General features: G+C 42.5%; 2 long non-coding RNA genes across 9 annotated transcripts; one reads left to right on the top strand and one right to left on the bottom strand.

Moving 5' to 3' along the window:
- Positions 1–78,585: 78,585 nt before the first annotated feature.
- Positions 78,586–208,674, top strand: LOC104971069 (uncharacterized). Of its 5 annotated transcripts, XR_009495730.1 has the most exons (7): positions 78,586–80,406; positions 165,287–165,416; positions 192,909–192,997; positions 197,452–198,295; positions 199,734–199,803; positions 203,092–203,223; positions 205,035–208,674. It is a non-coding gene; the product is annotated as an uncharacterized lncRNA (long non-coding RNA). The 5 variants fall into 5 exon arrangements; XR_009495727.1 differs by lacking the exon at positions 203,092–203,223; XR_009495725.1 differs by having other exon boundaries at positions 203,092–208,674.
- On the bottom strand, positions 185,020–196,566 carry LOC112448053 (uncharacterized). Of its 4 annotated transcripts, none has more exons than XR_009495711.1 (4): positions 196,217–196,566; positions 192,973–193,192; positions 189,895–190,192; positions 185,020–185,301 (listed from the first exon to the last, which is right to left on the bottom strand). It is a non-coding gene; the product is annotated as an uncharacterized lncRNA (long non-coding RNA). The 4 variants fall into 4 exon arrangements; XR_009495720.1 differs by lacking the exon at positions 185,020–185,301 and adding an exon at positions 194,444–194,599 and having other exon boundaries at positions 189,821–190,192; XR_009495707.1 differs by lacking the exon at positions 185,020–185,301 and having other exon boundaries at positions 189,821–190,192.
- Positions 208,675–254,320: the final 45,646 nt, after the last annotated feature.

The raw sequence follows: 254,320 nt of genomic DNA, 5'->3' as shown, positions 1-254,320 counted from the left end.
CTAAACACTGGACCACCAGGGAATTCCAAAGAATTATACCACTTTTTGTCTTTAATTGAGACTGTTCTTTTTTATTTATTTACTGGCTATGCTGGGTGTTCAGTGCTACTCTGGATTTTCTCTAGTTGTGGCAAGTGGGGGCTCGCCTCTAGGCACGGTTCATGGGCTTCTTACTGCAGTGAGAGGGCTTAGTAGCTGCGATTCCTGGGCTCTAGGGCACAGGCTCAGTACTTGTGGTGTGTGTGCTTAGTTGCTCCAAGGCATGTGGGATCTTCCCGGACCAGGGATCGAACCCATATCTCTTTCATTGGCAGGCAGATTCTTTACCACTGGGCCACCAGGGAAGCCCCATACTACTTTTAAGATACTGTCTCCAACCACTTCAGCCCATAGGGAATCCTTATGCCAATAGTCATGAAAACTCCATCCTTTGAAACTCAATGTACTGTGGCTAGGCTGGTGTTTTCCAGAGTAGTTCCTGGAAAGTATGTCTCTTGAATTACATCTGTTTTCCTGTGCTCCTCTTGAAGGATAGGTCCATGGTTAACACAATCTGTGAAACATCGAATGTTTTATCTGCTTCATGGAGCCTCGCATATCAGCACACCAAATGCTTTTAGAAATTCTGCATTGGGAAACGGGTTTAACTTTTTCAACGCTGTCCTTCTCAGATTTATGTCCTTGGAAACTTTCATTTATGTGACTCTATTAGCATCCTATTGAATGCTTTTTGGGGGATGCTCTTCTAGAAAGTTTATGATATACAATTAGAAATTTAGAAGACTTCCCAGTTACACTGTAAGTTTCTGTGCGCTTTCTCTCTCCCAAAGGGCCAATGAAATGTTAATTTCTGTCTTTGAAAAAAATTTTATGTTGTGGCAAGAGCTAAGAAAGGTTTGCTTGCTTGCCAATGTGGGGTCCTGGCATGAAAAGAAATTTTTTCATGCTGGGATATGGCAAACATAAGGAGTGGTCAGTAGGAAAGGCAGATAAGGCAGATATTGACCAGTGATGAGAACGACTTAGACTATTAAGCTGCCATGAACCATAAGTGAGATTGGCTTTAGGAAGACCAAATATAATGTCAAAATCTCAGTGGACGAGTTGGAATGTGAGAAACCCTCATCTGAAGAAAGGCAACTAGCTATAATGTAAGAAAACCTCTCCAAGCCCCGGAGAGTGAAAAATAAAGAAGAAGAGAGAGAGAAAAATGGAACAGAATGGGTGGTTATAAAACACTCATTTTACTTCAGTTTCAAAACTTTCCTGGGATGTGCTCCCAGATTGTCGCTCTGCTACCAGGAGCTAAGGCTCCAGTTATTAAGGCTCTGTTGTTGCCAAAACTTTCTTTTTTTTTTTTAATCCACTTTTTTATTTGCTTCATATTTCAGTAATGACCTTGAATAACCCTAGATCTTTATCTGTTTGGTTCAAATTGGTTCAACGGTTATTTATTGAGCACCTTCTGTGTGCCAGGCTGTTATCGGGCTACACAAATAAATAAGAGAGTCTTTTTGCTTGTGTATATTTTAGCCAGGGTTAGGGAGAGGAAATATTAGAAACAACGACGGATAATTTCAGCATGGTACCAAGAAAGGGTGAGTGTAGAGACCTGACCTAGCCTGGGGTCCCCAGTGACTGTTTCCATGGGGCCAACCAAGGGACTTTTAAGTGCCACAAGACTTTCAAGCTAAAAATGTTTTCCTTTTAAATTAGAGGGGGAAAAATGAATATACTCTCGCCTGGATTTTACTTGTCTTTATACCAACACAGTTGCAAAGTACTTTTGAATGTTTTCTTCATAGAGGAGTGACCCACTCAGGCAGAAGTTCCTGGGATGCTGTCTTCATTCCCTAGGGCTTCTGAGGCAGAGAACCACGACTGGGTGACTTAAACAATGGAAATTATTGTCTCACAGTTCTGGAGGTCACAAGTTGGAGACCAAGGTGTTAGCAGGGTTGGTGCCTCCCAGGGGCTGTCCCGGGCCCCTCTCCCAGCTTCCAGTGGCCTCAGGTCTCTTCAGCTTGTAGATGGTCTTCTCCTTGTGTCTCCAACTTTTCTTCTCTCTTCGTGTGTCTCTTTCTCTTCACACGACATTCTTTTTTATAAGGAGACTAGTCAGATTAGATTAGGGATGCCCCACAGGCCAGTATAACTTCATTTTAACAGAAGAAATGACAACAACCCAGGTGGACCTAGGGGTAAAGAACCTGCCTGCCAATTCAGGAGACAAAAGAGATTGAGGGTTCGATCCCTGGGTCAGAAGATCCCGTGGAGGAGAGCATGTAACCCACTCCAGTATTCTTGCCTGGAGAATCCCCTCCAGGGCAGAGAAGCCTGGCAGGCTAGTCCATGAGGTTGCAAAGAGCCAAACATGATTGAAGAGACTTAACATGTCTACGTTCATGTTTTCAAACAAAAGTCACCTCCTGAGGTCCTGGGGAATGGGGGTTTCACTCTACGAATTTGGTGTGTCTGTGGTGGGGGAGGACATAGTACAACCCATAATGTGTGTTTGAGGTGGGAAGGACGAGGGAGTCACGTGGTTTTATCGTGGCTACAGGTCGCCTCACCTCACTCCCGAAGAAATAAAACAAATGCGTTCTTAGGTTCTTCCTGTAGGTCACGAGACCGCTGTGGAAAATTACTTTGCAGACACGATCGGAACATTTTATTTATTGACCTAACCTCTAATTTAAGATGGCCAGATTTAATAGTCTACAAAACAAATCTGTACCCTCGAAAGTGCTGACTATGAAGCCTTTCGAAAGTGAAGCCTTCTGATTGAACCCAAGTTTTCTGCAGAAAACTTCCCTGCTGGCTTGGCCTTCATGTGTCCCAGGATGTCCAGGGCACAACTCCCCAGGTTTCACGGCCGGGAGCTGTTTCCCTCCCATTTCTCAGGGCCAGGCTCTGAGCCAGGGAACTCATGCCAGGAAGTGGTGATAAGGATTTTGAGCAAAGGCCCCTCCTCTGCTTCCCACCCTCATATCCTCAGGGTTGGGGTCTAAAAGGGGCCAGAGCACATTTCTCACAAGTTCTGTGTGCTGTCTGGGGAGAGGGCCAGGCAAGTCACCCAGGCACAAACCTGGCACAAGCCCCTCAGAGCCTGTTTTGAATTTGCATCTCTAATTCTGCCTTTCGCTCAGAGAGTTCAGGGGATGCTGTCTCCTGCTGCCCACGCTGTGCAGGCCTCCTTAGCCAGTGGTGGTTTGAGACGAGCCAAACTTACTCCTCACTCCCGCCCCGCCAACTCTGCAAATACTTCTGGGTGTCTGGTCCTCATTAGTGCTGGCTGAGTCGACAGTTTACAGCTTTACCCTGTAGTGCCACCTCACCTGTGGTTGACCAGATGCCTCCATCTTCACTTTTGAAGAAAAGGCCACGGGGCCCTGCTTAAGCCATTGCCAGAGTTTGTCCTCTGGGCTTGCAGGCCATGTAGCTCAGCTGCCGCTGTCACCACCTTCCCGTTGGGGAGCCCAGCTCCCTGCGGCCTCTCCTTGCCCGGGCTTTTGCCAAACTCCCTGGATGGCGGCCATCTTGGGTTTTCTCCTGGAGCCCACGGGCTGTCTGGGTTCTCTCACAGGTTGTAAGAGAAACAAACTGAAAATGTGCTAAGTCCTTCATCACCTCCTTCTTTTTCCAGCCTCTCATTTGAAGTTCTATGTATATTCCCAGACTTGAACTTCTTAGTATTTTTCATAAAAATAGTTTTTTTTTTTTTTTTTGTGGCAGCTCCAGTAAACATTTTAGTTTTAAGGCCTTTACAACTAGACTTCTTATTGGAACTGGAATGGAGCGGCTGTAATAAGAGAAATAGATAGGGTAAAGGTTTGAAAGTGTCTCTTTTGTTCCTGGAGCATCTGAGCTGTTTTGCTGTTAACAGGAGGAAATATTTAGAAAAATCCAGGGCATTTCCAAACATCTGACTGCTCAGCTGGGTAAAAATACAATCTAAGTGTTTCCTTTCAGATTTGCATCACTTTATGATTAGTCAGGGCTTTGAAGTATGAATTTCCTTTTCCGAAATGTTTTCTATTACAGCTGTGTCTTTTTTTATTTGATGACCCAATTATATGACTCTTCAGCATGGAAAAATTCACGTTATTAGTTTAAAAATATATTGTTGAGCCTCAATAACAGGTTTGTAAGACTGTGTCCATAAACTTTTATACTGTTTTAGAAACTTTTGTTGTTTTATTCTAAACTGTAGGAAAAGGAGGTTCCTGGGGGGCGGGGAGTTGAGGTGTTCTTCAGGTAGAACAGAAGTAGAAACCAGAGAGGTGGTGAAGATCCCTTTTGAATGCACTCTTTTTATCCATTCATTATTGTAAGGGAGAAAGCTGGCATTGGCTTGAAACATTCCTGATTATTTGAACCAGAGCTTGTCTGCCTGTGGGACTTCTTCATCTTGCATGATTTAGAGCTCTTCTCATTTTCCTTTACCCGAAGGTACAACCATGAGTCCACAATGATCTGTTTGCTCCTAGTATCTTTTAACAGTGAACTCTTTAAAAGATTGGCTGAATTTATTTCATTACTTAGACACGTTCCAAGAGTTCTGGAAAAACATGGCCTCGGAGAGAATATAATCTGGAGATTAACATTCTTTAGAATGAGCCTCTCAGGGGATACTGTAGCACACAGGTTCTTAAAAAATATGTTATTTATAGCTCCAATATTTTCTTTATAATTTGTTCCAACTAGTTCATCATCACTGAAGCAAGGATTATACTCCCCTTTTTAAAGCCAAGCAGTTTGCTTCCAAGTGAGAATTTAAAGAAAATTCAGTGTTTGATTTTCCCCCCTTATCTTTTCTGGGAGTAGATATATTGTGTGAGTGGTCCACATACCTGCCAAAATCAACTTTTAAAATAGACATAACGTAAGCCCAGCACACAAGCCGGCCTTGTTCCCTGGGTAGAGCTCTGTCTCTGAGGGTTCGATTCTATAGGATTGGTTAGCCAGCCATGAAGCCTGCAGAGAAAATGCAAGAAAAATGATTGCCTTTTGTTTTTTGCCATCTCATTCATCAGTGGCATCATTCAGTGCAACTTGATAAAGAAACATCAGGACCCTTCCCCACTGTAGTTGCATTTCAAAAATGGTGCTTGCCTATTATATGGTGGGCACACTGTATGTGACATCTGGGGCTATGGCAGTGATACTGGTCTCCATGGCCCTGTGAGACTGATCCACATCTCTTGAAACCAGCCAGGGCCTCAGTTAACACATGGTCCTCCTTGTGAGTCTTCCCAGGGTCCTTGCCTTCATTGTCAGGGATTTTTAAGGCACTGGGAAGTGAAGAGGCAGCTGGCACCAATACATACCCTCTGAGACAGTGCTGTTGGGGATTTCTAGACTGTAGATTGATGCTGGAAGCCAAAACAAATGATTTATAGTACAGGGGCAGTGCTGAGGATCAGCATCTGAAATTTAGAGACTGCCTCACAGCCTGTATTTGAAGGAACGAAAAGAGGAAACATTAAAAAAATTCTCAGCCTTCAAATGAAGAGTGGTTGAGTGATCCACAATATGGAACTGCAGGTAACTTTTTAAAAAAGAAGGAAATATTTCAGCTTTCAGTGGTCCTTGAATAAACAGAACTCAGCAGTGTTAGGGTTTGTAATGGATAGAATTGTTGCCCTTCCAAAAGAGATGTTTAAGTCCTGTCCTGTGAATGGGACCTTATCTAGAAACTGAGTCTTTGTGCATGTCAAGGTAAGGATGGTAGGATGAGGCCATCCTAAATTCAGTGAAGTGAAAGTTGCTCAGTCGTGTCTGACTCTTTGCTACCCCATGGGCTATACAGTCCATGGAATTCTCCAGGCCAGAATACTGGAGTGGGTAGCCTTTCACTTCTCCAGGGGATCTTCCCAACCCAGGAATCAAACCCAGGTCTCCCATATCGCAGTAAGATTCTTTACCAGCTGAGTCACCAGGGAAGCCTAAGAATACTGGAGTGGGTAGCCTATCCCTTCTCCAGCAGATCTTCCCGACCGAGGAATTGAACCAGGGTCTCATGCATTGCAGGTGGATTCTTTAGCAGCTGAGCTACCAGAGGAAGCCCTAAATTCACTGGCTACTGTCCTTAGAAGAGAAAGGAGTAGGGGTTTGAGACACAGAGACATACAGAAGAAAGAGGACTGTGTGAAGATGGAGGCAGACATTGGAGTGATGCAACTACAAGCCAAGGAACACCAAGGGGGTGCTGGCAACCACCAGCATTTAGGAGACAGGATGGAAAAGATTCTCCCTCAGAGCCTCCAGGAACAGCCAAGTCTGCTGACATTTGGATTTTCAACTTCTGGCCTCTGGAATTGGGAGAGAATAGACTTCTGTTTAAATCATCAAGTTGGGGGGTAATTTGTGGTGGCAGCAGCCTTCAGAAAGAAATACAGAGCTGTATGGGGTCTTGAGTCTTCTGATTTGCTGAGCTTCATTTTATTCTGGGGGTGCTCAGAGACTTGCCCCAGTTTACATGGTAGGTAAGTGGCTGAGCTTAGACTAGCAGGCTTGATTACAGACTTTGAGTTGATGGTCCTCCACGTCCACTCGTGACCTTTTATAGCACACCCCGAGTGTGCAGAGAATGGGGTCAGGTGCCACACGGAGTTAAGAGGTAAGTCACACCAGCTTGGTCATTCAAGAGCCTCAGAGAAGTTGCGTATTCAAAAGACTACGATGTGGGATGCTCGGTGGTGTCCTTAGAGGTTGTAGATCTAAAAACACTGGACGACTGTGTGTGTGATTGGTCAGAAAAGGCTGATGTTGGAATTTGGACTTTGTGGTTTGTGCTTTAAGAGAGGGGATTTCAGCATGGAGAGGTGGAGGGGAGAAGAGGGGGCCAGGAAAAAAGATGGGGGTAGGATGGTGTATGCTCACTTTCAACTCTGTGAGTGCTCTTGAGATGGTGGAAGAGGAGCCAACTGCTGTAGAGCCCTGTGGGCTAGGGGAGGAGGGCATGAGCTAAAGAGGATCATTCTGGAGCTTTAAGGTTTAATGCTTCTATATTAAGTTCTGGACTTTCCCGAGACCTGACACTCCTTTCTTCTTGCCTATTTCTTCTTCTCTTGGAATGGGCATGTCTGTTGTTCAGTCACTCGGTTGTGTCTGACTCTTTGCGACCCCATGGACTGCAGCACACCAGGCTTCCCTGTCCTGCACTATCTCTCGGAGTTTGCTCAAACTCATGACTACTGAGTTGATGATGCCATCCAACCATCTCATCCTCTGCTGCCTACTTCTCCTCCTGCCCTCAATCTTTCCCAGCATCAGGGTCTTTTCCAATGGATCAGCTTTTCGCATCAAGTGGCCAGAGAGCTTCAGCTTCAGCAACCATCCTCCCCACTGTTGTGTTTTGGAGGCACACATCTTGTCTGGTTTCATGGCTTCCCAGCTGAGGGGAATTTGCCTCTGTGAATCCTACCTTGAGTCCCACTCATACCTGATTTCGATGGTATTCGGATGAGACTTTGGACTTTAGAGTTTTGATTTGATGCTGGAAGGAGTTAAGGCTTTGGGGACTGTTGGGATGGAATGAATGTATTCTACATGTGAGAAAAACATGAATGTGGGGGGGACCATGGGCAGAATGCAATGTGTTAAATGTTTTGTCAGCCCTTCCCCCAATTCATATGTCGAAATTTTAACTCCCAATATGATGGTGTTAAGAGGTGGAGCCTTTGGGCGATATTTAGAGTTCGATGAGGTCATGGAGGTAGAGCCCTCATGAAAGGACTCCAGAGAACCCCCTCGTCCTTCCCACCATGTGAGGACACAGGTGTGAATCAGGAAGTGGGGCCTCTCCAGACACCAAATCTGCCAGCAACTTGCTCCTGGACTTCTCAGCATCTAGCACTGTGAGAGACAAAGTTCTCCATTTGTTTCCAAGCCACCTCATCTGTGGTGTTCTATTATAGCAGCCTGAGCAGACTAAGACAGCTGTTAAAGGAACATGGAACCCAACGGGAAGAAGAGTGAACTCTGCTGATTGCCTTTGCTTCCTACTTCTTTCTGAGTGGACTCTGGGTTCTGATCAAGTGTGTGCTCTTCAGTACAGTCTTGTGTCTCCAGGAGACCTGACAGGACATCGAAGCAGGAGAGGTGGTCCCACAGCAACACCAGTAGGGTCACTCCCTTCACCTGTGATTGGCTGAGTGATGAACACATGACCTAATTCTGGCCAATGGAATGTAAGAGAGATTCTGGTGGGGGCGGGGGAGGGAAGGACAAAATGCTTCTGCAAATGTCCGCTTTCACCTGAGAGAAAGTGCAGAAAGAAAAACATCCCTTTTCCTTTGGACAACGTAGTGTCTGGATGTGGTGTCTAGAACCGTGGCAAGCATCTTGCTACCGGCCTGAAGATGAAACCAGTGCTAAGGATGACAAAGAACCAAAAAGGACAGAGTGGCTGATGGCACATGGCACCAGTGAGCCGGCATCCTGCCTTCTTGCTTCCTGTTAAATGCCATTAATACATTTCCTTATTATTTCTGCCGGCGGGAATCAGTGTTCCTGCCGTGTTGCTGAAAGCATGGCAGCCCTTCCTGGAGGAGGTGACGTCTGAAAGGTGATTAGGAGTTAGACAGGAGAAAAAGGCAGAGAGATAGCGTTCTTGTCGGGTTTAAGGGGAAAGACTATCACCCCAGCATTTGAGACACTGACAAATGTCATCTGTCTGGCACAGAGAATGGGAGCGGCGGTGCATGAAAAGTGATGAGAAGGGAGGAATAGAGAAACAGGAGCCAGAGGAGAGCCATACAGAAGTTTACAAGAATTCACTCCGGGGAGACAGAAAGGAGGGGTATTATTTAGGAGAATACTAAATTGGTTCTGTTGAGAGAGGAGATTCCTGCATCAGGCGGTGGCAGCGGTAATGAAAACCAGGGGCAGATGGAAAAGACACCAGGGAGGTAGAATCCATGGTATTTGGCAGTAGACGAGCTGGAGTCGGGGTGTGGGGGGGCGGAGATGGAGACAGCAAAGACCATGCCAAGAATCTCTGGTGAGTGACTCAGAAGATGCTCTTATCATGAAAGGCCAGTGGGAGGGAGACTGGGTTGGAAAGGGCTGAGGTGGACGGCGGGGGGGGGGGGGGGGGGGGGCGGGAGGGGGGACGATTGCAGCCATCAGTTTGGGGTTTTCTGACTGCCAAGTGCTGAGATGCACACCAGACACAGAAGTGGGAGGAGCGTCTTGGCGGACAGCAATCGGCAAAGCGCAGCCGCTGTCAGCCGAGATCAGAGCCTGGGCGAGGTCCAGGGAGGTGAGGGTGGCCCTTGAGCTCAGGGCTCTCTGGAATATCCGCGGGACTGAGCGGGGACTCCGGCTCTGGTTCTTCTCGGCTCCCCGATGGGGCTCTGACTCTGTCCCTCCACCTTGTCTGGTCACCCTTGGCCTTACGTCTGCCCTCCTCCGGTCTCTGGGAGGCACACTCGGGCCCTTTTGTTCTCACGCTGCGGTTTATACCAGGAACCAGGCTGAGATTGTGAATCCCGAAATACCCACCTCTCGTGCATCAGAAGCCTTGGTTTTCAAGTCTATAGTTCCTGCCTGGTTAAGACGTAGAGCTGTCTGCAGGTGGCATGCTTTTTGTCTCCGCAGAATTGCGGGACGGGTCTCCTCTGAATCCCGTTTTAATAGACAGAAAGCCAGAGTAAATTTATCATACTCTTATCTCAGCACTGGTAGTAGTCTCACAGAAAGATGCAAAGAGTAGGAATGTGTCCGGCTAGGGTGAGATATGGGGCTTCCCTGGTAGCTCAGTTGGTGAAGAATCTGACTGCAATGCAGGAGACCCCGGTTTGATTCCTAGCTCGGGAAGATATGCTGGAGAAGGGATAGGCTACACAATCTACTATTTTTGGGCTTCTCTTGCGGCTCAGCTCGTAAAGAATCTGCCTGCAATGCGGGAGACCTGGGTTTGATCCCTGGGTTGGGAAGATCCCCTGGAGAAGGGAAAGGCTACCCACTCCAGTATTCTGGCCTGGAGGATTCCATGGGCGGTATAGTCCATGGGGTTGCAAAGAGTCGGACATGACTGAGCGACTTTCACTTTCACTTTCAGGGTGAGATATGGGCTTCCCCCCATGGCTCAGGTGTAATGAATCCACCTGCAGTGCAGGAGTTGCAGGACACGCAGGTTCAATCCCTGGGTCAAGAAGATCCCCTGGAGTAGGGTATGGCAACCCACTTGGCTATTCTTGCCTGGAGACTCCCATGGGCAGAGGAGCGTGGCGTGCTACAGTCCATAGGGTTGCAAAGAGTTGGACACGAGTGAAGTGACTTAGCACACACACACATGCAGGGTGAGATATAAGGAACAAACAAACAGTGTTAATCAGAGCCTGCTCCGATATTTGGCCACCTGATGCGAAGAGCTGACTCATTAGAAAAGACCCCAATGCTGGGAAAGATTGAAGGCAGGAGAAGGGGACAACAGAGGACGAGATGGTTGGATGGTATCACTGACTCAATGGACATGAGTTTGAGCAAGCTCTGGGAGATGGTGAAGGACAGGGAAGCCTGGCGTGCTGCCGTCCATGGGGTCCCAAAGGGTCAGACACAGCGGAGCGACTGAACTGCAACAACAACAATGCAGAAATCCGCTGAGCCCACATGAAAACCGCAGTGATGGAGATGGGCCTCTTTGTGGCCCCCATCCGACTATCCGAGGCTTCATGTTCAGTGTGAAGGCAGGAACAGGGTGTTCTTTAAGCTTCCTGACTGCTTTTCTTGCCTCAAGGCGCTGGGGATATACAAACTTGGGGTACAGGTGTTTTGGGGCCAACATCCCAAATGGAGTGCTGACTCCCGCTCCCTGGTTCTGGGAAGAGGTGGAGGAAATCCTTTGGCACCAAACAGGCAAACAAACACACACCCAAACAAAACAACACGAAAAGCCCTGCTCTGAAAACTTTCCACTTGCAAACATGTTTTTGTCACTGCCAAAGGTTTAGGATTGCAACATGCGGGTGTCTTTGGCCCCCAAACCGGAGCACTCTGAAGTTTTCCCAAATCACCTAAAAGAAAGAATTCGTTTTGGCAAAAACAGTTTGTTTGTAAACTGAAAGTCTTTATTTTTGAGAAACTCAATTCCCCCTTAGATGTAGAATATTCAGAATAAAGTCGCTCCCCACTCCCCGGGCTATTTTCCATCTGCTTTTCCTGCTCCAGATTGTCACTGGCAGGTAGAAAATATCTCTAGTTTGTGTGTGTGTGTGTGGTTTTCATTAACTGGGTGTGTGTCTGGAATTTATGCTTGTCGGCCAATTGCTGATTGCCTCGATGCTTCTCAAGAGAAAGATTTGCCGATGAAGCGCTGGGTTCTTCCGGACTCTGGGTTTCTTGTGCCCTAGGAGCAGGAAGCTGGGAACTCCCCAGAGACAAGAACCTCCCCGATTCTTGTCAGGAATCCTACCCCACCCATCTAAACATAGACCCTGTTACAAAGCGCGGATCTGAAGTGGGAGTAGCTTGTTTTCTATCTTCTTTTACGAACAATTTCGCTGCTAAGAACAAGCTCTGTTTTCCCTCCCAGGAGCCGTGGTGACATCTTTTTTCTCTGTCTTCTCGCTATTAAGATCCTGTTCACACAGAAGCTCTGATAATCTTCTCACTTTAAAGGGGGGCCTGAGGTCTTTAACGAAATCTTAAAAACAATTCTTACCAAAATTCAAAATTCAAAATACCCTGGCCTAAAATTCTAAGTCAAAAGATCATTAAAAAAAAAAGTGATACTTCTTGGATTGGCCACAGAAGGCAGAATTCAAATAACATAAAATTAACCAAAGTGAAAACATTCAGCGGCATTTAGTACAATATCAGTGTTGTGTAACCAACACTTCTGTTGAGTTCCAGAGCAGTTTCATCGCTCCAAAGTAAAAACCCTTTACCCTTTAAGCAGTTTCTTCCTCTTCCTCCCGTCTCCCCAGTCCCTGCTATCTCCATGGATTCACCTATGCAGGATATATCATAATGATGGAATCATACAATATATACCATTTATGTCTGGCTTCTTTCAATTAGCATCATGTTTTCAACGTTTGTATTAGGAGAACCAGGTGGCTCAGTGGTAAGGAATCCACCTGCCAATGCTGGAGGCATGGGTTCAGTCCCTGGGTCGGGAAGATCCCCTGGTGGAGGAAAATGTAACCCACTCCAGCATTAATGCTGGGAAAATCCTGTGGATGGAGGAGGCTGGTAGGCTATAGTCTGAGGGGTTGCAAAGAGTTGGCCACAACCGAGCATGCATGCATGAATGCGTTAGGAGAACATTTGTTCCTGAAATGAATCCTTCTAAAGAGGCATGCAAAGTTGAATATGAGTGTTGAAGACCCTGTAGGGTGAACCCTGATGCTTTTAGGGTGATGGGAAGAAAGCTTGTCAGAGGTTGGGGAGGCCAGACTCTATCCACAGAACCACCCCTCTGTCTTCCAAACGTTATGCCCTGGTTCTGGATCTGGGTAGTGATTCCTGGACCTTGACATCATCTCCCATTCATGGCCCTTTCTACCTTCTTTCAGGGTCTGCTCCCCACACAGTGAACTGACTCTTACTGTGTACATTCAGTACCACCCTGCCTTGCCTCTCTGTATCTGGGTTCAATAGATCTTGAGAGAAGATGAATCTTGTGGACATCGGGGAGAAGATAAACCATTGGCTTCTAAACTTCCAGCACTTTCCATCCTGTGGGTGGCCATGAGATCTTGTGCAGTAAAGATGGGAGCAGATGGTATCTTAACACTTGGACAGGCAAAGGATGCTGACCAAAGGTAAGTCCTGGAAAAAGTGACTGGTGATGAAAAGCTTCTAGTGTGTGAGTGTAGTAAACTCATTCTAAGGATGTAAGCTTAAAAATGATTTGCCATATGGCTTTTTCTCTTTTATATTTTATTACTGTTGTCTTTTCATTAAAAAGCAAAAACCAAAACCTGGTCTGACATCATTTCCACAGCTATTATTGACTTCACCTGTTTTTATTATTTTTCTCATCTTTATACCCTTGTATTTGTGTAGTCACTAAGTTGTGTCCGACTCTTTTGCAACCCCATGGACTGGAGCCTGCCAGGCTCCTCTGTCCATGGGATGTCCCAGGCTAGAATACTTGCCTGGAGTGGGTTGCCATTTCTTTCTCCAGGGGATCTTCCTGACCCAGGGATTGAACCCGTGTCACCTGCATTGGCAGGCAGATTTTTACTATTAAGCCACCAGGGAAATTCTTTCTATATCCTTACTGTATCCTTCTGGTATTGGCATTCATTCACCCAGGAATTGGAAACTATTAATATCACCTATTAAATTTTAATAGCAATATTTTTGTTCCTCTCAGTTGACCTTGCTTAGTTACTCACTGAGCAGACTTGCCTAACCACTAGATGGAGCTCACACGCTATTGTAAGGGGACAATGAAGTTAAACTATTTGGGAAAACAATTTGTCTTCATTTAAGGTAAATACAGAATTGGCCCTACAAGCTGTACCTGCTTGTGGTTTAGAGATTTTTCTTCCCTCTTCACTTTTCTTGACTGCCTTTTCCACCGGGCATCACCATAAAACACAGGGAATCTAGAGTCAGACTAAGTTCAAATACTGCCTTCCTCCTTCCTTCACTTGCTATACGACCTTGAGTAAGTCCTGTCACTTCATTGTTCTTATCTACCAAATGGTGTTAATAATACCACATACCTAGTGGGGGTGCTCGTGAGAATTAAAAAGTTGACATAGTCTCACATGTACTTGGTTTTTAAATAATTTGATTTCTTTTTCCTCTTTTCCTCCCACTTGATGTGGTTTAACTGACCTATAACACTGCCTGCAATGCAGGACACCCAGGTTCGATTCCTGGGTCGGGAAGATCCCCGGAGAAGGAGATGGCAACCCACTCCAGTATTCTTGCCTGGAGAATCCCATGGACAGAGGAGCCTGACAGGCTACAGTCCATGGGATTGCAAGAGTCGGACACGACTTAGTGACTAAACCACCACTGTTTCCACTGTTTTTCCATCTATTTGCCATGAAGTGATGGGACCGGATGCTGTGATCTTAGTTTTCTGACTGTTGAACTTTAAGCCAACTTTTTCACTCTCCTCTTTCACTTTCATCAAGAGGCTTTTGAGTTCTTATTCACTTTCTGCCATAAGGGTGGTGTCATCTGCATCTGCATCTGGATAACACTGTAAGTTTGAGGTGTATGGTGTGATGATTTGACATCTATATGTTGTGGAATGATTAGCACAATAGGGCTAGTCGTGTGCTTGCATTAATTGTCAATACTTTTGCTCTTTATTGTGGCATTGCTAATTACGCATACAAATGTTTCTCAAACATCAGTTCAAGGACAAGCAGTATCAGAATCATTTAAGGATCTTACATAAAATATAGACTTGTTGCTCAGTTGCTGAGTCATGTCCAACTCTTTGTGACCCCATGGACTGTAGCATGCCAGGCTTTCCAAATATAGACTTATGAACTCCAAATCTGGGATATTTGTTTCAGGAATTTTGAGGTGGTTTTAGGGATCTGTATTCTTTAAAAGCTTTATAGGTGGTTCTGATGCTCAGTTTGGATGCCAGAAACATAAACTACCCAGAGATGTAGCTGTCTACTCAAGTCTAATCACTCTAAAGAAGCTAAAGCTGTTTGTACACTGCTGACTTCCAATTCCCCTTTAGCACAGAGTGTGCTCCTTCCAAAGCCCTGACCATTGGGGCGACTTCTTTTAATCAAGATCTCTCAAGGCTACCACTTGAATGAGGCTGTTCCATGGCCACTGGCTATCTTTGGCTTGTGTCTCCATATTCAGGGCTTCCCTGGTGGCTCAGCTGGTAAAGAACACGCCCGCAATGTGGGTGACCTGGGTTCGATCCCTGGGTTGGGAAGATCTCCTGGAGAAGGGAAAGGCTACCCACTCCAGTATTCTGGCCTGGAGAATTCCATGGACTGTATAGACCATGGGATCACAAAGAGTCGGACGTGGCTGAGCGACTTTCACTTTCACTCACTTCATATTTATCTGACTCATGGATACATCAAGCTTGGGCATTTTCCATCTCCATCAGCTGGTCATAATGAACCTTCCATGTGGCCTTAAGTATGAGCTAAGGAGAGGCACTGATGCAAGAATGGAGAATAACATGGGGGTCTGGGATACTGAAGGGCTGCCCAGGTGGTGCTAGTGGTACAGAACCACCTGCCAATGCAGGGGGCTTCAACCCCTGAGTTGGGAAGATCCTCTGAAAAAGGATGTGGCAATTCACTCCAGTATTCTTGCCTGGAAAAACTCATGGACAGAGGAGCCTGGTAGGCTGCAGTCCATGGGGTCACAAAGAGTCAGACACCACTGAAGCGACTTTGCAGCAATAACAGTGGGATACCTAAGAGATTCCCGGGTGGTGCTGTGGTAAAGAATCCACCTGCCCATGCAGGAGACACAGAGATCTGGGTTTGATCCTTGGATCAGGAAGATCCCCTGGAGGAGGAAAATGGCAACCCACTCTAGTATTCTTGCCTGGAGAGTCCCATGGACAGAATAGCCTGGCAGGCCACAGTCCATGGGGTCACAAAAAGTCAGACATGACTGAGTGACTAACATCTGCACTTTCACTTTGGGTCAACACTGTAAGTGAATACAGTTGTCTGTTCTCAGCAACTGTGAACTGTTTCTGATCCTCATTTTTGATAGGGATGAAAAGGACAGAGTCGTCAGATCAAAGGTTGCATGCTATGTACCAGAGCCTGTGTTTAAGTAAAGAGACACTATCTGACAAGGAAACTCCAGTGCCAGCCGTGGGCTGCTGCTTGTTTAAATCTGCGGGAGCTTGTCATCCTCCAGAACTCATATGATTTCTGCAGGGACCAGACTAAATAATTAAATGGTGATATGATAGAGGCCATACCCTATACCCTATAGGTCTTGAAGGGTTCTAAGCTCTCTCTCTCTCTATATATATATATGGAATTTAGAAAGACAGTACTGATGATCCTACATGCAGGGCAGCAAAGGAGACACGGATGTAAAGAACAGACTTTTGGACTCTGTGGGAGAAAGTGAGGGGGGAATGATTTGAGAGGACACCATTGCAACACGTGCACATTACCATGTGTAAAATAGATGGCCAGTGCAAGTTCGATGAAGCAGGGCACCCAAAGCCATTGCTCTGGGACAACACAGAGGGACAAGGTGGGGAGGGACGTGGGAGGGGGTTCAGGATGGGGGGGGACACGTGTATACCCGTGGCTGATTCATGTCGATGTATGGCAGAGACCATCACAATATTGTAAAGTAATTATCCTCAGATCAAAATAAATTAATTAAAAATAAATGAATAAATAAAATCCAAAGCCCACCTTCTCCCTACCCCGGGACAAGATTTGGTTTTAAATTTATTTTTTGAATGGAATATAACTGCTTTATAATGTTGTGTTAGTTTCCGCTGTACAACAATGTGCGTCAGCTATCAGTGGGCATATATCCCCTCCCTCCCGAGCCTCCCTCCCGCCCCACTTCCATCCCACCCTTCTAGGTTATCAGAGAGCCCTGAGCTGAGCTCCCTTGCTATATAGCAGCTTGCTGCTAGCTGTTTATTTCACACATCAGTTCAGTTCATTTCAGTTGCTCAGTTGTGTCTGACTCTTTGCGACCCCATGGACTGCAGCAAACCAGGCCTCCTTGTCCATCACCAGCTCCCGGAGTTTACTCAAACTCTTGTCCACTGAGTCGGTGATGCCATCCAGCCATCTCATCCTCTGTCGTCCCCTTCTCCTTCCGCCTTCAATCTTTCTCAGCATCAAGGTCTTTTCCAGTGAGTCAGTTCTTCGCATCAGGTGGCCAAAGTATTGGCCATTTTATACATTTTACTAATTTTACATATTACACATGGGAGTGTATATGTGTCAATAAATGGATAAAGATGATGTAGCACACACACACATATATATAATGGAATATTAGTAAAAGAAGTAATGAAATTGGGTCATTTGTAGTGATATGGATGAACCCAGAGTCTGTCATACAGAGTGGAATAAGTCAGGAAGAGAAAAACAAATATGTGTTAGTGTGGAATCTAGAAAAATGGTACAGATGAACCTATTTGCAGGTCAGGAATAGACACTCAGATGTAGAGAATGACCTTCTGGGTACAGTGGTGGGGAGGAGAGATATTGTTTTTGATTTACTAGTTGCTTGGGGTAGGGAGCAGTTTGAGCCACTTCCTCTTAACCTTCTGCAATATGATGGCTCTTATCTGTATAGACATTGGCAACCATCAGGTATGTCTGTTCCTATTATGGATTTGGGAACTGGGGTGATGACTGTGGATGGGTTTGTTCACCTAGCTTCCTGATCGTCCAGTGTCGATTCTTCTGATGGGGTAGATTGAGCAGTGTACTGGGTGGTTGCTCTGCCTGGGCTCTCGGGGTGCTGTTCTCTCATCTCTGATCCATGCCTGAATGACCCCCAGAGGACGCACTCCGGCCTTGCTCTCCAGTAGGATAATTATCTGGCATCTGATAATTGAGCATGGCCGCCTGGTCTCTAATATTTTGGCTTCTACTATCCCCTATGGCCACCTGATGCAAAGAACTGGCTCATTTGAAAAAACCCTGATGCTGGGAAAGATGGAAGGCAGGAGGAGAAGGGGACGACAGAGGATGAGACGGCTGGATGGCATCACCAACTCAATGGACATGAGTTTGAGTAAACTCTGGGACTTGACGATGGACAGGGAGGCCTGAAGTCCATGGGGTCGCAAAGAGTTGGACACGACTGAGCGACTGAACTGAACTGATCCTCGTGGTCCCCAGTGGGCCCACCTCTGTAATGATGGCTCCGTCCAGCAGCCTTGCCCTACAGAGAATGGTGCCCACTGGGATTCTCAGGGGTGCTGTTACCAGCATCCTCACCAGTGCACTCCTTGTTGTTTTAGTAAGTGCAGGACGCTCTGGGCCTTTCCGTGTACAGGTTTTCTGGCCTTGTAGGTGTGTCGCTCTTGTTGCTCACTTCCCTGAGTCTTTTGAGTCTTCCCTTGCTGCTGCTCATGCACTTCTGGCCTTTCTACCTCATTTAGTGTGAGCGTCACTCACTTCAAGCTTCTAAGAGCCACCACGCTCAAACTGCCTCTTGAAATTCTTCTCAGGGTGTTGTTATGAGTTGAGTTGTGTTCTCCCGCAATGGTGGGTTCTGGGAGCAGACTGGGAGGGGCACTAAGCATGCTTGCTTGTTAGGGACACGCCTGTGATTCAGCAAGGGAAGAAGCAGGAGGGGGCAGAGGAGAAGTGGGACCAGGTGGCTGCAGTCCCACAGAAGCTGGCATGGCCATCAGAGACATGCTGAGTTGGAGCAGGTGGTCAAGCTGTCATGCTGTGGACCTGTCATTCGGTTGTTGGGTTCCAGCTTTCTCAGGAAAGGGTGTGATCTTGTGCAAGGTGGCTCTCTCCAGCCAAGGTCAGTGTCTGCAGAGGATGGACAAGCCCCTCCAGTCTTGCAGAACTCCACCCTTCAGTCCCAAAAGGGATCTGAAAAATGCAGAGAACCCCCGTGACAAATACCTCCAAATATGCATTTTATTGGGCTCACTTTGAACTTCACATGGGACTAAAAAGCAGAGACATTACTTTTTCAGCAAAGGTCCATCTAGTCAAGGCTATGGTTTTTCCAGTAGTCATGTATGGATGTGAGAGGTGGACTATAAAGAAAGCTGAGTACCGAAGAATTGATGCTTTTGAACTGTGGTGTTGGAGAAGACTCTTGAGAGTCCCTTGGACTGCAGGGAGATCCAACCAGCCCATGCTAAAGGAGATCAGTCCTGAGTGTTCATTGGAAAGACTGGTGGTAAAGCTGAAACTCCAATACTTTGGCCGCCTGATGTGAAGAGCTGACTCATTTGAAAAGACCCTGATGCTGGGAAAGATTGAGGGCAGGAGGAGAAGGGGATGACAGAGGATGAGATGGTTGGAGGGCATCACCGACTCAGTGGACATAAATTTGGGTAAACTCTGGGAGTTGGTGATGGACAGGGAGGCCTGGCGTGCTTCGGTTCATGGGGTTGCAAAGAGTTGCACACGACTGAGCGATTGAACTGAACTGAACTGAAGGCTCAGTGGTGATGCCTCCTTCTGGCAGATGGAGCAGAACATCGAAACTGCACCAAGGATGATCGGGAACAGTGCTTGGACCAGCCGTCTTGTCATTAAAAACTTTCTTCTTATTATCTCCCGAATGGAAGTCTTCTCCACAAAGCGCTGCTGTCCTGGAAGACTCTGGCCACACTCAGCCATCGCTGTCTTAGACTCCACCTGCTGCTGGGCTGTCATCAAGCCAGGGGCAACACTGAGACCATCTAGCTGTCATCGGCACTTTGGGAGCTGATGAAGGTGAATCCGGGGAGCTGCAGACACAGACACGACGGGCTCACGGAGTTTTTGAGCTTGCACATCCCAGAGCCGACCACAACTAAATCTCCAAAGAGGAAAGGTCAGACCCATGAAGTGCTATTTGTTTTCACTGAAACTCCATCCCTCCCACTTAACACCCGTCTAACCAGCAACGGAATCAATTACCACGTGTCAGCCCGAAATCTGACTCAAGAAAGGAAAGAAGGACACAGCCTCCCCAGAGGGGTGGGCAGGCGGGCAGAGGGGACCGGGGAGATAGAAACCTCGGGGCGGGGAGCCGGCGAGTGAGCCACCGTATCCTGTAATTAAGGGTGGAAGGCGGCCCGAGACTCTCCTTCTCTCTCTTGCTCTCCCGGCCTTGGAGCCCGGATCAGTTTCACCGGTTATACTATTGGGTGTTTCTGTCTCGAAGGGTGGTCAGCCAACCTGCGAGGTTATTCGGCTTTGGTTACATAAGTTGCTCCATTTAATAATTGAAGACCCAGAGGTTCTAGACGTTTATTCTTTGATTGAGCTCCAGGAGGAAGGATTCCTGTCTGATCAGGTTCTGCCGCCGTGCGGATTTGAGCTGATTGAGTTGCTCCGTATCTCAGGCTTCTGTTAAATGTGGTGTCAGCTCAGCGGAGAGCCTCCTTTTAAGGTGATGTCATTCACTTGCTACCGTTTCATGTAAGTCTCGAAAAGAGAGTTCTGTGCGTGGGACCCCTCCACTGTGGATGTCAGTTAGCCTGCTGCTGATTCGCCAGCATAAGATGCTTTTAGTTTCCCCAAATCAGGTTTTTGTTCATCAAGGAGACCCAAATTCTTCAATTTTTTATGAATGGGATGAAGAACCCTCTCGTATTCAGGCAGAGCATTCCATGGATACGTTTCGTAAATGGCATTGCCTCTCAGATTGCTGTACCGTATTGGAACGTTTGACGTGTGAGCGCTGATTACAATGAAACATCGGGTACAGAAAGCAGGGAGCGTGGTTCTAGATATTAAAAGATATTTTAATAAGGTATTAAAGATATTAATAAGATATTTTAATAAGATAGTAAAATATTTTTCCACTTATCGGCAGGGATTAATGAAAGGCATTTTTTTTTTTTTGCTCATCCGGATGTTGAAAATGGTCAGTGGAATAATAAGCAGCGTGCTAATGAATGAATTGTGTGCTGTCCTTTGCCACAGTTGCTAGTTCTCCTTGATCTTACAAAAGTCATGTCTCTTCATGACACTACTTTAAGACGATTTCTTCTAATCTAAGTGGTGCTCGGTTTGGGGGTCTCCTGTCTGCAGAGAGAGATAGGTAACATGTGCTTGCCTCTTTGCTCTCTCAAAGTGACACCCCCGACATGAGTGGTTTTATTTACTGCCAACATCCGAATGTCCCTTACATCTTTATTATCACACTGGCACTTCGCTTCCCAAGGCTCAGCTCTGTGTCTTCATCTCCGGATGGAAACTGTGCCCCCGTCTCCCAGACCCCTTAGACGCAGCACCGGCCCAAGTGGCATCAATCATCTTTCCCCCATTTGTCACCTCCTCCGCGTCGATTCTCCATTTCCAATGTGGGAGTGAAATCCCAGGGGTCACTTAAGCTTGAAACCTGAGATACTTTCCTGACTCCCCCGTCTCCTTTATCCCCCACATCATCAGATGTTATTGATTTTGCTCCTAAATATTTCTCACATTTGCCTCTCTCTGCGCCATCCTGCTACGTGGTCCTATTTTATGTCTCCGTCCGTTCTTCCTTCCTATTTTGACGTCCTCGGAGTTCTCGCTTCTGTGGCTTTACTCATATTTTTTCCTTCTGGCTAGACTATGTCTCTTCTTTTCTTTCTCTTTTTAACCAGTGAAACTTAAGACTCTAAGACTCAAATCAGGCATCACTTTTTTTTTTTTTTGGTAAAGGGAACATCAACTGTTTGCAAAAATGTTTATTTTCTCTTGAGTTTTTTCTCCTTGACACCATTCCTGTTTCTCCACCTCTCCCAGGGTAAAAGTTTTGAATCCTTGTTTGCTCCCTGGATAATCTGTTACCAGATACTGACATAGTGTTGGATTTTACCCACTCTCTTTCCTGTAGCCCCCATTGCTTTTTCAGGTTGAGGCCCACCTAATTTTCACGTCAGCTGGTACCCCTATCTCCCATCTCCTAGTAAATCTTTCCACCCCCATTCTTTCCAACTTTTGTCCTTGGGCTTCCTAGTGGATTCACCTAACATATTTTTTTTTCTATTAAAAATTTTTTGGCTGCACTGGGTCTTCATTTTGGAGCATGGTCTCTCTGTAGTCCTGGCATAAGGACTTCCCTTTGTGGAGCATGGGTTCTAGAGAGGGCAGGCTCATAGTTGCCACACACAGGCTTGGTCGCCCCATGTGGGATCTTACTTCCCTGCCCAGCGACCGAACCTGCACCCCCTGCATCAGAAGGTGACTTCTTAACCTTTGGATCACTAGGGAAGCCCCCCCACCCCCAACATACTTCAGTCAAAACCTGCTCTGTACCCTTTTTCTGCAGAGAAATGACCTAACTCTCTAGCAAAACATTTGAAGCTTTTTACCACCTGGTCTTCATTCACCACCTTCATGGCGGGTGCTGTCAATCCCCCTAACTTCCGGCGTCCACTCACCCCACCCGCCAGCGACCTGCTGCCTTAGAGCTGCGCCATCCATCTCATGCTTTTTGCCGGTGGTCGTAGTGGTTTTGTTGGGGTCTCCTTCTCTGGGTGTCGAAGTCCTACTTATCTCTTAAAATCTGATTTAAATGGAAATATCATTTGAAGGATCCCTGATTGCCTTTTCTTTGGCGTCTCTATGCATGTACGGTTTGCTGTTTAATGCAACCTGCCTAGCATAATGGGCATGTGGGTACCTGTTTTCCTTTGGGCTTGTGGACACCAGGAATGTGTTTCGTCACATTTCGTATTTCACAGTCCCTCCATTTAGCAGTCCCTCATTAAGTTCATGCAAGAAATGGAAAACTACATACTTTAAACGTATGTTGCAAAAAGAGATCTTTCTTTCTCTTCTTTTTTTTTTTTTAAATTGAGACATAATTGTCATACACTATATTGGTTTCAGGTGTGCAACACAATGAGTTCAATTAAATGCATTTTGAAATGATCACCGCAATGTCTAGTTAATATCCGTCATGATACATGGTTATAGAATGTTTTCTTTTTGTGATGAGAACCTTTAAGGCCTACTAAAATGAGAGTTCTCTTAAAGCTGAAAAAAAACACTGTTACATGCTTACCATTAAGAACATAAATAAATAATACTTATTGTTTGTCAAAAAAAAATAAAATAAAATGAGAGTTCTTTTTTTATTGTGTGTTCATTTTTCAGTCTTCAGTCTCATTCCTAAAATCTTTTCTAACACTAAATACACACTGAATATCTTTTGTCCTTTTAAAAACTGAGTCCAAATGCTTGCTTTGAAAACATAAGGTAGAATTCATAGACGTATGAAAGAGAGGCATTTCTGAATTGTCGATTTAAAAATAATCATTTGATGGAAATCAACTTTATGTTTCCAACTAAAGCCTCTGTAGACAAAGCTTGAATCAGGTGCCATGCCTTTCTCTGGTTTTGGTCAGGCATGGCTCCCACCCTAAGGAATTCACTTTGTTTTTCTCTTACAGTGGTCTCTGATGTTCAGGGAATGGATGAGTGGAAATGAGTAGCCTAAACTGTATCTTGCTACATAATAAATGGATGTCTGATGAAATGCACACACTGTATCTGTATGAATGTGAACATGTGGACGACAGATGATTTTTAGATGTGACTAACATGCTCATTAGGCATTTTTAGCAAAATTCACTGCTAGGCTCATTGTCCTGAAGTTGAAATATAAGAAGTTGACTGTCTCCTGTGCGCCTCAGAATTCTGAAGTTTAACTTGGAACTCTTTGAAGTCTTTTCTTATGATGGATGAATCATTTCAACATTTTTGCTACATTCAAAGGCCTTCTTTAAAAGATAAAATCAAGTGCCTTACTAATCAAGGAGACCACAAAAGATTGGAAATCAGGAGAAAATGTGACGTGAGTGGTAATATTACTGAATCCAAAAACCTGTGTCAATCACTACAAATTTCAGAAGACTTTGGAAACATTTAAAACTGTAAAAAAAAAAAAAAAGCACAGGACTGATTTCAGAAGCCATTTGGGAAATGTTTGGGTGCTATCTGTAAAAGAAATAAACATTTGATACTTTTCTCAAGTGGATGTTTTATAATAGAGTTTGGCATCCCAGGCAAGGATGGAAGATGGTCTTCTGTCTCTGTCTGTTTGAGAGCAAAAGTTCTCAGGCTGGATCTGGGTTTGGTCCCCATGTCTGTGTCAGCCACTGATAGGACAAAACTCACGCTAAAAAAGCTTTTATTTATTTATTATTGTTTTGGGGGGTGCCCTGGGTCTTTGCTTCGTGTGGACTTTCCCTAGCTGCAGGGAGGGAGAGCTGCTCTTGGTTGTCGTGTGTGGGCTTCTCAATGCACTGGCTCCTCTTGTTGTGGAGCACAGGGTTCTAGGGTGTGTGGGCGTCAGTGGTTGCAGCACATGGGCTCAGTAGTCATGGCGCATGGGCTTAGTTGCTCCATGGCACGTGGAATCTTCCCGGACCAGGGATCGAACCCATATCCCCTGCATTGGTAGGTGGATTCTGATCCACTGCGCCACCAGGGAAGCCCAAACTCACTGTTTAAGCCTAAAGTGTTTTCATATAAATAAATTCATCCAACCATCCATCCATTCATTCATTTATCCATTCATTTTTGTGTTCATCACTTACTCCATCCAGCTCTGTGTTTGTCTCTGGAAATACAGCAATGAGCAATCAAATCGTAGTGCTTGTCTTCACAGAGTTTAGATCTTTGGAGGCAAAAAGAAATAATTAGATAATGAATTGTAATACTGATTGTGGCCTCCAGTTACTAAAGGTTTACTCTGTGCTAGTCACTATGCTAAATACTTCTTCATATTATATTACTGAGTCCTCATGGCCACCTTTGGAGATGAGCATTATTATTCTCTTTCTACAGATCAGGGAATTGAAGCTTAGCATATTTGTTAAGAGATCAAACCAGTCAATCCTAAAGGAAATCAACTCTGAATATTCATTGGAAGGACTGATGCTGAAGCTGAAACTCCAGTACTTTGGCCACCTGATGTGAAGAACTGACTCACTGGAAAAGACCCTGATGCTGGGAAAGATTGAGGGCAGGAGGGGAAGGGGGCGGCAGAGGATGAGATGGTTGGATAGCGTCACCGACTTAATGGACATGAATTTGTGCAAACTCCAGGAGATAGTGAAGGACAGGGAAGCCTGGTGTGCTGCAGTCCCTGAGGTTGCAAAGAGTCGGATACGATTTAGCCACTGAACAGCAACAATGTTGGCTAGGTTAACTGGTTAAAGCCACCTGGCTGGTGAGACGAACAGTGCGAGCTTGACTCTGCCTGTCTGACTCCAGAGCCTGTGTTTTTAACCACCGCGTGGTGTAATTACTAATCTTACAGGGATGACAAGTACCACAAATGCTGTGTGTGCTGGTTTCCTATGGCTGCTTTAACAGCACAAATCATTTGTCTCCAAGATGTGGAGGTCAGAAGTCCAACTCGGGTCTCGTCAGGCTAAAGCCAAGTTGTGGGCATGACAGCATTCCTCCTGGAGTCTCCAGGGGGAATTCCACGCCCTTGCCTTTACCACTTTCAAGCCGCCCTCAATCCTTGACTCACAGCTCCTCCCTCCATCTTCAAAGCCAACCCGTCATGTTTCTCTGACCCATCTCTGTCTTCATGTCTCTCTCTGACTCCAGGTGAGAAAGGTTCTCTACTGTTTAGGACTCATGTGATCGTGTCTTGCTCATCTGGATAAGCCAGGGCAATCTCTCTCCATCTCAGGATTCTTAATCAAATCTGCATACTCCCTTTGGCCCTGTAAGACAGCATATTCACAGGTTCCAAAGGTTAGGGCGTGGACATCTTTGGAGAGCCTTTTTCCTACTGACCACACTGTGAGACGGGCTAGGAAGCAAAGCAGTCTGGAGGCATAGGGAGGGTCCTGGCTTCCTGGGAGGGAAAAGCACCCCCAGGCCAAGGATCAAAAAGGCATGAAGCCCCTGCAAAGGCACAGAGCAGGGCCTTAGAAAATCAGAGAGCGGCCTGATGTGGTGAGTGGGGGAAAGTGCCCCTGCGGAGGCTGGAGAGGGTGGCTGGGGCCAGATATTGAGGAACATGGCTGGCAGTAGGGGATGGATTCCATCATGATTCTGGGGGAAAAAGACAGTAAATTCAAAGGTCAAGAAGGGGACATGATTTCCTTTTCAGCTCATTCTGCTGCTGTGTGGAGAGCAGGTTGGTAGGAAATGAGAGTGGACACAATTAGGAGGACATTTCAATAGTTCAGGTGGGTGATGTAGATGGCCTGGACCAAGATCCTGGCAATGCAGGTGAGGAGACGTCTGCTGGGCTCTTCCCCAGGGTGAATAGCAGGGCTGGGTGATTGCTTGGATGTGCAGTTAAGGGAGAACTTCCAGGTTTCTTAGTGGGACAACTAGAGTGGGTGGGGGCATAGTGGCCGGGGGAAGATCAGGCTTGGATGGGAGTGGGGTGATCAGCTCCAGGTGGCTCTAGAAGGAGCAAAGCCAATTAAAATAAGACAAAAAATCCTCTTGAGGACAGGAGGCCAGAACTGAGTAGGTATTGCCAGGGCAATATATTCTATCAAATCACTCATTTTGGTTCTTAAGACCGAATATTTGCGTGTGTGTGTTAGTCACTCAGTTGTGTCCGACTCTTTGTGACCCCATAGACTGTAGCCCTCCAGACTCCTCTGTCCCTGGGATTTTCCAGGTAAGAATACTGAAGTGGGTTGCCATTTCCTTCTCCAGGGGATCTTCCCAACCAAGGAATTGAGCCCAGTCTCAGGCATTGCAGGCAGATTCTTTACTCTCTGAGCCTCTAGGGAAGCCATATTTATAGAGGCCATATATCTTTAAGGGGACCAAAATGTATGATCTTAAAAGGTTTCCTGGAAAATCGTGGAGACAAAATATGCTGATTGTTGGTCTGGTTTGATTAAGGGCAACAAATCTGTTATCATATTTTAGCCTTTCTATCTTCAGTTCAGTTCAGTTCAGTTCAGTCAGTCAGTCATGTCCGACTCTTTGCGACCCCATGAATCGCAGCACACCAGGCCTCCCTGTCCATCACCAACTCCCGGAGTTCACTCAGACTCACGTCCATTGAGTCGGTGATGCCATCCAGCCATCTCATCCTCTGTCGTCCACTTTTCCTCCTGCCCCCAATCCCTCCCAGCATCAGAGTCTTTTCCAATGAGTCAACTCTTCGCATGAGGTGGCCAAAGTACTGGAGTTTCAGCTTTAGCATCATTCCTTCCAAAGAAATCCCAGGGCTGATCTCCTTCAGAATGGACTGGTTGGATTTCCTTGCAGTCCAAGGGACTCTCAAGAGTCTCCTCCAACACCACAGTTCAAAAGCATCAATTCTTCACGCTCAGCTTTTTTCACAGTCCAACTCTTCCATCCATACATGACCACTGGAAAAACCATAGCCTTGACTAGACGGACCTTTGTTGGCAAAGTACTGTCTCTGCTTTTCAATATGCTATCTAGGTTGGTCATAACTTTTCTTCCAAGGAGTAAGCGTCTTTTAATTTCATGGCTGCAGTCACCATCTGCAGTGATTTTGGAGCCCCCAAAAATAAAGTCTGACACTGTTTCCACTGTTTCCCTATCTATTTCCCATGAAGTGATGGGACCAGATGCCATGATCTTCGTTTTCTGAATGTTGAGTTTTAAGCCAACTTTTTCACTCTCCTCTTTCACCTTCATCAAGAGGCTTTTTAGTTCCTCTTCACTTTCTGCCGTAAGGGTGGTGTCATCTGCATATCTGCAAAATGATAGGATACTGAAAGAGGAACTCCCCAGGTCAGTAGGTGCCCAATATGCTACTGGTGATCAGAGGAGAAATAACTCCAGAAAGAATGAAGGGATGGAGCCAAAGCAAAAACAATACCCAGTTGTGGATGTGACTGGTGATAGAAACAAGGTCCGATGCTGTAAAGAGCAATATTGCATAGGAACCTGGAATGTCAGGTCCATGAATCAAGGCAAACTGGAAGTGGTCAAACAAGAGACGGCAAGAGTGAATGTCGACATTCTAGGAATCAGCGAACTGAAATGGACTGGAATGGGTGAATTTAACTCAGATGACCATTATATCTACTACTGCGGGCAGGAATCCCTTAGAAGAAATGGAGTAGCCATCATGGTCAACAAAAGAGTCTGAAATGCAGTACTTGGATGCAATCTCAAAAACGACAGAATGATCTCTGTTCGTTTCCAAGGCAAACCATTCAATATCACAGTAATCCAAGTCTATGCCCCAACCAGTAACGCTGAAGAAGCTGAAGTTGAATGGTTCTATGAAGACCTAAAGACCTTTTAGAACTAACACCCAAAAAAGATGTCCTTTTCATTATAGGGGACTGGAATGCAAAAGTAGGAAGTCAAGAAACACCTGGAGTAACAGGCAAATTTGGCCTTGGAATACGGAATGAAGCAGGGCAAAGACTAATAGAGTTTTGCCAAGAAAATGCACTGGTCATAGCAAACACCCTCTTCCAACAACACAAGAGAAGACTCTACACATGGACATCACCAGATGGTCAACACTAAAATCAGATTGATTATATTCTTTGCAGCCAAAGATGGAGAAGCTCTATTCAGTCAACAAAAACAAGACCAGGAGCTGACTGTGGCTCAGATCATGAACACCTTATTGCCAAATTCAGACTTTCTATCTTAATAACCAAGTATTCTTTTTGCTCTCTCTCTTGCACAGGGTACCTTTATATACACTATATGAAAGTGAAAGTGAAGTTGCTTAGTCGTGTCCGACTCTTTGCGACCCCATGGATGGTAGCCTACCAGGCTCCTCTGTCCATGGGATTTTCCAGGCAAGAATACTGGAGTGGGCTGCCATTTCCTTCTCCAGGGGATCTTCCCAACTCAGGGATCGAACCCGGGTCTCCTGCATTGCCGACAGATGCTTTACCATCTGAGCCACTAGGGAAGCCACCTCTAACTTCAGCCATATATATATAGTGTGTATATATATACACTATACATATATATATATATATATATATATTTTTTTTTTCTGGATCTCAGCCCGATGGCAGTCCTATTCTTTGGGCACAGTATAAAATCCTTGATTTATAAGAAGATTCATTTTGTTTTTCAGCAAATACATAGAATTGTCCATTTCAACAGAATTAACATTTTGTATAAAGAAGATTTCAGGGGACTATGTTTTGACATAAGCCAAAAATGGCACTAAACAAGAAAAGGCAATGAACTCACCATGGAAGGTTAAATGAACAGAACTGTGCATGTGCTCATGTAACTTAGCAACTTACTTTACACACCTGTGCTGGGATGAGACTCCAAAATCATCTTGTTTAGACATCACAACATGACTGCCTCTATGGACACATGTTAGGTTGGGAAGCTCAGTACTAGAGAAAAATGGAGCGAATTTTCCCAGTGAGCAAGAACACTCAGAATTTCCCACTGGTCTCCCATTCAACATGTGGGATGGTTTGGATACCCAGACTTCCCTGGAAAGACTTCCTTTTATTTTTCTCTCTAGTCTGTTTCAGTGGTTCTCAAACTCAGTGAGCCCAAGAATGACTACACAGGGTTGTACAGATATAGCCACGGATCTCATGCTTGATTCACAACTCAAGACAGTTCAAGGGTACTTCAGACTTTATTTTTTGCCTTCTGTGCTGATTTTAGAACTTAAAATCTCTATGAATTCTGGAAACTTATTGCGATCTGGGGAAATAATTCCAAGTCTGATTTTGAGAGGTGTTTTAGCACCCTGCCTTTGAACAGAGGAGTGGCTGAAGTTAGAGGTGGCTGGGAAATGTTCCATGTGAAACTGATGAAATAATTAGAAGGTGATAAGCAGCCTAGTCATATTTGTGGTAAAAAGATCCTGATGTAGCAAGACAGTAGAGACTTTAATATTAATTATCAGATGCCAGTGCAAGAGCAGGGTTGGACTCAGGACATATACAACGAGATTCCTCGTGAGGGCCCAAGGCTGTCACCTAGTGCTGTACAAACAAAGGCTTATCGTAGTTTGAGTAGAGACAAGTGTTGGGAGAACCACAGAGCTCGTGGCACCTAATAAAGCAGCCCACAGGTCAGACTCAGGCCACAGCTTCCTCAGAGGTCACTTTTCCCCTGCTATACTAACATGGAGTTAATCTGAAATTTTGTGGCTTTTTATCATTTTGGTTGTATTTCTTTTAAATGTTATTTTCATTTATCGCAAAAGTTGCAAAAAGTACTTTAAGCAGAAGGAATCTGTTCCTAGTCTTTTGTGGATTCATGGTTAAGATACATTATAATGGAAACAACTAGGAATCTAAAGCATTAGTGTTGAACAGGAAATGCAAGTCACTCCTGGAGTTCGCACTCCATCCTCAAATACTGACTATGCATCCTGGGTAAAAAGATAAGTAGGTGGTAATGACGGGAAGCTTTTTCCTATGAAAAGGGACTTAATGGCATAGTGCCTCATACTATTCCTAGGAACAGTGAGAAAGCATGAAGTGTCCTTCACAGCTGCATTTGTGTGCATGACTCTATGAAAACAGCACTTGTTGGGAAAAAAAAAAAAAAAAAAACAACCACATGTAAAGTGAATTTAGCAGAAAAGCATATTAAAAAAAAAAAAGCCATGAAGATAAGACTTGGTAAAAGGAACAAACAACCAAAACAGCAACAACCCCCACCTCCAAACAAACCAAACAAAGAGAACCTTGGGAAGGCTGTTGTCAATGGAAAGCCGTTGTCAGTGTAAACCTTGACTCTCAAGCCATGTTAAGTACAAAGCGGGGGATAACTGTCAGGGCTTAGACTTTCTGTGCTTCCTCTACACGCTGTGAGGATGGGTGTCTTCACAATGACCATCCACTTACTTTCAGACTCAGCATCTTGCCCACTTGTGCTCAGTCCGTGTTTGGCGAATGAAAGAATTATGCACTTCAGGGTGATTGCTATTCCATGGCAAAAGCATCACTTGACGTATGACTCAGCTCACTGGCAGCTCTGGTAATTGAAGCGCTGCTTCCAGGCACGGGGGCTACAAAGCTTCTGCATCGATTGTGAAATGGACCGCACAAGTATTTTCCCAGGCTGCTCCTGTGTTTCTGATTCATCATGCTTGTGTCCATCCCAGCCTCCACCAGCTGTGTGTGCTGAAACCATCTGCTACAGCCTTGGTCCTGCCCAGTCCTCGAATCTGTTCTAACCAGTGCCCTGAACAGCCCGTTTCTACTGGTGAATGGTACCGGTGAGACCCAGGTCTCCGGCCTACCCCTCATGCAACCTGAAGCCTCATCTTACCTTCTGATCTTTCCCAAAGCCTGGATAGCCCGTCCCTTGATGAGTCTTCTTCCTCAGCTCCTAGCTGGCACACTAACTTCCCAGTGGGACTCGAGTCCTACTCTCCTCCTGGCTGGATGTGGATTTTGCACTCTCCTTTCTCTACAGGCTCTTGGATCCCCTTGCACTGGTACAGGTTGGGTTCCTAGAGGAAGGAGTCTGTAGTCGAAAGCTTTGGCTCTCTTTCCATCTCAGTCTTGGTCCAGATCAAGGTCTCGGTATTTGGCCAGGTTCCCTCCCCTCTGCATAAGGGAGTTAACTTCTTTTGCTTTATAAGTTTTGCCCAAAGAAAAATAGTCCTGATTGCCCATCACTGGAACAAGGATTACATGACTTCTAATTAAAAATGTGATGTTGAAGCTGAAATGCCAATACTTTGGCCACCTGATATGAAGAAGACCCTGATCATTTGAAAAGACCCTGATGCTGGAAAAGATTGAGGGCACTAGGAGAAGGGGACGACAGAGGATGAGATGGATGGATGGCATCACTGACTCAGCGGACATGGGTTTGGGTAAACTCTGGGAGTTGGTGATGGATAGGGAGGCCTGGTGTGCTGTGGTTCATGGGGTCACAAAGAGTTGGACACGACTGAGCGAATGAACTGAACTGAATTAAAAATATACTCAATGCAACAGGAAGATTATTCATACAGACTCAAGAAGTGAAGTCCAAATTGCAGTGTTGGCACAACGGTCTCTGTAAACAATCTCACAAATGTGATTCTGTCTTTGGCTTTTGGTGCAACTAAAAAGGGCTTCCCAGGTGATGCTAGAGGTAAAGCAGGAGATGCGGATTTTATCCCTCGGTCAGGAAGGGAGAAGGGAATGGCATCCCACTCCTGTATTCTTGCCTGGAGAATCCCATGGACAGAGGAGCCTGGGGGCTATGGTCCATAGGGTCCCACAGAGTTGGACAGGACTGGAGCATCCTAGCACGCACACACGCACGCAACTAAGGTCCGTCTAAGGACACAAAGGTCCGTCTAGTCAAGGCTCTGGTTTTCCAGTGGTCATGTATGGGTGTGAGAGTTGGACTATAAAGAAAGCTGAGTGCCAAAGAATTGATGCTTTTGAACTGTGGTGTTGGAGAAGACTCTTGAGAGTCCCTTGGGCTGCAAGGAGATCAAACCATTCAATCCTAAAGGAAATCAGTCCTGAATATTCATTGGAAGGACTGATGCGGAAGCTGAAACTCCAATACTTTGGCCATCTGATGTGAAGAACTGACTCCTTAGAAAAAACCCTGATGCTGGGAAAGATTGAAGGTGGGAGGAGAAGGGGACGACAGAGGATGAAATGGTTGGATGGTATCACTGACTCAATGGACATGAGTTTGAGCAAGCTCTGGGAATTGGTGATGGATGGGGAAGCCTGGCGTGCTGCAGTCCATGGGGTTGCAAAGAGTCGACAAGACTGAGTGACTGAACTGAATTGAACACAACTAAAAAAGGGAAATTAGCACCTTTGAGCTGGTTTATATGTTTATAGTTCCTCACCATGAAGGTTTTCATCAGTTTCTTTGTGGAATTTATGTTTTTGTTTTTAAGGTATTTTTAGGAAAGGTAGTTACTGAGCCAGCCAATTTCCAGTCACTAATTCATCCATCCAAGCATGAGATGCAATTGCTCCTTCTATCAGCACCAAGAAAATGGGGAAGGGAAATGCTGGCCATTTCCTGGACTTCAGGAGAAAGGAGTTTCCAGGGTGGAGCTGTGGAATTTCATTTGGTTTCTCCAGTTGACCTGGGCAGTAAAAAGAACCTGAGATTAAAGTGTTCCAGGGGACGCTGAATTCTTCTTTTGTCCTTCTGAGATATCTCTTCATTGTTCTTTGGAAGAAGAAAAAGGCTCCCCTTTATTGAAAAAAGATCAAGTTACTAGAAAAAGGCATGAGTGGGAATGTCTTTTGGCAGGTGACCAATCATTTGGAACCTGCTTTGCAAACTGCTTCACTACCAGTGCTTACTCTTGCTTCTTTCTTTACTTTATAAAGTTCATGGCTGTCTATTCCTCACGCCAGAACCTAATGTCCAGATGTGCAGTTGGGGGTACATCTTTAGATCAAACCCCATCCTTGTCACATGGAAAGCTATCTTCTTGTGGGCCCCTTGGTGGGATTTTGGGATGCTCCAAGAGTTGGGTGAGTGATGATGGTTCGTAATTCAAAGATGGATGGTTTATTAATACCACAGACAATGCTAGCCAAGAGAGTAGGTTTGGGGCTTGGTTGTTGGAGACACAGGATTATAATAGTTCCCTTTCCAATTTTTTATAGGGAAGGTCAAATGCCAAATATAGGAGGAGGAGTTTGAGCACAGGGAGAGGGCTGCGAGTTGGATGAGAAGCCAGGATCGAATAAAATCTGATGCCCTGAATACTTGTAATGATTATAGGCTGTTCCAAAAATGTGAACTTTCCCAGCATCTTCATCTGTTAATGAAAAATTTGTGACATCTGCAATTGCATTTATCTTTTAAATTTCCTTTCTAACCATTGTGTCGCATAGTCTGGTACTTCATTAGTAATGATTTTACTGACAGTTCCCTTAAACAGTCTGTGGATTCAGGTAGAGGAAGATGGATTTTTAACTAATCTTTTTTGGCATAAGCATATATCATATAGGAGACTTAACTCTTCTTTCTAGTTTTCATTTGTTTTCATTGGTATTATCTGACAGAAGGTTGTCAGAACAAATTAAGTGGTGAGTGAGCAATAATTGCTTTGTGATATAAGAAGATGGGTAAAAATTGCTTTTTAACTCAGTAGATGCCCCACTTCCTACATCTAAAATATTTAGGTAGGCAACTATGCACTGAGTAGATGGGCTTGTGGAAATATTTATGGACCTGGCCCGTCTTTTGAAAATGGGGGTTTGTACTAAATAATTTGGATTTGCTGACTTCATAGCTTAGGTTTCCTGAACCAGTGCCAACCTGTTCTTTCCTTTGTGCAAAGCAAATGTGGTCATGCTGTTAATGCCAGTCTTCCCTGTGTTGTATGGCAGGTCCTTGTTGGTTCCCTACTATGGATATTTATTAGTGTGTGTCTGTTAATCCCAAATTCCTAACGTTGCATCCTTTCTTCAGACCAGCCACTAGTCTACTCCTAGATTGCACCCCCACTTTTCTGAATTTTTAAGAGTGGCTTCATTATACATATCACTGATTCACTTCATTGTACAGCAGAATCTAACACACTCTAAAGCAATTATACTGAAATAAAAAAATTCAATTCAAAGGTCAGAGTGACAAACTCTTTAGAACCCTAAGTTCAAGATCCATCAAGGCATACAATATGAACCATTTTCTACTGTCATTTCCTCAAATATTTATTTCAGGCAATTTCTTGGTGAATTCTGGGGGTTTTATCAATGTTACAATTTCAGTGTTGTTTTGTCTCTTTTCTGATTTTTTTTTTCAGGGTTCAGTTCAGTTCAGTTACTCAGTCGTGTCCGACTCTTTGCAACCCCATGAATTGCAGCACACCAGGCCTCCCTGTCCATCACCAACTCCCGGAGTTCACTCAAACTCATGTCCCTCGAGTCGGTGATGCCATCCAGCCATCTCATCCTCTGTTGTCCCCTTCTCCTCCTGCCCCCAATCCCTCCCAGCATCAGAGTCTTTTCCAGTGAGTCAGCTCTTGGCATGAGGTGGCCAAAGTACTGGAGTTTCAGCTTCAACATCAGTCCTTCCAAAGAACACCCAGGACTGATCTCCTTTAGGATGGACTGGTTGGATCTCCTTGTAGTCCAAGGGACTCTCAAGAGTCTTCTCCAACACTACAGTTCAAAAGCATCAATTCTTTGGCGCTCAGGGTTAGATCAGTGGTATTAGTGGTGTTGGCAAACTTTCTGTATTTTCTATGCTCTGAAATGATTTAGAAATGCATTTATGATTTATGAAATGCATCATAAAAATAATCTATTCTTTATTTAAAAGAGCGTATCTAAAAGCCTGTTATGGTCTGCAACCTCTTGGAGGTAAATTGTGGTTAACTTCAAATGTTTCCATAGTTTTGGTTTATCTGAGTGAGATGTTTTTGCTTTTGTTTTTGTTATGAACATTTTCTTAAAAGAATCTAACATTTCTTGAAGATATTCAAGGGGAGAGCATAAATCTATACAAAATATGCTTTTGTATTTTTAGACCTTCTTTGCCATTGTGGTCATTTCTGTATTTTTAAACTTTCTATAGGTTTATTTTCATTTTCTAATATTTTCTTTTTTTTGAGTAGATAGAAATGTGTGTGTGTGTGTGTGTGTGTGTGTGTGTGTATGTTTGTTTTCCAAAAAATTAGTTCCAGGACTTATCTATTAACTCCACAATTTGTTTAACAAAACTAATTCTAAACACTTTTTTCTACCTCCTTGGCTTTTTCCTCAAGGGCTTAGTTCTTTTAATTTTATTCTTTTTTTTAATACCAAGATAATTTATTTATTTATTTTAAAAAATTATGACAGTTTCTACTTCTGCAAATCCTTCCATTATTGTTCACAGGCCAAGACATTTTTCTGAGAATTTAAATGTGAACTTTCCTATGAGAACTATTTGATCCTACCTCAAAATTTTGGTATGTTAAAAATGCTACTCATTTAGGAAAAATCTACTTGTTGGCTTGTGTTCATTTTTTGTTCAAGGGTTATTTAAGAGAGTGCTTCCTAATTTCTGTGCAGCAGGTTCCTCTTTTTTGTAACTTTATTTGCGTACTTATTTTTGGCCGTGCTGGGGTCTTTGTTGCTGTGCAGACTTTCTAGTCGTGGTGAGTGGGGGCCCCTCGTCCTCGCGGTGGCTTCTCTCATTGTGGAGCACGGGCTCTGGGGCGTGCGGGCTTCTGCGGTTGTGGCTCACTAGTTGCCTCTCCTGCCTCTAGAGCACAGGCTCAATGATTGGCTGTGGCGCACGGGCTTAGCTGCTGTGGGTACGTGGGGTCTCCTGGGGTCTCCCAGGACTGGGGATTGAACCTGTGTCTCCTGCACTGGTGGGCAGATTCTTTACCAATGAGCCACTAGGGAAGCCCAATAGATTCCTCTTATGCTTAAATATTATCACTCATTTCTAATAATTTTTGCTTCATGATACTATGTTAATCAACAGATATTTATTACTGTTGTATATTCGTTTTGGATTCCATCTTTATTGATATAAAATTCCAGCCCTGTACATTTAATATTCTACTTAGAATTCAACTCATAAATAAATTATTCAATTCATAAATAAATGCACTTCCATGCTTTCCTTCTTTGTAAATTCTACCTTAAAATTTATGTAATAAACCTTCTGATCTCTCTTTTTCTTTTCCTGATCACTTTATTTTATCATATCTCTTGACAGCAGAATATATTTGATTTTTAAAAAATCCAACCTGATAATCTTTTCACGTTTTTATTTATTTTTGTCACATTATTTGTGATTTTTGAAGTTTTTTCTTCTTTCTAAAGTTTTTGAGTTCTTTTTCTGTTTTTATTTTTTACGTGTACATTCTCCTATTATTTTGAGTTGACGTACTCTAGTTTTCATTTTACTTGTGACTTTTTAAGTTAAAAAATTTAAAATATGTATTTCTATAATAATCAAAATGAAGAATAAGATCATTTTTAAAAAGCTTGTATCAAGTAAGAGATATAATGTGTTTTTACTTCTCTTTCCCATTTCTGATATTTAAAAATATATATAATCTGTGATTTTAGATTATGATTATTGATATTCAGCACATATATTTTTTCTATCCTTTATTTTAAAGAGGTATTTAACATTTATATTTAGTTTGAACAGCATTTTTGTAATCTTTATTTGAATCATCTATAAGGAATTTCATTGTTCACTATGAGTCCTCACTACAAGTCACAAACTGTCTTTTTTTTTTTTGAGTCATTTCTTGATTATGTGGTGTATATCTCAATCTTTGTTTCCAGTTTAAATTTAGGTAAAATTGCTATTACATTTTTGTTTTATTTTCAGTGTTATGGAAGGGATACCTGAAGATGCTTTCATTTTTGTTCTGTTGTAGATTACTTCTTTTTCTTTCCTCTTGCCCTCCCCCCACTGCCCCCACCTGGCTTAAATGCTTATACACACTTTTCCTCTTTTATATGATTTAAAAGTTGTCAGATGTGTGTTGATGGAGGTTGCTGTCATCAATTTAGGTTGGAACCTGGTGAATGAACTCTTTCCCCCTACATGCTCAGGTGTTTTTTGAAATCTAAGGTTTTCTTTTTTTCCTTGTAAATTATTTTAAATCAAAACTTTTTTTCTCAGCCTTTCTGGCTGAAATACGTCCTCAAGAATTCATGGTATTTGAGTTGGCAGTGTCAGCTCTGGGGATCTGCCATTTTCTGGCTCTTCGTTTTTATCTCCTTATCTCTTCCCACTCATCTTGAACACCCAGCTCTTCTCTTCATCACAGTTTCAGTTTTCTAGGTGATCCCGTCTGCCTTTACCAGACATGAAGCAGACATGTGGTTTCAGATGGCCAGTGTTGTTGGTGTCTTGACATTCTTCCTCGTCTCACCAGCAACACTTTGGCTTTGCCCACTTGACTTGCACTCACATTCTGGTTCTTTCTCCCAGATCTTTGCTAAGTGGGATCCTCTCTTTACCATTTGCTTTCCTAACACTGAACCAGCAGAGGGTATGAACAAGCATGATGAACACATCTCCTCCTGCTGAAGTTTTGGGCTAATCTCTGCAGGTGGCACTGCCCCTCCAGCATCCTCACTGGTCACCCCTTTTCTGCCTCCCCAAGTCATCTGCTTAGTTTCCTCTTTCAGAATAAAGTATACGGCGAGCCTCTGAAGGGAACATAACTACCTGAAAAACAGCATTCACACAGTATGGGAATGGCTGAGTTATTTTCTGTCTCATAGAACTTGGTTTCTGCGTGCAGAGGCAGAGGAGGGTCTGAGCTCCAGCGGGGCAGCTCTTGGCTTTGCCTATGATATTAGCACCACTACGTCCATATTCTGTTTTTTCTCCTTTGGGGAAACTAGGGAATGACTGCATTTTAAACCAGAGGCTGATAAGCCACAGACAATTTATTTCAAAGGTGATTTTCCTCCCCCAGCCCTTATTCTTTGGTGATGGACCCCAGTTAGTCAGAATTCTCTTTAAAATGTCTATAAAGTCCCTAAGACACACAATTGCAAAGGTGAGATGAAATTTCTGGAATGAATCAGGATGAATAGTTTCTTTTCTTTTGTTTTAAGTTTTTTTTTTTTTTTGATGTGGACCATCTTCAAAGTCTTCATTGAGCCTCACAATATTGCTTCTGCTTTATGTTTTGGTTTTTCAACCACAAGGTACTTGAGATCCCATCAGGGATCGAATCCACACCCTTTGCACTGGAAGGCAAAGTCTTAACTACTGGAGGGTCAGGGAAGTCCCAGTAGTTTGTTTTCTGCCTACAAACATGATATGATGTGGGTGTTGATTTGTCTTAGTAGAAATAAGCCTGGTTTGGGAATCAGAAATCTAGACTTGACCTCTATTGCTCTAGGGCTTCCCTGGTGGCTCAGCTGGTAAAGAATTGGCCTGCAGTGTGGGAGACCTGGGTTGGGAAGATTTCCTGGAGAAAGGAAAGGCTACCCACTTTACTTTCCAGGCCTGGAGAATTCTGTGGACTATGGAACTCTAGTCTAGATGGTCCCTATCTATCTAGTCCATGGAGTCGCAAAGAGTCAGACAGGATTGAGCGACTTTCACTATTCCTCTACAATGGCGATCCATTCCAGTATTCTTGCCTGGAGAATCCCATGGACAAAGGAGCCTGACAGTTTACAGTCCACGGGGTCGCAAGAGGTGGGCACAACTTAGCAACTAAACCACCACCATTGCTCTGTGACGCTATGGGCTTCTGTTTCCTGAGCTATAAAAGGAAGAGGCTGGGCTAAAAGATTTGTCCAGTTCCGTTGACTTGCATTCTACATCTTTTGTAATGATCTTAATAAATATTGCATGCTATTGAAAAGCCTGGGGCAAGAAGATGCTACTGCTTCGTGATAGAAACATGGAAAGATATATTTGTGGATAGGTGGGAAGTGACTTTGCCTTTTGGGGTCTGATCTTAAATGTATGTTTACTCTTGCATAATTCCATTAGGTGGACAAGGGGAGGGATTGCATGCCAAAGCAGGAGATTTTCCTTTAAGGAAATTAAGGCTGACTGAACAAGGGATTGGTTGCTATTATCAGACACTAATGGTCCCTGATAAAGGGTAATCAGATAGCCCAAAAAGCAGGCTTTAGAGTTAAGTATCCAAGCTCCCTTTATCAGGGAGATATGGCATGACAGCACTTGGAATGGATTCCTTTCTCTGTAAATTTTTAATCGTCTCAAAAATTTTCATGAAACAACTTATTCCTTTCCCTTCTCCTCTTTTACTTAGCTTAATTTGACCTTGATTTGGTGAAAATATGAAAAGAAATTGAAACAATTGCTACTAACCAAGGGGATTATGTGGACAAATTACAAGACTTTGTATCCAAAGTGCCATTTGGATGGGCTTTTCTTACCCAAGCATGCATGGTTTTTGGAATTGATTGGTATGATTTGAAATATCAGGTGTCAATGTTCTTAGTGGTCCTAAAGTGCTCACTTGTGTCTTACTTTTTGTGGACTCATGGACTATATAACCTATGAGGCTCCTCTGTCCATGAGATATTCCCTGCAGTAAGACGAGTGGGTTGCCATTTCCTACATCAGGGAATCTTCCCCACCCAGGTATCAAACCCCTACCTCCTGTGTCTTCTGCATTGAAGGCAGATTCTTTACTGCTGAGCCACCAGGGAAGCCCTTCTTAGTACACATTCTTTCAAAAAATATGTTTGTCTGGCCTTGGGGATTTGATGCCTCAGCCAGAAGAGGGTACTTTCTGATTCCTCCTGTGGAGTTGAACTTTTACATTTTACTGTTATTTTAGGGAGATGTCTTCTCTGCATTTTAAGCCAATGGGATCTCAAATCTCTCCATGACCTGGATGGGGATTTTTGATACACACAGTAGCCCTCCATCCACACCTCAATGCATGTCCTCCTCTGGGCTCAAGTTATAAGGGCATGGATATCGGAGTCTTTTCTTTCCTTGGATGTTCTATCAGCTGCCCATCTGGGCCAGTGTCGCTCCTTGCCAGCCAAGTTATAAAGTCTAGTGAGCTTTCTGAAAGCAGATTCAGAGGCGGATTTGGTCTGTAACATATATTAAAATTTTTTTTTGTTGGTGCATAGTTGATTTACAATGTTGTGTCAGTTTCAGGTGTCCAGTGAAACAACTCTGTTACACATATACATGGTTTTCCCAGTGGTCATGTATGGATGTGAGAGTTGGACTATAAAGAAAGCTGAGTGCCGGAGAATTGATGCTTTTGAACTGTGGTGTTGGAGAAGACTCTTGAGAGTCCCTTGGACTGCAAGGAGATCCAACCAGTCCATCCAAAAGGAAATCAGTCCTGAGTGTTCATTGGAAGGACTGATGTTGAAGCTGAAGCTCCAATACTTTGGCCACCTGATGTGAAGAGCTGACTCATTGGAAAAGACCCTGATGCTGGGAAAGATTGAAGGTGGGAGGAGAAGGGGGCGACAGAGAATGAGATGGTTGGATGGCATCGCAGACTCAGTGGACATGAGTTTGGGTACACTCTGGGAGTTGGTGATGGACAGGGAGGACTGGTGTGCTGTGGTCCATGGGGTCACAAAGAGTCAGACATGACTGAGTGACTGAACTGAACTGAAATGAACACATATACATATATCCACTGTTCTTCAGATTCTTTATGTGAAGCATATTTTAAAGGAAAAACAAATAAAAGAGACAGTCGAGAAATATGATTGGGCAGGAGACACCCACTGGTGGTACAAACCTGAAAATACCTGTGCTCATCTGGAGGTGCATCTCTAGAGTGAGTAGTGTGGTAATGCTGTTTAGTCGCCAAGTCCTGTCTGACTCTTTGTGACCCCATGGACTGCAGCATGCCAGGCTCCTCTGTCCTTCTCTATCTCCCCGAGCTGGTTCAAATTCATGTCCATTGAGTCGATGATGCTCTCTAACCATTTCACCCTCTGCTTCCCTCTTCTCCTTTTGCCTTCCATCTCCCAGCATCAGGGTCTTTTCCAATGAGTCAGCTCTTTGCATCAGGTGGCCAAAATATGGGAGCTTCAGCTTCAGCATCAGTCCTTCCGATGGATATTCACAAATAAGGAACGCAACTTTGACTACTTGATTCCTCTAGTGACACTTCCACAGACAAGACACTGCCTTTAGTCGACCTAACCCTAAATGAGTGTGACACACGGGTCCCCTTCCTAGCTGTACACCTTGGGCAAGTTACTTAACCTCCGGAGGCTGTAGTTCCCTTATCTCTAAAGTGGATGAGACTGATCTCTCTCCGTATTAGATAGGGTTGTTGTAAGAAATACAAATGAGAGCATATGCTCAGAATCCTAATACAGCAAACACTAGGGCTTCAATATGAGTCTGGACTTTTAGCATCTGTTACAAATCAGACACTGAGCTCTGTACTTTCTTTTTCTGATTGAATTCTAAACATGGTGGTTTACTAGGCCTGCCTTAACAGAGTACTGTAAGCCGGGTGGTGTAGAACAAGAGAAATTTATTGCTGGGTCTTCCCTGGTGGTCCAGTGGTTAAGACTTCACCTCCCAATGCAGGGGGTGTGAGTTCAGTCCCTGGTTGGGGAGCTAAGATCCACAGGCCTGGGGGCCAGAAAAACAAAACATGAAACAGAAACAATATTGTAACATATTCAATAAAGACTTTAAAAGTGGTCCATATTACAAAAAAATCTGAAAAAAAAGAAGTGCACTGTCTCTGAGAGGCCAGAAGTCCAAAACCAAGATGTGGGGTGCTCTGGGCTCCCTCTGAAACCTCTAGAGGAGGATGTTTCCTGCCTGTTTCAGCTTCCGGTAGCCCCAGACTTTCCTTGGTTCAGGCAACATTAATTCCAATTTCTGCCTCCGTCTCCACACCATTTTCCCTCTATGTGTATCTGTCTCTGTGTTCAAGTTTTCCTTTTTCATAGGACATCAGTCATCATGGGTTAGGACCCACCCTGATGACCTAATCTTAACTCAATTTCCTCTGTAAAGACTCTTTTATCTTCAAATAAGGTCACTTTACAAGTGGGGCTTCCCCAGTGTCTCAGTGGGTAAAGAATCTGCCTGCAATGCAGGAGGCCTGGGTGTGAGCCCTGGGTAGGGAAGATCCCCTGGAGGAGGAAGTGGCAACTCACTCCTGTATCTTGCCTGGAGAATTCCATGGACAGAGGAGCTGGGCAGGCTACAGTCTGTGGGATCACAAAGAGTCAGACACGACTGAGTGATTAACTTTATAAGTCCTGGGGGTTAAAAATTCAATATATCTTTTTTGGGGGACATAATTCAATTTATAACACTCACAAATCTCTGCTTGGTAAGTTTCATTATTCATGTTTATAGGTAAGTGAACTGGGACTCAGAGAGGTCAAATAACTCCCCCTGAGTCGCACAGCAGGCAAGTGATGGGAGGGAGGACTTGAACCTAATCTCCCCAGCTCCCCAGGCTATACCTCTCCCACTAAAATGTTGTTGCCTCCAAATCATGAAACTTTTAAGTGAACTAGGAGAGGTTTGAAGCTAAAGGGTGAATTAGGGTTTCAAGTTGCTGCAATAAAACTAGTTGTTACTGGGGGAAAATAGCCTAAATCCATAAGCAACCTGTGTGTCATTTTGTTCAAAAGCAAAAAACAGGAACAAAACCCAAAAACTATAGTAGCTATGAAAGGCAACTACAACATACCTACTCTTGGCAAGGTTTTCCAAACCTGGATTTTACCTCTTCCTCCCCATATCTCTAATTCTTGCAATCTGGGACTGTTTCTCATCATCCAGGCCTCAGTTTGAAACCTTGAAAAGAACGTTGGCAATTTGTCATCTATAAACAATGACATGAGGTCACTTGAAAACTATCCTGTATCTTGCTTTGTATACTTTGGCCACCTGATGCAAAGAACTGACTCATTAGAAGAGATCCTGATGCTGGAAAAGATTGAAGGCAGGAGAAGAGGATGAGAGGATGAGATGGTTGGATGGCATCACTGACTCGATGGACATGAGTTCATGAGTTTGAGAAGCTCTGCGAGTTGGTGATGGACAGGGAAGTCTGGTGTGCTGCAGTCCACGGGGCTGCAAAGAGTTGGACACGACCGAGCAACTGAATTGAACTGAACTGGTCTTGCCTTAGTAACAGCGGTTACAACTTCAGTTACTCACACTTTACTTACGAAGTTCTAATAATACTAATATTCAACTTTATTTGAGCATCTTTTCTGCACCAGGCGCTTAGAACCTGTTAGTGATGTTATTGAGAGTCTCCATGTGGAATGGTACTGTCTAGGAAAAACTAGTTTCCTTTACTCTCACACTTCACTTCTGGCCACCAAATGTGTGGGTTTTTTTTCCCCTCCACCCTGACCAATTCTCTAACAAGAGCTGGGTGTCCTACAGTTCAATTAAGATTCCAGAAGACTGCTCCCCTTCCCCTTGAGACACCAATTTTAAGTCCATGTTGTCACTTGTTCTTCTTAACCAACCAGCTATAAATCAGAGGTTCCCATGACCCCCTCCTCGGGGCCCATAATTGGCTAGAAAATCTCACAGAACTCTGGAAGATAGATGACTTGCTAGATTACTGATTTGTTATAAAAAGATATAACTCAGGAACAACCAGATGAAAGAAATGCTTTGGGCAAGGTATGTGGGAAGGGGTGCCTTTCCAGACACATTGCCCTCTCGGCATGCGAATTTTGCCAACTAAGGAGCTCTTGGAATCCTACAGTTCAGGGATTTTCATGAAGGTTTCATCACCTAGGCATGATCAATTATGGACTCAGCCCAGGAGTGTGGTGAATTGCAGCTGAAAGTTCCAAGCGTCTCATCATGGCTTGGTCTTTCTGGTGACCAGCCTTCATCTGGAAACCATCCAGGAGCCCTCCAAGTGGTGCCTCATTAGAAGAGATGTTCCCATCACTCAGTCAATTCCAAGGTGTTAGGAGACTCTATGCCAGGAATCAAAATCAAAGACCAAATATTAGAACCAAAGATGCTCCTTTAGCATCTGTATTGCTCAGGAAACTGCAAAGATTTTAGGAGCTGGGGATAAAGATCAGTATGTATATTTCTTTTTGTCTTAGAGCATCACAAGGGCTAAGAGGGGAACTCTGGTTCTGTTTTTGTTGGCTGATTTCATCTTCCTTCCAAAATGTTTCCTTACGATTAATTTGACTGTGATCAGGCATCTCACAAATACAAGACACCATCATTTTACTCTGGATTTCTAAAGCAAAGACGTAAAATGGAATGGGCTGTTGTATGGAGTAAGAGTCAGCAAGTAAAGACCTATAACAGGCCAAACTTAGCCCATCACCTAGTTTTGTAAATAAAGTTTTATTGAAACACAATCACATTCATTTACGTATGCCTTGTCAATGGCTGCTTTCACGTTACCATGAACAGGCAGAGGTGAGTATTTGCAACAGAGACCTTCTGGCCCACGAGACTTAAAATATGTCTTATCTGGTGATTTTCAGAAAAAGTTTGCTGCTGCACAAATGATGAAGCTAAAATACAGAGGAGGAGGATGTCGGTTTGTACATGATGGAAAAAGTGGAAATCCAGTACTAATATTTCCTACTGAAAACAAGCGTTTAATTGGTAGGGTCATTTTAAAGTCTTAACTGGATAACGCAAATGTGACAGCAGACTGCAACTTTTTGCAGCCGGCCTAGCACCAAGATTCTGCCAGAATGATTCCAGGATGGTTTCATCGTTCACTCAGTAGATAAGCTCTCATTCTGTGCACTGTGGAAAAACACAAAGAAAAAATACAAAGACAAGAATAAAAACAATAGCAATAATTCCTTCATCATGTTTATAGAAGCATTATTCACCACAGCCAAAAAGTAAACGTAAGCCACGTGTCCATCGATAAATAAATGAATGAACAAAATGTGGTCTATGCATGCATAGAATATTATTGTCTTTAAAAAGGAAAGGATTTCTGACACATGCTACATGGTAGATGAACCCTGAGAACATTATGCTAAGTGAAATAAGGCAGGCACAAAAGGATAGGTATTGTATGATTCCACTTAAACAAGATACCTAAAGTAGTCAGTTTCATAAGAGACAGAAAGTATTGGTGCTTGCCAGGGACTGGGCTAGCAGTGATGGGAAATTATTTAATGAGTACTGAATTTCAGCGTTTTAAGATGAAACGAGTTATGGAGATTGCTTATACTGAATGCTCTGAACTATGTACTTAAAGGTAGTTAAGATGGTAAATTTGATGTTCTGTGTGGTTTGCTGCTGTTGTTTAGTCACCAGGTCATGTCCAACACTTTTGTGACCCCCTGGACTGTAGCCTGCCAGGCTCCTCTGTCCACGGGATTTCCCAGGCAAGATACTAGGGTGGGTTGCCATTTCCTTCTCCAGGGGATCTTCCTGACCCAGGGATCAAATCTGCATCTTCTGCGTGGCAGGTGGACTTTTTACCACTAAGCCACCAGAGAAGCTCAATGTGTACTTCACCACATTACAAATTTAAAAAATTTGTAATAAAAAAAATTGCCAGAAAAGGTGGCAATAATTTTAACAAGAGTTATCATTTTTTTCTGTGTTTACTATATGCCAGCCATTTCATGAGCATCTTTTAAACAATTGCATGAGCTAAATACCCTCGTGAGCCCAAGATTATGGTAAGTAATGAAGGATCAAAGCATTTAAGCGACTTGACCAAGGTCAAGATCTCTGTGACCCCAGAATACCTATCTGCTTTTAAGTAGAAAGGAAGGATTTCAAAGAAACAGGACTGGAGCTGGGGTAATGCAAGTGATGCACTTAGCCCTGGCATGAAATTTAAGGAAGCACCAAAAAGCTCAGTGATCAAGACAAATGACATTGTCATACAATCTTTAAAAAAACCAAAAGTTAGTGTAAAAATCCATGATGAACAAAATATGAAAATGTAAAATAAAGACAGGATCTAATAGAATGAGGGAAGGTTGTTGCGTAACTGCAGGGTCGATCTTGTAGAGAATTCACTTATTATAGTCAGGATAGTTTCACATCACTGATTGAACATTAAAGGAAGGCTCCCTAATCATTTTAACATGATCAGATATTTGTAAAACTTTTAAATGTAAACCGATGAAGAAGAGCCCTGTGAACCTATGGAAAGAGAGAGAAGTTTAAGCAAAACAGGGTGAAACGCTATTCAAAGGAGCCGGAGCTTCGTAATAACTTGGCACCACGTTCAGAAGGCTTAATTTCAAGAGATATTTATCCCAATGATAGCTGGTAATAATACTCTAATAAGTCCTGTACTTTCCGCTAAGACGAAATTAATCGGAGTTTTCTGAGGCTGTGTGATGTGCTGGAGCCGTCACACTCTTGGGACTCTGCCACTTACAAGCAGGGGGCTGTTGGGAGGGTAATTAACCTCTCTGGGTCCTAATTTCATTATCTTTAAAATAAGGATAATGCTTACTTTGTCGACTTCATAGAGTTCTTGTGAGGATCAAATGAGATAATGGTTGCGAAAGTGCTTTATAAAATTGCGGTGATCTGCAAAGTTGGCCGTTGTTATTTCACGGTGAATTCTTTTTTGAAACTAGATTAAGGAGCCAAAGCTAATACCCATCTTATAGACTGTGTCATATGGAATCTTCCTGTGTGTAGTTATGTTTGGGGACCGGGCGGGGAGCGTGGGGACCTGATGCGACTTATGGTCTTTCTGAATCCATATATTATTAAGTCAGAACCACACTAATCAGTAAGTTGATGAAACAGTGGGTAAGATTTTAGCATTGAGAACTGGCAGGAGATTGTTTTAGGTGTTTTGTATGGAGAACTGGGTCAAAAGGGGTACACCCGTGGTGGATTCATGTTGATGTATGGCAAAACCAATACAATATTGTAAAGTAATTAGCCTCTAATTAAAATAAATAAATTTAAATTAAAAAAAAAAGGTGGATAATGTTTTTAGATATGGAAAAAGGTTGAAACGAAGGACAAGGTTCAGGCTTACATGTTGGATGACAGAGAGAGAAAAACATTCTTGGTTCAACTGAACTTTTTGTTGAGTGAGATTAAACTGGTTCTGGGTACCTGGGAAGGGGTGGAGAACCTGGCCAGTGGGGATGTACCAAAGAAATGAGCGGTTATTTAGTCATCATCTCTATAGTTTTGTGATTCACTTTTATGAGCAAAAATGTACCAGTGTACCATCTATCATGGACATTTAAAAAGTATAATGTGTTTTAAAAAATGCACTATCTCTACTATCTCATAAATATGCTATTATTGTTGTTCAGTCACTAAGTTGTGTTCGACTCTTTGTGACCCCATGGACTGCAGCATGCCAAGCTTCCCTGTCCTTCACTATCTCCCAGAGTTTGTTCAGATTCCTGTCCACTGAGTCGGTGATGTTATCAAGAATACTGGACTGGGTTGCCATTTCCTTCTCCAGAGGATCTTCCCGACTCAGGGATCGAACTTGCGTCCCCTGTGTCTACTACACTGCAGGCATATTTTTCACCCACTGAACCATGGGGGAAGCCCCATGTCATAAACATACGTCCAAATAAAATATCGAAGAACCTACTCCTACATTTCAAGCCCCTGAAACTTTTTAAAAGCCAAAAGTGTAATAAAGCAGGCGATTTGTTGAAGGAACAATATTAAAAGATGTTTAAGCAATACCTCTTTGACCTTAAGTCTAAGCCATCCAGCTCTGTCTAGTATTGGTATTTGGCTGCTGGAAATGCTTGGCAAGGTAGAATGTTTTGATTTCATTTGATCTCTCATCATACCAGGCACTTGACTTTTTTTTCTCTCTTGAACTATAGAGCCTTAGATTTGGTGGGCCCCACCCAGATTTCAACACTGACAGAGCTTTTGTATTAAGCTAAGAGTGGGAGATTGTTTGGACAAATGATTTGTACCCTCTGCTGGGAAGGAAAGATTTGTTTCAGGGAAGAGGTTGTATGTGTGTGTGCCAGGCATGGGGGCCCTAGACCTCAATTTCCCAGTGCATTAGCCTGTGCATTAAAGGAATTGCATTTTTATTGGATCATATCAAGCTGTTGATTGAAAGAATAAAAGTGACCTTTACATTTTTCACCAGCTGTGACAAGATAGAGATGACACAGCCAAAGAATGGGCTGGAAATGGTGAGCGATTAATGATACCATTGTTCTCCCAGCCCATCCTATGAGAAAAATCAGCATTTCCTCAATTGCTCTGACCAGCATTGGCCTGTGTATTATGTAACGTGAGCTGTGCCTCCCTCTTAGGATAGAAAGGTCTTAAAATGCCTCTCCTCTTACTATAGAGACTGGAGCCTGCCAGGCTCCTCTGTCCATGGGATTCTCCAAGCAAGAACACTGGAATGGGTAGCCATTCCCTTCTCCAGGGGATCTTCCAGATCCAGGGATCAAACCCAGGTCTCCTACATTGCAAGCAGATTCTTTACCATCTGAGCCACTAGGGAAGCCCCCTCTATCCTTGCAAGTCTCTGAAAACATAGTTGCATGAACATAGTGATGGGGTAGGGAGAGAGGGCAGTGGCGACTCTAGGAAGGTGAAGGTCATACATATACCCTTAAAGTGATGCACCTGTGCACTTCATGACAAAAGAGGACATCGGTCAGGTGGTTCTGTAAAGGGTGAGTAGCCATGGAGATGGAAAGGAGTTGGAAATTAAGACAAATATCATCTAGCCCATGACCTACATGGGATAAAGCCCTCTCACATTTTTACACCAGAAGAACCATTGATTGACTCTCCAGGGTCCTTGTATTCCTAGAACAAAGGGCTGGCAGGACCATGTCAGAAATCAGTCTTTTTCTTAGTGCTTGGTGAATTCTCAGCACTCAAATTTCTATGCCACCTTCATTAGATTTGTACACAGAATGCGATGTAATTTCTTATCTTTCTGTCTTCCTTAATGCAGCAGTTGGTACCTGGAATTGCTTGGAGGCAGTTTTTGCAATCATCATATCTAGCACCTTTCTATAAATAGGAGCCCTTGATTATAAATATGGCTGCTTTCCAGTCTTTTTTTTTTCACAATTGGTTCTTTTTCTCTCATATCAGTATGAAGCTTATTCTGATTGGAGGTAAGGAAATATGATTCAATGTTATCCCAAAGAAAACCAAATAATTTATTACAAACATGTCTTAATCACAAGGATGAAACTGGTAGGCAAATGATTCTCCTCTGTCAGAATCACCTTATTTTGATTTGTGGTTTATATAAGTGGAATGATTAAAATGAATCTGAACTAGACATTGTGATTTAAACTCTATCAACTCGGTCTGTCTATAAGAAGTGGTTCTTATACAAAGTGAAATGTTCTTTTTACTTGAGGAGGAGACAAACACAATTTAAAGTTTACATAAAGTCTAATAATCAAGCTGCTTATACTCTCTTTTTATTCTAGTTTCTTCTCTTACTAATGAAAAATTTGGGGAGTTTTAGCAAGCATCATTTAAGTCACCAATTGCTTCATTTGTTAAAAGGAGGAAAAGGGACTTCTCTTATGTAGAATGTAGAAGCTCTTAATCAATGCTCTTGCTGCAACAATTAGAAACAGATAATTATAATAAATTTAGAACAGCTTATTTTTATAGGTACCAGAAAGCTAGAATAGCAATGAGGACTAAATTAAACTTTCTAGGGTGAGCTGGCAATCATTAGCTATCCTTCACGCCTCTGTAATCATTTGCCAATTCTGGATATGGGGTGAAAAACAAAGATCTTTCCCCAGAAGGAGAGGGCTTTCAACAAACACTTGGCTAGTCTCCCCAGAAAGACATTTTCAAATTTTGAGGCCCCATTGGATGGGAGGAGAGAGCTAAGTTGAATTCTTCTGAAGGGCAAAACTGAAATGCAGAATCTTTCAAGGCAGCAGAGACAAAGGCCCCATCAGAATCTCAATAACAAGTTAGAATGTCCATGCCCTTGAAGTAAAGATAAAGCAGGAGTATTATGAGTCTTACTAAAACTAAAACTTTCCTCATTTCCAGCTTAACCCATTATTGGATTGAATGATTAGTCCTTTATGTGCCTGCATGCTAAATCACTTCAGTTGTATCTGACTCTTTAGACTGAAGCCCACCAGGCTCCTCTGTTCATGGGATTCTCCAGGCAAGAATACTGGAGTGGGTTGTCATGACCTCCTCCAGAGGATCTTCCTGACCCAGGGATCAAACCTGCATCTCCTGTGTCTCCTGCATTGGCAGGTGGATTCTTTACCACTAGTGCCACCTGGGAAGCCCTAATAGAAGATAACTCACATCTAACTCCAAGATGGCCTTGGAGCTAGCAACCAAGAGTTTAAAAATGGTTTCCCAGGTGGTGCTAGTGGTAAACAACCTGCCTGCCAAAGCAGGAAGCATAAGAAATGTGAGGTTGATCCTTGAGTCAGGAAGATCCCGACTCTGGGAAGATCCCGGAGGGTATCATGGCACACCAGTATTCTTGCCTGGGGAATCCCAATGGATAGAGGAGCCTGGCTGGCTACAGTCCATAGAGTCACAGAGCTGGACATGACTGAACTACTGAGCATGCATGCATCATGATTAATATGCTCAGAAATAGAGAACAAATGAATTAAGAAGATGGAGAATTTTACCAAAAAGTTGAAATCATAAAAAAATAAAGTGGATATTCTACAATGGAAAAGTACAACATCTGAAATTAAGAATATATGGAGCTTAGGAGAAGGCAGTGGCAACCCACTCCAGTACTCTTGCCTGGAAAACCCCATGGATGGAGGAGCCTGGTGGGCTGCAGTCCATGGGGTCGCTAAGAGTCGGACACAACTGAGCGACTTCACTTTCACTTTTCACTTTCACTTTTCACTTTCATGCATTGGAGAAGGAAATGGCAACCTACTCCAGTGTTCTTGCCAGGAGAATCCCAGGGATGGGGGAGCCTGGTGGGCTGCCATCTATGGGGTCGCACAGAGTTGGACACGACTGAAGTGACTTAGCAGCAGCAGCAGCAGCAGCAGCAGCAGCAGCAGCAGCAGTGGATTGGACATAGCAGAACACAGAACTAGTGAACTAGAAGGCAAGCCAGTAGCATTCAAGTTCAGATTTAAGAAAAGACAGGTATGGCAGGGGTCCCCAAACCCTGGGTCATGGATCATTACCTCCTGTCAGAACAGAGGAGGCATTAGATTCGAAGTAATATACGCAATAAATGTAATGTTCTTGAATCATCCCCAAACCATCCCCCACCACTCCTGATCTGTGGAAAAACTGTCTTCCACAAAACTGGTCCCTGGTGCCAGAAGTGTCGGGGACCGCTGCCATATGAGAGATGTGCAAAGATCATATACACATATAGTTGAATTCCCTGAACAATGGAGGAAGAAAATAGGGTGGAAGAAATTTTCAAAGTGATAATGGCTGAGAATTGGAAATTCTTGGAATCTTGCATAATGGAAATACAAATAGAAGTGCATCATATTAAAACAGCTGAAAACCAAAGTAAAATCTAAAATTGTAAAACTGACTAGAGAAAAAAATACACAGTATCTTTAAAAGAGCCAGAGTAAGACCGAGAGTTGGATGTTTGTGAGAAGCCATGGAATCCAGAGGGCATTCATCTCTGCGTACTCCTGGCCGTGCTGGGTCTCCGGCGCCTCATGCTGGCCTTCTCTAGTTGGCCATGCAGGCGCTATTCTTGGGTGCAGCACCGGGGCTTTCCATCGCCGCAGCCTCTCTTGTGGAGTACAGGCTCGAGGCACTCAGCCTTCGTTAGCTGTGGCACATGGGCTCAATGGTTGCTGCTCTTGGGCTCTAGGGTGGTGGGCTCAGTAGCTGTGGTGCACAGGCTTAGTTGCTCTGTGGCACGTGGAATTTTCCCAGACCAGGAATTGAACCTGTGTCCCCTGCATTGGCAGACACACACTTATCCACTGCAAACCTATAGACTCAATGGATGCCTGCCTTCAGGCGGACTCTCTACTCCTACTCACCTGTGTGGGTACATTGAGGACCATTTAGGGTCAATGCCAATGCCAGCATCTAACACAGACACTTGACTGCAGTGCACACCTGAAGTGCTTTCAGTTCAGTCGCTCAGTCGTGTCCCACGCTGCCACCCCATGGACTGCAGCACGCCAGGCCTCCCTGTCCATCACCAACTCCTGGAGTTTACTCAAACTCATGTCCATTGAGTCGGTGATGCCATCCAACCATCTCATCCTCTGTCATCCCCTTCTCCTCCTGCCCTCAATCTTTCCCAGCATCAGGGTCTTTTCAAATGAGTCAGTTTTTCTCATCAGGTGGCCAAAGTATTGGAGTTTCAGCTTCAGCATCAGTCCAGTGAATATTCCAATGAATATTCAGGGCTGATTTCCTTTAGGATGGACTGGTTGGATCTCCTTGCAGTCCAAGGGACTCTCCAGAGTCTTCTCCAACACCACAGTTTAAAAGCACCAATTCTTCAGTGCTCAGCTTTCTTTATAGTCCAACTCTCACATCCTTACATGACTACTGAAAAACCATAGCTTTGACTAGACAGACCTTTGTTGGTAAAGTAATGTCTCTGCTTTTTAATGTGCTGTCTAGGCTGCTCATAACTTTTCTTCCAAGGAGAAAGCATCTTTTATTTCATGGCTGCAGTTGCCATTTGCAGTGATTTTGGAGCCCCCCAAAATAATGTCTGTAACTGTTTCCATTGTTTCCCCATCTATTTGCCATGAAGTGATGGGACCAGATGCCATGATTTTCGTTTTCTGAATGTTGAGCTTTAAGTGAACTTTTTTACTCTCCTCTTTCACTTCCATCAAGAGGCTCTTTAGTTATTCTTCACTTTCTGCCATAAGGGTGGTGTCATCTGTATATCTGAGGTTATTGATATTTCTCCCGGAAATCTTCATTCCAGCTTGTTCTTCATCCAGCCCAGTGTCTCTCATGATGTACTCTGCATATAAGTTAAGTAAGCAGGGTGACAATATGCAGCCTTGACGTACTCCTTTTCCTATTTGGAACCAGTCTGTTGTTCCATGTCCAGTTCTAACTGTTGCTTCTTGACCTGCATACAGATTTCTCAAGAGGCAGGTCAGGTGGTCTGGTATTCCCATCTCTTTAAGAATTTTCCAGAGTTTGTTGTGGCCCACACAATCAAATGCTTTGTTGTAGTCATAAAGAAGAAGTAGATATTAGAAGTGCTTTAGGAAGAACAATGCAACTCGATTTAACACTGAGAATGACAGTCTAATTATCTGAGGTCAGTGGCCAGCAACTAGAGCTTAAGATTGATTCTTGATAGCTGAACTTGTTTTTCTACATTTGGAGTGAGTCTAGGGTCTGATCTCCTTTAAACAGAGTCATTTTTATATCACCTTTAAGAGGAGAGTTTGGCAAACTATGGCCAGTGGGCTACACCCAGCCCTCTACCAGTTTTTGTAAATAGCTTTGTGAATGACTGTAGATCATAGTCACTATGTATTATCTATGCTACTTACATGCTACAACACCAGAGTTGAATAACTGTGTTTGAGCCTGAATGGACTGTAAAGCCTAACGTATATACTGAAAAAAGTGAAAGTCTCTTTGCGACCTCATGGACTGTAGCCCACCAGGCTCTTCTGTCCATGGAATTCTCTAGGCAAGAGTACTGGTGTGGGTTGCCGTTTCCTTCTCCAAGGGATCTTCCCGACTTAAGTGTTGAACCTGGGTCTCTTGCATTCAGGCAGATTCTTTACCATCTTAGCCATGATATGGTCCTTTATAGGAAAAGTTCACCACCTCCGGATAGCCACACGAGGTTGGCTGTCCCTGGGGCTCTTTAGCATCCCTCTTCTGTGTTTCTTTCCCTCCTACAGGCTGCTGTTGAAATTTGTTTTTAATCACCTTCAAATGCCCAGGTCCTCTTACTTTCTTAGGATGCAGAGGAAAGATGTGTCTCTGTATAAAATGGTCAGTGAGTTGCACTTCTAAAGAAATGTTTAACAAAATATTGTTATAAGTTCAATGTGATATTTTGCAATTTTTCTGTACACCTGGAATTTCTTTCTAACTGAATGTTGAGAAATAAGAAGGAATCTGTCTTTAGGTAGATACATATATTTACAGACACCATAATGTAGAACACATCCATGATAAGGGGCTTCCCAGATGGCTTAGTGGTAAAGACTCTATTTGCTGATGCAGGAAACATGGGTTTGATTCCTGAGTCGGGAAGATTCTCTGGAGAAGAATGTGACCACCCACTCCAGTATTCTTGCCTGGAGAATCTCCGGGACAGAGGAGCCTGGCAGGTTATAGTCCATAGGGTCGCAAAGAGTCAGGTGTGACTGAACCAATTTAGCACACACACATGTTTCCATATGACCCTTTGTAATTTCTGAGTTTCTAATCATGCAAACAAATCACCTTTAAAAAAACAAACTAAAATAGAGAACATTTTTTTTAAAAGAAATAAGTATAGCTGTGTTGCTCATATGAGTTACCCAAGTGATGTAATTGACCAAGATCAACATCCCTGTTGGTAAACACCAGACTTGACTCATGTCTAAACCACAGTCCAGAAAGTACTCAAAAGAGAGTTCGGCTGGAGGCGGGGCAGGGGTGGAATGAAGGCTTTGCTGTGATGGAGATGAGAACATTCTTTGTCTTTTAAAAATCCACTGACTTGGCCAGCAAAGAATTAACAAGCTTCAATCAGAAGCAAACATCAACTAGTTAACGTGTCTGACCATTTCCACTTTGCTCACAGGCTGGCTGCTTACCTTGACTGATGGCTAGGTAAGTGCAACCACTGAAAATTCCAATGCTGTTAAGGGATATGGAAATATAGTGCTTACACTTTAATTATTAAAGCTTAGATTTACAATGAGCTACACCCACTGGTGAGTGTCTACTGCCTGGCCAGACCCCAGGGACCAATTTTAGCACCTATATGCAGCCATCCGGGGAAGCTTTCATTGTGGTGTATGATCCTGTATCTTCCTCCCCACTCTGCTCCTGCTGCCATATTGATAACTCTTCCTCAGAGTGGTATATTACTTTCAATGTTCTTCCTTATTCTTTAACATCCTAAACTTTTTCTGGGAGATAGTAAAGGACAGGGAAGCCTGTAGTGCTGCGTCCATGAGATCGCAAAGAGTCGGGCACAACTGTGCTTCTGAACAACAACAACAACAAAGCTTTTTCCAACGAAAATCCTCTACCTGAACTAATTCTCACCTATGCAACTTGAAAGTAACATTTTAATTAGACTAAAATAACCCTTTTTACATTGGAAAAGACCCAGATGCTGGGCAAGATTGAAGGCAGGGAGAGAAGGGGACGACAGAGGATGAGATGGTTGGATGGCATCATCAACTCAATGGACATGAGTTTGAGTAAGCTCCAGGAGTTGGTGATGGACAAGGAAGCCTGGCATGCTGCAGTCCATGGGGTGGCAAAGAGTCAGACACGACTGAGGGACTGAACTGAAAATAACCTTTTTGCACAGACACAGGAATACCCATATTGCAAGTCTATAATGAATATTACAACATGAGTAAATTTTCACAAATTGAACACTAATGTAACCAACCCTTGATCAAGAAACAGAAGCTTAACTGCTTCCAGAAACCTTCCTCCAGCCCCTGTCTAGTCTCTACCCACTGCTCTCTCCAAAGTATAAGCATTTCTTTGCAGTTTTGGTTTTGCCTGTTTTTATAGCTTATATAAATGGAATCATATAGGATGCTTTGCCTCAGGTTGGTTTCTTTTATTCATCTGAATTGTTGCATGAAACTGTAGACTGCTCACCCTCATTGATGTATGTATTTCTATGAAGTGATGAAATCACAGATTACTTATCCATTGTGCCAGTGATGGGCTTTTAGCTAGTTTGTAGTTTGGGTTTATTATAGGTGGTGCTATGTGGACATTCTTGACATGTTTTCTGAGGAATATTTGTACACATTTCTGTTACCTCTAAGAGTACAATTTCTGGGTTACAAGGTATGCATATATTCAGCTTTAGCACAGTGGTTCTCAAAATTTCACATGAATCAGATCACCAGGAGGGCTTGTTCAATCACAGATCCCTGGGACTCACCTGAGGTTTCTGAGTCAGTAGGTCTGGGGTGAGACCAGAGAATTTGTACTTCTGAAAAGCTCCAGGTCCAGGGACCACACTTGGAAAATCTTTGCTTAGCTGATAGTGCCAAAGAATTTTACAAAGTATTTGTACCAACTGACCCTTCTCCCAACAGCATGTGAGAGTGCCAGTTGCTGCACTTGGTGTTAGCTTCCTTCTTTTAAATTTTAGCCATACAGTGTGAAAACGAAGGTTATCTCCTTGTAGTTCTAATTCACCTTCTCCTAGTGGCTAATGAAGTTGAGCTCCTTTCCATAAACGTATTGGTCATTTGGATATCTTTTAATGTGAAGTCTGTGTTAAAGTCTTTTGCTCATTTTTCTGTTGGGTTGTCTTCTTTTTTCTTATTGAGTTGTAGGAATTCTTTATTTATTCTGGATCTCTGTTATGGTTGGAGTTTTTATTGCAAGCCTCTTTCCCCTCTGTGGGTTGCCCTTTCACTCTCTTAAAAGTGATGAATAGAAATTCTTAATTTTAATATGATCTAATTCATCTCTTTTTTTTCCTTTTGAGGTTAGTTCTTTTGTGTGCTATTTAAGGATTCTTTGCCTACTTCAAGGTCATGAAGATGTTCTCTTATATTTTTAAGAAGATTTATTTTCCCCCCTCTTATATTTAGATTAAAAATCATCTGGAATTGATTTTTGTGTTTTATTGTGATTCAGTGAGAGATTTTCATATACTAACTTAATCTTCCTTAAGGCCCCGTTTAAAATTCAGTTCTTTGTATCCATTTTTACTACTTTTCTAAAAGATCAATGCCGTATAGAAACTTTTAGCAAATTCAAGAGATCCTTTTAAATTTACAATTGTATTGAAAGCAATACTTCAAATAATAAATGCTTTATATTTACTCAGGATAGACTTACTTTCAATGGAGCCAAATTTAGGGCAGTTATTGAAACTTTTAAGTAACATAAAGCATTTTTTTCATCTGGTGCCAAAACTATAATGCCCACAATAATTTATATTTAATTTTTAATACAGTTATCTATCATGAGTAATTATGTGGGCTGCTCCCAGTATTCCATCGTCTGTCATGTGGTTTTTCTGAAGACTGTGGTTTCTTTGTATAACTACTGGGAATTATTACCTTGCTGATGAATTTCTCTTCTGAGGAGATATCAACTATGAGTTTCCGTGTTGTATTTTTTCACTTTAACTTACAAAACAGGCAGTGTCTGGGTGCTCCCTTTATTTCTGGAAGGTTTAGAAACAAAGCACTCTTTGTGTTTAAAGACATATTTTAGCGAGGTTGTGCTACTTCGTGATAAATACCTTTAAAATTGGCCAAAAGAATTGATTAAAATCACCCTACATGTTTTGCCATGTCATTTTGGAGCAGCTTGCTTTCTTTGGCCAACAACGTGCTGGAATAGTCAAGAAAGCCTCTTGGTATTTGGTGGTCAGACCGGCCATGCCATTTTGAATAGAAGGAATGAAATTTGGCTTAGAAATTAGATTGGCAATTAATAACTTGTAGAAAGGTTGAAAAATATACAGTACCCCAACAGAAAGCTCTGTTTTTCAGATTCCTTTTTCTCACAGCCAAGAAACAAACCCCTCTAGAATGCAAGCCCCATAAGGGCAGGTTTACTGCTTTATCTCCATCATCCGACGCGAAGCAGTGATTGGCACTTGCAGATGCTTAATTACTATTTCGGAGTTGAAAGTAGGAATGGGCGAGTCCTTGTGCCTTTGAAGGGTGGGTGCAGGTGTGTGTGGAATTCGAGGGCTGGCCCAGGCGTACACCTTTGCCCTCCCTCAGCTCTGAGCCTTCCTGAGGGCCTTCTGCAGGGAAGGTTCAGCCTACACTGGCTGCTTCCTCATCTAGCCTTTTTGAGCTTGTAGATCGTAGAGGACATAGACAGCTCCTCCTGCCCTCAGCCTCCACCCCCAAGGATGAGGAAAGATGAGGTCAAAATTGAAAACTTTTGAAAGCAGGAAGGTTGTGTTCTGGCTGGTAGTAGGATGATTTAGGGAAAATGAATGCAAGATAAAAGAATGAGTCCATTTGTAGACCTGTTTTGGGGGCTTCAACACTATGAAATTTAAAGGAAGAGCTCAAATAATGCAGCTGGCCAGTTATTGATTCAGAACACAAATTACAGACTGTTTCACAAGTTACAAATGATTAAGATTTAACCTAAATTTAAAAAAAAAAGAATGAATATAGGATTTGCTTATTATGGTTGTAAGATCTTCATGAAACATCCAAAAGGAAAGAGGCATTTATGGAACTGGAGAAGGAGAGTTATTTAATTTAGAAGGAGAGACATCAAGCATAAATTTGAGGACCATTCAGAGTGGTTCAGGTGCTGGAGGAAAGCACATGGGGTTCATTTTCCTGTCAGCGGGACTTGGGGTTGGAGAGAGAGAGAAAATGAGATGTATAGCATCTCACCTCTGATTTTCAGAATCTAGATCATGTGCCAATTGTTATTGATTTTAGGTGAGCTCAAACCATTGCAGTTCAGCTACTTAATTGGGAGTAATGGCTGAAAGCACTCTACTATCTTACCCTTTCAAGTTTTTATTCCCTGCTCATATTCAGCAATGCATTTCCTGCATGCTGTTCATGTAGTGGTTCTACCTCTGTGATTGCTGTGTGATTCTCTTCTCAAATCCTTTGAAGGGAATAACTTGTTTCCTTTTTAGCTCCCCCTGATGCCTGAGGTAAAAGAGTCTCTGCTTTGTTGTTGATGTTCAGCTGCTAAGTCGTGTCTGACTCTTTGCGACCCCATGGACTACAGCATGCCAGGCTTCCCTGTCCTCCACTATCTCCTGGAGTTTGCCCCAAATCATGTCCATTTAGATGGTGATGCCATCCAACCATCTCATCTTCTGTTATCCCCTTCTCCTACTGCCTTCAATCTTTCCCAGCATCAGGGTCTTTCCTAATGAGCTGGCTCTTCATATTAGGTGGCTGAAGTATTGGAGCTTCAGCTTTAGCATTAATCCTTCCAGTGAATATTCAGACTAATTTCCTTTGGGATTGACTGGTTTGATCTCCTTGCAGTCCAAGGGACTCTCAAGAGTCTTCTCCAACACCACAGTGGGGAGTGGCAGAAAAACTGACTTAGCCATTGGAAAGAGTCAATTAACATACAGCAAAAATTTACTAAACTATTATGTGCTAGGTAATGAGCTAGGTACTCAACAGTGAAGTATAGACCATGGCCTTCCTTTTCTGATCTTACAGCCTAGAGAATGAGTATTTCTCTGTGCTCCACTCTCTTCTTAGAAGGCGATGGCACCCCACTCCAGTACTCTTGCCTGGAAAATCCCATGGATGGAGAAGCCTGGTAGGATGCAGTCCATGCGGTCTCGAAGAGTTGGACATGACTGAGCGACTTCACTTTCACTTTTCACTTTCCTGCATTGGAGAAGGAAATGGCAACCCACTCCAGTGTTCTTGCCTGGAGAATTCCAGGGACGGAGGAGCCTGGTGGGCTGCCGTCTGTGGGGTCACACAGAGTTGGACACGACTGAAGCGACTTAGCAGCAGCAGCAGTAGCAGCCACTCTCTTCTCTAGGAACTCAAAAGAGAAGTTTATTAAGACACAATGTCAGCCGACTTTCCAGCTGTATAAGGAATCGGTTTCAGGAGAAGAATGGAAACTTTTCATCTAAGATGAGAAATACATAGAGTATGAGCAGATAGGTTATCTTTGAAGAAATACTCCTTTTCTTCTATTAATATTGGAATAACCTGCAGTTACTTACTTTCCTAGAATGTTGAAATTAGTGTAGAATACTTTTAGACACCATGCAGTGTAAATGGTCGTTTTTCCCATCCTGCTTGGCCTGAAAATTGGATACGTTTCTAGGAATGTTGAGAAAGAGTGCAAAGAAAGAGAAAGAGGGAGCACAAATTCCAATGAGCCCCTTTCTGATCCAGTCATGCTGCGAGTTCCTTGTCATGGGCCGTCATGGGAAATTAGAGCCGACAGCTGGAAACTGTTCATATAGATTTTCTATTTTTCCTTTCAAGTAAGCTGTATTAAATCACACCAAAAAGAGCTGACATATTGAAAATCCTGGCTATTGTAATACATCAAGCCCTCTACGAGCCGGCCCGGTTTTCCCCACTTGAGTTCACCTGGCATGGCTGCTCTGTGGACACAGGGGAACTGGCTACATTCCGCAGGCACAAGAGGACATCCCTGGGCTTATCTTGTGTTTCATAGTGGAAAGTCTTTTTGGCTTTCAGTTCCAGCCTTCTCCTTGCCACGTAGCAGCAGGCAGAGCAGCAAGGGTAACGCCGGGCTGCTCTTCGCTTTCCACTGCCACAGCCCCAGATTCTGGTGAAAGCGGAAACATGGCCAGCGAGAAAGGAAAAATTGGCAAGGATAGCTAACCCACAAGAATGTCAACCTCGGGAAAACTAAATGCAAGGATTCACCTCTAAAACAATAGCCTGCACATCAGTGTGTCTTATAGACACACATTTCCAAGACCAGGGTTGGAATCCTACAGAAGTCTCTGGAGACAGGGTGGAGTTGTCCACAATCGGATGCCAACTTGAAACTGTGCTCAGAGTGTCCTTTTTCCCCAGTGTCCTTTTTCCGTGGTATCACTTCCAGTGATGAGGGCATACGGCATCCCCATCTGAAAATCACTGTCTGTGGGCTGTCCTAGTACATTTAGGCTTCTCCCCTAGTGCTTTTCCGAAAAAGCATTTTTAAAAATAAGAAGTTTATTTTTAAAGACATTTTGTATATCTTTTTTTTTTTTTTTTTTGGTTTTTATTTTTGCCTGTTTTTCTAGGAGTGTTTCCATTTCTTTATCTCCCATTACAATGTGCATGACGTGCTAACCAAGAAGGAAAAAATGACGAGTGGAAAGAGTAAGCATTTAGCAAATTATCAAATGAATGGATCATTACTTCCTAAGAAGCAGGCCTCCTGTAATTTTCTGACCACATGTAATTTTCTTATAGAAGCCACTTGACTCTTGGGAGCAAACGAAGCAACTGGGAATTTTGAGAATGATGAGTGCTGCCATGTGTTTAAGGCTGCGCTTTGGAATAAAACCACATTATCTTTTCCTTTGCTTTGTGGATCTGAATCTATACTGAAATGTCCTGGCAGAATGTAATTCTAATTAGATTATATTCAAGTTCAGTTTTGGAAAAGTTAGGTTACATATGGCCTCCTAAAAAACGTGAGTGGAACTTCTAGAGTTTCTCTCTCATTCTCAGAAATGAGAACTAAAGTTATTTTTAGAGATTACAGTTGCATGGAGACAGTGATCTATTGGTCTGATGCTTCTTTTTATGACACTACCCCTGAAATGTTGCATATTTTCATGCTTAGAAATACCCTCTAACTTTCTAACATATCCTGAGGCTTGCATTGTGCCTAGTCTTTGCTCCATAAATCATATAAATGGCCATTATCCAAAAGCAGTTAAGACCTGACCTGAGGTCTGATCTGTGGAATAGATGTCATGTGGTTCATCTTAGGCTCATGAAAGGATGGTGGGGTTGTTCTTCACAGGTCAGTATTCTGGGCACAAGGCCATGGCAATTCTTACTCTGCAAGAAACATGCCCCAAGTGTAGAAATAACCCCCAAACTGCCTGTCCCTTCGTGCTTACAGTTCCTCCATCAGCCAGACGACAAACCAAAGAGAAGATTCCATGTCAAAGTTGAGATGATTATTCACCCGGAAATTCAGTTCACCAAGCGCAGAGTCATAGCTCTGCCCAATTTGAGGGGCACTATTCATAGAGAAAGAGTACCATGCCTGGATTATTGAACAGTGCTATCTTTAACCACAAACAAGGTCACAGTGCTACTTAAAATTCATCCTCAAGCCCATGACTTTTAATATAAAGCAGAGAACTTGGATAAGCTACTTGTGCCTGTTGCCCATTATGCCAAGAATATTGGAAAAATTGGCAGCAGATCATTATCCAATCAAAATCAATGTCCAAAACCAAGGCTAGAGGGCGTGAGTGAAAGTGAATACGACAGCCTTGATTCAAGAAGCTCAGAAAATCAGGAACGCCAGACTGTAAGTACATGTATCTGGCTGTGGTTTGAAGGATGGAGAATGTTTTAGAAAACTGACAGTTGGTTTTATAGCTTTCCATTCCCTTCGACCTCCTCTCCTAGCTCTTCCCTGTCTCTTCTTCATCTTTCTCCAAGGTGGCAGAAACTGTGAGTTGACCTCATTATCTATTTCCCCTTTCTCAATTTTTATAGAACATTTTTAAGTGGGGTACACAGGTCTCTTCTAAACCCACTGCACTTCTCAGTCTCTTCTGTGGTTGGGTGAAGCTGCATGCATAAGTCTTGGACTATAAGCAGGTGTTATGAATGTGCCTTCTGGCTTGCGCCTTTAGGGGGAGCACCCTCGGTCACCTTGGTGGGATGAGGATGACGTAGTGGATCACCGTAGACCATGCGGATGAGGGAAAGGCTCACAGAATGACAAGGCAACAGGGTAGCAGAATCCTGGGTCCCTGACACCTTGATGCCACCACGTGAGCTCTGGATTGCCTATTCCCAGACCATCGTGTGAAACAGAAATAAACTCTGTTTGTCTTGGGTCTCCTTACTGTAGCAGCTGATCCTATACCTAAATAATATATTTCCCTTTCTTCCCCATGGGCCTCCCTCACTCTCTCATCCCTTCACTCCCTCGTCTTTTTCTGCTACTTTCTGTGGGACTGTCCAAAGTGTAGACCAATGACTCTCAAACTTTAGTTTGAATAAATACTGATAAGAGGCTTTTTACAGATGCAGATACCCAGGCCTTGCTTCTAGAGATTTTTGTTTAGGACTTCTAGGATGGAATGCAAGGATCTGCATTTTACAAAGATCCTCAGGTGAGATGAAGATGGTCCATGGGATACACTTGAAGAACCATTGGTATGGAATCTGTGCCTATCCTAAAGTAGATGTTCAACAATGTGCTTAAGAGAATGAGTTATAGTAACTGAGTGAAATAAGTCAACACTTCACAAAGGTTGAACCTACATGAAACTCAAGCAGCTGCTCCTCTAACTCAGCTGCCTTGAAAGTATTGGATAATAGAATACTTTAAACAATACTATCAAATCAGTTATTTGGCACGATGTAGAAGAAAGCTACTGGTTGATGCATAATTTTAATATCCAATCAGTTGTGATAATTATAAAACTTGAGGATGTAGTTTTTATTGTTGGCGGCTCATTTTGGAGGAGTAAATTTTATTGACTAGTCATGTGTCTTCTGGAGAAGGCAATGGCACCCCACTCCAGTACTTTTGCCTGGAAAATCCCATGGGTGGAGGAGCCTGGAAGGCTGCAGTCCATGGGGTTGCTGAGGGTCGGACATGACTGGGCGACTTCACTTTGACTTTTCACTTTCCTGCATTGGAGAAGGAAATGGCAACCCACTCCAGTGTTCTTGCCTGGAGAATCCCAGGGATGGGGGAGCCTGGTGGGCTGCCGTCTCTGGGGTCTCACAGAGTCAGACACGACTGAAGCGACTTAGCAGCATGTGTCTTCTGAGATTTTCAACTATTTGTTCTTGAATGGAAACAATTGTGAAGCTCGAGAAAGGTTTTAGTTAACTGAAAAAATCCACAAGCTATTGTAATCTTCTTATGTGATGAGCTTTGTGCTTGGCATGAGGGATATAAAGATGAACAGAACAAAGACTTGCCCTTAAGCTTCTGCTGTTAGCTTGGAAGATGTAGATAAATATTCTAACCAATACCAAACAGTGTGAAGCCCTCCACTAAAGACAGGCACAGAGATCTGAGGACCAGAGGATAAAAAATGCCTCCCAAAGAAAGAGGAATGGACACTGGGCTGAGCAGAAGCTAGAAAACAGAGAACATGGTCAGCTGAAGGAAAGGGAAGGATGCTCAGTTCAGTTCAGTTCAGTTGCTCAGTTGTGTCTGACTCTGTGACCCCATGGACTGCAGCGCTCCAGTCCTCTCTGTCCATCACCAACTCCTGGAGTTTACTCAAACTCATGTCCATTGAGTCACTGATGCCATCCAACCATCTCATCCTCTGTCATCCTCTTCTCCTCCCAACATCAATCTTTCCCAGCTTCAGGGTCTTTTCAAATGAGTCGGTTCTTTGCATCAGGTGGCCAAAATATTGGAGTTTCAGCTTCAACATCAGTCCTTCCAATGAATATTCAGGACTGATTTATTTTAGGATGGACTGGTTGGATCTCCTTGCAGTCCAAGGGACTCTCAAGAGTCTTCTCCAACACCACAGTTCAAAAGCATTAATTCTTTGGTTCTCAGCTTTCTTTATAGTCCAACGTTCACATCCACACATGACTACTGGAAAAACCATAGCCTTGACTAGATGGACCTTTGCTGGCAAAGTAATGTCTCTGCTTTTTAATATGCTGTCTAGGTTGGTCATAGCTTTTCTTCCAAGGAGCAAGCATTTTTTAATTTCATGGCTGCAGTCACCATCTGCAGTGATTTTGGAGCCCCCCAAAATAAAGTCTTTCACCATTTCCATTGTTTCTCCATCTATTGGCCATGAACTGATGGGACCGGATGCCATGATATTAGTTTTCTGAATGTTGAGGTTTAAGTCAACTTTTTCACTCTCCTCTTTCACTTTCATCAAGAGACTCTTCAGTTCCTCTGCTTTCTGCCATAAGGGTGGTGTCATCTGCATATCTGAGATTATTGATATTTCTCCTGGCAATCTTGATTCCAGCTTGTGCTTCTTCCAGCCTGACATTTCACATGATGTGCTCTGCATATAAGTTAAAAAAGCAGAGTGACAATATACAGCCTTGACATACTCCTTTCCCAATTTGGAACCAGTTTGTTGTTCCATGTCTAGTTCAACTGTTGTTTCTTGAACTTCATAGAGATTTCTCAGGAGGCAGTTCATCTCTTTCAGAATTTTCCATAGTTTATTGTGATCCACACAGTCAAAGGCTTTGGCATAGTCAATAAAGCAGAAGTAGAAGTTTTTCTGGAATTCTAGCTTCTTTGATGATCCAACAGATGTTGGCAATTTGATCTCTAGTTCCTATACCTTTTCTAAATCCAGCTTGAACATCTGGAAGTTCACTGTTCATGTACTGTTGAAGCCTGGCTTGGAGAATTTTGAGCATTACTTTACTAGTGTGTGAGATGAGTGCAATTGTTCAGTAGTTTGAGCATTCTTTGGCATTGCCTTTCTTTGAGATTGGAATGAAAACTGACCTTTTCCAGTCCTGTGGCCACTGCTGAGTTTTCCAAATTTGCTGGCCTATTGAGTGCAGCACTTTCACAGCATCATCTTTCAGGATTTGAAATAGCTCAAGTGGAATTCCATCACCTCAACTAGCTTTGTTCATAGTGATGCTTCCTAAGGCCCACTTGACTTCACATTCCAGGATGTCTGGCTCTAGATGAGTGATCACACCATCGTGGTTATCTGGGTCATGAGGATCTTTTTTGTATAGTTCTCCTGTGTATTCTTAGCACCTCTTCTAAATATCTTCTGCTTCTGTTAGGTTCATACCATTTCTGTCCTTTATTGAGCCCATCTTTGCATGAAATGTTCCCTTGGTATCTCTAATTTTTTTTGAAAATATATGTAGTCTTTCCCATTCTATGGTTTTCCTCTGTTTCTTTGCATTGATCACTGAGGAAGGCTTTCTTATGTCTTTTTGCTATTCTTTGGATCTCTGCATTCAGATGGGTATATCTTCCCTTTTCTCCTTTGCATTTAGCTTCTCTTCTTTTCTCAGCTGTTTGTAAGGCCTTCTCAGACAACCATTTTGCCTTTTTGCATTTCTTTGTCTTGGTGATGGTCTCGATCACTGCCACCTGTACAATGTCATGAACCTCTAATCCATAGTTCTTCAGGCACTCTATCTAATCTCTTAAATCTAATCCCTTGAATCTATTTCTCACTTCCACTGTATAATCATAAGGGATTTGATTTAGATCATATCTGAATGATCTAGTGGTTTTCCCTACTTTCTTCAGTTTAAGTCTGACTTTGGCAATAAGGAGTTCATGATCTGAGCCACAGTCAGTTCCCAGTCTTGTTTTTGCTGACTGTATAGAGCTTCTCCATGCAAAGAATATAATCAATCTGATTTCAGTATTGACCATCTGGTGATGTCCATGTGTAGGAGAAAACAGCCAGGTCAAGCCACAGGAGGAAATGCCACATGGGCAGAGCTCTGAAAACCTGTTGGAGGCAGTGGGAAAAAGGGTGGTAGGGTAAGAGATCCCAGTTCAAGAGGAATGTGGGATTTATCTTAATGTGCCAAGGCATTGTCGGAAGATATTAATCAGAGAAGTAAAATCACTATCAGCTACAGTTCATCTCTCTGGCAGTGGAGGATCAACTTGAAGGAGGTAAAACATGTTAAGAGTATCAACTAAGACTGTAGTTGTGGAAGGATGAGAAGGGGGTGAGGTTTTTAAATGGAAGAGGCAGGGCTTAGTGACTGGGTGTAGGGAGGGGGAGAGTCTGGGATTATGGAAAATTTCTGTCTCAGGCTATGAATGGCTGTATCTTTCAATGAGAAGGTAAATAGGAGAAGATGAGGAGGTTTAGATTGGGGGCGGAGAAGGGAGGAATGTTAATAGATTTAGATATAATGAATTTGAGGAGCCTAGGTTATTCAGAAGGCAATTTGGGTGTGAGTCTGAAACTCAGGTGTTTATCTCAAGATAGAGTTTTGGGAGTCATATGCATATAGATGGTGGCTGAACATCTGTATGTGGAGTGTGTGATGAAAGGCACGCAGAGGACCCAAGGGGAAACTCTGCACAGATTAAATAAGGATGGTCCCAAGCTAGTGAGGACCTTCACTCAGAGACTTTTTTAGACCCAGAGTCTACAAAACACTCACCTCTCCTGTGAGACCATCCCTATTTAAGCCCACAGGAAAATTTATCATGCTCTCTTCACTGTTCCTGAATCACTGTTTCATATGACTGATGTAACACACATCTTTCTGTATTATGCTTAGTTGTAGAGATAGATGTCTGTGATTTTGTTGGCTAAGTGGTGAGTGCCTTAGAGACATGGATGTAAATACACTACATGCTTCAGGTTAACAAAAAAGACTATTCATTCGTCACTCCATTTAAAAAAATATTTTATTCAACCTGTATTTCTTTTTGTTTTTTTTTTTAATTTTTTTTATTTTTAAACTTTACATAATAGTATTAGTTTTGCCAAATATCAAAATGAATCCATCACAGGTATACATGTGTTTCCCATCCTGAACCCTCCTCCCTCCTCCCTCCCCATACCATCCCTCTGGGTCGTCCCAGTGTATTTCTAATATAGCTTACTGTATTAGACTCCAGGGCATTTGCACAACAGTTAGCTGAGTGAAGGAAAGATTCAGGTTTTTATTTTCATTCATTCATTTTCAAGTCTTTCAATGACTGCCATGCTGTTGAGCTTTTTTTTTTTCAATCACTCATTTATTTGCAAAGTTTTTATATAAAGTTACCCTTTTCTGAAGTAAAAAAATACTCAATGGGATTTTGAAGAATCCATCTTTACTATTTCTGCTCTTACCGTCTGCCCTTCTCATTTCACATCATTCTGGGCTTACCCCAACCTTGATGTATTTTTCTAAACTAATTTGCTGATCTTGACTCATAAACTGGGTACCTTGGTTTCAACAGAATTATGGTTTTCTAAGTTCCTATTCTTTTACTTATGACTATTGATAACATTGCCTTTAAATCAATATTATGTGAAAGAGAAAAATTAGATTTAGTGAAAAAACAGTTATTTTTTTCCAGTTGTCTGTCATTTAACAGAAAGAAAGAAAACCAAAGAATTGATTTGAAGGTCATAGTATAAAACCTCTCTTTTATCTGTGGCTTATCTCCAATTTTGAAGTTGATTTTATTTCTATCATGAATTGTTGGCAGTATTTAGTTTTGGGTTTGGCATATTTCTTACCTTTAGGCATTTACTCAAGCTGCCTAAAAGAGAGATTTACTGATACATATTTTAAAAAACTGAATGATAAATAAACAGTCTTCCTCATTAACCTGGAGCATGTATTGAAGTTTTATACTAAAACAACTCCTCACAAAGAGTTCAAGTCTCAGGATGGTGAACTTTCTTCTATTTTTAGAATAGTTTACCTCAGTGTCTTTTGAAGGCAAAAGAAGGTATGCAGATATTTGTGCATATTTTTGAGACATTCTGAAGTGGATGTAGCATGTCAATTAAATTATGTTCTCAATTTGTCTGGATAAGGAAAATCGGGGTTTTTAGTTTGTCCATGTCTAGGTTACAGGGCTTCTAGGGCAATTCACACAACTCTCTGCTTTAGAACCACTCAGATGGGTTTTTCCAAATGCAATGTAGACTATCCCAGTTGTAGTCTGAATCAGAATTTCTGGATGAAGCCAGATATCTGCCTGTTAGCCCCCCAGGTGGTCCTTGTAGGCTAAGAACCATGGATTAATAGAGTGTTTCCAGGGAGTAAATGAGGACTCTGTGCTGATGAGACAGGGCTGTCTTCATGGAACCAAGACAGGCATTGGCAACACCACTGAGTATGAGGATTGGGGTCATAATCCTCTTCACTGAAGCAGCAGATCCTGGAGCTGTAGCGTAGAAGAGAAATCACTGCCTGGAAGCTATGTAGGCTTTAAGTCTTAAACTTGCAGCAGCGTTTTAGTCTACACTAATCATTATTTGTAAATGTCTGCTTGGTTGTTTCGACTCTAAGCTCTTGAAGAACAGAAATTGCTTCTTCATCGTTTGTAGCCATATTCTCATTATGGGGCTTGGCCCACAAAAGTGTTCAACATGCCCTTATTTAGTGATTAACAGGAAAGCTATCCAGTTAGCTTGAGGCAAGAATCATATATGATCCTGCACACACACTTGTCCCTATCCATTCACATCTTCATACATAGCTTGTGATGGATGTTACATGACTAGTTTCAATGGACCACGATGACAGCTGTTGTCTATGGCTCCTGGTGTCAGAATGACTCCAGCTGGGTCACATGATGAGCGTCATTCTGCTCAGAGCCAAGAGAAAAACCAACATAACATGAGTTTGCATGGACCCTGTTCTTATTTCTTGATGGAGCAATTTGGGGTAAATCTATTTTGTTTCAAGTGTGACCCCCGAAAGGGTTGAGTTTACTGTGAACCAGGGTGGCTTCCTCTGAGAAACTTTCTGAAGTTTGTGTCCAACCAGATATGAGCTCCTCTGTTCTTGATTCCCTCAGCTTGCTGTGTCTTTTGGAGGCATTTTCCAAAAGACATTTTCCAGTCAACTGTATTTTTGTTTAACTGTCTTATTTATTTTATTGAATTATGAGTTCTTTGAGGGCAAAACCTCCCCCAAATTTACAAAACCACAGCTAGGTCTTGAACTCTGATTCTGTAGCTCCAAGTTGCTTTGCACTGAATCATAATCTGACACGATGCCAAATTATTGCTTATTATTATTATCCCAAGGGAATGGTACCAGACAGATTTTGAACAGACAAATAGTTCATATCGGGTCTCTTAAGAGAGGGAAATGGTATAGAACATTTTTATTTGGAAAGAGGGAAGGAAAGTTGAGAAGAGCAGGGCTTGGTTAGTGCGGATGCACTTGGGGAGAGATTACCATAAGAGAAGGGCATCCGGAGCAGCAAAGGCGAAGATGCAAGCAATGAATGTCTTAATGGGGAATTAATGCTGTGTATGTGGGCACAAAGGAGACACTGGGAACTCAGGCTAGGGGAAGAGAAGGGAAACTCCACTATTTCATAATTTGTCTTTTCATATGCTTGTTGCAAAGAGGGGATTTGGACTGATTAAAGGCTGTAAATGAACTAGTATCATTTTCTAAGACACAACTTGGATGGCAAGATTAAAAGATACTCCACAATAAATAAGCCAACTACTCTAGACCAGTGCTTTTCAGTACTCATGTTCATAGCCAAGACCTCGATCACGTGTGTTGACTGGTGCCTTTCAACTTTTACTTGAAAATATGGCTAATTAGAGAAATGATGACAATTTGAAATGTATTCTGAGGGCTGCCTGTTTATGCCAAATGGTAGAGTGATATGCAAAGCACATTTAATATTTTAATATTAACTTTCACTTAGTAGTTACATTTAAAATTTACTATAACATTTTAATACTGTATTATCTTGATGTTCTCCAGTACCACTAAGTTTATCAAAATGAATGTAATCTTCCAAAATTTAGATGGAATGAGCGAATCAGTTAATCAGAAAATTCTCCATTGTCGAATGCGTTAGAGTGCGTGCCAGCTTGGTTGATAACTTAAGCTTCAACTGGATGATAGAATTAAGTTTCTCTGGTTGAGATTTAATCTGTGGCATGTGTGATTTTTGCCAGCTGGATAAAACATTATCTAACATGGGGACTCTCAAATGCTATTGTGCTTAAGAATTACCCAGAGAGCTTCTTAAAATGCAAATAGCTAGGGTCCATCCCCAGATATTCTAATTGAATAGGCCTGATTTGGGGCCTGGAATCTGAATTTTAGACAAACTCCCAAGTGATGCAGGCGCTGCTTCTCTGCAACATCCTCTTTGAGTAGCAAGGTCCTAAAAGAATTGGAAAAGGTAGTTTCAAAGGAATAGAAGCTGGATGCATGTTTCTTAGTCAAACTTATCATCACTGAACCAACCAGTTTGATGATTATTAAATTAATTCTATTTTAATATGATTTTTCCTAACAGAAACAAAGAACATGAATTCCTATAAAACTTCTTTACAAGACAACTTGGCATTGGCTCTGACTTAAAATTATAATTTTATTGATTCTCCATTTTATTAAATAGATGTTCCTTGAGTTTGCTTTAGCTGGGGGAAATGAATTTTCAGTGCAATTTTACTGCCTAACTATTGCCTGCTTGTTGAAGTGTAGAGAAATATTTAAACCAAATGGACAAAAAGAATCATCGCAAAAAAGGAATGAACAGAAGTTACCACTTGTATTAAGATAAACAAACAAAAAGCAAAGTGTATTTGATTAGCATTTGACAAGGTTATTGTGATGATTAATTTTATATGTCAATTTGACTGGGTCATAGAGTGCTCAGATATTGGGTCCAACATTATTCTGGGTGTTTGGGGATGGTGTTTTTGTATGAGATTAACATTTAAATCAGTGGACCAAGTAAAGCAGATTACCCTCCCGCATGTGAGTGGAATAAGTCCAATCAGTTGAAGGCTTGAATGAATAAAAATGTTGAGTTAGGAGGGAATTCCTCTGGCCTGGTGGCATTTTAGCTGGGACATTGGCTTTTCCCTGCCTTTGCACTTGAGCTGAAACCTTGGTGCTTCTGGGTCTTGGGTCTGCTGGCCTCCAGAGTAGAACCACCATCAGCTCTCCTGGTTCTCTGGCTTTGCACTTGGACTGGAAATACATCCCACTGGCTCTCCAGCCTTCTGAGTCCCCCTGAAAATCCTGGACTTGTTCCCCCCATAACTACATGAGCCAATTTCTTATAATTAATGAATAGATTTTTTTTTTCTTTTTTCTCCAATTTTATTTTATTTTTAAACTTTACATAATTGTATTAGTTTTGCCAAATATCAAAGTGAATCCGCCACAGGTATACATGTGTTCCCCATCCCAAACCCTCCTCCCTCCTCCCTCCCCATACCATCCCCCTGGGCCGTCCCAGTGCACCAGTCCCAAGCATCCAGCATCATGCATCGAACCTGGACTGGCAACTCGTTTCCCACATGATACTTTACATGTTTCATTGCCATTCTCCCAAATCTTCCCACCCTCTCCCTCTCCCACAGAGTCCATAAGACCGTTCTATACATCAGTGTCTCTTTTGCTGTCTCGTACACCGGGTTATTGTTACCATCTTTCTAAATTCCATATATATGCGTTAGTATACTGTATTTATGTTTTTCCTTCTGGCTTACTTCACTCTGTATAATAGGCTCCAGTTTCATCCACCTCATTAGAACTGATTCAAATGTATTCTTTTTAATGGCTGAGTAATACTCCATTGTGTATATGTACCACAGCTTTCTTATCCATTCATCTGCTGATGGACATCTAGGTTGCTTCCATGTCTTGGCTATTATAAACAGTGCTGCGATGAACATTGGGGTACACGTGTCTCTTTCTCTTCTGGTTTTCTCAGTGTGTATGCCCAGCAGTGGGGTTGCTGGATCATAAGGCAGTTCTATTTCCAGTTTTTTAAGGAATCTCCACACTGTTCTCCATAGTGGCTGTACTAGTTTGCATTCCCACCAACAGTGTAAGAGGGTTCCCTTTTCTCCACACCCTCTCCAGCATTTATTATTTGTAGACTTTTGGATCGCAGCCATTCTGACTGGTGTGAAATGGTACCTCATAGTGGTTTTGATTTGCATTTCTCTGATAATGAGTGATGTTGAGCATCTTTTCATGTGTTTGTTAGCCATCTGTATGTCTTTTTTGGAGAAATGTCTATTTAGTTCTTTGGCCCATTTTTTGATTGGGTCGTTTATTTTTCTGGAGTTGAGCTGTAGGAGTTGCTTGTATATTTTTGAGATTAGTTGTTTGTCGGTTGCTTCATTTGCTATTATTTTCTCCCATTCTGAAGGCTGTCTTTTCACCTTGCTAATAGTTTCCTTTGATGTGCAGAAGCTTTTAAGGTTAATTAGGTCCCATTTGTTTATTTTTGCTTTTATTTCCAATATTCTGGGAGGTGGGTCATAGAGGATCCTGCTGTGATGTATGTCGGAGAGTGTTTTGCCTATGTTCTCCTCTAGGAGTTTTATAGTTTCTGGTCTTACGTTTAGATCTTTAATCCATTTTGAGTTTATTTTTGTGTATGGTGTTAGAAAGTGGTCCAGTTTCATTCTTTTACAAGTGGTTGACCAGATTTCCCAGCACCACTTGTTAAAGAGATTGTCTTTAATCCATTGTATATTCTTGCCTCCTTTGTCGAAGATAAGGTGTCCATATGTGCGTGGATTTATCTCTGGGCTTTCTATTTTATTCCATTGATCAATATTTCTGTCTTTGTGCCAGTACCATACTGTCTTGATAACTGTGGCTTTGTAGTAGAGCCTGAAGTCAGGTAGGTTGATTCCTCCAGTTCCATTCTTCTTTCTCAAGATCGCTTTGGCTATTCGAGGTTTTTTGTGTTTCCATACAAATTGTGAAATTATTTGTTCTAGCTCTGTGAAGAATACTGTTGGTAGCTTGATAGGGATTGCGTTGAATCTATAAATTGCTTTGGGTAGTATACTCATTTTCACTATATTGATTCTTCCAATCCATGAACATGGTATATTTCTCCATCTATTAGTGTCCTCTTTGATTTCTTTCACCAGTGTTTTATAGTTTTCTATATATAGGTCTTTAGTTTCTTTAGGTAGATATATTCCTAAGTATTTTATTCTTTCCGTTGCAATGGTGAATGGAATTGTTTCCTTAATTTCTCTTTCTGTTTTCTCATTATTAGTGTATAGGAATGCAAGGGATTTCTGTGTGTTGATTTTATATCCTGCAACTTTACTGTAGTCATTGATTATTTCTAGTAATTTTCTGGTGGACTCTTTAGGGTTTTCTATGTAGAGGATCATGTCATCTGCAAATAGTGAGAGTTTTACTTCTTCTTTTCCAATTTGGATTCCTTTTATTTCTTTTTCTGCTCTGATTGCTGTGGCCAAAACTTCCAAAACTATGTTGAATAGTAATGGTGAAAGTGGGCACCCTTGTCTTGTTCCTGACTTTAGAGGAAATGCTTTCAATTTTTCACCATTGAGGATAATGTTTGCTGTGGGTTTGTCATATATAGCTTTTATTATGTTGAGGTATGTTCCTTCTATTCCTGCTTTCTGGAGAGTTTTTATCATAAATGGATGTTGAATTTTGTCAAAGGCTTTCTCTGCATCTATTGAGATAATCATATGGTTTTTATTTTTCAATTTGTTAATGTGGTGTATTACATTGATTGATTTGCGGATATTGAAGAATCCTTGCATCCCTGGGATAAAGCCCACTTGATCATGGTGTATGATCTTTTTAATGTGTTGTTGGATTCTGATTGCTAGAATTTTGTTAAGGATTTTTGCATCTATGTTCATCAGTGATATTGGCCTGTAGTTTTCTTTTTTTGTGGGATCTTTGTCAGGTTTTGGTATTAGGGTGATGGTGGCCTCATAGAATGAGTTTGGAAGTTTACCTTCCTCTGCAATTTTCTGGAAGAGTTTGAGCAGGATAGGTGTTAGCTCTTCTCTAAATTTTTGGTAGAATTCAGCTGTGAAGCCGTCTGGACCGGGGCTTTTATTTGCTGGAAGATTTTTGATTACAGTTTCAATTTCCATGCTTGTGATGGGTCTGTTAAGATTTTCTATTTCTTCCTGGTCCAGTTTTGGAAAGTTGTACTTTTCTAAGAATTTGTCCATTTCTTCCACGTTGTCCATTTTATTGGCATATAATTGTTGATAGTAGTCTCTTATGATCCTTTTTATTTCTGTGTTGTCTGTTGTGATCTCTCCATTTTCGTTTCTAATTTTGTTGATTTGATTTTTCTCCCTTTGTTTCTTGATGAGTCTGGCTAATGGTTTGTCAATTTTATTTATCCTTTCAAAGAACCAGCTTTTGGTTTTGTTGATTTTTGCTATGGTCTCTTTTGTTTCTTTTGCATTTATTTCTGCTCTAATTTTTAAGATTTCTTTCCTTCTACTAACCCTGGGGTTCTTCATTTCTTCCTTTTCTAGTTGCTTTAGGTGTAGAGTTAGGTTATTTATTTGACTTTTTTCTTGTTTCTTGAGGTGTGCCTGTATTGCTATGAACTTTCCCCTTAAGACTGCTTTTACCGTGTCCCACAGGTTTTGGGTTGTTGTGTTTTCATTTTCATTCGTTTCTATGCAAATTTTGATTTCTTTTTTGATTTCTTCTGTGATTTGTTGGTTATTCAGCAGCGTGTTGTTCAGCCTCCATATGTTGGAATTTTTAATAGTTTTTCTCCTGTAATTGAGATCTAATCTTACTGCATTGTGGTCAGAAAAAATGCTTGGAATGATTTCTATTTTTTTGAATTTACCAAGGCTAGCTTTATGGCCCAGGATGTGATCTATCCTGGAGAAGGTTCCATGTGCGCTTGAGAAAAAGGTGAAATTCATTGTTTTGGGATGAAATGACCTATAGATATCAATTAGGTCTAACTGGTCTATTGTATCGTTTAAAGTTTGTGTTTCCTTGTTAATTTTCTGTTTAGTTGATCTATCCATAGGTGTGAGTGGGGTATTAAAGTCTCCCACTATTATTGTGTTATTGTTAATTTCTCCTTTCATACTTGTTAGCATTTGTCTTACATACTGCGGTGCTCCCGTGTTGGGTGCATATATATTTATAATTGTTATATCTTCTTCTTGGATTGATCCTTTGATCATTATGTAGTGACCTTCTTTGTCTCTTTTCACAGCCTTTGTTTTAAAGTCTATTTTATCTGATATGAGTATTGCTACTCCTGCTTTCTTTTGGTCCCTATTTGCATGGAAAATCTTTTTCCAGCCCTTCACTTTCAGTCTGTATGTGTCCCCTGTTTTGAGGTGGGTCTCTTGTAGACAACATATGTAGGGGTCTTGTTTTTGTATCCATTCAGCCAGTCTTTGTCTTTTGGTTGGGGCATTCAACCCATTTACATTTAAGGTAATTACTGATAAGTATGTTCCCGTTGCCATTTACTTTATTGTTTTGGGTTCGAGTTTATACACCGTTTTTGTGTTTCTTGTCTAGAGAATATCCTTTAGTATTTGTTGGAGAGCTGGTTTGGTGGTGCAGAATTCTCTCAGCTTTTGCTTGTCTGAAAAGCTTTTGATTTCTCCTTCATACTTGAATGAGATCCTTGCTGGGTACAATAATCTGGGCTGTAGGTTATTTTCTTTCATCATTTTAAGTATGTCTTGCCATTCCCTCCTGGCTTGAAGAGTTTCTATTGAAAGATCAGCTGTTATCCTTATGGGAATTCCCTTGTGTGTTATTTGTTGTTTTTCCCTTGCTGCTTTTAATATTTGTTCTTTGTGTTTGATCTTTGTTAATTTGATTAATATGTGTCTTGGGGTGTTTCTCCTTGGGTTTATCCTGTTTGGTACTCTCTGGGTTTCTTGGACTTGGGTGATTATTTCCTTCCCCATTTTAGGGAAGTTTTCCACTATTATCTCCTCAAGTATTTTCTCATGGTCTTTCTTTTTGTCTTCTTCTTCTGGAACCCCTATGATTCGAATGTTGTAGCGTTTAATATTGTCCTGGAGGTCTCTGAGATTGTCCTCATTTCTTTTAATTAGTTTTTCTTTTATCCTCTCTGATTCATTTATTTCTACCATTCTATCTTCTAATTCACTAATCCTGTCTTCTGCCTCTGTTATTCTACTATTTCTTGCCTCCAGAGTGTTTTTAATTTCACTTATTGCATTATTCATTATATATTGACTCTTTTTTATTTCTTCTAGGTCCTTGTTAAACCTTTCTTGCATCTTCTCAATCCTTGTCTCCAGGCTATTTATCTGTGATTCCATTTTAGTTTCAAGATTTTGGATCAATTTCACTATCATTATTCGGAATTCTTTATCAGGTAGATTCCCTATCTCTTCCTCTTTTGTTTGGTTTGGTGGGCATTTATCCTGTTCCTTTATCTGCTGAGTATTCCTCTGTCTCTTCATCTTGTTTAAATTGCTGAGTTTGGGGTGTCCTTTCTGTATTCTGGCAGTTTGTGGAGTTCTCTTTATTGTGGCGTTTCCTCACTGTGTGTGGGTTTGTACAGGTGGCTTGTCAAGGTTTCCTGCTTAGGGAAGCTTGTGTCGGTGTTCTGGTGGGTGGAGCTGTATTTCTTCTCTCTGGAGTGCAATGAAATGTCCAGTAATGAGTTATGAGATGTCTATAGTTTTGGGGTGACTTTGGGCAGCCTGTATCTTGAAGCTCAGGGCTGTGTTCCTTTGTTGCTGGAGAATTTGCTTGGTATGTCTTGCCCTGGAACTTATTGGCCCTTGTGTGGTGCTTGGTTTCAGTGTCGGTATGGGGGCATTTGATGAGCTCCTGTCAATGAATGTTCCTTGGAGTCAGGAGTTCCCTGGAGTCAGGGTTTGGACTTAAGTCTCCTGCTTCTGATTATCGGTCTTATTTTTACAGTAGTTTCAAAACTTCTCCTTCTATACAGCACCATTGATAAAACATCTACATTAAAGATGATAAGTTTCTCTACAGTGAGGGTCACTCAGAGAGGTTCACAGGGTTACATGGAGAAGAGAAGAGGGAGGAGGGAGTTAGAGGTGACCCAAATGAGATGAGGTGAATCAATAGTGGAGAGAGTGGGCTAGCCAGTAGTCACTTCCTTATGTGCACTCCACAACTCGACCACTCAGAGATGTTCACGGGGTTTTACAGAGAAGAGAAGAAGGAGGAAGGTAACAGAGGTGGCCAGAAGGATAAAAGGGGGGAATGAAAAGGAGGGAGACAGATCCAGCCAGTAATCAGTTCCCTAAGTGTTCTCCACCGTCTGGAACACACAGAAATTCACAGAGTTGGGTAGAGTAGAGAGGGGTTAGGGAGGAGACACAGGCGACCTGGTGGAGAAAAAGGAGGGTCCAAAGGGAGAGAGAGCAGTCAAGCCAGTAATCTCACTCCCTAGTGAAAAATGGGTCCTGAAGATTGGGTCCTTATAGGTACAAAATTGGTAACAAATACATAAAAGCAAAAATTAAAAATCTAGAGTAGAGTTTGGAATTTCAAAAATACGATGTTAAAGAAAAGAAGAAGGAAAAGAAAGAGAGAAAGAACGAACAAACAAAAACAAACAAGGTCGCGAAAATTATAGAGAAAGTACAGGTACAAAATTGATAACTAATACCAGAAAGCGAAAATTAAAAATCTAGAGTAGAGTTTGGAATTTCAAAAATACGATGTTAAAGAAAAGAAGAAGGAAAAGAAAGAGAGAAAAAACGAACAAACAAAAACAAACAAGGTCGTGAAAATTATAAAGAAAGTACAAGTACAAAATTGATAACTAATACCAGAAAGCAAAAATTAAAAATCTAGAGTAGAGTTTGGAATTTCAAAAATACAATGTTAAAAAAAAAAAAAATAAAAGAAGAAGAAAAATAAAGAGAGAAAACAAACAAATACGAACAATGTCACAAAAATTATAAAGAAAATACAGGTACAAAATTGATATCAAATACCAAAAAGCATAAATTAAAAATCTAGAGTAAAGTTTGGAATTTCAGATATACAATGTTATATAAAAGAAGAAGAGAAAGAAACAGAGAAGAAGAAAAAAAAAAAAAAGTCACAGAAATTATATAAAAAAAAAACTATAGGTACAAAATTGATAACATATACCAAAAAGCGAAAATTAAAAATCTAGAGTAGAGTTTAGAATTTCAAAAATACAATGTTAAAGAAAAGAAGAAAAAAACAAAAACAAACAAAAAAAAACAAGGTCAAAAAATTATAAAATATATATATATGAAGTTTGCTGAAGAAGAAAAAAATAGGGTCTTTTTTTTTTTTTTGCAAGTAATAGGATATAAAGGTGAAAATTAAAGGAACAATAGAGGACTTAAAATTTTTTTTTTTTTTTAATTAAAAAAAAGAAGAAAGAATGATCGTAAAAATAATAAAAATATATCTAGGACTTTTTTTTTTTTTTTTTTGTGGGTGTTGTGGGTTCAGTTCATTTTTGGCTAGTTCCTTGGTCAGATTTATATTTCTCAAGATCTATAGGCCCCTTTCTATGTAGTCCGTAGTAACCACAGGGTTTTGATCTATTGCCTGTAGCTTCCAAGGCGTTTCCCTCTGTTATATCTTCTTCTGTTTGCTAGTCTCTTCAGTATCTGGTTTCCGCCCTGACTCAAAGGGCACGGTGGAGGACACTTTTTTTTTTTTTTTTTTTAGGCTTACTTGTTCAGTCGCGCTGTGGGGAGGGAGGGAGGGATGCTGCAAACAAATAACACTGGCGTGGGCTCGCAGTGCCTCAGCCACCCTGGGTCTGCCCCCGCTCACGGCGCGTGTAGCCTCCCTGTCCACACTGCTCGGACTCTAGGTTGTTCCACCGGGAACAATCCGAGGCTGGCCCTGGGCTGCATGCACCTCCCAGGTCCAAGCCGCTCAGGTTCAGGCACTCGGGTAGTCCTCAGAGGCGCAGACTCAGTTGGGCCTGCGTTTTGTGCTCTTCCCAGGTCCGAGCGCCAATTTGTTCTTCCCAGGCGAGCGCCAATGCTGCGACTTATCGCCTCCCCGCCACTCGGTTATCTGGATGTAAAACCGGCGCACCTTCTCAGGCAGATGTTGACCGTCCAGACCCCCAAGAAGTTTTAGTTAGCAAAGAAGCCTGCTTACAGTTTTATAGATAATGTCTCTCTGGGGCTGCGATTGCCCCCTTCCGGCTCTGGCTGCCTGTCACCGGAGGAGGAAGGTCTGCAGCCGGCTATCTCTGTTCAGTCCTTTGTTCCGTGCGCGGGCCTGGCGGTCTTAGGTTAGGGCTGGCTTTTCTCGTGGTAGGTATCCCACAGTCTGGTTTGCTAGCCCAAATTATTTCGCTCAGATAGCGCTCAGGGTATTCAGGCCAGATTCTTACTCTCAGCGATGCAGCCCACGCCGCGCCTCCCTGCCCAGCCCCGGTTTGCTAATGGCGGATGCAGGCGTCTGCGCTGCTTCTCTGCTGGGGGAGTTACCGTAGGGCTCGCAATCTGCGAGTTTTAAATTGTTTATTTATTTTTTCTCCCTGTTATGTTGCCCTCTGTGCTTCCAAAGCTCGGCACAGATTCGGCAGTGAGAAGGTTTCCTGATGTTTGGAAACTTCTCTCTTTTTAAGATTCCCTTCCCGGGACGGAACTCCGTCCCTCCCTCTTTTGTCTCTTTTTTTTTGTTTTTAATATTTTTTCCCTACCTCCTTTCGAAGAGTTGGGTTGCTTTTCTGGGTGCCTGATGTCCTCTGCCGGCATTCAGAAGTTGTTTTGTGGAATTTACTCGACGTTTAAATGCTCTTTTGATGAATTTGTGGGGGAGAAAGTGTTCTCCCCGTCCTACTCCTCCGCCATCTTGGCTCCTCCCTGAATAGATTTTTGTCTCTGTCTCTCTGATTGGTTCTGTGTCTCTGGAGAGCCCTGATTAGTACAGTTATATTCTAGTTCTTTCCCTCTCATTTTGTCTTCTCTTTTTAGAATGATATGCCATAATTTTCATTCCCAGGTGGCACAGTGGTAAAGAATCTGCCTGACAATGCAGGAGACACAAGAGATGTGGGTTCAGTCTGATCCCTGGCTTGGGAAGATCCCCTGGAGTAAGAAACGGCAGCCCACTCAAACATTCTTGCCGGGAGAATTCCACGGACAGAGGAGCCAGTGGTTTACAGTCCACGGGGTTGCAAAGTGTTGGGCACGACTGAGCATATGTACAACAAGAAAATAATTTCCGTGCTGTTTGTAACGGTAAGGTGCTTGAGGTCCTATTTACTTCTTGTTTCATGCTTCAGCAACTTTTTGTTTATCACAATGTACACAGAGAACAGGAATGAGATAGCAACTCTCACACACTGTAATTAGCACAGCCCAGTACAAATCAGAGCCCAGTGTGTGCACTGGGGCATCATATATGCTGTACTGACAACTCCTTTGAGAGTGTGTCAACCCAGGTCATGATATCCTCGATCTCTCATCAAGGCATCAGCAGGACAAGGAAGGGCAGGGAAGGAGCCCTATCACTGAGCATTCATGCATTTATAGCTAGGTCATGGGCGTTCTGTCTGTTGTGGTGTTGTATGACCCAAGAGTCACTGTCAGACTCTTCAACAGTCACCCCTTCAACAGAACAAAGACAGGAAGTTTCCATAGCCCACTCTAGTCTTGGGGTACCAACATGCTCCACTTTTAGAGTAAGAGTGCCCTTGAGTGATCTTTAATTTAGTTTTCTTGAAAAGAGAATTGGTTAAAAAAATGTGGGCTCGCTACAAGCATGGAATATAAACATGTACATGTGTATTTACACAGATTCCTGTATGAGGCACAAATGGGAAAAATAATATTTCCCCTTTTTTGAAAAATACTGACTTCATTAGTAAAACGGAGATGTTTTCTTAGTTGCAAGAAGAAAAATTCTTTCAGTTGAGAATGGAAAAGAATTTACTAAGCTTGAAAAACTAAAAATAATTCCTGGCTGGTCTTATTCCTGTCCTCTGTATTTAAAGGAATTTACTCCTGATACTATTATTACAGGAAATTCCAAAAGCGTGAACATTTTCTGGAATTTTTATAAAAACAAGTGTTTATGTTTTGTTTAATTTAGACATGGAGGAAAACAGTTTTGCTTTGTAGGCACTGAGGTGTCTAGTGAAGGCCAGGACAATGTGATTCTGTGTAAAATTTAGATAATGAAAGAATTTAGGAATTCATAGAAGAGTCGTAGAGGAACACACTTAACATAAAATGTCTCTCAAACTCTATTGAGGTCAATGACAAACAATGGTTTTTAACACCAATGCAATGCTCACTTACACTGTCAAGATGGTTGTTATAGGGTATGGAAGTTGGTATCTTTCTCCAAGATGAGCTTTTAGGTCATTATGAAAATGATCAGTGGTTAATAACTATGAACAGATTTGATTCCTATGAGATGTCCAGGTATTTGCTGGCCGCTAAGTAAGTAAAGGGATTGAAAGGTGATGAAATACTCAGATGTCTTAAAAAACATACAGGCCAAAGTTTGGTTAATAGCATCTCTCTTATTCATGGTCTCAGCCTCTCATTTTATGCATAAATTCTGGAGCTTGGGAGCAACATCTTCAGGTTGTCAATATGGTATATTTGTAGGACAAGGATGAAGATATGGAAAACCTTGACCTTCAGTTTAGTGTTCTTGGACTACAACTCTGAATTTCCAAATTCACCATGCCCTTCCAAGGTCCTATAAAAATTCCAGCTTGTTTTATAGCTAACATTTTTTACTGCACCATTAGTGGGTTTCTGGAAAGGAGAGTTATGCAGTGAAGAAAACCGTTTGCATGCCTGCCCATGAGTTCAGTTCTTGAGAGTTTTATACAATTACCACTCAGGGTTATATCAATAACTCACTGAAGAAAGCTGAAAGAAGCTCTGTTCATGGAATAAAGCCATGACATTTGCCTGAATATGTTCCTTAACTCGGTTTTTTACAGTCAACTGAACACATGCATTTGTTAGAACCTCTGATGCCACAGGTAACTGTATAAAAATCTGATCCAACAACTTTGTCTTCAATGCACATTGGACTGTGCCTTTGTACTGTCAGTCTGCATTAATGTTTTTGCATCAAACAAAAATCATTATTGAGAAATTTGGTATTGCTTTGCTAAAGCGGGTATCTACTGAATATCTCCAATCCAATTCTTTCCTCTAATATGGTAATCTGTTATCTGTATTCAATTATCTGGAAGGTGAAAGTTGTTGGGCTGCCCAGTGGAAAATTTTAAGTCCTTTCACTCTGGGTCTGCTGTCTTTTCAGATCAATCTTTCTGCTAATGACAACCAATACTTTCATATGTGATTACAGGCCTGCTCCATCTTTTCATGAGCCGAGACTCTTTGGAATCATATGTATTGATCTTTTTAATAGAAGTCAGGAAAAATAAAATTACTCTGGCTTCTTGCGGCAAAACGATGATAAATGAGAACTTCGAAACTTATGGGAGAAATTTTTTCTGCCTTGGATTATTTTAATCACTAAAAATGATTGTCTTTTTAATAATATTTGCTTTCCATTATGCACATTTGCAGCAAAGCCAAAAATTGTTTCTGTATTGCTTTATTAAACCACATTGAGGCAGGGGCCTGTGGGTATTCCAGGACCTGCTGGTGACTCAGGTAATAGCGGCCCCAAACTGGAGGCAAAGAGTCAAGCTCCAGAGACTTGAGAGCAATCTCTAGTCAAATTTCACTAGAGCATTTTTGATAAAAGAACTTGCTGAACTATGGATTTTTTTTTTACATTTGTTTAAAAGCTCATTGTTAATACTATTATCTTAGAAGCAAGATTCTATTCTTTTCTTAAAATTAAGTTTTTATTTTGTATTGGGGAATAGGTGGCTCAGAGGGTAAGGAATCCACCTGCAGTGTAGGAGACCTGGGTTCAATCCCTGGGTTGGAAAGATCCCCTGGTGGAGGAAATGGCAACCCACTCCAGTGTTCTTGCCTGGAAAACTCCATGGTGGGCTATCGCTTGTGGGGTCACAAAGAGTTGTACGTGACTGAGCAGCTTTCACTTTCACGGCTGATTAGCAACGTTATGACAGTTTCAGGTGAACAGTGAAGGGACTAAGCCGTACATATACATCTTTCCATTCTTCCTCAACTCCCCTTCCCTCTAGGGTGTCAAGATTCTGTTCTTTTATTGCCCATCCTTTTTGATTTCTCCTTGGCCAAGACTGATTATTTCCCATGTGGCCTTCCTTTTTTGCTTAAGAGAAAATATATGTAACTCCCTGGCTGTGGTTTTGGCTACCTCCTCTGTGTGTCTGGAGCTGCTGGTGGTCCGCTGGTGGCAACTGGGAATTGAAGACGTGGGATCACTGTTTATCATCTTTTCTTCAAAACCTAAAACTACAGGACTCATGTTGGGTCTCTTTTTGGAAGCCCAGCTTTGTGTTTTATATTTGCAACAACTTTGTGGTTCCCCAGCTGAAGACATGATTCTTTTTTTGGCTTTGGGGGAACATGTGGCCAACACAGAAGATCAAAGAGAGTCATCGCCACTGCTAAAGAGACCAGATTTCTGTCGGTTTGAAGAAATGGGTGAGGACAAAAACACTGCAGATGTCAGAGCAAAGTACGGATTTGGTTTGCTTTGTTTGGCTCTTCTGCATACTCAGTCGCTCAGTCATGTCCGACTCTTTGTGACCCTGTGGACTGTAGCCCGCAGGGCTCCTCTGTCCATGGGATTTCCCAGGCAAGAATACGGGAGTGGGTTGCCGTTTCCCCTTCCAGGGGATCCTCCTGACCCAGGGATCAAATATGCGTCTCCTGCATTGGTAGGCAGATTTTTTTTTTACCCCTGAGCTACCTGGAAAGTCCTGTTTGGCTCCTGAAGACCGATGTGTAAGAAGGAAAACTTGTCCTATTGGGAAGCCATGTAAATAGCATTCCTGGTTCAATGACTTTTTATCTGATGAAGACATGAATCAGTCTCTCTGTCTCTCTCTCACCCTTTTGTTCTTTTTCTGTATCTCTCTGTCTCCCTTCTACCCAAACATGACAAAAAGAAAGATCTCACTTAGGAAACAAATTCTGTTTACCAAGCTTGCCATGTAATTTCATGTAATCCAGTTCTATGGAGACTTCGTGAGAGCGTCCCATGGGCCAGGCAATGAGAATATAGGATCAAATGGAAGAGATGGCTTTCCAGACTGTGTGTAGAGAGTGGAAGGGGATACAAGGAAAATGACCACCAAACTTCACTACAAGCTTGAGGGGTGTTGCCACCCTTCAAGTACAGAGTGACTCTGGAGGATAGACTGAGTCAGACCTGGAGGTTCATGGATGGCTGCCTTTAGAGAGAGTAGGAATAAACCAGATGGAAATCGGAGGCTGTGGGTGGAGAAACAATATTCTGGGCTGAGGAGACCGCTCCTGTGAAAGCTGGAATTTGAGGGGGTGTGGCCTTTGTGAGGAACTGAAGCTATCCCTGCCTCGCTTCAGTACAGAAAGGGCCAGAGATATGGGTCCCTCTTTCCTAATGTCACCTGGGTGTACCTGTGGTCTCTGAGTTGAAATATACTCATGCTTGGAGATCTTTTTTCCTTTCTCTGGCTGCATAGCATGTGGCCTCTTAGTTCCCTGACCAGGGATTGAACCTGCAGCCTTTACATTGGAAGCATGTAGTCTTAACCCCTGGACCACCAAGGAAGTCCCACACTCGGAGATCTTGAAGACTCTAAGGCACATTTTGCATTATCAGCTGCTGGAGTCATGTGTGGTGCTGCCTTTGTTTAGACTAATTCAACTTTGGCCACTTTGCTATCTTTGACCAAAAGGCAGTGTTTGTATAATTGCTTGAATGTATCTAGAATTTTGGCCTCAGTTTAGAAAAATTAGTGGAAAATATTGGAACCCAAATGCCTGTGATATCTGTGATGAAAAGTGTATGACTTTTAAAAAGTCATAAAATGGGAGAAAAAATGGAAATTTTTGTAGTGAATTAGCTTTAGGCATACATTAGTTTGAAGCTTGCAAATTGTGTATTCATGTGTGAAAAGCAAACAAAATATTAAGAGGCATGCTTGACATACTAGAAACAAACCTACAAAGAGTATGAGCATGTCTAAAGGTGAGGTATAATTAAGGACTTTTTAATTTCTCCCTCTCTCTGAGTCCTCTCATCAGATATATCATATATATATAGATAGATAAACAGATGTTTATTTTGTATGAAAGTCTTAATTTTTTTCTCTTGAGGAGTTTGTTAAAGATAGTTAGAAATCACAGATTCAAAATTTAGTCGCTTACATGATATCAGTTCTCAGTTCTGTGCATTAGCTAGAATAATGGAAATGTGAAATGAAAAGCAATCACAAACATCTGTTTGAATCTGTCTTGTTGAGCACTTCAGCAGATATCGTTAACGTCAGATTAGATCTTGTTATTAAGAGGTGAAAACAGCTCTTGATAACAGTAAACACTACAGAACTTGACAACAATTTGGAGAAATGCAAATAGATTGATAGCAAAATATGAGTAACTATAGAAACATAAAGTTAGGAAAAGAATGGTATCTTTAATTTTACTGATTCAGAATATGTATTGAACTGAATTCTGTAAGCAAAATTTGTCACATAGTTACTCAAAGAGTCCTGGAGAAATTCTGGGCCTTGGTTGCATGCTCAACGGACCATGGAAGGTTTAAATACCTGTAAATATAAGGCATCCACTGACAACCAGAGCTTTGAGCATCTGACTCTTCTACATGCAAACCTTACATTACAGCTTCTAGATGCTTCAGTTCAAGCCAGACTGTGACTTGATTCTCTACAAGTCATGGTGGTTGCATTAAGAAGCTTCCAGAATCTTGGATAATTTAAAAGTCTTTTGTAGGCTGAAGAGTCAGCAGGTAGAATATGGACTCTATGCTACCAAGCTTTTAGGTTCATAATTAACAAGCTAAAATATGCAAAAGGAAAAGTATCTTCTCTTTCTGCCATCTAATATTTATTAGAGAATTTTCTAACTCCCCACCCCCCAGTGAATTCTGCCTGTAATTTATTTCCAGTTCATCCTTCTTTTTGCTTCATCTATGGAAAACACTGAGGGTTTCTATTTTCGTTTCAGTTGCAGTTCCACCAATACCCTGTCTAGCTTAAAATGACCTTGAATTTTCCATGACTCAAACCTGCAGAAAAACACTGTTGATCATTTTCATTGGCTAGTTTTATCCACTGCCTCGAACTGTTACTTTGCCTTACAACCACCTGTCAGTCTTTTTTTTTTATATCTTGTATATAATTTTTATTTTATTTTAAAATTGATGTACAGTTGATTTACAATATTGTGTTAGTTTAAGGTGTACAGCAGTGATTCAATTACATATATATACACACATTGTTTTTCAATACAGATTATTGCAAGATATTGAATATAGTTCCCTCTGTTGTTTATCTATTTTATATACAGTAATTTGTATCTGCTAATCTCAAACTCCTAATTTATCCCTCCCCTTCCTTTCCCCTTTGGTGGCTTGCTATGTCTGTGAATCTGTTTCAGTTTTGTCATTAAGTTTATTTGGGTCATATTTTAGATTCTACGTATAAGGGATATTATACGGTATTTGTTGTCTGACTTACTGCACTTAGTGTGATAACCTCTAGGTCCATCCATGTTGTTGCAGATGGCATTTCATTATTTTTGATGGCCGACTAACATTCCTTTGTACATACATACCACATTTTCTTTTTGTTTGCCTGTCAATGGACATTTAGGTTGCTTCCATATTTTGGTTATTGTAAACTGTGCTACAATGAACACTGGGGTGTGTGTATTTTTTCAAATTAGAGTTTTCATCTTTTCTGGCTATATGCCCTGGAGTGGGATGGTTGGATCATATGGAAACTTTATTTTTGTTTTTTTTTTTTAGGAACTTCCATACTTTTTTCCATATCACATGAGTTTACATTCCAAACAACAGTATGCTGCTGCTACTGCTGCTAGGTCGCTTCAGTCGTGTCCGACTCTGTGCGACCCCAGAGACAGCAGCCCACCAGGCTCCCCTGTCCCTGGGATTCTCCAGGCAAGAACATCGGAGTGGGTTGCCATCTCCTTCTCCAAGGCATGAAAGTGAAAAGTGAAAGTGAAATCACTCAGTCGTGTCCGACTCGTAGCGACCCCATGGACTGCAGCCCACCAGGCTCCACTGTCCATGGGATTTTCCAGGCAAGAGTACTGGAGTGGGGCGCCATTTCCTTCTCCAAACAACAGTATAGGAGTATTCTCTTTTCTCCACACCCTCTCCAGCATTTATTGTTTGTGGACTTTTTGATGATGGCCATTCTGATCAGTGTGATGTGGTAGTTTTGATTAACATTTCTGTAATGATTAGTCATGTTGAACATCTTTTCATGTGCCTATTGGCCATCTGTATGTCTTCTTTGGAGAAATGTCTACTGAGGTTTTCTGCCAATTTTTTTTTTTTTTTGATGGAGTTGTTTCTTTTTCTGTTATCAAGTTGTATGAGCTGTTTGAATATTTTGGAAATTAAGCCTTGGTAGGTCACGTGGTTTGCAAATATTTTTCTCCCAGTCTGCAGGTTGTCTTTTCATTTTGTTTATGGTTTCCTTTGCTGTGCAAAACCTTATGAAGGCGATGGCACCCCACTCCAGTACTCTTGCCTGGAAAATCCCATGGATGGAGGAGCCTGGTAGGCTGCAGTCCATGGGGTTGCTAAGACTCGGACACGACTGAGCGACTTCACTTTCACTTTTCACTTCCATGCATTGGAGAAGGAAATGGCAACCCACTCCAGTGTTCTTGCCTGGAGAATCCCAGGGATGGGGGAGCCTTGTGGGCTGCCGTCTATGGGGTCGCACAGAGTCGGACACGACTGAAGCGACTTAGCAGCAGCAGCACTTATTTTTGCTTTTATTTTTATTGCCTTGGGAAACTGCTTGTCAGTTTTTTGACATCTCAGGTTTTCCTGCATTCCCTGAGGATTGTGGCGATTAAGCTACTGATCATAGTCCTGTAGGGGTTTTCTAAGTGTTTTCTCAGGGAGACTCTTAAAAGCTGTTGTATGTTCAAGCATTCACCCAGACAGCTCTCTGAATTCTGCAGGGAACGATTCCCACCAGTGTGTGTGTGATGAGGGCGTGGCACGGCCACCTTGTGAAAACCTGTTGGCTCTTGACTCAGTTCAGTTCACTTCAGTTCAGTTGCTCAGTCGTGTCTGACTCTCTGTGACCCCATGGACTGCAGCACGCCAGGCCTCCCTGTCCATCACCAACTCCCGGAGTTTGCTCAAACTCATGAGTTGGTGGTGCAATCCAACCATCTCATCCTCTGTCATCTTTTTCTCCTCCCACCTTCAATCTTTCCCAGCAGCAGGGTCTTTTCAAATGAGTCAGTCCTTCCCATCAGGTGGCCAAAGTATTGGAATTTCAGCTTCAACATCATCCTTCCAATGAATATTCAGGACTGATTTCCTTTAGGATGGACTGGTTGGATCTCCTTGCAGTCCAAGGGACTCTCAAGAGTCTTTTCCAACACCACAGTTCAAAAGCATCAATTCTTCAGCACTCAGCTTTCTTTATAGTCCAACTTGCACATCCATACATGACCACTGGAAAAACCATAGCCTTGACTAGGTGGACCTTTGCTGGCAAAGTAATGTCTCTGCTTTTTAATATATCATCTAGGTTGGTTGTAACTTTTCTTCCAAGGAGTAAGCATCTTTTAATTTCATGGCTGCAATCACCATCTGCAGTGATTTTGGAGCCCCCCAAAATAACATCTGTTATTGTTTCCCCATCTATTTGCCATGAAGTGATGGGACCAGATACTATGATCTTAGTTTTCTGAATGTTTAGTTTTAAGTCAACTTTTTCACTCTCCTCTTTCACTTTCATCAAGAGGCTCTTTAGTTCTTCTTCACTTTCTGCCATAAGGGTGGTGCCATCTTCATATCTGAGGATATTGATATTTTTCCCGGCAATCTTGATTCCAGCTTGTGCTTCACCCAGCCCAGCATTTCTCATGATGTACTCTGCATAGAAGTTAAATAAGCAGGTTGACAATATATAGCCTTGACATACTTCTTTCCCTATTTGGAGCCAGTCCAAATAGGAACCAGTTGTTCCATGTCCAGTTCTAACTTGCTTCCTGACTTGCATACAGATTTCCCAAGAGGCAAGTCAGGTGGTCTGGTATTCTCATCTCTTTAAGGATTTTCCACAGTTTGTTGTGATCCACACAGTCAAAGGCTTTGACATAGTCAATAAGGCAGAAATAGATGTTTTTCTGGAACTCTGTTGCTTTTTGATAATCCAACGGATATTGGCATTTTGATCTCTGGTTCCTCTGCCTTGGGTGTAATGTGTGTGTACTAAGTTGGTTCAGTCGTTTCCAACTCTTTGTGACCATATGAACTGGAGCCCACAAGGTTCCTCTGGCCATGAAGTTTCTCAGGCAAGAATACTGGAGTGAGTTGCCATGCCCGCCTTCAGGGGATCTTCCAGACCCAGGGACTGAACCCACATCTCCTGAGGCTCCTGCATCGTAGGCAAATTCTTTACCACTGAGCCACTGGGAAGCCCGTGGATGTAACATGTACCTTAAATTGGTAACCTAGTTCTTTCCTTCAGATTCAAAGCCATTCCTGCTGTGTAAACTATATATAGTGCCTCTGGTAACACTTGTTAGTCAGCCCAGGAAAGCAGTTTAAAGACTGCTAAATGAAGACATTGTTAGTACTGTTAGTCGCTCAGTCGTGACCAACTCTTTGTGACCCCAAGGACTGTAGCCTGCCACTGTCCTCTGTCCATGGGATTTTCCAGACAAGAATACTGGAGTGGGTTAAGATGTTGTTAAATGAAGTATCCTTGGCTCCAGCTCATTGCTGAGTTACTCTGAGATGAACAGATGAGCACATAGCTTCTAAGAAGCCTGTTGATCCTAATTTCTGAAATCAAAGAGCCCAGGGTTTTATTTAGAACAACCAAACTAAAATTAGGAGAAGGCAATGGCAACACACTCCAGTACACTTGCCCGGAAAATCCCATGGATGGAGGAGTCTGGTAGGCTGCAGTCCATGGGGTTGCTAAGTGTCAGACATGACTGAGCGACTTCACTTTCACTTTTCATTTTCATGCATTGGAGAAGGAAATGGCAACCCACTCCAGTGTTCTTGCCTGGAGAATCCCAGGGACTGGGGAGCCTGGTGGGCTGCCATCTATGAGGTTGCACAGAGTCGGACACAACTGAAGTGACTTAGCAGCAGTAGCAGCAGCCGCAGCAAACTAAAATTACCCCATGTATTGACAACAGGAAGTACAAGGGACCTTATCATTGAAAGCATTTCTGAGTCATAGGAGTCAGGCTAGGCAATATTTGTATTAGGGTTTTAAGAATTCAAAGCCCCCTTTAAATGAATTAATTCTTTGATTTGCTTGCTCATTCTTTTCAAAGTGCTCCTGAGAACCAATGAGGTGCCAGGTGCTGATACAGGCACTGGAGCTCCAAAGGGAGAACAGAGTCCAGTGGAGGACCTAGGTTCTCAGGCAGGATGACAATTGATCTCCAAGGCTATGAAGGAGCAAAGCTTCAGTGTTGGGATAGAAGGGAGGGACCCTAATTCTGCCTCATGGCTGATGTAACTGCGTGGATGTTATTTTTCCTCAAGGGTTACAGAGCAGGGAAAGCTAGGTACACAGAGGTGTTGCTTTTTGAGTTGAACTTTTCGAACTGAGGAGTTTTCCAGAGGAGTGTGGTTCTTTGCTGATTAAGGTTTCTGAAGACCTAGAGAGTGATGGAGGTTTGAAGCCTTGCTTGGAACAGTGTATTTTCTTTTTTTAAAAATATTTTCGACAAATATCATATTAATGTATATGTAATATGTAGAATCTATAAAAATGGTACAGATAAACCTATTTGCAAAGCAGATATAGAGACACAGCCAAAGAAAACTAATGTATAGATACAGGGGTGAGGGGGGAGGGGGATGGGATGAATTGGGAGATTGAGGTTGACATATATACACTACAGTGTGTAAAATAGGTGAGTAATGGGAACCTGCTGTACTGCACAGGGACCTCTACTCAGTGCTCAGTGGTGACCTAAATGGGAGGGAAATCCTAAAAAGAAGTGATACATGTTAACATATAGCTGGTTCACTTTTCTGTACAGCAGAAACTAACACAACATTGCAAAGGAACTAAACTCCAACAAAACTGAAAAAAATCAATAAGTAAAAAATTAAAAATTAATTTTATGGGGGCATAGAGCAGTGTATTTTCATATGTGTTATTTATAGGAAGAAAGAACACTTTTCCCCCTAAAAGGTCTATGGTTGTTCAATATTTGCTATTTGTATTACTGCTTGGTTTCCACATTTTAAAACTCTGAGCCATGTTTTACATGTTTTAAAATTCAGGTCAGTGGAAAGTAAGATTCATTTAACACAACTTTTCAAGAGTCCACTTAATTTGTACATTGAGATTAGTTTCTGTCACGTCTCTTTAAGCATACAAAGATAGCTTAGTCTCTGTGGTTCATTCTAGGTATTCTTAATATGAAAATTATTTGAAGTTGTTATGTTTTTTCTCCCTCAGTGGCAATTAGTCGCCTATAGATGTTTGGACTTTACATGCTTAGACATGGATGTGCTAAGGAGTTACCACTGTTCTCATTCCTGGATCTGGGATAACAGGCAGAATTTTTTAAAGTGCAAATTAAATGCTTGACAGCTGGCAAAAGAGGAACGAAGAGAATTTATTTCCCTCTGGGATTTGACAACTGTTAATTCTTCATGGACTTGGCTTCTGCCAAACATATACCGTACTTTAGTCTGATAGGAAATTCATATTGTTAAACTCTATGTGAACTCAAGGTATTAATGTAGAGTGCTTACTAGCAAAAATGACTTGCAAATGTCAGATAAAATTAAATAACATGGCTTAATAAAATAAGCTTGTTTCCGAAAATCTGTTTTTCATATTTGTGAAAGAATTATCTGTCCTGTTATTTAAACCAAGATATTGCCAGGACAGGGAAAAGAGACACTCTTTTATCAATTATCAAGGGAACCATTGATTTCACAAAGCCAATTAAACTATTTCTGGAGGAACAAGTAAATATTAGTTTTAGAAGCATTTCTTTTTGAAAGAGACTGGTGATGAGGATAAGAGTGCTGAATAAAAATAAGACATCCTATTCATTGCTTGAGGCTCAGCGAATGGCTGGTTCTCAGATTTGTTACTTTAATTGACTTAAATAATAAGGGCAGTTAGCTTTTACTAAGACATAGACATAAAATTGGATGGATTATATGGTCTTTCCAAAAGAACTTTGACTTGAGCAAATGTCCCATGGTTTCACTAAATATTTTGTGAGCAAAGAAGTTACCATCCAAAAAGCAAGTCTGAACCCAAGGTGCTCTCTAGGGACGCCATTCAGGGGTCCCCTTCGTGGGCTGTGGTGCTTGCTGGAATCAAGTGTGAATAAACATTTGTCTGGCTCAGTGACCTGAAGCAAAACAGAAAGAGGGAGCTGGAGGAGCCTGGCAACTAGCAACATGGGCTGCTTCCAGAGCATGTGGCCTCCTGGTTGGAGGACTTTTGGAGGAAAGCCTGTTTGATTACTTTGCGGTAGAAGAGAGTGGGGGCAGTTAATGGGAATAATATTCTTAGGTGAAGCTGACTTCATCTGTGATGCTCCTAGTATAGGATGGGTCTCTGGTGGTTCATTAACTATGATGGATCTGGAATCTCCTGGATCTCTGTTCAGAGCCAACTCCTTCAGAATAAAACAGAATTAGAATTATGACTGTGGGTCAAGGTCAAGGTCCATCTTCTTGGAGGATATGACATCAGCCTTGGGACAACGACTGTCCTAACAAAAACCTTTTCAATAATCTTTTATGGTTCTGTCAGCTGTGCATGACCTCACAGCTCTCCTCCATCCTGGGGATAATGAATTCCGTAAATCTACTCAACAAATGAACAAAATCATCCCTGATCTTATCTATTTGAATTTTCAGATGGTCTCTTTTATGTTTCTCTTCTTCATGTTAATGAGATGCTACCAAGTTACAGTTGCCCAGAATTTGATAAAGAGCCAAGTAGTTGGGAATTGAGCAGCAAACATGGATATAATTCAAGAAGTTTCTATGTTTCCCCTCTGCAGACATTAGCTACCCATCAATCTGTTGGTAGGTGGATGGTTGAAGCTCAGTTGCTGTTCATTCAGCGTCTTTCTCCCTTTTCTTACGGTTTTATCCTCATCCTGAGGGCTTAGGGAGAGCCAAGATACCATGGCCAATAGGCAAGTGTCATTTGTCAGGAGTTTGATACTACATCAGCTCAATGAGCTTCCCTGGTTGCCCAGTCAGTAAAGAATCTGCCTGCAATGCATGAGACACAGGTTCAATCCCTGGATTGGGAAGATCCCCTGGAGAAGGGAATGGCTACCCACTCCAGTATTCTTGCCTGGAGAATCCCATGAACAGAGGAGTGGACAAAGGAGCCTTTCGGGCTACAGTCCATGGGGTCGGACACGACTGAGCGACTAACACACACACAGCTCCCTCTGGCCCGCTAGGCTGGCTCAGACGCTGCGTTCACCCTTTACTCATCAGGCGGAAGTCCCATCAGACTTGTGTGGTGTTTGGGCACTGGGGATCAGAGATCTGTACACAGACCATGCAGATTGCTGTCTTGAGTTGGGCATGAGAAAACATTGAAGTCTTGCTTCCTTTCCATAAACTCTGCCTAGGAAGGGGCCTCTTGTATTCTCTGGACCTAACCTAGGTTCTTCTGTGAACCTCTAGGTCTTTGACTTGGAGTCAAGACAAAGAGCTTCAGGAGCCCCGTCGATGTCTCAACTCTTTTCTTCATCTTTAAGTCAGTATTCCCTCTTCCCAGCCCAGAGGTGCTTTCTCTTATTTGGGAAAGGGTGTTCTAGCTTAGCATTTTTTCTTGTCTCTGCATTACTGCATAAACTTTAGGTCTTAAACTTTTTTTATGTATAATGATAGACAGGAATCATAAAATAGATATACACCTGACAAATGGGTATATGACTTATTATTAATAGTAATAATAATGAGTTTGCTATTAATTCAAAACACACACAATGGTTCTGCATCTTTTAAAAGGACACATGTATATTCAAGGTTAAGCCAACTCTTCAGAGTAGATTATATCTACATGGAATTAGGGAATGGAGTGAGGGTGATGGATTAAGGGAAGAGATAAACCCAAGAGGGGCTTTGCCTGAACTGATGCTGGTGATAAAAGGCTCCCAACAGGGGAGGATGTGATTACTGATTTTTATGCCTGGGACCCAGGTGGCGCTAGTGGTAAAGAACCCACTTGCCAATGCAGGAGACATAAGAGACGCGGGTTCCATCCCCTGGAAGAGGGCTCGGAAAGCCACTCCTGTATTCTTGCCTTGAGAGTCCCATGGACAGAAGAGACTGGCAAGCTGCGCTCCATGGGGTCGCAGAGTCGGATACAATGGAAACAACCGAGCACGCGTGCGGCCTGGGACCCATTACAACAGACCAACCTGCCTTTATTTCCTGAAGCATTTAGGACACGGGCAGTGCAAGCTCACAAGTGTGGCCTCTGGAAAAACATAGGCTGTATTACAACAGACCAACCTGCCTTTATTTCCTGAAGCGTTTAGGACACGGGCAGTGCAAGCTTGCAAGTGTGGCCTCTGGAAAAACATAGGCTGTAGATTCTGATTAAGGAAGTTCAGTTCAGTTCAGTCGCTCAGTGGTGTCTGACTCTTTGTGACCCCAAGGACTGCAGCAGGCCAGGCTTCCCTGCCCATCACCAACTCTGGAGTTTACTCAAACTCATGTCCATCAAGTCAGTGATGCCATCCAACCATCTCTTCTTCTGTCGCCCCCTTCTCCTCCCACCTTCAACCTTTCCCAGCATCAGGGTCTTTTCCAATGAGTCGGTTCTTTGCATCAGGCAGCCAAAGTACTGGAGTTTTAGCTTCAGCATCAGACCTTCCAATGAATATTCAGGACTGATTTCCTTTAGGAAAGCCATGTTCAAAGTCATATTTAAAAAGCTTTTTTTTTTTTTTCCTTCTTACGTTGCTGACTCAATGGCTGCTTCTTACTGACTCTGAGTTGGGAAAGGCCAGGGAGCATTGCCATGGGTTCAAGGAAACACAACGGAAGCCCCCAGTTAATGTGGGAAGTTTGACTCCACCACATCTCTCTCCTTAGTGCAAATAAGATTTCCTTGTCATCCTCTTGTCCTCGTCTTTCCTTTGAGACCAAGCCATTGCTTTCATGGTTTGGGCAATTGGAGTTCTAGCCTAGGACCTCCTGCAGCAGAAGGGGTTAACCGAGTCTCCCCTTCTCCTCTGCTGGGAGGTTCTCTGAGCAGTGGGGACACATACTTACAGAGCAAAGGAGTCTATTCTAGGAGTGACACACCAATTTGACATTTTTCATTAATTCCTGGAGTAGATCATTTCATGGAATCTTATGAATGACACATTCCAAACCTTTTGCCAGCATCCCTGAGCCTATCTGCGATCCTGGATTAACTCCCTCCTTATAGAGGTAAGAGATTTAGTGAGCAGAAAACATCACACAGCACCCATGTCAGTCATTAAGCAGGGAGCCAAAAGCTGTGCACCCTCCTTTCTGCAAAACTGCTATACCTCAGGATGGGTATTCTCACTTCTATCCAAGGCTGGGCAAGAGAGATGACAGCTGGGGAGTTCTGGCTTCCAGGTTGAGCCCCCTCACGCATGGTCCAAGGCTCTGCTCAGTGGGTGGAAGCCCCCTTTCAGCCCCGCACAGCTGACCCATTTCCCCTCTAGTGCCATCCACCCTACTGTTGGGAGGACCTTGCCTCAAATGGCGCTTTCGTGTCTAACTGTCCTCAAAGCCACAGGGGCAGGAAGTTGCTGCATCTTGTGTCTCTGATCTCCATCAGTGGTGCGTGTGTGCGTGCATACTCAGTCATGTCTGACTCTTGCCCGACCAGGATCCTCTGGACATGGGATTATCCAGGCAAGAACACGAGAGTGGGTTACCATTTCCTTCTCCAGGGGATCTTCCCGACAGAGGAATCGAACCCACGTCTCTTGCATCTCCTGCATTGGCAGGCAGGTTCTTTACCACTGCGCCACCTGGGAAGCCCATACCTCCCTCTCATCTTGTCAGAGGGAGGGAGGGCTTAATAATATCTGTGGATGGTGAGCAGCTTTCCCCTTCTGTCCAGCTTTCCATACCCATCAGGCTCCCAAACAGTCTCTGTCCTTTTGGTTTCTTTGATGTTCCATCTGGATGTCCTTCCAGATGACTTTCTTTTCACCTAGGGTGGGCACTGAAACTGAGCGGAGAGACTCGTGCAAACTTCTGGAATTCTCTGTGTCAGTAAAATACTTGGGCCAGAAACCCAGGACTTTGCATCCATCTCCGCCCTCCACACTTCCCGTCTCTTCCCCACCCTGCATGCGGTCACACATCCATCCATTACCTAGTCTTGCGGATCCTGCCTCGTGATCACTCTCACAGCTCCCGTTCCTTGTCCTGACTCATCAAGCCTCTCCCCTCTCCAGCCACAATCACTCCTGTCCCCATCATCTCTTCTCATCCTGCTTCTGGAGTGATCTTTAAAAACCCAACCCTTGATTCTCTACTTGTGGCCGCTTAGTGGCTTCCTTTTGCCTTTAGAGTAAGCCAACAGCACGGCGCATTAGGTCCTGATTGTGCTATCTGGTTCTTGCTGACCCCGCATCTTCTACCAGCACTCTCCCCCAGGTCCTTCCATCTTCATTTCTCAGGGTTCCTTGAAAATGCTGCAGGGTTACTTCTTGGCCCTGATTTGTGCTGTTTGTCCTGAATGCAGTGATTCTTTTCTCTTTGCCTCGTTCACACCCACCCATCCCATCTCAGCATCACTCCCTGGGCCAGGTTGGTCCCCATAATGCATCACACTGCCCTGTGCTTCTGCTTTGCATCTATTTCATAATTCATGATTACTTTGCTTCTGCCGCCTTTCCATTTAGACCAGGGGTCCACAACCTCCAGGATCTAATGCCTGATGATCTGAGGTGGAGGTGATGTAATAATCATAATAGAAATAAAGTGCACAATAAAAGCAATGCACTTGAATCACCCTGAAACCTTCCCCCTGCTCCAGGTCCATGGAAAAATCATCTTCTATGGAACCAGTCCTTGGCGGCCCAAGGGTTGTGGACCACTGCTTTAGACCATCAGTTACACAGGGGAAGTGAGCAGGTTATTTCACTTCCCACTGTACACCCCGTGATATTTGGGAGCTAGAAGTGCCTCCGTAAATATTCACTGACCCGATGATTTTCCCAAGTTGTTGTTCAGTCACTAATTTGTGTCCGACTCTGCGACCCTGTGGACTGCAGCATGCCAGACTCCTCTGTCCTTTACTAGCTCTTGGAGTTTGCTCAAGTTCATGTCCCTTGAGTTAGGGATGCTATATAACCGTCTCATCCTCTGCCGCCCACTTCTCCTTTTGCCTTCAATCTTTCCCAGCATCAGGGTTCCTAAATTGCTGAATTGCTAATCCAGATTAACTATGCTAAGAAAATTCACCTTTGAAAACATGACTACAATGTGCTCAGGTTTCTTCCTTACTCCTGGCCCGTGCTTACAAATACTACATTCTGGGTGAACAAAGACTTTTTCTAGCTCAGCCCAGGACTGTCTAGTGTTTGTGTTCCAACGATTTCCTTATGTCTCGTGTGTTTCCTTTGAGCCACGTCTGAACTTCAGTGCTGCAGGAATGATTTCTCATCTGTTTCTTGTACTAGATAACACCATATTAGTCTTGAATAAATGTGACAAAGTTCTAGCCAAATTCATCATCCTAGTAGAAACCGATGCCCAGGATTTCAATCAAATGAAAAAAGGAGGAGATAAATAGGCTACTCTGAATTTATTTATGAATTGTGTGCTCCCAGAGTTACAGTCTCTAAGGGCTGAAATAAAATAATGAGGCTACCATTTCTCGTGCCTAGGAATATGTCCAAGCCACTTCTGGCTTCTTTAGACGATAGAGACAGGGGGAATTCCATAGACAGAAAGGTCTTTTACTCCTGTGGACCTGGACGTAAGAATGTTACAGTAAATGGCACCACCTTGGTTCAAGCCCCAAAGTAGGAGGCATCCTTAATTCCTCAAAATCTACTGTCAAACTATTACCAAAAAGAGTGTCTCAACCTTTAAACATCAAAAATCTATATATACTTCCTTGTATTTCTACATCTGAGTTTCCCAGGTGTCTTAGTGGTAAAGCATCTGCTTGCCAAACAGAAGATGTAGCTTCAATCCCTGGATCAGAAAGATCCCCCGAAGGAGGACATGGCCACCCACTCCAGTGTTCTTGCCTGGAGAATCCCATCGACAGAGGAGCCTGGTGGGCTACAGTCCATGGGGTGGCACAGAGTCGGACACAACCGAAGTGACTTAGTATGCATGCCCAGACTTCCCTGGTAGCTCAACTGGTAAAGAATCCACCTGCAATGCAGGAGACTCCAGTTTGATGCTTGGGTCTGGAAGATCTGTTGGAGAAGGGATAGGCTACCCACTCCAGTATTCTTGGACTTCCCTAGTGGCTCAGCTGGTAAAGGATCCACCTGCAATTTGCAGGTAAAGGATTACCTGCAATGCGGGAGACCTGGGTTCGATCCCTGGGTTGGGAAGATCCCCTGGAGAAGGGAACAGCTACGCACTCCAGTATTCTGGCCTGGAGAATTCCATGAACTCTATAGTCCGTGGGGTTGCAAAGAGTCAGACACAACTGAGCGACTTCCACTTTTCACTTTGCAGAAGCAGCAGCCCCAAAGGGATTTATCTCCTTACTTCACTTGGCTTTTCCTCAGAGCATCTATTACTACCTAATCTTTTTGCGAGTACCTGATTATGTTTTAGAGTTGCCCACCAGAGCATCGTTTCATTGTGGGCAGGGGTTTTGAAGATCTTGCTGAATGCGGTGTATGCAGCATCTCTGAGTGTCTGGTGCAAAATCAGAGCTTCCTGAATGCTTGTTAAATGAATGAATGAGTGAAACAAGCAAACAGATGGGACTGAGTCTACCTCATGTCTGCTCCTGCGGACAAATTCCCTGAAGTCAAAAGGAAAAGTGGCATAAGGCAGTCACCCGTCTAGCTGTTACTCTTGTGAGCTTGTTGCTTTCTGGTTATCTGCCTTGATGTTTGGAGAATCCAGAGATTAGCGTAAGGCTAAGCATATTTTCCATGGAGTCGGTCTGTGGAATGATAATTGACCCAGAGCCCCTTTAGGCCACACTACCCAGCAATCAATGCAGGACTGTGCCTCCTGGCTGGTACATGCTGGGCACAGGGGCTCATTTCCCTCTGTGGAGCTGCTGACTGGAGCTGTTTGTCCCTCAAAGGGTGCTAAACCCTCATTAGCAGCTTATAAACTTTTTCCTGCTCTTCAAGACTGGCTCTTTAGTAAACAGTGGGGGCATTTACGAAGTCTTTCTGAGAAATGAGCCAAATTTTTGGAAATGTGCATGTAGAAAGGACCTGGAGAAAAAGTTGACTTATAATAACGCCAGTGGTATGTTTCTTTGTAGACAGAATCATCAGGCTTCAATTAGGTGTTTCAGAACCATTTTTCTTTCTTCTTTTTATTTCTCCCAGGAATTATCTTGAGGGTCTAATTTCAGAATTGATTTCCACCAACGTCTGTTTTTATTAGCTCTTCTTGGGCATAGGGAACCAGGGAGGGTGCTTGCTTTCAGACTGAGGTCAGAGGATACCTGATCAAGGAGCAGAACCGGTGTATTTAAGTTGTAAACCTTTTAACTGGAGGCTAACATGCATGCACCTAAGGGTTAAGGATATAATGTGATGAACTTTCAATTCAGCTGCTGGTGGACATTTGGATAGTTTCTACTCCAGCTATTATAGAAGGTCTATTTTTCTTCCTTCCTTCCTTCTTTCCTTTCTTCCTATTCCCCTCCCTTCTCTCCTACCCTCTTCATTCTTTTTCATCTCCTATTTCCTTCTTTTCTTCTCTTTCTCCTCCTTTAAAATGGAGACTAACTGCTAGAGGACACTCCACAGAGATAGGTATTAGTGTCTGAGGATAAACTTGGATCATGTGGTCAAAGCATCTATGCAGACCGCTGATTCTCCTCTGAAACAATCTGCTGCATCCCTGGGGTTGGACCCAAGCATCCTTAAGATAGTCCCTTTCTTATCTACCAAGACCTGAAGGAGTGCCCACATTCAGAATTGGAGTAAGGGTTGGGCCAGCTGGGCAGCTGTCCAGGACACTCAGCTTTAGCAATGAATTTAAATATCTCTTCAAATGGTTCACCAGTTAACTCGGGTTTCTTTATACCACAACTAACACAGCCAAGAAAGTCTCAGTTGGGCCACCAATAGTATCCTCTGGTGAAAATAACAGAAAATCCAAAACCACTCCCAAATTGTCCAGACCTCCACCTGTGGAGAATTATTGCCATAGAAACATAAAGTCATAGATGCTGAAATCTGAATGCAAACAATGCAATCTGCAGTGTCAGTTACCAGGAACAATCAGATTGATTTGTTCTATACATTTTGTTTTATTTTTAAAATTTGTGCTGGAGTATAGTTGCTTTACAATGTTGTATTAGTTTCGGCTGTACAGCAAATTACAGATACCAAGGGAACATTTCATGCAAAGATAGGCTCAGTAAAGGGCAGAAATGGTATGGACCTAACAGAAGCAGAAGATATTAAGAAGAGGTGGCAAGAATACACAGAACTGTACAAAAAAGATCTTCACAACCCAGATAATCACGATAGTGTGATCACTCACCTAGAGCCAGACATACTGGAATGTGAAGTCAAGTGGGCCTTAGAAAGCAGCACTACGAACAAAGCTAGTGGAGGTGATGGAATTTCAGTTGAGCTATTTCAAATGCTGAAAGATGATGCTGTGAAAGTGCTGCACTCAATATGCCAGCACATTTGGAAAACTGAGCAGTGGCCACAGGACTGGAAAAGGTCAGTTTTCATTCCAATCCCAAAGAAAGGCAATGCCAAAGAATGCTCAAACTACTGCACAACTGCACTCATCTCACACACTAGTAAAGTAATGCTCAAAATTCTCCAAGCCAGGCTTTAGCAATACGTGAACTGTGAACTTCCTGATGTTCAAGCTGGTTTTAGAAAAGGCAGAGGACCAGAGATCAAATTGCCAACATCTGATGGATCATGGAAAAAGCAAGAGAGTTCCAGAAAAAATCTATTTCTGCTTTATTGACTATGCCAAAGCCTTTGTGTGGATCACAAGAAACTGTGGAAAATTCTGAAAGAGATGGAAATACCAGACCACCTGACCTGCCTCTTGAGCAACCTGTATGCAGATCAGGAAGCAACAGTTAGAACTGGACATGGAACAACAGACTTGTTCCAAATAGGAAAAGGAATACGTCAAGGCTATATATTGTCACCCTGCTTATTTAACTTCTATGCAGAGTACATCATGAGAAATGCTGGGCTGGAAGAAGCACAAGCTGGAATCAAGATTGCCAGGAGAAATCTCAATAACCTCAGATATGCAGATGATACCACCCTTATGGCAGAAAGTGAAGAGGAACTAAAAAGCCTCTTGATGAAAGTGAAAGAGGAGAGTGAAAAAGTTGGTTTAAAGCTCAACATTCAGAAAACTAAGATCATGGCATCTGGTCCCATCACTTCATGGGAAATAGATGGGGAAACAGTGGCAACAGTGTCAGACTTTATTTTTTGGGGCTCCAAAATCATTGCAGATGGTGATTGCAGCCATGAAATTAAGACGCTTACTCCTTGGAAGGAAAGTTATGACCAACCTAGATAACATTATTCAAAAGCAGAGACATTACTTTGCCAACAAAAGTCCGTCTAGTCAAGGCTATGATTTTTCCTGTGGTCATGTATGGATGTGAGAGTTGGACTGTGAAGAAAGCTGAGCGCTGAAGAATTGATGCTTTTGAACTGTGGTGTTGGAGAAGACTCTTGAGAGTCCCTTGGACTGCAAGGAGATCCAGTCCATTCTAAAGGAGATCAGTCCTGGGTGTTCATTGGAAGGACTGATGCTAAAGCTGAAACTGCAATACTTTTGCCACCTCATGCAAAGAGTTGACTCATTGGAAAAGACTCTGATGCTGGGAGGGATTGGGGGCAGGAGGAGAAGGGGATGACAGAGGATGAGATGGCTGGATGGCGTCACTGACTTGATGGATGTAAGTCTGAGTGAACTCCGGGAGTTGGTGATGGACAGGGAGGCCTGGCATGCTGTGATTCATGGGGTCGCAGAGTCGGACATGACTGAGCCACTGAACTGAACTGAATATATATATTTATATATCCCCTCTGTTTTTGAATTTCCTTCCCATTTAGGTCACCAAAGAGCACTGAGAGCGTTCCCTGTGCTGTACAGTAGAATCTCTTTAGCTATCTGTTTTACACATAGTATCAATAGTGTTTGTATGTCAATCTCAATCTCCCAGTTCATCCTCGTCTCCCCAACCTGTGTCTACATGTTTGTTCTCTGCGTCTGTGTCTCTACTTCTGCTTTGCAAATAGGTTCCTCAGTACCTTTCTTTTAGATTTCACATATATGCATTAATTTATGCTATTTGTTTTTCTATCTATATTTTTTTTCTTTTTTTTTCTTCTTTATTTATTTATTTATTTTAATTTAATAATTTTAAAACATGTGTTCCCCATCTCACGTGAGATGTTTTGCCCTCATTTTTTGTAGAATATTTAAGTTACTCTGGACTGGGAATTGAACTGGCTCCTGTATATAATACAATTTTTTATTAATATAAATACATGTTCCCATTAAAAAAATGTAAAACAGACACTTCATATTGTTATAAGGGGCTAGATTATTGGCTGGCCAGAAGCACTCAGGTGCTCAGTTTGGCCCTGGCTATGAATCTGGATCCCTCTTCTCTAGAACCCCAGGCAGCCTGCGGGAGGTGGGAGAGGGAGAGATGAGCCCAGCAGTCAAGGGCAGAAGGTGAGTCCCCACATGGACTGGTTCTGTGGCCTTTGGTGAATAATGTGATCATCTTGATCCTTGGTGGCTCAACAGTAAAGAATCTGCCTGCAATGCAGGAGACCTGGGTTCCATCCCTGGCTCAGCAAGATCCCCTGGAGAAGACATGGCAGCCTACTCCAACATTCTTGCCTGGGAAGTCCTATAGACAGAAGAGCCTGGCAGGCTACAGTCCATGGGGTTGCAAGGAGTTGGATACCACTGAGCGACTAAACAACAACAATAATAACATCTTAATCCTTGGTTTCCGCATCCGAAAGATGACAGGCTTAGACAAGATGACTCTGGGTTTTCTTCCAGTTTTGACAACCTGTGTAATGGTGTGAACTGTGCTCTGAATGAATAAAGGACTTCATAAAGTACACTAAATGCCCAGTGACCCAGCCCTGATGAGAGGACTACTGTAACTTGATTGTTCTTCACTGTTTTTTTCTCCAAGCCATCAAAAAACCTCACTGAGATATGATACTATATATAAATAATAAAGTTGATGTTCACTACAGAAGTTTGATAAATAGCTCTCAGTGAAATGAAAGTCACTCAGTTGTGTTGACTCTCTGTGACCCCATGGACTATACAGTCCATGGAATTCTCCAGGCCAGAATACTGGAGTGGGTAGCCTTTCCCTTTTCCAGGCTATCTTCCCAACCCAGGGATCAAACCCAGGTCTCCCGCATTGCAGGCAGATTCTTTACCAGCTGAGCCCCAAGGTGTGTGATCATCAAAGTCCTCCTTGTTAGCCAGCTAGCCTGAATGGAGAGAATCACTGAATGTCACAGCAGAATCAATCCTGTGCCCCTCAGCTTGACACCGTGGAGTTGCCCCTGGCAGAAGCAGCTTCACCACAAGCAAGTATGTGTCCTTGTGACTTTCTGTTTCAAGTCCATATATGATGCCATCTTTTTTTTTTTCCTGTCTGAAAATCTTAACACATGCGGCTCATCTTTCCTGATGGGCAGGCACACAAGCTTCTCAAGAGACATCAGAGTGACCTTTTTCTCTCTGAAGTGTCCTGAGGTCCTGTAGCCTCTCACTGGGAATTTTATATTTGTTAATCGTCTCTATTTGTACTAGTGTTCTGTAGCTGTTGTAACAAGTTACCACACACGTAGTGGCTTCAAACAACGTGAAGGTGTTATCTTACAGTTCTGGAGGTCAGGAGTCTGATCTGGGTCTCTCTGGGCTAACATCAAGGTTTTGCGTTTCTTTTTTAACTTTTCATGTTGTATTAGGATATAGCCTGTGAAGCCACTCAGCTGTACATATACATGTATCCATTCTTTCCCAAACTCCCCTCCCATCCAGGCTGCCACATAACACTAAGCAGATTCCATGTGATATACAGTAGGTCCTTGGTGGTTATCCATTTAAGTAGCAGTGTGTAGATGTTGATCCCAAATTCCCTAACTATCCTTTCTCCCTGTCCTCCCCCACGACCCCCAGCAACTGTAAGTTCATTCTCCAAGTCTGTGAGTTTTTCTGTTTTGTAAGTTCATTTGTATCATTTCCTTTGAGATTCCACACATAAGGGATGTCATGATATTTTCTTTCTCTGTATGACTTACTTCACTCAGGATGACAGTCTCTAGGCCCATCCATGTTGCTGCAAATGGCATTATTTCCTTCTTTAATGGCTGAGCAGTATTCTATTGTGGGCTTCTCAGGTGACTCAGTGGTAAAGAATCTACCTGCCATTGCAGGAGATGGAGGTTTGATCCCTGGGTCGGAGAAGGAAATGGCAACCCACTCCAGTATCCTTGCCTGGAAAATACCGTGGACAGAAGAGCTTGGTGGGCTACAGTCCATGGGGTCGCAAAAGAGTCAGACACAATTTAGTGACTAAACAACAACAACAACAACATTCCATTGTATATATGTACCACATTTTCTTTATGCTTTCATCTGGTGATGGACATTTAGGTTGATTCCATATCTTGGCTATTGTGAACAGTGTTGTAATGAACATTGGGGTGCATGTATCCTTTTGGATTTTGTTTTTCTCCTTTTTGAAGACTCTAGGGAAGAATTCATTTCCTTGCCTTCTCCAGCTTCTATTTTTATTATTATTTTTTTTAAAGTTTAGTTTTGCCTGCACCACTTGGCACGTGGGATCTTAGTTCCCCGAACAGGTCTCAAACACACGCACCCAACAATAGAAATGCAGAGTCTTAACCACTGGGCAACCAGGGACAGTGCTTCTACAGACAGGTCTCCAGCTTCTAAAGACCGTCCACAACCCTTGATTCAGCATACCTTACTTCATCGTCAAGTCATCAAGGTTGCATCTCCCTGACCCCATCCCCCCCATAGTCATATCTCTGTCCAACCAGAACTTCCAGGAATATTTCTCTGCTTTTAAGGATTCATATGGACTGCAAGGAGATCCAACAAGTCCATCCTAAAGGAGATCAGTCCTGGGTGTTCATTGGAAGGACTGATATTGAAGCTGAAACTCCAATACATTGGCCACCTGATGCAAAGAGCTGACTCATTGGAAAAGGCCCTGATGCTGGGAAAGATTGAGGGCAGGAGGAGAAGGGGACGACAGAGGATGAGACGGTTGGATGGCATCACTGACTCAATGGGCATGAGTTTGGGTGGACTCTGGGAGTTGGTGATGGATAGGGAGGCCTGGTGTGCTGCGGTTCATGGGGTCGCAAAGAGTCGGACATGACTGAGTGACTGAACTGAACTGGACTGAATGATTAGTTGAGTCAATGAAGATAATCCAGGCTAGTAATCTTCCCATCTCAAATTCCTAAACTTATTCATATCTGCTAATTCCCTTTTTCCATGTGACATTTGCAAGTTCTGAAGATTAGGGTGGGGGCATCTTTGAGGAGGACATTATTCTGCTGGTCTTGGTAATTTATGTGAAGTGATTCAGAGCATCATCTTCGAGCCTGAGGTTGCCATGGATTGGGTTCATTCAGAGGTTGACTGAGCAGACACTGGCAGGCAGGATGTTTGCTAAGGACAGTCCTTGGAAGCAACATCTATGGCTGGGTGGGAGAGGGAGGAGGAGGCTGATCTTGGCTGGGCTTATGAGTCTGTGGTCATTTGGAAGGTCAGCCAGGTGGTAACTGGTCCCAGGTAGCCTAGTTCGCATGTTTAATTGGCTGGAGGTTGGGGCGATAATGTAACTATGCCCAAAGTCTCTCATCTTCCAATAGATTGGCAGGGTCTATTCATATATTTGCATCATTCTTAAAAGCAAGCAAAAGCTATAAGATCTTTAGACGAGTAAGCCTAGAAGGGGCCCAATATCACATGTATGGATGTGAGAAAGTGAAGTCACTCAGTCTTGTCTGACTCTTTGTGACCCCATGGATTGTAGCCACCATGCTCCTCCATCCATGGAATTTTCCAGGCAAGAGTACTAGAATGGGTTGCCATTTTCTTCTCCAGGGGATCTTCCTGACCCAGGGATCGAATCCAGGTCTCCCGCACTGTGGGCAGATACTTTACCATTTGAGCCACCAGGGCAATCTCAGGGATGTGAGAGTTGAACCATGAAGGAAACTGAGCACCAAAGAATTGATGCTTTTGAACTGTGGTGTTGGAGAAGACTCTTGAGAGTCCCTTGGACTGCAAGAAGGTCCAACCAGTCCATCCTAAAGGAGATCAGTCCTGAATTTTCATTGGAAAGACCGATGCTGAAGCTGAAACTCCAGTACTTTGGCCACCTGATGGGAAGAACTGACTCAGTGGAAAAGACCCTGATACTGGGGGAGATTGAAGGCAGAAGGAGAAGGGGACAAAAGAGGATGAGATGGTTGGATGACATCACCAACTTGATGGACATTAGTTTGAGCGAGCTCCGGGAGTTGGTGATGGACAGAGAAGCCTGGCATGCTGCTGTCCACAGGGCCGCAGAGTCAGACATGACTGAGTGATTGAACTGAACTGAATATCACGTCTACTGCCTTCTGTTTGTTAAAATCACCTAGCCAGACATAGCCTCCACCCCTTGGTGGGAATGGCTAGAGAGTTTTTGAATAATATTTGAAATCTACCATATCAGACACAAACTCTTCCAAATACTTAGCCTAGCTTTACCACGTATTGCTTCAAGTTTTTGTTGTTTGAATTTCAAAGCTCAAAATGGGCTCAGAATCACCTAGCAAACTTCATGCATGCCAATATTATTACTCTGATTTATAAAAGAATTTATATAACAGCAACAAAGAATTTATACAATTTTGAACCAGGAAATATGAATGACCCTTTGTGGCCCAAGTAGACGATAAGAGCATTTTAGTTAATTACGATTTGAAAGAAATTTGAAAACAAAAATAATTTTTATCTTATTTTAGTAAAAAAAATTTTTAGTGTATGTAGGGAAAGGATACAGAAAACTGTGCCTTAAGAATGATGGGTGGAAAAAACCTGAAATAAAATTGTTCAGTTGCTAGGTTGTGTCCAACTCTTTGTGATCTCATGGACTGCAGCATGCCAGGCTTCCCTGCCCTTGACTATCTCCCAGAGTTTGCTCAAGCTCATGTCCATGGAGTTGATGATGCCATCCAACCATCTCATCCTCTGTCACCCTCTTCTCCTCCTGCCCTCAGTCTTTCCCAACATCAAGGTCTCTTCCAATGAATTGGCTCTTCACATCAAGTTGCCAAAGCATTGGAGCTTCAGCTTCAGCATCAGTCATTTTAATGAATATTCAGAATTGATTTCCTTTAGGATTGACTGGTTGGAGCTCCTTGCAGTCCAAGGCACTCTCAAGCGTCTTCTCCAACACCACAGTTCAAAAGCATCAATTCTTCAACACTCAACCTTCTTTATGGTCCAAACCTCACATCGATGCATGACTAGTAGAAAAACCTTAACATTAACTATATGGACCTTTATCAATGTTCCTTGAGCTAATTCTGAAGCCTGAAGAATGAAAATAAGATATCCATAAAATATTATGGATATTGACAAAATTTGTGGGTTAATCTGGAGATCTGTCTATAATATAGATGAGATTTTAGGGATTTCCTAACATCATAACTCTATTCTTTACCTGTTAAAAAGATCTTTAGGAAATTGTGGTCCAGAGAGATGCTTCATTGTCTTGGGAAACCCAGCTAGTTATCATTAGGGTTGGGACTAGAGCCTATATAACCAAGTTGCAAATCCAAGGTTTTTCCATCATTCCATACTCTTTCCATCATAGACGCTCTGTTCAGAGTCCTCTAACCAGGACAAACATCCACAGAGTTAAGAGGAAGTCAGCTGGAATGTGGCAAAATATTAGTCATTTCCATCAGGATGGGAAGTTGAATGGTGAGGGCATCCTTGTTCTTTCTTCCTATTTGAAGAACAGCATCTGTGTCTTTCAAGGCATTTTGGAGGATGTGTTCATCCTGCCACTTGCTCAGCTTTTGGTTGGGTTTCTCTCCACTACCTACTAAGTAGGTGACTACATTTTCCTTAGTGGAAAGTGCATTAGGTAATGACATTTTCCCTATGCACTCATCAACAACACTGCCTCTGTCCAAGTCACGGCCGTGAGTTAGCTCATGTTCTGTCTGTGGGGCACGGTCACACCTCTCCCAGTCACCTCACGTTGATTTTAAGCTACTGAAACTACTCTTTGTGTTCCTGGGTGACCATTAACCGTATTTGACAAAAAGAATGTTTTCCATGTTCTCGTAAGGAAATCCTCTGTCAAAATAAACAGCCCTTTCCCTCCTCTCCTCCAACTTGGGTCCTGCCAGGAAGGTCTAACTAAATAGGTTCTCTGTAGTCATTTTCTCTTCAATATTTCACCCTGGAGTTCAGTAATAAACTCCAAGCCAGCAAAGTTAACTTTTGTTGAAAGACCACAGAAGCCACGGAGTAGAGAGCTATTTTAGGTTTGGGTGTCCTGCCCCAAGCCTCTTTTAGACATTTTGTGTCTAGGGAAACGTCCTTTCTCTCTCCTCTCCTTCTCTATCATTTTCTTATGAAATTTATTTAATAGACATGTTTACTTCTTGAATTTTTGTGGATATGATTTTCTACCAAAATATTCTTTATGTTTTATTTTTCTGTCCCAAACTACTTTATAAAGTATTGGGTTTACCAAGGAGCTGAAACCTGCACTTAATCCTTTACGATGATACTTAATCCTGAACGATGTGTGGAGACCCACTGGCTGAGATAGACCTTTTCTGTTACAGCAAATAAATGCTGTTGCTCCTGGGTGAGGGTGGAGCTGCTCCATGTTGCTGGTGGATGAGCTGTAACTCCATACACAGCTGGTGCCTCAGCTCACATGAAAACTAGTTCAGGCCTCAGTGACGCATAGAGGAGCTACCATTCTCATTTTGTTTTTTTCCCCCCTTCGTTCCTGTCACTTTTTCTGACTTTTCTTCTTTACAATGGCCATTGATGTTAATTCTTTTCTTTGAGGGGATGATGAGATGGAGGTAGGTGACAGGGTTGGGGTGCAGAGTGCTTTCCCTCAGGGTCCACATGTCTGAACAGTGGTCCTTCCCTCAGCTTCTTGCCACCTGGAGAGGATTAAACTCTCTGTTGCCCTAGTTAGGTATGCACAATGAGTTCTACAGTTGAAATTTGATTTGGAAGCTAAGAGTGGGTACAGGAAGTCACTTGAGCCCCACCAGGAAGTGAGTTCCACTTCCGGGTCAAGAGTATCATGAAGCCTTGTAATAGTTTCCTCCTGTGACTGCATGTATTAGAGGTAGAGTCTGGAGACCTCAACAACCTGAGTCTGCTTTATTCTTGTAATATTTGTTGGAATCCATTTTGTGTTTCCCTAAATGCATGGAATTCAGAGTTATTGGACTGACTGCCCACAGTCACACCTGCATGTGAGTCACAAGAGGAGGAAACTCAGCAGTTGAAAATTGCTCTGAGTTTTCCCTGTCAAATAAACACCAAGGAAACTGGATACATTACATTAAGACTAGGGGAGGAGGGGAAGTGGCCCAGTTATCTCTCTCCTCATCACACAGATATTCTCTCCTTAATGAATGTGACTGAGGATTTTCTCTGTCAGAGAGACTCTGATGGACACATGGATGGACGTCAAGCCTGACAACTTCTTTCTGCATGGCCTCCACACCAACTCAGTTTAGATGTGTGTGTGCATGCACACATGCTTATACACATGTGCACACTTAATTTATTATCATTGTCATAATTATTTGCATCTCTCCTCTGCATCCCCAATACCTTATTTTTATGCTATTACCACATTATCAATTCAGTTCAGTTCAGTCACTCAGTCGTGTCTGCCTCTTTGCGACCCCATGAATCGCAGCACGCCGGGCCTCCCTGTCCATCACCAACTCCCGGAGTTCACTCAAACTCATGTCCATCGAGTTGGTTATGTTGGCTGGCCATCTCATTCTCTGTCGTCCCCTTCTCCTCCTGCTCCCAATCCCTCCCAGCATCAGGGTGTTTTCCAATGAGTCAACTCTTCATATGAGGTGGCCAAAGTATTGGAGTTTCAGCTTTTGCATCAGTCCTTCCAATGAACACCCAGGACTGATCTCCTTTACGATGGACTGTTTGGACTTCCTTGCAGTCCAAGAGACTCTCAAGAATCTTCTCCAACACCACAGTTCAAAAGCATCAATTCTTCGGTGCTCAGCTTTCTTCACAGTCCAACTCTCACATCCATACATGACCACAGGAAAAACCATAGCCTTGACTAGACGGACCTTTGTTGGCAAAGTAATATCTCTGCTTTTTAATATGCTATCTAGGTTGGTCATAACTTTTCTTCCAAGTAGTAAGTGTCTTTTAATTTCATGGCTGCAATCACCATCTGCAGTGATTTTGGAGCCTCCCAAAATCAAGTCTGACACTGTTTCCACTGTTTCCCCATCTATTTGCCATGAAATTATGGGACCAGATGCCATGATCTTAGTTTTCTGAATATTGAGCTTTAAGCTTTTTCACTCTTCTCTTTCACTTTCTTCAAGAGGCTTTTTAGTTCCTCTTCACTTTGAGGGTCGTGTCATCTGCATATCTGAGTTATTGATATTTCTCCCGGCAATCTCAATTCCAGCTTGTGCTTCTTCCAGCCCAGGTTTCTCGTGATGTACTCTGCATATAAGGTAAATAAGCAGAGTGACAATATACAGCCTTGACGTACTCCTTTTCCTATTTGGAACCAGTCTGTTGTTCCATGTCCAGTTCTAACTGTTGCTTCCTGACCTGCATATAGATTTCATTATACTTAGTTTTAACCTAGAAAGTTTAAATAAAAAATTTCTAGCAGCCAACTGGCACCCACATCACCCTCCCTTTCTACTAATTGCCTCGGTTTAATCTTCCCTAGAGGCTCATGTGGTAAAGAGTCTGTCTGCGATGCAGGAGACCTGGGTTCGATTCCTGGGTTGGGAAAGATACCCAGGAGAATGGAATGGCAACCCATTCAAGTATTCTATCCTGGGAAATCTCATGGACAGAGGAGTCTGGTGGACCCCAATCCATGGAGTCACAAAGAGTTGACATGACTCAGCAACTAACACACTCACCAGAATGTCAATAATAATAATAATCTTTCATTAAGATAGTGATGAATGCTTAGAATATCATGTGGATGAGAGCAGTGAGAAGTGTTAGGACCCTGGGGTAACATCTGCTCCATCTCAGTTACTTTATCTATAAAATGCCTGATTAACAGGTTGGGAGGATTAGATGACCTTTAATTTCCCTTCCTATGTGAATTTCAATGACTCCATCCTACCCCTTTCCCCTACAACTTTCCACAGCCAACTATTGCCTGGAGGACGTGAGCAAACACATTTGCTGACAATTCATGACCCTCTCAGTGGGGCCCAGGTCTATTGCATAGCCCTGGGGCCTCTTCTACATGAGACCTCCTGGACAGCCAGGTCCACTGGTCTACCGGCCTTTCCCCACGTTCCTTTCTCTCTTTGTTTGCTCATAAGTTCTTTCCATTTACAGTGCAATAACCATGCCTGTGGCCAGTGACTGCAGCCATGAAATTAAAAGATGCTTGCTCCTTGGAAGAAAGGCTGTGACAAAACTAGACAGCATATTAAAAAGTAGCGCTATCACTTTGCCAACAAAGGCCCATATAGTCAAAGCTATGGTTTTTCCAATAGTCATGTATGGATGTGAGAGTTGGACCATAAAGAAGGCTGAGCACTGAGGAAATGATACTTTTAATTGTGGTCCTAGAAAAGATTCTTGAGAGCCCCTTGAACTGCAAGGAGATCAAACCAGTCCATCCTAAAGGAAATCAGTCCTGAATATTCATTGGAAGGACAGATGCTGAAGCTGAAGCTCCAACACTTTGGCCACCTAATGTGAAGAGCCAACTCCCTGGAAAATACCTTGAGGTTGGGAAAGGTTGAGGACAGGAGGAGAAGCCGGCGACAGAGAATGAAATGGTTGGATGGCATCACCAACTCCATGGACATGAATTTGAACAAGCTCTGGGAGATAGTGAAGGACAGGGAAGTCTGGCATGCTGCAGTCCATGGGGTCACAAAGAGTTGGACATGACTTACTGACTGAACAACAATAATCGTGCCTGAACCTTATCTGACTTTTCAGGGTTATGTCCTCTAGGAAGTATTCTTTTTATTCAGTTGACAGAACTGTGCGTTCTGTGAAATCCCATCTAACAGAGACGGAATCTTTCATTTGGCATACATACAAACACACAAGCATATACATATGTGTATATATATATATATATATATATGATATGTATATCCATATCTCAACTTTATACCCATACCATTTTTATATTTAGACTGTATGACAAGAAAAACAGTTCAAGAATGGGTATTTACCATCTCTTCCTTGCTTAGAAGAATTGCTGAAAGTGTTCTGTGTTTTCCAGGTCAGCACAAAAAGTTTTGTTGTACAGAATGTGAGTGATGGGAGAGGGAAAGATCTTTATTGTATAATTTTAGAAAGTTACACAAAGAAGAGAGTACAGTTGATCAAGAAGATTGGAAGTCTTATTTCCCCACTATAAAGTGTAAGCTCCACAAGATCAGGAATTTTGCTCAACTCATTCTCCAATTTCTCCTTATCTTTGAAATGCTTGGCACATATGCTTGTTGAAAGAATGAATGATGATGGACCACAGTGGGTAGGCTTGGCTGGTGGTGGCAGGAAGAGGTTCTGGAAATATGGACAGAGGTGGGAGATATACTGTGCATAAGTGAAAATTGCTCAGTCGTGTCTGACTCTGTGCAACCACTTGGACTGTAGCCTGCCAGGCTCCTCTGTCCATGGGATTCTCCGGGCAAGAATATTGGAGTGCATCGTCATTCCCTTTTCCAGGAGATCTTCCTGACCCAGGGACTGAACCTGGGTCTGTGCATGGAAGCTTTTGAAAAAGATGTGAAAATAAGATTTTAGGTTTTGCTATGAGTTGTAAACAAATCCTTCATTTTTTTTTTTTTAGTAGTAAAGATTAAAAAGTTCTAGATGAAATTTCTTAAAGTAGACCTGATGTTTCAGTGAATGCGGGTCTCACTCTTGTAACCCCTTGCATATGTTAAGTTTGGTTCTGTTTGTTGGCTAAATGGGTCGTCTTCCATTCTTTCCTGCGGTAGAGTGTGCTACATAGAACGTGGTTTACTTTGCATGAGGTGTCAGTTTCCATGTGGCCACAGATGGATTTATCAGTAGACTTGTTTTTGTAGTTGATTAAAAGGAGGCTAAAGGGGGAGTTGCTATGAAAGTGTGCGTCATAGTTGTGAGTGATGAAAACCCAACTTAAACTATTAATAGCTGAGGCGAAAAGGAAAATTTGTTACATGGTTGTCGAAATGTCTTATGGTACCAAAGACGAGAATCAGGCGGGTCTGAGGAGTGACCCTCAGAGATTATCTTTTCCTTTTCCACCTGGATTTGCACTTTCTTCCCCCCTCTCTCTCTGGACTGGATTTTCTTCTCTTGGCTTCTTTGATGCACAGTGTGGGGAATGGGAGAGAGTGGTCCATCTTTCTCTGTTTTACATTTTCCAGGTAACATTCCAATTGGCCTGAAAGTTGACCACTGAAGGGCATCATCATAGCTCCTTCTCTAGCAGCCACAAAGGTGGGTGGGAAAAGGGAAGAGAGTCCCCAGAAAGGAGGTTCAGGTACCCCTAGGAGCAGGGATGGGGGTTGTGTGAGATGAGTGGACAGAACAGAAGGGGCTCCCTGCCGCTCCTGCAGCAGAAACATCTTACCGTGTAGGCTCAGCTGTAGGAAGTTGGTGGGGTCATCTTCTAGAGGAATGAATGAATTCCCAGGTGCTGTGGCTCAATGGCTATTGTGGATGCTTCCAGTCACTGGTTCTATTGTGTTCAGGGACTGATGTTCTGTTGAAATAAGTAAGTCCCACAAGGTTCAGTCCACACCTTGTGGGGGACCCCAGGAAGCAAGAGAATCTCACTTGATAAAAACTTCAGTTCAGTTCAGTTCAGTTCAGTCGCTCAGTCATGTCCGTCTCTTTGAGACCCCATGGACTGTAGCCTACCACACTCCTCCATCCATGGGATTTTCCAGGCAAGAGTACTGGAGTGAGTTGCCATTTCCTCCTCCAGAGGATCTTCCTGACCCAGGGCTCGAACCTGGGTCTCCTGCATTGTAGGCAGACATTGTGGCTTTACTGTCTGAGCCACCACGGAAGTAAGAAGGTGCATAACAGTTGAAGGTATTTCAGTCAAGGAATCAGAATTTAAGAGGTCAAAAATATTGTGTATAATGAAGTAAGTATTTAAATGTGAACAATGGCCAGCTGTACACACAAAGGACTACTCTACAGCTGAAGGACAAATGTTATCTTTTGTCCCTTATTATTCGTTCATGCATCCATTCGTTTTGCAAAGTCTTGCCCAGTACCAGCTATGGTAGGTGATGGGGGCCCAGTGGTTAACAAGACAATTGTAGGTTCTGCCCTCCAGGAGCTCATAGTTCAGTGGGGAGCAGAGATGCTGAGACAGCGCCAGATATGATGCTCACTGCGGACGAGAAAGTAGAGGGAGCACGGAAGCCTCTAATGCGACTAGATGGAGGGCTTCTGGCCAGACGTCTTGGAGAAAACGGCCTTTAAATTGAAGGTTGCATTTGGGGTTTGGAGGCATCAGATAAAGTAGAGGAAGGTTCCAGAAAGTGGGGATGGTGTGTTCCAGCCTCAGAGGATGCCTGTAGCCCCTCTGAGAATTGAAAGAATTTTAGTTGGTGGCAGTGGGTGGGGAGGGAGGGAAAGAGGATGCGTGTAGCCAAGTCTGCGTCTGATGATTTGGGCTTTATCCCAAAGACATCATGAAAGTATTGAAGAAAACTGTATTATACAAGTACTGTGAATGCTGGGATATAATTCTCTGTAGCTGCTTTAATAAATTGCCACATATTGGGTGACTTTAATCAACACAGTTCTAATTTTTTGTTTTTGTTTTAGACTGCTCCATGAGTCATGTGGGATTTTAGTTCCCCAGCCAGGGATTGAACCCACGACCCCTGCACTGGGAGCATAGAGTGTTAACCGCTGAACTACCAGGGAGGTCCCTCAAGACAGTTTTAGACATTTGACTGGGTCTCACTGGACTAAAATCAAGGTGTTGGTGAGGTGCGTTCCTTCCCACCAGCTCTAGGGGAGAATTCTTCTTCTTGACTTTTTCAGCTTTTAGAGGCTGCCTGCGTTCCTTGGTGGCTCAGATGGTAAAGAATCTGCCTGCAATGCGGGAGATGTGGGCTTGATCCCTGGTGGGGAAGATTTCCCTGAAGAAGGGAATGGCTACCCACTCCAGTATTCTTGCCCGAATTCCATGGACAGAGGAGTCTGGCAAGCTACAGTCCATGGGGTTGCAAAGAGTCAGACAGGACTGAGGAGCTTTCATTTTTCACTGCATTCCTTAGCTTGTGTGTCCCTCTCACCAGGATGTGGACATTTTTGGAGGTCATGATTCTTCCCACCACAGATATAAAGCCTGGAGGTGACATGATCTGATTGGTCTACACTCCATGGGAATAGGAACCACGGCTCTTTTGCTCACCACTGTATATCCTCTGCTTGATCAGCACTATGCCTGGCACACAAATACTTCTCAGATTATTTGCTGAATCAATGGGGAAAAAGATATTTAATAACTTCCAGCTGCAGAGAGAAGAACAGATTGAATTTGTGCAATAGTGGATTCAGAGAGGCCAGTTATAGAGTTATTATTGAAAGAAGTTCAGAGTTGCCTGGACAAGGTGTTATCAGCAAATGAATTTGAGAGGCATTTAGAAGACAATCAACAAGACTTGGAGGTTGATCACGTGTGAGGCTGGGTGATGCTCAGATGTTTAGTTTGGGCATGGAGGAAGGTGCTAGTGCCTCTTACGCACACAGGGAGCCTGGAGGACAAGCAAATTCAGATAAGCTGATAAGCACAGATTGAAAAGGATGGATTTTGAGTACCTGAAGTTGAGATACTTAAGTGTCTATCCCTGGGCTTCCTAGGTGGGCCAATGGTAAAGAATATGCCTGCCAATGCAGGAGACATAATGAGGTGTGGGTTCGATCCCTGGGTTGGGAAGATCCCCTAGAGGAGGGCATGGAAACCCACTCCAGCATTCTTGCCTGGAGAATCCCATGAACAGAGGAGCCTGGTGGGCTGCAGTCCATAGGATGGCAAAGAGTCAGATATGACCTAAGTGACTTAGCATGCACACACGCATGCAAGTGTCCATCCCTAATGGGCAGTGGCACATGTGAGTCTGTGGCTTAAGACAGAGGTGGAGGCTGGAGTTCAAGATCCAAAAGTCATCCCAGCATCTCAGTAGTTGTTCAAGGAAGTCAGAGACTTAGATGTTGTCATGTAGCGGAAAATCATAGATGGAGAAGGGGAGAGAAGCCAGACTTGGTCCTGAAATGCTACTTCACAAGGTCTGTTTCTCATTCCAGTATCACTGCTCTATGTGCTTGAGACTAAGGTTTCGGAAAAAGTCATTGTACTAAGTGTTTTCCCCCTGGTGTTGTTTTTATGAACAGTTCGTACTAGGATGAACCCTAGGGGGTTGGCATGGAATATGGAAAACACCTATTTTTAGAAAATCCACTTAGGGATTGCTTGCACTGAAGTCCTTTGTTAAGGATTTGGAATTTGGCTTTCGTTAGGTGGGTACTTATCAAGTTTGAAGGGAGGGGATGGTGGGTGCCTCAAAACACTGTGATGTCTAAACAGGCCCTAGGGATGCAGGTGACCTCAGAGAATATCCACCTTCACTCTCTTTCCCTGCTTATCTGCTCCCCATGAATGAGTGGACTGAGCTGGACGCCAGGAGATGGGTGTTCTGGGGGCCCAGGCTCAGCGAGACTATTGGTCTTCAGAGTAACAGCTTGGAAGGGTGGAAAGGGCCAGGAAATTATTGGAAGTCCAGTGACGTTACCCCAGGAAACCAAATGAAGCTCAATAGAAGACGGGCTGTTCAGGGAACTTGCACTGAAGAATATAGTTGGGAATGGACCACCTTGGAATATCCAGTCTGTAACTTTTAAAGGTTGAGAGAGGCCCAGGATACTTCAAATTTTTTGAGATCCTAAGTACAGTAAGTCCCCTACATACGAATCTTCAAGTTGCAAGCTTTCAAAGATGCGAACGTGTGTTCCATCAACATCAGGCATGGGTGAAATTGCAGCTTGCCCTCCATCTCTGATAGCTAACAACCCTTCAGCTCTACCATCTCCCACCTCCTTTCCCTCCTCTAGTCAGTTACTCTTCTTGCCTGTTTATTCCATGTCAGCCCCTGTGTGCCAGCTGTTGTACTGTTCTATTGTACTTTCCAAGGTACTGTAAGATTTAAAATGTTTTATTTTGTGTGTTTGTTTTTTATGTATTATTGTGTGAGAAGTATCTTACACCTATTAACAGCACGATACTATATAGCTGACTGTGTTAGTTAAGTACCTGGGCTAACTTTGTTGAACTTAAGGAACAAAATTGGACTTACGAATGCACAGAATAGAACCTGTTTGTATGGAGGGGACTTACTGTATAAAAAGCCAAACAAAAGCAACAACAACAAAGGGAAGAAATGCCAAAACATCACTGCAAATATTCCGGAATATCTAGGCTTACATTAGACAAGCAAATTATTTGGAACCCAAATGCAAAACCCACCATCAGTAAACTCGTGTTAGGCACAAGGTTTATAAAAACTAACTCATTGCGTTCCACAGGGTGGTAGTCTGATAGCGCCACATGAGATCAAAGTTGTGTGATGAATGGCATCATCACTCAGCCTTGTGTGTCATCTCTATATGTCATATGTGTAGCTTCAAAGTCCAAATTTGAGACCCTGTGGTTGTGGGACCAAGGTCAAATGGCCCTTTGGTGATAGGCCTTTGTCCATCTTATCCATTATTTAAAAGCCAACTGAAGTGTTCTTCCCCTCTCTTCAGTGTTAATCAGGAGTCAGTAAGTGACAGGGAATGAGCTTTAACTAGGCGCTGGGGGCGCAAAGATGGATGGGGTACTGCTCGCTGCTGGAAGAGCTCACAGGCAGTGGCTAACGCCAGTGCCAGGGATCTTCCTCACTCTTGCCATCTTTCCTGGAGTCTGAAGACTTGAAAATGGTCTTATCTCCTTTGGCTCCTCTTGCAATTAAATTCTCTACTGCTTTTTGTCCAAACTTTATACATATTGTATCATTATTTCTTTTACTGTGAAAATTGATGGCATTTTATTTAGAAATATTCACATATTATAAATAATTAAATGTAAAGTAAGCAATTAAAAATTGAAGTATAGTTGGTTTACAGTGTTGTTAGTTTCAGGTGTACATCAAAGTGACTCCGTTACACACGCATATATTTATCTATTTTTTCAGGTTCTTTTCCCTTACAGGTTACCACAGGACACTGAATACAGTTCCCTGTGCCATATAGTAGGTCCTCGTGGTTTATCTGTTATATATAGTAGTGTGTGCATGCTAAGTCACTTCAATCATGCTTGACTCTTTGTGACCCCATGGACTGTAGCTCTCTGGGTCCCCTGTCCATGGGATTTTCCAGGCAAGATTGCTGGAGTGAGTTGCCATGCCTTCCTCCGGGAGATCTTCCTGACCCAGGGATTACATCTGCGTTTCTTGTGTCTCCTGCATCAGCAGGTGGGTTCTTCACCACTAGCGCTACTATACTACTATATGATATCTGTTAATCCCAAACTCCTAATTTATCCACCCCCATCTGTATCCTTTCCCCTTTGGTAACCAAAGTTTGTTTTCTAAGTTTGTGAGCTCTTCTTTTCTGTTTTGTAAATATATTCACTTGTCTCATTTTTTTTTCAGATTTCACATATAAGTGATATCGCATGCTATTTGTCTTTGTCTGACTTACTTTTCTTAGTATGATAATCTGTAGATCCATCCATGTTGCTGCAAATGGCATTATTTCATTCTTTTAAATGTAATACTGCATTGTGTGTGTATACACACACACACACACACACACACACACACACACACACACATATATATGTGACATCTTCTTTATCTGTTTATCTGTTGATGGACACTTAAGTTGCTTTCATGTCCTGGCTACTGTAGATAGTGCTGCTGTGAATATTGGGGTGCATGTTTTTTTCTGAATTAGAGTTTTGTCTTTTCTTAATATATGCCCAGGGATGGGATTGCAGGATCATATGGCAACTCTATTCTTAATTTTTTAAGGAACCTCTGTACTGTTCTCTGTAGTGGCCGCTCCAGTTTACATTTCCACCAACAATGTAAGAGGCTTTCCTTTTCTCCACACCCTCTCCAGCATTTATTATTTGTAGACATTTTGATGGTGGCCATTCTGACTTGTGTGAGGTGGCACCCCATTGTAGTTCTGATTTGCATTTTTCTAATATTTAGCAATGTTGATTATATGCTGTCTTAATGCAAAATAACGATCATGTGTCTTATCCTTTGTTGTAGACTGCAGTGTGCAGCCCTGTGCCTTGCACACTCAACAGAAAATTTTTGCTGGCTAACACTTAATTTTTTTAAAATTAGAGGATAATCCCCTTACAATATTGTGGTGGGTCCTGCTATACTTGAACATGAATAGGCATCTGGTGTACATACGTCCCCTCCCTCTTGAAGCCCCCTCCCACCTCCCTCCCCATCCCACCCCTCCAGGTTGCCACAGAGCACTGGCTTTGGGTTCCTGCATCATACATCGGACTCCCATTGGTTATTTTATCTATGGTCACTTTTGGACTCCTTTGTGACATAGTTTAACATGATCAGTGCAAACACTGCTGACTGCCCTCCAGTAGCTGTTCTCCCTTTCTTCCTTTTAGTGATAGAAATTCCATTGTTTCAGGGGACAAAGGCTGCACAGCTGGAGACTACATTTCCCAGCCTCCTTTGCACTTGGGTGTGGTAGCCAGAGTAAGTCCAGGACAACAGGACACAAAAGGAGCCATTCTTGCAACTTCTGGGTTGTACCTTTCAGCAGAAGCTTCTGGTTAGCAACGAGAGCTACTATATCTCTCCGTCTAGCATGCTGGGGGAAAATTTTTCACCTCTCCATAACTCAACCTGGGTGACTGTATATATATAATCAAATCACATATCTTGCTCTTGCAAGAACCTTCTTTATCTGCCAGGCTCACTCTCGAGCTTATTGAGTCCTTAGTCATATTTGCCTCCCCAGCAGTCAGTGTTCCTGCTCCATTAGCAAGTCCCCATAAATGGTTGCCAAACAAATTGTGAAATTAAGGCATAGCTTGTACTACATCAGGTTTCCCATGTGGACGAAGGTCAACTTACAAAATGATACAAGGATCTCATTCGTTTTTGTGAGTTACTCAAAATAGTTGGTAGCAATTGATTGTATGTCAACAGTTACTCACCCCGTCTTCTCCCACCCACCCTATGGTAGTAGTAGGAGTTTAGTCATTAAGTCATGTCTGACTCTTGTGGCCCCATAGACTGTAACCTGCCAGGCTGCTCTGTCCATGGGATCCTCCAGACAAGAATACTGGAGTGGGGTGCCATTTCCTGCTCCAGGGGATCTTCTCGATCCAGGAACCTGGTCTCCTGCACTGCAGGCATATTCTTTACCGGCTGAGCCAAGCCCACCCTATACACATTAGCAAAAACACCTACGCCTTCATGTTTCCATCATCCACAAAATGCCCAAATATTTAGCCAACACTGGCCACCTTTTTTTTCCCCCAGTGAATATTTTTTGGTGCTCTTCTGCTTGATTTGGCCAATGGTTGATTGCCAATTTTAGATAATTCAGTAGCTGCTTTACAGGAAGGCTGATCCTCTAAGTCCCTTTAAACAAAGCTAGTTGCCTTGTGTCTGGGGAAAGCATCTTGCCTTGTGGAGTTGTCAGGACAATGAGTTCATATTTTAGGGCATCTCTGGATAATGTGACATCACTGAGCTACACTGGACACCATCAGTGCCCATGAGGGCCATCGTCTGCTTTCTGAACTACTCTGATTTCCCCTTATATGGGAACCCCGGCCAGTTTTGCCTGGGCTCTGAAAACTGTCTCCATATACCCTCCATTAATTGCTATTTGTATGGCAGGGGCATAAACAGCAAAGCAGGGTGGAAAAAAAGAGCCAAGTTTATTGTACTTAAGTGCTACCAGAAGCAACAGTCACTAATCACGGTGGAAATACATTTCATTTTCCTTTCCTCGTGTACTTTTCTATAAACAGCAAAACACATTGAATCAATTTTTTTCAAACAAACTTGTAAAATCGGAAAATACAACGACCTTTAACAGTTGGTAGCACGAATGATCGGGGGCCACAAAGAAGTTTTTTAACTCTTGAAACACATTGGCAAGGTGACAAATGAGGTTTTTTCCTCCCTCTGAACCATTAAAAATAGCTTTTACAAACTCTTAACTCCCCCTGATGGTGAGCTCACCATTAATCACCTTTATGACATCTTATATTTAGGCCATGGATAAATCCATGGGTCCTAATCAACCACTTTCCTGAGGAAATTGGCCAGATCCCGACTGGAGGGGGAGATGAATCATAACAGCCCTGCTATTCAGACAAATCTCTTTTCAAGTGCCCTTAAAGCTTTTTTTCATACACCAGCGAAGACAGCCACACAGGAAACAATAATAGTTTAATCTCTTGAAAAATTTCCTTCCTGCATTGCTGCGCTTTCAGACAGGTAGTCAGAGCCAGCCAAAGAAAATTAGCAGCCGCCCCTGCCAAGAGCAGCCTGCTACTTGAGCTCCCCCCGCCCCTTCTTCCCCCTCTTCCCCTGTTGTCTCCAGGGCTCCAGTCTGAAATCGGGTCCCCTTCTGCCCAGTGGTGGCCCTTACCCACACTGGAAGAGCCCTCAGTGACTCAGTGTGTGTCTAGGCATTTTTAAAGCCTCTCCGCCCTTCTCCTCCCAGAGTCTTCTTTAGATTCTGGGTGGGAGGACATGTGATGTCTGGAGAAGCACACTGAGTTCCTCAGGAAAATGCCGTTTCTCGCAAGATGGAGGGAGTCGTGGTAAATGTGCGTCTGTCTTCTGTTCGTGGAACCTCGCCAAATCTAAGAGAATTCTGAGACTTGTGGGATGGGAAAAGACTTACTTTTAGTAAGTCACCTTGGTTCACCCTCTGCCACCAATGGGGTATGAACCTTTAATTACGTCCAATGATACATTGCAGGCTTTGCTTAGGCTGTGGTTTAGGGATTTGGTCAGAGTGCTTATGAAAGTCGTAAGCTGTGTTTCCAAGCAGCAAGTCCTCTGAACTGTGGACAAAAGGAAACCCCTTCCCCCATTGATTCCCACAGGTCGTTGACCTCTGGCTCCTGAACGTTCTGTTGACCCTTTGGCCGCCAGGGCCATCCCCCACCCCTTGCTTCTGCCTTATCACACCATCTAGCTCTCCTGGCTCCCAATTCTGGCCTCTCACCCAACAATCTTTGTCTTTTTCCTTTGGCTTGGAAATTTCATGAGCTACTTTCAGGGCGTAGACAAAATTAATTGCATTTCCATCTCGTATATGGTCCTCCTTCCTGTGTTTGTGACTTGTCTGAGGAAAAATAATCTCTCTTCATGTAGGCTGTAACACTGACTAATCTCTCAAATTCGGAGAGAAGGGGCAAAAGGGTTCATCGGCCAAACTTCTGACTGGCACAAAAGAAAGTGAACCGAATTAGTTTTAAAAATAGCCCCTCAAGGCCACCCACGGTGTCTAGGAATTCTTGGATCTGTTCTCACACATCTTCAGGACCAGCAGAAAGTACATGAAATTGGGGTTTTCATCTCTTTTTTCCCTCCATTATCAAGGATAACTGAAAATAAGCTTTGTAATATTTTCCTTGGAAAAGTGTCTTAGCCAGCCAGGAACATTTTCTCAGCGGTCCAAGTCAGAAAATCAGCAATCCATATCCACATAGTAGCTGAGAAGAGGCCCATGGCTCATGCTGTTGTGAAGGATTATCAACAACCAAGTGGTACCTTAAGATGTTCGTCACAATGTTATTTATAATAGCAATACATTATTAAGACTTATGTTTCCAGCAACAAGAGGATAGTTACGCCAATATTATTACCATCCACAGACGAGACACTTACCACAGCTATGAAAAGTCATGTTTGCAAAGTACACTAAGTCCGCTATAATACACTTCCACTATCTTAAAGGGAAAAAAAAACTAGAATACATTGTTTATACTATTTAATTCCAATTTAGCTATATTTATTACAGAAAAATGATCATTTCTGGCTAATGGAATTCTGAGTGGTTTTAATTTCACTCTTAACAACTTTTCATATTTTTTTAAAATGTTTTTAACACAAAGCATTATTTTATGATCATGTACAGAATTAAATACTATGTCAATGACTTTGCCTGTTTAGTTTTATTTGGGAAGTTTCCTCCTTTTCGAATTTTTACTTGAAAGCTCTTAGAAGAAGAAACGGAGAAGGCAATGGCACCCCACTCCAGTACTCTTGCCTGGAAAATCCCATGGACGGAGGAGCCTGATGGGCTGCCATCTATGGGGTCGCACAGAGTTGGACACGACTGAAGTGACTTAGCAGCAGCAGCGGAAGAAGAAAGGGTAGAAGATAGGAAGAAAGACACAGAAAGAGGAGGAGAAAATGATTATTTCTGTATTTGGTCTGTAAAATTTTTGTGCTATATATTTTCAGGGAACATTGTAGTGTTTCTTAAACACTGTATTTTTCCTGGAGTTTTGATATCAGCAGAGGATAAAGACATTGAGATATCAACGCGTTAGGAAAAAATTATGTTGACTCATGTTCTAAAGAGACATTGAAAGTATGATGCTACATTAAAGATGTCTTTGGTTAGTGGCATTACTATATGTATGAACTCTGACACAATAAAATTTGGCAAAGTCAAGATCTTTGAGAGATATTTTAAAGGCAACATTAAGTTTTATATTCTGGGCCCATGAAAGTTATGAATGTCTAGAGCCTGGTGTTTGATAAGAAATAGCCTTACTATATATAATTCAAAAGGGATATCGAAAGAGACTGATGGATGAAATAAAGCATGCAGAATAAACAGGGCATAATTGAACAGCAAAGAGAGTGCTTGTCAACCTTGAGAAGCATCTCTGTTATTTATTATTATTATTTTTTTTACCACCACTCTTCCTAAATGCTTGTGACTGTAGTCAGCTAAGCCTTGGTTTGCCTGACTTAATTTTGTGAAAGTTTTGTGACTCAACAAAGTGTGGTGGGATATCAGAGTGAAATCTGGTCTGGCTGAGTCTAGTCTAAGCACTCAGAAACAGACTCATCAGAAACAACGTCGTGCCCAGGTCACGGCTGTGTCAGTATGTTAGGGCTTTGCCTATTTCAGGCCAGAGTTCAAGTGAGTCAGAGGAAGTGCCCATGCCTCTCGTCATCACTGGATACTGCTGCTTCTGCCCAGTTATTGAGGGGGACCCTGCTCAGCGGCTTAGTTGTGTCCTACTCTTTTTGACCCCATGGACTGTAGCTCGCCAGTCTCCTCTATCCATGGGATTTTCCAAGTAAGGATACTGGATTGGGTGACCATTTCCTACTCTGGGCAATCTTCTTGATCCAGGGATAGAACCTGCATTCTCTTGCATCTCCTACATTGGCAGGTGGATTCTTTACCGCTGTGCCACCTGGGAAGCTCCCACTACTACCATCACTAGTACTACCACGGCTACTACTACTGAGTTTGAGTGAACTCCGGGAGTTGGTGATGGACAGGGAGGCCTGGCGCGTTGCGATTCACGGGGTCACAAAGAGTCAGACACGACTGAGCGACTGAACTGACTGACTGACTACTATTACTATTATATGAAGTAAGTGATTGCTTATTTCAAGGAGGAGTACCATTATGGAAGCAATCTAAATGTCCATGAGTGGATAAAGTGGATGTGGTGTGTATGTATGTGTATCTATATATCTCTTTGTATATATAGCAATATTGTATGTGTGGAGAAGGCAGTGGCACCCCACTCCAGTACTCTTGCCTGGAGAATCCCATAGACGGAGGAGCCTGGTGGGCTGCAGTCCATGGGGTTGCTAAGAGTCAGACACGACTGAGCGACTTCACTTTCACTTTTCATTTTCATGCATTGGAGAAGGAAATGGCAACCCACTCCAGTGTTCTTGCCTGGAGAATCCCAGGGACGGGGAGCCTGGTGGGCTGCCGTCTCTGGGGTCGCACAGAGTCGGACACGACTGAAGCGACTTAGCAGTAGCAGCAGCAGCAGCATGTGTGTTAGTCACTCAGTCATGTCTGATTCTTTGCAACCACATGGATTGTAGCCCTCCAGGCTCCTCTGTCCATGGAATTCTCCAGGCCAGAAAACTGTCACGCATAGCCATTCCCTTCTCCAGTTGATCTCCCCCATCCAGGGATCAAACCTGGGTCTCCTGCCTTGCAGGCAGATTCTTTTCCATCTGAGTCACTACTCAGCCATAAGGAAGAATGAGAGAACACCATTTGCAGCAACATGGATGAACCTAGAGACTGTCATACTGAGTGAAGTAAGTCAGAGAAAGACCAATACCGTATGATATCACTTATATGTGGGATCTAAAATATGGTACAAATGAATTCATTTATAAAACACAAATAGACTCACAGACATAGGAAACAAACAAGCTTACCAAAGGGGAAAGCAAGGGGAGAGATGAACTGAGAATTTGGGATTAACAGATACTGCTCTGGACACAAACAACGAAGACCTACTCTATACAGCACAGGGAACTGGATTCAATATCTTGTAGTAACCTACAATGGAAAAGAATCTGAAAAAGAATACCTTTCTGTCTGAAACTGAATCACTTTGTTATACACCGAAACATAAATCAACTCTCTGTCAGTAAAAAAAATAAAATAAAAGAAAGGCTTACCATGGGTCACAGGCTTCCTCAGAGGGGGAAGTTGGTTTCCTTTTATTAAACAGTAATTTTTGTTTGTTTGTTGGTTTTATTGATTTATTCTGGTCTTCGTTGTTGCGCTGGCTTTCTCCAGTTGCAGCAAGCGAAGGCTGCTCTTCATTGGGGTGCAGGGGCTTCTCATCGTGATGGCTTCTCTCGCTGCTGAGCGTGGGCTCCAGACACATGGGCTTCAGTAGCTGTGGTGCAGGGGTTTAGTTGCTCCTCTGCATGTGGATCATCCTGGACCAGGAATTGAACCTGTATCCTTTGCATTGGCAGGCAGATTCTTACCCACTGTACCACCAAGGAAGTCCGAAAACAGGTTTCCAGATGCAAACCCATGTGAAATACTAGCCAAACTAAGAAAACAAGCCTTAGATCAAGTCACTCAGGGATTATGCTCACGGAACTAGTACATTTCCTCTTGTTAAGGAACCAAATGCCACCTAATGAGCCATAGTGGATTTCAAGGGGAGAGATTATTTTGGGTTATAAGAAAATCGTTGACGTGTTCATGGAGAAGCAATTAGTTATTTAATCTTTCTAGCCTAACAGATGGGGAAACAATGGAAACAATGACAGAACTTATTTTCTTGGGCTCCAAAATCTCTGTAGATGGTGACTAAAGTCTGGAAATTAAAAGATGCTTGCTCCTTGGAAGAAAAGCTATGACAAGCCTAGACAGCATATTAAAAAGCAGAGACATTACTTTACCAACTAAGGTCTGTCTAGTCAAAGCTATGGTTTTTCCAGTAGTCATGTATGGATGTGAGAATTGGATCATAAATAGAGCTGAGTGCCAAAGAATTGATGCTTTTGAACTGTGGTGTTGGAGAAGACTCTTGAGAGTCCCCTGGACTGCAAGGAGATCCAACCAGTCCATCCTAAAGGAAATCAGTCCTGAATATTCATTGGAGGGACTGATGCTGAAGGTGAAACTCCAATACTTTGGCCCCCTGATGCGAAGAACTGACTCACTGGAAAAGACCCTGATGCTGGGAAAAACTGAAGGCAGGAGAAGAAGGGGACAACAGAGGATGAGATGGTTGGATGGCATCACCGACTGAATGGATATGTGTTTGAGTAAGCTCCATGAGTTGATGATGGATAGGGAAGCCTGGCATGCTGCAGTTTATGAGGCTGCAAAGAGTCGAATACAACTGAGCAATTGAACTGACTGGTCTCAGCATACAATGAGTTTGGCCTTAGATTCATAATAGTGGTCATGGAATAAATTTGACTTTTCAATAGAGGTTTGTTTTATGAAACTCTGGTAATGGGATTTTAAACAAAGACAATGCAACATCTATAGTGACATCCTAACCAATCGATTAGGATTATTAGGATGGTTTCAGAGGGTTAGCAGGTAGACAGATGTCTGCGTCCTAGGAGGGGGGTTAGTTGAGAAGTCTAATATGGTCATTAAGAATGTAGGCTGTGAAGTCAGACCATACAGGTTCAAATTTGGCACTTTACCAGCTCTGTTACCCTGGGAAAGATACTTAGTCTCTCTGGGCTTTGGTTTCTTCATTTGTAAATTGGAAACAATCATAATACCTCTCCTTTAAGATTCTGAGGCATAAACGGGTCAATATATTTAGAAAGCTTAGAATAGAACTATAATAATAATTATTATTAGAAAACAGTGTTTAATATGTTTGTCTGAAATATAGCAATCTATTTCAAAGGTGTTTTAAGTTTTAAAATACTGAACTTTAATGAATTGTATTTGCCTGATTCAGGGGATGTTTCAGCATCAGAAATGAAAGGTCTCAGTGCCAAGGCGATGCTGTGCACCATTGCACCAAGATGCTCACTCTAGTGCTTCTTGTCTGTAGATACTTTGGGGCAAGCCCAATGCTTTTGGAGGCTGTTTACTGATGAGGAGAACTGGAGAGATAAGAATGAGCTGGGTGGATGGACATACAAAGGGAGTTTATGATGTCAACTTGTAACTGAGGATGGAAAGGAGCTGCCATCTTCCCATCTCACAGACAAGTATTTTCTAAGATATAAATTGTTTATGTGTGCTTTGGTCTCTTCATTCTCCAACTCCTCTTCAAAACATAATTTCAAAAATAAATAAACTTTTTGTTTGGAAGTAATTTTGAACTTACAGGAAAACTCCAACAAGAATATTTACAAAGAGCAATAAATATTCTTTACCCAGATTCACCTGTTGTGAACATTTCACTCCATTTGCTTTCCCATTTGTGCTCTCTTTCTGTACATATACATATACACATATATATACAGGTACATGTGTGTATACATAGACATGTACATGTGCATATATGCAGACATAAAATAATACTTTTCTGAATGCTTGTAGATTGCATACATTGTGACTTGTCATCTTTAAATACTTTAGTGTATTTTGTTAAGAACAAGGGTAATTATTTTCTTCCATAAACACATACCACTTATCAAATTCAGTAAATTTAACAACAATATAATACTTTAATCTGCTGTCCATATTCCAATTTTATCCCAGTAATAGATCATTACAGTTTTCCTTTAATACAACATCTAGTCCAAGGATGCATTTAGGTGTGTGCCTGTTTAGCTTTCATAAGGCATATTTTAAATAAGACTGAACACTTTTAAGTACCAAGAGGTTAGCCTTACTCCATTGCTCTTAATAACAGAAGCCAACCACAAAAGGGAACACTTGGCTGACCACCCACCTCTGCTGGAGTTCTGGAATTTTAAATGGTCCACAGGCTGGAAGGTTCCATGAAGCCTGTTCTGAATCCACCCAAGTCTACCGTGAAGGCCATCCTTCTTCTAATGTGAAGTGTAGCTATTATTTACACTTAGTGACAAAGATTCTCCTTGTTGCTTGATGGACACAAGGATGAATCTTTGTTACTGATTGCAAATAATAGTCTGGTGGTGATGGAGAGTCAGGCCAGGAAAACTTGCTCCACGCCATGCAATGGGCATATGACACCTTCTTCTGCATCAGCCCAAGGGACTGCAGGGAAACAGAGTGGGTATTATTTGGTCAAGTTCCTCCTATAAAAATACAACCTTCATCCCTTTTGCTTGCTCACTTCTGGCACTGGAACAACCTGTCTCTTTACATTAGTTCACTTCTGTAGAGAAATGGTCATTTATTAGGAAATACTTGGAAAATCCAGGCACGAATCCATTTTTAAAGTCACAACTGAATGATTGCTTTCTTATTGTGCTCCACGGGGCTGGAAAAATCATTCCTTTCTGTACATATTTTTCTTTTTTGCTTTGTATTTTCATTCTGCTGAAAATACACATATGTGCCAGAAACGAAAACATTTTCAAAGGGCAAGTTTCAAGGACTCCTAAAAATAAGACTTGTTGCCAAATATACATTTCTCCAATATGTAAATGACAGAAAAGGAGCACAATGAAAAGCATATGCGATTCAAATTTTCTTTAGAAAAACAAGAGCTAGATGACTGGACTTCTAGCCCTGAAAGTCTTTAAACTAGTGGTTTCCATTTTGTTTTATCCCAAGTCCTCATACATCATTCTTTGCATATTTGACATCTTTTAATCAAAACTGCAAACAAATCTACTAAGAAGAATTTTATTCTCCAAATGGGCAAATGTCTGTTCATGATACCAGTCTGTGACTTGCTATGAAGATTTCAGGTAGTGATCAAGGCTAACAAAGGCAGAAAACACTCAGAACATTTGGGCCACTCGTGACTGCCTCTTGGACCCAAGGGTGAATCAGTGAGTTTGCACAGTAAATACACATTTATCAAGGTGTGAAGACTTTCATACATGTAGAGCATGGACTTGTGGACACCGGGGAGGAAGGAGAGGGTTGGGTAAATGGAGAGAGTACAACACACCACCCCGTGCAAGTTGTGCTTCCCTGCTGGCTCAGACGGTCAAGAATCTGCAACGCAGGAGACCCCGGTTAGATCCCTGGGTGGGGAAGATCCCCTGGAGAAGGGAATGGCAACCCACTCCAGTATTCTTCCCTGGAGAATCCCATGGACAGAGGAGCCTGGCAGGCTACAGTGCAGGGGATCACAAAGAGTCGGACACAACTAAGCAACTAACACCCGTGTAAAACAGATAGCTAGTGGGAAGCAGCTGTATGTTACAGGGAGCTCAGTTCAGTGCTCTCTGATGACCTAGAGGGGTGGGTTGGGAGGGAGGCTCAAGAGGGAAGGGATATATGTCTACTTATAGCCGATTCACGTTGTTGTACAGCAGAACCTAACAACATTGTAAAACAATTACACTCCAATTAAAATAAATAAATTTAAAAAAGGTAACAGGAAAAAAAATAGGCCTTTAATTTCTTGCTTTCTGTGGTCTGCAATCATGAATAACCTCAAACTCTTTCTGGAAAAAAAAAAGGCAGAGTGTACATACATTAATTAAAATCAAAGAAGTCCATAGTGAGAACAATTTGCTTAGGATTCTGGGCCTGTTATATTTAAAACTGTGCCTTGTAATTTAGAAGAATTATTATTTGTTGTAAAAAAAAATATCCCACTGGTGAGCTGTTGTCTAAAAGGCCTTGTTTTAGTTTCTGAAAAAGATTTTTTTTTATCAAGAGTGCATCAGCACTTACAATTATTTTATGTCATCTTGTCAAAGATTCACAAACCTGCATGGCCGTGTCCTCCCTGGGAAGGCTGTCATGGGGCTGGTGGCCTCTGTTTTCTGGAGCCCCCTCTCTCCTTCTTTTGGGGCTGTGGACACAGTGCTGGCCCATGAAACCCGACTGAAGGGCTAGACCTTTTACCCTTGGAATTATCTTGTGTCCCCAGCTCTGGTTAAAATTTTCCTTCCATATCTTAATATTTCCATGATAGCACATGGAAAAAGAAACTTAGAAAAGGTTTCACCTCTGCTGTTAAAAAGTTATGACCTTTGCTCACATTTGCCAGAGAAAGTGACTTATAGCACCAATTAACATGAATTATTAACTCGCAGATTAATAATTTATTAGAAACCTAACGGCCCTCGGTCCTGCCAGATCACACTATTGAAAGAAAAACGAAGACAACAACGTAGCTCTAGTTCTAACAGTTTGTTGGCCGTGCTTGGAATAAGTAATGGCATTTAGATTTCCTAAAGAATTTTAAAAAACCACCTCTAATCCCACACAGGCTGCAAAGTCAGACAAATTAATAATCCCTATAAAGACTGGTGTAGCTGTTGATTTAAAAATATTATTTAGCAAATACATATATGGCCTCCTTTGTATCAATTTCTACTTGAAGCATTTGCATGTATTCATTCATTTAATCCTTCTAACAACATCTGCATTGGGCACTATTATCCACGTGTGTCCAGAGCTGTACCCAGAGCCACAGTGAAGCTGAATCTGGCCTCTGCACCCCGATGACAAATTAAATCTCAGAGACAGAATTTTGGGTGAAGTAGAAAAGAATAGCTTTATTGCTTTACCAGGCAAAGGGGACTACAGCAGGCTAATTCCCTCAAAACTGTGTGCCCTGACCTGAAGGGGCTTGTGGGGAGTTTTAGAGTCATAGTTCAGAGGGAGCGTGCCAGTTTGTGGATGTTCTCTGATTGATTGGTGGTGATGTAAATGGGAGTCAGTATCATCCACCTTCTGCTTCCAACAGGTCTGGGGGCTCTGTGTTTGTGGGCAGCATCTTGTTAACTTCTCCCACCTGGTGGGGAGTTCTGTATCTGCAAAACAGTTCAAAGATATTGCTGTATGTGGCCCTTGAGGGAAACCAAGACCCCACCCTCAGTTCAGTTCAGTTCAGTTCATTTCAGTCGTTCAGTCGTGTCCGACTCTTTGCGACCCCATGGAATGCAGCACACCAGGCCTCCCTGTCTGTCACCAACTCCCAGAGTTTACTCAAACTCAAGTCCATGGAGTCGGTGATGTCATCCAACCATCTCATCCTCTGTCATCCCCTTCTCCTCCCGCCTTCAATCTTTCCCAGCATCAGGGTCTTTTCAAATGAGTCAGTTCTTCACATCAGGTGGCCAAAGTATTGGAGTTTCAGCTTCAGCATCAGTCCTTCCAATGAATATTCAAGACTGATTTCCTTTAGGATGGACTGGTTGGATCTCCTTGCAGTCCAAGGGACTCTCAACAGTTTTCTCCAACACCACAGTTCAAAAGCATCAATTCTTCGGTGCTCAGCTTTCCTTATAGTCCAATTCTCACATCCATACATGACTACTGGCAAAGCCATAACTTTGACTAGATGGTCATTTGTTGGCAAAGTAATGTCTCTGCTTTTTAATATGCTGTCTAGGTTGGGCCTAACTTTCCTTCCAAGGAGCAAGCGTCTTTTAATTTCATGGCTGCATCACCATCTGCAGGGATTTTGGAGCCCTGCCCTAAGGGTGCTCTGTTGCTTCTTGACTGCTCCTCTCTTTCTGCATTCTCTTTGTTCCCTAATTAGCAAATATTTGAATCTGCCTGTTGGAACTCAGGGTAAGTCACAGAGGCAGAATGAAGCATATTTCCCGTAATCAAGAAACAGGGTGGAGCGGGGTGGGGGGGTCGAGGGTTGGGGGGGCACAGAAAGACTGTTGTGCCCTGGGGCCCCCAAGGTCCTGCTCTGTATCAACAGATATATGATAACTGGGTGTATTTGTTTGTATACATGGCTGCCATGACAAAGAACCACAAGCTGAGTGGCCTAAACAAGAGACATGGATTGTCTCATGGTTCTGAAGGCCAGAAGTTCAAGATCAAGTCATCTGCAGGATGGTTCTTGCTGAGACTGGGAGGGAGAACCTGGTGCAGACCTCTCTCTGAGCATGTGGTGGTTTGCTGGCCATCTTTGGTATTCCCGAGCTTGTAGGGTCATCACCCCGATCTCTGCCTTCAACTTCACCAGGTGTTTCCCCTTTGTGTGGCCTGTGTGTCCAGACACCAGTCATACTGCATTGAGGTCCGCTCTAGTGATCTCATTTGAACTTGATTACCCCTATAAAGACTCTGTCTCTAAATCAGGTGACATTCTGAGGTGTTGAGGGCTTAGGACTCCAACCTATGAATTTGGGGAGCCAGGGAGTGGGCACGATTCAACCTTTAACACTGGTAGATTTGAGATTCAAATCCAGGAAATCTGATGTGGGTCTGAGCACTTCATACCATGCCTCTCATTTTTTTTTTTTTGAACTGTTTGAATACAAAAAGCTCATCAAGGCAAAGTCAATTTAGAGCATCATGTTGATTGCATCCAAGAATTGTCCTTAGCATGGTGGTTCTTGGAGATGGTGTCATCTTGAGGTTGGGCTGGAATCTGGTTAATTCAGGGGATCAGACTGGTTTATAGCTCTAGTCTCTTTAAATTTTCTTCAAGTCCCACACCCACTGTGTTTTGAAATCTGGAGGCTTTTTCTGCTGGTTCTGTTTGACTCTGGAGTATATGTTTTCTTAAATCCACATTTTAAAGGCATTTTACGAGGGAGAGGCCTAATTACTTCCTTTTTTCCTTCCAAATTCTACTTCTTAGAGACATGATTAGGTCATAGAGCAACTCTCTACCTTGAAAAATCTACATGACCTCATCATATTCTGAAATCAGTTCAGTTCAGTCGCTCAGTCGTGTCCAACTCTTTGCAACCCCATGAACTGCAGCACACCAGGCCTCCCAACAATCAGAAACTAAAAGACCCATGCATGTGTTCTGATTCTTTGGCCTTTTGACTTGACAAGGAAGCACAGCTTGAAAATTCCTACTCTTTAAAGAAGAATAGAAAAGAAAAATGGGGAGATAAAAGACAGTCAGAAAACATGAAAAAGCAGAGAAAGTAATTTCACAGATGAAAGTAAAAATAGAATTTGGGATTTAGGAAATTGTGCTTTGTTTCATCAAATGCCACTTCTCAAAGGAGAAATATAAGAGCTTATTATACATGGTCATTTTCTAATGAGAACTTTCTTATCACTTGATTCCCCTCACCCTCTAGCTCACTCTGGCAGCCGTCTTGCAAGATTCATTGTCAAGATCAGATTCCCAAGAACATATAGTACGTTTGGCTCCCTACCCCAACATTTTGTGGATTTTCTCCTTTCTATTTTTTTTTTTCATTTCTTGTGAGTGCAGACTTAAGATGATTTTAGTTAGTGCAATTTCTGTGTCAGACCACTTGTTTTTCTTCTCTTTAGAATCAGAAGCTGTGATAAAATCACACAGGAGGGTTTCAGGTAGGTGATAGGGTGCAATTCCTATTTTACTTGTATAAATGGTCCACCTCCTTTCAGTGTGTTTACCAACTTGCTCTGTTCTGAAGGAAGAAGTCATAGAGCCATTTCTAAATTGACTCTAAAGAGGACAAGTGGAATAGAGGTCATTTCAGAGGGTAGAGTGAGTTCAGAGAGAAGAAAAGCAAAGGTCAGGGCTTTCCTGCTGCATTTTTAAAAGTGGGTCATCAGACTTGTTTAGGAATTCCTAGTGGCCTAGAAATTTGATCAGGCTTCTGTTTCCCTCACTCTTGCAGGAGGTTCTCTTCTTTGGGAGCCCAGAAAATGTCAGTTCATACAAAACTAGCAGACTGGTAGATTGCAAAAAGGGCCATCATCTTTTGTTTTTCCCTTTTACTTGTGTTCACTGTAACATGACTTTACAAGTCTCCCATCTAAGGGTAGAGTCAGAGTCAATTTCCCTTACCTTCGAATCTGGGCTGCCCTATGACTTGCTTTAACTAATAGAACTCAGCAGAAGTGAAGTGTGACATTTCTGACCCTAGCACAAGCGCTCAAAAGGGCTCATCCATGGCTCTTCTTTCTTGGATCCCTGCCCAGATACTCTGTGAATAAGACCAGGGTATTCTGTTGAAGGATGAGCAACCACATGGAACAAAGGTAGGATTTCCCAGCAGAGACCATCCAAAACCAGCCAGTCCCTGGCTATCTTGGTAGCTAAGTGCACAGGCATGATAAACAGAGGCAAAATCAGAGTAACTATCCAACTAAGCCCAGCCTAAATTGTTGATCTGAAGAATAATGGGCTAAGTAAATGTTTGTTGTTTTAAGTTGCTAAGTTTTGGTGTGGTTTGTTATGCAGCAATAGCTAACTGATACACTGCCTGGAAATTTAATCAAATCTTATGCTTTTTGTCCACGTTTGTTGCCAATAACCCTTTGAGAGTCTCAACAAATACTTATGTAAAGAGAAAGCCTAGCACTGTTTGTATCACTTCTACTACTAATGGCAGAGTAACCTTTGTTGGTGGAGACTATCATAAAGCAGTCCTCGAAGTCGCCTTTGGGCTTTCTTCTTTGTAATGGCTGATACAAGATGCAATATTTTGTCTTTGACTTTGGATGTGCTGGACTCCTAAAAGTTTTACTGGTATAATAAGTCCTGAATCTTCATAGGGTTTATCTCTCACCCCTTGAAGGTCATGTGTCTTGCTAAGGTCTCCAATGTACTAGCTATTTCTTATTTATCTGGCCAGACTGTGAGAGGCCTGTTATGAGAGAGCCTGTTATGAATCCAGTCTGTCCTCATAGGCTTGCTCCTATGGGTCAAAGTGTTGTCTTGGAGCATAGCTTCCAGCAAAGTGAGGGGATTCCTGGCAACTCTGGACCTTTTGTGGAATAGAACTGAGGCTGGGCTGGGAAACTGTATATGTATAGGAGACAGACCAGAGATGGGTGTGGCTACTGGTCACCGTTACCAAAAACCAGTTTCTTTTTCAAACCTGGTGTTACTTTTATGAGCTATATCAGAGGTTGAATTGAGTACCCTAAAACTCATATGTTAAATCCTAACATTTAGGACATTATTTGTAGATTGAGTCTTTGCATCAGTGTTAAAATGATGCCATTTGGGTGGGCCCTAGTCCAATATGACTGGGGTCTTGATTCAAAGGGGAAACTTGAACATAGAAACAGACAGTGACAGAGGGAAGATACATACACAGGAAGGCATAAGGAGAAGACGGAATCTGCAAGTCAAGAGGAGAAGCCTGGAACAGGTCCTTCTCTCCAGGCCTTCAGGGGGACCCCACCTGCTGACACGTTGATTTTTGAACTTCTCACCTGCAGCACTGTGAGATGATACATTTTGTTGTTTTAACCACTCAGGCTGTGTGGCACTTTGTGATGGCAGCTGTAGCAAATTAATACAAGCCAGATAACCAAACATATGTGTCACTTCCAGAAACTTGTGCTCGTTCCTAGAAATGCTGTGACTCTGAATCATAAACCCTAAATGAGAAAGTGGGCACTCTTGTCCCCTTTCTGTTTGTGGATTGAAGTTAAGAATCAAAGATCCCACCTTGGTTGGTTGTGCTCATAGAGCCAGGGCCAAGAGGAAACTGTGAAAATACAGCAGCCCCACCAGGGTGGGAGGTGGAAGGTCAGGGGAGAGCGACCTATTACAGTGTCGAGTTTCTGAGAAGAGGAATTAAAGGTACATAATTTTGTTTTCTCCAAAGACAAATAATGATTATAGGGCCCCAACTTCTGGAAAATAAGATGCTCCTGTGAATGTCTACAAAGATAAACAAAGTTAGAGAACAGGTTATAAATGGGGCCTGTGCTTGAGGACCATGACTCTGACATAGGTTGTGTCTCTAACTAGATCCCCCGGCTCTGCCCTCCCCCGTTTGTCTGACTTTCTTGGATTCCCAGCATCACTCATCCTCAACAACTCCAAAAGCCAGAACCTAGGAAAGGAAGAGCTTTTATCCTCTTTATTCCTGAAACATTTTAGAAAGACACCTTACTGAAAGGATGGTCGCAAAACATATTCTTACAAGTGATGATTTTTTCTCCCCTTCTGCAACATGGTTTCGCTTAGTCTAGTCTTTTATTGATGCCTGATGCTGACCTGACCTAGGGAACTTGACCTGATAGTGACTTTCAGGGCTGCCATCACACTGTGATGCTTGCTTATGGAGAGTCACTCTGCTCAAAGTGTCAAAAGGGAAGTTCGTTTCCATTCATGAAAGCCCCCAGTTCATCTCCTTTGGTAAATGCACAGGGAACAAATGACACTGTCTTAATTAAGGCTTTAGATGGGTAACTGTGCTGAGAAATGCTAAATTATAGAGGCTAGTGTTAGCAGGCTAGGTGTGTCTTTATGGAAGGTGTCTTATGCCTCTTGGGTACAACTGGGGGATCATGGGGTGGGAATAGAAGGAAAGATGAGAGTGAGTTCATGTGTACTCAGTTGCATAGAGTGGTGGCTCTGCTAGATTTGTAGGGGACAAGGATCATAAGCAGGGTGCCCCCAGGGTTATTCAGTTCAGTTCAGTCACTCAGTCGTGTCTGACTCTTTGTGACCCCATGGACTGCAGCACACCAGGCCTCCCTGTCCATCACCAACTTCCGGGGTTTACTCAAACTCATGTCCATTGAGTCGGTGATGCCATCCAACCATCTCATCCTCTGTTGTACCCTTCTCCTCCTGCCTTCAATCTTTCCCAGTAAGGGTTATAAGTTATTATAAGTAAGGCTGGTCAGAGTTTTCCCTGACAGATGGCAGGGCTAAAGACTCATAGAAAGCACTTGAGTGGGGCTCTAGAGGTCAGCCTGTTTCCCTGGGTTGTTTATTCATTACTGTAGAGCTTTGGAAAAGTCACCAGGCCTTTGTAGGTCTCACTTTGCATGCACGCTCAGTCGTGTCTGACTCTGCAACCCCACAAAGTCAGAGTGCCCACTGACCTTTGCTTTGCTACCCACAGACTGTAGCCCACCAGGCTCATCTGTCCATGGAACTTTCCAGGCGAGAATACTGGAGTGGGTTGCCATTTCCTTCACCAGGGGATCTTCCTGACCCAAGGATCGAACCTGCATCTCTTGCATCTCCTGGGTTGGCAGGTGCATTCTTCATACTGGCATCACCTGGGAAGCCCCTGTGTCTCACTTTACTCATTGGCAAAAAAGGAATTGATAATATTCACTCCACTTGTCTCCCAGCATAAATATGAACATCAAACCTTGAAATAATTTAAAGATGGTTTTGAAACATTGTTTTACAGTTATAGAGGGAAGGAAGAAAGGAAGGAAGGAAAGAGAGAGATAAGGAAGAGAAAGGAAGGAAGAGGGAAGGAAAGAAGAATATTTTAGTCTACTCAGGCTGCTATAATATAAATGCTATAAGCTAGGTGGCTTATAAACCACAGAGATTTATTTATCACAGTTCTGGAGGCTTCAAAGTCTAAAATCATGGTGCCGGCAGATTCAGTGTCTGGTGAGGTCCATTTCCCAGACATCTGTCTTTTCTCTGAAACCACACACAATGGAAAGGATGGTGGACTCCCTAGGGTCCTTTGATAAGGGCACTAACCCCATTCACCAGGGCTCCACCTTCATGACCCAATAACCTCCCAAAGACTCCAAATACCATCACTTTGGGGATTTCAATATATGAATTTGGGGAAACATAAACATTCAGATTGTAGCAAAAGGAAAGCAAACAAGGAAGGAAAAAGGGGAAGGAGGGAGAAATGTAGGAAGGAAGAGAAGGAAGAACGGAAGAAAAATGGAAGGCAGGCAGGGAAGGAGGGAGAGAGAAAGGAAGGGAAGAAAACAGTCACTTGAACCCCATCTTTGCGTCAACATTACTGGATTAATTCAGTGAAAGTTGGGTGCTCTTATGGAGTATAGATAGAAACTCTCAAAAATTGTTTTTTGAATACTTAAGTTAGAAAAATATTAAGTAGCTCAGTCACCAAACTTATATCCTGTATGATAAACTTGAAATTCCAATCTGTGGAAGTATGTGTGTGAATTTCCTTTACTGTTAATTGTTGTTGGCTGCAGCCATCCTTCAATGAACAGGATTCTCTTTAAGACTTCAAAACTGTGGACATAAATCGTACCAGTGTTTTCTTAGCCCAATGTCCCAAGGCAATAGAATTAATGGGATCTAATCAAACATGCAAGCTTTTGTATAGCAAAAAAGTGAAAAGTGAAGTCGCTCAGTCGTGTCCAACTCTTTGTGACCCCATGGACTGTAGCCCACCAGGCTCCTCCATCCATGGAATTTTCCAGGCAAGAGTACTGGAGTGGGTTGCCATTTCCCTCTCCAGGGGATCCTCCCGACTCAGGGATCAAACCCGGGTCTCGCGCACTGCAGGCAGACACCTTACCGTCTGAGCCAGGTAGGGTGACCCAAACATTCATTCTTAGAAGATGAAACCAAGTGGAGGTCCTTTTTGGGTTACGCTAGTGTTTTCACTGACTGTTGGCCAAGAGAATACTGGTGAATATCATTCCATATAAAGTCCTACTCACTCCACTATGCAACAGCAATCGAAGCTCCCCCTTTAAAAGGAATCTTTCCCCTTTGTCAGTAGTGTTCCCCCCGCACCCCACCCCCACCCCCTCATTGGTTAATGATAGGAAAAAGTCCTGCCAGCAAGCCATGTCCACTTCTAATTCACTGAAACCATGTTTCCTAGGAATCAGTCCTCCCTTGAGTACTAAAACCTCCAAAGCCACTAAGACTGATGCTTCACGGACCAAAAAATTCCTCTAGTGGTTTACTAGGCATAATAAGAGAATACAACACAGATGCGTACGTGAGTACACCCAAAGACATACACAACTATGTTCATAGAAGCTCTTTCTTTGTATAGCAAAGGAAACCGTAAATGAAATGAAAAGGCAACCCAGGGACTGAGAGAAGTACTTGCAAGTGATACAATTGACAAGGGCTTAATATACAAAATAGACAAACAGCTCATACAACTCAGTAACAACAACAACAACAAACCCCAAACAGTTCAACGGAGAAATGGGCAGAAGACCTAAATAGACATTTCTCCAAAGAAGACATACCGATGGCCAACAAGCACATGAGAAGACGCTCAACATTGCTGATTATTAGAGAAAGGCAAATTTGAACTACAATGCGGTATCGTCTCACACAGGTCAGAATGGCCATCGTTTAAAAAATCTACAAATAACAAATGCTGGTGAGGATGTGGAGAAAAGTGAACCCTGCTACACTGTTGGTGGGAATGTAAATTGGTACAGCCGCCATGGAAAACAGTATGGAGGTTTCTCCAAAAACTAAAAATAGAGTTGCCATATGATCTTGTAATCCCACTCCCGGGTATATATCCAGAGAAAACTCTGATTCAAAAAGATAGATGCACCCCAGTGTTCATCGCAGCACTATTTCTACAATAGCCGAGACATGGAAGCAACCTAAGTGTCCATCAACAGATGAGTGGATAAGGAAGATGTGGTATGCATATATAATGGAATACTGCTGCTAAGTCACTTCACTCGTGTCCGACTCTGTGCAACCCCATAGACGGCAGCCCACCAGGCTCCCCCGTCCCTGGGATTCTCCAGACAAGAACACTGGAGTGGGTTGCCGTTTCCTTCTCCAATGCATGAAAGTGAAAAGTGAAAGTGAAGTCGCTCAGTCGTGTCGACTCTTAGCGATCCCATGGACTGCAGCCCACCAGGCTCCTCCGTCCTTGAGATTTTCCAGGCAAGAGTACTGGAGTGGGGTGCCGTTGCCTTCTCCGGAATGGAATACTACTCAGGCATAAAAAGAATGGAATAACGCCATTTGCTGCAACATGGATGGACCTAGAAACTATCAAACCAAGTGGAGTAAGTCAGAGAAAGACAAATGCCATATGATGTCACTTACAGGTGGAATCTAAAAACGATACACATGAACTTATTTACAAAAGGGTATGAGACAAATGAACTTATCTACGACAAAGACTTCAGTTCAGTTCAGTTCAGTCGCTCAGTCATGTCTGACTTTTTGCGACCCCATGAATCGCAACATGCCAGGCCTCCCTGTCCATCACCAACTCCCAGAGTTCACCCAGACTCACGTCCATCGAGTCGGTGATGCCATCCAGCCATCTCATCCTCTGTCGCCCCCTTCTCCTCCTGCCCCCAATCCCTCCCAGCATCAGAGTCTTTTCCAATGAGTCAACTCTTTGCATGAGGTGGCCAAAGTACTGGAGTTTCAGCTTTAGCATCATTCCTTCCAAAGAAATCCCAGGGCTGATCTCCTTCAGAATGGACTGGTTGGATCTCCAGACACAGAAAACAGACTTATGGTTGCCCAGGGGAAGGGGGTTGGAGAAGGGATGGATTGGGAGTTTTGGATTAGCAAGTGCGAACTATTGTGTATAAAATGGGTAAACAACAAGGTCCTACTGTATAGCACAGAGAACCACATTCAATATCCTGTGATAAACCGTAATGGAAAACAATATGAAAAAGCATATATACATATGTGTGTGTGTGTATAAAACTGAATCACTTTGCAGTTTAGCAGAAATTAACACAACATTTCAAATCAACTATACTTGATGCTTTTGAACTGTGGTGTTGGAGAAGACTCTTGAGAGTCCCTTGGACTGCAAGGAGATCCAACCAGTCCATTCTGAAGGAGATCAGCCCTGGGATTTCTTTGGAAGGAATGATGCTAAAGCTGAAACTCCAGTACTTTGGCCACCTGATGCGAAGAGTTGACTCATTAGAAAAGACTCTGATGCTGGGAGGGATTGGGGGCAGGAGGAGAAGGGGACGACAGAGAATGAGATGGCTGGATGGCATCACTGACTCGATGGACGTGAGTCTGAGTGAACTCCAGGAGTTGGTGATGGACAGGGAGGCCTGGCGTGTTGCGATTCATGGGGTCGCAAAGAGTTGGACACGACTGAGCGACTGAACTGAACTGATACTTGAATAAAATAAATTTGAAAAAACTGCAGAACTGTGCAATATACTTTAACCATGGAGTCCTAACCACAAAACCCATCACAAAGCATGGCCAAGCAGATCAGCAGTAAGAGGATATCTTTGAAAGACTAAGATGAACGTTAAATTAATCAACCAATGCTCTGGGGGGAAATGGTCACTAATTTCAAATTTTTCATCTCTGGAAAATCGATTATTATTATGTTTATTGATGTTGTATTTGTCACTATTTTCAGCCATTACCCCTGATGACATGGGCTAAAATAAGAACATTGTTATAAAAGAGATTAGACGTGTTCGATTCTGTTACTAGATTTTCCACCTTTCAGCTACTTGGGGTTTGGGAGAGAAATCAACCACCTTAGGACAAAGGCTGAGCTTGCTTTTCTTTGTTCCTTTCTTTGGTGATCCTTTTCACCTCTGAGATTCTAAATATTTAGTTAAATGTCAGCTAATGTGTTTACTTCATAAAAAGTTATTGAAGCAATAAAAAAGAGGACAGAAGGACTTATGTGACAATACCTCTTGGTGTGTCCCCCATCGCCACTGCCTGTCCTGCCCTCTCCCCTCTCTGAGAGCTTTAATTGCTTCTGTTTTTCAGTTACTTTTGATGGTCAAGCCTATATTTCTATATAATATTCCATGTCACTGGTTGATCTTCCTTTTGTCCCAATACAAAAGGTATTACTACTTTTTCTTCTCATGCTGCTATGAAATCTTCCTCTTTAGATGAATGAAAATAAAACTGAATTCCAACCTTATACCATATATAAATGAGACTCCAGATAAGTTAGAAAACTAAACGCAAAAGGTAGCACAATAAAAATAATAGAAGAAAATACAGGAGAATATCTTTGTGACTTCAGGGTAGGAGTGTGCATGCGTGCTCAATCTCCATCATCTGTTCAGTCATCTCCATCTCTTCACAGCCCTATGGTTGTAGCTTGCCAGGTGCCTCTGTCTCTAGGCAAGAATACTGGAGTGGGTTGCCATGCCCTTCTTCAGGGGATCTTCCCAACCCAGGGATCAAACCCACGTCTCCTGCGTTGCTGGTGAATTCTTTACCCACTGAGCCACCTGGGACGCTCAAGGGCAGCAGAAGCCTTCTTAAATCAGACCTCAACATCACAACCAAATGTAAAAACTTGGTAGATTTTATTACATCAAAAATAAGAATTCAATTCTTATAGAATCTTACAGAGACATCGCTATTAGTCAGATGGCAGGTTAGAAGAAGATATTTGAGACATCTAAAGGCTTATGTAGGGTAATCGAGGAATTCCTACACACTAGCATGAAAAAGTCAAAGGAATTAAGAAAAAACGCATATAATAAATCAATCCAGGGGAGGAGAGAACTGAATAACAAGTATATGAGTAAACATTCCAATCGTTAGGGAGCTGAGAAATGAAAGTTAAGAGACCAATGAGAAACTATTTTTTATGCAGCAGACCGGCAAGACGGGGCAGCTGAGTGGTGCGTTGCAGGTTGGGCTTTCCAGGAGCAGATGGTGAGACAGATCAAGGCCTGAGACGGGTGTGGGGAGGATGCAGAACTGGGCAGAGGATGCTGAGATGTGATGCAGGTAGGTCAGAGTTTTGGTCCATCAGCCAGGGGCTCCAGAGTGGAAATTACCCTTCAGAGTTGCTGACATCTGGCTGAAATAGCTGGCCAGTTATACTCCCAGCTTCCTTGAAAAAAGGTAATACCTGTGGCTAGGCATTTATCTGTATATGGCCTTGGTCAGATAATCAACCCCAAGAGGCTAGAGGCCACGTGTTCTGCAACTGAGGAGGACCCTGGAGGGGCGCTGATGGCTGAAAGTCTACTGTGGACCACACTCCCTGCATCCTTGAAGAAGGATCTGAGCAGATAGCTCTGCATCTGTTATAGGCATGCGTGTGTGTGTCCACGCGTATGTAGTATGCTCAACCACTTTTCATAGTGAAGACTATGAAACCACTTTTAAAAGTAGTAGTCCTTAGGTTAAGTAGGTGTGTTTTGTATATTCCAGAAATTCCACATCTGGTGATACATATCAGAGAAATTCTCCTGAGAGTATTATGCAAAAGGATATCCATCATAGCAGTGTCTGTGCTGGAGTTGAACACATCTAAAGTGTTTGTTACTTGGGGAATGTGTCAATAAATCAAGGAATATTATGCAGATGCCAACCTAGGCATAAACACATCAGAATGAATAGGTTTTAAAGACCTGGAGCTGAGTAAAGAAATTAAGAACAAGATGTCAACTTTCCTACATTACCATGTATATAAATTGAAACTGTTTCATTCTCTAGGGTACATACAAATTCAAGAATACTAGTCAAATACAGTGCGGTTAAAAAAACACAAAAAAAAGCCCCCAAAACAAAAACAAATACAATAGGGTGACTGCCTGTGTGGGGAGAGTGAAAAGGTTATGGAAATGGAAATGAAATCAGTCAATCAGTCGTCAATCAGTTCATCATCAGTCCATCACAAGCTAATGATGAGAATGTGCCAATAAGTGACAGCACACCATTAACTAGGAGTGTGATTAAGTCAACTCTGCGTCTGAAGCTCAAAGGGGTAAACTAAAGAAAACAGAGGGCCTCTTTCCTGACGTGTGTGTGCATCTTGGGTGTGTGCCTGAATCTGCCACCGATGCCAGGACCATCTGGTCACAACTGTCATCATGTAGCCCCTCTTTGTCACAACTCTAGGCCGCTTCAGTTTGTTGGCCTGCTCACCACAAAGACTCATGGGAACTTCTGGACCTTTCTGTGCCTTGCCGCTCAGGCAGTGAGGTCTGGGGTGAGAACTGCTGCAGGGCCTCCAGACCCTACTCTGCCATCTTTGCTCTCCTGGGATTCCCTCCTGTTGCCTTTGGGCATCCTACCAAAAAGGATTCTGGGCATCTTTCAGCCAGGATTCCAGATAAGAATTGGGACACAGTGACCCTCTCTTCTTTGGGGTTCCCCCCAAATAACTGACATTTTATTTTATCTCTCTTAGTTCAAGACCGTTTGGGTAGGAGCTGGGCTTATTCAGAACCTGGGCAGCACTTTAACTCTGGCCTCATCTCCTGGGACTGCCTCCAAGTTCCTCATGGCAAGTCTGGAGCAAACACATTTATCTTTCACGTGATAGGAACCAACATCCTTCTTGTCTTCTGAACTCTTCGCCCTTCACTCCTCCTGGTGCCCCCCAGATAGAGGACCTTCTGGGATGAACTGTTCAGAAATATTTCAAGGGCTCTGTTTGTATTTAAAGGTAATACATGAGCACGGAGACAAATTTGAAAGCAGGTGGTGCTAGTGGTAAAGAACCCACCTGCCAATGCAGGAGATGTAAGAGACATGGGTTCAATCCCTGGGTTGGGAAGATCCGCAGAGGAGGGCATGGCAGCCCACTCCAGTATTCGTGCCTGGAGAATCCCATGGACAGAGGAGCCTGGTGGGCTACAGTCCATGGAGTCACAAAGAGTCGGACAAGATTGACTTAGCATGCAGGCACACAAAGAACAAGAAAATAAACAGATACATAAAATGTCAACATCCAAAAGACCATTGTCAGAATTTGGGGGCAGTTATCTTTTAGTCTTCATTCTGTAACTTACTTATACACTTGTTGGAAATCTTGTTTATATACTTGAAAGTATAGTATATATGACTTAGTGTGTATGTACCATGACCAACCTAGACAGCATATTAAAAAGCAGAGACATTACTTCATTGACAAAGGTCCGTATAGTCAAAGCTATGATTTTTCCAGTAGTCATGTATGAATGTGAGAGTTGGACTGTAGCTGAGTGCTGAAGAACTGATGCTTTTGAATTGTGGTGTTGGAGAAAACTCTTAAGGGTCCCTTGGACTGCTATAAGGTCAAACCAGTCATTCCTAAGGGAAATCAGTCCTGAATATTCATTGGAAAGACAGATACTAAAGCTGAAGCCCCAATACTTGGGCCACCTGATGCAAAGAACTGACTCATTGGAAAAGACCCTGATGCTGGGAAAGATTGAAGGCAGGATAAGAAGGGGACAACAGAGGATGAGATGGTTGGATGGCATCACCGACTCAATGGACATGAGTGTGAGCAAGTTGTGGGAGTTGATGATGGACAGGGAAGCCTGGTGTGCTGCAGTCCATGGAGTCACAAAGAGTCAGACATGACTGAGTGACTGAACTGCACTGAACTGATCACATCAAAAGCATTTTTTTCTGTGGCTGAAATGTACTTTACTACATCATGCTCCTCCTGTTAGAAAATTGGTTGGCTCCTTTGTTTTCAGCCGTAAGAGCAACAGAGTAATGGACATCCTTGGTCATGGTGCCTTTTTTGCATTCCAGATTATTTCCTTAGACTGAGAAGGAAAATCATTGGGTCAAAGGGTAGAAACATTTTTAAGGCTTTTTATCTATTTTCCTAAATGACGTTTCTGAAAGGTTAAGTCAGTTCATATGAATATATATGCAGTTTCTACGCAGATCGGACCGTTTAACCCAGCATCACTAGTATTTGCCAAACAGCTTACTTGCTACCTGAAAGGATTATGAAAACACTGAACTTGAAAGGCTCCAGAATTAAGAAGTAAAAGTGTCCATGTCATCATAGATTGATCTCTCCCTAAGTTTACTATTTTGGGGACAGTGACACTGTCGGAAGATTGACAGTCTTCTCGATTCCATTTGTTCTGTGGCTGTGCCTTGGTGACCAGCCAGCTTGGCAGTAAGTTGGCAATGTTTAATAAGATTGTCTTCCATGATTGAAACAAATGACTCTCTTTTTGTCATCAGAAATGGAACCTTTATGCATTTGTTTCAGTAATACAAGATCTGACATCATTAATAACCCAGGCTTGCGACTTGCGCTTGTTGAATACAATAGATGAATGAAAAATTTAATTTTTTAGTAGATCATAAAAGATGTGCCAATAGATCAAAGATAATTTAGGCAGAGTACCTCGGATGCATGAGACAGTCCGTTGTCTCTACTTTTTGCTAGGCTGGCACGTATGTGCAGATATCGTTCTTTGTGAGTCCTCTCAATGCCATAGTGTCATATTCAAAGACACAGCTGGTCCTATTGCTCCGACTTCCTCTTCCATCACTCTCTACCATGGTCTTGCTTCACCAACCAAGTCAGTCTGTGTGATGCCCCCAAGCATGAATGGCCAGTCTCACCTTCATGTTTTTTTTCTGCTGTAACTCCCCTGAGGGAAGCCTGTATGTTTCAAATTTGTTGCCATATGTGCCTAGTCGCTTAGTTGTGCCCAGCTGTTTGCGGCCCCATGGACCATAGCCCACCAGGCTCCTCTGCTCATGGAATTTTCCAAGCAAGAATACTGGGGTGGGGTGCCATTTCTTCCTCTAGGACATCTTCCCAACTCAGGGATTGAACCCTTGTCTCTGTGTCTCCTGCATTGGCAGGCGGATTTTTTCCTTACCACTAGCACCACTTGGGATGTGTGTGTGTGTGTTTCAAATTTGTTGGCTTAAAAGCTTGGCAATCAAGAAATTAAAAAAAAAAAAAAAGGTTTGTGTTATGATCCTATGATCTTGTGCATTTTTCAAGCCTCCATTGTTATCTACCTATGAGCCATTGCTTTCTTTTTCTTAAATTTATTCTAGACATATGCTCAGGGGAGGTGAGTTTCAGGAATGGACTTTGATTAGTTCCTACAATCTTAGTAATTCCATTTCCTGTTGCTAAGGAGAAACGTAAGGGTGGGTCTGTTCATTAGTTCTGCCCGAGAAAGCACAAAGGTAAGTGATTGTAGGGACAATTTTGCTCCCCATTTCTTTTTCTAAAATGCAATAAATATCCACAAACCAATCAATATGATACATCATATTAACAAATGGAGGGATAAAGATAGATGTGGAAAATTTTTTGGCAATATTCAACATCTATTTATCACAAAAGCTCTCCAGGAAGTGGGCACAGAGGGAACATTGCTTGTGTCTGTCGCTGATGAGTGAAGCTTGTCCTGAGGCTAGGGCAAGCTCGCTGGTGGGAAGGGCCAGGGATTCTGGGTCTGGTGCTTGTCTGCTGGTGGATGGAGCTGGGACCTGGGCGGGGGTCTCATGCTGCAGGGTACTGGGCGCCCTGGGTCTCGGGCCTGGGCACTGGTGTCTGAGGCCAGGTTCTGGGCTCTCTTGTAGGCAAGGTGAAGTCCAGGGGCGTCTGTGGGCTCAGCCTCTCTGCTTGTGGGTGGGCTGTATTCTTACCCAGTTAATTACTTGGCTTGAGATGTCCCAGTACTGGTCCCTACAGGCAGTTGGGTGGACATGCAGCTAGGTCCCGAGGTTAATAAGCTGGAGGGTGGATTCCACAATGGGGGCTGCCAGCACCAGGGTCCACATGGTACAGTAAACTCCCCCAGAATGTCTGCTCCCAGTGTCTGTGTTCCCAGGGTGAGCTCCAGTTGCCTCCTGCCTCTCCAGGAGATTTTCTGAGATCGTCAGGTAGGTCTCATTGCGGCTCCTTTCAAATCTCTGCTTCTGCCCTGGAATGTAAGATTTTGTGTGCATCCTTTAGAGTGGAGTCTCTATTTCCCTCAGCCTCCTGGGACTCCTGAGAGTAAGGCCTGCTGGCTTTCAGAGCCAAATGTCTTTGGGGGCGTATCTTTTAAGCACAGGGCCCCTGGGCTGGTGAGCCTGATACAGGGCTCAGACCGCTCGCTTTTTCGGGAGAACCTCTGTGATGTGTTGTATTCTTCTGTGAGTCATCGCCTGAGAGTATGGGACTTGCCTATGCTGTGACTCTCCCCTCCCGTCAGTCTTGCTGTGGTTCCTTCTTGCTATCTTTAGTTGTAGATCTTTACTAGCAGCGATGCCAAAAATTTGGCCTCTGTGCACTGTTGCCAAATAGAATCCCAGAGACAAGAGTTTTGGGTGAAATAGGAAAGAAGAGCTTTACTGCTTTGCCAGGGACACAGGACACTCCTGCCTCAAAAACCGTGTGTCCCAGTGCAGGGGATTTGCTGAGGAGTTTTATAGGAGTGGTTCAAGGGTGGAGTTGCCGACACAGATCAGGGTGTATGCAGGGCATGGAGACCATGGTGGCCAGGCTGAACAGTCTCTTTTTGCCGATCAATTTGCCGATCACAGAGTTACCTTCAGGGGCCTGTTAGAGGTGCAAATCCCCATACCCGTTGCAGATTTGGGTTCAGAGATTTTTAACCACCCCCTCTCCCCCACCCCCACTGCCACTTCCTGTAAGTTTTATAATCAAGCAAGGTTGGGAAACACTGACACACATGAGATCTTGGCAACTGGTGAGCAATTTCATCATCACCACCAACAACAGAAAGAATTGAGGACCTGAAGGACTTGAGCTCCCCGAGAAAGAGAATCTGGAGAAGTTGTAGTCTTAGAAGATGTCATGTCAACGGGAGGAGCAGAGGGGAGAAAAGGGGCTCAAGGAGTGACCACAGAGAATATACGGCTTTCAGCACACCTGCCGTCCAATTTCAGTCTTTAAAAATTAAATTCCGTTTTATGCTTATTTATTTTAAATTAGTAATAATCATGACTATTATTTGGCCACTTCATTTATACTGGACAGCAGGCTAAGCATTTTCATTTTTTTTTAATCTTCTTAACTTTCGAGGTAGTATCACCAGTCCCACACAATAGAGAAGTAAACTCAGAGAGGCTTAGTAATTTGTAGTCACCCAGCTGAAACCTGGATGAACTAGACAGAAAATAAGGAAGGAAGGAAGGGTTAGTTGCCCACTTGTGCCCAACTCTTTGCAACCCCATGGACTGCAGCCCACCAGGCTCTTCTGTCCATGAGATTTTCCAGGCAAGGATACTGGAGTGGGTTGCCGTTTCCTTTTCCAGGATATCCTCCAGATCCAGGGACTGAACCCGGATCTCCTGCACTGCAGGCAGATTCTTTGCTGACTGAGCTACAAGGAAAGCCTGTGACAGTTAGCCCGGCTAACTCTAAAGATGATTTTAAGCATGGCCTTGGACACACTGCACAACGTGTTACTGCTACTTAGAGTGAACTTGATCTTTTCTATTGAGCTTGTTCTTGTTTCTGCAGGACCAGGGAAGGGCCAAGAATGGAAACGTTTAAGTCCTAAGAGGAATACCAGTCCAGCCCATCCCAGAAGTCCTTCAGTCTGTTTATAATATGTGCTTTTTCTGTAAAACAAGCTCAGTAAGGAGCTGGTCATTCTCTGAACCTCTACGTTTCCCATCACACTTGTTCTTATCCCTACCGCCATCATTTTCTCCTTCCCTCCTTCTCCCTCTCTTCCTTAGGGCTTAAATTTTCCCCGTCTCTCCTAGATTGTGTTGATTGCAGGAATGATTGATGATGTATTTAGGGGAAGTTGGTCCCTCCCTTAGGCCTGAAGGGTTAGGGGAGGAAGGGTGTATGTGGGGGAGAGAGGCCCCTGACAGGGTTGTGATTACAGGTAGAGAAGAGCAGCAGTTGCAATATGGCTGCACAGAAGGGTTAAATACTCTGGACAAAAACCTCCACGGTGCCCCAGCTAAGAGAAATAAGCATTTCAGCTGTATTTCACTATACTTAAAAGAGTGTCTTGGTTGGGTCATGTCTATAGTGGCAGTCATGTGGTTTTTAAGGCATGAGTAATTTATAAATCAATTCTTGGTTTTGAAATAAACAAACAAGCAAATATCTCAGCTATTTTTTCTAGAAGCAGGTCACATTTTCCCTTTCTATAAATGGCCGCCTTGGATGACTACAAGCCAGGGAAATCCTTAGGATATGCTCACATTCTCAGGCTACCTATTTCTCTCTATCCTTTAGCACAGGCTCTCCACAAACAGAAAAAAGAAATATTGATCTCTTCCTTCAAAGTCATACATTTTAATATAGTTTAGCATACCAAGTTGTCAGGATTTGATCTCTTGGGTCATAGTTCAAACTCCTTCTAATCCTGTTGTCCATATTTCTAAATTTCTTGGGAAGTTTCAAGCACAAGCCAATCAGTGTCAATAAGAAAAAGTAACAGCGTTATACTCTGTGCAGTCTGATGGCTTTCTGGATGGTCTCTTTCCATGGCATGAAGGTGCCTGTTTTGTTATTTCACTAGGTATTCTTTCCTGACCTCCTGTGTCAGAGGTTACAAGTGAGTAAAAACTGAAGTCCTTGTTAACTTCTGAGGAAAGGAGATATCTCCTTACCCAAAAGATCACCCTCCATCTCCACATGGTGGTTTGGTCAAACCCTAGTTTACATGTTTCTGTGAAAATATTTTTAGATATAATTGACATCTACAATCAGTTGATTTTAATAAAGCATATTACCCTCTATAATGTAGATGAAAGTGTTAGTTGCTCAGTTGGGTCTGATTCTTTGCAACCCCATGGACTTTAGCCCCCCAGGCTCCTCTGCCCATTGGATTATTCAGGCAAGAATACTGGAGTGGGTTGCCAGTCCCTTCTCGAGGGGATCTTCCTGACCCAGGGATTGAACCTGGGTCTCTCTCATTGTAGGCAGATTATTTACTGTCTGAGCCACCAGGGAAGCCCCCTAATGTGGATGGGCTTCACCCAATCATTTGAAAGCTTTAAAAACAAAGACTGAAGTTCCCCAAAGAAGCAGCAATTCTGCCTCTAGGTTGCAACATAGAAATTCAGCCCCATTTTCCTCCATCAGACTCAAGATGGCAACACAAATTCTTAACTGAATCTTCAGTTTGCCAACTTATCCTCCAGATTTTGGACTACCTAGTCGTTAAATTATTTTTGTTTAAAAAATATTTTTATTGGAGTGTAGTGGATTTACAATGTTGCATTAGTTTCAGATGTATAGCAGAGTGAATAAGTTACACACACACACACACACACACACACACACATATCTACTCTCTCTCTCTTTTTTTAAGATTGTTTTCCATATGGGCCCTTAGAGAGCATTAGGTAAACTTCTCTGTGCTATACAGCAGGTTCTTATTAGTTATTTATGAGGATGAGTTTACGGAATACCCTTATGCCTTCCAAGTAGGGAAGAGGCATGATAGGATTTCAATTTGTATAAAGAAAAAAAAATCTGTGTAGAAATGGGGGGAGCTTGGGTTGTTGGAAGGTGGTGGGGCAAGATTGAAGAGCCAGGCTAATAAGGTGACTGTTAAACCACATCCAGCAAGAAATGATGAAAGCCCAAACTAAAGCCATGACTGGGGTGTGGGAGGAGAGATATGTTTCTGAGATGTGGTAACAGTTTTGCCAGAAGCGTTCTGTCATCCAACTTGGTTGGCAAGATAGATGATCACCAACACAAACAATGAAAGAGGAGAACAGGCTGGTGGGTGATATGGAGGTCAGCTTGGTGCAGCAGCCTATGGGCGTCCGAGTGGCAGGGGCTGGAGTGGGAAGGCACAAACCTGCAGGTCAGCAAGAAGAGATGGAGAGCAGTGGTTAACACCAGCAGGAGGGAGAGGCTGCCAGGCACAACTGCAGAGGATGAGAAAATAAGAATCGGGGTTGAACCTACTATTCAAACTTCTATGAATGTTCAGAATAGTTTACCGTTGAGAAAAATTTCAAATTAAGAAAAAAAGAGCAGATGAAGGAAGAAGGATCTTTCATGGATAAAGATGCACCAACCAAGGATCTGGGAATTCACGAGTTCACGCAGTGAGAATGTTGTATGAATGGTGATTCATGGCCACGGGGGATAGAGAAAAAGACAGACAGACGTGTTTTCATTGGATTTGGAAATTAACAGGGCCTTGCTGACTTCAGCCAGCGCAGTTTCAGAGGGTGCTGTTGGTGACACCCAAGGAGGGGAGAAGAAGAGACAAGTGCAAACTATTCCTTCAAGAAATTTCACTGGGAAGTCAGAGAGAGACAGAGAGAAGGAGCTAGAGAGGAACTCAGAAGTCCAGATGCAGAGAATTGTGGCTCTTTTGTTAAGGCGAGCAAAGCTAGAATATGTTGTCAGGATGAGGGCAGAGTCAGGAGAAAAGGCGAGGTTCCAGACATCTGGGATGATACCAAGGAGAAGCCCTGGAGGAGGTGGAGAGGGTGTAAACCAGGATCCCAGGTTCCCAAGTCAGAGGCAGAGCCAGTCCTGGTGATGAACGTCTCAGGTGTGTTCTGCAGAAGTTGCTGGAATGCTCATGCGTGGACACCTATGACCCGAACACAGGAACCCGAGTATCCGGTGAGTGTGGGAGGTGAGTGAGGAGAAGGCAGAAAACACTGAGGAAAGTTGGAGGGCAACATGAGCTGAAGGCCTTAGACTCAAGATGCCTGAAAGCCTGAAAGCAGCAGGCAGAGGCCAAGCCAGGCCCAGCTCCTGTCTGTTCAGACAGCCCTCCGGTGGGTGTGGGAGTGGCCACCACCCCACCAACAGGCACACAAGGGATACAGACAGAACCAGGTTGTGAACGAAAGCTGTTGACTCAGTCACAGCCAGTGCCGTTTTGGTCTGTGTTTACCTGCAAGTGAGTGTTTCAGAGGGTGCGGCCAAAACGGCAGAGGGTCACATTAGCCAAAAAGATAGCAGATGAAGAAACATGATTATAGTTACCTGTGATGAGTCTGTTTTAAACTTACACTGTCTAAGATGATCATTTACATATTGCAAATAACTCTGCTTGTGTTTTGTAATTCTTTCTCACTTGGGAGATAGAGGCTGTTCTTTTATTATTATGATTAATTTTTATTGGAGTATAGTTGCTTTAGAGTGTTGTGTTTGTTTCTGCTGTACAGGGAAGTGAATCAGTTGTTGTTTTAGTCGCTAAGTCATGTCTGACCCCATGGACTGTAGCCCACCAGGCTCCTCTGTCCATGGGATTTCCCAGACACGAGTACTGGAGTGGGTTGCCATCTTCTTCTCCAGATTTCCCTGACCCAGGGGTCAAATCTGCGTCTCCTGCATTGGCAGGCGGGTTCTTAACTGCTGAACCGTTTGTGTATATGTACATTTCCTCTGTTTTGGATTTTCTTCCATTTGAGGTCACCGTAGAGCAAAGAATTCTCTGCGGATGCTATTCTTTTGGGCCTTCCTCAAGGTGTCAGGTTTCACAAGAAGGAAAGCAGTGAAGTTTGACAAGAGAAATGTAAATGGCATCATGACTCATGATTTCACTATTTTTGGTACCTATTGCAGATATTTGCCCACTGTTCATCTGAAATATCACCATAACATTGTTCAAAATGCTGAACTTACTATTAAAATGGGCCTTTTAAAATCCCACGTGAGCTTACTTAGCAAACAATTATGACAATCTTATTTATACATATAAATGAGTGCATATGATATTTTATCATATACTATACTATACAATGTTATATTATATTGTATTTTGTTTTGAAGTTAAAGGTAGTATTCTGGTGAAGTCCATTATAGTCACAGTGGCTGATGTGAATATACATATATTTAAACCTATATCTATCGATTTCTCCATTGATAGCTTCAGTTTTTATGTTAGGAGGAAAGAAATACCCTGAAAAGTATTTTAAATTCTTCTGCGGTAACATCCTCAGACTTACCAAAGCTAAATTGTTTTGAACTCTGTAATTTTGAAATGAAAGTTCGGGTAAAAGTTCATTTGCAAATAGTTGAATGCAATCACTCAGCCAGAATTTTTACTTAAATTATAAGACTATGTTGCTTGCAGAGATCTTGAAAGACCAAGAAATGACATAAAATTTATGATATAATTTTCTAAATGACCAGCCATCGCTTCTTTAAGAAATGCTATCTTCATTTGTAACTCTCAGGATACCCTGAAATTTATAATACAAATAAGATTTCTGTGGTATTGAGTCCGCAACCCACACATAACAGCCCAGTATATCTTCATTAACAAGAAACATTTCTATTGATTTCATTTTGCGATGTTTCATATTACATATAACAAATATGTATGGTCACCTAAATGAATTATTACAATCCAATTTGAAATGATTGCATAGGGTTATTGTATTATCTCTAGGATGCTTTAGTCTCTGGGTGTCAAAACTGTTTTTATTTAATGGAATAACATGGAAAAGTTAATCAGAGTAGGTTAACCTCTGTGGAACTGAAGGTCACACGCATTTACTCTCAGTTGGAAATGGAGGAGCTTTTAGTTTTGAACTGGGGGTGGGCGAAGGGGGAAGAGGGAAAAGCCAGGAGGGATTTTAATGTATGTGTTTCCTCCAGCATTGCTAGTATCACTTGGCTGATGGGGGCATTTCAATAACTGAATTTTTGATTAAAAAATTTCCTGCAAGCAAAATAAAATTAAACAGGCAATACAAACATAATAAAAAATCAATACTGCAGTTAACATTTCTATTGTAACTTATTGAACGACTGAACTCCAGGCCCATTCAGCTTTGCATACACATGCAACTGCTCAGAGTTTCTGACCAGGGTGAGAATGAGGCGTTGCAAAGAGTTTTATTCTCAGAATTATATTTCCAAGATACATGGTGCTTCTTATCAGGTAAGTCCTTTCATGCCAAGAACACAGAGGTAGAAACTTTCCATTTGTTTCCTTAACATCGTCTATTTGGTGAGAACACAGAAGACACCCAGATTAGTGTTCACTGAACGTATCAGAACTTGTTTATTCACATGGTGCTTTCCCTTTCAGAGCAGTTCCTGTGAGGTTACGCTTGTGCCTCTGTGAGTGTGAGTGATTTGTGTGTGTGTGTGTGTGTGTTGCTGTAAAGGTACTTGCTTGCTCTTTCAGAACTCAGATGCACAGGTGGGTGGCTATAAAGACGTCCACTTAAAGACTACGGGGAAAGCATTGCCCTTGAATTAAATCTGCTAATGTTTCAAAGATCCTTTAAATGTCTGATCAAGATGGTTGACTGAGATAATTGAGAAAGTCCCGCTTCCAATCCAAAAATAATGAAACACAATCCTCAGGTGAGACCAAAAGCTGAAAAGGGAGTTCCCCAGATGTCAGGAACAAGGAGCCAGAGCTGGAGGAGAAGGAGGCATGGGGCACTCTGGATGGAGTGTCTCCCGCGAGTGTGGGTTGTAACTCCACAGGCGCTGAGTTCAAGCATCAAGATCCTCGTGCAGGAGGTGAGACTGAACTCCCAGTACTAAGGACTGTCCGTCAATGACATAGGGATTAAGGTGCCACCCACCAGCCCCAGATGTGGGCTTTGTGCTCTGGACCTTGGGTAGCAAGAGGTACGTGTGGGAAATCAGAAAGCACAAGCTTGTACAGTGTGAATGTGAGACTAAGTATACACAGCCAGAGCTCAAACCAGAAAAATCCCACTGAAAACGAGTCTAGCAAAAAGTGAACATGAAAACCAGCCTGGAGCTCCACAGAGTCTACAGGAGCCAAAGTTCAACTGTCTTCCTAAGGTGACCTCCAAAACCCAGGGCACCCAGTGGGAATTCTTACAAGGGCAAAAATATGCAAAGACAAGCTTGCATTTCACACACCATACCAGCTTGTGTGGTCTCATTTCCCTCAAGCCACTAAAAAATTGAAAAATACACAATAGCATCTACCCCTCGAAAGAAGGTCAACAGATGCAACACGTGGGAGAAGTCCCTAAGAACTGCAGATAAGAGTAATGCCCAGGGAATTGGAAAGCAGGCACTACTTAGATGATCAGGGGGAAAAGTGAGGAATAGATTTGGTAATGTAAGATGAAAAGAAGGCGGGTTGAGAAAGAAACAAAGATTGCTAATGCAAGTGAAGGGGAAATCATTTTGAAGATAAAGCTGAAAACAAAACGCTCAAAATACAGCTCAAAGAGAAAAAGGAGATGGTATAAATATGAAACAGAAATTGAGACAAGGGACACAAAAGAAGCAGCTCCAAAATACAACAAATAGGAGTGCCAGAAAGAAATTAGAGAAGAATGAAGGAGAAATAATAGCTAAAGACATACTGGTGGAGTATTTTCCATAATGAAAAATTGTTAAAACAGTTTGCAATAGAATCCCAAATCTTGAAGAGGGTGAATAACACGAATCCACACCTTACACATTGCAACGAAACCACGGAATATGTAAGATGATATAAAAATATTTAAAACATGTACCTGAAAAGGAACGGCAGGTAGACTGATAGCAGACTTCTGATTGGCAACAGCAGATGTCAGAAGATGATAAAATACTATTTTCTAAGTGGTAAGAGGAAGTAACTATCAACTTCATGTCTATACTCAGTTACAAGATCATTCAAGGGGGAGGGCAGCTTTTCCCAGCAGCTCTGAGCCTGGAATGATGGTAAGGCTGCTGGTTAGAGTCCTTATAATCATTTTTCCTCTTTTTATTCACCTCAGAATTCTCTCAATATAATCGGTTCACTCCCTGCTATAAGTAAAGGGAAAATAAAGATATTTTTCAGACACACAAGACTAAGAGACTTACTACCCGAAAGAGCAAATAAAATAATGCAATATTGAAAGAAGAAAATGCAAGCTATAAGGGATCAGTGGGCATCAAAATGCAAAAAAAAGTTATGAAGCATGGTAAAAGCATGTTGAAGATCTACTATAAGAATAGTAATAATACTATTTGAGGGGATATTTATTTGAAATGAGAAGGAATGAAAATTCTAGACATCAGTATCATGGATGATATAGAAAGGCAATATTTGGGGTGGAATTAAGGATTCTTATCTGGTGGGAGAGTAGAGATACTCTCTAATAAAAATATAGAAATGTAAATATATAATTTCAAAATAATAGAAATCAAAAGGGATTTAAAAAAAGAAACAAAAACAGAGCAGAAGGTAGGGAAGGAAAAATAGTAAGGGAGGTGATAGCTACAATAGGTCAAAATAAATGTAAATGGATCAAACATTTATTAAACCATCAGTGTCTCAGACAGGAATAAAGTCCCCTCATTCACTGGATTCTCTGACAGTACCCTGGTTATGCAATTCTCCAGTGTTGGCATGGAAGGAAGTAATTTTTCACGACAAGAACCCTTCATTTCACTCTTATCGTCATAAGAAACGAAGTCTTATCCATCATGTCTTTCTGCTGATATGATCAGATTCCAGATCAACAGTCTCCTCCAATGTCACGATGATGCATCTCCAGGGGGAAGGGGTGGGACAGCTGATTTTTTGACAGTTCTACCCATATCTAGAGAACACAGGAAGGCTGAAAAGCATTGAGACTCTTCCTGTGTGGAGCAGATGGAGAGATGCCAACATGCAGGCCAAATCGTTAGATGAGTCACAGAACGGCTGAATGGCCTGACTCAATGAGCGCTGGTAACTGGATCAAGGACCACACACGGAGAGGTTTCCGTGGAAGAGACTTTGGGGTTTTAATTGAATTTTGGCTCAGTAAGATGCGGCTCCTAGATCAGCTAATGGGATTTTAGAAGGCAATAATGGAGGTGGAGTATCGAGAAAAGGATGTGATGGTGTGTCCCTGCTTGTTCTTATCTGACCACACCTGGGAGGCTGAATTCAGAGGCATGTCTGGAGGGCACCACCTAGATGTTCAGTTCAGTTCAGTTCAGTTCAGTCGCTCAGTCGTGTCCGACTCTTTGCAACCCCATGAATCGCAACACGCCAGGCCTCCCTGTCCATCACCAACTCCCGGAGTTCACTCAGACTCACGTCCATTGAGTCAGTGATGCCATCCAGCCATCTCATCCTCTGTCGTCCCCTTCTCCTCCTGCCCCCAATCTCTCTGTTAATAGTTATCAATCCCTATTGCATGGATTCTTAAAGGAATAAAGGGGTTACTTATGGTAGAGATGCCATCTGTCCCTAAATATTCCATGAGCTATCGTGTGCAGGCAGATATGTCCTCATCTTTGTGGTCTCAGTAAACAGAACTAGAATCACTAAGAGCCGTGTAGCCGAATTGTTCAGCAATGAGTGGACAGTTTCAGGAGGCAGAGAACTTCCTATTACAGAAAATGTTCAAATACGAACTTCCCTGGTGATCAGTGGAAGGATCCCCCGGCCTTCCAGTGCCGGGGATTCAGGTTCCATCCCTGGTTGAGGAGCGAAGATCCCACATAGCTCATAGCCAAGAAACCAAAACATTTAAAAAAACCCAGAAGCAACAGTGTAACAAATTCAGTAAAGACTTTAAAAAAAAGAAACTGTTTAAGCAAAGTGTAACAGCTTTCTTTCTGCAGCAATTAATGGAATTGATGCACCGGGTTGGGGGTTGAGTATTCTGGCCTACCCAGAAAAGTCTACCCCCTAAGGCTTTGGTTCTGTGTTTTCCCTGACACGTTCAGTGAGTACTCAGCGTGGGAGTGATATGCATATCCCACTAGTGACTTCCTCTTGACGCTTTATGTGTTATGTGTGATGCTGACCCAATAAGGTGAATCCTGACAATAAACAAAAAGAGAGAAGAAAAGGTCTCTGTGAAGGGGATCCTTCCATCTGTTCAGAGCATCACAACCTTTGTGATGGCTTTAGAACTATCTGAGGATATTACATGATCCCTGGGTTCTTATTAAATTAAATCAGTGTTTCTTACCAGCTTCCCGGATGGTTTCTATTCTCACTTAGGCATGAGAACCACCACTGGATTTTAACCCAGCCACTGGTTACTGTTTGAAACTTGTTTTTTCTCAGACTTTTTCTTCTCTGACAACTCTAACGGATAACATTCTCACATGAACCCTTTCAGATGTTGTTGGTCTTGGGACACAAAATAGGCAATAGGTTATATGCAAATCATGTGTAATAAGTTGTAACTCCACCCTTGTCCTTGCTCAGGGTCAGTAGACACAGAAATTCATGGAGGACCGATAATGGTTATACACTTACCCATCCACCCATCTGTCCTTCTACACATCCATCCATCCATCCACCATGAGTTTATTAAACATCTACTGTTATTTCTGGCTTCCCTGGTGACTCAGTGGTAAAGAATCTGCCTGCCAATGCAGGAGGCAAGGGTTTGATCCCTGGGTTGGGAAGATACTCTAGAGGAGGAAATGGCAAAGGACTCCAGTATTCTTGCTTGGGAAATCCCACGGACAGAGGAGCCTGGTGGGCTACAGTCTATGGGGGTCTCAAAGAGGTGGACACAATTTAGCGACTAAACAACAGCAACTATTGTTCGCGGGGTATGCCAGTAGGTGGTGGGGGATGGGTAAGGACAGATTCATGCTAAGGTTAGAGTAACGTTGTTTCCGCCTTCATATCAATTTTGCTTTCACCAAGAGACATGGGGGCTATCAATGAGCCCTTTGAAGGTGTGTGCTTGGTTTTCCCTTCCACTGAGGCAGCATTGCCACCGAGGCATGCTGAAGGTATTGGAAGCACCTCAGAGTGGCTGGTTTTGAGTACACTCTGTGACTCTGGGAATCTGTTAGCTGGGATCTGTGGGATCTCTGAGACTCAGTTTTCTCATTTCTAAAGTGGAATGATAAGAACCGTAATCAAATTGGTGTGAAGATCAAATAAGATAATGTAACCAAAGAGTGTTGTACAGTTTAAACCTTCTATGAATAGTTGTGTGTGTGTGTGTGTGTGTCTGTGTAATATATATCCAAACTTGACTTTCCCTAGAAGCAGATTCTGAGATGAAGATTCAAGTTCAGCAAGTTACTTTCATGGGAAATTAGAGATTAATGCTCCTGGGGGACTTTGGGAAATGATGTTGAACTACAGAATTTTCCTACCTTGGGGTGTATGTAGCCACTAGCTTCCATCAGTCACTGGCTGCTCCCAGTAGCATTAGTCAATTCCAACCTGCAGTGTCTATGAGCAGATCAGGTTCCGGGAGCCCTAGAAAGCCTTCAGGCAGAGAAGTGCACGTGTTGGAGGTTGGACATTGGGTCAGAGTGCACTGGAAAGGGAAGGGCCACGGGGATACGGATGGGGCATTAGTAGCGTCTGCTAGTGTGTGTGTGTGTGTGTGTGTGGTTCCATATGTGAGTTTTAGACGCGGGCTTCACTAGATGCCCTTTAATCACACAGAGTCGGCTTCAGTGAAGAACATCTGGTCAACACACGGGATGCAGGTAAACCACCAAATGCTTGAGAGTTGGACACACATTCCCTGTTGCTGTTTTGGAACTGGCATTGAGCCTGCCCTTTCTTGCTGGGGTTTCTGGGGCCCCACGAGGAACAGTTCCCACTTTCCAACTCTGTCTTTGCAGCTGGGCTTTTTTTCCTGAACCACTAGGCTTCCGTAGCTTCTATCAGAAGCATCTCCTCTCCTCTCTCTCTTCTTGTGAGCTTTGTCTTGTGTGAGTTTAGTGGGCACTTCCAGATAGCACTGATGTTGAGACATGTTCACGGACATTCAGATAATCTTCTGATATTAACAATCCAGTGCACAGAGCTTCAAACCGGACATACAGAAAGATCTAACCCTCTCTTCGTGTGTACACACTCGGTATACATCCTAAAATGAACTTTACTCCCAGGCCGTGGGGTTGAGAGCCACTGGGGCCAGTACACGACATTGTTGCTACAGCCACCTACAGTAAGTGGCCTGTACATTGTAAACCCTTGATTCTGCTGGTGAGCTTTTGGTCTCCACAGTCACGTTGTGTGGGGTTAGAAATGAAATGGAATTCTGCCCCATGGATAAAACTCCCTCCAAGCCTCTGGAATTAAATGAAGAAAAGAGTGGGCCTGAGTTATTGTCATAGCTTAAAGGATTTCCATTGACCCAAAGGCTTGATGGAATTTCAATCCTGGGCTCTGAGTCTGCCTTCCCTAGGGACAGGTTCTGTGTCCATGGTCAGCAGAACAAAGGCCAGCCAGGGCTATTAATATTTCACAAAGGTAAAGGTGAAAAAGGCTTCGTGAGTGATGCATTGCTCCCCTAGGCGACTCTTGTGAGACTGGGTGTTCCTACATTCAGGAGGTTCCTGTAGCAACTCGGTATCCATCTGGTGCTACATTCTTACATCCTGTTACAGAAATTGGCCTGGTTTGTCTTAGCTCCTCGTCTTCCCTGAATAACTGGGGTCCTCTCCCAGTGCTGGTCTTGGCTCACTATGCTCCTCCATCCTCTTCCCACACAGTGAATTCAGGAGCTACAGCTTTCTCCCACCCCCACTGCCCACCTCCTCTCAGCTAAATCAAGAGATGACAGCAGACCATGAGCCACATGTGGGCAAGGCTCCGACTTGTGATGGTATTTACTGAGCCTACTGTGTGCTCCAGCAGGGAGATGCTGATAGAGGAAGACACAGTCTCTCACACTGGAGGGTAATCGAGTGCCTGGGGAGGTGGGACAATTCATATAAAACACAGACACCAACTCAGAGCACCGTGATGGCCACGTCAGTCTCAGGGTTAAAATATGTGTCTTAGTAAGAGTGATGGCTGTTGGCACCAAGACTCAGGAAAGTTTCAAGAGAGCAAATGGAATTGCTTCTTGAAGGACTGAGTTGAGGGACTCTTTTAGTGATGTCACAGAGGCTGGAGGGTGCTGGGTCCAGCATGGGCTGAGCTTTCCAGGAAGTGCAGTAGGTACTTGATTGTCCTGCACATGCTGAAGAACTTGGAAGTGGCACCACTGGGTCAGACTCTGGACTTGCCAGGTACCAGCAGTGGGCTCTGGGCCTCAGTTTGCCCAGCTGTAGAATGGGGATAGTGAGAGTGGAAACTCTATATATTCCTGGTGTGGGAACTATATCCACAGGACTGAAGGAGTTGGTAATTCTAAAGCACTCATGCCTGGACTGTGATAGAGGTGAGGTCGCTGTTACTGGGGCTGTTATTAATCATATAATCTCACAGGAAGAACTTTTCTGTCCAGATAGGAGAACTTCTGTATGGGAAAAAGCGATTTTTAAAAAAAGGATCCCTTAGAATGGATACATGCATATGTATGGCTGTCATTTAAGCCATCCAGTGTATGTCATTCTGGTATGGAACTCCAAAGTGTTAGTTGCTAAATTTTGTCTGACTCTTTGCAACCCCGTGGACTGCAGCCTGCGAGGCTCCTCTGTCCATGGAATTTTTCAGGCAAGAATACTGGAGTGGGTAGCCATTCCCTTTTCCAAGTGATCTTCCCCACCCAGGGATCAAACCTGGGTCTCCTGCATTGCAGGCAGATTCTTTGCCAGCTGAGCCACCAGGGAAGTGAAGTGAACTGAAGTTGCTCAGCCATGTCTGACTCTTTGTGACCCTATGGACTGTAGCCCACCAGGCTCCTCCATCCATGGAATTTTCTAGGCAAGAGTACTGGAGTGGGTTTCCATTTCCTTCTCCAGGGGATCTTACCGACCCAGGGATCGAACCCGGGTCTCCCACATTGCAGGCAGATGCTTTACCATCTGAGCCACCAGGGAATCCCTGCATATATATGACTGCATCCCTTCGCTGTTCACCTAAAACGAACTGTTAATCCGCTATGCTGCTGCTGCTGCTGCTAAGTCACTTCAGCCGTGTCCAACTCTGTGCAACCCCAGAGATGGCAGCTCACCAGGCCCCCCATCCCTGGGATGCTCCAGGCAAGAACACTGGAGTGGGTTGCCATTTCCTTCTCCAATGCATGAAAGTGAAAAGTGGAAGTGAAGTCGCTCAGTCGTGTCCGACTCTTAGCAACCCCATGGACTGCAGCCTACCAGGCTCCTCCATCCATGGGATTTTCCAGGCAAGAGTACTGGAGTGGGGTGCCATTGCTTTCTCCACTATACCCCAATACAAAATAAAAAGTTTAAAAAATATGTGTGTGTATATATATATATAATAAAATAATCACATGATTGAGCAGTCAAAAATAAATACATAAAAAAGAATAACTTAGTAGGTGGCAGAAATGGGAGGAGAGTTGGGGGATCCTGACTCTCAACTGAAGGTTCCTCTGTGTCAAGGCTGGGAGGCTGTGATTCTTCATCTTTCTAGGAGAAAACAAAATTTGGTCTAAAAGTATCCGCTGTGTAACCATATTGTTCCCAGAAACCAAGATCAATAACTCTCAACTGTATCAAAATGCCACAAGAAAGTAAATGATTCCACAGCTTCAACCACAGCGCTGGAAGTAACCAGCTTCTGCTGAGCACCATGCTGAGGGCTTGGGGAGAGAGAACAGCTGGTATTTTTTCCCCTGTATTTTGGAAACTTAGAGTGTAGAGAGAAAAGACCAGGCAGACAAGGCCTCCTAAGAAATTACAACAGCAGAACTAGGTAATGATGGCTGTGTTTCAGATTCTGTTCTGTGAGCTTTACATGCATTAACTCATTCAATCTCATTATAACACTTTGAGGTAGGTTACAACATTAAACCCATTTTCCAGATGAAAATACAGAGGCTTACAGAGGCAGTTATTTTGCCAGGTTAACCCAGACACAAAAAGAGCTGGAACAGGAACCCAGGCTTCTGCTCAGAGTCTGTGCTCATGTCTAATAATTAAAAAGGAAGAATCACATTTTAACATTTATTAAAATATGCCATTGTAAGAAACTATCTAATTGAAGTGAAATCAAACCTCAATAACATTTCCAGAGGCCATCAAAAATTACTAAATGCAATTTTGTTTTTAATCTTGAAGATGATACATTTATTTATTTAGAATAATTAACTTTAAAAGTTAGTGGTACATATAAGGAAGTATTTGTCACAATTTTTTTTGGGGGGGGGAGGATATAAACTAAGTTTTAAACATTCTTTTAATTAGAAAAATGAATGAGTAGAGTTCTCCTGGGTTACATTTTCATTCTTCAAGATACTCCCTTTGGCTTGATGTATGAAGTTGGATGTTTCAAAGTTTATACTATTGTAATATAAACAGTCTTTTCTAGTGGTGGTGATACAGAGAATCCCTACCTTCTGGAAGGGTAGATTTAGAAGTTAGTTTTGGGGATTAGGGTGTTTTTCCTCATACAGAGAATGGCAGGATCCCAAGTGGGGTGAGAAGAAACACCCCTGGTATGTTCACTCCCAGTGAAAGTGTATCAGGAGTATTAATAAGTGCTGGGCAAACACCTCCTTCCAGGGGCAGGATGTAGCTTCTCCCCTTCCTGGTGAGGGGCTGGCTGTGGGGGCTGGGGGTGGCTGGCATGGTCACTTATGGGACAGTGGTTGGAGGGAGGGGAGGGAAGGGAAGGGGATTGGGGGCTGGGGAGTAAGGAGCTGGTCATCCCTGGGTCCAGGGTAGTTTGGACGTCTTTTTAGCCAGCAATCTTCATGATGTATTATTGTCTATCTTCCCTCCACCTTTTGTTCCTTTTTTTTTTTTTTTTTGGTAGATCTCACTGATGGGCCTGAGTTAATCCTGTACCACCACCACCACCACCATCATCATCATTTCTCTCCCTTGAAGCCCTCTGTGGAACAAGACACATCTCAAAGCTTCTGGCTGTTTCTTCTGCATCTCAGGTAAATGACCTAGAAGTTTTCTGTAACAAGATTGTGTGTGTATGTGCGCGTGCTCAGTTGCTCCGTCATGTCTTCCTGTTTGACTCTTTGCGACCCCATGGACTGTAGCCCACCAGGCTCCTCTGTCCATGGGATTTTCTGAGCAAGAATGCTAGAGTGAATCTTCCCCAGCCAGAGCATCAAACCCAAGTCTGTTGAATCTCCTACATTGGCAAGTAGATTCTTTACCACTGTGTCACCAGGGAAGCTCCGTAACAAGAGTGTACTGGGTTGAATAGTGTTTTGCAAAAATTCATGACCACCTGGAACATTCAAGTGTGACCTTATTTGGAAATGGGGCCTTTGCAGATATAATTAGTCAAGAAGAGGTGATACTGGTGTAGGTATAAGGACCCCTAAATTCAGTTACTGGGGTCCTTATAAGAAGAGAAGGGCTTCCCTGATGGCTGCTGGTATAGAATCCGCCTGCAATGTGGGAGACCTGGGTTTGATTCCTGGGTTGGGAGGATCCCCTGGAGAAGGGAATGACTACCCACTCCAGTATTCTGGCCTGGAGAATTCCATGAACTATTCCGTGGGGTTGCAAAGAGTTGGACATGACTGAGCGACTTTCACTTTCACTATAAGAAGAGAAGTGGCCTCAACAGAGCCTGAGGGAAAAAAGCTGTGTGAAGACAGAGGCAGAGAATGGAGTGATGCTGCCACAAGCCAAGGAATGTCTGAAGCCACCAGAAGCTGCCAGAAGTGAAGGATCCTTTCCCAGAGCTTTCACAGGGCTGTGGCTGTCCCAGCATCTCAGTTTTGGACTTCCAGCATCCAGAACTACAAGAGAACACATTTCCGTTGTTTAAGCCCCTCCCATTTTGGTTATCTGCTACAGAAGCCCTGGAGCCAAACACCAAGAGGTTCAGTAGGGGCTTTTCTGTTGGCCACCCAGCCCATCACCAGCCACCACCCAGCACCTCTGCTCAGTGTTTCTAATTAACCTGGGGAGGGAAGAAGGAAGACATAAGAGTACGAGATAGAACCTCTCACCATGAAGACAAGTGAAACGACCCAGGGAAATACTAAAAGATTGGAAATGCCCCAAACAAAGGGAGACTTGCTTTCCCTGGCTGGACGTTGGCTTAAGAATTGAACTTACTGATTTGCCTCTGAGAGACATGGGAGGGGAGGCAGAGGTTGGATGTGGAGCAGTCTGAGTTTCTTTTTTTTTAATATAATTTTTATTTTCTTTAATGCCAAAAACATTTTGCATTGGGGTATAGCTGATTAACAATGTTGGATAGTTTCAGGTGAACAGTGAAGGGACTTAGCCGTACAGATGCATGGATCCATTCTCCACCAAACCCCGCTCCCATCCAGGTTCAGCTTCAGTTTCTTGTGGGTCAATGGACATCCTAGAAAGGAAGCTGAGCTTGAGCCATCTTGTTGGTACCTGTTAAGTGGGGTCTCCATCAGGTACAGGAATTCTAGCAGTAAGAGGTTTTGAGATTTTCCTCTGGTATAAGGAACATGAAGAAGGGGTGAAAAAGGGTCAACCCAGGACCAGGTTCAAAATATCAGGGCAATGCAATAGGAAGGGGTGGAGAAGGGAGTTTACAAAGCCCTCAAAGCTCAGACATGTGCCCCACAAGAAAGCCAGCACTCGGATACTGCCACTCAGAAGAATCATAAGCCAGGTATCCAATAGAGCTACAAGAACCACCCAAGATAGGATGTCATCAGTGGCCATGCAGGTGAGTCGACATGTCAACTTGAGTCTACTCATTTAGGTGAGTCGACATGTCAACTGAGTCAGCTGATGTGTCCACTGAGTCAGCTGAGTGAGTAGTCAACTGACAGCTCTGGCAGGAGTGAGTGGGCCTTGTGGCTGCAGATCCCCCCACCCTTCGGGATTTAGAGTCCCAGCTCAAGTCTGCATAGAGGTAAAGAAGGCAGGGGTTTACATCAAGATTGAGACTGAAGCTCTGGAGCACACCAGGGACTGGAAAGATATGGAGTCTGCCAAGGGTACCGTGAAGGTGTGCTAAAAGGAAGATTCAACAGGGAAAAGTGAAAGGGGCAATGACTGGAAAAGATGAAACCATTTTGTGTTTGTAACCCCATGTTCCGAGACTCCTTAATAAACTGGTGACAGTATTGAGAGCTTTTGCTCTATTTATACATTTACTTGCAGCTTCCCTGGTGGCTCAGATGGCAAAGAAGTTATGAGCCATGCTCTACAGGGCCATCCAAGATGGATGGGCCATGGTGGAGAGTTCTGACAAAACCTGGCCCACTGGAGAAGGGAATGGCAAAAAACTCCAGTATTCTTGCCTTGAGAACTCCATGAACAGTATGAAAAGGTAAAAAGATATGACACTGGAAGTTGAGCTCCCCAGGCCAGTAGGTGTCCAATATACTACTGTAGAAGAGTGGAGAAATAATTCCAGAGGGAAAGAAGAGGATGGGCTCAGTTGTGGATGTGTTTGGTCATGAAAGTAAAGTCTGATGTTGTAAAGAACAATATTGCATAGGAACCTAGAATGTTAGGTCTACAGATCAAGGTAAATTGGATGTGGTCAAGCAAGAGATGGCAAGTGTGAACACTGGCATTTTAGGAAACAGTGAACTAAGGTGGATGGGAATGGGCAAATTTAATTCAGATAACCACAATATCCACTACTGTAGGCAAGAATCCCTTAGAAGGAAGGGAGTAGCCCTCAAAGTCAACAGAAGAATCTGAAATGCAGTACTTGGGTGCAATCTCAATAAAAGCAGAATGACATCGGTTCATTTCCAAGGCAAACCATTCAACATCACAGTAATTCAGGTCTATACCCCAACCACTAATGCCAAAGAAGCTGAAGTTGAATAGTTCTATGAAGAACTTTAAGACATTCTGGAACTAACACCAAAAAAACATGTCCTTTTCATCATAGGGGATTGGAATGCAAAACTAGGAAGTCAAGAGATATTTGGAGTAACAGGCAAGCTTGGCCTTGGAGTACAAAATGAAGCAGAGCAAAGACTAACAGAATTTTGCCAAAAGAACATCCTGGTCATAGCAAACACTCTCTTCCAAGAATGCAAGAGACAACTGTACACATGGATATCACCAGATGATCCATACTAAAATCAGGTTGATTATATTATTTGCAGTTGAAGATGGAGAAACTCTATACAGTAAAACAAACAAACAAAAACAAAAAACAAGACCTGGAGCTGACTATGACTCAGATCATGAGGTCCTTATTGCAAAATTCAGAATTAATTGAAGAAAGTTGGGAATTGAAGAAAGTAGATCATTCAGGTATGACCTAAATCAAATCCCTTATGATTACACAGAGGAGGTGACAAATAGATTCAGTGGATTAAAGATAGTAGACAGAAGGCCTGAAGAACTAAGGATGGAGGTTTGTCCCATTGTACAGGAGGTGGTGATCAAAACTATCCTCAAGAAAAAGAAATGAAAAGAGGCAAAGGGGTTGTCTAATAAAGTGTTAAAAATAGCTGAGAAAAGAAGAGAAGTAAAAGGCAAAAGAGAAAGGGAAAGATAGACCCAACTGATAGCAAGGAAAGAAAGTGAACAATGAAAGAAATAGATGAAAACAATACAATGGGGAAGACTAGAGATCTCTTCAAGAAACCTGGAGATACCAAAGGAACATTTCATGCAAAGATGGACACAATAAAGGACAGAAGCAGCAAGGTCCTAGTAGAAGCAGAAAATATTAAGAAGAGATGCCAAGAGTACCAAGAAGAACTATACAAAAAAGATCTAATGACCTGGATAACCATGATGGTGTGGTCACTGACCTAGAGCCAGACATCCTGGAGTATGAAGTTAAGTGGGCCTTAGGAAGCATTACTAATACAAAGCTAATTACTTTGTATTAATTACTTTTACAAAGCTAATGTAGGTGATGGAATTCCAGCTGAGCAGTTTCAAATCCTAAAAGATGATGCTGTTCAAGTGCTGCACTCAACATGCCTGCATATATGGAAAACTGAGCAGTGGCAGTGGCCACAGGACTGGAAACGGTCAGTATTCATTCCAATTCCGAAGAAGGGAAATGCCAAAGAATTTTCAAACTACCATAATAGCACTCGTTTCACATGCTAGCGAAGTAATGCTGAACTAAACTTGGACTTGTTTCTCTATCTGCCTTGCAGATGTCAGACTAGATCAGTGAGTGCCAGTTGAGGAATGCAGGAATGGGTCCAAGAATCAATTGAGAATAATGACATAAAACAGTTCCCTGACAGTTCAAAAGGGACCCTCCAACCCTCTATGGACATTTTGTGTTGGAAGTCAGTTTCACAGTTCTAGTGTGAAGGCAGGGAAGGCAGGAGACTGACCCTACCATTCCATGGGGATGTGGGGTTTGGTGGGCTGAGGTTCCTTTAAGTCAGGTGAATGTCAGTTAGAGATGAGAAGTGAGGGTCAGAGTTGAGGTAGGAGCTCCAAGAGGGGAAAGGGAAGGGGTTCTAAGCAGTGACTGCCAGTGGGGCAAGAATGGGGAGATTCTGTGTTTTGCTGTCTATGTAGAATACACCAGGGCAAATGTGTTTTAAGTCTAATAAAGTGAAAGTGAAGTTGCTCAGTTGTGTCCAACTCTTTGCGACCCCTTGGATTGTAGCCCTCCAGGCTCCTCCATCCATGGGATTTTCCCGGCAAGAATACTGGAGTTGGTTGCCATTTCCTTCTCCAGGAGATCTTCCCGACCCAGGGATTGAACCTGGGTCTCCTGCACTGTAGGCACATGCTTTACCATCTGACCTATTATATAGTATAGGGCTTATGTAGGGCTTCCCTGGTAGCTCAGCTGATAAAGAATCCACCTGCAATGCAAGAGACCCCGGTTTGATTCCTGGGTCAGAAAGATCCACTGGAGAAGGGAAAGGTTACCCACCCCTGTATGCTGACCTGGAGAATTCCATGGACCCTATAGTCCAAGGGGTCACAAAGAGCTGGACATGACTGAGCAACTTTCACATTATGTAAAAGTGTATATTTTAAGGAATGTTTTTAGCTTGTTTATATACTTCCTTTACAATGTTTAATATGGAAACAACCTGTATGTCCACTGATGAACGAATGGACAGAGACATGGTCCATATACATGATGGAACACTGCTCAGTCATAAAATAGAATGAAACAGTCACTTACAGTCACATTAATGGACCTAGCGATGATCATACTAAGTGAAGTAAGTCAGACAAAGAAAGATGAATATATGATATCACTGATAAGTGGAATCTAAAAAAATGATACAAATGGACTTATAAAATAGAAAGAGCCTCGCACACAGAGATCAAACTTACGGTTACCAAAGGAGAAGCAGGAGAGGGATAAATTAGGAGTTTCAAATTAAGAGACATATCACTCTATATAAAATAAATTAATAGCAAGGGCTTACTGTATAGCACAGCCTTGTAATAATCTATAATGGAAAATAATCTGAAAAATAATATGTATGTATAACTATATATATATATATAGCTGAATCACTTTGCTGTACACCTGAAACAAACACAGCATTGTAAATCAACTGTACTTCAATAAAAATGTTGCTACTGAAGTTGTTTTCAAGGAAAAAAAATGTTTAATAATTGTGTTTTGGAGAGGAGTATATATTTTTGGATGCTTAAGAGAAATGTAGTAGTAGTCATATATGGATGTGAGAGTTGGACCATAAAGAAAGCTGAGCACCAAAGAATTAATGCTTTTGAACTATGGTGTTGGAGAAGACTCTTGAGTGTCCCTTGGACTGCAAGGAGATCCAACCAGTCCATCCTAAAGGAAATCAGTCCTGAATATTCATTGGAAGGACTGATGTTGAAGCTGAAACTCCAATACTTTGGCCATTTGATGCGAAGAACTGACTCATTTGAAAAGACCCTGATGCTGGGAAAGATTGACGGCAGGAGGAGAAGGGGAGACAGAGAATGAGATGGTTGGATGGCATCACTGACTCAACGGGCATGAGTTTGAGTAGACTCCGGGAGTTGGTGATGGACAGGGAGGCCTGGTGTGCTGTGGTTCATGGGGTTGCAAAGAGTTGGACGTGACTAAGCGACTGAACTAATTACCTAAGAGAAATGCAGCTCTGAGTTAGAAATTGAGAAATAAGTATCCAATTGGATGCGTATCTTGAGGTCTTTGCATCTTTAGATGAACCTGGGTTTTACCTCTTTAATTAAAAAATTAGTTATTTTTTACTGTGCTGGGTCTTTGTTGTGCTGCAGGCTTTTCTCTAGCTGCTGTGAGTGGGGGCTACTCTCTGGTTGCAGCGCATGGGCTTTCCTTGAGGTGGTGTCTCTTGTTACGGAGCATGTGCTATGGAGCACAGGATTGATAGCTGTGATGCACAGGCTTAGGTGCTTCAAAGCAAATGGGAACTTCCCACATCAGGGATGGAACCATCTCCTGCATTGGCAGGTGGATTCTTTACCACTGAGCCAACTGGGAAGCCCAAACTTGAGTTTTAGACAGCACATTGTCAACCCCAAGACTTGAGTCATCCTGAGAAACTTTATTTCAGCAGTGTGGCTCTCTATTTTCTGAGAGAATTTAAGAAGAAAGAACTTCAGTAGTAGCCAGGTATTGGGATGAGCTTTAAGCTTACGAGAGTCTTGGGGAACAGTGGGATACCTTCAATGACACATCAAGCTAATGATAAACTGCTGATTTGAAAAAAACAATTCTACTGGATTTTTCTCAGATTTACATATAGCCAGTGAGGTTTTTGTTGTTGTTTCGAAGATGTGAAAGAATCGTAATGTGTAGTTAATGGAAACAACGTGTGTTTGCACACTAGCATACTTATTAGTAAGAAACATGCATACTTCATTTGGAAGAGTAAGTTAATTGGTTAGTCAACATAAGGCATTTAGCAATTCTGGGGTGGTAAAAATAAGAAAGCTGATTTGAAGGACTCCATCTACCAAAAAAAAAAAAAGAAAGAAAGAATGTTGTGAAGCTGCAATTACTTTGTGACCAGAAGAATAAAATCATGCCTTTTCAAAATATGCCGAGTATCCAATCTGCAACTGATCCTGAATTTCGAATCTATAAGGTTTAATATCTCACCGGCAATCATAGGTTAGAATCAATGCTGTCATGGCTCATCGGGAGAATAAAAGCTTATGAAACAAGGAATTGAAGGCAATCATCCAAGTATAAAATTTAAAAAAAAAAAAAAAACATTTTGTAAGGTTTTTTTGAAAGGAGAAGATATGGAGACTCGACTTATCCCCCAGTGGTCTTTTTCTTCCAGTTTCAAAGTACGGTGCTGGTAGCTCAGGAAAATGGTTCCCAAAGACTTAGTGAGAGAAGGAAAAAAGACATCACCAGCCCGCTGGGTGTTTGAGAATGAGTCAGGTTGAGACATCATTCGTAGACGTCCTTGCCTCATTATACTTTCACACTGGGAACTCTGATGTTTATTTTGATAAACTATGGAGCCTAGATCAGTTAGCTCTTACTATAACAAAGCACTCCAAATTTTGTTATAGTTCAGTCACTAAGTCGTGTCTGACTCTTTGAAGCCCATGGACTGCAGCATGCAGGTTTCCCTGTCCTTCACTGTCTCCCAGAGTTTGCTTACACTCGTGTGCATTGAGTCAGTGATGTCACCCAACCATCTCATCCCCTTCTCCTCCTGCCCTCAATCTTTCCCAGCATCAGGGTCTTTTCAAATGAGTCAGTTCTTCACATCAGGTGGCCAAAGTATTGGAGTTTCAGCTTCAGCATCAGTTCTTCCAATGAATATTCAAGACTGATCTCCTTTAGGATGGACTGGTTGGATCTCCTTGCAGTCCAAGGGACTCTCAAGAGTCTTCTCCAACACCATAGCTCAAAAGCATCAATTCTTTGGTGCTCAGCCTTCTTTGTGATCCAACTCTCACATCCATACATGACTACTGGAAAAACCATAGTTTTGACTATACGGACCTTTGTCAGCAAAGTGATGTGAAATATGCTCTCTAGGTTTGTCATAGCTTGTCTTCCATGGAGCAAAGGTAGGCAAAAACAATAGCCGTCTGCTTTGCTCACATGTGTGTGGGTTGGCAGTATGCACTGGGCCCTGTTGGGCAGTTTTTCTTGTCTTGTTCAGGTTCATCACCCATCATTTTCCGGGTTGGCTGGGGCCTGGCTAGTCTAAAAAGACAACAGAAGGGATGGCAAGTCTCTGTCCATGTGGTCTCATTCTCCAGCCGTCTAGCCTGGGCTTAGTCTTTGCAGGAGTCCAAGGTGTTGAAGTACCCAAGGCATTTTGGTGCCAGGGCCCCTGACTGACAGACTGTCTTTTCTACTTCATTCTTTTGGTTGAAGTAAGTTCTAACAAAGACCCAAAATCAAGGTCTGGGGAGGAGATCTTTCTTGATGGGAAAAGCCACAAAGTCACATTGCAAAGGTGTGAGTATATGGAGAACTGAGGATTATGGCCATTGGCAGCCTATCACAGAGCTACTCTCAGGGTTACTCACTACTCCAAAGGGCACCAGATTTATGGCATTTACTCACTGATGGAAACACCACTTCCCCCAAGAGGCGCCAGGTTCGGAGAGAGGAAATACCCGGGATTAGCAGTATGTCCTGATTATCTTCTATGCAGTTTTCAGACCACTTTACAGCAGGAGAAAATAACAAAATCCACAGTCTTCCCTCGACATCTCCAGGGGCAGGTCTTAAGGAGAGGGAAATAAATAGAACAAGGATCTTCGCTGTGGAAAGAAACATCAGGGTGATTAATTTTTAAATGGTCGGTTCTCAGGGGAGGGGGCACCTTGCATTATGAGGGAGAGGCTCCAGTGAGCTCGGAGTACAAAGTGGAGTTCAAACCGCTGGAAATAAAAGGTTCTGTCTAAGCAGCTGGTAATGTCCAGGAATTCCCATGTGTAAACACATGGCTGGGGGGATAACGTTACTTAACCACAGGCTGGGGGCCCATGTGAGGGCCAAGACCTGTAAATCCCAGCAGAATCAGTCACCACCGCTGGGTGGATTAATGACCGCAGGGGTGCGAGGTTTCCAGAACTGTCAAGACGGGAACTCCAGCCTGGGGCTGCCTGGCCTTACCCTGCTGTGCTAGGCACTTGCTCATGCATAAAAGTAGTCACCATCTTTTAGTTAGTTAGTGATCACTAAACAGTCCTTAGAGGTGACTGTTGCTGTTCAGTTGCTTAGTCACGTCCAACTCTTTGCAACCCATGGGCTGTAGCCCACCAGGCTTCTCTGTCCATGGGATTCTCCAGGGGAGCATACTGGAGCGGGTAGCCATGCCCTCCTCGAGGGGCTCTTCCTGACCCAGGGATTGAACCCGTGTCTCCTGCATTGGCAGGCGGATTCTTCATCACTGAGCCACCTGGGAAGTTTCAGAGGTGACTACGTCGTGCCTAAATTGTCCCTTTGCTACACTCATATGACAGAAAGCCATAGGTCTGTGCAAGAGCAGAGAGCTAAACAAGGGCACTTATAAAGGCTGCCCCCGGGGCCAACCTGGCGCCTTCCTAACTTCCCCTGCCCCCTGCCCTGCAATGAACTGTCAGTCTTTGTCCCATCATTCCTCTCCTGGCTCCAGGTGTCTAAAATGACTCTTGTGCGGTCTGCATGACAGACAGACCTTGGTATGGCCTGGTGTTCATGCCTGGTCTAATCCCTTCTCCCTGAGTGTGGGTGGGACCTCTAACTTGCTTCTGAACCACAGAGCATGGCAGAGGTGATGAAGTGATACCCTGTGCTCGGGCGCTGTCTGATGTGAAAGTGAGCGGGGCTGGGGCACAGAAGAGTGGAGGCGAGTCCCTCATGGCCGTGAGGGTGACAGGGAAGCAGAGAAGCCAAGGAGTTCAGAAGCTGCCAAGTGGCCAGGTGTGGGCAGAGAACAAAACCCAGGTAAAGTAACAGCATAGATGGGCATGTTCATGCCCAGTTGTGCGAGTCGTGAGAGAAGTCGCACCGGCCTTTTTGTCCCCAGGATCCTCCAGGAAAGAATACTGGAGTGGGTGACAGCATGGACAAGAAGCTTCAAAAGGCAAAACCTCGAGGCAGGTGCAGACACTTAGGGGTGTCGGTAGAGCTGCAGTGGAGCTGCCTGCAGTTGGGGCTGGAATTGTGGCTCTCACAGAAGTCAAATGCTACCTGTCCCTGCAGCTGTCTCTGATGGTCCAAACCCAGCTTAAAGTTACGTGTCATCTTCTCCTTATTCTTCAGTTAAGTTCAGTTCAGTTGCTCAGTCGTGTCCGACTCTTTGCCACCCCATGGACTGCAGCACACCAAGCTCCCCTGTGTATCGCCAACTCCTGGAACTTGCTCAAACTCATATCCATCGAGTTGGTGATGCCATCCAACCATCTCATCCTCTGTCATCCCCTTCTCCTCCCACCTTCAATCTTTCCCAGCAGCAGGGTCTTTTCCAAATGAGTCAGTTCTTCGCACGCATCAGGTGGCAAAGTATTGGAGTTTCCAATACTTTGTATTTTCAAATTATTGGAGTTTCCAATATTCCTTCCAATGAATATTCTTCCTTCCAGTGAATCAGTCTTTCCAATGAATATCCTTCAGCTCCTTTGTTTTTTCTCCTGAGCCTCGATTGCAATCTTTTTCATTTTGTCTTTTATTTAAAGCCAATTACATACACACTTCGGAGAAGGCGATGGTACCCCACTCCAGTACTCTTGCCTGGAAAATCCCATGGACGGAGGGGCCTGGTGGGCTGCAGTCCATGGGGTCGCTAGGAGTTGGACACGACTGAGTGACTTCACTTTATTTTTTCACTTTCATGCATTGGAGAAGGAAATGCAACCCACTCCAGTGTTCTTGCCTGGAGAATCCCAGGGACAGGGGAGCCTGGTGGGCTGCCGTCTATGGGGTCGCACAGAGTCGGACACGACTGAAGCGACTTAGCAGCAGCAGCAGCACATACACACTTACATGTCTTTAGATTTCACATTCCTTCAGGGAAAGCAGGATGTCATGATAATTTTTAGTTTTCCATCATATTTTCCCTATGTATACAAAGTACCTTGAAGTAATACTTGGCTAGTACTTGTGTGTTAGATTTAATCAACAGGCTTTATGGTAATTCTCCTGTCCACGTATCTACATACATCAAACATCTGTCTTGTAGAATCATGCAGGGCAATTCTCACTTCAGAAAAAAATAGTCCCCTCAAAAGCCCAGCATGTAAACTCAATACTGGAAACTCAGAGTTGAGAACTCAGTCCCTCATGGGGCAACATCTGTGTTTAGGTTGTCCTGAAACTCTGTCTCTCTCTGGTCGTCTGTAATTCCCTCCATCTTTAGGGAGCAGTGAAAATTGTGTTTTCTCATTCTTCCTCTGCTGTTGCTGCTGCTGCTAAGTTGCTTCAGTTGTCTCCGACTCTGTGTGACCCCATAAACAGCAGCCCAGCAGGCTCCCCTGCCCCTGGGATTCTCCAGGCAAGAACACTGGAGTGGGTTGCCATTTCCTTCTCCAATGCATGAAAGTGAAAAGTGAAAGTGAAGTCACTCAGTCGTGTCCGACTCTTAGCGACACCATGGACCGCAGCCCACCAGGCTCCTCCATCCATGGGATTTTCCAGGCAAAAGTACTGGAGTGGGGTGCCATTGCCTTCTCCGCTGTTAGCGACCCAGATATTAGAAGGTTGCCATCTTGCTTCTCCAGGCAAGAGTACTGGAGTGGGGTGCCATTGCCTTCTCCGCTGTTAGTGACCCAGATATTAGCAGGTTGCCATCTTGCTTCTCCTTGGGTAGATATCACCAGCCTAGTCTACCATCCCTCGCCTAGTATGGTAGCCACAGCTCTCACTTGTATTGTTCTTCTATGGATTTTCTCTTGAAAAAAGAAAGTGAAGTTGCTCAGCCGTGTCCGACTCTTTGAGACCCCATGGACTGTAGCCCACCAGGCTCCTCTGTCCATGGGATTTTCCAGGCAAGAATACTGGAGTTGGTTGCCATTTCCTTCTCCAGGAGATCTTCCTGACCTGGGGACTGAACCCAGTGTCCTGCATTGCAGGCAGACGCTTTACTGTCTGAGCCACCAGGGAAGTCAATTTTCTTACTTGGCCTTTAAATGTAGTGCCTGATTGAACCTGGTTCTCCACCAGCCCACCAGCTAGCAAGATCACGGCTACTTTTAGAGGGGGCCCTGGAAATCTGTGATGATATCCAAGACCCCTTAGATTTTGCTATTGACTACCACAGTTACAGGAGTATATTGGGCCTGGAACTCTGTCTTCTCTCCTTGAACTGCTCCTAAGCCAACATTCTCTATTGTGCTATTATTGATTTGGGAATTAATTAAAGGATGGTGCACTCATTTCTGTTACTTTTCCTCTTTAAGGTGTTGGGCGCCATTGGACTAGCAGGAGGAGAACGTTTTGGATCACGATTCTTTTGTTTAATGTTACTGACCCCGTATTTATGTCCTTCCGTGTTCTAACAAGCCTGCCTCCTACAACACCACTCAAGACACTGATAAGCTGGTTAAACAGAACAGAGCAAAACACAGAGCCCCAGGGCACAGAGCTCCCTCCTCCCAGGCTGACATCACTCTATTAATCAACGCTTTGGACACGCTTGTTCAACCAGTTACAAATTCACTTAACCGTCCCCTGGTCCCATCCCCATTTCTCCTTCTTGTCCACAAGAATATCCTGAGCGACTCTGTCAAGTGCCTTGCTGAAATCCAGATCCGCTGATCAACCAGCCTAATAACCCTATCAGGAGAGGAAACGAGATTAGATTGGGATGGCTTGTCTAGGAGTCGGCAGCCTCTTGGCAGTCCCTGTTTTCTCGTCCCCAGGCGCACAGATCAACCCGTCACGATTCGTCCTTGTGCTCTGCCAAGGATCAATATCAAGCCCACTGGTCTGTATTTCACAGAATAACCCTGCCTCTCCCCCCACTTCCTCCCTGTCTCCAAGTCCTCCCTCCACCCCTTCTGAAAACCGAACCCTTTGCCGCCTCAACTCTTCAGAACCTTTGCATTCCTTCCTGTTTTCTCGAACAATCCTGGAGTCTTCTGTCACTTTCATGGCTCCTGGTAATTCCTGGGGATGTCTCTGACTGTCCCCCAGCCTCGGTTAGCATGTGTGCTGGGTCCTTACACAAGACCCAACCTATATTGGAAAACCGATAATTGAATAAACTACAAAAAAAAGCACATAAATAACAATTTTTACTATAGTTACATGTAAGACTCCCACAGATATACACGGAGCACTTTTCTCTCAAGCCAAAAAAAAAAAAAAAAAATTTTTTTTTTTTTAATTTTACTGTGTGCTGTCATAATTTTGGAAAGGTGTTCTTCAGAGAATCTAAAAGACTTTGGCTGAATTACTATTCTAAATCAGTTTGCTCTATAATCAGATTTAATAAGAACTTAAAGTTTTGCTACACTCCAGTTGCTTAGATCTGTTTAAGGAAATTTATGATCTTTGACATAGCTTTCACAAGCACTTTTTTCTGGCTGAGGTGGGTAAATTGAATGATTGTGTTTTGGATCAAATTGTATGGTATTTGAAACTTAAAAAAAAAATCAGCTGAGAGAGAGGGTGAAGGAGATCTATTGGAAAAAACTTCTTAATGGAAGGAGAATTTGTATGATGTGTTAATTATGATGTTTCTAATGTTAATTGGCAAATAGCCCAGAAGTAGTAATGATGTTTCTTATCTTAATCAACTGACAATATTCCTCATTCTTGCTACTCAGAGTATGAGCTTTACTCTTCTAGAAGTAAAATAAGTTTTAGGTTGACAGGGACCTTAACATTCAGCCTAGGTGAACAGGGTTATTTATAGAAGGGGAAACTGAGGCACCTAGAGCCTAGATGACTTGCTCAAGGGGACCTCTGAAGACTGGCTGGGCTGGATCTCTCAGCCAGAGTCTCCTGACTCCAGGCCTGTGTCATCGGTAATGATCTGTAACTGCATTGACAGATTGGGGATCTTTGGGGGTAGGTCCTTTGCTTCTAATTTCATTGAATGTATGTGCATGCTAAGTCTTTGTGACCCCCCCCACCCCACCCCCCCCCCGCCGCCGCGGGCTGTAGCCCGTCAGACTCCTCTGTCCATGGGTTTCTCCAGGCAAGAATCCTGGAGTGGGTTGCCGTGCTCTCCTCCAGGGAAGCTTCACAACCTAGGGATCAAACTCGCATCTCTTACATCTCCTGCATTGGCAGACAGGTTCTTTACCACTGGGGCCACCTGGAAAGCCCCAATTCCATTGCATGGTGACCTGGAAAAACAATCCTGTGGGTGGTTGTCAACCAGGCTCTTTCTTGCTGTTTAACTTAGTCCTGGGAACCATGAAGGATTCATCTGTGTGCGGTCTGGTACAGGGCAAGGCGGATGCTGAGATGACAACCTGCCTCTCTGTGATGCTCAAATATTAGAGCTGATTGATGGAAGGCCACCCATAAAATGTCACATCTTATGGATGTGGATGGGCCATGGGGCCAGTGATAAAGTGAGACCAGTGGGCTCTGACATCCACGCAGTCTGGCCATAGTATTGACAGTGGGAGATAGTATTGATCGAGCTGCCAAGATGATCCTATTATGCAATTAGAATATTAGATTTGCATTTTTAATTCCTTTAAAAGAAATTGGCCTGAGGCAATTACGGCGGGAAAATATTAAGATGGATCCAGCTGCTTTGAAAAGAACTCGGGAGAAGCTTTTAGGGAGATGCAGTCATCATTAGAGAAAAGTTTTACTTATAAAAACGGACAACAAGGAAGTAATGCAAACACAAAGATAGGCAAGTTGGAAGGGCTTATGGAAACGAGGTTTTCCCCAGTGGAGAAGAATGAAATCGCCCAACCCTAGAACACAGTTCAGACCAGCCAGGTTGGTTACATGCAGTGTGAATACACACGTGTGCTCACGCACACAAACACAAAACACACCACACTTTGGGTGGATTTCACTTCGTCTGCACAGCGTTGGGTTCCCTTCCTCATGCTGCAGACACGTTTCCTACACAGCAAATCCAAGCCCCCAACCCCCACCAGCCGTGGTCTTGCATTTTGCAGCTTCCATTACCTGTGGTCACCCAGGGTTCAAAAATATTAAATGGAAAATTCTAGATATAAGGATTTCCCTCATGGCTCAGCTGCTAAAGAATCCACCTGCCATGCGGGAGACCTGGGTTTGATCCCTGGGTTGGGAAGATCCCCTGGCAAAGGGAAAGGCTACCCACTCCGGTATTCTGGCCTGGAGAATTCCATGGACTGTACAGTCTGTGGGGTCGCAAAGAGTGGGACATGACTGAGCGACTTTTTCACTTCCAGAAATAAACAGCTCATTAAGGTTTAAGTTGTTCTGAGTAACATGAAGAGATCTCACGCCATCTGCACCATCCCATGCTCAGATTCATGTCTTTCGGGACGTGAATCATCCCTCTGTCCAGAGCACCCTGCTCCTTAGTCACTTAGTAGCCATCTTGGTTATCAGATCACTGTTGTGGTAGCACAGGGTTTGTGTTCAAGGGACCCTTATTTTGCTCAATAATGGCCTCAAAGTTCAAAGAGAGTGATGCTCTCAAGTCAGCTGCACCAAAGATAAGCCTTAAAGTACTTTGTTTAAGTGAAAAGGTGAATGCTCTCAACTTAAGGAAAGAAAAGAAATCACATGCTGGTGTTGCTCAGATCTATGGTAAGCAGGACTCTTTTATCTGTGAAATGGTGAAGAAGGAAAAAGAACTTGTTTTGATTTTGCTGTAACACTTCAAAGTGCAAAAACTATGGCCACAGTGCACAGTTAACACTTAGGATGTAAAAGGCATTAAGTTTGTACAATAAGATGTTTTGAGAGAAAGAGAGAGACGGCATTCACGTAACTTTTATTATAGTTTATTGTTGCAATTGTTCTATTTATTATCAGTTACTTTGCCAACAAAGGTCCATCTGATCAAAATCATGGTTTTTCCAGTAGTCATGTATGGGTGTGAGAGTTGGACCATAAAGAAAGCTGAGTGCCGAAGAATTGATGCTTTTGAACTGTGGTGTGGAGAAGACTCTTGAGAGTCCCTTGGACTGCAAGGAGATCCAACCAGTACATCTTAAAGGAAATCAGTCTTGAATATTCATTGGTAGGACTGATGCTGAAGCTGGAACTCCAATACTTTGGCCTCCTGATGTGAAGAACTGACTCACTGGAAAAGACCCCGATGCTGGGAAAGATTGAAGGAGAGAGGAGAAGGGGACGACAGAAAATGAGACGGTTGGATGGCATCACCAACTCAATGGACGTGAGTTTGAGTAAGCCTGGGAGTTGGTGATGGACAGGAAGGCCTGGAATGCTGCAGTCCATGGGGTCGCAGAGTAGGACACAACTGAGCAACTGAACGGAACTGATGTTAATTTCTTACCAAGCCTAATTTATAAATTAAACTTATTGATATCTATGTATGTAGAGAGGAAAAGAGTATAAATAGGGTTCAGTCCATATCCATGGTTTCAGGCATCCACTGGGGGTCTTGGAACGTATACTCTGTGGATAAGGAAGAGCTACTTGTATCAGCTCAGCCCAGTTACTGGTTTCTCTTTGAGAAACTTAACTTCCCACTAGGGGTCTTATAGCAGCTTGGCTGCACAGGCAAGGGAAGTGAGTCTGCCTTCCTCTGAAGTGATAATGCTTTTGAAATTGTAGACTCCATTTACAATGGCTTAGGGAGAAACTTTAAAATCTGAGGTACTGACAGATACTTTGAAAACATGAAAGTGCCTCCTTTTGGAGGGTGGTTGGCATTTTCTCCATCCAGGCTGTCTGGGTTGGATCTGTTCCCGAGTCTTTGGGAGAATTTCTGGGTAAGCTGAAAGGAGGTCATCAGATAAGAAACTGCAACCACAGCGAAATTATTATACAAGCCAGACCATGTTTGTGTGCTTAGGGTAGAGGTCAGTAAACCTTTTCTGTAAAGGATCAGAGAGTAAATACAGTAGGCTTTGTGAGGCCATCTATCGTCAGTCTCCAATCCATTCACTCACTATACAGAATCTGGCCATGAGTTGGGTTTGGCATGTGCGTCATAGTTAGCTGACCCCTGGTTCAATGGAGAGCACAAGAAAAACCAAACTTTTCTCTAGGGGTTACTGGTTGAATGCCTTCTGCATGGCAGGTGGATATTGCAGATTTCAAGGGGAAAAGACTTGTCTTCTGTCCTCTGGAGCTTCTTAACATAGTGGGCAGACAAGCAAGAAATTACAATAAAACTGGATACTTGGAATGATGAAGGGAAGGACATGATTGAGGGGCTCAATAATATCAATATCATCACCTCCTCCATCACCAGCATAAAGAACACAGCTAGGCTTCAAAGCTAGTCAGTCAGTCAGTTCAGTCGCTCAGTCGTGTCTGACTCTTTGAGACTCCATGGACTGCAGCATGCCAGGCTTCCCTGTCCATCACTAACTCCTGGACCTTACTCAAACTCATGTCCATCTAGTTGGTGATGCCATCCAATCATCTCATTCTCTATTGTCCCCTTCTCTTCCAGCCTTCAATCTTTCCCAGCATCAGGGTCTTTTCCAATGACTCAGTTCTTTGCATCAGGTGGCCAAAGTATTGAAGTTTCAGCTTCAGCACCAATCCTTCCAGTGAGTATTCAGGACTGATTTCCTCTAGGACTGACTGGTTAGATCTCCTTGCAGTCCAAGGGACTCTCAAGAGTCTTCTCCAACACCACAATTCAAAAGCATCAATTCTTCGGCGCTCAGCTTTCTTTATGGCCCAAATCTCATATCCATACATGACTACTGGAAAAACCATAGCTTTGACTAGATGGACCTTTCTTAGCAAAGTAATGTCTCTATTTTTTAATATGCTGTCTATATTGGTCATAGCTTTTCTTCCAAGGAGCAAGCGTCTTTTAATTTCATGGCTGTAGTCACCATCTGCAGTGATTTTGGAGCCTCCCAAAAACAGTCTTTTACTACTGTTTCCCCATCTATTTGCCATGAAGTGATGGGACTGGATGCCATGATCTTAGTTTTCTGAACATTGAGCTTTAAGCCAACTTTTTCACTCTCTTCTTTTGCCTTCATCAAGAGGCTCTTCATTTTCTGCCATAAGGGTGGTGTCATCTGCATCTCTGAGGTTATTGATATTTCTTCTGTCATTCTTGATTCCAGCTTGTGCTTCATCCAGTCCAGCATTTCACATGATGTACTGTGGATATAAGTTAAATAAGCAGGGTGACAATATACAGCCTTGATGTACTGTTTTCCCAATTAGGAACCAGTCTGTTGTTCCATTTCAGTTCTAACTGTTGCTTCCTGACCAGCATACAGATTTCTCAGAAGGCAGATCAGGTGGTCTGATATTCTCATCTCTTGAAGAATTTTCCACAGTTTGTTGTGATCCACACAGTCAAAGGCTTCAAAGCTAAGGGTTTCCATAATGCAGTAGAGGATGAAGGTCAAAGCTGCTTTAGGAAATTCAGAAAGGGTTCCTAGAAGTCACTGCATTTGAGCTGAGATTTGAAGGGGTAGGATTTTAAACAAAGAAAGGATAGCCCTGATTGTGAAAATGCAAGAGGAGAGCATGGTGTGCTTCACAGCCTCCACTTGGCAGCTAAGGGCTCTATGTGATGAAGCCTGATCAGGTCAGGGAGTGGGCCTGACACCATGTTGGCTCCGAAAAGGCCCACTTGGAGGAGGTATTTAGGGAAAGAGCTGGAAAGGAGACACAGGAGTTATTGTGAAATGCATGTATGCTCCAAGGAGGACTCGATCACAGATTGATTCCATTGGTCCACTTGGCAGATGTTTATTAAGCTCCTGTATGTGGTGGACATGGCCCTGGATGCTGAGGCATAAAAGCATTATTCTTTCTATCCAGAGGCTCACAGGGGAGCCCAAGGGTGGATACCTTTGCAGGAGGAGGTGAACTCCTTAAAGGCATATGGGTGCAGCCAGGAAGAGCAGTTATGAATAAATCTGAGCAACATAGACCTGAGAAGCTTTAGTCTCACAGAGAACACACACTGCTGAGCAGGACCTCCGCTCTTCATAGACTTGGCCAAGACAAGCTTACTCCCAGCCTTTCTGAACAAACTGTCAGATTCATTTGTTCTCTGGGTTCTGCTGAGCCTTGTCACCTGATGTATTCATTTCCTGGGGCTGCGGGGACAAATTGTCACAACTGGAGTGGCTTAAAAGAACTGAAGCCACAGAGGGTCGAGGATGTGACATGCTAGTGATACAAGATCCTTCTCTCTTGCTTACTCTGTCCCAATTTCTATCTCCCTCTCATTGATAGATAGATGGATAGAAATGGAAAGATAATGACAGATGACAGGTTAGACAGATGGGTGTGGGATCAGGCACTCAGTCACATCGAACTCTTTGCGACCCCATGGACTGTAGCCTGCCAGGCTCCTCTGTCCATGAAATTTTTTCAGGCAAGGATCCTGGGGTGGGTTGCCATTTCCTTCCCTAGGGGATTTTCCCGACCCCAGGATTATAACCCACATGTCCTGCATTGGCAGGTTGATTCTTTACTGCTGAGCCACCTAGAAAGTTCATATTACATTTGAGTTTTGCATGTTAAACCAGCCTTGAATCCTTGGAATAAATCCCACTTGGTTGTGGAGTATAACTCTTTTATGTATATTATATATATTAAAACTTTCCATTTGATTGTAAAAGAAAAATATGACTGGGATATGAATGACCATGCTGGTTGCATCTAGGTTGACTTACTATGTGAAAGGGAGGAGGCTTGGGTCTCATTGCTGTGACTCACTGGGGAGATTGAGAGCTCTTCTGTGCAGAGCAGTTTCAGTGTGACTTCAAGGCAAATGCAGGGGCTCGTGAGAGTCCCTTAAACCAGTTTCTTCAAGCAAGGCTGCTCATTTAGCTCAAAGTGGAACTGTCAGCAATGTCGCCCTGGAATCCAAAAGACAAAGACGAATGGAGTAAAAATGTAGTACTCTCGATTTATCAAAGGATTTTACCTAATGAATCCATCACATTCAATAGAAACCACATTAGCAATTCCTGTTATTGGTCTTATCCACCCCAAAAGCCCCTGAGGTCTCCCCGATGCCCACATGATCCATTCAAAGGAAAAAGAATGTGAAGTTTAAATAGATTTTTTTTGTAAGTGTAAAAAGATTGAACAAAAATAATGCAAACCAGTACACATTGAGATAGCAAAGAGACCAGGCTTCTTTTTCTTATTAAAAAACTATCAAGATGGTTATTACACAACTGGCAGAAAAATCAAGATCCTCCTCAGTTAAGCTCCTTGCCTAAATCAGTGAAACCAAGAGCAGTGCCATGTAGGGTCGCCCAGGATGAGCGGGTCATGGTGGAGAGTTCTGAAAAAAAATGTGGTCCACTGGAGAAGGGAACGGCAAACCACTTCAACATTCTTGCCTTGAGAATCCATGAACAGTATGAAAAGGCAGAAAGATATGACACTGAGAGATGAACTCCCCAGATTGGAAGGTGTCCAACATGCTACTGGAGAAGAGTGGAGAAATAATTCCAGAAAGATTGAAGCTGCTGCTGCTACTGCTGTTGCTAAGTTGCTTCAGTCATGTCCGATTCTGTGAGACCTTATAGATGGCAGCCTACCAGGGGCCTCTGTCCCTGGGATTCTCCAGGCAAGAACACTGGAGTGGGTTGCCATTTCCTTCTCCAATGCATGAAAGTGAAAAGTGAAAATGAGGTCGCTCAGTCATGTCCAACTCTTTGCAACCCCACGGACTGCAGCCTACCAGACTCCTCCATGCATGGTATTTTCCAGGCAAGAGTACTGGAGAGACTGGGCCAAAGTGGACTCAACACCCAGTTGTGGATATGTCTGGTGGTGAAAGTAAAATCCAATGCTGTACAGAACAATATTGCATAGGAATCTGGAATGTTAGTTCCATGAATCAAGGTAAATTGGAAGTGGTCAAAGAGGAGATGGCAGGAGTAAACATCGACAATTTTAGGAGTCAGTGATCTAAAATGGACAGGAAAGCATGAATTTAACTCAGATGACCATTATATCTACTATTGTGGGCAAGAATTCCTTAGAAGAAATGGAGTAGCCATCATAATCAACAAGAGTCAGTACTTGGGTGCAATCTCAAACAATCTCAAAAACAACAGAATGATCTCTGTTCATTTCCAAGGCAAACTATTCAGTATCACAATAATCCATGTCTATGACCCAACCACTGAAACCGAAGAAGCTGAAGTCGAATGGTTCTATGAAGATCTATATGACCTTCTAGAACTAACACCAAAAGGAGATGTCCTTTTCACAGGGGAGTGGAATGCAAAAGTAGGAAGTCAAGAGATACCTGGAGTAACAGGCAAACTTGACCTTGGAGTACAAAATGAAACAGGACAAAGGCTAACAGAGTTTTTCCAAGAGAACGCACTGGTCATAGCAAACACCCTCTTCCAACACCACAAGAGATGACTCTACACATGGACATCATCAGATGATCAATACCAAAATCAGATTGATTATATTCTTTGCAGTTGAAGATGGAGAAGCTCTATACAGTCAGCAAAAACAAGACCGGGAGCAGACTGTGGCTCAGATGATGAACTCATTATTGCCAAATTCAGAATTAAATTGAAGAATATAGGGAAAGCCACTAGACCATTCACTGAAATCAAATCCTTTATGATTTTTCAGTGGAAGTGACAAATCAATTCAAGGATTTATATCTGATAGACAGAGTGCCTGAAGAACTATGGACTGAGGTTTCTAACGTTGTACAAGCTGTAGTGATCAAGACCACTCCCAAGAAAAAGAAATGCGAAAAAGCAAAGTGGTTGTCAGAAGAGGCCTTACAAATAGATGAAAAGAAGAGAAGCAAAAGGTAAAGGAGAAAAGGAAAGATATACTCGTCTGAATGCAGAGTTCCAGAGAATTGCAAGGAGATATAAGAAAGCCTTTTTAAGTGAACAATGTAAAGAAATAGAAGAAAACAATAGAATGGGAAAGACTAGAGATGTCTTCAAGAAAATGAGACATTCCAAGGGAACTCTTCTTGAGAAGATAGGCACAATGAAGGACAGAAATGGTATGGACCTAACGGAAACAGAAGATATTAAGAAGAGGTGGCAAGAATACACAGAACTATATAAAAAAGATCTTAATGACCTGGATAACCATGATGGTGTGATCACTCACCTAGAACCAGACATCCTGGAATGCGAAGTCACGTGGACCTTAGGAAGCATCACCATGAACAAAGCTAGTAGAGGTGATGGAATTCCAGCTGAGTTATTTAAAACCCTAAAAGATGATGTTGTTGAAGTGCTGCATTCAATATGCCAGCAAATTTGGAAAATTCAGCAGTGGCCATAGGACTGGAAAAGGTCAGTTTTCATTCCAATCCCAAAAAAGGGCAATGCCAAAGATTGTTCAAACTACTGCATAATTGCACTCATCTCACACACTGGCAAAGTGATGTTCAAAATTCTCCAAGCAAGTCTTCAACGGTACATGAACTGAGAACTTCCAGATAAACAAGCTGGAATTAAAAAGGCAGAGGAACCAGAGATCAAATTGCCAATACCTGTTGTATCATAGAAAAAGCTAGAGAATTGCAAAAAAAATCTACTTCTGCTTCCTGACTATGCTAAAGCCTTTGACTGTGTAGATCACAACAAACTGTGGAAAATCCTTAAAGAGATGGGAATACCAGACCACCTTACCTGTCTCCTGTGAAACCTGTATGCAGGTCAAGAAGCAACAGTTAGAACTGGACATGGAACAATGGACTGGTTCCAAACTGGGAAAGGAGTATATCAAGGCTGTATATTGTCACCCTGCTTATTTAACTTTTATGTAGAGTACATCATGAGAAATGCTGGGCTGGATGAAGCACAGGCTGGAATTAATTTGCAGGGAGAAATATCAATAACCTCAGGTATGCAGATGACACCACCCTTGTGGCAGAAAGTGAAGAGGAATTAAAGAGCCTCTTGATGAAGGTGAAAGAAGAGAGTGAAAAAACTGGCTTAAAATTCAACGTTCAAAAAGCAAAGATCATGGCATCTGGTCCCATCACTTCATGGCAAATAGATGGGGAAACAATGGAAACAGTGACAGACTTTATTTTCTTGAGCTCCGAAACCACTGTGGACAGTGACTGCAGCCATGATATTAAAAGACGCTTGCTCCTTGGAAAAAAACTATGACCAACCTAGACAGTGTATTATAAAGCAGACATATTACTTTACTGACAAAGATCCATATAGTCAAGGCTATGATTTTTCTAGTAGTCATGCATGAATGTGAGAGTTGGACAATAAAAAAGGCTGAGTGCTGAAGAATTAATGCCTTGGAGCGGTAATGCTTGAGAAGACTGTTGAGAGTCCCTTGCACTCCAAGGAGATCCAACAAGTCCATCCGAAAGAGAATCAGTCCTGAATAGTCATTGGAAGGACTGATGCTGAAGCTGAAGCTCCAGTCCTTTGGCCACCTGATCAGAACTGACTCACTGAAGAAGTCTCCGATGCTGGGAAAGAATAAAGGCAGGAAGAGAAGGGGATGACAGAGGACGAGATGGTTGGATAGCATTACTCAGGGAGATAGTGAAGGACAGGGAAGCCTGGTGTGCTGCAGTCCATGGGGTTGCAAAGAGTAGGACACAACTGAGTGATTGAACAACAATGGCATTCTGAAAAAGCTGGGTTTAGTTTTTCATCCTTTTAATGACTGTGATCTGTTCTTGATAATTTCTTTAACTATGATTCTGATTTTCTAGAACTGCATCTTTGTTTCCTTATCTTAAGCAGCATGTGAGTGAGTGAAGTTGCTCAGTCATGTCCGACCCTTTGCGATCCCATGGACTGTAGCCTACCAGGCTCCTCCATCTGTGGGCTTTTCCAGGCAAGAGTACTGGAGTGGGTTGCCATTTCCTTCTCCAGAGGATCTTCCTGACCCTGGGATTGAACCCAGGTCTCCCGCATTGCAGGCAGACGCTTTACCATCTGAGCCACAAGGGAAGTGGATCCAAATTTCAATAACTGCCATGTTTGAGTTGTTCCTTTGGTGCATTCAGCAAATATCATTAAGCACCCACTGTGTACCAGGTTTCATGCTATGTGCAAGGACTGAGATGATGAATACAATTATTTAGATGTAAGATGCAATGTGTACGCAATCTCTTCCCACTGAATGTCTTAAAGCTAAGTGCTTGTGTGCATGCTAAGTTGCTTCAGGCTTGTCCGACATTGTGCGACCCCATGGACTGTAGCACGCCAGGCTCCTCTGTCCATGGGGATTCTCCAGGCAAGAATACTGGAGTGGATTACCATGCCCTTCTTCAGGGGATCTTCTTGACCCAGGGGTCAAATCCATGTCTCTTATATGTCTCCTGCATTGGCAGGTGGGTTCTTTACTGCTAGTGCCACCTGGGAAGGAAGCCCAGAGCTTTAAAGTCTCTTGTATATTTGTAAGATTTATTTTTGACGTGTACTTTTGAATGATACTGAAATGGGAGACAATATGGGAAGTCAAACCTTGGAAACTTTAACTCCAAGGTCCTTACTTTCTTCAGGTTTCAATCAGTAAGAGAAATCGCCTCAGGCCCTTCTCTCTTGGACTTTGGAAGAACGCACAAGCTGTTGACACAAAGATGCTGTTTTCAGTGTACAGCACCATTAATTGGGTCTTTGCTATTTTCTGTATAGACTGAAGCTTGATTTGGGTGTCAGCAGGTTGAAACTCCAACCATCCATCTTTCCTGTAAATTTGGCCAGTCTCCATCCCTGCCCCCATCAATTGTGGTCAATACTGCTGCCTCTCATCAAGGCTCTTCTGTAAAAAAACACAGTAGAAATATCTTTTTGTTTACTTTAACTTCTAGAATCAGTGCTGCCCAGTAGAAATATGATGTGATATATTTTAGTATTTTCTAATTAAAAGCAGCACATGTTGAGTTGTAACAATGTATCCAAAATATTACAATTTCAACATGCAATCAACATAAAAATATTCATGAGATATATTATGTTTATTTTTCTCCTGTGCTCAGTTGTGTCCAACTCTTTGCAGCCCCATGGACCAGGCTCCTCTGTTCATAGAATTTTCCAGGCAAGAATAGTGGAGTTGGTTGCCATTTCCTACTCCAGGGCATCTTCTTGACCCAGGAATTGAACTCCAGTCTCTTGTGTCTCCTGCATCAGCAGGCAGGTTCTTTACCGAGAGCGCCACCTGGCAAGTCCTATTTTTCTCATACTGAGGATTTAAAATCTGGTGTGTGTTTGTATTTATGCTGCAAATTGATTTGAATCAGCCATATCTCAAGTGCTTAATAACCACATGTGTTTAGTGGCTACCCTATTGGACACTGCAGTTACAGATTAATATTAATATTTCAGTACTGGCTTCTGATAAAAAAGCTTATTATCAGCCTTTTTATGAAGTACTGACTGAGGAGTTAAAAGAAAATAGATTACTGTGAGTGAAGTTTAGGACTATCTATTTGCCCGAGAAGATAACTTTTATGAGAGTTTTCACTGTAGTAGTATCTTCAGGGGTGAATTTTGCGAATGTGAGGGTGTGTGTTTGTGTGTGTGTTGTATGTAAACATACCTGCATGCATATAAGCTTATATTTAAATATCTTATCAGTAAAGGGCATAAACTGATAACTGACTTAAAAATGTATTTGATTGCAACTGTAGCCTAAAACCAGTTAAAAGCTTACTCTATAAGTGTTGTTTCGGAGAAGGCAATGGCAACCCACTCTGGTACTCCTGCCTGGAAAATCCCATGGACGGAGGAGCCTGGTAGGCTGCAGTCCATGGGGTTGCTAAAGTCAGACACGTCTGAGCAACTTCACTTTCACTTTTCAATTTCATGCACTGGAGAAGGCAATGGTAAACCACTCCAGTGTTCTTGCCTGAGAATCCCAGGGACGGGGGAGCCTGGTGGGCTGCCGTCTATGGGATCGCTCAGAGTCGGACACGACTGAAGTGACTTAGCAGCAGAAGCATATACCAGCTATATACCCAACTATGGCCCATAACTGATCACACTGTTGTGTGAAAAAAAATGATTGAGAACTTGTAGTTCAGAGGAGAGAAAGAAAATAGAATCTACTTGTTAAGACATCAAATATGTCATGTATTCATGCTTGTGACTTAGTATCTTTATACTAATTTGCCTAGGATGTTAATTTATATAGTATCATCCTTACCAGTCTCCATCTTGCAACACTAATGTGCTAAGCTATCATTTTAAATCTAAGAGATAAAAGTGGGAATCGTGAATCGAGAGAGAATAATGCGCCAACGAAGGTTTCTTAGGGAATCCCGAGCACATACAAGCATATGTGTGACCACTCCTCCACACATGCAGACCATCCACCGCCACCCTCCTCAATTCCTTCCATCACCTACAACACGGCCAAGACCACCTTGCTCTGTCTCAGCTGCTAATGTAAAGTGGCGCACTTGGGAATGTTCTCCAGCCAACTCAGGGAGTAAGTCAATGCCACTGAGCCCCACATGGTGACACTGGTCAGAATGTCTAGTCCCAGAACTCTATGGCTGAAAGTGATCTGAGAAGTCCCCTAGCCCAGTCATCTTATTTATTAGGAAACCGAGGCACAGAGAAGAATGCCCTCGGGAATATTGTCAGTTATTTGTAGAACTGGGACCAGAACTCAGGGCTCCTGATTCCTGCTGCTGCTGCTAAGTCGCTTCAGTCGTGTCCGACTCTGTGCGACCCCACAGACGGCAGCCCACCAGGCTCCGCCGTCCCTGGGATTCTCCAGGCAAGAACACTGGAGTGGGTTGCCATTTCCTTTTCCAATGCATGAAAGTGAAAGTGAAGTCGCTCAGTTGTGTCAGACTCTTTGCGACCCCATGGACTGCAGCCCACCAGGCTCCTCTGCCCATGGGATTTTCCAGGCAAGAGTACTGGAGTGGGGTGCCATCGCCTTCTCCAAGTCCAATGCTTTTCTCACTGAGATATTGGAGGGGGGGCGGAAATAATACAGATGAAGCAATGGTTTATCAGTCAGGGTTTCTTCAGGAAATAAAATCCAGCATAGGTATTTCAAACAGAGGGCATTTGATGAAGGGAATTGTTTACGTATGTGATGTAGGAGCTAAGAAACAACTAGAGAGCCGTTAGGCCATCAGAGATTTGCAATAAGAACATTCCACTTCCACCTCTTGGGCTGGAGAAGGGCGTTGCAAGGATGTGGTATTGCACTGGAGTCCCAGAGTGGGGATGTCCTGACTGGACCTGGGAGCTCACTGTGCGGGGCTCTCTGAGAGGAGATGCAGGCACTGTTGAAAGCTCTGCTACAGGTAGGATAAGAGCCTCTGGTCTTACCACTGTCTCCAGATGGACTAAACTAATTGACAAGGGGCATGGGGAAAGAAGTTCCCAACTACTAAGTGCTGAGTAGGGCAAGGGGTGGGCAAGCATCTGAGAACAAAGAACTCCTGCTGCCCCCAAATGTGTAACCTTAAAAAGGCTCTTTGGTTTTACAACAGATTTACCATCTGCTTATGTTTTAGAACTAATTTCAGAAATCACTGGTGCACCAAGTTCACCAAATCTCTGGGGAGAGGAGACGCCAACCTGAGGAGCAACGTTGGTTGTAAAGGTAGATAATCGAGAACTTGGCCACACCCACCATCCCTGTGGCCTCACTTTGGTTCATCCTCATTCATTCTGTCTCGAGATGCAATTTCTTGTCCAAATCCATTGCCTTGCTCTTTTGGGGGTGATAACTTCTGTTCAGGCCTTCTCAGACATTGCTTCTATTTATTTCACAATCTGGAGCAACTGAGGGTGGTCCCTTGGGTGGAAGATAAATCAGAATTCACTCAGAACCAAAGAGGCAGGGTGATATAAGAGAGGGTTCTTTTTATCTGTGCTTGTGTTTGCTTTGGTGGTACATATACTTAAAATGATTTTAAGCATTAAATCATGCATGCAAGGCAGGAAAGAGTTAATCTGTCCCAGCCCCATGGAGGAAAAGCATGGGGAAACATTAGCCATCTCTGGGGATATTTTGTGTTCTAGGAGCTCTAGTAAACACTTTGCATCTAGTAACTCACTTAAGCCTCATGCTCACCACACTATGTGTTAGAAACAACTCTTTTCCTTCAGTTTTCAGATGAGGACACTGACACTAAAAACTTTTAGCAACTTGGCCAAGTTGGCAAGTTGATAAGTGGTGAAGCTGTGTTTGGAACCTAAGCCGCTTGGCTGTAGAGTGCACACTTTTAACCACTAATTTGTGCCTCACTCTAGCTGGTGCCTGGGTCCTCCCCACGGTCCTAGACCTGCAGCGCTGGGCTCTGATACCCAGCAGGCTGGTGGGATTGGCCAGGGAAGCTGCTGACGCTGTGATGAGGTGGTAACTGCCATGTTATTGCAGGGCACTTAGCTGCTAATTGCCATTTAATCACAAGATGAATATAGTTATTTCTTTTCTCCCTCTACCCGAGGGCCAGCAAGATGGTAATTACTTCTGAACTAAGTGCTGAAGATGTGGCTTTGCACAGAGCTGGAACTAAATGCCACGATTCTCCTCTGAGCCACCGCATTCCTGGCAGCTCTTGTTTACCCACGTGGCTAATTAAACACATCGCTTTGATATTAGATGCTATTTCCAAGCTTCCATTTCTCTGGAATGATGATACTTTTCCTCCTGGGAAAAGTATGTGATTTCAAAACCCCTAAAATTTGGACTTTATATTTGGGAACTTAAACAGCCCAAATTTTTTGTAGAGATGGCATTCCATTTTGGCCAACAGTTGAAACAGAAAACTTAGCATTAGGAAAGTTCTAAATTGAAAATGAGCTAGCCTAGACTATTTGCATCTGCACAGTCCCTTGTTTGCAGCTGGTATATGGAGCTGAAGTGGCTGCTTTTTGTTTCCTAAAATTTGATGGGTATAAAAACAGTCATATAGAATTTCTCTAAACATTGGACATGCAATCTACTAGCTCATCCTTCTCTGAGGATTTCCTCCAAGTGACTAGTACATGGGTGGGGGGTTGATCTGCTTTTTTTGCAGAGGCAATAAAACGATCAAGTTACCCAGCTTGTCCAAAATAACTCAATGTAATGAACGCAGTCCTGGTTCCCGGTCAAATGTCATAGATGATATCTGAGGTTAGTAAGTAAGTCTTCAACTGTATGAAGACCTAATCAGCTTGGTCCAGGCTTGGAATTAATGAGTCGTGACAGAGGTCCCTGGTGAGACAGTGGTCAAATTTTAACTGGTTACTGGGGACTCAGTTTGTGATTTTTATGTTGTGACTTCCTGTGGACTTAACAAAACCCTCCAAATCTTAGTGTCCTTATACAATAAGGCAGATGTTCTCAAACTTTAGAGTGTCCAAATCTCCTTATTAAAATACACCACTGCATGCTTAGTTGCTCAGTCATGTCCGACTCTTTGCAACCCTGTAGACTGTAGACGGCAAGGCTCCTCTGTCCATGGAATTTTCCAGGCGAGGATACTGGAGTGGGTTGCCATTTCTTTCTCCAGGGGATACTCCTAACCGAGGATCCTGGGTCTCCAGCCTTGTAGGTGGATTCTTTATCAGCTGAGCCATAGAGGAAGCTCTATTAAAATGCAGGGCTTATAGAAACTCTCTCCCAGGGTTTCCAATGTGTATGTGCAGGCTGAGGCCTGAGAACTTGCATTTTTAGCAAGTCTCCAAGTCATTCAGATGCTGCTGCTCTGGACACCAGTTCACTAAGGGCTTATTCCCTCCTCTCATCACAGTCCAAGGTGGAGATGCCTGGCTGGGCAACTCTCCAGGGATGCTCTCCTCCAAAGGATGACTCAGGGCCTTAATCTCCTTCCCTAGAAGCTCTCTTCTGCAGGCAGCTAGTGGGTTATGGCTAAGAGGGGACACAGGGGCCGGGGCTGTTCTAGGGGCCAGGCCTGCAAGTGGGATATATTACTTTTGCTTACATCCCACTGGCTAGAATCAGCCTAACTGTAAAAGGAAACTGGGAACAGAGTATATCAGGAAAATGAAACTGACTTTGGTGAAAATATAGCCATTCTGGGCCACATCTAAGTTATCTAAGTTTATCAAAGTCCTACTCTTTACCTTTCTTCTCCTCCTGAGACAGTGTGAAAACATTGATCGACTGTTGATTTGGAAAGTTTATTTATGTTCTTTGACCCACCTGGATATATTGTTGAATACTGGGAAATGGGGGCTTCCTTTGCGACTCAGCTGGTAAAGAATCCGCCTGCAACGCAGGAGATCCCGGTTCAACTCCTGGGTTGAGAAAATCCCCTGGAGAAGGGATAGGCTACCCACTCCAGTATTCTTGGGCTTTGCTTGTAGCTCAGCTGGTAAAGAATCTGCCTGCAATGTGGGAGACGTGGGTTTGATCCCTGAGTTGGGAAGATCCCCTGGAGAAGGGAAAGGCTACCCACTCCAGTGTTCTGGCCTGGAGAATTCCATGGACTGTATAGCTCATGGGATCGCAAAGAGTTGGACATGACTAAACGACTTTCAGTCACTCACTCACTGGGAAATGGAGTTGGTGAAGGATGTTGTCTGTGCTCCCAACGGGGATGGAGACTCTATGGTAGCAGTTCACTGAAGGGAACTGAGGTGAAGGGATGAGATTAGACCTAGAATGAGGGTCCCCAGGAGGTGAGGCCACACTTAGAATGGGGTCCCCTGGAGGTGAGGCCACACCGAGAATGGGGTCCCCCAGAGATGAGACTGGGTCTAGAACGGGGATCCCATGGAGGTGAGGCCAGACCTAGAACAGGGAACCCCAAAAGTGAGCCTAGATCTAGAACAGGGTGCTCGTCAATCTAGTTTCAATATATTATACCTCACGTGCAGATCCACTCTTCTTTGTCCTGATTTTTGATACTAGTGCTGGAACCTGTCCACACTTCTTCTTTGCCCACTGGCCAAACTTGGCCTTCATCACTGGAGGGTTCTAGAAGGGCAGTGCAAGGCAAAGACTCTTTGCTTCTGAGTTCTAAGCCTTCCGTGGTTACCATTCTCTGCAGTGGCCCAGTGACTGATGAAACCAAGCTCCGCTGTCCTTCCGGCCATGTTATCCCCACAATGGTCACTTCCCAGAGCTCTTCCCACTCATACCCTGACGATGACTTGCTTCTCCAGGCTGTCTCTGGACTTTGCCTTCCAGAAAGTTTCTTGACCACCAGCACTTTTCAAATTCTTGTGGTAGCTAAGCCCCCTTCTGAGAAGCTCTGAGTCTCAGCCTTGGGGATGGGAAGAGGGGGCTTCTCTCCTAGTTCTTGCTCTTTTTATCTCTCTCCCCGAGGTGATGCTACTTCTCGAGGGTTCCTTTCAGCCTTTTAAAAAAATAAAATAGTTAAGCATCTCTTATCGTTAACATTTCTTTGTATCCCATCTTCCTTGTTCAAGTAACTAGAGTGATCTCTGCCTTTTGACTGCACCCTGATAGATAGGACCTCCTTCTGATGAGCTTTGTCATAGAAAGGCAGTTTTGAGTGTACATTCACTCAAATCAAAATGCAAGACAGCAAAGCATTATGTATTCAAAGCTCATTCCCAGCTAGTTCCCCCTTCTTTTTATCCTTTCCTCTCCTGACACTGATTTCCTGCCCCAGGAAAGGCTGGCATTCTTATCAAAGCTCCAATGGGAATCGAACGAGCGGGTCTGCAAGTCTCAGACTTCTCGACTCTAGAGGCTGGAATCTCAGCAACCCAGAGTTGGGTTCCCTTGGGTAAGGCTCTGGGTAGGCTTCCCAGGTGAGCCCGGGGCATGAGCAAGAAAGAGAGAACCTGTGTGTCATCAGTAACCAGAAACCCGTGTCGCTACCTCCTCCTGTGTCTGCGGGTGAAACCATGAAGTGAGCTGTGTGTAACCTCCAGGTCTCGCCTTGGCCTGGTTCTGCTGCAGCAGCAGTAGAGAATCAATAGAACCTAAAAAAGAATCCCAGGCAAAAGTTGAATAAACAGCACACAATCTGATTTTAGGCCATGGAAAAGAAAAGGTCAGCATAGCATAAGGATAATAATAATAATAATTCCAGTCAACATTAGCTACTTATGTTTTCTTTTTCTCCGCAGAGGATGGATCCCTGCCAGTGGAAGGCCGAAGCCAGCCCTTCTGCCTTTCTTGAAGCTAACCTTGGCTTCCCAGACAAGCCACTGCTAGGATGTTTTATCTGAGGCAAGTGCAGTCCTGAGCAAAGGCAAACTCATTCCTGGGATTTAGGGGAGGAACCTGAGAAATTTCCTTAATAGGAACCTCTACCCTATTTCCACTATGTCTGAAAAAATTCTCATCATAAGAGCCTCCTGGCTGACTATCTACAAATCTCCCTCCTCTTTAAAAATTGTGGTGAAATTCACGAAACACAAAATTAGCTGTTTTATTAAAGTGAAGACTTCAGTGGCATTAGATACACCCACAACACACCCATCTCTAGTTCCAAAATATTTTCATCACCCCAAAAGGACATCTGTACCTACTAAGCAGTCCTTTCTCATACTCCTTATCTCCAGCCCCTGGCAACCACAAATCCACTTTCTGTGTCTATGGGTTCACGTGTTCTGGTCATTTCACATATAAAATCATACAACATGTGGTCTTTTGTGTCTGGCTTCTTTCACTTAGCATAATGTTTCAAGGTTCATCCACATTGTAGTGTGTGTCAGTACTTCATATATTTTTTTTTAAGTGATTGAACCCAAATTTCATCTGTGGATGGTTGGATAACACCTGCATGCATGCTAAGTCACTTTAGTCGTGTCCAACTCTTTGTGACTCTATGAACTGTAGCCCACCAGGCTCCTCTGTCCATGGAATTCTCCAGGCAAGAATACTGCAGTCGGTTGTCATGCCCTCCTCCAGGGGATCTTCTAGACCCAGGGACTGAACCTGTGTCTCTTACCTCTCCTGCATTAACAGGTAGGTTCTTTACCACTAACTCCACATGGGAAGCCCGGATAACACATGGTGGTGTGTATATGCCAACTCTCTTTTAAATGACTTTTCAAGCAATTCAGTCACTCAGTCGTGTCTTTGCAACCCCATGAACTGCAGCACACCAGGCCTCCCTGTCCATCACCAACTCCCAGAGTTTACTCAAACTCATGTCCATCGAGTTGGTGATGCCATTCAACCATCTCATCCTCTGTCGTCCCCTTCTCCTCCTGCCCTCAATCTTTCCCAGCATCAGGGTCTTTTCAAATGAGTCAGCTTTTCACATCAGGTGGCCAAAATATTGGAATTTCAGCTTCAGCATCATTCCTTCCAAAGAAATCCCAGGGCTGATCTCCTTCAGAATGGACTGGTTGGATATCCTTGCAGTCCAAGGGACTCTCAAGAGTCTTCTCCAACACCACAGTTTAAAAGCATCAATTCTTCAGCGCTCAGCTTTCTTCACAGTCCAACTCTCACATCCATACATGATCACTGGAAAAAATATAGCCTTGACTAGATGGACCTTTGTTGGCAAAGTAATGTCTCTGCTTTTTAATATGCTGTGTCAGATCAGATCACATCAGATCAGTCGCTATGCTGTGTAGGTTGGTCATAACTTTCCTTCCAAGGAGCAAGCGTCTTTTAATTTCATGGCTGGAATCACCATCTGCAGTGATTTTGGAGCCCAGAAAAATAAAGTCTGACACTGTTTCCACTGTTTCCCCATCTATTTGCCATGAAGTGATGGGACTGGTATGCCATGATCTTCGTTTTCCGAATGTTGAGCTTTAAGTCAACTTTTTCAGTCTCCGTTTTCACTTTTATCAAGGGGCTCTTTAGTTCTTCTTCGCTTTCTACCATAAGGGTGGTGTCATCTGCATATCTGAGGTTATTGATATTTCTCTTGGCAATCTTCATTCCAGCTTGTGCTTCTTCCAGCCCAGCATTTCCCATGATGTACCTGCATATAAGTTAAATAAGCAGGGTGACAATATACAGCCTTGACGAACTCCTTTTCCTATTTGGAACCAGTCTGTTGTTCCATGTCCAATTCTAACTGTTGCTTCTTGACCTGCATACAGGACTTTTAAATGATCTCAAATGGAGGACACAACACATGGGACCATAGCCACAATATCTTACTTTGAATGTGAATATCTGATAAAATGACTTTGGACTAAAAGGACCAGGGAAAATTGTAGAGTGGAGGAGGCAGAGGAATGAAGGTGGAAGAGCCAACTATGTTGTAGAAGAGGTCTAGCTGTGGTTTGAGTTCTAGGAAGTTATTCCGACAGGGTCTCTCTGACTAAATGCAATGTTGCTTTGCTGAATGTAGAATCAAGACTCATGCAGCGCTTGTTCTCACAGATCAGTGGGCTCCAGAAGTTCTGGGTGAAATAAAACCTGCCCTTTCTTTATTCAGCACACCTCTGGACCAAGTCTTCACTGGAGGAGTACCATAGTTGAAGAGCACATGACCTCATCAGCTCCAGGTGGGTACAAGGGATGCTGCTGATGGAAGCTTCTCCCACGTGACTCCTGGTGACACTTACCTCAGAAGCATGATCTTTACAGAGTTGAGTTGTTTGCCTTCCTAATGTGAAACAATCAAATACTTTTGGAAGGAAATAGTCCAAGAGTCGAGAAGACCGATTTCCCTCTTCATCTTTATTGGAACTTAATTTGCTGGCAATTATCATGTCTTTATCATACACTTAGAGTTTCATTCATTTACACTCCAGGAAGAATGATGAATCTTTATAACATTTTCATTTAAATTACTGATGCTTCAAACCATGAGCCATTCATTTCCTGCTCTCTTGACATTAGTAATTGGCTATGTCAGGTAGGTGTGGGTTTGAGAAAGCCGTTTAGCTGGCACGAGGAGTGATCACTGTGGGGATCATGCTGCTATTTTTTCCCACAGGTAATTATCAGCCATGTAACACAATAATATCTGCATTGGAGCACACATTTCAGTTCAGTTCAGTCGCTCAGTCATGTCCAATTCTCTGTGACCCCATGGACTGCAGCATGCCAGGCTTCCCTGTCCATCACCAACTCCTGGAGCTTACTCAAGCTCATGTCCATCAAGTCGGTGATGCCATCCCCTTCTCCTCCTGCCTTCAATCTTTCCCAGCATCAGGGTCTTTTCCAATGACTCAGTTCTTTGCATCAGGTGGCCAAAATATTGGAGTTTCAGCTTCAGCATCAGTCCTTTCAATGAATATTCAGGACTGATCTCCTTTAGGGTGGACTGGTTGGATCTCTTTGCAGGCCAAGAGACTCTCAAGAGTCTTCTCCACTATAGTTCAAAAGCATCAATTCTTCAACATTCAGCTTTCTTTATAGTCCAAGCCTCACATCCATACATGACTACTGGAAAAACCATAGCTTTGAATAGATGGACCTTTGTTGGCCAAGTAATGGAGCATACAACTGGGTCCCTAAGTACACCTGTTTTCTCTAGAAGTCAATGTCAGAGTTAGGGTGTGGGTTGTCTCTATAGGGGTGTATATATATATATAGGGTTTTTCTAAAGTAGGTGCTGAAATACACATAGGTATTTTACTCTACTTACTCTTTCCTTTGTGCTTCCTGTAAGCATCCAGCTAGTGGCAAAATATTTTACCAAATGCTGCTTGTCAGAGGTTTGCTCTTAAAAAGGCCAAAGAGAAACAGCTACAAGGAGAGGATGGACAAAGGGAATTTAAGTGACATAAGATGTGCAGTCATCAAAATCTAAAAAGCTTACATTGGAAATGATCAGATACCTCACTTCATTGGCAAGAAAACCAATCTGAGTTTGGCACATATTTGAGAGGGTGTACCATGTCTTGGGAGATGTGCTGTACTCCCCCAGAGACTCCGAGAAGAATAAAACATGGATCTGAACCTCAAGGAATATTCAGATTTACTGGGGAAGAATGAGTGTTAAACATTAAATCGTAGTCAAAACGGGCTAAGTGTTCTAATAAGAAAGGAAAAAATGATTTAGGAATTTAGAGGAGGAAACCATTCATTCTTGGAGAAGAAGGTGGGAAATGCTGAGGGTGCAAGGAAGGGACCTTTGGGGTAAGTTGAAAGGGGAAGGGGGTTGTCAGGTGGAGAAGGAAATGGCAACCCACTCCAGTATTCTTGCCTGGAAAATTCCATGGACAGAGGAAGGTGGTGGGGTACAGTCCATGGGGTCGCCAAGAGTTGGCCATGACTGAACATATCAGCAAGTGGAGAAAGAAGGCAGGGTGGTGAATTTCTGGAGTGGTCATACTAGCAGATAGCAGCTGGCTGTTAGACTGTTAGAGCCATTGAAAAGGCTACTGAAATATTTTGGGAGATTGATGATAAGGCATTGATGGTGAGGAGTGTTGAGCAGGGCTGATTGAGGCAGACGTGTTGGAAATAAGTGATGGCCATTGGGAAACCCAAGATGCAAGAGTTTAGGGAGAGAGGCAGGAGACAAGGATGATGACCTCGTTTCCAGTTTAGGTAAACAGGTGACTATTAATACTCTTAATGGAGGTAGAGTTTTGGAGAGGAATCAATTTGGCTGTGGTCATTCTGAGCCTCTCGGGAATTATATGTTGGGATTGTGCATCAGTGTTTAGGATAATACCTATAGACCAACTCTGATGGTCTGTGGACAAACTGATGGTCTATAGGTATTAAACACATCTTATTCTAATTTTAAACAATTAGCATTTTGGAAAAGGCCTTAGACTTTCTGGCATGTACATTGGAAACCTTCATTAATGCATTCCTCATCATATTTTTGGTTCAAAGAAATAATATCCCCTCATTAATATTTTAGTATTTTATCTGGTGATGTACTTTGTTTCTATTTTTGTAGCCTCTGGAGAAAGAACCACCCCAGTTAAATTATAGCCTACTACTAAGATATTGCAAACCCCTGGAATGGAGCTTATGTTTGTAGGGCCAGTATAAAGTGTTACTTAAAAATTCAAAGTATGTTAAAGGGAAACAAATAGTTACTTGCCAATCTCTCTTTTTTTTCCTATGAAAGACAAAGTAGTCACTAGCTAAAATAACCAGTGGCCTGATGACATTATTCAGTGTTTGTGTGGTGGTAGGGGAGGGGGTGGGCTTCCCTGGTGGTGCAGGGGTAAATTCCATGAACAGGGAAGCCTGGTGGGCTACAGTCCATGGGGTCACACAGAGTCAGTCACAACTGAATGACTGAGCATGCGCACACACACGTAGGGGAGGGGGTTGGTGTTAACAATTGGACATTGCTTCCATCTGCCTTTTCTGCTCATGACATGCCATGGCTCCCCGTGGATGCAGGGATAAAGTCAAAAAGTCCCAGGCTGATTTTCAAGTCTCCAGTAGTCTGGACCCCCTTCACGTCTATGACCCATTTTGTATAAATATCACTAATAACAACTCCTTTTTGAGTCTGCTTGGTCTTCTACCATCACTCAAACAGGACACAGGCATTTCTGCTTTGGTGTCTGCTCAGGCTTGTCTGCATCATCTTTGTGTCCAGAGCCTTCTCGGCCCACGATGCTGATGACTCGGCATATTAACTGATGGGTGATGTGAAGCCAAGGACAGTTTCCAATACGATCTGATGCTTTGTTTTATTCAGGAGGGTGTCTCTGGGACAAGAGATCCTGGTAGGTGGGGTGGGAGGCTTTTCAGGGGTCCACTGAGTGGGGAGGAAGCAGTGACAAGCTGAATTCTAGAGGAGAGGAGTCAAGTTAGACAGATATTTCCGAAACCGTGTCAACATTAACCAATGGTCCTTGATTGCTTTTCAGATTTCTCTTTTAGATGTCAAAGATGAGTCCTTTCATGGAAAGAGGGAAAACAGGAAGAGAGACAATGAGAAGCAAAGAGAAACGTCCAATCCTGTTTGGGGCAAATCAGTTCATACTGTCTGGAATATCCAGGTGGATTTGGTCAATTAGAAGCTGAGAATGCCACTCTCAAGAGAAGCCAGAAAAAAGGGCTATAAAATAACTATAAAAAGCACCACAAATATTTGCATGCTAATTGTGGCTTCTAAAGTCTTTGAGGGGGGCTTGAAAACTGTTTGTTTTTCACATAGTTTCAGCATTATTCTTGCCATCTTATTTTCAAAATACTGTTTGCAGTATCTACAATGAAAATGCTTGCTTAGCAGTCTAACCCATATTAATCACAAATTCCAAATTCATGGCATCAGAATTACAAGAAGTTTCATATTATATAATTAGAAGAAGATTCCAGTCTTTGGTTCATTGACTCTGGAGCCATATTACAGTCTCGTTATATTCGATAATGACATAGCAGACATTCTATCAGAACTTGGATATCTGGAGAGAGATTCCAAAATGCTTTAATCTTGTCGCAAATCAGAGGCAGCTGCTTCTTATAAAAAGGAAAGCTCGTGTTTGGATGGTGCACAGAAAGCCAGTGCGACTTATAGTCTTAAATAGCAGATTTTGGGGGTTTTGGTTGGCAGGTGTTCTCCATCAAGCAGCCCTGTCCCCTTGCTGATGCCTCTTGCTTTTATTTCTTTAGACTTCTCCCAAATTGCAAATTGCATTTGTGTAACGAACTTGATCACAAGCACTTAGGCATTTTATGGTGAAGTCTGAGCATTATCTGGAGACTTTTACACACTGGAGAAAACGGATACATGGAAAATGTAATCCGAATACAACTTGTCCTCTCTGAGCGCAGAATAACTAAAGAGAGGAATGTTGTTATCTTCAGTCAGTCAAGGGCTGCAAGCTTCGAGTGCTGAGCCTACAAACCTTCTGATGGTTCTATGATGACATGAAACTGCTGTCGTAGAAACTCTAAAACTAACAAGGGTATTAGCTTCATTGATTTTCTGAAAATGGGAAAGGGAAAAAAAAAAAAGTGCTCAGCTAAGTCCAGGAAAGAGATTTAATACAACTGTCTTTTAATAATATTAAGTTTCCTAGAATCAATATTTTCACCCCCTCATATTATACCATGGCTTGCTACCCACCAGTTGCTATGTAGGAGAATGGGAATCAATAGAAGGCTTACCTTCTTTGGAGACTGTCTCAAAGGCTTGCATAATGGAGCACAGATGAGGAAGAATGAAATTGAATTTTAAGTACACTGACATTATGCTATCATCTTCAACCAGGGGAATACAGATTGTTCTGGGGCCCATGGGACCCATGAGGCTCAGGGCAAAGAGGTACCAGGTACAGATTGGTTCACAAACTCCAGTGTCTGTGGCTTCCTCCAGGACTGCTTTACAAAATGATAAATCCAGGACTTAGGGGGGAGCACTCCTAAAAATATCTTCAAACACTTCCAAGCAGTACTTGATGAGTACTGTTTATGATGTGTTAAGTTTAACTTGAGTGGCTTTAAAATTATACCAGATCCAGTCTGTGTTAACTCAGACTCTGATGCTGAAACCCGTTTCTACTTAGCTTTATTTTATTTTTCTTTATTTCAGAAATTCAAATGGGTATTTCTTAGCTGATAAAAAATAACTCTTGATAGAATCACAAAAAATTATTTACAGTGTGAGAGTTGGACTGTGAAGAAACCTGTGTGCCAAAGAATTGATGCTTTTGAACTGTGGTGTTGGAGAAGACTCTTTTTTTTTTAATTTTATTTTATTTTTAAACTTTACATAATTGTATTAGTTTTGCCAAATATCAAAATGAATCCGCCACAGGTATACATGTGTTCCCCAACCTGAACCCTCCTCCCTGCTCCCTCCCCATAGGAGAAGACTCTTGAGAATCCCTCGGACCACAAGGAGATCCAACCAGTCCATTCTGAAGGAGATCAGCCCTGGAATTTCTTTGGAAGGAATGATGCTAAAGCTGAAACTCCAGTACTTTGGCCACCTCATGTGAAGAGTTGACTCATTGGAAAAGACTCTGATGCTGGGAGGGATTGGGGGCAGGAGAAGAAGGGGACGACAGAGGATGAGATGGCTGGATGGCATCACTGACTCTATGGACGTGAGTCTGAGTGAACTCCGGGAGTTGGTGATGGACAGGGAGGCCTGACCTGCTGTGATTCATGGGGTTGCAAAGAGTCGGACACAACTGAGCAACTGAAATGAACTGAAGATGACATTTTAAATTTTATCTACGGAAAATACTCAAAAACAGTACAAAATACCCAAACCTCAAATTTTGAGAGAGGGTAGAGCACATTAGTTTTTGAGTGTTGATTAATAGTGCTTTTTGTCTCTTAAGGGGCTTCCCTAGTGGCTCAGATTGTAAAAGTGTCTGTCTGCAATGAAGGAGACCCAGGTTTGATCCCTGGGTTGGGAAGATCCCCTGGAGAAGGAAATGGCAGCCCACTCCAGTATTCTTGCCTGGAAAATCCCATGGACTGCGGAGCCTGGTAGGTTACCGTCCACGGGGTCGCAAAGAGTTGGACACGACTGAGCGACTTCACTTTCACTTGTCTCTTAGGAGGTTGACTTGAAAAAAAAAGCTCTGGAAATGTTAATGTGATACTGATATCACATTATTTTACATTGAGGGTTTAGTGCCCACAGAAACCTAGGAGGCCAGGGAAGCAGATGGAACGCAGGGAGAGAGTAGACCCTCCCCACATTTTAAAGGGACAGTCATGGAAAGCAAAGCGGGTTCTTCTGGACCCGGTCATGCAGCGGGCACTCTGACTTTAGCCTAGGGACGGTCTGCACCAGCCAGGAAACACAGCTGCCCTGTAGGTGGACAGCAGCCCCATTTTCTAGGAGAGAGTCACTGTTCTGAGCACTTATATTTGAGCTGGAACCCCAGAAGACTGGGAACTTCCCAGGTGGCTCAGTGGTAAAGAACCTGCCTGCCAATGCAGGAGACGCAGACTCAGTCCCTGGGTCAGGAAGATCCCCTGGGGGAGGAAATGGCCACCCGCTCCAGTATTCTTGCCTGGAGAATCCCATGGACAGAGCAGGCTGACAGGCTACAGTCTGTAGGGTTGATAAGAGTCAGACACGATTGGGTGCCTGAGCACACACGCCGGCACCCAGGAGACTGAAAGGTGGACTTTTCTTTACTTCTTTTCCATCCTTACAATTCCAGAGCTGTGTTCTTCTAATCTCCTACCCGCAACCTGTGTGAGGAAGGCGCTAGAAGTTCTGCAGGATGCCTGGGACTAAGGGAGGGTTCTGTTCATGGTGCAGAGGAAGTCTGCTTCCACTCTGAAGAGTGGGTAACAGACCTGAGAGCAAGAGAGCAAAACAAACAACAAACCAAATCTGAAAACAGGGTACTTCCTTTCTTCTTGAGATGGTAGCCTGCAACCCCCAAGTTTCTAATGTTTGGAAAGGATTGTGAAACATTCACAGCTGAGTGAATGGATAGGAATGTCACCCTGCACCCTGGCTGGTGTCAGGTGTCAGGGGCCTTGGTTGGCCTCCGGGTCCTCCAAGCCCTGGGTGTATGAGTCAGGCTCATCGATCAGCATGGCTGCCCACAGCTCTTTTATGATCACAGAGTGCCCTTTTGTGCAGTTCATATCACTGGGGCAGATAAGATGTGTGACTCTTCCTAGGAGCACTGTGCATGCTCTAAGTCTTCGGCCATGCCAACTTCTTGTCATGATGCATTGGCATGTTAGCCAACAAGGAAACAAACCCAGCTTAAACGGAGCTGAGAGGTGGCCCATGCTTGGGTCTGGGAGCAAATAAGAAGCCAGCTGGTGTCCCCTGATTCTTTCCTCATATCCTCCCATCTGTGTTGGACTCTCCCATTGCTCCATCAAGATGGGAGAAATTTTGAAGGGATAAAGTGACTCTCCTTTTGGGGGTCTTTGTTTTTCATCTCTGTCCTTCCCCATCTCATTCTGTCACTTTATCTTGCCGCCCACCCCATTTATCCATTTGTTTCTCTTCCTCTGTGTCCTTCTCTGAAAATCTGCTTTTTTTTGTTTGTTTGTTTTTTTGATTCTCTGATCTTCTTTATCTGCTTTTTAAATGTATCCCTGTCTTCTGCTGTACACGGTGATTTGTGTTTCCAACCCCTGGTGTGCAGTAAGGCTTTTCTGAAAAAGATTCCTCCAAAAGCTCATCCTGTAACGTGTTTCAATTTGGGAAAGGAATCTCAGAATCATTGATAAGTTTCATGTATATCAGCATTTTTTTTTTAAGCCTAGTGATCCAGATGAAACTTTTCCAGCCTTTTTTTTTTCAAGTTTCACCTCCCTCCAAGTTGCTGCCACTATTGATGAGACATTTGTAATTTGATTCAGGCAGCCTGGTCCGTGCAGTTATTACTGTCTGTTAGTCTACAAACTCCAAAATGATGACCTTCTACACATTGACACAAGATTAATTATTACAGCGCTACATGCCAACTTTAACTCAAAAATTATATGTTTGTTTGCTGACTCGAATCTGAGCCAGAAAGCACAAGTTTGGGCTTTTTCCTTACAGAACTCTGGGTACAGCTTCAGCTGGGCATTCTGGCCTCAGCTCATTACCTGTTCTTGATAACAAAGCTTTCCTCCCAAACAAAGGGCTTTCCTAATTCAGACGCTTCCCTCTCAGACTTTAAGTGCCATTCTGCTCACTGGTTCTGGCAAGATGACCAGCTCTACTGACGGGAGTGTGTGTGCTCAGTCACTCAGTTGCATCCAACTCTTTGTGACCCCATAGACTGTAGCCCGCCAGGCTCCTCTGTGGGATTTTCCAGGCAAGAATACTGGAGTGGGTTGCCATTTCCTTCTCCAGTGAGGGAAGAGCTGTTCACAATGGTCCACCTTCTACTCAGATTGGCATCCTTTAACTCCCTTCTCCAGAAAGCATCCTTCAATCTCTGTCTTCCAAATGAAGAATGTAACAGCTTTTCCTGTTCATGGGAAAAATATTACTTCATTGAAGTAATAAGTTTCTCTATGCATTGAAATGTAGGAAAAGAAAGAAAATTGATTTCAGTATAGGTATTATTTCACCATATGTGATTTATTTATAGTTGGTGTTCAATATCCTAGTGTTCCTGGGATGGACTTTTGCTGAAATGAATTACAATGGGGAATTATCAAAAAGACTCTTTTTGTTATTGTTTAAATAGAGTGTGTGTGGACAGATTGTATGATCTCAGATAACCTCTCCTATCTTTAAACATTGTTGCTGCCCTCCTGTCTGTGTTCATCACTTTTCATGTGATGCATCCATACTGTGTAGAGTCACTTCGGTGGCTCAGTGGTAAAGAATCCTCCTGCCAATGCAGTAGTCTCGGGTTTGATCCCTGGGTTGGGAAGATCCCCTGCAGAAGGAAATGGCAACCCACTCCAGTATTCCTTCCTGGGAAATCCCGTGGACAGAAGAACCTGGAGGGCTACAGGCTATGGGCTCACGAAAGAGTTGGACACGACTTAGCGACTAAACAACAACATATAAGCGATATTTGGCTGAATGATATTCTTAAATTAACTTTTTTTCCTTGAATGAATATTATTATTTTGCGTCAGTGTTCAGAAGATGGAAGACTCCTACATGAGGACATTTTCTCATCACTCACATAACCAAGTACAGGAACTGGGCAATATTTGATTTTACTTGATATTTGAACTACCTTCATCGGTTCATGCCTGGCTTTCTCCCATTTTGCTGCTTCTGCTGCTAAGTTGCTTCAGTCGTGTCTGACTCTGTGCGACCCCATAGACGGCAGCCCACCAGGCTCCCCCAGCCCTGGGATTCTCCAGGCAAGAACATTGAAGTGGGTTGCCGTTTCCTTCTCCAATGCATGAAAGTGAAAAGTGAAAGTGAAGTTGTTCAGTCATGTCCGACTCTTAGCGACCCCATGGACTGCAGCCTTCCAGGCTCCTCTGTCCATGGGATTTTCCAGGCAAGAGTACTGGAGTGGGGTGCCATTGCCTTCTCCTTCTCCCATTTTACTTATTCACTTATTAATATTATTAACATATCAGCCATAAAGTCTCAGCACAATCCAACAACTACACTATTGACAATAATGTTAATTGACATTTGTGTACTGCCTTCCTCCGGAGAAGTCTAACTTGTGCTGGGATTTCATAATGCTGCTTTCCTTATTTCATTAGTACAGTCAGCCCTCCATATCCGTGAGTTCCATTTCTGCAGATTCAACCAACCAAGGATAGAAAATATTCTTAAATTAATCTTTTAATTGAAGTTCATTCTATTGCTGACTCAAGACTCATGAGCCCTGTGTTCTCTACAGATGTCTACCTTTCTAGTTCATTTCTTTCCAAAGTATAGTTTGGGAATTTATCCCTGGGAGATTTCCTTTTGTTAATGAGATGATGGAAATGATGATGATGGTGGTGATAATAATACACACCTTCTTTTGAATATCTACCATGTAACCATAAAAAGTGCTGGAAAATTGCTTCCCTGGTAGCTCAGATGGTAAGGCATCTGCCTGCAATGCGGGAGACCTGGGTTCCATCTCTGGGTCGGGAAGATCCCCTGGAGTAGGAAATGGCAATCCATTCCAGTACTCTTGCCTGGAAAATTCCATGGATGGAGGAGACTGGTAGGCTACAGTCCATGGGATCGCAAAGAGTCGGACATGACTGAGCAACTTCACTGGTTCACTGGTCAAACTAATTCTCAGAGAAATTGTGCTAATCAGAATCTCACACTCACTTGACAAAAGGGGGAACTGAGGGGCAGATGAGTCAAATTCTCATCTGTGAGTGAGAAGCAGAGTTTGATTTGTGGCCAGGACCCTCTGCTTCACTGCTCACTCTTTCCCAGGCCCCTTACTTTCCCTGGTTCTTTCAAGTTGTTCCAGGTCATAGAATAAGAGACAAGAAAACCTAGTTTTCCTGATCTGAAGACAGGAGCTGGACTGAATCAGGTTCTTCATGGGATCATGATGGCTTTGGAACTAACTTTGATAATTTGATGCTTTATGAAAACACTTCCCAGGGTCCAGCCTGTCCAGCTTCTTCCTTATACCAGATCCTCCCCTGAGCATTCTTACCTCTACGTATTCTGCACATTCTTCCTTACAGTACACATCTTTCTTCCTTTCAAAGACAAATTGAACCCAGTTCCCTCTCTAAAGCTATCTCCTTCTACTTCGACCAAGCCTCATCTCCTTTCTCCTGACTCTGATAATGTGCTTTTCTATGCTTTACCTGTAGGTCCTTATCATCCATGATCATACCACTAATTACAGTTTTGTGTATCCATCTTGCCTCCTCAGGGAGATGAAATGTTACTTCAGATCTCCATCTTTGCTAGTAAGTCTTCAGTAGATCCCCCACTTCCACATCCAGTTTTTAGTTCAACTTCACACATAGAATTATACTTTGGCATATTTATGTGAAATACGGGCTTCCCTCATGGCTCAGAATCTATCTGCCTGCAATGTGGAAACCTGGGTTTGATATCTGGGTGGGAAGATCCCCTGGAGGAGGGCATGGCAACCTGCTCCGGTATTCTTGCCTGGAGAACCCCCCTGGACAGAGGAGCCTGGTGAGCTGCAGTCCATGAGGTCCCTAAAAGTCAGACACAACTGAGCAGCTAAGCACAGCACACATGTGAAATAACTGGTAGAACAGTTATTCACATTGAACAGTTGAACAGTTATTCAACTCCATACTATCTCCCCTGCATTGATTTTGACCAAAGTCAGGAATGTAAATACACAAAGTCACAAACAGAAAGTGGGTTTGGAGAGGAACTAGACTAGAAAGAATCTTACAGAAAGTAGTTTTGGAGGCTCAGGAGGGGACTGTTTGACTGTTAGTGTTGAGACTGATTGGCGATGTTTGAAATGATCCCTTAGCAGGCAGCTGGGGCCCCTGGGTCAGGTATGTGCTATCATGGCTTTAGTAGGAACCTCTAATCTCTTCATAAAAAATTGGCCATATATATCGTGTTCTTCTAAACACAGGTGGCTAAATGTTGGTTTAAAGTTGCATAACTTGGTTACTTTTGAAGCATGCATTTAGTACTGGAGCTACACTCGCTGAAAGTAAAAGTCTTTCCTGTTTTGGTTAATTTGATATTTATGGAGGAAGCTCATCAACTCTTTGAGGTATTAAGGAGGCATTCTATTTGGGTTGGGCATGGATGTTGCCACCAAACTTCAGTGGCTTAACACAGTAAGAGTTTATTATTATTCTACATGGTTTTGTGGAAGGGCAGTGGGGCTCTGCTCCAAACAGGTATTCTGCACCCTAAATGGTAACTTTAAAAAGTTCCCTCCCCACCGACTCTAGCCAAGCACACACATTTTTTGATATTCCTCTGATAAAGAAATGGTATCTGTGTCTCCGATCCTTGAATCTGAGTCAGCTTATTGATACTTCAACTAGTAGCATATGATTGATGTAATATGTATGGCTTCCAAACTGGCTCCACAAGACTAGGTAGTTTCTGCTTTCTTAGCTGGATCCCTGGGCTGCCATTTATGAAATCTGACTGCTTTGATGTGACTATTTGTGAGCAAGTCCTCACGTTCTGGAGAGGCTACCATGGGAAATCCAGGTGGTGGTCTTAGCTTTTGGGCCATCTTGCCCTCAACATCAGATATATGAGTAAACAAACCTTCAGATGATTCTAGACCTTAGCCATTGACTTCCCAGCCTCAGATATTATGAAGCATTGACAAGTCATCCTCTTTCTACCCTGTTGAAATTCTTAACCCACAGCATCTATGAGCATCAGTCAGTTTTGTTTTAAGCATTGATTTTTCTGCAGAAATGATAACGAGAATACCACCTATAACACCATCACAAGAAGCTCAGGGCTTCGCTTGATAGCGTAAGAGATGACAGGAGAGCTGAGAAACAGCATGGTCATGCTTTGGCCTGGAAGTGACATACTTTATATTTCATTAGCCATGACTAATCACATGTCCAAGCTTAATTTCAAAGATGTGGGGGATTGTAATGAAGACATCACTAGAAATTGACAAGAATTAGAAACTGGTGAATGCTAGGTCACCCTTGGACTGCAAGGAGATACACCCAATCCATTCTAAAGGAAATCAGTCCTGAGTATTCACCGGAAGGACTGATGCTGAGGCTGAAACTCCAATACTTTGGCCACCTGATGCTAAGAACTGACTCAGTGGAAAAGACCCTGATGCTGGGAAAGGTTGACGGTGGGAGGAGAAGGGGATGACAGAGGATGAGATGGTTGGATGGCATCATGGACTCAATGGACATGAGTTTAAGTAAACTCCAGGAGTTGGTGATGGACAGGGAAGCCTGGCATGCCGCAGTCCATGGGGTTGCAAAGAGTTGGATACAATTGAGCGATTGAACTGAACTGAACGTCAGTAACATCTGCCTCTGAAAGCTGACAATCTCATGCCTCCTGCTATGGACTGATTCAGTGCCCCTCACATTCATATGTTGAAGACCTGACGTCCAACATGATGGTATTTGGAGGTGGGACCTTTGGGAGGTCATCAAATTTAGATGAGGTCATGAGGATGGGGCCTTCCTGATGGGATTTGTTCTCCTATAAAGAGATTCTAGAGAGCTTTCTCTCTCTCTCTCCCTGCTGTGTGAGGACACAGCAAGAAGGTAGCTTCCTACAAGCAAGGAAGAGAGCTCCCACTGGACCATGCTGGCTCCTTGATCTTAGAATTTCAGACTCAAGAGTTGTGAGAAAATAAATTGTTGTTGTTCAAGCTACTGACTCTGGGTATTTTGTTATGGCTCTGAAGCTAAGAAACCTCCCACACTGAAGATGTATTTGAAGACTTACTTTCTATGTACCCAACCTTCACAGTGAGTTTGCTGGAATTTTCCACAGCAAAGCAAATAGACACCCATATGTTTTATGCTTCCTTCTCAGATCAGATCAGATCAGTCGCTCAGTCGTGTCCGACTCTTTGCGACCCCATGAATTGCAGCACACCAGGCCTCCCTGTCCATCACCAACTCCGGGAGTTCATTGAGACTCACGTCCATCAAGTCAGTGATGCCATCCAGCCATCTCATCCTCTGTTGTCCCCTTCTCCTCTTGCCCCCAATCCCTCCCAGCATCAGAGTCTTTTCCAATGAGTCAACTCTTCGCATGAGGTGGCCAAAGTACTGGAGTTTCAGCTTTAGCATCATTCCTTCCAAAGAAATTCCAGGGCTGATCTCCTTCAGAATGGACTGGTTGGATCTCCTTGCAGTCCAAGGGACTCTCAAGAGTCTTCTCCAACACCACAGTTCAAAAGTATCAATTCTTCGGTGCTCAGCCTTCTTCACAATCCAACTCTCACATCCATACATGACCACAGGAAAAACCATAGCCTTGACTAGACTGAACTTTGTTGGCAAAGTAATGTCTCTGCTTTTGAATATGCTATCTAGGTTGGTCATAACTTTCCTTCCAAGGAGTGTCTTTTAATTTCATGGCTGCAGTCACCATCTGCAGTGATTTTGGAGCCCCCCAAAATAAAATCTGACACTGTTTCCACTGTTTCCCCATCTATTTCCCATGAAGTGGTGGGACCGGATGTCATGATCTTCGTTTTCTGAATGTTGAGCTTTAAGCCAACTTTTCCACTCTCCACTTTCACTATCATCAAGAGGCTTTTGAGTTCCTCTTCACTTTCTGCCATAAGGGTGGTGTCATCTGCATATCTGAGGTTATTGATATTTCTCCCGGCAATCTTGATTCCAGTTTGTGTTTCTTCCAGTCCAGCGTTTCTCATGATGTACTCTGCATATAAGTTAAATAAACAGGGTGACAATATACAGCCTTGACGAACTCCTTTTCCTATTTGGAACCAGTCTGTTGTTCCATGTCCAGTTCTAACTATTGCTTCCTGACCTGCATACAAATTTCTCAAGAGGCAGATCAGGTGGTCTGGTATTCCCATCTCTTTCAGAGTTTTCCACAGTTTATTGTGATCCACACAGTCAAAGGCTTTGGCATAGTCAATAAAGCAGAAATAGATGTTTTTATGCAACTCTCTTGCTTTTTCCATGATCCAGCGGATGTTGGCAATTTGATCTCTGGTTCCTCTGTCTTTTCTAAAACCAGCTTGAACATCAGGAAGTTCACAGTTCACATATTGCTGAAGCCTGGCTTGGAGAATTTTGAGCATTACTTTACTAGCGTGTAAGATGAGTGCAATTGTGCGGTAGTTTGAGCATTCTTTGGCATTGCCTTTCTTTGGGATTGGAATGAAAACTGACCTTTCCCAGTCCTGTGGCCACTGCTGAGTTTTCCAAATTTGCTGGCATATTGAGTGCAGCACTTTCACAGCATCATCTTTCAGGATTCGGAATAGCTCAACTAGAATTCCATCACCTCCACTAGCTTTGTTTGTAGTGCTGCTTTCTAAGGCCCGCTTGACTTCACATTCCAGGATGTCTAGCCCTGGGTCAGTGATTACACCATGGTGATTATCTGGGTCGTGAAGATCTTTTTTGTACAGTTCTTCTGTGTATTCTTGCCATCTCTTCTTAATATCTTCTGCTTCTGTTAGGTCCATACCATTTCTGTCCTTTATCAAGCCCATCTTTGCATGAAATGTTCCTTTAGTATCTCTGATTTTCTTGAAGAGATCTCTAGTCTTTCCCATTCTGTTGTTTTCCTCTATTTCTTTGCATTGATCACTGAAGAAGGATTTCTTATCTCTTCTTGCTATTCTTTGGAACTCCGCATTCAGATATTTATATCTTTCCTTTTCTTCTTTGCTTTTCACTTCTCTTCTTTTCACAGCTATTTGTAAGGCCTCCCCAGACAGCCATTTTTGCTTTTTTGCATTTCTTTTCTATGGGAATGGTCTTGATCCCTGTCTCCTGTACAGTGTCACGAACCTCAGTCCATAGTTCATCAGGCACTCTATCTATCAGATCTAGGCCCTTAAATCTATTTCTCACTTCCACTGTATAATCATAAGGGATTTGATTTAGGTCATACCTGAATGGTCTAGTGGTTTTCCCTACTTTCTTCAATTTCAGTCTGAATTTGGCAATAAGGAGTTCATGGTCTGAGCCACAGTCAGCTCCTGGTCTTGTTTTTGTTGACTGTATAGAGCTTTTCCATCTTTGGCTGCAAAGAATATAATCAATCTGATTTTGGTGTTGACCATCTGGTGATGTCCATATATAGAGTCTTCTCTTGTGTTGTTGGAAGAGGGTGTTTGTTATGACCAGTGCATTTTCTTGGCAAAACCCTATTAGTCTTTGCCCTGCTTCATTCCGTATTCCAAGGCCAAATTTGCCTGTTACTCCAGGTGTTTCTTGACTTCCTACTTTTGCATTCCAGTCTCCTATAATGAAAAGGACATCTTTTTTGGGTGTTAGTTCTAAAAGGTCTTGTAGGTCTTCATAGAACCATTCAACTTCAGCTTCTTCAGTGTTACTGGTTGGGGCATAGACTTGGATTACTGTGATATTGAATGGTTTGCCTTGGAAATGAACAGAGATCATTTTGTCATTTTTGAGATTGCATCCAAGTACTGCATTTCGGACTCTTTTGTTGACCATGATGGCTACTCCATTTCTTCTGAGGGATTCCTGCCCGCAGTAGTAGATATAATGGTCATCTGAGTTAAATTTACCCATTCCAGTCCATTTCAGTTCGCTGATTCCTAGAATGTTGACATTCACTCTTGCCATCTCTTGTTTGACCACTTCCAATTTGCCTTGATTTATGGACCTGACATTCCAGGTTCCTATGCAATATTGCTCTTTACAGCATCGGACCTTGCTTCTATCACCAGTCACATCCACAGCTGGTATTGTTTTTGCTTTGGCTCCATGCCTTCATTCTTTCTGGAGTTATTTCTCCACTGATCTCCAGTAGCATATTGGGCACCTACTGACCTGGGGAGTTTCTCTTTCAGTATCCTATCATTTCACCTTTTCATACTGTTCATGGGGTTCTCAAGGCAAGAATACTGAAGTGGTTTGCCATTCCCTTCTCCAGTGGGCCACATTCTGTCAAATCTTTCCACCATGACCCGCCCATTGTGGGTTGCCCCACGGGCATGGCTTAGTTTCATTGAGTTACACTATTAAAAAGCAAACATTACTTTGCCAACAAAGGTCTGTCTAGTCAAAGATATGGTTTTTCCAGTAGTCATGTACAGATGTGAGAGTTGGACTATAAAGAAAGCTGAGCACCGAAGAATTGATGCTTTTGAACTGTGGTGTTGGAGAAGACTCTTGAGAGTCCCTTGGACTGTAAGGAGATCCAATCAGTCCATCCTAAAGGAAATCAGTCCTGAATATTCATTGGAAGGACTGATGCTGAAGCTAAATGCCATTACTTTGGCTACCTGATGCAAAGAACTAACTCATTGGAAAAGACCCTGATGCTGGGAAAGATTGAAGGTGGAAGGAGAAGGGGATGACAGAGGATGAAATGGTTGGATGGCATCATGGACTTGAGGGACGTGAGTTTGAGTAAACTCCAAGAGTTGGTGATGGACAGGGAGGCCTGGCGTGCTGTGGTCCATGGGATCGCAATGAGTCAGACATGACTGAGCAACTGAAATTAACTGAACTCGTTACACTCTTTAATCTGACTGATATGCATTCCTTTCCATGGTATGTGTGTTTATAAGTAGAACTCAAAAATACATGTCACGTGTCTCTGATTTCTTATGTACATTGCTGTGCTTGGTGAGTTTAGAGAGCCCTAACATTTTGGCAAGTGACATAATTGCAGTAGATCGATAAATTATGATACACAAGCAGCAATAGCCAGCACACCAGCACACCATGATGTTCTTCTGTGAGCAGCAGAGTCATGCTCAGCTCCTTCTGGAGGCAGGAATGTTCCTATGTATATTCCATTCCCATCTTGTTTTATTTGTCACCTCTCTCCAGGCAAAAGAAACATTTCTTGTGTGATCAGATAAACCAGGTGAATTTGGGTGTCTCAGAATAGTCACTATCAGCACTGATTGGCCTCAGAAGTCATAGTTCAGGTATGATACTTCAAAGGAAAAAAAATTCACATTAAAAATGACCCAGCATCCATTGATAGAGACTATTCCGAGAGTCCCGTATTAACGCATATATGTGGAATCTAGAAAAAATGGTACGGATGAACTTATTTGCAGGGCAGAAATAGAGAGGCAGACATAGAGACTGGACCTGTGGATGTGGTAGGGGGCAGGTGCTATGAGTTGGGAGGTTGGGATTAACATATATGCACCATCATGTGTAAAATAGGTAGCTAATAGAAAACTACTGTATAGCAGAGGGAGCCCAGCTCAGTGCCTAGAGGGGTGTGATGAAGGTGGGGTCGGAGGGAAGTCCAAGAGGGAGGAAATATATGTATACACATGGCTGACTTGCTTCATTGTAGAGCAGAAACTAGCACAACATTGTAAGGCAACTGTGTGTGTGTTAGTTGCTTAGTTGTGTCCGACTCTTTGTGACCCCATGGACTGTCACCTGCCAGGTTCCTCTGTCCATGAAATTCTCCAGGCAAGAATCCTGGAGTGGGTTGCCAGTTCCTGCTCCAGAGGATCTTCCCAACCCTGGGATCGAACCCGGGTCTTCTGCATTGCAGGCAGATGCTTTACCATCTGAGCCATACAGGGAAGTGTAAGGCAACTATACCCCAGTTTAAAAAAAAAAAAAAAGACCCAGCAAATGGTGAGTTGTACCAAGCTGTAGAGATACTTGTGATTCGCCAGTGATCTCCTGTGTTTGGAACAACGTTATAAATTTCCCTAAGTTTAATGGGTGATTAGGAATGGATTTGCTGGTGCTTTGTTTTCTTATAGATAACAGGCCACATAAATATGATTGTAGTGGATACTAATGGACTGAGTCCCTTCAAAGGATTAAAAGATTGCTGCATTTTGGATGGTCTTTAGACAACTGAGATTCCGAGTGCCATTTTTAAAGGATGGACTCTTTGCTTACAAGGACATGTTATTTTGATGACCAGGTGGATCCTGGGGAGGTCTGTCTGGAGCATCACACAGCGCACACAAGCTGGCGTTCTCGCCCCGTTCTGCCTACAAATGCACTGTTACCAGAATCAACGATTAATGGTTGAACGAGTCTGAAAAATGGCTATCCCTTTGACCTTTCTAAGGTTTGTCATTTAGTTGACATACCCATTACCTCAAAAATCAAATGTGTTTGTCTAAACATTATTCTGATGTTTACTTTGGGCACTAAAGGGCAGACAGCTGACCACGGACCCGCTGACAGTGATCAATTCAGCCTCGAATCTTGTCACTTTCCCTGTTTATTCTGCTATCAATCTCCCCTTTGCCTGCCACCACAGCCACTTTCTGCTGCTCAGGCGCTTTTAAAACTAACAATAATCCAATTTAGAATTGATCAATGAAAATGTGTGGTCAGTAAGCAAAATGACAAAGTCTGCATGTAACCGCTGACCACAGTCAGGGGTTTATTTTATATGGATGGAGGTGAAGGTAAATTTTAATTAATTAATTAAATGTTAATAGCATTCAAACCTCTTTTTTTTTTTTTTTAAGTCAGATCTAAGTTTTACTATCTTAGAGATGGGGGAAGTAGGTCCATTGACTCCCTAATAGAACCAGTATATTCTGGAACTGCATTGCCCTGTGGGCCTTTCTGTGACGATGGGAATGGTTTAAACCTGTGTTGTCCAAGGTGGGAGCCACCAGCCACCTGTGGCTGACCTTGAACTATGGTTTGTGCAACAGAGAAATCATTTTTGCAAATGCATTTAATTTTAATAAAGTTAAATGGTTGTATGCGGCTCATGGCTATAATACAGGATGGTGCAATTCTAGAATGTTGACATTTTTGGTGATGAGATGAGGCCTGTTGATGTGGTTTGGAATGTCATACTGTCTAGACACTGGGTATCAGGAGGTCACAGTCTCCGATCTGATCCAACACGGCTACAAACCAGGCAAGAGAAGTTCAGGGAGATATTCAAGCCTTCCTCATGTCCTAAAGGCAATGTCATGTTTGACCAGGGTTCTCTTCCTGGTCCACGGGAGCAGGGCTCCTTAACAGGCCGGGAGGACCTGGCTGCTGGTCGGCAGGGCTGACTTCTGCTCAGCGGACGAGAGGACTCCAGCAAGAGAGGGTTCAGGACTGGTGCAGGAAGGCTCCTTTTCCTAAAAGTCCCCCAAGCAAGCCCCGTTCTTGGCTGCATCCTCGCTCTGGTTTCCAAGACAGAAGGCTGCCTAGGTCCCTAGTGCCAAGTGGCTCCTGGGTTCTGGACATGACCAGGCATCTTGCTGGGCCCCTGGTTTCTGGCTCCCAAATTGTCTGGGTTCTTGAACCTACATCCCTTCCTTCTCTCAGCCTCAAACTCCATTTTTGCCAAATCCAACAACCGGGAGTCATTTGATGAATTTCCTAAAATAGTTTGAAAAATCATTTCTTAAAATGATTTGCACATGTTACTTTCAATAGGCAGAGAGTTGAAAACTAATTGCTAATAAGATTATAAGCACATATGATATTTGAGTTTTTTTTTAAACATGAAATCTACTTAGCTCTTACCTCTGGATAGATGTATGTCAAAAGCTAGGTTAGAATTTTTTAGAAAACTGCGTCACTTATTTGAATTTCAGAGTTTATGGGGGAAATAATGAGCAAGTAGAAACACTTTATGAGGGTTATGGTATAATCAATGGAGATTTAAAATGCTGTACCAGATAACTATTGTCTTAGAAGGAAAGTGGTCTGGGTATTCTCTTGAGGGAAATTCTCAATCTATAATTCTTGTTTCTTGTGTTATTTACATACCGACAACAAAAAAACTAAAAACAAAAGCCAGTTTTTATTTTTTAAAAAATGGAAAAAATTTACTTCTTGAAAATCTTCAGTAGGAAAAAAAGTTTTATTTGAGACACTTAAAAATTAGTTTTTAATAAAGATTTATGTGACAAACTGTAAGAATTTGACAACAACAAAAGGATTTCTTATAATAAGATCTTTGAATTAAAACAGATTATCTATATTTCTATTTCATCCATGGTTTCAGTATCCAAAAACAGGCACTGTTAATACTTTTTGTATTTATAACTAATCTTTATTCTATTCTTTTTAATGGAAAGATCATGTATATACTATTTCTATCCTACTTTCTTTTCATTTAACATTATAATTCTTATGTTTTCCATATATCACATATTCTTTAGGAATATATTTTTAAAACTTATAATTCATGAAGTGAATATACATAATTTATGTAACAATTATATTTGCATCTGTATTTTGATTATTTCTGATATTTTCCTTTTGCTTTTATAAATAGTGCTTCTCAATATTCTGAATTATTTCCTTAGGCTCCATTCTCAAAAGTGGACTTACTGAGTCAGAGAGTAGAAACATTATGAGGCTCTTTGCCAAATTGCTTTCCTAAAGGATTATACTAAAATATCAGCAATATTCAAGAGTACCTTTTTCACAGTCCCCTTATCAGCAGTGGAAATTATTATTTTAAAAAAATCTTTGCTAATTTGATAGGGGTCAAAGGTTACTTCATTGTTATTTTAATGTACCATTCCTTGATTACTAGTGAAGGAAAGCATTTTCCACACATTTGTTGATTAGTTATATTTCATTTTTGGAAATTGCCTATTCACATCCTCTGTCAGTTTATCCACTGAAGCTTCAGTATTTTAAAATTCAAGTTTATTAACCTTTCTATATATAAAGATATCAGTACACTTTCCATATAGTATTTCCAGTGACTATTTTTTCTCAAATATGATGTTTGCCTTCTAATTTTTGTCTACTTATTTATTTTGATTGAAGATAGACTTAATATTTAAATGTAATAACGTATAATAATGTTTTCATCCTATTTTAATAAATCATACCTTTACCAATGATGGTAAGTTAAAAAAAATTCTTGATTTCTTATGTACTGATATTTTATATTTAATTTTAAAATTCCTTTGGAATTTACTTTGATGAATGATTTTAGGTGAGAATCTAAATAGACTTTTTTCATCAAATAATCAGTTGTTCCAGGGGAATTTATTTATGAGATGACTTACTCCGTTTTCATTTACTTAAAATATTTCTTTTACCATATATTACATATATATATATATATATATATGAAATAAGGTATTTCTTTTAATATATATATATATATATATATATATATATATATGATAGCCAGTTCCGTGACTGTTATGTTTCAGTTTAACCTCATTCTAGAATTTCAATATTTTATGTAATATCAATTTATACCATGGTTACAACTGATACCATTGGTATCAATTTATACCATTGGCTGACAGGTCCAGAATACTCCCAATATCATTCTTTTCTGAAAAGATGTTTTGGATTATTTTACTGAGTGTGTGTAAGTGTATATGCGCACCACAAGAAGAGTGAGTGTTGATTACTGACCTTTTTATGACATATTTAGTGTTTTTGTCTTTCCAGAGTCTTCCCATCTTTCTCGACCAGATCAGATTCTTCAGCCCACAGAGCCTCTCCTGACCTTCCTTAATGGAGAGAGCTTATCCCCTCTCTCACTCCTGCACAGCTTCACCTGCACTACTCTCAGAGTGTCATTACCTGCTGCCTCAAGTTATAATTATTTGTGGACAGATCTCACTTTCATCTAGTTCTGTATCTGTACAGGCTGAATAATGATCCCCAAAGATGTCCACGTCCTCATCACCAGAACCGGTGAACATCACCTTCCTTGGCAAGATGGACTTGGCAGATATGATTAAGCTTAGGATCTGGAGGTGCAAGAGGTTATCCTGGCTCACCCAGGTGGCCCCAAATATAAACCTAAAGGGAGGCAGAGGGAGAGGAAGACTTGGCTGAAGTGGAGGAGGGCCTGATGAGACCAGAGGCAGGGATGGGAGTAATGCAGAGAGGAGCCATCAGAAGCTGCAAAAGGTGAGGATCAGCTTACCTCCTGGAGCCTCCAGAAGGAACAGGCCCTGCTGACACCTTGGTTTCAGCTCCTCAAGACTTATCTGGATGTCTGGCCTCCAGAACTGTTAGATAATAAATCTGTGGAGTGTTTTTACTTCTGGTTGTCAAGCCTCTAAGTTTGTGGTAATTTGTCAAGAACCCAGTTGGAAACAATCACTGCTATTCCCCACATCCTAAAGGCTATAACAGACTCACTCAGAGCCCCAGCCAAGTACCAAGAATTACCCCTTTAGCGGGGAACAGAGTTGGGGCTGTCCAAGTCTTGCTTGAGGAATAAGACTTTGAGAATGGATTCTGGCCTCGTTCTGCTTTTTTGAATTGACCCAACTCCGAGTCCACACTTACCGCACACGCGATCCTTCCCCTGGGCCGCAGCTTCACACTCCAGTCTTGTTCACAAGTGAGATGTCACTGACCTCAGCATCTTGTGGTCTCTGTGAGCTGAGTTCAAAGTCACCATGAATTCTGCATTATAGAAGTTATTTCCAGGATGACTACTGAAAGTCGCAAATTAAAAAGAAATAAGTTCAAAAGGTAAGTCTGAATGACTAAATTGATCAGTTTTCATGAAACATTCCTAGCTTCAGCTTTCTTTTTGTATGAACTTCATACAAACTTCAACTTTGTATATGTAAACATGTATCATTTATATATGTAAACATATATCATTGGAATTTAGCAATGCTATTGCTTTATACAGTACATATTTATTTAAACATATGCCTTTTAAAAAATCTGATTTACTTTTCCAATATCTTTTTGAGTAGAAGTATTATACACATTCTCCAGAAAAAGAAAAGAGGACTAGCAAGTCCTCTTTAATCCAACATTTTACTTGTTTATTTATTAGCATTTTGTGAATTGGCAAAATGCTTGACTGTGTTTAGTTTCTAGTGGCTTGAGGATGAGTGAAGCACAGTGCTGGCCTTGAAGGATGTCTCCCCTTAGCAAACAATTACAAGACATTTGGAAAGGGACTCCATTAACTGGAGGGATCTTGGAGAGATGTGAAGGGTTTTGATTCTGTTTGCACATCACAGTAATCCCTAGAAGTTTAAAAAGTATTGGACTGCAGATCCCACCTAGGGTGGATGATGTGAATCACAACCTCTGTGTCAGAAAGTGGAATCTGTTGGGGAGAAAGACAAGGAGAAGGCTGTAATACGGAGGAAACTTCCTGTATACGTAGGACTTTGGAGGCTGGGATTAACATATGCATGCTACTATATATAAAATAGATAATTAACAGGTTCCTACTGTATAGCACAGGGAACTCTACTCAATATTCTGTAATAACTCATATGGGCAAAGAATCTGAAGAAGAATAGATATATGTATATGTATAACTGAATTGCTTTGCTGTACATTTGAAACTAATACAACATTGCAAATCAACCATATTCCAATATAAAATAAAATTAAAAAAAAAAAGAATTAGTATCCCCCCCCAAAAAAAAATTAAGACACAAAACAGAAGCAGATTCACAGACATAGAAAACAAATTTATGGTTACCTGAAGGGGAGAAGTGTAAGGGAGTGATAAATGAGGAGACTGGGATTAGCAGATACCACTATTATAGTTAAAATAGATTATCAACAGGGATCTACTGTATAGCACAGGGAATTCTACTCAGTATTCTATAAGAACCTATATGGGAAAAGAATCTGAAAAAGAATATATATATATATATATATATATATATATATATATATATATAACTGAATCATTTTGCTGTCCACTTGAAACTAACACAACATTGTAAATTAACTATACTCCAATACAAAATAAAAAAAAAAATTTAAAGAATAAAACATTTAAAAAATACTCAACTGCAGATGCCACCCCCGGTGAGGTGAATCACAATCTCTATGTTGGAAGCTGGGATCAGCCAGGGAGACAAAAGAAGAGGAGAAGGCTGTAACAGGAGAAGCTTCATATATACACAGGGCTTCAAGCAGCAGCAAGCAGGGCACTGACTGGCGTCCTGGGGGCACCACTGTCGGGGCTGCAGGGTTATTGGCGGGAACCCTGGAGCAGGACGGGATTTCTGGAGGCACGGGGAAGGGGCACCATTTACTGAGTGCCTCTGTGTGTGTGCACGTGCCTGCAATGCAGGAGACCTCAGCTCGATTCCTGGGTCAGGAAGCTCTGCTGGAGAAGGGATAGCCTACCCACTCCAGTATTCTTGGTTTTCCCTTGTGACTCAGCTGGTAAAGAATCCACCTGCAACGTGGGAGACCTGGGTTCAATCCCTGGGTTGGGAAGATCCCCTGGAGAAGGGAAAGGCTACTCACTCCAGTATCCTGGCCTGGAGAATTCCAGGGATTGTATGGTCCATGGGGTCGCAAACAGTCCGACACGACTGAGCGACTTTTACTCACTCTGTGTGCCACACACTGTGCTGGGCTTTTCACAACTCTGTCTTTGCTGTTGTAAGACTTTTTAGTTATGTGTCATTATTCCAATTTTATGCATAAGGAGCCCAGTGATTGGGTGGTTGGGAACTTTCCTTGGGATCACAAAGCTGTCAAGGGGCAGAATAGGGAGCTGACTCCTGAGCCAGTGTTGTTTCCATTTACTGGGCTTTGTAGTTGCTCATTTGCTAAGTTGTGTCTGACTCTTCGTGACCCCATGGACTGCAGCACACCAGGCTTCTCAGTCTTTCACTATCTCCCAGAGTTTGCTCAAACTCATGTCTATCGAGTTGGTGATGCCATCCAAACATCTCATCCTCTGTCACCTCCTTCTCTTCCTGCCCTCCATCTTTCCCAACATCAGGGTCTTTTCCAGTGAGTTGGTTCATTTGCATCACATGGTCAAAGTATTGGAGTGCCAGCTTCAGCATTTACTGGGCTGCCTTGCATAACTGAGGCAACCATAAATACTGGGAGAAATGCCCAGCTGTGAAGGTTTTACTTTGATCTTTGAGTTGAATCTGTTTTTCAGGTGGAGATAGGAAAGAAGCGTTCAGTTCAGTTCAGTCGCTCAATCATGTCTGACTCTTTGCAGCCCCATAGACTACATACAGCACACCAGGCCTCCCTGTCCATCACCATCTCCTAGAGTTTACCCAAACTCATGTCCATTGAGTCAGTGATGCCATCCAACCATCTCATCCTCTATCGTCCCCTTCTCCTCCCACCTTCAATCTTTCCCAGCATCAGGGCCTGTTCAAATGAGTCAGCTCTTCGTGTCAGGTGGCCAAAGTATTGGAGTTTCAGCTTCAACATCCGTCCTTCCAAGGAACACTCAAGACTGATCTCCTTTAGGATGGACTGCTTGGATCTCCCTGCAGTCCAAGGGACTCTCAAGAGTCTTCTCCAACACCACAGTTCAGAAGCATCAATTCTTCAGCACTCAGCTTTCTTTATAGTCCAACTCTCACATCCATACCTGACCACTGGAAAAACCATAGCCTAACATTCAGGAAACGGATAATCAGTGCAGAAGCTCAGATGAATGAAGCAGGAATGACCTTTGTAAAGGAATTGTGCCATCTGTTAGTTTCAGGCATGGATTGATGTGGAGGAGAGAAAGGAGAAAAATCTGTTTTATAAATTACTAATCCATGTGTTAATGCATGCGTGCTGCACTTCAGTCCTTTCTGACTCTGCAAACCCTATGGGCTGTAGCCAATCAGGTTCGTCTGTCCATGGGATTCTCCAGGCAAAAATTTTGGAGTGGATTGCCATTTCCTTCTCCAGGGCATCTTCCCGACTCAAGGACTGAACCTGCCTCCTTTATGTCTCCTGCATTGGCAGACGGGTTTTTTTTTTTTTTTTTTAACCACTACCACCATCTGGGAAGCCCCCATGTGTTGATAATAGTGTGTTGAGACTCTAATTGACCTCACTTTCAAGAAATCTCTATGTAGGAAACTTGTATGCTATCACTTGTAACAAAACTTTTGGGTAGAAATAATACATTTTAACATTCTAGCTAGTCAGTGGAGTGTTTCCATACTATTTATTATGTAGAGTTTTCCTAGCTGGTGTTGACACATGACTGGGTGATATCAGAATGAGTCCTTCAGCTTTCCATACACTCAGAGACTTGTTGCTTTTAACTGTTTTAGGATAGATTAGGGGAAATTAAAGTATGACTGCTTTGAGGGATGTTCTATTTAGTTGCCATTTTTATTGCCCAATTTCAATAGTTAGTCTTGTGGTCATGATGAAAGTTCTTACAAGGGGAAAGTTTGTATAGATCAACATAAAAGTGGATACTATATTTATATGGATATGTATTTTATTTTCTCCTAGAAAAATAAAGGCAAATCTTGTTCCAACCAGCATTCCTATTCAGATACTCTACAGTTTAGTAATCTTATTTTTAATTTAAATTCCTTGCTTTTTTCAACAGACTTCCCTATATATATATATATATATATATATATATATGAATTTTATTTGTTTATTTTTGGCTGTGCTTGGTCTTTTTTGCTGTGTGGTTTTTCTCTAGTTGTGCTGCATGGGCTTCTTGGTGCTGTGGCTTCTCTTGTTGCAGAGCACAGGCACTAAAGCAACGGGCTCAGCAGCTGTGCACACGGGCTTAGTTGCTCTGAGACACGTGGGATCTTCCTAGATTAGGGATTGATCCTGTGTCCCCTGCACTGGCAGGTGGACTCCCAACCACTGGACTACCAGGGAAGTCCTCCCTATATTTTGAACTCTTGAATCTTTACTTTTCACTCTAAGTTGTCAGTCTGGATGATATTTGATTCATGGACTCTGGGTAGTAAACCAAACCTTAATTAATCTCAATATTGCTATTGCTATTGCTAAGTCACTTCAGTCATGTCCAACTCTGTGTGACCCCATAGACGGCAGCCCACCAGGCTTCCCCATCCCTGGGATTCTCCAGGCAAGAACACTGGAGTGGGTTGCCATTTCCTTCTCCAATGCATGAAAGTGAAAAGTGAAAGTGAAGTTGCTCAGTCGTGTCCGACTCTCAGCGACCCTATGGACTGCAGCCTTCCAGGCTCCTCCATCCATGGGATTTTCCAGGCAAAAGTACTAGAGTGGGGTGCCATGCAATTTTATTTTTACTGTTGCTTCAGATGAAATCATGCTATATTTATTTCTTTTTTAAACTGAAGTATAGTTGATTTACAATATTGTGTTAGTTTCAGGTACTAAAAAAAGTGATTTGGTTATACCTATATTAATACTCTTTTTTATATTCTTTTCCCTTACAGATTGTTACAGGATCTTGAATATAGTTCCCTGAGCTGTACAGTAGGAACTTGCTGTTTACCTACTATATACATAGTAGTTTGTACCTGCTAACCCCAAATCTACAGTCATTTAAAATCCACACATATATACAAAATTCCACATGCACACTTATATCATGCTCGGTGGATGTCAGTTTGTTCTTAAGATAATAACCTCTCAGTGGGACTATCCCCCCCATGACCTGGTCAATACATTTATAGAATGTAATTAAACCATATCACTTCCATGACAGGAAATTGATGACCTTTTAATTATTTCAGGATAACTGAATATGTAATCACTTTCTCCTTTAACTGAGAGAGAACAGTATATTTTGAATAAATTGAAAGTAGAATACAAATACTTGCTTCTTGTGCGTGCTATAGTTTTGTGCTGTCTTTCCACAAGAAATCATCTTGGAGTGCTTTTCCCAGGATTTAGGAAAACAATTTAGAAAAATTGTTGTTACACATAGGAGATAAAGGAACTCTGCTCAGTGTTATGTGGCAGCCAGAATGGGAGGGGAGTCTAGGGGAGAATGGATCCATGTATACATACGGCTGAGCCCTTTTGCTGCCCACCCGAAACTATCACCACACTGTCAGTCGGCTATACTGCAACATCAAATAAAAAGTTAAAAACAGGAGATTGATAGCTTTGTAAACAGTATTTAAAACAGTGTTGATGATTACTGAGGTTAGGAAAGATCTGTCAGTATTACCCTGAAACTTCACATGGTGTTGAAACTTACAATAAATTTTAAGATCATCTGGTGGGAAGTAGGTGGCTCTTCCAAAAAGCACTGTGTCCTGCTTATAAAATCAGAGTTGGAGAAAGGGCTAATTCCCATGGGAAATATTGAGTTACCGCACACATTTATTGTGTGATATTCTGGGGCACAGGGTGTAATGGACCATTACAGGGTCCATAGTATTCAATCAAAAACCCAGATGCAACCTGTGGTGCGTGTGCATCCTCTTATGGGATAATGAACCCTAATATTTCAAATTACAAAGATTCCACACACTGGGATGACATAACTTTTATATCTCTAGGATAGCAGGTTTTCCCCATTTAAAAAATCTACATAATTCTCTTGAAAGAAAAATTCTCAAACTTCTACACTATGTGTGTAGGTGACTTACAAAAAACCAGCCTATATAAACGGGAGCATTGTCTTTGCAATCCAGTAAAATAAAACTGCTCTGTCCCTACTCATAGGCCAGACGTGTGGCGAACACCCTTTTTCGCCATATTCCATTAAAAGAAAAGAGAATTTGTGTTACTACTTGAAAAATTAACTGCTTAATCTTCAACTGAAATTCCAGTCAGCAAAATTAATGAGGAGGGGGACAATTTCACTAGAAACACCCTATAGTGAGTGCTTTTGATTAATCACTGGACATATTAAATGTATAAGTTATGCCTAGAAGCAGCTCTTTACTGGATATATTTTATAAGTAAATTGGTATAGTGACTTGCACATGTTATATTTAAAATTTTCCCTTCTTTAAAAAAATCGGCAAGCATGGTCTGAAACACTTCTTCCATTGGGGCATTTCTTTAAAAAAATTTTTGCAATGTTATGGATCTTTTACCCTAATTTTGAAGAGAACTTTAAAAATAGTGTTAAGATGATGGGACCCAATTCCCTGATTTTTTATTATGATGGTTATATTTGAAATATAACCTCTTTGTGTCAGAAAAAAATAATACAGGCAGGTTGCTATTAAGCTCCTTAAGCTCCTGAAAAACCAGGTGGATGAAGACAGATTGGAAACTAGTAAACAAACCCACTGCCTCTTCAAACCTCACAATCAGAACATATTACTTGAGGGCAGATCAAATTTTTTTTTAAAAAAGTTACTATTAGGAACTTCCCTGGTGGTCCAGTGGTTAAGAAACTGCCTTGCAATGTAGGGGACACAGTTTTGATTCCTGCTCTGGGAACTAACAGAGAAGGCAATGGCACCCCACTCCAGTACTCTTGCCTGGAAAATCCCATGGACGGAGGAGCCTGGTAGGCTATAGTCCATGGGGTCGCTAAGAGTCGGACACGACTGAGCGACTTCACTTTCACGTTTCACTTTCATGCATTGGAGAAGGAAATGGCAACCCACTCTAGTGTTCTTGCCTGGAGAATCCCAGGGACGGGGGAGCCTGGTGGGCTGCCGTCTATGGGGTTGCACAGAGTCGGACACGACTGAAGTGACTTAGCAGTAGCTAGGAACTAAGATCCCACATACTAAAGGGCAAACGAGCCCATGAGTCACAGCTGCTGAGCCACAGCGCTGTAACTAAAACCCAACGCAGCCAAATAAACATAAATAAATATTAAAAATTACTATTAAAGTGATAATGACCAGCACTTGGTATGTATACAGGAAGTCCTTGATTAAAATACTCTTTTATTCTGTTAAAATATCTTTCTTGAAAGTTTGACACTGTGTCAGGGCCTGGGGTTTCAAAATTGACAAAGAGGACTTATATTTTTATGAAGCCAAAAGTTGAGTGGAGACATCTATTATCTATGGAAATTGTGTAAAAATAGAGATTCATACACTGGAGAACAGAAGAGGTAATGGTAAGTAAGCAACGAAGTGATTTTTGCGCTAGATCTTGAATACTTGCATAGATATTTATAATATATTTATTTATAAGATATTTATAATATTTATAATAGCAAAACAGTTGAGGTTTATCTATACTATTCTGGCTTCTTCCCTTGACCATATTTGTTTCATGAACCAAGGAAATTTGATGCTGATGAATCCTTCCTGTGTTATTCCAGTGCCCACATTTTAATGGCAGACTCCATTTTTTTTTTTTGTCATGAAGATAGATGCTTTCAATAGCTTAAATTTTACTAGCATTAAAATGTTAGTGAGATAAGCACAGAAGTCTTCTTTGAACTTTTCATTGTTTGTAGCATTGCAATGGTCAGTGTAGGGTAAGAACTGTTAAGAAACAAGAATGAGTCGAAACCCTGGTTAAAAATGGATTGAAACATTATTTTATTCTGAGCTGTAAATTTCTTGATTAAAAAAATTATTTTAACTGACCTAATTTCCTATGTATATATATCAAATGACACCTGAATCATGTTAAGGCCTTAACCTTTCCCCATTTCCTGTTGTAAAACTGCCTGAATTTGACATCTTTTTAAGTGGAGTTGAAATTGTTTTCGCTTGTGATGTCAGAATTCAGACAATGCCCAAATTGATGCTTAGTGATCGGTGTCTTTGCATTGATCACTGAGGAAGGCTTTCTTATCTCTCCTTGCTATTCTTTGGAACTCTGCATTCAGATACTTATATCTTTCCTTTTCTCCTTTGCTTTTCGCTTCTCTTCTTTTCACAGCTATTTGTAAGGCCTCCCCAGACAGCCATTTTGCTTTTTTGCATTTCTTTTCCATGGGAATGGTCTTGATTCCTGTCTTCTGTACAATGTCATGAACCTCCGTCCATAGTTCATCAGGCACTCTGTCTATCAGATCTAGTCCCTTAAATTTATTTCTCACTTCCACTGTATAATCATAAAGGATTTGATTTAGGTTATACCTGAATGGTCTAGTGGTTTTCCCCACTTTCTTCAATTTAAGTCTGAATTTGGCAATAAGGAGTTCATGATCTGAGCCACAGTCAACTCCCGGTCTTGTTTTTGCTAACTGTATAGAGCTTCTCCATCTTTGGCTGCAGACTATAATCAATCTGATTTTGGTGTTGACCATCTGGTGATGTCCATGTGTAGTCTTCTCTTGTGTTGTTGGAAGAGGGTGTTTGTTATGATGAGTGCGTTTTCTTGGCAAAACTCTATTAGCCTTTGCCCTGCTTCATTCCGTATTCCAAGGCCAAATTTGCCTATTACCCCAGGTGTTTCTTGACTTCCTACTTTTGCATTCCAGTCCCCTATAATGAAAAGGACATCTTTTTTGGATGTTAGTTCTAAAAGGTCTTGTAGGTCTTCATAGAACCATTCAACTTCAGCTTCTTCAGCGTTTCTGGTTCCAGGTAGGAGAAGTTAATTTATTTAGTGATAAGTGGCTGGCAATCATGTAGACCCCAGACCAGTTGGACCTGAAGCTTAATGATGCTGAGTCCTACTTAACTCACCACAACACATCAGCAGAATGTCCACAATGTCCATGCCTCTTTGGACAATTGGCATAAAACTTCTCACTCTTTTCCCCAAGTTGGGACACATGGTTTTGAGGGTATTAGCCTGCTGTGACCCCCTTTGTCTGGCAAAGCAATAAAGCTGTCCTTTTCTATTTCCCCCAAAACTCTGTCTCCGAGATTCGATTCGTCACTGGTGCACAGAGAGGCAGAGCTTTCAGCCTCAGTAAAGAGGAGCATGGATTTCATTCTGGGGGTGATGGGTGACACTTGGAGGTTGTAAACAGCGGCTTCTCTGTGGAGAATGAGTTGAGGTAGAAGGAGGAGAAGCAGGGAAACCAGTTGGGAGGTGTGGCGGGAGTCCTGGTGAGGAAGGGTGCAGGTGTAAGCTGAGAAGAGGGGAAGGAAATTGATCTGGCAAGATTAGGGTTGACGGGGCTTGTAGGAGAAGGCAATGGCACCCCACTCCAGTACTCTTGCCTGGAAAATCCCATGGACGGAGGAGCCTGGAAGGCTGCAGTCCATGGGGTCGCTGAGGGTCTGACACAACTGACGTGACTTAGCAGTAGGTGGTTAGTTGTGAGAATGGAGGGAACGAGGAACCAGTGAGACCTCCACATTTCTGACAACTGGGTGATTGGAAATAAGGAGTCTGAGGGAAAACGTGCCGTGAGTAGAAATTATGATTGTTGCTTGGAATTCAGTAGGATGTTCTGTTTACAGCTTTATATCTTAGGATACATAATTGAAATTATTAACATAGAAGAGGTGTTAAAAATCAAAGTATTAGATGAAACTTCCTAGGGCAACAGGGTAGACGAAATAATTATGGAAATAAGCAAATATTTAGGAAAAACAATGGTAGAGGAAAATTTTTTAAGAAACCAAAACATTAGAAGAACAAAGTATTTAGAAAATAAGAGTATGCCATAATAAAGCCTGGGGAATGCAGCTAAGGCAGAACACTACTGAAATGATATTACTTAATATTGACTCAAGGAGAAATAGAAAACCTGATTAACTTAAATATTAAAGAAGTTATTGCTAAAAATCTTTCCACGAAGAGAATATTCAGTCTGTTTGTAGAGCTTACTAGCAAGTTTTACAAATAATTCTAATTTCATATGTTTCAAAACATGGGTTTTTTTTTATCACTTAGTTACGGCAAAGTCAGTTGATCAGGAGATAATTGCCATTAAAAAGACAGTTTGTTGTGTTCATGGATTGCAAACAGAAGAGACAAAGCATATACCCGAGGAAGCACCAGAGGTGGTCAGCAGGCAGAGGAGAGGGAAAAACCATGGCAAGAACCTTTACTATGGCTTCTTGCCACAGTGGACCAGATTGGGTGAGATAGGGTGAACAGGTTTAAGATTGATTAGTGTGAGTAATTTCAGGAGGCTCTGGGGCATAGGAGTGTCCTTGAATGAAAGTGAAAGTTGTTCAGTCTTGTCTGACTCTTTGCGACCCAATGGACTGTAAGTCTATGGAATTCTCCAGGCCAGAATACTGGAGTGAGCAGCCTTTCCCATCTCTAGGGGATCATCCCAACCCAGGAATCTAACCAGGGTCTCCAACATTGCAGGCAGATTCTTTACCAGATGAGCTATGAGGGAAGGCCAGGAGTGTCCTTAGGTGTGTGGTATCTGACCCTGAAGTCATTGAGGCAGGTGAATAGTGGCCTGGAGTGTGAAAGCCTGATAAAGAAGGTACGCTAAAGCCTTTGGCTGTGTGGATCAGAACAAATTGTGGGAAATTCTTCAAGAGGTGGGAATACCAGACCACCTGACCTGCCTCCTGAGAAATCTGTATGCAGGTCAAGAGGCAACAGTTAGAACTGGACATTGAACAACAGACTGGGTCCAAATTGGGAAAGCAGTACGTCAAGGCTGTATATTGTCACCCTGCTTGTTTAACTCATATGCAGAGTACATCATGCGAAATGCCAGGCTGGATAAAGTACAAGCTGGAATCAAAATTGCTGGCAGAAATATCAATAACCTCAGATATGCAGATGACACCACTCTTATGGAAGAAGGCAAAGAGGGATTAAAGAGCCTTTTGATGAAAGTGAAAGAGGAGAGTGAAAAAGTTATCTTAAAACTCAACATTCAGAAAACTAAGATCATGGCATCCAGTCCCATTACTTCACAGCAAATGGATGGAGAAAGAATGGAAACAGTGACAGACTTTATCTTTTTGGGCTCCAAAATCACTGCAGATGGTGACTGTAGCCATGAAATTAAAAGATGCTTGGCTTCTTGACAGAGAAGTTATGACCAACCTAGACAGCATAATAAAAAGCAGAGACATTACTGTACTGTTAAAGGTCCGTATAGTCAAAGCTATGATTTCTCCAGTAGTCACGTATGGATGTGAGAGTTGGACTATAAAGAAAGCTGAGCACTGAAGAATTGATGCTTTTGAACTGTGGTGTAGAGAAGACTTTTGAGAGTCCTTTGGACTGCAAGGAGATCCAACCAGTCAATCCTAAAGGAGATCAGCCCTGAATATTCATTGGAGAGACTGATGCTGAAGCTGATACTCCAATACTTTGGCCACATGATGTGAAGAACTGACTCATTGAAAAAGACCCTGATGCTGGGAAAGATTGAAGGCGGGAGGAGAAGGGAATGACAAAGGTTGAGATGGTTGGATGTCATCACCAACTGGATGGACATGAATTTGAGCAAGCTCCAGGAGTTGGTGATGGACAGGGAAGCCTGGCATGCTGCAGTCCATGGGGTTGCACAGAGTTGGACACGACTGAGAGACTGAACTGAGGCTTGTGAGCTCTGGATTGGTTTACATGTGATAGAAACCCTCAGGGTTGAGTTGTTTACTCTCTATGGGAATTAACTAACCTTGAGAGGTCCATCCCTGTCCCTCTAGAGGCAGCAAGACTCCCTAATGTTGAAGCATCAGAAGATAAGTGACATGGCTAATACATGCAAAAAGTATACTAGAATATTGAAAAAGTTTATGAAACTAGCGTAAGCTTGACTGAAAGTCACAGGAATGAGAAAGAAAAACGACAGTGCAAATGTACTCATGGACACTGATACTAAAATCCTAAAATACCACTTTTGAATTATGAAAGTTTTGTTTCTTTCAAAATGATCTCTATGCATTAGTCTGTTTCCTTACACTTGCTAGAATTTTCAATGAAATGACAATAGAAATTATAACATGCATCTGAGTCTTGTTCCTGACTTCCAAAGAGAGATTTCAACATTTCACCATCAGCATTTCATCATAAAGTATGTGTGCATGTGTGCTCAGTCACTTCAGTCATGTCTGACTCTTTGCAACCTCTGGGACTGTCGCCCACCAAGTTTCTCTGTCCATAAGATTATCCTGGCAAGAATACTTGAGTAGGTTGCCTTTTTCTCCTTCAGGGGATCTCCAGCAGCTCCTGCATTGGCAGACAGATTCTTTACTACTGAGTCACTTGGGAAGCCCATAAAGTGTGATATTTGCTATAAATACCCTTCTTAGATTATAAAAATCTCTTCACATTCCTAGTTTACTAAAAGTTCTTTTCACATAAATGAACACTGAAATGTGTCTAATCATTTTTTCTGCACCTATTAGAAGGATCATATGATGATTTCACATGTAATCTGTTATTGCAGTTAATTATATGAATTGATTTTCTAACATTAATCCAACTTTGCCTTCCTAGAATAAACCACAATTTATCATAATGTACTTTCCTTTTCTACACGTTACCAGATTTAGTTTGTAAATAGTTTGTTCAGAATTTTGTACCTGATAAGAGAGTTTGGTCTATAAGTTCCTTATTTTATAATCCCTTGCAGATTTTTATACCATGGTTAAGCTGGACTTTTTTCTATTCTCTGAAGGATTTTGTGTATGATGGGTGTTATTTCTTCTTTACATGTTTAAAATCTCACAGGTGAAGCCATCTGGACCTAGATCTTTCTTTGTAGAAAAATTTTTATTCACAGATTCAATGTCTATGATAAATATAGAACTATTTATATTTTCTCTTTCTTCTCATGTTAGTTTTGGTAATATGTGATTGTCAAGGACTATGTCCATTTCATATAAATTGTTAAGTTTACTATCATAAAGTTTCTCATAGACTCTTTTTACATATTTTTAATGTCTTTTTCTTGAAGGATGAGATGAATGTTCCAAATAAACCACATGCAAACTCCTAATAGTAGAAGAAGCAAAGCATTTGTGGAAGCAAATCTATTGTATACCCACTCCAGTATTCTTGGGCTTCCCTGGTGGCTCAACTGGTAAAGAATCTGCCTGCAATGTGGGAGACCTGGGTTGGATTCCTGGGTTGGGAAGATCTCCTGGATAAGGGCATGGCAACCTACTCCAGTATTCTGGCCTGGAGAATTCCATGGATTGCATAGGGAATGGGGTTGCAAAGAGTCGGGACATGACTGAGTGACTTGCATTTTCACTTTCAAACACAATACCAAAGTGAGTATTTTGTGATATTTTTAATAATTAGGAAAGAATAACAATAGAAACCATAATCCTTACCTGCAAAGAATTTATAGGCAATTTCCATTGAGACAAAGCTTATATATATGCACATTTCAACAGGGCAAATATGACTGTATGTATGTACGTCAAGTGCTTTACAGTGGATTTCAGGTTGCATACAAGTGTGCCAAATGAAACACCAATTAAGGGGGAAATGAATTAATATTTTCAGTTTGTTAGATCATCTATGTTCTATGCATGTTTATTTCAAATACACCCTATGTAACATGTAAGCGATGTCTGCCTCTCTGCAGGAAATTTGGTTTAAATTTGCACCCAGAAACCTGTATGTGTTTGCTTCTCCTTGGCATGTTTTCTTTTTGCCAATAGGTCCATGTATCTCTTTTTATTTTTTCAAAACATTTTTTCTTTCTCTCTAAAACACTAATAGTCTTGTAGTAAAATGCAAAACAATTTTTACCTGCATCTGTGGCATAAATCAATTAAATTAGCCACCAATATTGGTGTTTTAGAGATGAAGACGAATTACCCAATAGTTCTCATGTGAGAGCACTGGTAATCTAATGAATAACATATGTTTCTCTAAGCTTACCAGCTGAAAGGAAGTAATTTACATTGCAGAAATAAGTTAGTCTTAGTATCCAGAGCTTCCCAGGTGGCACAAGTGGTAAAGAATCTGCGTGCCAATGCAGGAGACACAGGAAACATGGGTTGAAAAGATTCCCTGGAGGAGGAAATGGCAACCCACTCCAGTATTCTACCTGGAAAATTCCATGGACAGAGGAGCCTGGTGGGCTACAGTCCGTGGGGTTGCAAAGAGTCAGACATGACTGAGCTTGCACACACATACACAGACACACCACTGTATCTAGAGCATTGAGTTTCATGTCTGGACATCACATGCAGGATTAAAATAGAAAGCTTAACATGTTTATTTAACACACATATATATATAATATACTATAGTCACATTATATATATAATATATATATGTATGTATATAATATAATATATATATAATGTGACTCTGGAAGCTCTGGATACTAAGGCTAACTTATTTCTGCAATGTAAATTACTTCCTTTTTTCTGGGTTTCCCTTGTGGCTCAGCTGGTAAAGAATCTGCCTGTAATGTGGGAGACATGGATTCGATCCCTGGGTTGGGATGATCCCCTGAAGAAGGGAAAGGCTACCCACTCCAGTATTCTGGCCTGGAGAATTCCATGGACTGTAGAGTCCATGGGGTCTCAAAGAGTCAAACATGACTGAGCGACTTTCGCTTAGAAAGCTGGGCATCATAGCCTTTAAAGTATGGCAAAGTGCAAGAATATTTCTGAACTTATCTTACAGAAATAGACAGAAGGGTGTTCCTCTTGCTGGGTTTTTTGTTTGTTTTTGCTTGTTTATTGTGAAGAACATCAGGTAGTCAGAGATAAGCAAAGCAAAGATGTCTGTTCGAGTTTATGGTGATCTCCTTGTGAAGTATATTCTGTCTTATAAGTAAGGCTGGTCAGATAGAAGTTAGAAGGAAGGCAAGTCATTTTTTTGTGTGTGTGTGAACTCCACACCATTGGTCTGTATCTTATGTCCTGGGTGCTATCATTAGAGGCTTTCTTTGGCTCTCAAAGTGCTGAAGAATAATAACTGTAAACATGGAATAAATAATAATTTAAGGATGAAAGCAAATAAAAACAATTCCATACAAATGCTAGATGAATTAACTTCTCATAGATCATCATTAAAAAAACTCTTGAAGAGTATACCTGGGGAGAAGAAAATCAAACTCAATAGGAAGGTGTGGAATCCTAGAGAGACCTTTGGATGAGGTTGGGAGAGGTATAGACAGATCTTTAAGGGACATTGCATTTGGGATTTCAACTTGATCTTTATAACAATGGCTATTGGAAGCATTTAAGCGTGGAGAGACAGCTCCACTATCTGCTGAATAGAAGTTGGAGAGCAATAACATAGGAAGCAAAAGGATGGGTGAAGAGGCTGTAGAGGCTGTTCAGGCAGGAAATGATGAGCACATCCCAAGGCAGTGGATATGGACTCTAGAGCTGTGGGAACAGAAATGAAGGACCCACGGGTACATTAGGGTGACTGGATATGAGTGGTGAAGCTATGACAATGATTAGGGGTGACTCAAGTCTTTCCCTTAGGCTGATGTTGGTGTCATTGACTGGGTTGGAAAGCAGGGTTTGCAGGAAGCAGTCTGGGTTTGAATACATTGAATTGAGAGGCTTACAAGGCATCTAAATGGAGATGTGTTGTGTGCTTAGTCACTCAGTTGTGTCCAACTCTTTAAGACCCCACGCACTGTAGCCTGCCAGGCTCCTCAGGCCATGGGGACTCTCCAGGCAAGAATATTGGAGTGGGTTGCCATGCAGGGGATCTTCCCAACCCAGGAATTGAACCCAAGCTGCCCACATTGCAGGTGGATTCTTTATGGTCTGAGCCACCAGGGAAGCCTGAGAATACTAGAGTGGTAGCCTATCCCTTCTTCAGGGGACCTTCCCGACCCAGAACCAAACCAGGGTCTCCTGCAATGTTGATGGGCCTCTTCAAAGCCCAATAAGGTTAATACATGTTTTAGAATTTTTTCAAATCTGATGATATTGTCTCTCTTTCTCTCCCTATGATTAAATTGTACTGCTGTGATTACTAGTGAAGCCCAGAACTTTTCATTGGTTTGTTAATGCTTCTGGCTTACTCTTCTGTTAATTGCTTGTTTGTGAACTGTCTTTGACAGATGCCATAGGTTGCTTACCCACCCAATATTTCCCTCCTTTCTTTCTTGTTAAAACTGTCCTGATTTGGTTGAGATGTGAGGTCCCAAGGTCCCAAGAAAGGAGGACAGGGCTTCCTTACACTCCTACAGATAAGCAAGGACTGGGCATCTGATGTGTTTTTGACCAATAAGATCTAAAGGAAAATGTTGTTTGCAGGTGTTTGTACTGTTTTTTCCAGTATTTTACTTATACATTTCACTCTGTTTATGGTCTCATGCAGAGATTTTAAATTTTAATGTAGCAAAAAATGTATCATCCTTTCCTTTCTCATCATTTTTTGCCGTGGTTTAAAATGATTCTCTATCTTGAGATTCTAAAAGTATTCTTTATTTTTTCTTTCATAAATGTTAGGTAAAAAAAAACCTTTAGATTTTAAATCCATCTGGAATTTATTTTTGTATCTGACATGAAGCAAAGATGTTTTTACAAATGGATAATCAGTCAGCCTGGAACATTTTTTGAATAGTTTTTTCTTTCTTTCTGGTTTATATTAACACCTCTCTCATATATGAAGTACACAGGGATATGTTGGTCTGTTGTAAATTCCCCTAATCTGTTCATTTGGTCTATTTTTCTACGACTATATGTTTTTCTAACAAGTTATAGGTTCTCTTGATTTGTTTATGCAAATAATTCTTTAGTCTACAAATAATGACTTTTATTCTACTTTTCAATTGCTTTTATCAATTATTTCTTTTTCATGCCTTATTGTGCTGGCTAGGATCATTGGTACAATTTTAAATAAAAGGAGTATCAGTAGATATGTTTCTTGTTCCTGACTAGTTTTGTTCCTTTTAAGGGACTGCCATTAATTCTTTACCATTATATATGATTTAGGTTGATTCCATTAATCAGGTTGACAGAGTTCCTTCCATCCAAAACTTGTTTAGGGTATTTGTTGTGCTATCCAGAAAGGTATTGAATTTTACTTTAGTGTCTTTCTGGACATTGAAATAGTCACATAGCTTCTATCCTGTTAATAAATTGTACATTATATTTATAATTTTCTAATGTTAATCTAATCTATATTCCAGTGATAAGCCATACATGGCCAGGGTGTATTTATTTAATAACTGCATGGATTTGCATTACCAATATTTGATTTAGGTTTCTTGCACTTGTCATCATAAGATGGACAGGGCCTATGGCCCTTTTTCTCTTTTAGTATCCCGTCCGGTTTTGGTGCCGGTTTTAGGTTATACCAGCCTCATAAATTTAAGTGGGAGCCTTCCTGGAATCATTTGTATAAAAGAGTTTGTAGAATATACCTGCAAAATCATCTAGCTCTTCACAGTCTGTTTTTAGCATTAAGGACCCTCCAGGCTAAAGGGTCCACTTCATTGTTCGCTGAGCCTTTGTCCTCAATCTGTAGACGGCTTTCTGTCTTCAAGCTCTGGACTGGGCTATGTGGAGTCCAAATCCTTCCTTTTACCTTATCTGGAGGCACTCTTGGCTTTGACCTTCATTTTCTTCACACAGGACTAAAAAAGTAGCAGGAATTTCAAGAAATAAAGCAACTAAATTAGGGGGAGAGACCCCAAAGAGAAGTATGAGCAAGTAAAAACTTTTAGTATCTTTACTGTTCCTTGCTAGTGGGGAAAACAGAGGCTCCTACCATAATTAGAATGTGCAGATAACACACCAGATAAAACCTAGTCTTAATTTCTCCCTGGGTTCCCATTTTGTAGGGAATTTGGATAAATTCCAATTTGAAGGCCCTTTAGAAAAAAACTAAGTCACATGCTTATTTTTTATCTTAAAAAAAAAAATCTGTACCTGAATTTGAGCTTTTCAAAGGCATTTTTCTTCTTTGAATCCACCCATGAGCACAAAGCTGGTGTGTCACAGGTGCTGAGTAAGGAACTGTATGTTTGAAGATGTTTGTTCTTGACCAAATAACTTATGAAATCAGTGTCAACATCAAGCCAGACAACGAGTATTGTATTTTCAGGAAAGAGGCCTCATTTAATTTTTCTTGAATTTAAAATCTCTCAAACTAAAAAGATGATGGGAAATAAGTTTTTTAGGATATTGTTAATTCCTACTCTTTTATCACTTACATGGTTACTTTGGCTTCCAATACTAAAATTCTTCCTAAAATAAGGATTTTGCTGGTATTCACTGCCTGCATTTCTTATCTTGGCCTTTTGGTGTCATTCTTAGATTAATCTGAAAGGCATATTAAGGAAGGGTGAAATTATTTCCTTGGCTTTGGATCTTTTTGATCTCTGATTTGAACGGAAGATTATCATGCTTATAGTACAGTTTACTAATATAATCTTTTCAATGTTGTCTTAACTGTGTTTTATAGCTGATACATGCTGTAGAAGTTTAAATACAGTACAGAGAACCAATAATAGTAAAGTAAGTCTTTATTTTTATGTGTAGTCTAGAAAGAACTTTTTCTGAAATTACTATACTGAAGTTAACTTCATATGTTATTAATATATGTGAAAGTGAAGTGAAAGTGTTAGTTACTCAGCTGTGTCCAACTCTTTGAGGATCCATGGACTGCAGCCTGCCAGGCCCCTCTGTCCATGGGATTTCCTAGGCAAGAATACTAAAGTGGGTAACCATTCCCTTCTCCAAGAGATCTTCCCAATCCAGGGATCAAACCCATGTCTCCTGCATTGCAAGCAGGTCCTTTACTGTCTGAATCACTCTAACATAATGCTAATGTATATCATCATACAAGAATGTAACAATAAATGCTATTATATATATATAATAATACAACATATATGTATTTAGTTAAAGCAAACCAGGCTTCTTAAGCCATGACAGGGCCTGATTCATTTTCAATGATCTGTAAAATAAAGCTACTGCTCTCCATGGAGCTGCAGAGAATTGATGAGTTTTGTAACAGTTCCTTTTGTACATGGGGACACTCATACCCTTTGTCCACCTATGAGTGAACATGAAAAACCTTTGGACTTTGAACTTTTTGCTAATCCCAGTGTTAGCCAAATGCTTTTCTTTCCCTCTCAACTTGCGAATGTCTCAATGTTTTCTTTTTTCACCATTATACTTTTTTCTCCATTGTCTTTTTAATGCATACACTCAATGAGTTTGACTTTTGTATGGTGTAACAAATAAGTAAACAAACAAAAACAAAATATATTTTGACCCAGAAGTGATGAATTCATTGTGTTTGGTTGTTACATTTGGAATTCCCAATATCCTGTCCTTTAAGCTGCCTTCAGTCTCAGGACAAGGAGCCGTACTTGTCTCCTGGATCCTTGAACAATTTAACCATTTGAGAGAATGAGTGTACCAACTCTAGCCCCTAGTATATCTGTCAATAGCTAGGAGCTAGGGTGACTAGACCTTCAAGTTTTGTGGCTAGAGAAACTCTGGAGATCTATTTTATTCTATTTTTATTAGGCTCCTATCTGAACAATATAGCAAATTTTTTAAAAAATTACATTTTATCAGAAAATGATTAGTCTAATTTAGGCCAAATTCAAATTCAGCCCTGCAGTTGGTCATGTTCTGTGACATGAGAATGGGGCTTGAGTTCTCAACCATATTTTCAAGCTAGCATTTCATCCTGACACAAGTTCATGGATGCTTGCAGAAGTATGAGAGCCTTGCATCAGAGACAAAGGATTTCACTACATATGGCACGGCAGCGTGAGCACCACTGTGTTGGTTCTTCTTGTCCCCTTGCCCCACTGGTATGGTGCAGATGGGCCTAGATTTTGCCTATGCAATCAGTGAGTTGAAACCTTGTACTTGGGGAACCCAAGTCTTACATAATGAGCAGTAAGTATTCTTGCCCTTTGCCCCAGAAGGAGATATTACTTGTATCTTCCAAGACTCTTTGCTCTACAAACATTTGTGACAAGGCAGAACATCCAGAATAAAGAGTGGTCAGTGCCTGTTTGCAAAATTTGTCTTTGGGAGACAGACTAGAATAATGTGCTTTCAGAGCTGTCCCACCCTATAGGGCAGAAAGTTGACTGTTTTACCCTCTAATTCCCATTTGTTACGGGCTGAGAGCTGAGCTGGGGTGTGTTAACTCTAACACTTCTGGTCTCCCTTACACTGCTAGAGAGACATCCATGGTGGAGGGGTGAGTTGCAGGTATGGACTAGGTCAGAAACAGAGATTGCCTGGGGACTCCGGTGTGATATCGATAGCATCTGTTACACTCCCCAGGTTTAGTCCTGCCTCCTCTAAGTATTACTCATATATATTATTTTCTCTTTCAAACCATGGCTGAGCTTGGGTCTCAGTTTCTTGGTCTCCCAGAAACACTCATTGGCCTTAAGTGACTGATGGTGATATTTTAAGTTAGACTTTTCCCAAGCCACTCCTCTTAACCAGCTTACTACTCAACAGCATACCTCTTAAAGAGTAGGCTGGGGAAAGGGACAGAGGCTGTATTCAAAGAGGTCAGTTTAGCTACTTATTAACGTCTTTGGAAATATTGAGAGGAAAGGTGGGAACTAATTGCTCAAATTTGTGTTTTAAAATAACTATGTCTTTTGTTTCTGATCTCTGTGACCCCAGCCTTGGAAAAGCAAGAGTTGGTCCTCAATCAAAGAGTGTGTCAAGGATTATTTTAAGAACAAATTGAGGAAATGTAAGCACAAGTCTTTCATCACCTTTTCACCACGATTAGATTTATTTGCTTCCCTGTTGACGGCCCCCTTCTCTTTCAAGCTCTCCAACCGCTGTAGAATCAAGGGTGAAAAATGAAACCTACTTCCTGCTTTTAAGAAAATGAGAGAACGCACATGCCATGTTGACAGGTGTGTTTCCTGGGAGCTTAAAAGTATTGAGGATTTTTGAAAAAGAACTGGATGACCCTGGCCAATGAGAAATATACTAACTCAGAATCTGGGATAAATTTAAAATGCTGGTGAAAAGCATTGATATATTAGGGCTGGAAGTGGAGGAAGTCTGCCAAGTAAATTAAAGTATAAACAAGGGAAATGTATAGTCTTCATAAGGTTGAGGGCCAACAAATGAAGTTTATAAACACTTGTAAACCTTCTTTGTATTTAAATGCCTCTGTGAATCAATGAATGTTCTAATCCCTGATACTTCTTTAAAAAATCTATTATTAAGACTTAAACATCCTCTAAAATATTCTGCTCTTGTCTTTCCTTGGGGTCTTGTCATCTTAGTTGCCATATGAATGTGAAATTAAGCTGAGTTGTGTGAAAATGCTTCTCTACTTCAGACTTTTTCAAAACTTTCCATCCAATTAGGGAGAATTAATGAGGTTTATTGCACTTTGTGTTGATATTTAGTCACCAGCAGACAGTCAGGGCTTTGTTCCTCCCAAGCTAGTGTTTGAAAGCAGAGAGTTATTTTCTAAACTTTCACAAAGATCAAGAAAACACTATTCTAGAAAGATGGCTTCTTATTAGTCTAAGCATCCACCACCTTCCAATTTCAGCCTCCTTTTTTCATACTTTCCTGATGGGTTCCAAGTCTTCCGCTCCATCACTTATTCTCTCCCAGTACAACTGAACTTCCCTCCATACCCATGGATTCCGCACCCATGGATTTATCAACCACAGGTCAAAAATATTACCAAAAAATTGCAGGCAATTCCCAAAAGCAAAATCTGAATTTTCTGCCTGTTGGTAGCTATTTAATTATTATTATAATTAGCAATCATACGGTATTTACATTGACATAGCATTTACCTTGTATTAGGTATTATAGGAATCTAGAAATGATTTAAGGAGAAGGCAATGGCACCCCACTCCAGTGCTCTTGCCTGGAAACTCCCATGGATGGAGGAGCCTGGTAGGCTGCAGTCCATGGGGTCGTGAAGAGTCAGACACGACTGAGCGACTTCACTTTCACTTTTCACTTTCATGCATTGGAGAAGGAAATGGCAACCCACTCCAGTGTTCTTGCCTGGAGAATCCCAGGGACGGAGGAGCCTGGTGGGCTGCCGTCTGTAGGGTCACACAGAGTCGGACATGACTGAAGTGACTTAGCAGCAGCAGAAATGATTTAAAGAGTATGGGTAGGATATGCATAGGTTATATGCAAGCACTACACCAATTCATATAAAGGAATTAAACATCTGTGAATTTTGGTATCCTTGGGGGTCCCGGAACCAATTCCCTGTGAATACTGAGGGATGACTGTATTTATACAGTCATTACAGGTCATAGCAAATGTTGATAAGTGGCACTTGACATTTGAGTACAAACTCTTGATGGTCAAGATGGAGAAATAGAGGTCTGTAGTGGTAAAGAGAGTCATCCAAGGTTTTCTACTTTTTTCAGGCAGATCCAGACAAGAATCCTTAAATTCCTTACCCCTTGTCTAGTGCTTTTCCCCTGCTGGGTCCATTCCCTGCAAAAAAGAGGATGGGATAGGGGGACAGAGGGAGAGGCCAAGAGAGAGAGAGAGAATGAGGGGCTGATAAGTGAAGGTCATATCAGTACTTACTGTACTATTCTTGAAACTTTTATCTACATCTGAAAATTTCTTCAAAATGAAGAAGTTTAAAAATGTAAAAGTCTTAGTCACATTTTAAAAGTCTGACATAGTGCAGCAACAGTGAGTCCATGGCCCTGTCAGCTGCTGGGTGTTCCTGTTGTCACTAGAAGGCATATTTGTCAAATAAAGCAGATGCTAACTTTTAATTAAGGTTCAGAGAGGAGCAAGATTTTTCTCTTGTGATATGTTTTCTTTCTAAAAAATATTCTTAAAATCATTTTTAAGTCACAGATAATTATTCATGAATATTCTGTGCATGCTTCTTTTCTCTAATCATGGAATTCTGAGGCAGCAAGATTGACATTATACATTTCATTCTGACTAGATACTAAAAATTTCTAAATTGACAGTGAAAGATTCATGGGCTAAATAGAGTTAAATAATAAAGAATTCAGTACAGTCATTAATAGATATTTTACTTAATGCTATGAAGGCTAGCATACCAAACAATTATACTCAGTTTATAATTGCAATAAATCTAATTTTTATATTTGAATTCATATTATGAATTGAATTTCTAGAAATGTTTCTGGTTTTTAAGTGTTATCTAACGTATTCTCTTATTAGTTGTAGCATGAAACCTTGCCTTCTTCACATTAATTAACTATTGTTTTGCTTTGCTTAGTCACTCAGTTGTTTCCAACTCTTTGTGACCCCATGGACTGTAGCCTGTCAGGCTCCTCCATCCCTGGGGATTCTTCAGGCAAGAATACTGGAGTGGGTTGCCATGCCCTCCTCCAGGGGATCTTCCCAACCCAGGGATTGAACCCATGTCTCCCACATTGCAGGTGGATTCTTTACTATCTGAACCACCAGGGAAACCCAATTAACTATTAATATATTCTTAATAATTATTTTAACACAGAATATGCATTTTTAATATCATAACTAATCTCTATAGTAGTTACTCTTGCAAAAATAAATATTAATTTACCCTTAAACTGGTTGATGAAATTTTTCTAACATATGAAGCTATTAGGCGAATTTTTTTTCTCTCTTATCTATGTTTTAAGTAAATAGCCAGATACTGATTCCAAAACCAAATGGCATGTTGTATGAGTCAGGGTTCTGAGAAACAGAACAAATAATATACATATATAAATATTCTGGAGAATCTGCCTGCAATGCAGGAGACCTGGGTTTGATCCCTAGATCAGGAAGATCTCCTAGAGAAGGGAATGGCTACCCACTCCGGTATTCTTATCTGGAAAATTCCACTGACAGAGGAGCCCTCCATGGGGTCTCAAAGAGTTGGACACAATTTCACTTTCATTTATATATGTGTGTATGTATATATCTATATATACACACATATACACACACATATATATATACACACACACACATATACATATATAGATATATACAAAGACTTTTGTTGTGAAAGATTCAGTCAAATGGTTATAGAGGCTGGGAAGTCCCACTATCTGCTGTCTGTAAGCTGGAGGCCCAGGAAAGCTGGTCTTGTGGTTTCAAACTTAAAGCAGTTCTTTCCTGAGAACCAGGAAATCCAATGGTATAAGTCTTGGGGACTCAGGGCCTGAGAACCAGAAGTTCTGCCCAGGGAAAGAGAAGATAAATGTCTCAGTTCAAGCAGAGAAAAAATCCACCCTTCTTCTGCTTCTTGTTCTGTTCAAGCCCTTAGTGGATTGGCTGATGCCCATCAGAAGACAACCAGTGATCTTTACTCAGGCTACTGGTTCAAGTGCTAAAGTCTTCCAGAAACACCCTTGCAGATACACCCAGAAATAATGTTTTGTCAACTATGTGGGCATCCTTTAGCCCAGTCAAGTTGACACATAAAATTAAGACAGAAGGGAACCTTTCTACACTGTTGGTGGGAAGGTAAATTGATACAACCATTATGGAGAACAGTATGGAGGTTCCTTATAAAATGAAAAACAGAATTACCATATGACCCTGCCATCCCACTCCTGGGCATATATCCAGAGAAAAACATGATCTGAAAAAATACATGCACTCCAAAGTACATTGCAGCACTGTTTACAGTAGCCGAGATATGGAAGCAACCTAAATATCCATCAACAGAGGACTAGATAAAGAAGATATGGTACTTATATATAGTGGAATATTACTCGGTCATTAGAAAGAATGAAATAATGCTATCTGCAGTAACATGGATGGGCCTAGAGATTATTTTACTAAGTGAAATAAGCCAAACAGAGAAAGACAAAAGCCATATGATATCACTTATATGTGAAGTCTAAAATATGATACAAATGAACATCTTTACAAAATAGAAACACAAAGACACAGAGAAGAAACTTATGGTTACCAAAGGGGAAAGAGGGAAGGGGAGGACTGAATTAAGAGTTTGGGATTAGCAGATACATACCAGTATATATAAAACAGATATACAACAGGGTTCTCCGTATAGCACAGGGAACTATATTCAGTATCCTGTGACAAATATAATGGAAAAGAATATAAAAAAGAATAAATCTCTTTGCTACACACCAGAAACTAACACAACATTGTAAATCAACTGTATTTTGATTAAAAAATAGAAAGGTAAAAAAATAGTTATTTCTTTTATAACCCAGTATGTGTGCTCCTTAAAAAACTTCATGTTCAGAGAAAAACCACAAAACTTTGTGTTCTTCAAAGTTAGTAATTACAGAGTATATAGGTTCAGAGCAGATCACTCTAAACTTCCATAATTTTGCATCCAGGGCACCAGCAAATAAATGATTAGAACTTCAGGGGTCACTTGAACAGGTGACTGAACATGGCAGGAATTAGCCTTGGGGATGTTTGAAATGAGTAAAGACAAATAAATGAAAATGGTGGCTTTAGGCTGAAAGTGAAAGTCGCTCAGTCATGTCCGAGTCTTTGCGACTCCATGAACTATCCAATCCATGGAATTCTCCAGGTCAGAATACTGGAGTGGGTAGCCTTTTCCTTCTCCAGGGGATCATTCCCAACCCAGGGATTGAACCCAGGTCTCCCTCATTGCAGGTGGATTCTTTACCAGCTGAGCTACCAGGGAAGTCCTGGCTTTGGGCTGAGAAAATGCAAATAGAATCGCCAAACCTGGAAGGAGGAGCAAACTATTCTGTGCACAACTTTGCAAGGGTGGGGCGCATCTCTTCTTGAGCCCAGGGTAGGCAATCCTTTAATTTTCTTGAGGTAGAGCTGAGAAGCATTGTATTATGGAGTCAAGATTTTTCTTTTCCTCCTCCTTTTGCTCAGAAAAGACTATAAGAATCAAGACAATTGTGTTACAGTGACATCATCCTCTGACTCCCGATCCTACGTGAGCTATTTTGAAGCCTTAAAAAGATGCCTCCTGACAGAATAGACTGTACTTGGAGTGAAGGGCCTATAGAATTGCAGGAGAGCTGGAGGAGGGCACTCTAGGAGGGGTCATCTGGAGGACTCTAAGGGCAAACTGGGGCACTGGCCCTCTGGGGGAGCCAGTACCTGGGACTGGAGGGGACTAGGAGGCTGCCAGCTGAACTGCTGAGTTAAAATATGCACTGTCAGGGCATCAGAAAAATACGGAGTAATGCCTGTGTGTATGGTGGACGTGTGATAAACCAAAAGTCACATGTTAGCAATGGGAAGATCGGGTGGTGTCTATATGGATATTCACTCTACAATACTTTCAACTCTTATGCATCCTTGAAAAGGATTAAATTAATTAAACAAAATAAATAATTAAATAAATTAAACAAAATAAAATTTATAGATAATTTATAAATTTATAAACTATAAATTAAATTTATCATTTGCTTTAATTCATAATTAAACAAAATGAAACAAATGAACAAAAAAAGCCTCAGACTTGTAGCATCTATCTATAGCTGTTACGACTCTAACTGGCCCTTTAGACGGCTAAGGCTGGTGACTAGACCCTGGAGGGGTGAGTCTGACACCCGCACAGACACACCTGCCCCGGCCATGGAGATGGAGCTGGAGCTGTGGGAGATCATCTTTCTTACCTGTCATCACCGCGTCTGCCATCAGCAACGTCCCAAGTAGCAGGAAGATGGCCCCCGCCTCACCCTTGCGTGCCCTCTTTTCTGCAAATCTTGCAAGTGTGCTTTTAATTTGAAGAAGATTAGTTTGAGTCCTTAATTCAAGGAAATCTGAGAATCACGGTTATTAGCTTCCTTAGTGACTGCAGTTTAGGGATGCATGGAAGGAAATCATACTGAGTGAAGTTAAGTGGGACAGAGAAAGACAATTATATGACATCGCTTATATGTGGAATGTGAAAAAAACAGCACAAATGAACTCATCTACAAAATGGAAATAGAGTCACAGATGTAGACAACAAACTTATGATTACCTGAGGGGAAGGGGGGGCAGGGATACACTGGGAGAGTGGCCCTGACCTGGACACACTACTATATATATCATAGGTAACTGATAAGGACCTGCTGTACAGCACAGGGAACTCTGCTTGATACTTTGTAATGGCCTATATGAGGCTTCCCAGGCGGCTCAGTTGGAAAAGTGTCTGCCTGCAATGTGGGAGACCTTGGTTTGATCCCTGGGTCAGAAAGATCCCCTGGAGAAAGAAATGGCAACCCACTCCAGTATTCTGGCCTGGAAAAGTACATGGACAGAGGAGCCTGGTAGGCTACAGTCCATGTGGTCGCAAAGAGTCGGGTGTGACTTAGCGACTTCGCTGTTCACTTTCACTTTCTAATGACCTATATGGGAAAAGAATCCAACTATGCGTCAATAAAAATTTAAAAAGATAAAATAAAATATATACTTTAGAAGATATGTATCTATATGTGCATATTAAATACTTGCTTATAAAATATATTACAAAGCATAAAAAAGAAAGTGGCTGTAAAGAATGCTGATGTAATGTATTCTCTCTATTCATTGCAATTTCATACTATATTGGATTCTCTTTCTTATGACTTTTATAAATGATGTATAATTTATATACATTAAAGTAAATGTATATAGTTGCATAGTTATCATACCAGTCATAATACAGAATGTATCCATAACTTCGGAAAGTTTCTTTGTGCCACCCCTGAGTACTGATCTGATTTCCACACCAGTAAATTAATCTTGCTTGTTCTCTAAAATAAGCTGTCCAAGAATGCTGTTAGCAAACTGGGTTAACAACCCAAACTGGAAGCATTCTAAATGTCCATCAACAGGAAAATAAATAATCAAACTATGGTATATTTGTACAATGAAATACCATTCATTAATAAAAATGAAAGAACCATTGCTGCATATAACATGGATGAAGCTCAAACATCAATGAATTTTCTAATTACTGAAAGAAGTTTCAGTACATTTTAAGGCTGGGATAAGTTTCACTTTTGCTTTCTGCATTTCTATAGTGAATTTTATAGTTCCAGATTAATGTTAAAAATTTAAATATAAAATGCAGCAAGCCTTGGGATTGAAGTTAGTAGCTTTGTTGTAATGTTATAAAATTAAACATTTTAACTATTTTATATTTATAAATTTATATGTAAAATATAAGTTATTTATATATATTCATATTTATATATTTAAACATGAAATATAAGTATAAATAATAATAATAGACATATTATTTATTTAAGTAGAGGGGATCAAAACACGGCACCCAAAAATATGTTGCATTGGCATATTGATTTTTTTGAGCTGTAAGCAACTGAGAAACTGCTCTCCACCCTCACCTTTTCTGCCTAAAAGCAGGACAGAAATTTCCCAGAGAAAGGTACCCTCCTGGTACCAGGAAGAAGAAAATGTTCTTATCATGGGAGATAGGACATTGAGGCCAAGACGAGTTGGCTCATCATAAGTACAAACTGTACTCAACCCTCCTCTTCCATTAGTTTCCCTCATATATTTCCTGATCATGTTCCCACGGTGTATCACTCATAAAAACCCACTTCCTTTCCTTTGCCTTGCACTTCCCGAATTTACCATCTTTGGTCAGGTTGTTCATAAGCTCCTGAGTCTAATCAGGTCTTTAGAGTTTTTTCTTCTTGGCTATGATGACCTCGTGTCACATAGAAAGAGGTTAATATCATATACACTTTGTATGCTTTGCTTTTGTGAATCTGTCTGCCGTTAGTTTAATGTGCGTGTCCAGTCAGAAAACTTAAGCGGGTAGAGGAAAAGTTTTTCCTCCCCTACAGAAGCAAAGAAAGAATTTCAAGTTACTAATTGTTCTTCTAGGTACTTTGAGAATTGGGGCCGTATATAAAATAGGCCACTCATTTGGTCCCTGAACATGTTCACCTTTCATTTTCAGAATAAATACAAATTACGTCTTGATTTGACTTCATAACAGTATTAGTTGGGATGCATTTGAAGCAATAGGAAATTTACTAACAGAATTTCTCATAAGAACACATTACAAAAACTCCAGGAGTAGGAGGTCTCAGGGTAGGTTTTCTGGCAAAATGACAACTCCAAATTCTAAACTTTTTTCTTTTTCATTCTGACACCATTAGAGTGTGAGCAAAGCCCCCACCTTTCACTCTTGCTCACAAGAGGGCTGCCCCTGCTCCAACCATTGGGTCCTCACACATCAACAGTGTTCAGCCAGCAGGAGGAGCTGGCGCAAAAGGGCTTTCTCCTTTGCATGTCTTATTTGTCAGGGAGGAAAGAAAAATCTTTTCTGGAAATCCTGATATCTCTTTGGTCAAAACAAAGTCAAGTGGCAACCACCAGTCACCAGTTAAATCGATTGGAATTGTCACCATTCAGTTACACCAACTAAATCAACCAGAGTGACATACTGCTGCCTGAACAAAATCAGGGTCTGTAGGCTAGGAAGTGGCTCCCTGGGGCATTTCCAGTGTCTGGGTAGATGAATTATAGGTTCTTTCAATAAAACCCTGCCCCATCAATGCTTAAAGTACAGACCTTTTCTTCTGAGAAATGGTAGATCAGAGAAAAAGGCAAGTTCTGGCTTAAATCACTCACACTCTGTGTCTTTGAGCAAGGGCCTACTTTCCTGAGACTCAGTTTTCTTATCTGTAAAATGGGAATAATAATGATCCCTGACATATAGGAGTTGGTGAGGAATACCAGAAAATGATATGTGGAAAGCACTTGGCATGGTATCTGGCACACATGATCTTTGCTTAATAAATAATAGGTATCATGACTCTCAGAAAGAGAAGATTTGACTGAAGCCATGGCTCATATCAGTAAGTCAGTTTGCACATTTCTGTAGTCATTCCCTGTAGAGACCTAGAGAATGTGCATTTGAAGTCCTCATAGGGTTGCTGTGAGCCATAAATGGCGTTCGGGCAAGTCCATATTTGGTATTTGATGAATTCTACGTAGAGCCCTGTTGGGCATCAGGTTCGTTCCCTGACACTTATGTGAAGTTGGTGGAGGTCATGTGGGGAAAGGGCACTCCTCCCTTCCCCTCCCTGATGAACCCGGATGGGTCCACCCTTATCTGCCGGCTCTGTGCTGCTCTCTGAATGTTTCCATAAAAGTGGTGATGGTCTGGCCTTGAAAGCTGGGATCTCTGAAGGGAAGAGTAAACCACAGGAGTAAACCGCAGGCAAGGGATTAACGCTGGAATCTTCCCAAGCCCTAGGATGCTGTCTTCACAAGCTTTTGAGCCTTAATTCTGGATAATCTTGTGCCTTATAAATTGGGAGCCTGGGTAGTGCTGTAATGGAGGTGGAGTTCGTTTTCATTCTCTGGTTCTACGTAATAGAGAAAAATTATGAGTTTATAGAAACATGAAAGAAAAATAAAGACGTCCCTGGTTCATAATAATTAAGCCACTGTCTCCTGAGGATATTAGGGGCCCACAGGTCAGATTTCTAATTCAAACTCAAAGTACTAAATAGACATCGTTTTGTTGTTTTAGTTGCTGAGTTGTGCCCCACTCTTTTGCAACCCCATGGACTGTAGCCCGCCAGGCTTCTCTGTCCATGGGATTTCCCAGGCAAGAACACTGGAGTAGGTTGCTGTTTCCTTCTCCAGGGAATTTTCCTGATCCAGGGACTGAACCTGAGTCTCCAGCATTGGCAGGTGGAGTCTTTACCACTGAGCCACCAGGGAAGCCCACTAAATAGGTGCTGTGCTGTGCTGGGTCGCTCAGTTGTGTCTGACTCTTTGTGACCCCATAGATTGTAGCCCACTAGGCTCCTCTGGAGAAGGCAATGGCACCCCACTCCAGTACTTTTGCCTGGAAAATCCCATGGACGGAGGAGCCTGGTAGGCTGCAGTCCATGGGGTCACGAAGAGTCGGACACGACTGAGCGACTTCCCTTTCACTTTTCACTTTCATGCATTGGAGAAGGAAATGGCAACCCACTCCAGTGTTCTTGCCTGGAGAATCCCAGGGACGGAGGAGCCTGGTGGGCTTCCATCTATGGGGTCTCACAGAGTCGGACATGACTGAAGCGACTTAACAGCAGCAGCAGCAGCAGGCTCCTCTGTTCATGGGGATTCTCCAGGCAAGAATACTGGAGTGGATTGCCATGCCCTCCTCCAGGGGATCTTCCCAACCCAAGGATCAAACCCAGATCTCCCGCATTGTAGGAGACTTCTTTACCGTCTGAGTCACCAGGGAAGCCCAAGATTACTGGAGTGGGTAGCCTATCCCTTCTCTAGCAGAACTTTCTGACCCAGGAATCAAACCAGGGTCTTTTGCATTGCAGGTGGATTCTTTACTAGCTTAGCTATCCAGGAAGCCCACTAAATAGTTAAATTTGGCTAAATCACTTAACCTCTGTGAGGCTGCATTTTGCTCATTTACAGAAAGGGAGGAACAAGACCCATTCTTTTTGTATGGGCTCCCAATTTATAGGGCAAAAGATTACCCTCAAGACTTTCAACTTGAGGATAACCACCATTGGGATGATCTCCCCAATGTAGGAAACTTCTGCAGCCTGAAAGTTAAAAACCAAAGTTTAATTTACACCATCTTTGTGAATCAAGTGAATGTTTATTTTTACAATTAATAAATGGAAGAGGAACTAAGCCCTGGTTTTTGTTTTGCATTGCCTTCCTCTAAAATCTTCTAAGTATAATTTTAGGGCAGGCTGTTGGGAACCTGGGTGAACACACATCTCCTGCTTCTCAAGAGTCCAATTAGAGAAGGCTTCTGAGACTCAGGTCTAAACACACTTCTTCCATCATCCAAGGCCTGTCCTCTACGAAT

Source organism: Bos taurus, chromosome 1 (assembly GCF_002263795.3).
Source record: "Bos taurus isolate L1 Dominette 01449 registration number 42190680 breed Hereford chromosome 1, ARS-UCD2.0, whole genome shotgun sequence".
In the NCBI taxonomy this organism is placed as follows: domain Eukaryota; kingdom Metazoa; phylum Chordata; class Mammalia; order Artiodactyla; family Bovidae; genus Bos; species Bos taurus.
Note: the sequence above shows the minus strand (reverse complement) of the source record. Positions and strands in the feature narration are given on the sequence as shown.